The sequence below is a fragment of the Pseudophryne corroboree genome, chromosome 4, assembly GCF_028390025.1.
Source record: "Pseudophryne corroboree isolate aPseCor3 chromosome 4, aPseCor3.hap2, whole genome shotgun sequence".
NCBI classification, from domain to species: Eukaryota; Metazoa; Chordata; class Amphibia; order Anura; family Myobatrachidae; genus Pseudophryne; species Pseudophryne corroboree.
The window spans coordinates 714,389,838-714,633,630 of record NC_086447.1 but is presented as its reverse complement, the minus strand read 5'-3'; the positions used below and the strand labels follow the sequence as shown (position 1 = coordinate 714,633,630).

General features: G+C 47.0%; 1 protein-coding gene and 1 non-coding gene across 5 annotated transcripts; both read left to right on the top strand.

Moving 5' to 3' along the window:
* The first annotated feature begins 361 nt into the window (after positions 1-361).
* LOC134910211 (interferon-induced, double-stranded RNA-activated protein kinase-like) lies at positions 362-237,637 on the top strand. Of its 4 annotated transcripts, XM_063917985.1 has the most exons (23): positions 365-591; positions 33,533-33,657; positions 35,846-35,981; positions 42,244-42,306; positions 61,871-61,929; positions 62,328-62,376; positions 63,769-63,872; positions 90,995-91,127; positions 93,404-93,471; positions 101,868-101,934; positions 104,139-104,194; positions 111,678-111,744; positions 113,951-114,006; positions 115,809-115,875; positions 118,082-118,137; positions 127,236-127,304; positions 150,596-150,727; positions 163,683-163,805; positions 188,305-188,497; positions 204,126-204,266; positions 232,492-232,590; positions 233,816-233,878; positions 236,231-237,637. In XM_063917985.1, the coding sequence occupies exons 2-23, from the start codon at positions 33,554-33,556 to the stop codon at positions 236,339-236,341; spliced, it is 2,016 nt and encodes a 671-aa protein (XP_063774055.1). In that variant the 5' UTR covers positions 365-591; positions 33,533-33,553; the 3' UTR covers positions 236,342-237,637. The 4 variants fall into 4 exon arrangements, with proteins under 4 accessions (XP_063774053.1, XP_063774052.1, XP_063774055.1 ...); XM_063917983.1 differs by lacking the exons at positions 232,492-232,590; positions 233,816-233,878; positions 236,231-237,637 and adding exons at positions 30,916-31,080; positions 215,263-216,676 and having other exon boundaries at positions 362-591; XM_063917982.1 differs by lacking the exons at positions 232,492-232,590; positions 233,816-233,878; positions 236,231-237,637 and adding an exon at positions 215,263-215,559 and having other exon boundaries at positions 362-591.
* Positions 57,409-57,523, top strand: LOC134913516 (U5 spliceosomal RNA). Its single transcript, XR_010177262.1, has one exon. It is a non-coding gene; the product is annotated as a U5 spliceosomal RNA (small nuclear RNA).
* Positions 237,638-243,793: the final 6,156 nt, after the last annotated feature.

The window sequence follows — 243,793 nt, the reverse complement described above, 5'->3', positions numbered from 1 at the left end:
CATAGATGGGCAAAACTATCAATGGTTTCCAACCATCGAAGTTATCCACCGATGGTACCTTCGATGGATAACCCACCAATGGCCATCCATAATCACGCCCCCATTTTGATTGGCCACGCCCTGTGTGGCATGTGGCCGAACCCTTTCTTTGGCTCGTGCATACAGTACCATGAATAATTTTTTTCTACTTGCAGTCTTGCCCCACTGCTGCTTTCAGAAAGAGGGGGACAGCGGCAGATATGGAGGTTACTCCATCATACATTAAGTTTGTAGCAGTGGCCCCTTATAACGCGCATGTGATGTGAGGGGAATACATAGAGCTGGGTGAGTGGGTGGGGGCGGTGTGGGTGTGTTTAAATTTCATTAGAACTTCAGGGAGAAACGAAACTGAAAGTGCAGCTGTCACTTCTGTCGGCCCTCGTCGAAATACAGTAGTTACTCGATTCCCGGCCTCCCTTATCTCCCCCCACCGCCCTGCCCGCCTCTGCTGTCTCCTTCCCAACGGCAGCAGCTGATAGAGCAGGTGTCCGGGCTGCTGGCTGCATTGCTGGGAGGACACTGATACAGCACCTCTGGGATCACACGGGGCCGGTATGTTTGCTGTTCGCTATGGTATTAATGCATTCACACTGTAGTCATGCGCTCAGTACACGTTCCCATGAAAGCATTGTATAGCGGTGTTACCGGGGTGGGCCGTGGTCAGTTCCCCCACATTATCGCCGATAAGCCACATTAGTGCTGCTTCCTGCATCCCAGTGTTTGTGAGCCCCAGATAAGCAGACATCGCTATAGCACATTGTAGAGCCGTGCACATTAATAAGCAGGAGTGCGGTGGGTCATTGTGCAGACTGGTCTAGAGGCTGGGATATGGCAGGTAGGTAGTATCTGTATACTGGCTGTGTTCTCGTTCTTTCACAGTAGCTGGGCAGCTGCTACGAGACTGACATTAAGGGGGAGATTCAAATGTTTGAAAAGTCGGTTGGGTGTCTGTTTTTCCCTGTCAATTAGATAGGAAAAAGACTCCCAACTGATTTCTCTAACGTCCTAGTGGATGCTGGAGACTCCGTCAGGACCATGGGGAATAGCGGCTCCGCAGGAGACAGGGCACAAAAGCAAGCTTTTAGGATCACATGGTGTGTACTGGCTCCTCCCCCTATGACCCTCCTCCAAGCCTCAGTTAGGTTTTTGTGCCCGGCCGAGAAGGGTGCAATCTAGGTGGCTCTCTTAAAGAGTTACTTAGAAAAAGTTTTTAGGTTCTTTATTTTCAGTGAGTCCTGCTGGCAACAGGCTCACTGCATCGAGGGACTTAGGGGAGAGATTTTCAACTCACCTGCGTGCAGGATGGATTGGATTCTTAGGCTACTGGACATAGCTCCAGAGGGAGTCGGAACACAGGGCTCGCCCTGGGGTTCGTCCCGGAGCCGCGCCGCCGACCCCCTTTGCAGACGCTGAAGATGAAGAGGTCCGGAACCAGGCGGCAGAAGACTCTCAGTCTTCATCAGGTAGCGCACAGCACTGCAGCTGTGCGCCATTGTTGTCAGCACACTTCACACAGCGGTCACGGAGGGTGCAGGGCGCTGGGGGGGGCGCCCTGGGCAGCAATGTATAATACCTGTATGGCGAAAAATACATCACATATAGCCCTTGAGGCTATATGGATGTATTTAACCCCTGCCAGATATCTAAAACTCCGGAGAAGAAGCCCGCCGAAAAGGGGGCGGGGCCTATTCTCCTCAGCACACAGCGCCATTTTCCCTCACAGAAAGGCTGGTGGGAAGGCTCCCATGCTCTCCCCTGCACTGCACTACAGAAACAGGGTTAAAACAGAGAGGGGGGGCACTGATTTGGCGATATGTATATATATTAAAATGCTATAAGGGAGGAACACTTATATAAAGGTTGTCCCTGGATAATTATAGCGTTTTGGTGTGTGCTGGCAAACTCTCCCTCTGTCTCCCCAAAGGGCTAGTGGGTCCTGTCCTCTATCAGAGCATTCCCTATGTGTGTGTTGTATGTCGGTACGTGTGTGTCGACATGTATGAGGAAAATATTGGTGAGGAGGCGGAGCAAATTGCCTGTAATGGTGATGTCACTCTCTAGGGAGTCGACACCGGAATGGATGGCTTATTTATGGAAATTACGTGACAATGTCAACACGCTGCAAGCCGGTTGACGACATGAGAGGGCCGGCGAACAAATTAGTATCTGTCCAGGCGTCTCAAACACCGTCAGGGGCTGTAAAATGCCCATTTACCTCAGTCGGTCGACACAGACCCAGACACGGACACTGATTTCAGTGTCGACGGTGAAGAAACAAACGTATTTTCTTTTAGGGCCACACGTTAAGGGCAATGAAGGAGGTGTTACATATTTCTGATACTCCAAGTACCACAAAAAAGGGTATTATGTGTGAGGTGAAAAAACTACCTGTAGTTTTTCCTGAATCAGATAAATTAAATGAAGTGTGTGATGATGCGTGGGTTTCCCCCGATAGAAAATTATTGGCGGTATACCCTTTCCCGCCAGAAGTTAAGGCGCGGTGGGAAACACCCCTCAGGGTGGATAAGGCGCTCACACGCTTATCAGAACAAGTGACGGTACCATCTACGGATAGGGCCGTACTTAAGGAGCCAGCTGATAGGAGGCTGAAAAATATCCTAAAAAGTATACACACACATGCTGGTGTTATACTGCGACCAGCGATCGCCTCAGCCTGGATGTGCAGAGCTGAGGTGGCTTGGTCGGATTCCCTGACTAAAAATATTGATACCTTTGACAGGGACAGTATTTTATTGACTATAGAGCATTTAAAGGATGCATTTCTATATATGCGAGATGCGCAGAGGGATATTTGCACTCTGGCATCAAGAGTAAATGCGATGTCCATATCTGCAAGAAGATGTTTATGGACACGACAGTGGTCAGGTGATGCAGATTCCAAACGGCACAAAGATGTATTGCCGTATAAAGGGGAGGAGTTATTTGGGGTCGGTCCATGGGAACTGGTGGCCAGGGCAACTGCTGGAAAATCCACCGTTTTTTACCCTAAGTCACATCTCTGCAGAAAAAGACACCGTCTTTTCAGCCTCAGTCCTTTCGTCCCTATAAGAGTCATATCTGCCCAGGGATAGAGGAAAGGGAAGAAGACTGCAGCAGGCAGCCCATTCCCAGGAACAGAAGCCCTCCACCGCTTCTACCAAGTTCTCAGCATGACGCTGGGACCGTACAGGACCCCTGGATCCTACATGTAGTATCCAAGGGGTACAGATTGGAATGTCGAGAGGTTTCCCCCCTCGCAGGTTCCTGTAGTCTGCTGTACCAATGTCTCCCTCCGACAGGGAGGCAGTATTGAAAACAATTCACAAGCTGTATTCCCAGCAGGTGATAATAAATTTACCCCTCCGACAACAAGGAAAGGGGTATTACTCCACACTATATGGTGGTACTGAAGGCTAAGTGAGACCTATTCTAAATCTGAAAAATTTGAACACTTACAAGGGTTCAAATCCAGATGGAGTCACTCAGAGCAGTGATAGCAAAGAACAAGGGGACTATATGGTGTCCCGGGACATCAGGGATGCTTACCTCCATGTCCCAAAATTTGCCTTTTCTCACCAAGGGTACCTCAGGTTCGTGGTACAGAACTGTCACTATCAGTTTCAAGACGATGCCGTTGGATTGTCCAAGGCACCCCGGGTCCTTACCAAGGTAATGACCGAAAGGAGGATTCGTCTTCAAAGAAAATGGACGACCTCCTGATAAGAACAAGGTCCAGAGAACAGTTGGAGGTCGGAGTAGCACTATCTCAAGTAGTTCTACGACAGCACGGGTGGATTCTAAATATTCCAAAACCGCAGTTGTTCCGACGACACGTCTGCTGGTCCTAGGGATGATTCTGGACACAGTCCAGGAAAAGGTGTTTCTCCCAGAGGAGAAAGCCAGGGAGTTATCCGAGCTAATCGGGATCCTCCTAAAACCAGGAAAAGTGTCAGTGCATCATTGCACAAGAGTCCTGGTAAAAATAGTGGCTTATTACGAAGCGCTTCCATTCGGCAGATTTCACGCAAGAACTCTTCAGTGGGATCTGCTGGACAAATGGTCCGGATCGCATCTTCAGATGCATCAGCGGATAACCCTATATCCAAGGACAAGGGTGTCTCTCCTGTGGTGATTACAGAGTGCTCATCTTCTAGAGGGCCGCAGATTCGGCATTCAGGATTGGATGCTCGTGACCACGGAGGCCAGCCTGAGAGGCTGGGGAGCAGTCACACAAGGAGTGTGATCAAGTCTGGAGAATTCTCTCCACATAAATATACTGGAGCTAAGAGCAAATTTATAATGCTCTAAGTTTAGCAAGACCTCTGCTTCAAGGTCAGCCGGTATTGATCCAGTGGGATAACATCACGGCAGTCGCCCACGTAAACAGAAAGGGCGGCACAAGAAGCAGGAGGGCAGTGGCAAAACTGCAAGGATTTTTCGCTAGGCGGAAAATCATGTGATAGCACTGTCAGCAGTGTTCATTCCGGGAGTGGACGACTGGGAAGCAGACTTCCTCAGCAGGCACGACCTCCACCCGGGAGAGTGGGAACTTCATCGGGAAGTTTTCCGCATGATTGTGAACCGTTGGGAAAGACCAAAGGTGGACATGATGGCGTCCCGCCCGAACAAAAAAATGGGACAGGTATTGCGCCAAGTCACGAGACCTTCAGGCGATAGCTGTGGACGTCCTGGTAACACCGTGGGTGTAACAGTCGGTGTATGTGTTCCCTTCTCTGCTTCTCATAACCAAGGTATTGAGAATTATAAGACATAGAGGAGTAAGAACTATACTCGTGGCTCCGGATTGGCCAAGAGGGACTTGGTAACCGGAACTTCAAGAGATGCTCACAGAGGACTAATGGCCTCGGGAGCTAAGAAGGGATTTGCTTTCAGCAAGTACCATGTCTGTTCCAAGAGGAACCGTGGCATCGGCCTTTAAGAAAGGACCTGCTCCAGCAGGGACCTTGTCTGTTCCAAGACTTACCGCGACTGCGTTTGACGGCATGGCGGTTTGAACGCCGGATCCTAAGGGAAAAGGCATTCCGGAAGAGGTCATACCTACCCTGGTCAAAGCCAGGAAGGAGGTGACCGCACAACGTTATCACCACATGTGGTAAAAATATGTTGCGTGGGTGAGGCCAGGAGGGCCCCACGAAAAAATTTCAACTAGGTCGATTTCTGCACTTCCTGCAAACAGGAGTGTCTATGAGCCTCAAATTGGGGTCCATTAAGGTTCAAGTTTCGGCCCTATAGATTTTCTTCCAGAAAGAATTGGCTTCAGTTCCTGAAGTCCAGACGTTTGTCAAGGGAGTATTGCATATACAGCCCTTGTGTGCCTCCAGTGGCACCGTGGGATCTCAACGTAGTGTTGGGATTCCTCAAATCATATTGGTTTGAACCACTCAAATCTGTGGATTTGAAATATCTCACATGGAAAGTGACCATGCTGTTGGCCCTGGCCTCGGCCAGGCGATTGTCAAAATTGGCGGCTTTGTCTTACAAAAGCCCATATTTGTTTTTCCATTCGGACATGGCAGAACTGCGGACTCGTCCCCAGTTTCTTCCTGAGGTGGTGTCAGCGTTTCACCTGAAACAACCTATTGTGGTGCCTGCGGCTACTAGGGACTTGGAGGACTCCAAGTTGCTAGACGTTGTCAGGGCCCTGAAAATATATATATATATATATATATATATATATATATATATATATATATATATATATATATATATATATATATATATATATATATATATATAATATAATTCCAGGACGGCTGGAGTCAGAAAGTCTGACTTGCTGTTTATATTGTAGGCACCCAAAAAGCTGGGTGCTCCTGCTTCTAAGCAGACTATTGCTCGTTGGATTTGTAGTACAATTCAGCTTGCACATTCTGTGGCAGGCCTGCCACAGCCAAAATCTGTAAATGCCCATTCCACAAGGAAGGTGGGCTCATCTTGGGCGGCTGCCCGAGGGGTCTCGGCTTTACAACTTTGCCGAGCAGCTACTTGGTCAGGGGCAAACACGTTTGCTAAATTCTACAAATTTGATACCCTGGCTGAGGAGGACCTGGAGTTCTCTCATTCGGTGCTGCAGAGTCATCCGCACTCTCCCGCCCGTTTGGGAGCTTTGGTATAATCCCCATGGTCCTGACGGAGTCTCCAGCATCCACTAGGACGTTAGAGAAAATAAGATTTTACTTACCGATAAATCTATTTCTCATAGTCCGTAGTGGATGCTGGGCGCCCATCCCAAGTGCGGATTGTCTGCATTACTTGTACATAGTTATTGTTACAAAAAAATCGGGTTATTATTGTTGTGAGCCATCTTTTTTAGAGGCTACTCCATTGTTATCATACTGTTAACTGGGTTCAAATCACAAGTTGTACGGTGTGATTGGTGTGGCTGGTATGAGTCTTACCCGGGATTCAAGATCCTTCCTTATTGTGTACGCTCGTCCGGGCACGGTACCTAACTGAGGCTTGGAGGAGGGTCATAGGGGGAGGAGCCAGTACACACCATGTGATCCTAAAAGCTTGCTTTTGTGCCCTGTCTCCATGGTCCTGACGGAGTCTCCAGCATCCACTACGGACTATGAGAAATAGATTTATCGGTAAGTAAAATCTTATTTTTTCAAACATTTGAATCTCCCCCCTAAGACTCCATTATACATAAAATATTCCTGAAAATTTTAGAGGCATATTTATTCATATTTGTTGTCCTAGCCAAAAATTTAAAGATTCCTTATAGCCTCAATTCACAGCAATAAGGAATCTTTATTTTCACGTGAGAGTATAATTTCTGCTATATTTGAACTTGATGCATAAAGTAGCCACCTGCTTTGATGTGGTAATTTCTGGTTCCATTCTGTATTCCTTCCCCCTTCCTCCTCTTAGGATACGGTCGTTAGGTTGACAGTCATTAGGTCGACCAGTATTGGTCGTCTTGCATTAAGTTGACATGTACTAGGTCGACAGTTCAAAAGGTCGACATGAGTTTTTAACTTTTTTTCATTTTTTGGACTTTTTCATACTTTACGATCCACGTGGACCACGATTGATTATAGTAACCTGCGCTCGGCACCTTGCCCGAAGCATGGCGAGCCATGCGAGGGGACATGGTGCACTAATTGGGTTCCCCGTCACTTTACGAAGAAAACGAGACAAAAACCCCTAAAAAAAACCCTCATGTCGACCTTTTGAACTGTCGACCTAATGACCAAGTCGACCTTGTGCCCCTGTCGACCTAATGACTGTCAATCTAAGTTGTGTCGACCCAACGACCCATACCCCTCCTCTTTACATTCTCCTCTGTTTCAGAAATAGCATTAATTTTGTTATACCATCTGGTTGTGTGTTCCCTTCTGTTACCATTTCGCAATACTCGACATTGACGATATTGATCATTGGACATAATATTTATTTGATAATTTTACGTCCTCTGTGATACTACACACATCTTTTAAGTGTCTATATCTGTTGATACAATTTGAAAGCATACTCAATGTATAGTTTTGCTTCTTGTGTTGGCTTTCTACATTGTAGACATCCTGTTTGTGACACGTGATTGTACAATGTATTTCTCTGATGTCCTAGTGGATGCTGGGGACTCCGTAAGGACCATGGGGAATAGCGGCTCCGCAGGAGACTGGGCACAGCTAAGAAAGATTTAGGACTACCTGGTGTGCACTGGCTCCTCCCACTATGACCCTCCTCCAGACTTCAGTTAGAATCCTGTGCCCGGCTGAACTGGATGCACACTAGGGGCTCTCCTGAGCTCCTAGAGAGAAAGTATATTTTAGGTTTTTTATTTTACAGTGAGATCTGCTGGCAACAGACTCACTGCAGCGAGGGACTAAGGGAAGAAGAAGCGAACCTACCTAACTGGTGGTAGCTTGGGCTTCTTAGGCTACTGGACACCATTAGCTCCAGAGGGATCGACCGCATGGAACCGGCCATTGGTGTTCGGTCCCGGAGCCGCGCCGCCGGCCCCCTTACAGAGCCAGAAGCAAGAAGAATCCGGAAAATCGGCGGCAGAAGACATCAGTCTTCACCAAGGTAGCGCACAGCACTGCAGCTGTGCGCCATTGCTCCTCATACACACTTCACACTCCGGTCACTGAGGGTGCAGGGCGCTGGGGGGGGGGGCCCTGAGAAGCAATAAATACACCTTGGCTGGCAAATATATCACAATATATAGCCCCAGAGGCTATATATGTGATAAATACCCCTGCCAGAATCCATAAAAAAGCGGGAGAAAAGTCAGCCGAAAAAGGGGCGGAGCTATCTCCCTCAGCACACTGGCACCATTTCTCCCTCACAGCTCCGCTGGAAGGAAGCTCCCTGGCTCTCCCCTGCAGTCTACACTACAGAAAAGGGTAAAAAAGAGAGGGGGGGCACTAAATTTAGGCGCAATATACATATAGCAGCTATAAGGGGATATAATTTAGTTAATCCCTGATTTATATAGCGCTCTGGTGTGTGCTGGCATACTCTCTCTCTGTCTCCCCATAGGGCTTTGTGGGGTCCTGTCTTCTGTCAGAGCATTCCCTGTGTGTGTGCGGTGTGTCGGTACGGCTGTGTCGACATGTTTGATGAGGAGACTTATGTGGAGGAGGAGCAGGTGCCTATAAATGTGTTGTCACCCCCTGCGGGGCAGACACCGGAGTGGATGGACTTGTGGAAGGAATTACGCGAAAGTGTCGACTCCTTACATAAAAAATTTGACGACATGCCAAATGCGGGGCAGCCGGCTTCTCAGCCCGTGCCTGCCCAGACGTCTCAAAAGTCATCAGGGGCTCTAAAACGCCCGCTACCTCAGATGGCAGACACAGATGTCGACACGGATACTGATACCAGTGTCGACGACGAAGAGACTAATGTAATGTCCAATAGGGCCACTCGTTATATGATTGAGGCAATGAAAAATGTTTTACACATTTCTGAGGTGACCCCAGGTACCACAAAAAAGGGTATTATGTTTGGGGAGAAAAAAAACTACCAGTAGTTTTTCCCCCTTCTGAAGAATTGAATGAAGTGTGTGAACTAGCGTGGGCTTCCCCCGATAAAAAAATTGGTAATTTCAAAAAAATTACTAATGGCGTACCCTTTCCCGCCAGAGGATAGGTCACGTTGGGAAACACCCCCTAGGGTGGATAAAGCACTTACGCGCTTATCAAAAAAGGTGGCACTGCCGTCCCAGGATACGGCCGCCCTAAAGGAACCTGCTGACAGAAAGCAGGAGGCTCTCCAGAAAGCTATATATACACACACTGGTATTATACTGAGACCAGCTATTGCCTCAGCATGGATGTGCAGTGCTGCAGCTGCATGGTCAGACTCCCTGTCAGAAAACATTGACACCCTAGACAGGGACACTATATTGCTAAACGTAGAGCATATTAAAGACGCTGTCTTTTACATAAGAGATGCACAGAGGGATATTTGCCGGCTGGCATCAAAAATAAGTGCACTGTCCATTTGTGCCAGGAGAGGGTTATGGACCCGGCAGTGGACAGGTGATGCAGATTCTAAAAGGCACATGGAAGTTTTGCCTTATAAGGGTGAGGAGTTGTTCGGGGATGGTCTTTCAGACTTAGTGTCCACAGCAACAGCTGGGAAGTCAGCATTTTTGCCACATGTCCCCTCACAACCAAAGAGAGCACCGTATTATCAGGTGCAGTCCTTTCGCCCCCAAAAGAGCAGACGGGGTAGAGGCGCGTCCTTTCTGCCCAGAGGCAGAGGTAGGGGAAAAAAGCTGCAGCATACAGCCACTTCCCAGGAACAAAAGTCCTCCCCCGCTTCTTCTGCTAAGTCCGCCGCATGACGCTGGGGCTCAGCAGGCGGAGCCAGGTACGGTGGGGGGCCGTCTCAAAAACTTCAGCAATCAGTGGGCTCGCTCACAGGTAGATCCCTGGATCCTTCAAGTGGTATCTCAGCGGTACAGGCTGGAATTCGAGACATCCCCCCCCCCCCCCCCCCGCCGTTTCCTCAAATCTGCCTTACCAACGACTCCTTCAGAAAGGGAGGCTGTGTTAGAGGCAATTCACAAGCTGTATTCCCAGCAGGTGATAGTCAAGGTGCCCCTACTTCAACAAGGATGGGGTTACTATTCCACAATGTTTGTGGTACCGAAACCGGACGGTTCGGTGAGACCCATTTTAAATTTGAAATCCTTGAACACATATTTAAGAAAATTCAAGTTCAAGATGGAATCGCTCAGGGCGGTTATTGCAAGCCTGGAAGAGGGAGATTACATGGTATCTCTGGACATCAAGGATGCTTACCTGCATGTCCCCATTTACCATCCTCACCAGGAGTACCTCAGATTTGTGGTACAGGATTGTCATTACCAATTCCAAACGTTGCCGTTCGGCCTGTCCACGGCACCGAGGGTATTTACCAAGGTAATGGCCGAAATGATGATACTCCTTCGAAGTTTCTCCCAGAGGACAAAAGCCAAGGAGCTGTCATCTCTAGTGAGAGGCCTCCTGAAACCAAAACAGGTGTCGGTGCATCATTGCACGCGAGTCCTGGGAAAGATGGTAGCTTCCTACGAAGCGATTCCATTCGGCAGGTTCCATGCCAGAACCTTTCAGTGGGACCTGTTGGACCAATGGTCCGGATCGCATCTTCAAATGCATCGGTTGATAACCCTGTCTCCAAGGACCAGGGTGTCTCTGCTGTGGTGGCTGCAGAGTGCTCATCTCAGAGAGGGCCGCAGATTCGGCATATAGGACTGGGTCCTGGTGACCACGGATGCCAGCCTTCGGGGCTGGGGTGCAGTCACACGGGGAAGAAACTTCCAAGGACTTTAATCAAGTCAGGAGACTTCCCTACACATAAATGTTCTGGAATTGAGGGCCATTTACGATGCCCTAAGTCAAGCAAAGCCCCTGCTTCAAAACCAGCCGGTTCTGATCCAGTCAGACAACATCACGGCAGTCGCCCATGTTAATCGGCAGGGCGGCACAAGAAGCAGGACGGCGATGGCAGAAGCCACAAGGATTCTCCGATGGGCGGAAAATCACGTGTTAGCACTGTCAGCAGTGTTCATTCCGGGAGTGGACAACTGGGACGACCTCCACCCGGGAGAGTGGGGACTTCATCCAGAAGTCTTCCAACTGATTGTAAACCGTTGGGAAAAGCCACAGGTGGACATGATGGCGTCCCGCTTAAACAAAAAGCTAGAAAAATATTGCGCCAGGTCAAGAGACCTTCAGGCGATAGCTGTGGACGCTCTAGTGACACCGTGGGTGTACCGGTCGGTTTATGTGTTCCCTCCTCTTCCTCTCATACCCAAGGTACTGAGGATAATAAAGAAAAGAGGAGTAAGAACTATTCTCATTGTTCCAGATTGGCCAAGAAGGTCTTGGTACCCGGAACTTCAAGAATTAATCTCAGAGGACCCATGGCCTCTGCTGCTCAGACGGGACCTGCTGCTGCAGGGGCCCTGTCTGTTCCAAGACTTACCGCGACTGCGTTGAACGGCATGGCGGTTGAACACCGGATCCTAAAAGAAAAGGGTATTCCGGAGGAAGTCATTCCTACGCTTATTAAAGCTAGAAAAGATGTAACCGTACAACATTATCACCGCATATGGCGAAAATATGTTGCGTGGTGTGAGGCCAGGAAGGCCCCAACGGAGGAATTCCAGCTAGGTCGATTTCTGCACTTCCTACAGTCAGGGGTGACTATGGGCCTAAAACTGGGTTCCATTAAGGTCCAGATTTCGGCTCTGTCGATTTTCTTCCAAAAAGAACTGGCTTCACTGCCTGAAGTTCAGACATTTGTCAAGGGAGTGCTGCATATTCAGCCTCCTTTTGTGCCTCCAGTGGCACCGTGGGACCTCAACGTGGTGTTGGGTTTCCTAAAGTCACATTGGTTTGAGCCACTCAAAACCGTGGATTTAAAATATCTCACGTGGAAAGTGGTCATGCTTTTGGCCTTGGCTTCGGCAAGGCGTGTGTCAGAATTGGCGGCTTTGTCATGTAAAAGCCCCTATTTGATTTTCCATATGGATAGGGCAGCATTGAGGACTCGTCCCCAGTTTCTTCCTAAGGTGGTATCAGCTTTTCACTTGAACCAACCTATCGTGGTGCCTGCGGCTACTAGGGACTTGGAGGACTCCAAGTTACTGGACGTAGTCAGGGCCTTGAAAATTTATGTTTCCAGGACGGCTGGAGTCAGGAAGACTGACTCGCTATTTATCCTGTATGCACCAAACAAGATGGGTGCTCCTGCTTCAAAGCAGACTATTGCTCGCTGGATTTGTAGCACAATTCAGCTTGCGCATTCGGTGGCTGGCCTGCCGCAGCCTAAATCTGTAAAAGCCCATTCCACGAGGAAAGTGGGCTCTTCTTGGGCGGCTGCCCGAGGGGTCTCGGCTTTACAACTTTGCCGAGCTGCTACTTGGTCAGGGGCAAACACGTTTGCAAAATTCTACAAATTTGATACCCTGGCTGAGGAGGACCTTGAGTTCTCTCATTCGGTGCTGCAGAGTCATCCGCACTCTCCCGCCCGTTTGGGAGCTTTGGTATAATCCCCATGGTCCTTACGGAGTTCCCAGCATCCACTAGGACGTCAGAGAAAATAAGATTTTACTCACCGGTAAATCTATTTCTCTGACGTCCTAGTGGATTCTGGGAACTCCGTAAGGACCATGGGGAATAGCGGGCTCCGAAGGAGGCTGGGCACTCTAGAAAGATTTATCACTACCTGGTGTGCACTGGCTCCTCCCACCATGACCCTCCTCCAAGCCTCAGTTAGATTTTGTGCCCGGCCGAGGTTGGATGCACACTAGGGGCTCTCCTGAGCCCTTAGAAAGAAAGTATAGTTTAGGTTTTTTATTTTCAGTGACACCTGCTGGCAACAAGCTCACTGCAGCGAGGGACTAAGGGGAGAAGAAGCGAACTCGCCTGCTTGCAGCCGGATTGGGCTTCTTAGGCTACTGGACACCATTAGCTCCAGAGGGATCGACCGCAGGCCCAGTCCTTGGTGTTCGGTCCCGGAGCCGCGCCGCCGTCCCCCTTACAGAGCCAGAAGCAAGAAGAGGTCCGGAAAAACGGCGGCAGAAGACATCAGTCTTCACCAAGGTAGCGCACAGCACTGCAGCTGTGCGCCATTGCTCCTCATACACACTTCATACTCCGGTCACTGAGGGTGCAGGGCGCTGGGGGGGGGGGCGCCCTGAGAAGCAATAATAACACCTTGGCTGGCAAAAACTCCACAATATATAGTCCCAGAGGCTATATATGTGGAAAATACCCCTGCCAGAATATGGAAAAAAGCGGGAGAATAGTCCGCGGAAAAGGGGCGGAGCTATCTCCTGCAGCACACTGGCGCCATTTCTCCTTCACAGATCCGCTGGAAGGAAGCTCCCTGGCTCTCCCCTGCAGTCTACACTACAGAACAGGGTAAAAACAGAGAGGGGGGGCACTAAATTTAGGCGCAGTATATATATTATATAGAAAAAGCAGCTATAGGGGACATAAGTCAGTTAGTCCCTGCATTATATAGCGCTCTGGTGTGTGCTGGCATACTCTCACTCTGTCCCCCCAAAGGGCTTTTGTGGGTCCTGTCCTCATTCGGAGCATTCCTTGTGTGTGTGCGGTGTGTCGGTACAGCTGTGTCGACATGTTTGATGAGGATAATGATGTGGAGGCGGAGCAGATGCCTTTAGAAGGGATGTCACCCCCTGCGGGGCAGACACCTGAGTGGATGGGCTTATGGAAAGTAATGAGTGCACGTATAGACTCCTTATATAAGAAAATCGACGACATGCCAAATGTGGGACAGCCGACTTCTCAGCTCGTGCCTGCCCAGGCGTCGCATGGGTCGTCAGGGGCTCTAAAACGCCCGCTACCTCAAGCAGACCCAGATGTCGACACTGATACTGACACCAGTGTCGACGACGATGAGTCTAACCTGATGCCCACTAAGGCCATTCACTGCATGATTGAGGCAATGAAAGAGGTGTTACACATTTCTGATATAACTACAGGTACCACTAAAAAGGGTATTATGTTTGGAGAGAAAAAACTACCCGTAGTTTTTCCCCCATCAGATGAATTAAATGAAGTGTGTGAAGAAGCGTGGGCTTTCCCTGATAAAAAATTGGTAATTCCTAAGAAGGTACTAATGGCGTTCCCTTTCCCGCCAGAGGATAGGTCACGTTGGGAAACACCCCCTAGAGTGGATAAAGCGCTCACACGTTTGTCTAAAAAGGTGGCACTACTGTCTCCGGATACGGCCGCCCTCAAGGAACCTGCTGATAGAAAGCAGGAGGCGATCCTGAAGTCTGTATATACACACACAGGCATTATACTTAGGCCAGCTATTGCGTCAGCTTGGATGTGCAGTGCTGCCGCTGCGTGGTCAGATAAACTGTCAGAAAATATTGACACATTAGACAGAGACACGATCCTGTTAACCATAGACCATATAAAAGACTCAGTCTTATATATGAGAGATGCACAAAGGGAAATCTGCCGACTGGCATCTAAAGTAAGTGCATTGTCCATTTCTGCTAGGAGAGGCTTATGGACTCGCCAGTGGACAGGAGATGCGGATTCAAAAAAGCACATGGAAGTGTTACCATATAAGGGTGAGGAATTATTTGGGGATGGTCTCTCGGACCTAGTTTCCACAGCAACGTCTGGGAAGTCAGCATTTTTACCCCATGTCCCCTCACAGCCTAAGAAGGCGCCGTTTTATCAGGTTCAGTCCTTTCGGACCCAGAAAAACAGGCGTGGAAAAGGCGGGTCCTTTCTGTCCAGAGGCAGAGGTAGGGGAAAAAGGCTGCAACAAACAGCAGGTTCCCAGGAGCAAAAGTCCTCCCCCGCTTCTTCTTCCAAGTCCGCCGCATGACGGTGGGGCTTCACAGGCGGAGCCAGGTACGGTGGGGGGTCGCCTCAAAAATTTCAGCGATCAGTGGGTTCGCTCACAGGTGGATCCCTGGATCCTGCAAATAGTATCTCAGGGGTACAAGCTGGAATTCGAGGCGTCCCCACCCCACCGGTTCCTAAAATCTGCCTTGCCGATTGCTCCCTCAGACAGGGAGGCGGTGCTAGCGGCAATTCACAAGCTGTATTCCCAGCAGGTGATAATCAAGGTACCCCTACTTCAACAAGGCCGGGGTTATTATTCCACACTATTTGTGGTACCGAAACCGGACGGTTCGGTGAGACCCATTCTAAATTTGAAATCCTTGAACACGTACATAAAGAAATTCAAGTTCAAGATGGAATCGCTCAGGGCGGTTATTGCAAGCCTGGACGAGGGGGATTACATGGTATCCCTGGACATCAAGGATGCTTACTTGCATGTCCCCATTTACCATCCTCACCAGGAGTACCTCAGATTTGTGGTACAGGATTGCCATTACCAATTCCAGACGCTGCCGTTTGGACTGTCCACGGCACAGAGGGTATTTACCAAGGTTATGGCGGAAATGATGATACTCCTTCGAAGGAAGGGAGTTTTAATTATCCCGTACTTGGACGATCTCCTAATAAAAGCGAGGTCCAAGGAACAGTTGTTGGTGGGAGTAGCACTATCTCAGGAGGTGCTGCACCAGCACGGCTGGATTCTGAATATCCCAAAGTCACAGCTGGTTCCGACGACACGGCTACTGTTCCTGGGTATGATTCTGGATACAGTCCAGAAGAAAGTGTTTCTCCCGGAGGAGAAAGCCAGGGAGTTGTCATCTCTAGTCAGAGACCTCCTGAAACCAAAACAGGTATCAGTGCATCGCTGCACACGGGTTCTGGGAAAGATGGTGGCTTCTTACGAAGCAATTCCCTTCGGCAGGTTCCATGCCAGAATCTTTCAGTGGGACCTGTTGGACCAGTGGTCCGGATCGCATCTTCAGATGCATCGCTTAATAACCCTGTCTCCAAGAACCAGGGTGTCTCTACTGTGGTGGCTGCAGAGTGCCCATCTTCTAGAGGGCCGCAGGTTCGGAATACAGGACTGGGTCCTGGTGACCACGGATGCCAGCCTTCGAGGCTGGGGGGCAGTCATACAGGGAAGAAACTTCCAAGGACTATGGTCGAGTCAGGAGACTTCCCTTCACATAAATATTCTGGAACTAAGGGCCATCTGGTTGCCCTAAGTCGAGCAAAAGCCCTGCTCCTACACCAGCCGGTGCTGATCCAGTCAGACAACATCACGGCAGTCGCCCATGTAAATCGACAGGGCGGCACAAGAAGCAGGATGGCGATGGCAGAGGCCACAAGAATTCTCCGATGGGCGGAGAATCATGTACTAGCACTGTCAGCAGTGTTCATTCCGGGAGTGGACAACTGGGAGGCAGACTTCCTCAGCAGACACGACCTCCACCCGGGAGAGTGGGGACTTCACCCAGAAGTCTTCCAGATGCTGGTAAACCGTTGGGAAAAACCACAGGTGGACATGATGGCGTCCCGTCTCAACAAAAAGTTAAAAAGATATTGCGCCAGGTCAAGGGACCCTCAGGCGATAGCTATGGACGCTCTAGTGACACCGTGGGTGTACCAGTCGGTTTATGTGTTCCCTCCTCTGCCTCTCATTCCAAAGGTATTGAGAATAATAAGAAAGCGAGGAGTAAACACAATTCTCGTGGTTCCGGATTGGCCAAGACGAGCGTGGTACCCGGAACTTCAAGAGATGCTCTCAGAGGACCCGTGGCCTCTACCGCTCAGACAGGACCTGATACAGCAGGGGCCCTGTCTGTTCCAAGACTTACCGCGGCTGCGTTTGACGGCATGGCGGTTGAACACCGGATCCTAAAGGAAAAGGGTATTCCGGAAGAAGTCATTCCTACGCTTATTAAGGCCAGGAAAGATGTTACGGCAACGCATTATCACCGCATATGGCGAAAATATGTTGCATGGTGCGAGGCCAATAAGGCCCCAACAGAGGAATTTCAACTAGGTCGATTTCTGCATTTCCTGCAAGCAGGAGTGGATATGGGCCTAAAACTAGGCTCCATTAAAGTACAGATCTCGGCTCTGTCGATTTTCTTTCAAAAAGAACTAGCTTCAGTACCTGAAGTTCAGACTTTTGTAAAAGGAGTGCTGCATATTCAGCTCCCGTTTGTGCCTCCTGTGGCACCTTGGGATCTCAACGTGATGTTGAGTTTCTTAAAATCACATTGGTTTGAGCCACTAAAAACCGTGGATCTGAAATATCTCACGTGGAAAGTGGTCATGTTATTAGCCTTGGCTTCAGCCAGGCGAGTGTCAGAATTGGTGGCTTTATCATGTAAAAGCCCTTATCTGATTTTCCATATGGATAGGGCAGAGTTGAGGACTCGTCCCCAATTTCTCCCTAAGGTGGTGTCAGCGTTTCACCTGAACCAGCCTATTGTGGTGCCGGCGGCTACTAGTGAATTGGAGGACTCCAAGTTGCTAGACGTTGTCGGGGCCCTGAAAATATATGTTTCCAGGACGGCTGGAGTCAGAAAATCTGACTCGCTGTTTATCCTGTATGCACCCAACAAGCTGGGTGCTCCTGCTTCTAAGCAGTCTATTGCTCGCTGGATTTGTAGTACAATTCAGCTTGCACATTCTGTGGCAGGCATACCACAGACAAAATCTGTAAATGCCCATTCCACAAGGAAGGTGGGCTCATCTTGGGCGGCTGCCCGAGGGGTCTCGGCTTTACAACTTTGCCGAGCAGCTACTTGGTCAAGGGCAAACACGTTTGCAAAATTCTACAAATTTGATACCCTGGCTGAGGAGGACCTGGAGTTCTCTCATTCGGTGCTGCAGAGTCATCCGCACTCTCCCGCCCGTTTGGGAGCTTTGGTATAATCCCCATGGTCCTTACGGAGTTCCCAGCATCCACTAGGACGTCAGAGGAAATAAGAATTTACTCACCGGTAATTCTATTTCTCGTAGTCCGTAGTGGATGCTGGGCGCCCATCCCAAGTGCGGATTGTCTGCAATACTTGTATATAGTTATTGTTAACTACAAGGGTTATTGTTGCGCCATCCTTTGAGAGGCTCTGTTGTGTTCATACTGTTAACTGGGTATATTATCACGAGTTATACGGTGTGATTGGTGTGGCTGGTATGAGTCTTACCCGGGATTCAAAATCCTTCCTTATTGTGTCAGCTCTTCCGGGCACAGTATCCTTACTGAAGTCTGGAGGAGGATCATAGTGGGAGGAGCCAGTGCACACCAGGTAGTCCTAAATCTTTCTTAGCTGTGCCCAGTTTCCTGCGGAGCCGCTATTCCCCATGGTCCTTACGGAGTCCCCAGCATCCACTACGGACTACATGAAATAGAATTACCGGTGAGTAAATTCTTATTTTCTCGTAGTCCGTAGTGGATGCTGGGCGCCCATCCCAAGTGCGGATTGTCTGCAATACTTGTATATAGTTATTGTTAACTACAAGGGTTATTGTTGCGCCATCCTTTGAGAGGCTCTGTTGTGTTCATACTGTTAACTGGGTATATTATCACGAGTTATACGGTGTGATTGGTGTGGCTGGTATGAGTCTTACCCGGGATTCAAAATCCTTCCTTATTGTGTCAGCTCTTCCGGGCACAGTATCCTTACTGAAGTCTGGAGGAGGGTCATAGTGGGAGGAGCCAGTGCACACCAGGTAGTCCTAAATCTTTCTTAGCTGTGCCCAGTTTCCTGCGGAGCCGCTATTCCCCATGGTCCTTACGGAGTCCCCAGCATCCACTACGGACTACGAGAAATAGATTTACCGGTGAGTAAAATCTTATTATTTCTACGCTTGATGTACTATGTATACACATTTTCTTCTCCATTGTACGCTGTTTAAAAATTTCAATAAACATATATTTAAAAAAAAAAGCATAATTTCTGAGTTGCCGAGACGGGGCCCCAATAAGAGCCAGTCCCAGCGACCAATAAAAAGTAAAGTAGCAGACTTTTTGTTTAGTGTAGCATCTAGTTTGCCTTCGTCAAGAGGAACTTTCCCATAATTCACTGGATCCACGTCACAAACTATTTGGAATAGTAACCTGTGGCGAGTGTCCAATGTAGCATAACTATAACAAAATTATGTACAACAAATGGAGATTGGAGAAAACAAGAGGCGGCTTCTGATGCCGGTATTCTGGTGGCCAAGGCTTCTACTACGTCCATTTTGGCTCGCCGAATTCTATGGTTACAGTCCTGGTCTGTGGACATGATCTCTAAGAAAACCCTGGAGGTACTCCCCTTCAAAGGAGACATTCTTTTCAGAGAAAACCTTGACAAGATATTGGCTGACTTAGCGTCTGCTAAAACAGCATGTCTTCCTAGTACTGCTCCTTCGGTGCCGAAGGCTAAGAGTACTTTCTCTCGCTCCTTTCGTTCTTCAGGGAAAGCAAAAGGTCAGGCGTATCCAAAACAGGTTCGCACTTCCAAACCCAATAAGCCCAAACCCAAACGGGCCTGGTTTGCCCGTCAGCCTGCTTCCAAAACTGACAAGCCTGCCGTATGATGTGGGGGGCAGACTTCTAGGGTTTAACCAGGAATGGTTAAAGACCACTTCCGATGCCTGGGTACGGGAAGTCGTCACTCGAGGTTACGCCATATCCTTCTAGAATCGTCCCCCTCATCGATTTTGCCTGAAGGACGTCCCTTCGGATCAGGTGAAGGCAAAGACTCTTCATTCGGTGGTACAGTCCCTCCTGGACACAGGAGTGGTAGTACAGGTGCCTCTGGCTCAGAGAGGCAAGGGGTTCTATTCACCGCTGCTCCTAGTCCCGAAACCAAATGGGTCTTCCCGGCCCATTCTCAATCTCAAGTCCTTGAACAAGTTTGTGAAGGTCTCCAAGTTTCGTATGGAAACTCTGCGCTGTATTGTTCTGGCCTTGGAGCCTGGAGACTATATGGTCTCACTGGACATACAGGATGTATACATACAGGTCTCAAATGATCTCATTGTCTCTGGAGGTCCGTCTATCACTGTGCTGGTGGCTTCAGGACCAACGATTGAGCAGGGGTCGTCCCTTCTGGATCTCCAACTGGGTCCTTCTGACGACGGATGCCAGTCTGAGGGGTTGGGGCGCGGTGTTGGAGCAACACTCCCTTCAGGGTCGATGGACCAAGGAGGAGTCTCTCCTCCCGATAAACATTCTGGAATTGCGGGCGGTGTTCAACTCATTGAACTTGGCCCAGCGGTTGATACAGAACAGACCTGTTCATGTACAGTCGGACAACACCACCACCGTGGCGTACATAAATCATCAAGGCGGCACTCGAAGCCGCATGGCAATGAGGGAGGTATCACGGATTCTTCGGTGGGCAGAACGCCATCTGCCAGCCATATCAGCAGTGTTCATTCCGGGGGTTCTAACTGGGAAACGGATTTTCTCAGTCGTCAAGACGTACACGCCGTCAACTCGTGGACAGGTGGGGCCTTCCAGATGTGGACCTGATGACGTCTTGACACAATCACAAGGTTCCGATCTTCGGAACAAGGACAAGGGATCCTCGAGCAGCGTTCGTGGATGCACTGGCAATTCCATGGAACTTTCGGCTGCCATACATGTTCCCTCCGGTGTCACTTCTGCCCACAGTAATAAGGAAGTTCAAGCAAGAAGGAGGAATCCTACTTCTGATCGCTCCAGCGTGGCCCAGACGGCACTGGTTGTCAGTCCTTCAGGGTCTCTCGATAGAGCGTCCCCTTCTACTTCCGCAGCGCCCAGATCTCCTCGTTCAGGGCCCCTGTGTATATCAGGATTTAGCCCGATTGGCTTTGACGGCTTGGCTCTTGAAGCTTACGTCTTGAGGGCCAAAGGATTTTCTGAGGCGGTCATTCAAACCATGTTGAAGGCCCGGAAACCGTCTTTTGCTCAGATTTACCATACGGTCTGGAATTCTAATTTTGCTTGGGCGCATCTAACAATCATGACGCTTACAAGTTTAGTACGGCCAAGCTTTTGGCATTTCTACAACAGGGCCGAGACTTGGGCCTTCGTCTGGCCTCCATCAAGGTTCTTATTTATGTCTTGTCGATTTGGTTCCAGTGAAAAATTGCGACTTTACCTGATGTGCATACGTTCACTCAGGGTGTGTTGCGGATTCAACCTTCCTATATCCCGCCTGTGGCCCCTTGGGACATGTCGATGGTTTTGGAGGCGTTGCAAGGGTCTCCGTTTGAGCCTCTTGAATCTGCAGACCTTAAGTGGCTCTTTTTTTAAGGTATTGTTTCCGCTGGCTTTTGCCTCTGCTAGACGGGTGTCGGATTTGGGTGCCTTGTCTTGTAGGTCACCATATCTGATTTTTCACCATGATTGGGCGGTTCTTAGACCATGTCCCAGGTATTTACCTAAGGTGGTGTCTTCTTTCCACCTTAATCAGGTGGTACGGGCTTTCCGTATATACGTGAAGAGAACTGCCTCCATCAGGAAGTCGGATTCTCTCTTTGTTCTGTTTGGTTTTCACAAAAGTGGCTGGCCTGCTCATAAGCAGACCCTGGCCAGATGGATTAGAATGGTGATTGCACATGCTTATGTACAGGCTGTCCTTCCAGCTCCTGCTACCATGAAGGCCCATTCTACTCGGTCGGTTGGACCTTCTTGGGCGCCCCGCCGTGGTACGACCCTTGAACAATTGTGCAAGGCAGCTACATGGTCCTCAGTGAACACGTTCATAAGGTTCTATGCCTTAGATCAGACCTGGCCAACCTGTGGCTCTCCAGATGTTGTGAAACTACATGTACCAGCATGCCCTGCCACAGTTTTATCAGTCACTAACGGCAAAACTGTGGCAAAGCATGATGGGACTTGTAGTTTTACAACAGCTGGAGAGCCACAGGTTGGCCAGGCCTGCCTTAGATACTTCCGCCTCCCAGGATGCTTCCTTTGGACGCCGGGTTCTTGTGCCCGCTACAGTGCGTCCCCTCCCTTAAGGAACTGCTTTAGGACATCCCCAATGTCATTCCCTGTGGAGCCCAGTGTACCCCGCAGCAGAAAACGAGGTTTATGGTAAGAACTTACAGTTGTTAAATCTTTCTGCGAGGTACACTGGGCTCCACAGGGCGCCCACCCTGGCGCATTTAGCTTCTTTGGGTTGGTATGGCATTAGCCGCTGACACACTCTCCTGTCGTGTGTGTGTGTGGTGTTTGTGGCTACTGCATTGGACTGGTTAACAAAAACTGAGCTCCTGTGCATGGAGGCGGGGTTATAGAGGAGGCGGCACTAGGCATTCTGGGAACAGTAAAAGCTTTGAGCCTGTTGGTGCCTCGGATCAAGATTCTACTCTACACCCCAATGACATTCCCTGTGGAGCCCTGTGTACCTCGCAGAAAGAGATTTAACGGTAAATTCTTACCATAAATCTCGTTTTTGGGGGTTTGTTTTACTCTCCTTTGCGATTTGTTTTTCGATTTCTATTTCAGCTGCTCTGATTGCTTTTTTGCATTTTTTGTAGCTGCTCTGATTGCTTTTTTGCATTTTTGATACATTCCTTGTAGAACTGGAATGATTCCACCATTCCGTCAGACTTAAATGCTTTGAAAGCACGTCTCTTTTTATCCATTTGCTCCTTGACCTTCTTATTAAGCCACATCGGTTTGAATTTCCTACTTCTGTTTTTGTTGACTTTGGGAATATATAAATTAGTGTACTTATTGAGCACAGTTGTAAAAACGTCCCACATTTCAGCAGTATTCTTAACATGAAATACAATTTTCCAGTTGATCTCCTTCATTGCTTGTTTCAGCAATGTGAAATTAGCTTTCCTAAAGTTAAAAGTCTGAGTTAAACCCTTATATTGTTGTTTTTGGAAGCTGATATCGAATGTGATCATATTGTGACCGCTATTTCCTAGGGTCTCCCCTACTTTAGTATTTGTTGTTATTTCCTCATTATTAGTTAGTACTAGGTCCAGTATAGCCCCTTGCCTAGTTGGATACTGTGGCCCAGAAGGTGTTCCTACCAGAGGACAAGGCGAGAACACTTCAGGAGATGGTCCGCATGGTGCTCCGACCTACTCGAGTGTCCATCCATCTTTGCATAAATTTGTTGGGAAAGCCAATATGGGAGGTTCCATGCCAGGACTTTTCATCTGGATCTCCTGAGCAAATGGTCTAGATGATCATATCTTCTTCAGATGCACCGGATGATAAGGCTGTCGCCTCAGGCCAGGATTTCCCTCCTGTGGTGGCTGCAGTCCTCCATTCTACTGGAGGGCTGGAGTTTCGGAATTCAGGATTGGACCCCCCTCACGACGGATGCGGGTCTAAGGGGATGGGGAGCTGTCACCCAAGGGGCGCAGTTCCAGGGCAGTTGGTCAGCCCACGAAAGCCTTCTTCCGATCAACATTCTAGAACTTCAGGTGATCTACAATGCTCTGCTTCAGGCCTCTCCTCTGCCCAGGGATCACGCGATCCAAGTACAGTCGGACAACGCCACAGCAGTGGCGTACGTCAATCGGCAAGGTGGAACAAAAAGCAGAGCCTGCATGCAAGAGGTGTCAAAGATACTCCTCTGGGTAGAAAGAAATGCAAGAGCCATGTCTGCAATCTTTATTCCGGGAGTAGACAACTTGGGAAGCGGACTTCCTATGTCGTCACAATCTCCACCCGGGGGAGTGGGATCTCCACCAGCAGGTGTTCCAGCAGATCATCCACCGGTGGGGCTGCCCACAGATAGACATGATAGCTTCTCGTCTCAACAAGAAGCTTCACTGGTTTTGCTCACGAACCAGGGACCCTCATGCGATGGCAGTAGATGCACTGACGTCGCCTTGGCCTTTCCAGCTGGTCTACCTGTTTCCTCCGATTCCATTGCTCCCAAGGGTGCTAAAGCGCATCAGAAATCAGTAAGTCCAGGTAATTCTGATTGCCCCGGATTGACCTCGGAGGACGTGGTACGCGGATCTTCTGACATGTCCGTAGAAGACCCTTGGCCTCTACCTCTCAGAAGAGATCTTCAAGATGGACCGTTCGTCTACCTGGACTTACGGCGACTTCGTTTGACGGCATGGAAGTTGAGCGGAACATCCTAGCTCACAAGGGCCTTTCCAAAAAGATTATTGCTACCATGGTTCAGGCCAGGAAACCTGTGACGTCAAAACACTTTCATCATATCTGGAGAAGATTTGTCTCTTGGTGCGAGGAATGCACGTATCTGCCTGTGGAGTTCCACTTGGGACGTTTTACGTTTCCTGCAGGCTGGTGTGGATAAGGGCTTACGTCTGGCTTCCATTAAGGTCCAGATTTCAGCTCTCTCCATTTTCTTCTAGAAGAAATTAGCAGTGTTGCGGTAAGTTCAGACCTTCTTGCAGGGGTTTCTCCACATACAGCCTCCTTTTGTGCCGCCTACGGCACCCTAGGATTTGAATGTAGTGTTGGAATTTTTGCAGCCCTCCTGGTTTGAACCTCTGATGATGGTAGAAGACAAGCACCTCATCTGGAAGACGGTGATGTTACTGGCCCGGGCTTCTGCTCGACGTGTCTCAGAATTGGGGGCCTTATCGTGTAAAAGTCCGTACTTGGTCTTTTACGAGGACAGAGCGGAGCTCCGGACTAGACAGCAGTTCCTGCCGAAGGTTGTTTCTGCGTTTCACCTGAATCAACCTATTGTGGTTCAGTCCAGTTCTGATACTTCTGCTCCTCCGGAGACATTGGATGCTGTGCGTGCCCTATAAAATCTATGTCAAGCGTACAGCCTGGATCAGAAAGACGGATTCCTTGTTCGTGCTTTATGATGCGCAGAAAAAAGGTCCTGCTTCGAAGCAGTCCATTGCTCGTTGGATTAGGCTTACTATCCAACAGGCCTATGTGTCAGCAGCCTTACCTGTTCCTAAGTCTCTGAAGGCACACTCTACAAGATCCGTGGGCCCTTCCTGGGCGGCTGCCCATGGAGTCTCGGTCTTGCAAAAATGCCGAGCTGCTTCCTGGTCGGGGAAGAACACCTTTGTGAAGTTCTACAAATTTGATACCCTGGCCAAAGAGGATACCCTGTTTGGGCAGGTGGTGCTGCAGCAGTCTCCGCACTTTCTCGCCCGTTTTGGAAGCTTTGGGATGTCCCCATCATACTAGATTCCCCAATATCCCTTATGGATGCTAGAGAAAATAGGATTTGAATTACTTACCGGTAAATTCTTTTCTCGTAGTCCATAAGGCATATTGGACTCATGCCTCAGTGCATTGACTTTTCTGCAGGTTCTCTTTTATGTGGTTACCTGTTCAGCTGTTGCTGTTGTTGTTTCCAGCCGTTGAAACAACGTTGTATGTTAGTGGTGTGCTGGTTTATAATAAGAATTTACTTACCGATAATTCTATTTCTCGGAGTCCGTAGTGGATGCTGGGGTTCCTGAAAGGACCATGGGGAATAGCGGCTCCGCAGGAGACAGGGCACAAAAGTAAAGCTTTTACAGGTCAGGTGGTGTACTGGCTCCTCCCCCTATGACCCTCCTCCAGACTCCAGTTAGGTACTGTGCCCGGACGAGCGTACACAATAAGGGAGGATTTTGAATCCCGGGTAAGACTCATACCAGCCACACCAATCACACCGTACAACTTGTGATCTAAACCCAGTTAACAGTATGATAACAGAGGAGCCTCTGAAAGATGGCTTCCTAAACAATAACCCGAATTAGTTAACAATAACTATGTACAAGTATTGCAGATAATCCGCACTTGGGATGGGCGCCCAGCATCCACTACGGACTCCGAGAAATAGAATTATCGGTAAGTAAATTCTTATTTTCTCTATCGTCCTAAGTGGATGCTGGGGTTCCTGAAAGGACCATGGGGATTATACCAAAGCTCCCAAACGGGCGGGAGAGTGCGGATGACTCTGCAGCACCGAATGAGAGAACTCCAGGTCCTCCTTTGCCAGGGTATCAAATTTGTAAAAATTTACAAACGTGTTCTCCCCTGACCACGTAGCTGCTCGGCAGAGTTGTAATGCCGAGACCCCTCGGGCAGCCGCCCAAGATGAGCCCACCTTCCTTGCGGAATGGGCCTTAACAGATTTAGGCTGTGGCAGGCCTGCCACAGAATGTACAAGTTGAATTTTGTTACAAATCCAACGAGCAATCGACTGCTTAGAAGCAGGTGCACCCAACTTGTTGGGTGCATACAGTATAAACAGCGAGTCAGATTTTCTGACTCCAGCCGTCCTTTAAATGTATATTTTTAAGGCTCTGACAACGTCCAACAACTTGGAGTCCTTCAAGTCGTCTGTAGCCGCAGGCACTACAATAGGCTGGTTCAGGTGAAACGCTGATACCACCTTAGGGAGAAAATGCGGACGCGTCCGCAGCTCTGCCCTATGTCGAATGGAAAATTAAATAAGGGCTTTTATAAAACAAAGCCGCCAGTTCAGATACTCTCCCGGCCGAAGCCAGGGCCAGTAACATAGTCACTTTCCATGTGAGATATTTCAAATCCACATTCTTTAGTGGTTCAAACCAATTGGATTTGAGGAAATCTAAAACTACATTTAGATCCCACGGTGCCACCTTAGGCACCACAGGAGGCTGTATATGCAGTACTCCTTTGATAAAAATCTGGACCTCAGGGACTGAGGCCAATTCTTTTTGGAAGAATATTGATAGGGCCGAAATTTGAACCTTAATAGATCCCAATTTGAGACCCATAGACAATCCTGATTGCAGGAAATGTAGGAAAACGACCCAGTTGAAATTCCTCCATCGGAGCACTCCGCTGCTCGCACCACGCAACATATTTTCGCCAAATACGGCGATAATGCTTCGCGGTGACTTCCTTCCTTGCCTTTATCAAGGTAGGAATGACTTCTTCTGGAATGCCTTTTCCTTTTAGGATCTGGCATTCAAACGCCATGCCGTCAAACGCAGCCGCGGTAAGTCTTGAAAAAGACAAGGACCCTGCTGAAGCAGGTCCCTTCTCAGAAGTAGAGGCCACGGATCGTCCGTGACCATCTCTTGAAGTTCCGGGTACCAAGTCCTTCTTGGCCAATCCGGAGCCACTAGTCTTACTCCTCTTTGCCGTATAATCCTCAATACCTTTGGTATGAGAGGCAGAGGAGGAAACACATATACCGACTGGTACACCCAAGGTGTTACCAGCGCGTCCACAGCTATTGCCTGCGGATCTCTTGACCTGGCGCAATACCTGTCCAGTGTTTTGTTGAGGCGAGACGCCATCATGTCCACCATTGGTTTTACCCAACGGTTTAATAGCATGTGGAAAACTTCTGGATGAAGTCCCCACTCTCCCGGGTGAAGGTCGTGTCTGCTGAGGAAGTCTGCTTCCCAGTTGTCCACGCCCGGGATGAATACTGCTGACAGTGCTATCACGTGATTCTCCGCCCAGCGAAGGATCCTGGCAGCTTCTGCCATTGCCCTCCTGCTTCTTGTGCCGCCCTGTCTGTTTACATGGGCGACTGCCGTGATGTTGTCCGACTGGATCAACACCGGTCTTCCTTGAAGCAGAGGTTCCGCCTGGCTTAGAGCATTGTAGATTGCTCTTAGTTCCAGAATGCTTATGTGAAGAGACTTTTTCAGGCTCGACCACACTCCCTGGAAATTTCTTCCCTGTGTGACTGCTCCCCAGCCTCTCAGGCTGGCATCCGTGGTCACCAGGATCCAATCCTGCATGCCGAATCTGCGGCCCTCCAATAGATGAGCCTCCTGCAACCACCACAGAAGGGATACCCTTGTCCTCGGCGACAGGGTTATCCGCAGGTGCATCTGAAGATGCGACCCTGACCATTTGTCCAACAGATCCCTTTGCATGGAATCTGCCGAAAGGGATTGCTTCGTAAGAAGCTACCATTTTTTCCCAGGACTCTTGTGCATTGATGTACAGACACCTTTCCTGGTTTTAGGAGGTTCCTGACCAGGTCAGATAACTCCTTGGCTTTTTCTTCGGGAAGAAAAACCTTTTTCTGAACTGTGTCCAGAATCATCCCCAGGAACAGCAGACGAGTTGTCGGCATTAATTGGGATTTTGGAATATTCAGAATCCATCCGTGCTGCTTTAGCACCTCTTGAGATAGTGCTAAACCCATCTCTAGCTGTTCTCTGGACCTTGCCCTTATTAGGGGATCGTCCAAGTATGGGATAATTAATACGCCTTTTCTTCGAAGAAGAAATATTATCTCGGCCATTACCTTTGTAAAGACCCGAGGTGCCGTGGACAAACCAAACGGCAGCGTCTGAAACTGATAGTGACAGTTTTGTACAACGAACCTGAGGTACCCCTGGTGTGAGGGGTAATTGGAACGTGGAGATACGCATCCTTGATGTCCAAGGATACCATAAAGTCCCCTTCTTCCAGGTTCGCTATCACTGCTCTGAGTGACTCCATCTTGAACTTGAACTTCTTTATGTACAGGTTCAAGGACTTCAGATTTAGAATAGGCCTTACCGAGCCATCCGGCTTCGGTACCACAAAAAGAGTGGAATAATACCCCTTCCCTTGTTGTAGAAGAGGTACCTTGACTATCACCTGCTGAGAATACAGCTTGTGAATGGCTTCCAAAACCGTCTCCCTTTCTGAGGGGGACGTTGGTAAAGCAGACTTCAGGAAACGGCGAGGTGGCTCTGTCTCTAATTTCAACCTGTACCCCTGAGATATTATCTGCAGGATCCAGGGATTTACCTGCGAGTGAGCCCACTGCGCGCTGTAATTCTTGAGACGACCGCCTACCGCCCCCGAGTCCGCTTGCGAAGCCCCAGCGTCATGCTGAGGCTTTTGTAGAAGCCGGGGAGGGCTTCTGTTCCTGGGAAGGAGCTGCCTGTTGCTGTCTCTTCCCTCGTCCTCTGCCTCGTGGCAGATATGAATAGCCTTTTGCGCTCTTATTTTTAAAGGAACGAAAGGGCTGCGGTTGAAAGGTCGGTGCCTTTTTCTGTTGGGGAGTGACTTGAGGTAGAAAGGTGGATTTCCCGGCCGTAGCCGTGGCCACCAAATCCGATAGACCGACCCCAAATAACTCCTCTACGCATCGCCTGTCCACTGTCGTGTCCATAAAGCTCTTCTGGCCGAAATGGACATAGCACTTACCCGTGATGCCAGTGTGCAGATATCTCTCTGTGCATCACGCATATAAAGAAATGCATCCTTTATTTGTTCTAACGACAGTAAAATATTGTCCCTGTCCAGGGTATCAATATTTTCGATCAGGGACTCTGACCAAACTACCCCAGCACTGCACATCCAGGCAGTCGCAATAGCTGGTCGTAGTATAACACCTGCATGTGTGTATATACCTTTTTGGATATTTTCCATCCTCCTATCTGATGGATCTTTAAGTGCGGCCGTCTCAGGAGAGGGTAACGCCACTTGTTTTGATAAGCGTGTTAGCGCTTTGTCCACCCTAGGAGGTGTTTCCCAGCGCTCCCTAACCTCTGGCGGGAAAGGGTATAAAGCCAATAACTTCTTTGAAATTAGCAGTTTTTTATCGGGGCACCCCACGCTTCATCACACACGTCATTTAATTCTTCTGATTCGGTAAAAACTACTGGTAGTTTTTTCACACCCCACATAATACCCTGTTTAGTGGTACCTGTAGTATCAGCTAAATGTAACATCTCCTTTATTGCCAAAATCATATAACGTGTGGCCCTACTGGAAAATACGGTTGATTCGTCACCTTCACCACCGGAATCAGTGCCTGTGTCTGGGTCTGTGTCGACCGACTGAGGCAAGGGGCGTTTTACAGCCCCTGACGGTGTTTGAGGCGCCTGGACAGGCACTAATTGAGTGTCCGGCCGCCTCATGTCGGCAAACGACTGCTTAAGCGAGTTGACGCTATCCCGTAATTCCACAAATAAAGGCATCCATTCTGGTGTCGACCCCCTAGGAGGTGACATCCTCATATTTGGCAATTGCTCCGCCTCCACACCAATAACGTCCTCATACATGTCGACACACACGTACCGACACACAGCAGACACACAGGGAATGCTCTATACGAAGACAGGACCCACTAGCCCTTTGGGGAGACAGAGGGAGAGTCTGCCAGCACACACCAAAAAGCGCTATATATGACAGGGATAGCCTTATGATTAAGTGCTCCCTTATAGCTGCTTTTATATTAATATATTGCCATTTATTTTGCCCCCCCTCTCTGTTATACCCTGTTTCTGTAGTGCAGTGCAGGGGAGAGACCTGGGAGCCTTCCTGACCAGCGGAGCTGTGACAGAAAATGGCGCCGTGTGCTGAGGAGATAGGCCCCGCCCCTTTTTCGGCGGGCTCGTCTCCCGCTATTTAGTACATTTAGGCAGGGGTAAATATCTCCATATAGCCTCTGGGGCTATATGTGAGGTATTTTTAGCCTTTTTAAAGGTTTTCATTTGCCTCCCAGGGCGCCCCCCCCCCAGCGCCCTGCACCCTCAGTGACTGCCGTGTGAAGTGTGCTGAGAGGAAAATGGCGCACAGCTGCAGTGCTGTGCGCTACCTTAAGAAGACTGCAGGAGTCTTCAGCCGCCGATTCTGGACCTCTTCTTGCTTCAGCATCTGTGAGGGGGCCGGCGGCGTGGCTCCGGTGACCATCCAGGCTGTACCTGTGATCGTCCCTCTGGAGCTTCATGTCCAGTAGCCAAGAAGCCAATCCATCCTGCACGCAGGTGAGTTCACTTCTTCTCCCCTCTGTCCCTCGTTGCAGTGATCCTGTTGCCAGCAGGAATCACTGTAAAATAAAAAACCTAAGCTAAACTCTCTAAGCAGCTCTTTATGAGAGCCACCTAGAATTGCACCCTTCTCGGCCGGGCACAAAAATCTAACTGGAGTCTGGAGGAGGGTCATAGGGGGAGGAGCCAGTACACACCACCTGACCTGTAAAAGCTTTACTTTTGTGCCCTGTCTCCTGCGGAGCCGCTATTCCCCATGGTCCTTTCAGGAACCCCAGCATCCACTTAGGACGATAGAGAAAATTCTTACCACTCTTTGTTGTCATGTTTTCTTCACTCATATATGTCCTTTCTCCTTCAGGCACGTTTTTACCTATAACTGCCTGTGGGGAGGGGGCATAGAGGGGAGAAGCCTGCACACCCAGTGAAGAAATTTAAAGTGCACCGGCTCCTTTGGACCCCGTCTATACCCCATCATACTAGATTCCCCAATATCCCTTATGGACTACGAGAAATGGATTTACTGGTAGGTAATTAAAATCCTATTTTCCCTGCTCTATGAATAGACCCTAAAGCTGGGCATTCACGATTATCTGGCAGATCAATAAGACAGGCTGTTTAAGCCATGCCCAATGCCGAGATGCAATGCTGGTGCTCCTCCATCCTCTCTCCTGCGGCCACTCCCAGAATGCCATGCGCGTCAGCAACCAGCTCCATCGTTCTGGGAGAGTGGGAGGGAACAACAGCAGCACAGTTTATAAATATGGCCGATGCATTTGCAAACATGGAGTGGGCTAGAGCCGTAAGGTTAGATAGTAGGGTTACTGCAGCCACATTACCCAGGCAACAACCCTGCTTGCCCGCCCTTAGAAACACTACTGAAACTTATATATTGTATACTTATTACATTTCTATATATACACAGAAATATATGTATCATTGTTAACCCATCAATTAGAAAATTTAAAATTTGTTGAATTAAGTTAAATAGATCTGATAATGGGTATCCATTTTGTGAAGTTCCATTATTTCAAATAAACATTTACATACCAGTGATATTCTATACTGCGGACGCAAGTTGCGTCTTATTACCATATACGATAATAGTGCGCTAAATGTTGCGGCACTATGTCCTTTAAGAGAAAGCAAGTAGTCACACACATGGTATACTGAGGTCCAACACATAGATATATCTATCTATCTATCTATCTATCTATCTATCTATCTATCTATCTATCTATCTATCTATCTATCTATCTATCTATCTATTTGATATGAAAAGGTATGCATACAAAATAACATATGTACAGTGTATCATTCAGTATAACATAAAAGCCTAAGTAAGTGGTACAGAGTTACAGTTACATAAGAGTTACAGCCAGTACACATCACCCTTATCCCATAGGACAGTCCTTGCTAGATATACTCAGCATGTCTTCCTCTCAGCAACTACTGAATTCCTGGGTAAGGTAAAATACTTATATACTGTGTATTGGAGAAGGTACATGTCTGAGGCTGGGTCTTCTGCTGTTGGTCCAGGGGTGGGACATATCCAGGACACTGGGGATCATTGGTCGGCTCAAACGGTGGGCGATGACTAAGTCCTGAGATGTGATTACCGTTGTTTATATCCGAGTTCCCGCCCCATGACCAGTCAAACCCACCACATTATCATACAGTAATATACGTGAATCCGGTATTGCTAATAACTTGTTGCCGCAATATGTGACAATATCCTCGCAACCACCGAATTATTACTTATGTGACCCTGAACAATTTGATCTCACACACGGTATCCTTATGCAGTGTCCTTGATATTTAATGGAACAATACCTTTTATATTTATATATAAATATACACAGTTAACCAGTTGTGTAAAGGCTATGTATAACTCATTGTGTAGGGGACAGGTCAGTGCTGTGTAAATCATAAAACCAGTATACATAATACCTATGACATATCACTCTTAATTACAGTATCAATATCTGGTCTGTATTTTATTGAATATAAATACACAGGATTCTGAAGTGCATGAATCTGTGTTAAGCACACAATCAAGAATCTGCATGTCCTTGCTATTGTATCGTATCTGGCTTCTTGTTTGTTCTGACCTATAGTGTAACAATGACAGTCCAGGATCTATTGACGCGACACACAACAATTGTTTGTGCTTATAGTAAGGCACACATAAGGTATTTAACTTTCCAACAGAACAAAAGTCTATGAGTAAAGAACACTACGTTGTAGGTTCACAATGGCTGTTTAAGCAATCTGATATGTTTAAGACACTATTTGATTTGTATTCCTGGAGATACTACATTTAAGTGTGTGTAAGAATTATTTGCTATTTTTGTCACAGTATGATATTTATTAACAAATGCATCATCTACCGTAGTGCGCACAGTAGCTTGGTGTTATGGTCATTTGCACCCTATCGTATCGACGCATGCATCGTAGATGCATCCATTAACAGATGCCATAGCGTATTCTAAATATCGAAATATGCAATTTGACTTTGACAGTTTGGATGGTCGACTGTGTTAAGGTCAACAGTCATTAGGTCGACCACTATTGGTCGATGCATGAAAATGGTCGACACAGGACAGATCAACACATGAAAAGGTCAACATGGTTTAAAAAAAAAAAAAAAAAAAATAGATTTTGAACTTTTTCATACTTTACTATCCACTTGGACTACGATTGGGAATGGTAACCTGCCCGCAGCGCGAGCTATGCAAGGGTGCGCGGTACACTAATTGTGGTTCCTGGTCATGTTACGGAAAAAATGACACCAAAAACAGTTAAAAATCCATGTCGACCTTTTCACGTGTCGACCTGTCCCATATCGACCATTTTCATGTGTCGCCTATTAGGCCATGTTGACCAATAGTGGTCGACCTTAACATGGTTGACCATTCATACAGGAACCCTGATAATGTGTGTATATAAACAAATGTGGTGTTTTTTTTTTCTTCCAGTGTTCTTAAGTGATCTACAAGATGGGAGAAAATTTTAAAGGCCAACTTATAGCCCTCTGTCTAAAGCTAGGGCTGCATTATAGGTTTGAAGAAGCCTCGACAACAGGACCATCTCATGACCCAAGGTACAGAGAAGCTACTGACATAGAAACACAGGAGTTGGTTGATACCTTCCTATGTTGATGCTACCCTCCCCTTCTTCCAATCTCCTACAGCATAATGACATTACTCTAATTGGGGATCAGTTATAAACAGAATTCTTGTCCCTGTCATATTTCAAGCTTTGCTACCTCAAAATTGGACATAATAGATGGAAATAACTGAGCACGAGCGCCGTATCTATAATGAGACTCTGTAGGTGACTCCCTACCCCTTGTGAATGATCATGAAGCTGTGATGACATTTCAATGTATACATAAAACAAAAACAAAAAAAATCTGCATAGTAAATAAAGTAAATGAGTTCACCCTGATGATTCCAGGTCCCTCTCCCCAAGTTCACATAAGGGTGGACTGATCATTTACTTTATTTCACAATGTGTGCTTTTTATGTTTTTATTTAATGTATACATTAAATTGTCATATCATGTATTTGTGAGAACGCAACCTACAGCGCAGAGAGGAAGTTACTTCAAAAGACCATAATACTTTGCTATCTGCCATGCGGATCAGTATGATTTGCCGATGGATGAGATGCCGGCGGTCAGTATACCGACAGCAGCATCCTGTCCATCAAAATCCTGATAGTTCCCCCAGGAAGCCCCCTAACCCTCACCTTTTCCATACCCTAACCCTCTCTTGTGGGTGCCTAACCCTAGCCCTCCCCACTTGGTGCCTAACCCTAACCCTCCCTTCCCCGCTGCCTAAACCTAGCCCTCCCTGCTTGGTGCCTAACCCTAACCTCCCCCTCTAAGTGCCTAACACTAACCCTCCCTTCCCGGTGCCTAACCCTAACCCCCTTCTGTAGCCTAAACCTAACCTCCTCTCCTGCTGCAGGACGGCAGTGCGTCTCGCTCCGAGGACGATCCGGATGCCGGCTGTCGGTATTTTGATTCCGGCATCTCGTTTGGTGTTGGTATAGTAATGCCGGGTTTCTGTTCTCCATCGGGATACTGGCGTCTGTATGTTGACTGCTGTGATCCCGTTCGTTGGGTAGCTAACTGCTTCCCCTGCCATGATCCCCTGTACAGTGGTAAGCTTGCGCAATTGAATAAATGTGGTGACATGCAAAGGACAAGGGGCAGGGAGATGAGGGGAGTGTTAACATTGATAAATTGATTGATAAGATGGTGCCTGTAGTGGTAATTTTCCTACAGTCTGTTATTCATGACAGATGGTTATTTCTGTCTGTGCGGTGTGTTCAGTTGTGTGAGCACTGTGTCCATCATACTTTCTGTTCTAGTGAGCCCTGTCCTATACAGAGAGATACCTTCCTGTGTAGATGCTTCCCTCCCCCTTCTTCCAATCACATTTAGCACTTAACATAGTATACATCACTTAGGGGTCTATTCATGCAGCAGTGAAAAGCCCTGTTTAGCGTTAAACAGGGCTTTTCTCTGCCTACTGCAATTCATAGAGCCGGTTACCGTGGAGAAGTCTCCAGCGGTACCCCCGCTCTGTGCCTGAATCGATTCACCATACCTTTGTATGGTGAGTGCGATTCATGAAGGTGCGGAAAGCTCTGCTTTCCGCTTCTCCATGTAGTTCAGGTTCGCCATCTCAGGGTGGCGTAACCTGAACTGTAGTGCGGAGACGTCAGGGAAGCTCAATGCTTCCCTGATCGCTGCTCGGCACCTTGCTCTGGCTCCGCCCCCGACCTCCCAGCAACCACTGCTGCCTGCCGGGAGGTCAACAAGCTGCGCATGCGCAAAGGGACCCGCCGCTGGAGTCCACGCATCGCAGGGAGGGGCCGCTGGAGATGACCTCACCGCAGGAGCCCCAGACACCGCAGCGCATCGTCGGAAGGGTGAGCATACATGAATTGCTAGTTAATACAGCTATACATCGCATCGAAGCGATGTGATGTATAGTGAGTGATAAGTAGCAATTCTGTTTTCGTTTTCTGTATGAATAGACCCCCTAGGGATTTATAATTTCCTGTTTTAATACGTCATATGAATAAAAGTTATATTGTAAGTACAGGTCACTCCTGAAAGTGTGTTCCCCAGCTACGAATACTTCTCTTCATTTTCTAGGTCCAGCCTCTTATCAGTTAAGCCAAATGATTGGACTGTCCCATGAGCGATCAATTTTAATGCAGACAAATCTTGTGGAGCATTCTGATGTGGTACAATCTATATGAAGTCTTCTTTAGATTTGTTTTTCAGGTATTTGTCAATGGTGAGCAACTCGGAGAAGGAGTAGACAAACAGAAAAGGACAGCTGCAAACCTTGCATCCAGAATGGCTTTTCTAGCCATACGAAATCGAGATCTGGCACACCATGAAGTGGTGAGTTCCTGGAACAAACCTACATATATATATTCCTGCTGCGGGGTACACTGGGCTCCACAAGGAATAACATTGGGGTGTAGAGTAGGAACTTGATCTGAGGCACCAACAGGCTCAAAGCTTTGACTGTTCGCAAGATGCATAGCGCCGCCTCCTTTATAACCCTGCCTCCGTGCACAGGAGCTCAGTGCACAAGAGCTCAGTTTTGTAGTTGGTGCCTTGCAGTAAGCAGTCAGTCAACAGGGGGGCTGCTCCTGCAGCCCTAAGAAAAGCTTATTTCAGAAGAAAAGAAAGACTTCAAGGGCTGCAGCAGTGACTAGATGTCGGCGACATCCCTTGCTGCAGCTCCATCACCCCCCAGCAGCGCTGTTTACTCCCGCGCCCTGGTTGCCGGGTAACTACAGCGGAGGCTCCGGTGTTCTTCTCAGTCAGACACACACTCACCGCTGTGCTCAGGGATCGGGTGGCCGCATACAAGGGGAGGTAAGGGGTAATCGCGGTCCGTCGCGGCCGGTGGGAGGCGGGCCGCACGCGCGCTGGCGTGGACACCTGTAAGGGGCAGATGCTCCACTAGCCACCAGGACACTGGGCACAGGTCTGTTTTCTTCACAAACCATTTGATTACAGCCAGCAGCGCCCGGTGGGGAAGCCAGCAAGCGGGATAAGGCTTTGACCTGTAGCCCCTCCCCCAGTCCCAGGGCACCATTTGGGTAAATGTTCCCGCCCTGGAGCTGCATATCTCTCTCCCTCACTCCCTGTCAGCCGCTATTTCACGGAGCTGCGCTGTTCCTGGGACTGCTTGGGCAAATCCTCCTCTGTAAAGCCGCCTGCACATTAGCGCTGTGCATTTTACAGGACACTTAAGTATCCTACCTGTCAGTGGACAGTGTTAGTTAAGAAAAAGTGCATACAGTCAGGGTTGGGTAGTACACATACCCTGTGATATACATCCAGTGTTTACTGTGTTTTGCTATATATATATATATATATATATATATATATATATATATAGCTCTGCAGAGTATTACTTTGCATTGCTAGTCCAGTGCAGTCTTATTGTAATATAACTTCCGCATTGTACATTGTGACTTTCTGTGTGTGTGCATGTAGCTGCTGAGTGTCTGCCATTTTGTGTATTTCACTCAGCCTGCTACCCCTATATTCTGTAACCTGAGGGGGCTCAGTGCATCAGGTTTATTAGTAGATATAGGTGTTTCACAAGATATACCTACTGTGTATTTTTCTCTGTGATTTCTAGTCGCCATATATCTCTTGGATTCCTGGTATGTGCTGATACACTATACTGGGAGTTCTTGCTAGATATAGTGCTGCTAATATTGTACTAGGTTGCCTGATACTGAGCTTATTATTATGTCGGCTACAAGGGGCAACGGGACTGGGACTGATCCCACATTGGGTTAAGATGACGCTGCAGACACATTTGAGGAAAAAATGGCAGCAGTGAGTTCAGGTTCTGGGGGTTCTTTACCTTCCAGTGGGTTTGTAGCAACGGGGGTCCAAAATGACCCGCCCTGGGCTACCTTCTCCACGTTATTAAATACGCTAGTAACTAAACTTACGCCCCCTGTGGGACCTCCTATGCCAGTAAAGCAGTTTATGGTCCCTGCAGTCAATATGCCATGGGCAGATCAGATCCCTTCTCAGTTACAGCACTTGAACCAATCACTGACTAAAAAGAAGTCTAAATCTCTCCCACCTAAGACTAAGACGTCTTCTAAACGGGCCGCTATTTCCTCACAATCCACCACTGTTCCAGACACCACCTCTGATGAGGATGGCGCATACACTGACCCCACAGACACTGACTCTGATGCTTCAGATGGGGAAGGATGGTCACAGGTGGATGTCCCTGATTTGATTGAGGCTATCAGGCTGATTCTTCAAGTTTCTGATGAACCAGAGCCTGATGTTGTTTCTAAAAATCCGGACAGATTTAAACGTAAGAAAGTGGTTAAACAAGTTTTACCTCATTCTCAGCACTTGGCTGACATACGTCAGGTATCCTGGGAAAACCAGGAACAAAGTTCACGCCGCACAAGAAAATGTTGGCTCGCTATCCTCTCTCTGCGGAGCTAAGTAAAAATTGGGAAACTCCTCCGCCTGTAGATTCCCAGGTGGCAAGATTGGTAGTTTCCTCAGCTCTGCCAGTGACTACCGTCACCTCTCTGAAGGAACCGACGGATAGACGTGTGGAGGGTTGTTTAAAGGTGGTTTACACCCTAACAGGGGCTGTGCATAGACCAACCATTGCAGCGACATGGGCTGCTGAAGCTGTTGAAGCATGGGCTCAGGAGTTGGAGGCGGAGCTACCTTCCAACGCTTCTGATCATACTAGACAATATCTCGCATATATTACCACGGCTTCTCATTATCTTAAGAAGGCGGCTTTCGATGCCGGGGTGCTGGCGGCCAAGGCTGCTACTATGTCCATCTTGGCTCGACGTATCCTTTGGTTGAGATCCTGGTCTATGGATTCTAAGAAAACCCTGGAGGTGCTCCCTTTGAAGGGAGACATTCTTTTCGAGGAAGACCTCAATAAGATTGTGGCTGACTTGGCATCTGCTAAAACAGCTTGCCTACCGAGTACGGCACCGAAGGCTAAAAGTACTTTCTCTTGCCTCTTTCGTCCTCCAGGAAAGGCAAAAGGTCAGACGTACCCAAAACAAGCTCGTACTTCCAAACCTGCTAAGCCCAGACCCAAGCGGGCCTGGACTGCCCGTCATCTGGCTTCCAAAATAGATGAGCCTGCCGCATGACGGGGCGGGCCTCTTTCTGGCGGATCCCAGGGTGGGGGGCCGACTTCTAGGGTTTGCCCAGGAATGGTTGAAGACCACTTCAGATGCCTGGGTACGGGAAGTCGTCACTCGAGTGCTGTATCCTTCAAGAAACGTCCCCCTCATCGCTTTTGCCTGACAGACGTCCCTCCGGCTCCGTTGAAGGCAAAATCTCTTCATTCGGTGGTACAGTCCCTCCTGTACATAGGAGTGGTAGTACAGGTGCCTCTGGCTCAGAGAGGAAAGGGGTACTATTCACCGCTGTTTCTAGTCCCGAAACTGAACGGGTCCTCGCGGCCCATTCTCAGTCTCAAGTCTTTGAACAAGTTTGTGAGGGTCTCAAAGTTTCGTATGGAAACTCTACGCTCTATTGTTCTGGCCTTGGAGCCTGGGGACTATATGGTCTCACTGGACATACAGGATGCCTACCTGCATATTCCTATTGCAATGTCACATCAGCAGTACCTGAGGTTTGCGGTTGGCAACCTTCATTACCAATTTCGGGCGTTACCCTTTGGTTTGACCACGGCTCCGCGGGTATTCACCAAAGTCATGGCGGTAATGACTGCTGTGCTACACCGTCAGGGGATCAGGATCCTCCCGTATCTAGACGACTTACTGATTCTGGCGAACTCCCTGGATTTCCTCCTACGTCATTTGGATGTGACGATCCAGTTTATGCAAACTCACGGGTGGCTCATCAACTGGAAGAAATCTTCCCTGGTCCCTGCTCAGAGCATGGTGCACCTGGGGGCATTGTTGGGCACTCGCAACCAGCGGTTGTTCTTGTCTCAGGAGAAGGTCAAGATAAGATTCGATGCGTCCTCCTTCGTCCGCAAGCGTCGATACATTCGGCAATGCAAGTACTAGGTCTCATGGTGTCGGCCTTCGACATGGTGGAGTACGCTCGGTTCCATTCCCGCCCTCTTCAGAGGTTGATTCTGGCTAAGTGGGACGGCCTGCCTCACCGGATCAGATCTCGGATGATCTTGTCTCCGGAAGTCCGTCTGTCGCTGAGCTGGTGGCTTCAGGACCAACGATTGAGCAGGGGTCGTCCCTTCTGGATCTCCAACTGGGTCCTACTGACGATGGATGCCAGTCTGAGGGGTTGGGGCGCGGTGTTGGAGCAACACTCCCTTCAGGGTCGGTGGACCAAGGAGGAGTCTCCTCCCGATAAACATTCTGGAACTGCGGGCAGTGTTCAATGCACTGAACTTGGCCCAGCATTTGATACAGAACAAACCTGTTCAGGTACAGTCGGACAACGCCACCACGGTGGCATACATCAATCATCAAGGCCGCACTCGAAGCCGCATGGCAATAAGGGAAGTATCATGGATTCTTCAGTGGGGGCAGAAAGCCATCTGCCAGCCATATCGGCAGTGTTCATTCCGGGGGTCCTAAACTGGGAAGCGGACTTTCTCAGTCATCAGGACGTGCACGCCAGAGAATGGAGCCTCCATCCAGAAGTGTTTCAACTCCTAGTGGACAGGTGGGGCCTACCAGATGTGGACCTGATGGCGTCTCGACACAATCACAAGGTTCCGGTCTTCGGAGCAAGGACAAGGGATCCTCAAGCAGCGTTCGTGGACGCACTGGCAATTCCATGGAACTTTCAGCTGCCATACGTGTTCCCTCCGGTGTCACTCCTGCCCAGAGTACTATGGAAGTTCAAGCAAGAAGGAGGAATACTACTTCGGATAGCTCCAGCGTGGCCCAGATGGCACTGGTTCTCCGATCTACAGGGCCTCTCGTTAGATCTTCCCCTTCTACTTTCACAACGACCAGACCTCCTCGTTCAGGGCCCTTGTGTTTACCAGGATTTGACCCGACTGGCTTTGACGCCGTGGCTCTTGAAGCTTCCGTCTTGAGGCCAAGGTTTTTTTCTGAGGCGGTCATTCAGACTATGTTGAAGGCCCATAAGCCAGCTTCTGTTCGGATTTACCATAGGGTCTGGAATTCTTACTTTACTTGGTGCGTGTCTAATAACCATGACATTTACAAGTTTAGTACAGCCAAACTTTTGATCTTCCTACAACTGGGCCTGGACTTAGCTCTTCGTCTGGCCTCCCTCAAGGTTCACATTTCTGCCTTGTCGGTATGGTTTCAGAGAAAGATTGCTACCCTGCCTGATGTTCATACATTCACTCAGGGGGTGTTACGGATTCAGCCTCCTTATGTGGGATTTGTCGGTGGTTCTGGAGGCCTTGCAAGTGTATACGTTTGAACCTCTTGCATCTGCTGACCTTAAGTGGCTTTCCCTTAAGGTTTTATTTTTGCTGGCTAGAAGGGTCTTGGACTTAGGTGCATTATCCTGTAAGTCCCCCTATCTGATTTTTCACCGTGACCGGGCGGTTCTTAGAACGCAGGGCCATGGTTATTTGCCTAAGGTGGTATCTTCCTTCCAACTTAACCAGGAGATTGTGGTTCCGGCCTTTAGTTCTCCCAAGTTTTTCTCTAAAGTGCGGTCTTTGGATGTGGTATGGGCTCTCCGAATCTATGTGAAGAGAACTGCATCCTTTAGGAAGTCGGATTCTCTTTTTGTACTGTTTGGTTTTCACAAACGTGGCTGGCCTGCTAACAAGCTGACCTTGGCCAGATGGATTTCAATGGTGATTGCACATGCTTATGTACAGGCTGGTCTTCCAGCTCCTGCTACCATCAAAGCCCATTCTACTTGGTCGGTTGGACCTTCATGGGCGGCCCGCCGTGGTGCGACCCTTGAACAATTGTGCAAGGCGGCTACGTGGTCTTCAGTGAACACGTTCATAAGGTTCTATACCTTCGATACTTCCGCCTCCCAGGATGCTTCCTTTGGACGCCGGGTTCTTGAGCCCGCTACAGTGCATCCCCTCCCATAAGGAACTGCTTTAGGACATCCCCGATGTTATTCCTTGTGGAGTCCAGTGTACCCCGCAGCAGAAAAGGAGAGTCATGGTAAGAACTTACCGTTGTTAAATCTCTTTCTGCGAGGTACACTGGGTTCCACAAGGCAGCCACCCTGGCGCACTTAGCTTCTTTGGGTTGGTATGGCATTAGCCGCTGACACCCTCTCCTGTCGTGAGTGTGTGGTGTGTGTGGCTACCAACGATTGTCGTCTTTTTTACCTGCAACTGCATTGGACTGGTTAACGAAAACTGAGCTCCTGTGCACCGAGGCGGGGTTATAGAGGAGGCGGCGCTATGCATCTTGGGAACAGTCAAAACTTTGAGCCTGTTGGTGCCTCGGATCAAGATCCTACTCTACACCCCGATGTTATTCCTTGTGGAGCCCAGTGTACCTTGCAGAAAGAGATTTAACAACGGTAAGTTCTTACCATAAATCTAATTTTTAACCTATGTTAACCCCTTTATGACCCCTTGTCCATTTAAATGGTACATTATAAAAATGCATTGCGTAGAGTGTGTTGTGATGACAGTTGCCATTCACATTCTAATGTGTACGAAAATACTGTGAACATTTTCCAGCAGGTGGCAGCGCCAGTCGCTGCGAGTTTGAAAGATGGCTTCTCCCAGAAAGATCGCCACGAGGTGATTATCCCACTTTACAAGTAAATCGACATAATTTATCAGTCAAATTTCTGCAGAATCGTTATGCGAACAGTAATTGGAGTTGCTAGAGTATCAAAATATTGAATTAGAACGAATCGCAATGTTTTGCTTTACGAGCTACAATGCTAACAAATCATTGTCCATTAAGATGGACATTGGATCCAAATGACCAAACCATATTTCTTTGGGGTTACTTAGGGCCTCATTAGTCTACGTTACCAGTGACTAAAAACATTTGTGCTCCTAGGACCCCACCGTTAGTTATATGGAAGACCTTCATCATGCTGAGGTTTATTCTGTCCAGAGACCATTAGCAGCACAGTCAATGTTCAATCTTCTAACTGTTATCTCTAACAATTACAGGGATTGACTATCTATTTTTCTTATTTAATGATTACAGCTTTTTAACATGCTTTTTTTTAATAATAATTTTCTTTATTGAAGCATCAAATATAGTCAATACAATAACATTCAAATTGAACAAAGCAGTACAATTTTTGTTACAACTTTTATTATTTTGAATCAACTAAAAACTGATAAAACATACTAACATGCTAATTCATAGGCTGGTGTCATAGTCACCGTTGTGACATTAGGGTCCCTGTGTCAGAAATGACCTGGGTTTTGCTAAATTCAGAGAATTAATTTTATGCGGTAAGTACAAGTGATCATGTCACCATATTCTGCCTGTTTTCAGGGTCCAGCTGTGATGCATGGGGTAGAGATCCCTACATACTTTAGCTGCCTCAGTAATTAGCAGCCTGTAAGAAATTTGTAGTCAGCAGAGTCATAGATTTTACCAAATATACGTATGTGCATTAATGCTGCTCACCAGACCTGACTTATGTCTCTAATCAGAGGTATCCATAGAGGCACAGAGCTGTGGGGATGTCTGTGATGCATTCTTTTATGCTTCCCAGGTCCCATATGCAAGGTCAGTTAAAAAAATTATCTAGATCAGTGGTTCTTAACCTCTGGTAAGGGTACCTCCAGGGGTACTCACTGTGATGTTCATGGCTACACACAAATGTTCTGGAAGGGGATGATGGGAGGGAGAATACCCGGGTGATAATTAGGCACATCAAGAAGGCTTTGTTGTAGGTACCTCTACCCACATGCATCACAATAGGACCCTAATAATAGGCAGGAAAGTACAGTGACATGATCAATGGTTTTCTGTATAAAAGAAATGATCAGGATTCCTTGAAGTCCAGGTAATTTCTGAAACAGCATCCCTAAGGTCAGAACCTGTGACTCTTACACCAGCCTATGGTATTATTATTATTATTATTATTATTATTATTATCCTTTATTTATATGGCGCCACAAGGGTTCTGCAGCGCCCAATTACAGAGTACATAAATAATCAAACAGGAAAACAGCAACTTACAGTTGATAACAGTATAGGACAAGTACAGGGTAAATAAACATAGTTACATCAGCAGATGACACTGGAATAAGTATCAGGTGGCAGAAGACTGCTGGAGTTGATGCAGTTGAAGATTATTAAAGTAAGAAAGGATAAGCACATGAGGGAAGAGGGCCCTGCTCGTGTATTGTATGTTAACATATGTTTCTCTAACGTCCTAAGTGGATGCTGGGGACTCCGTCAGGACCATGGGGAATAGCGGCTCCGCAGGAGACAGGGCACAAAAATAAAGCTTTAGGATCAGGTGGTGTGTACTGGCTCCTCCCCCTATGACCCTCCTCCAAGCCTCAGTTAGGTTTTTGTGCCCGTCCGAGCAGGGTGCAATCTAGGTGGCTCTCTTAAAGAGCTGCTTAGAAAAAGTTTTTTAGGTTTTTTATTTTCAGTGAGTCCTGCTGGCAACAGGCTCACTGCATCGAGGGACTTAGGGGAGAGAATTTCAACTCACCTGCGTGCAGGATGGATTGGATTCTTAGGCTACTGGACACCATTAGCTCCAAAGGGAGTCGGAACACAGGTCTCACCCTGGGGTTCGTCCCGGAGCCGCGCCGCCGACCCCCCTTACAGATGCTGAAGATTGAAGGTCCGGAAACAGGCGGCAGAAGGCTCTTCAGTTTTCATGAAGGTAGCGCACAGCACTGCAGCTGTGCGCCATTGTTGTCACACACTTCACACCAAGCGGTCACGGAGGGTGCAGGGCGCTGCTGGGGGCGCCCTGGGCAGCAATATTTTATTACCTTAAGGCAAAAGAATACATCACATATAGCCATTAAGGCTATATGTATGTATTTAACCCATGCCAATTATCTAAATCCACGGGAGGAAAGCCCGCCGAAATAGGGGGCGGGGCTTATTCTCCTCAGCACACAGCGCCATTTTCCTGCTCAGCTCCGCTGTGAGGAAGGCTCCCAGGACTCTCCCCTGCACTGCACTACAGAAACAGGGTAAAACAGAGAGGGGGGGCATTTTTTGGCGATATACTGGATATATTTAAGCTGCTATAAGGAACAACACTTATATAAGGTTGTTCCCATATATATTATGGCGCTTGGGTGTGTGCTGGCAAACTCTCCCTCTGTCTCCCCAAAGGGCTAGTGGGGTCCTGTCTTCGATAAGAGCATTCCCTGTGTGTCTGCTGTGTGTCGGTACGTGTGTGTCGACATGTATGAGGACGATGTTGGCGTGGAGGCAGAGCAATTGCCGATAATGGTGATGTCACCCCCCAGGGAGTCGACACCGGAATGGATGGCTTTGTTTATGGAATTACGTGATAATGTCAGCACATTACAAAAATCAGTTGACGACATGAGACGGCCGGCAAACCAGTTAGTACCTGCCCAGGCGTCTCAGACACCGTCAGGGGCTGTAAAGCGCCCTTTACCTCAGTCGGTCGACACAGACCCAGACACAGACACTGAATCTAGTGTCGACGGTGATGAAACAAACGTATTTTCAAGTAGGGCCACACGTTATATGATCACGGCAATGAAGGAGGCTTTGCATATCTCTGATGCTGCAAGTACCACAAAAAGGGGTATTATGTGGGGGGTGAAAAAACTACCTGTAGTTTTTCCTGAATCAGAGGAATTAAATGATGTATGTGATGAAGCGTGGTTTAACCCAGATAGAAAAATGCTAATTTCAAAAAAGTTATTAGCATTATACCCTTTCCCGCCAGAGGTTAGGGCGCGCTGGGAAACACCCCCTAGGGTGGATAAGGCGCTCACACGCTTATCAAAACAAGTGGCGTTACCGTCTCCGGATACGGCCGCCCTCAAGGATCCAGCAGATAGGAGACTGGAAACTACCCTAAAAAGTATATACACACATACTGGTGTTATACTGCGACCGGCCATCGCCTCAGCCTGGATGTGCAGTGCTGGGGTCGTCTGGTTGGATTCCCTGACTGAAAATATTGATACCCTGGATAGGGACAGTATTTTATTGACTATAGAGCAATTAAAGGATGCTTTCCTTTATATGCGAGATGCGCAGAGAGATATTTGCACTCTGGCATCGAGAGTAAATGCGATGTCCATATCTGCCAGAAGGAGTTTATGGACGCGACAGTGGTCAGGTGATGCGGATTCCAAACGACATATGGAAGTATTGCCGTATAAAGGGGAGGAATTATTTGGCGTCGGTCTATCGGATCTGGTGGCCACGGCAACTGCCGGAAAATCCACCTTTTTACCTCAGACCCCCTCCCAACAGAAAAAGACACCGTCTTTTCAACCGCAGTCCTTTCGGTCCTATAAGAACAAGCGGACAAAAGGACAGTCATATCTGCCTAGGGGCAGAGGAAGGGGTAAGAGAGGGCAGCAAGCAGCCCCTGCCCAGGAACAGAAGCCCTCCCAGGGTTCTGCAAAGCCCTCAGCATGACGCTGGGGCCTTACAAGCGGACTCAGGAACGGTGGGGGGTCGACTCAAGAATTTCAGCGCACAGTGGGCTTGCTCACAGGTGGACCCCTGGATTCTGCAGGTAGTATCTCAGGGTTACAGGTTGGAATTCGAGAAGTCTCCCCCTCGCCGGTTCCTAAAGTCTGCTTTGCCAACGTCTCCCTCAGACAGGGCGACGGTATTGGAAGCCATTCACAAGCTGTTTGCTCAGCAGGTGATAGTCAAGGTACCCCTCCTACAACAGGGAAAGGGGTATTACTCCACGCTATTTGTGGTACCGAAGCCGGACGGCTCGGTAAGACCTATTCTAAATCTGAAATCTTTGAACCTGTACATACAAAAATTCAAGTTCAAGATGGAGTCACTCAGAGCAGTGATAGCGAATCTGGAAGAAGGGGACTTTATGGTGTCCCTGGACATAAAGGATGCTTACCTGCATGTCCCAATTTGCCCTTCACATCAAGGGTACCTCAGGTTCGTGGTGCAAAACTGTCATTATCAGTTTCAGACGCTGCCGTTTGGATTGTCCACGGCACCTCGGGTCTTTACCAAGGTAATGGCCGAAATGATGATTCTTCTGCGAAGAAGAGGCGTATTAATTATCCCTTACTTGGACGATCTCCTGATAAGGGCAAGGTCCAGAGAACAGCTGGAGGACGGAGTAGCACTAACCCAAGTAGTGCTGCAACAACACGGGTGGATTCTGAATTTTCCAAAATCTCAGTTGACCCCGACAACACGTCTGCTGTTCCTGGGAATGATTCTGGACACGGTTCAGAAAAAGGTGTTTCTTCCGGAGGAGAAAGCAAGGGAGTTATCCGAACTTGTCAGGAACCTCCTAAAACCAGAGACAGTGTCTGTACATCAATGCACAAGAGTCCTGGGAAAGATGGTGGCTTCTTACGAAGCGATTCCATTCGGCAGATTCCATGCACGAACTTTTCAGTGGGATCTGCTGGACAAATGGCCTGGATCGCATCTGCAGATGCATCAGCGGATAACCTTATCGCCACGGACAAGGGTGTCTCTTCTGTGGTGGTTGCAGAGTGCTCATCTGTTAGAGGGCCGCAGATTCGGCATACAGGACTGGGTCCTGGTGACCACGGATGCCAGTCTTGAGAGGCTGGGGAGCGGTCACACAAGGAAGAAACTTCCAGGGAGTATGGTCAAGCCTGGAGATGTCTCTTCACATAAATATACTGGAGCTAAGAGCGATTTACAATGCTCTAAGTCTGGCAAAACCCCTGCTTCAGGGTCAGCCGGTGTTGATCCAGTCGGACAACATCACGGCAGTCGCCCACGTAAACAGACAGGGCGGCACAAGAAGCAGGACAGCAATGGCAGAAGCTGCAAGGATTCTTCGCTGGGCGGAAGATCATGTGATAGCACTGTCAGCAGTATTCATTCCGGGAGTGGACAACTAGGAAGCAGACTTCCTCAGCAGACACGATCTACACCCGGGAGAGTGGGGACTTCATCCAGAAGTCTTCCACATGATTGTGAACCGTTGGGAAAAACCAATGGTGGATATGATGGCGTCCCGCCTCAACAAAAAACTGGACAGGTATTGCGCCAGGTCAAGAGATCCTCAGGCAATAGCTGTGGACGCTCTGGTAACACCGTGGGTGTTCCAGTCAGTGTATGTGTTCCCTCCTCTGCCTCTCATACCAAAAGTACTGAGAATTATACGGCAGAAGGGAGTAAGAACGATACTAGTGGCTCCGGATTGGCCAAGAAGAACTTGGTACCCGGAACTTCAAGAGATGCTCACGGAGGATCCGTGGCCTCTACCTCTAAGACGGGACCTGCTTCAGCAGGGACCGTGTCTATTCCAAGACTTACCGCGGCTGCGTTTGACGGCATGGCGGTTGAACGCCGAATTCTAAAGGAAAAAGGCATTCCGGAAGAGGTCATTCCTACACTGGTAAAAGCCAGGAAGGAGGTGACTGCACAACATTATCACCGCATTTGGAGAAAATATGTTGCGTGGTGTGAGGCCAGGAAGGCCCCCACGGAGGAATTTCAACTGGGTCGATTCCTACATTTCCTGCAAACAGGATTGTCTATGGGCCTAAAATTGGGGTCCATTAAGGTTCAAATTTCGGCCCTGTCGATTTTCTTCCAGAAAGAATTGGCTTCAGTTCCTGAAGTCCAGACCTTTGTAAAAGGAGTACTACATATACAGCCCCCGGTTGTGCCCCCAGTGGCACCGTGGGATCTTAATGTAGTCTTGGATTTTCTCAAATCCCATTGGTTTGAGCCGCTCAAATCGGTGGAGCTGAAGTATCTCACATGGAAAGTAACCATGCTACTGGCCCTGGCTTCAGCCAGGAGAGTATCAGAATTGGCGGCTTTATCATATAAGAGCCCATATCTGATTTTCCATACGGACAGGGCAGAACTGCGGACGCGTCCTCATTTTCTGCCTAAGGTGGTGTCAGCGTTTCACCTGAACCAGCCTATTGTGGTGCCTGCGGCTACTAACGAGTTGGAGGATTCCAAGTTGTTGGACGTGGTCCGGGCATTGAAAATATATATTTCAAGAACGGCGGGAGTCAGAAAGTCTGACTCACTGCTTATATTGTATGCACCCAACAAGATGGGTGCTCCTGCTTCTAAGCAGACGATTGCTCGTTGGATTTGTATCACAATTCAACTTGCACATTCTGTGGCAGGCTTGCCACAACCTAAATCTGTCAAGGCCCATTCCACAAGGAAAGTGGGCTCATCCTGGGCGGCTGCCCGGGGAGTCTCGGCATTACAACTCTGCCGAGCTGCTACTTGGTCAGGGGCAAATACGTTTGCTAAATTCTACAAATTTGATACCCTGGCTGAGGAGGACCTTGAGTTCTCTCATTCGGTGCTGCAGAGTCATCCGCACTCTCCCGCCCGTTTGGGAGCTTTGGTATAATCCCCATGGTCCTGACGGAGTCCCCAGCATCCACTTAGGACGTTAGAGAAAATAAGAATTTACTTACCGATAATTCTATTTCTCGTAGTCCGTAGTGGATGCTGGGCGCCCATCCCAAGTGCGGATTGTCTGCAATACTTGTACATAGTTATTGTTACAAAAAAATCGGGTTGTTATTTGTTGTGAGCCGTCTGTTCAGATGCTCCTACGTTTGTCATACTGTTAACTGGGTTCAGATCACAAGTTATACGGTGTGATTGGTGTGGCTGGTATGAGTCTTACCCGGGGTTCAATATCCTTCCTTATTGTGTACGCTCGTCCGGGCACAGTGTCCTAACTGAGGCTTGGAGGAGGGTCATAGGGGGAGGAGCCAGTACACACCACCTGATCCTAAAGCTTTATTTTTGTGCCCTGTCTCCTGCGGAGCCGCTATTCCCCATGGTCCTGACGGAGTCCCCAGCATCCACTACGGACTACGAGAAATAGAATTATCGGTAAGTAAATTCTTATTTTCTCTAACGTCCTTGAGGATGCTGGGACTCCGTAAGGACCATGGGGAATAGACGGGGTCCGCAGGAGATAGGGCACTTTAAGAAAGCTTTGGACTCGGGGTGTGCACTGGCTCCTCCCTCTATGCCCCTCCTCCAGACCTCAGTTTTACACTGTGCCCAGAACAAGATGGGTGCACTGAAGAGAGCTCTCCTGAGTTCTCTGCCTAAAAGCATTTTTTTTGGAATTTTTCTCTACTTTTTCTACTTTTTCACAGGGAAGCACTGCTGGCAACAGGCTCCCTGCATCGAGGGACTGAGGAGAGAGGAGCAGACCTTCTTGTCTAAGATAGGCTCTGCTTCCTCGGCTACTGGACACCATTAGCTCCAGAGGGGGTGAACGCAGGTTCTTACTGGGCGTCCACCCCCGGAGCAGCGCCGCCGTTCTCCTCACAGAGCTAGAAGAACAGAAGACAGAAGTCGTCGGGCGGCAGAAGCCTTCAGCTTCACGGAGGTAACGCACAGCACTGCAGCTGTGCGTCATTGCTCCCATACACCTCACACACTCCGGTCACTGTAAGGGTGCAGGGCGCAGGGGGGGGCGCCCTGGGCAGCAATATAAACACCTCTTATGGCAAAAGACAATATACATGTACAGGTGGGCACTGTACATGTATATAAAAGAGCCCCCGCCATATTTTTGTAAGTTTGAGCGGGACAGAAGCCCGCCGCCGAGGGGGCGGGGCTTCTCCCTCAGCACTCACCAGCGCCATTTTCTCTCCACAGCACCGCTGAGAGGTAGCTCCCCGGACTCTCCCCTGCTTACACACTGTGAAGGGGTGTTTAAAAGAGGGGGGCACATAATTGGCGGATAACATATTATACAGCGCTGCTGGGGAAAAACATTTTGTGTTGGTCTTCAGGATCATTGCGCTGGGGTGTGTGCTGGCATACTCTCTCTCTGTCTCTCCAAAGGGCCTTGACAGGGATACTGTCTTCAGGAAAGGGGTTCCCTGTGTGTGTGAAGTGTGTCGGTACGCGTGTGTCGACATGTTTGACGAGGAAGGCTCGCTTAATGTGGAGGGGGAGTGCTTGAATGTCATGTCGCCGTCGGCAACGCCGACACCGGAATGGGTGGATATGCTGAATGTCTTGAATGCAAATGTTAATCTATTGCATAAAAGGTTAGACAAGGCAGAAGCTAGGGATCAGTCAGGTAGCCAGTCCATGCCTGTCCCTGTGGCGCCAGGCCCTTCGGGGTCTCAGAAGCGCACCATTTCCCAGATCGATGACACAGATACCGACACAGATACTGACTCTAGTGTCGACTATGAAGATGCAAAATTACAGCCGAAGGTGGCAAAAGGTATTCGGTACATGATTATTGCCATTAAAGAGGTTTTGCATATTACTGAAGAACCCCCGGTCCCTGACACGAGGGTACACATGTATAAAGGGAAAAAGCCTGAAGTCACCTTACCATCCTCATTTGAACTAAGTGAATTGTGCGAAAAGGCTTGGGAATCTCCGGATAGGAGACCACAAGTTCCCAAAAGGATTCTTATGGCGTATCCTTTTCCACAAACTGATAGGATACGCTGGGAATCTTCGCCTAAAGTAGACAAGGCGCTGACACGCTTGTCCAAAAAGGTGGCACTGCCTTCTCAGGATACGGCTTCCCTCAAGGAACCTGCTGACCGCAGGCAGGAAATTACCTTGACGCACATTTACACTCATTCAGGTACTATTGCTAGACCGGCTATGGCGTCTGCCTGGGTTTGTAGTGCGGTTGTGGCATGGGCAGATTCCTTATCTACGGAGATTGACACCTTAGATAGGGATGCTATTCAAATGACCATAGAGCATATCAGAGATGCTGCCTTGTATATGAGAGATGCTCAGAGAGACATTTGTTTATTAAGCTCCAGAATAAATGCTATGTCTATTTCTGCTAGGCGGCTCTTGTGGACCCGACAGTGGACGGGAGATGCCGATTCAAAGCGGCATATGGAGTCCTTGCTTTACAAAGGGGAGGCGTTGTTTGGAGACGGCCTCTCGGACCTTGTCTCTACGGCTACGGCTGGTAAGTTGAATTTCTTACCTTATGTCCCCCCGCAGCATACAAAAAAGGCACCTCATTATCAAATGCAGTCCTTTCGTTCCAATAAAAACAAAAAGGTACGGGGATCGTCCTTTGTTGCCAGAGGGAAAGGTAGGGGAAAGAAGCTGCACACAGCTAGTTCCCAAGAGCAAAAGTCCTCCCCTGCCTCTGCAAAGTCCACCGCATGACGCTGGGGCTTCCCGGGGAAAGGCAGATCTAGTGGGGGCTCGTCTTCGGTTTTTCAGCCACGTCTGGGTTCACTCGCAGGTGGATCCCTGGGCATTAGAGATTGTTTCTCAGGGATACAGGCTGGAATTCGAAGACTTGCCTCCTCGCCGGTTTTTCAAATCGGCTCTGCCGGCTTCCCGGTCAGAGAGAGAGCTAGTGTTGGCGGCAATCCAAAAATTGTATATTCAACAGGTGATTGTTACAGTTCCTCACCTCCAGCAAGGAGAGGGATATTACTCGACCCTGTTTGTGGTTCCGAAACCGGACGGTTCGGTCAGACCCATTTTAAACCTAAAATCTCTGAACCTGTACTTGAAGAGGTTCAAGTTCAAGATGAAATCACTCAGGGCGGTCATCGCCAGCCTGGAGGGGGGGATTGGATGGTGTCCCTGGACATAAAGGATGCATACCTTCATGTTCCGATATTCCCCCCTCATCAGGCGTTCCTGAGATTTGCAGTGCAGGACTGTCACTACCAATTTCAGACGTTGCCGTTTGGGCTTTCCACGGCCCGAGGATTTTCACCAAGGTAATGGCGGAAATAATGGTGCTCCTGCGCAGGCAGGGGGTCACAATTATCCCATACTTGGACGATCTCCTCATAAAGGCGAGATCTCGGGAGAAGTTGCTGGACAGTGTGTCTCTGTCCATGAAGACGTTGCAGATACACGGCTGGATTGTCAATATACCGAAGTCCCAGCTAGTCCCTACAACGCGTCTGACCTTTTTGGGCCTGATTCTAGACACAGACCAGAAAAAGGTTTTTCTTCCGATCGAAAAGGTTCAGGAGCTCATAGCCATGGTCAGGAACCTCTTACAACCAAAAAAGGTTTCAGTGCATCATTGCACGCGGGTCCTGGGGAAGATGGTGGCTTCATACGAGGCCATCCTTTTCGGCAGGTTCCATGCGAGGACCTTTCAATGGGACCTCTTGGACAAGTGGTCCGGGTCCCATTTACGAATGCATCAAAGGATCACCCTGTCTCCCAGGACCAGGGTATCTCTCCTGTGGTGGCTGAACAGTGCTCACCTGATAGAGGGTCTCAGGTTCGGCATTCAGGACTGGGTCCTGGTGACCACGGACGCAAGCCTCCGCGGCTGGGGAGCAGTAACACTGGGAAGAAATTTCCAAGGTCTCTGGTCAAACCTAGAGACTTGTCTCCACATCAACGTCCTGGAGTTGAGGGCCATATACAACGCCCTGTGCCAAGCGGAGGAATTGCTTCGGAGAAAACCGGTTCTGATTCAGTCGGACAACGTCACGGTAGTGGCTCATATAAACCGGCAAGGCGGAACAAGGAGCAGAGTGGCCATGGCAGAAGCGACCAGGCTTCTACGCTGGGCGGAAGGCCATGTAAGCGCACTATCAGCAGTGTTCATCCCGGGGGTGGACAACTGGGAGGCGGACTTCCTCAGCAGGCACGACCTGCATCCGGGAGAGTGGGGACTTCATCAAGAAGTCTTCGCACAGATCACGGATCGATGGGGACTGGTTTAAATCGACATGATGGCATCCCGTCTCAACAAAAAGCTAAAGCGGTATTGCGCCAGGTCAAGGGACCCTCAGGCGGTAGCGGTAGACGCTCTGGTGACACCTTGGGTGTTCAGATCGGTCTATGCGTTTCCTCCGCTTCCTCTCATACCCAAAGTGTTGAGAATAATAAGAATGAGCAGGGTCAGAACAATCCTCATTGTTCCAGATTGACCACGGAGGACTTGGTATCCGGAGCTGCAAGAGTTGCTCACAGAAGATCCGTGGCCTCTTCCTCTAAGGCAGAACCTGCTGCGGCAGGGGCCCTGTCTGTTCCAAGACTTACCGCGGCTGCGTTTGACGGCATGGCGGTTGAACGCCGGATCCTAGCGGAAAAAGGAATTCCGGAGGAAGTCATTCCTACCCTGATCAAGGCTAGGAAAGACGTGACGTTAAAACATTATCGCCGTATTTGGCGGAAATATGTTTCTTGGTGTGAGGCCAGAGCTGCTCCTACGGAGGAGTTCCATTTGGGCCGTCTGCTTCACTTCCTTCAAACAGGAGTGCCTTTGGGCCTAAAATTAGGGTCCATAAAGGTCCAAATTTCGGCCTTATCCATTTTCTTTCAAAGAGAATTAGCCTCTCTTCCTGAAGTACAGACTTTTGTGAAGGAGGTGCTGCATATTCAGCCTCCCTTTGTGCCTCCGGTGGCACCTTGGGATCTTAACGTGGTGTTACGTTTCCTCAAGTCACCTTGGTTTGAACCACTCAAAACTGTGGAGTTGAAATACCTCACGTGGAAAGTGGTCATGTTGTTGGCATTAGCTTCGGCTAGACGTGTTTCAGAATTGGCGGCTTTATCACATAAAAGCCCATACTTGGTTTTTCACGTGGATAGGGCAGAGTTGAGGACTCGTCCTCAATTTCTGCCAAAGGTGGTCTCATCTTTTCATATGAACCAACCTATTGTCGTGCCTGTGGCTACACGGGACTTGGAGGATTCCGAGTCCCTGGATGTGGTCAGGGCTTTGAAGATTTATGTGACCAGAACGGCTAGAATCAGGAAGACTGAAGCTCTGTTTGTTCTGTGTGCGGCCAACAAGGTTGGCACTCCTGCTTCATAGCAGACTATTGCTCGCTGGATCTGTAACACGATTCAGCAGGCGCATTCTACGGCAGGATTGCCGTTACCGAAATCGGTTAAGGCCCATTCCACTAGGAAAGTGGGCTCTTCTTGGGCGGCTGCCTGAGGGGTCTCGGCATTACAGTTGTGCCGAGCAGCTACTTGGTCGGGGTCTAACACCTTTGCAAAGTTCTATAAGTTTGATACCCTGGCTGAGGAGGACCTCCTGTTTGCTCAATCGGTGCTGCAGAGTCATCCGCACTCTCCCGCCCATTTGGGAGCTTTGGTATAATCCCCATGGTCCTTACGGAGTCCCAGCATCCTCAAGGACGTTAGAGAAAATAAGATTTTACTTACCAGTAAATCTATTTCTCGTAGTCCGTAGAGGATGCTGGGCGCCCGTCCCAAGTGCGGACTTCTTCTGCAATACTTGTATATAGTTATTGCTTACATAAGGGTTATGTTATAGTTTATCGGTTGAACCGTGGCTATGTTGTTGTTCATACTGTTAACTGGGTAGTTTATCACAAGTTATACGTGTGATTGGTGTGGCTGGTATGGATCTCGCCCTTAGATTTACAAAAATCCTTCCTCGTACTGTCCATCTCCTCTGGGCACAGTTTCCCTAACTGAGGTCTGGAGGAGGGGCATAGAGGGAGGAGCCAGTGCACACCCAGAGTCCAAAGCTTTCTTAAAGTGCCCTATCTCCTGCGGAGCCAGTCTATTCCCCATGGTCCTTACGGAGTCCCAGCATCCTCTACGGACTACGAGAAATAGATTTACCGGTAAGTTAAATCTTATTTTTACCAGTGTCTGGTTGATTCAAAAGAATAAAGTTTGAAAACATTTTTAATTGCTAAAGTTAAACAACATAAACATCTAACCCTGCAATTGTTGGAACAAAATGTGGCTTTAATGCTAAGAAAGTATGTGGATTATAGTTTTAGTCCATTAATTTGGAGGCCAAAATCCATGTAGCTATGTGGTGATCATGACTACTGTACTCTACTACACTTGCACTTGCTTAACTGTTATCCACCACTCCAAGTGTAGGTGACTTGTACAAGTTACACCTACTGTAGTTGTAAACGTGGACAGATTTTTCTGCTCAAACAAAGCCCATTTCTTTATCATCCACTAGGGGTCACTGGAGTACTCTTGGGATATGGACGGGCGTGGCCGAACAAGGGCACTGAATATTTAAATTTAGGACCCTCCCCCCCCTCCATATCCCCGAGTACCTCAGTGTACTCTCTCAGTGTTTTTTCGGTGCTCACAGCACGAACAAGGCTTGTGGTATAGCCACACTTGGATTTTTAATTTTTATTTTTAATTTTTATTTTTACAACTTAGCACATCCCTTCCCAGTTTCTGGAAAAACATGGGTCCGGGATAGTGCCGCTGCACGGGCAGCGCATGGCGTGTCGGTCCTCACAAAGAGCACCCTCACAGCCACAGACAGCATGGCGTGTCGGTCCTCACGAAGAGCACCCTCACAGCCACAGACAGCCCACTGCTTCTACAAAGAGCAGCCAGGACTAGGAAGCTGGACGGGCTTGCACAAAAGAAGCCGTCGCAGCCATAGATTACTGGAAGCTGACTGGAGCTGGACGGAGATAGACGTCACAGCCAAGACTACAGAGCTGACAGGAGCTTACACAAAGAAGCCCCGTTGCAGCCATGAGTCACACCACTGAAGCTGGACGGAGCTTACACAGAAAAAGCCCCGTCACAGCCAGGAGTTACAGAATGGCAGTCGTCACAGCCATGATCAGAAAGGTAGGCTGGGGAAACGGGGCGGTCAGCGCAGGCTGCCGCCCCGCTATGTAGGGGTTAATGCCTCCTGCTCATACGGAGCTCCGTCCGGCTGCACAGCAGGGGGAGCTCATACGCACTATGCCCAGCCGCTATGGAAGTCACAAGGTCTGACACTGGACGGAGCTGACAGAAAGCTCCGTCACAGCCAGGATGAAAGCCCCGTCACATGCTGGACGGAGCTTACAGGAGGTGCGGCAAGGTATGGTGGGGTGTCTGGGCGGTCAGCTCACGCTGCCGCCCTGCTGTGTGGGTGTTTGCCGCCGCTGAAGCCGCCGCTGATATGCCCCGTTTAACTACGCTAGAAGCTCAGAGCGGCCGCACGTCACTCAGAGACGCCGGCCGCTCTCACAGCGCTGATTACCCGGCACCGAGGTAGGACAGGCGCCGCCCGAGCCAGAACTAAGTTCCCGCTTTCTAAGATGCACAGAGCGGCCGCACGTCACTCACAGACGCCGGCCGCTCTTCCAGCGCTGACACCGCACACTGATGTATGAAGGCGCCGCCCGCTCGTCCGGACGGCTCCCCGGCGCTATACACAGCGCTCCCCTGCTCTCCCTGCACCCGCTCCCGTCCGCTGCAGGTAACATGGGGGAGACTACCGGGGGTGAGGGGGAGTAAATACCCATAGCAGCAGCACCAAGGCTGCATGGGTTAATAAGACATAGTATTAACAGATCATGTCCTAAAATATGTTTCTAATTGTATGAATGGCATGCTTCCTGTTTTTCTGTAGGCTGCCATATAATGTAATAAGTGTTCTATTAACTGGAATGTGATTATCACACTTTAATAGGCTATTAAGCCTATATTACCTGTATAATAGGCTATTAAGTCTATATATATTAACACTGCAGCAGGTCCTGTGCTTTTCAGTGTATGCATGGCATGGGGGCCATTTTTAATCATTACAGTTTCTTCCAGTTTATAATTCCAGAACATTCCGGCCATACACCTCTGCTCCACAAGGGGGCGCAGGGGTGTTAGTGGGAATTTTTGTTCAGGTTTCACATAATTCTAGAACATTCCTGCCCTACATCTCTAAGCCACCAGAGGCAAAGGGGTGTTAGTGGGAATTTAGTTCGGATTGCACATGTGAACTGCTTTTCACATAAAGAATACTCTGGTTTCTCTTCAGATCTAATAAATCTTTCGCCTGTTGCTAAAGATGTCCGTAGAGAGAAATAACCATGAGTTTCATATAAATTTTTGATGCCTGGCTACAGCTGGCCTTAATATGCTTTTCAGCAACAAAAATATATATATGACACATAAGAACTTCAATAAGTAGTGCAAGTGTTGTCTGTTGCCTATTGTGGTGTCAGTCTGCATAGCTAGTAAGGCTCTAGCGCAGACTAAAAATAATTTTAACGGTCCTATGTTAAGCATTGGCAATTCAAATTAAAACAGCGGTAACATCGGAGTCTCGGAAGTACTCCGCCTACTATAACTAAAGATAGTCTTTTCAAAGGGCCAAGTTCCTTTGGGTACCAGGGTTAATGCAGATCTCACACAATAACTACAAGTGAGAAGGGTGCATTACACCAGCACTTATATAGTGCGGGGTTTTTGACAACATACATTGCTAAAAACCAGTGAGTCAAGGTCTCCATTTGTTTTTATAGAAAAAAATTAGTGGACTTTGATCACTATTTAATCGGTTTCAAAATAACGCGATCCGCCATTGGCAAATGCGTCTGTGTTAAACACTATAAAGTCCCAAGATACATTTGGGTCATTAGTCTCTAGGTATGGAAGCTATGAGATCACTGTTAAAAGAAGCTGCAGAGTATATCTGTAAAGCTTCTACTAACGCCTGTTTTTCATCGTAGCTAGTTCAGCACGACTAGGACAGAGCTTGTTTGGTCCTAAATTTGATATTCAGCCATTACCGCATCCAGTATCAAAACGGAATACTGGTACCGGCGTTTAATCCCTTTAGACTTCAGTTTTTTCAAAGGCGGTTGTACAAAACAGTCACGCCTTGTAACGTCAGGACGCTACAGTCAGCAAGCCAGGGGTTTGATGGCCTCTTTTCCAATTGTGGAAGCGCGTCTTTACATGTTACTTTTGAGGGGTTTCCAGACTTCAATTCATGGATGTCTCAGCTATTTACAGATTAAAGGACAATACTGGCTCTGTCGACCGGTTTGGCAGGTTGCCATTTAGTCTCTGCTGGGTTTCAGCTGTCTTTATAAGCCAAGCAGTAGTATACCAACAGAGTCAGGGTTACATATTCCCTCTGTTTGAGCAAAACCAGACGGCTCTGTCGCAATCTCAATCAGCAGGTCACTTACTGCAGTGGGAAAATGAATTTTCTGCGGTTAGTATTTGTTTATTGGAGCACAAAGTTGCATAATGGCACTTGATCTTCACAAGGCGTATTTACCCATTCCGGTTTGATCTTCACAGGTTCTAGCGTTTGCAAATCGCCACAACCATTATCCATTTCAGGTCTACCGTTGCTTATCGCCTCGGGTATTTACCAAAGTTATGTTGGGGATGATAGCTCATCTCACATAAGGACTCTGTCTCAACAGAGTTTCTCTACCTTAGATGATCTGCTCATAAGAACTCTGTCTCAACAGAGTTCCTCTAACTTGCGCTACTAAGGTATACTGCGGTAGCAGATCAAGTTCGAAAACAATCGCATCTAATTCCGTCTAAACGATGTCAATGCCTAGGTAAGATTATAAATACGGTAAATCAAAGACTTTTACTTACTACACCAGCAAGAACAAATGTACATCTAGTAATTAGTGCAAAACACGCACACTAGCGGTACATTGGTGTATTCACCTATTAAGAATAAAGATGTGTTTTCAATTTAGTTCGCCCCTTCACTCGCGTTTCCCACAGAGGGACAAGGGTGTATATACTCTGGACGAGAGTCGCAGAGGGTCAGGATTTGTAGTTAAACAAGATCAGCGACAAAGGTTCTAAAACGGATCACGACAGATTGCTGTCGATAAATGTCCTGGAACTCCGTGCATTTTACAATGCAATACATGCTTCGTTTTCAGTCTGACCAGGGGCAGTCAGACAAGGCAACGGCAGTTGCATACACAATAACCAGGGAGAACCAAGAAGCCGCATGGCAATGCGGCAAGTAACTCAAATCCTCAATTGCTCAGAACACCATTATGTGAGAATGTCAACTACGTTCATTCCGTGAGGGGACATCTGTCACACAGATGATCTCACTCGTCAGGATTTAGATCCTGAAATCTGGACATTAAATCCACAGGTGTTTCCTATGTGAGTCCACAGAAGAAGGTTACCCTCAGGTATACATAATGGCATCTCGCCACAATTACAAAAGCTTAGTATGTGTAACGGGGGCAGTGGCGGTGGAGTCTCTCGCATTCATGTGGTGATTCAGCATCGTGTATCTAACTCCACCAGTTTTTTCCGCTGCTCTCTCTCTCTCTCTCTCTCCGTTGCCAAAACGGATCGTAACACGTCACAGTCATACTAGTGATCTCTCATGGGTTCCGAGAGTTTGCTTCTCAAATATCCAAGGAATACTTGCACACGATCTTGGCGCTCATAATACGTCCGACCTGTTACATCAGGGAACGTTCTTTTACCCATAATTCATATGTACCTATTACCTATGTACCGTAGCTGCGGTTGACGCGGTGAGAGGTCATACCGCCCTCGTAAGAAATAGAGCATTACAGTAACGGTTATACCAACCATGTTACGAGCCGCTTAAGGCAGCTCATTATTACAAACTTTCGTATGCGTACATACGTGGTAAAGCTCGGAAGTTTCCAACATCATCCTTCACGTTACCCGTATTATTCTGGTAAACGGGGTGGGATGGAAAACTGCGTTTATCTGCACTGAGTGTGCAGGTATCTGTATGGTAAACTTATTTTCAAAGATGTTTGCCTCTATTGCGTCTCTATTGCGTCTGTACACACCTTTCTACAAGGTGTCATCAAAGTTCAGACTCTATTTATCCAACCTATAGCGCCAGGTGGCTTGAGGTTGGGTTCAGATTTCTTACAGTTTTCATATTTGAACCCTTACAACAAAGGGGAATTAAGTTTATCACTTTGGAAAACATTTGTCTTCTAGCCTTGGCTTCGGCAAGGGTTTTGTTTTCATATTTGGGTGCCTTGTATTCTAAGCCACCGTATTTGAGTTTTCTCATGACAAAGCAGATCTTCGGACTAATTCCGCTTTCGTATTCTTCACACCAATAGTGCTTCCTGTGTGGAAAGCACATTCTAGAATTCTGAGTGTGGTACACGCATTACGCGTTTTATATATGTCCCGAACGTCTACAGTAGGTGATACGGATACGTTGTTTGTTCTCTATGATGCTGCCAACTGGGCTTAGCCAGTTTCTCAGCAGATATTATCCAGTTGGATAATAATGTCTACAAGTCAGGCTTACTTTAAGGCTAAGTTACAATCGCCTACGTCAGTAATAGCTCATCCCACAGGTTCTGTGGGAATGTCAGACCCAGCGGGTCGTGGAGCGTCTACGACGCGGCACGTTTGTGCACGTTTACACGTTATGAATGGTGGCGCCATCAGCATCTAGCTTTGGGCTGCCTACTGTTACAAGTATCAAACAGCTCTCCCGCCCACGAGGGAAGCTTTGGTACGTCCCAAGAGTACTCCAGTGACCCCTAGTGGATGATAAAGAAAATAGGATTTTGGTACTTACCAGGTAAATCCTTTTCTTTGAATCCATAGGGGGCACTGGACGCCCACCCAGAGCTGTTTTACCTGGGTTGTTTTAAGCTCAAGGGAGCTTAGGGTAACAAGTTTTACTTGATTGATATTAAGCTCAGAGGAGCTTATGGTAACACATTTTCACCAATTGGTTCAAATTATAAAGTTCTATCGGTTATGGTGTCAACTGTTTAGTTGACAGTAAGGTTATGGGTCAACATTGTTGTTGTCCGTTATGTTATAGGTATTCTCCATTGTCAACCTCTCTATATCGTTCCTGTTCGCTCAGTAAAAAACACTGAGAGAGTACACTGAGGTACTCGGGGATATGGAGGGGGGGGAGGGTCCTAAATTTAAATATTCAGTGCCCTTGTTCGGCCACGCCCGTCCATATCCCAAGAGTACTCCAGTGCCCCCTATGGATTCAAAGAAAAGGATTTACCTGGTAAGTACCAAAATCCTATTTTTTGCAGACTATGTGGGTGATTCAGAGATGGACGCAGTGCGGTAGCAGCTGCAATGGTTGTCCAGCTGTTCGTGCTGCTGAGGCCAGGAAATTTGTTTCGGAAGATGCAGACCCAGGCCTTGGCACGCCTGCAAAATGGGGGGACAAACATCTGTGACTTAGCGGACACTGCATGCAAGGACGCAGAACCCATTCTGCAGTTGTGCAGAGCGGATCCTGCACAGTCCCACAAACATAGGAGATGCATGAAAACCAATGTACATATGTACATCAAGCATAAAGTGCTCATGGGCCAATAGCCTCATTTAGCTTCTCTGTTCCACAGAAAAGAAAGCTTTTTGGTTTGCAAACCTGAATAACCCCCAGTGTATGTATTCATGTTGGTTAGAACCTCCTAGTCATTTCTTGTCTTCATTTTTCAGGCCCCGCCACCTGTACAAATTGCCTCACCACCCACCACTCCTCTTGTAACAAATACAAGGTACTTTGGATATTGCTTTTGGTTATGTTTTTATATTGCTAGGCTGTGTCGCTGTTTAAGAAATCATGCTTGATCTTTGCTTTGCTTTCACTTTACAAATAAAACTAGTTGGATAAGAATCTGTAATCTGTCTCGCTCACAATGCAGGGTATATTCAGCAGGTAGACCTCTGTTCGGGGCTTCACTGTGCAACCTCTTAGATTGTGGTGCATGGAGTGGTTTATCTGGTGCCACTGACAAGTGCATGAAAGCTTCAGGCTCCCCCGCACCCTGTTATGGCAACACTTACATCACTGTATACAAGGTTAATTTTATTGAGATAGGATTCCAATAAACTTTATTTACGATGAGCATTTGCTATTACTGTACTTCTGTGCTCTTTTTTTTTTTTTCTACAGTTCTACACAAAGTCCGTCACAAGTTAATGGCGCTGCAAATGAAATTGAGGTATTTGTTTTTATTTTAAATCATTTTAGTTTTGCGCTTCTATTTTTTTTTTTACCTTTGTATTTATATTGTCTTCAGAAATACTTGATACAATGGCCTTTGTTCTTCTTTAGAAAAAAATCTAACTTAATATGCCAGAATAAATAAAAAAATAGCAATAAAATTAGAGATAAAACACAAAAAAGGTGCTGCTATAATTATACAGATAAATGGCTAGATGCATCATCGCTTGGAAAGTGATAAAATGGAGAGTGAAAAAGTACCAGCCAATCAGTTCCTAACTACCATGTCACAGGCTGTGTTTGAAAAATGGCAGTTAGGAGCTGATTGGCTGGTACTTTTTCACTCTCCATTTTATCACTTTCCAAGCGATGATGCATCTGGCCCAAAGACGATATATATTAAAGAGTAACTGCTCAGCACATACAAAACCGCTGTGTATTTTAAGTCCTTACAAAAAAAAAAGAAAAGATTTTGCCTTTTAGCCAAAGCCTGGAGTCACCGGTATTAAGAGTATTTTTATTTTGCAGCAATTATGATGTCAAGTAGATAAGACACAGGAAGAGCTGCTTACCTAAATATTGTATGTACAGATACTGGATGTGTCTAGACCAGCAAGTAATGCAAAGAATTGTCCTTTCTTGTGGACACAGCCATAGGTGACCCAAGGGGAACATTTACTACGCAGTGATAAGAGCGGAGAAGTGAGCCAGTGGTGAAGTTGCCCATGGCAACCAATCAGCACTGAAGTAACATCTATAATTTGTATACTATAAAATTATACAGAGCTGCTGATTGGTTGATGGGGCAACTTCTCCACTGGCACACTTCTCCGCTCCTATCACTGCTTAGTAAATGTCCCCCCAAGTTTCACTGCAATCTGGTAGTGTAGTCAGAGGACAATCACATAAATAGACTAGCAGCAGTCTTCATCCACAAAGCTTTACAATATGAATTATAATGATAACAAATTATAAAATATTATGATATGACTGTGGTTTAATTTAGTTTACCATACAAACAGGTAAAATGGTTAATTATGGGGATTGCACCTTGTTTCTCATTGTGTTTTGTCGTTGTGCATTAAGTTTTAAAAGTCAAAACATTTTAGTAAGCACAGCTTGTTGACTAGTTATTGGTACATACACAGAGGATGACTGGTCAGACAAGCTGTACATTTTCTGACCAAACAGGCCTAAAAGGGGAATGACGTCTTAATAGTCTCTCATAGAAAAACAAAATTGTGAGTCTTTTATAGTACAAGTAATTTTCAGTAGTTTTGGACCAGTCTAGCAAATGAGATTTTTATACCTATGTGCAAATTACAATAATTTATTTTAGTAAGTATTGGAACTGCTGGGAGGAGCGTAATGCTATTGTTCTCTGTTGTAGTGTGACCCAAATTATGTTGGAAAATTCAATGAATATTGCCAAAAAAATGAATGCACGGATTACAAATTTGTTGATCATCGCACAGGACCCCAACATATTCCTGAGTAAGTGAGATTTCAGATACATAGATGAATTTTACTAATGGATGTGGTATGTGTAAGGTCCACATTCGCCATGTGGACCCAGAATGTAAACAGGCAGTCCCTGGTGATCTAGCTGTAACTTACCTGCTCTCGGGGGCAGCAATGTCTCCAGTCACGGCTTCTGGCTCCCGGTGGTAACATGTGGAGCAGTTCTGGTGGAGACATACGGCGAAGCGGCAGTTCTGAGAAGTATTGTTCCTTTATTCCTAACCCTCCACCTGTTGCCTAACCTTAAGCACCCCCACAGCAACCAAACCCTATCCCTCTTAGAATGTCAGGATTTCAGATGTCGACATTTTAAGGCTGTCAACATGTTGCCTGTTTTAGCAGTGTTGACATCACAGCAGAAATGTTTCTAATCACCAAATTGGATGGATCTGGGATCTTACCAGATCACACATGCGCAATAATGTTTTTTTTCCCTAGGATGCACTTATATTTGATGAACCCTTACATCAATAAGTGTGTGATACACAGTAGACCTTAATTGAAAATTTTTCAGTACTTGAAACTGTTGTCTCACTGTTTATATGCAGGCTGAATGATCATAATTCAGTGATCTATATTCCTCAAATGCTCAGAATATTTAGTTTATCAGGTTTAGATTATTCTGTTTGTGAACAAAACTTTCTGTTAAAAATATTTTGCATACAATCGGGGTGATACTGAGATACCTTTAGGTGTAGAGTGCGCTATCCTGTAGTAGATACGTTTACAACCAACTACTTTTTTTGCGTCTGTCTCTTCCTTTTACAAGAACCTTCAGATAATGGGGCTGCTTCTGAGTCAGGCGCACTGTGGATGTTGAACACTGCTGAAGTTGCATGCGTCCAGAGCCTGTACACACAGAGCTGCAGTTACACTGCGCATGCGTCCAGAGCCTGTACGCACAGAGCTGCAGTTACACTGCGCATGCCTCCAGAGCCTGTACACACAGAGCTGCAGTTACACTGCACATGCGTCCAGAACCTGTATGCACAGAGCTGCAGTTACACTGCACATACGTCCAGAGCCTGTATGCACAGAGCTGCAGTTACACTGCACATGCGTCCAGAGCCTGTACACACAGAGCTGCAGTTACACTGCACATGCGTCCAGAGCCTGTACGCACAGAGCTGCAGTTACACTGCACATGCGTCCAGAGCCTGTACACACAGAGCTGCAGTTACACTGTGCATGCGTCCAGAGCCTGTACGCACAGAGCTGCAGTTACACTGCACATGCGTCCAGAGCCTGTATGCACAGAGCTGCAGTTATACTACACATGCGTCCAGAGCCTGTATGCACAGAGCTGCAGTTACACTGCGCATGCGTCCAGAGCCTGTACGCATAGAGCTGCAGTTACACTACACATGCGTCCAGAGCCTGTACGCACAGAGCTGCAGTTACACTGCGCATGCGTCCAGAGCCTGTACGCACAGAGCTGCAGTTACACTGCGCATGCGTCCAGAGCCTGTATGCACAGAGCTGCAGTTACACTACACATGCGTCCAGAGCCTGTATGCACAGAGCTGCAGTTACACTGCGCATGCGTCCAGAGCCTGTATGCACAGAGCTGCAGTTACACTGCGCATACGTCCAGAGCCTGTATGCACAGAGCTGCAGTTACACTGCACATGCGTCCAGAGCCTGTACACACAGAGCTGCAGTTACACTGCGCATGCGTCCAGAGCCTGTACGCACAGAGCTGCAGTTACACTGCGCATCCGTCCAGAGCCTGTACGCACAGAGCTGCAGTTACACTGCACATGCGTCCAGAGCCTGTACACACAGAGCTGCAGTTACACTGCGCATGCGTCCAGAGCCTGTACGCACAGAGCTGCAGTTACACTGCACATGCGTCCAGAGCCTGTATGCACAGAGCTGCAGTTACACTGCACATGCGTCCAGAGCCTGTATGCACAGAGCTGCAGTTACACTGCGCATGCGTCCAGAGCCTGTATGCACAGAGCTGCAGTTACACTGCGCATGCGTCCAGAGCCTGTACGCACAGAGCTGCAGTTACACTACACATGCGTCCAGAGCCTGTATGCACAGAGCTGCAGTTACACTACACATGCGTCCAGAGCCTGTACGCACAGAGCTGCAGTTACACTGCGCATACGTCCAGAGCCTGTATGCACAGAGCTGCAGTTACACTACACATGCGTCCAGAGCCTGTATGCACAGAGCTGCAGTTGCACGAGGAGATGCAGTTTCCAAAATATTCTTAAAATGTATAGTGCATTCCTGGGAGGTAGTTAAGCGTACACATGAAGATGGTCCGTGCTATGGGCATGTTATGGAAGTGTTGTGGGTGTGACGCTGTAGTGGTTGTGCATAATCACTGACATTGGAGTCCATACTTTGACAGAAAATCTGCACTTAGCATGGGGCTGGTGCGAGTTTCAGTGGTGCAACCGATGTTTGCATCTATACAAGCATTATTAAGATGCTCAAAGTGGGCATTTCAGTCTTTGCACGCTAAGACACACAGCTGCTCACCAGGGATGGGCTTCTAGTGGCATCTGCCTAAAGAAACAGCCATGCGACCGCAAACTGCTGCATGCGACTTAGAATCAGCCTCAATGAGTTTAGTTGCCATGTAAGTGCTACAGAATAAGTATACTAAAATTTTAAAAACAATTGTTTATGTACAATTATTAAGTTCATGCAAATCAAACATATTTTAGTCAAAGCAATTGAATGCTAACAATGGGGTCCAAGAATAATACAATATATACATTTTCGCTAAATTTCTTAGGTTAATAGAAGTTTAAAGAAAGAGATATCTACAGCAGATAGAAAGGAAATTATTCCAGTTAGAGAAGTCTCTAAATAGAAGAGATCTAAGGCCAAATGTAATGGGATGCGATTTGGTCAAAAGTTTATCACTACTCTCATACGTCTTGACTTGCTCGCAAATGAAATGGGGTGCGGGAACATACAAACTCACATGTTTCCTGCAATCTTAAAACTCGCAATGGCAAAACTTGAATCCAGATGTTCTGCCAACATACAATTCGGGCAATGTAATAGGATGCGAGTTTACAACTCTCACCTAAAACATTACCAAAATCTGCTCTAAAAATAGACCAGCTTGTGGCTGGCGAGTTTGACAGAAGCATGTACAGATCAGTGAGATACGTGCACGCTTCTGTCCATAGAAGTGTTTAAACAGTCAAAAAAAGTAAAAAAAAAGACGTGCATTTATTCCCCAAAACGTGACCAGCCCATGGCTCTTTGAGCCGGTCCTGGTTGCTAAAATACAGGGGGAAAAAATGACATCCCTGTACTATAACAACCAGCACCGGGCTTTTGGAGACCCAGCAGCCAACCCTCTGCCGGGTCGCACCAACTGTTACCTCCGAGTACACCGCTGTTTTGGCAGGCACCAGACTGGATGTACTAGCAAGTCCGTACTGACGATCCCAGGCTGCGGCCGGAGAACGGGGAGTAGGTAAGGCGCCTGTTACCGCTTAGCGGTTTAAGACTCATATACCGCACCCTTACTGTTTACGGGGGGAGACTACCGGACAGGCACTGACGCGGCTGCCACCTTGGGAGCACTAGCGCTAGGCCTCAGGGATCATAGGTTCCGGGGTACAGTTGAGATTGCGATCCCTGAGGTTGATGTCAGCAGTGGGAAGTAAGACGCTCCCCTGGTCGTCCCTCCACCCCAGTTCCGCCGAGTCTCCCACCATTAACTGCTATTTCCGCTTCCTTCTGAGACGCATAACATATTATACAGGTCAGTGTCGCATGAGCGGCTAGGTACACTGGTACGTCTGAGTAGCTCATCCGTTGGTTTTCGGCATGGTCACATACGGAAGCGGGGTTTAAGTCTCCCTGTGTCAGGTGATACAGCACTGAGTTCCTACCTACCCTTGGCGGTACGAGTAGCGAGTAGGTGCCTGATGCAAATGAGCGTTGTGAACATTTACTGCTCTGTTATTCGCTGAGCGTCTGAATATATAAATGTCCGGTTTAAGGTAATGCAGTAATGTTTTTCCTATTTACTTATATGTATTGAGTAGTTGAATAATGTGCTCATATTGCAAATGTATATTAATGCAGTTTTCTGCAGCAGGGTACATAGGTTTCCACAGGAAAACATCGGGGTATAAAGATGGATCTGGATCCAGGCACCAACAGTTAAAGGTTTAGCTGTCCCAGGATGCATTGGGGCCCTCGTCTATAACCCCGCCTCCAGGCACTGTGAACTCAATTTTTAACTTGGTCCCTGCAGAGCAGGTCACTAAACGGGGGGCTGCGCTGGCAGCCCTGAAAGCTTTTTATTTTTTATTGAAATTGACTTTTTTCTCTCAGAGCTTGCAGCGCTGTAAGTCAGGGTGACTTCAGCGCTGCAGCTCCATCGCCCCCCAAGCGGCACTGCATACTCCCGCTGGCTTGCCCAGCTACTTGCGGCGGGTACGTCCATGGCTATAGGCACAACTGTGGAACGCTTCCTTGGATTGCGTGCCTGCAACCGGGGGGCAGGTAAAAGGGTTCCTAGCGGGACCCGCCGTTTAAATTGGGATCTGCCAAGGTCTGGGGAGACTGACCATGGCGCTGGTGTTGACACGGTCACTGAGCAGGGACCCCACTAGGCCACCAGGGCATAAGGGCACAGGTTTAGGTGTATTATCACCCAATTTAATAAGGCCCTGTAGTACCTGGGGTGGAAGACCTACATAGGGGAGAAGGCGCTTGACCTGTAGCCCCTCCCCAGCTCTGGGCACCATCTACTGCAGATTTCCCACCCTTGAGCTGCCTCACTCTCCCTCTTCCCTCACAGAGACCCGGGCAGCCATCTTACAGCATAGCAGCAGCGGTTCTCTGGGAACGCTGGACAATGTTTCCCTGTAAAAATACCTGAACAGAACAGGCTTGTTTTTTACATAAATTTCAGTATCCTACCTGTCTCATAAGACAGCGATAGTTGAGAATAGTGTTCCCTGCATTTAATTTGTACGAGTTTTCTGCTATATCCTCCAGTCTCAGTGCTGTGTTGTGATATAAAGGTCCATTGCAGTATTAATGTTATATAATTTCTGTATTGTGGTGACTGAGTGCCTTTACCTGCTGTCTGGTTTCACTTTCAGTGTATCTCGGATATATCTCCCTATTATTATATACCCTGGGCTGAGGTACGTTTGGGTTAAGAATAACAGAAACACAGGTATTATCTATATGCATATATAAGTATATTATATATGTGTACTGTTTGCATTTATCGTACTGTGTAAGTCCACTTTGTTTCCAATAATATAATGTCTAACAAAAAGGGCCGCAAACAGGCGGAAGCCCCTGTGTTAATGTCATGCAGAGTGTGCTCCACCGTGTCTGAGGAGGACAGGTTACATGACGTTCTCTGTACTGTTTTTATACACCTCCCAGTCTGCCCTTGCTCAGGAGCCCCATTGTCATCATTTTTGGGTACTCTGGTAGAACGCCTTACGCCCCCTTTGGGTCCGCCTGTGGCACTACCTCCTCAAATGGTCCCTATGGTGAATCCGCCGTGGGCGAATAATTTGTCTAATCAGATGCAACAACTAAATCAGTCACTGACTAGACAAAAGGCTCTCTTAGGACACAATAGTGTCACTAGTTGCTCTAAGCGGGCTACTTCTTCCTCACAATCCACAATCTCATCTGAAGAGGAAGGGGAGCATACAGCTCAATCTGACACAGACTCCTGTGCTGCTGATGAGGAGACTCCTACTATATGTTAGTCGATGTCCCTGCCCTTGTTTATGCTATCAAGCATATTCTCCAACTCTCTGAGGAGGAGGAATCTACAGAGGCAAAAAATACTGATAAGTTTAAAAAGCTGACTTACTCCATTCTGATCATTTATTGGACATCGGACGGGAACCCTGGACTACCCCGTGCAAGAAGTTCCCTGCTACTAAAAATAATAATTTACTCACCGGTAATTCTATTTCTCGTAGTCCGTAGTGGATGCTGGGAACTCCGTAAGGACCATGGGGAATAGACTGGCTCCGCAGGAGACTGGGCACTCTAAAGAAAAGATTAGGTACTATCTGGTGTGCACTGGCTCCTCCCTCTATGCCCCTCCTCCAGACCTCAGTTAGGGAAACTGTGCCCGGAAGAGCTGACATTACAAGGAAAGGATTTTTGGAATCCAGGGTAAGACTCATACCAGCCACACCAATCACACCGTACAACTTGTGATAACCTTACCCAGTTAACAGTATGAACAACAACTGAGCCTCACTCAACGGATGGCTCATAACAATAACCCTTATTTAAGTAATAACTATATACACGTATTGCAGAGAGTCCGCATTTGGGACGGGCGCCCAGCATCCACTACGGACTACGAGAAATAGAATTACCGGTGAGTAAATTCTTATTTTCTCTGACGTCCTAGTGGATGCTGGGAACTCCGTAAGGACCATGGGGATTATACCAAAGTTCCCAAACCGGTGGGAGAGTGCGGATGACTCTGCAGCACCGAATGAGCAAACACAAGGTCCTCCTCAGCCAGGGTATCAAACTTGTAGAACTTTGCAAAGGTGTTTGAACCCAACCAAGTAGCCGCTCGGCAAAGCTGTAAAGCCGAGACCCCTCGGGCAGCTGCCCAAGAAGAGCCCACCTTCCTTGTGGAATGGGCTTTTACTGATTTTGGATGCGGCAATCCAGCCGCAGAATGAGCCAGCTGAATCGTGCTACAGATCCAGCGCGCAATAGTTTGCTTTGAAGCAGGAGCACCCAGCTTGTTGGGTGCATGCAGGATAAACAGCGAGTCAGTCTTCCTGACTCCAGCCGTTCTGGAAACATATATTTTCAAAGCCCTGACTACGTTCAGCAACTTGGAGTCCTCCAAGTCCCGAGTAGCCGCAGGCACCACAATAGGTTGGTTCAAATGAAACAATGATACCACCTTTGGGAGAAATTGGGGATGTGTCCTCAATTCTGCCCTGTCCATATGGAAGATCAGATATGGGCTTTTACATGACAAAGCCGCCAATTCCGACACACGCCTAGCCGATGCTAAGGCCAACAGCATGACCACTTTCCACGTGAGATACTTTAGTTCCACGGTCTTAAGTGGCTCAAACCAGTGGGATTTCAGGAAATCCAACACAACGTTAAGATCCCAGGGTGCCACTGGTGGCACAAAAGGGGGCTGAATATGCAGCACTCCCTTAACAAATGTCTGAACCTCAGGCAGTGAAGCCAGTTCTTTTTGAAAGAGAATGGATAGGGCCGAAATCTGGACCTTTATGGACCCCAATTTTAGGCCCATAGTCACCCCTGACTGTAGGAAGTGCAGGAATCGACCCAGCTGGAATTCCTCTGTAGGGGCCGACCTGGCCTCACACCAAGCAACATATTTTTGCCATATACGGTGATAATGCTTTGCTGTCACGTCCTTCCTAGCCTTTATCAGCGTAGGAATAACTTCATCCAGAATGCCTTTTTCTCTATCGTCCTAGTGGATGCTGGGGTTCCTGAAAGGACCATGGGGAATAGCGGCTCCGCAGGAGACAGGGCACAAAAAGTAAAGCTTTTCCAGATCAGGTGGTGTGCACTGGCTCCTCCCCCCACGACCCTCCTCCAGACTCCAGCCAGGTACTGTGCCCGGACGAGCGTACACAATAAGGGAGGATTTTGAATCCCGGGTAAAACTCATACCAGCCACACCAATCACACCGTACAACTTGTGATCTAAACCCAGTTAACAGTATGATAACAGCGGAGCCTCTGAAAGATGGCTTCCTTCAACAATAACCCGAATTAGTTAACAATAACTATGTACAATTATTGCAGATAATCCGCACTTGGGATGGGCGCCCAGCATCCACTACGGACTCCGAGAAATAGATTTATCGGTAAGTAAAATCTTATTTTCTCTATCGTCCTAGTGGATGCTGGGGTTCCTGAAAGGACCATGGGGATTATACCAAAGCTCCCAAACGGGCGGGAGAGTGCGGATGACTCTGCAGCACCGAATGAGAGAACTCCAGGTCCTCCTTAGCCAGAGTATCAAATTTGTAAAATTTTACAAACGTGTTCTCCCCTGACCACGTAGCTGCTCGGCAAAGTTGTAATGCCGAGACCCCTCGGGCAGCCGCCCAAGATGAGCCCACCTTCCTTGTGGAGTGGGCCTTTACAGATTTAGGCTGTGGCAGGCCTGCCACAGAATGTGCAAGTTGGATTGTGCTACAGATCCAACGAGCAATCGTCTGCTTAGACGCAGGAGCACCCATCTTGTTGGGTGCATACAATATAAACAACGAGTCAGATTTTCTGACTCCAGCTGTCCTTGCAATATATATTTTTAATGCTCTGACAACGTCCAGTAACTTGGAGTCCTCCAAGTCACTTGTAGCCGCAGGCACTACAATAGGCTGGTTCAGATGAAATGCTGACACCACCTTAGGGAGAAAATGCGGACGAGTCCGCAGTTCTGCCCTGTCCGAATGGAAAATCAGATATGGGCTTTTGTAAGATAAAGCTGCCAGTTCTGACACTCTCCTGGCCGAAGCCAGGGCTAGAAGCATGGTCACTTTCCATGTGAGATATTTCAAATCCACCTTCTTTAGTGGTTCAAACCAATGAGATTTTAGAAAGTCCAAAACCACATTGAGATCCCACGGTGCCACTGGAGGCACCACAGGAGGCTGTATATGCAGCACTCCCTTAACAAAGGTCTGGACTTCAGGGACTGAAGCCAATTCTTTTTGAAAGAAAATCGACAGGGCCGAAATTTGAACCTTAATAGATCCCAATTTGAGACCCATAGACAATCCTGATTGCAGGAAATGTAGGAATCGACCCAGTTGAAATTCCTCCGTCGGAGCACTCCGATCTTCGCACCACGCAACATATTTTCGCCAAATTCGGTGATAATGTTGCACGGTTACTTCCTTCCTTGCTTTAATCAAAGTAGGAATGACTTCTTCCGGCATGCCTTTTTCCTTTAGGATCCGGCGTTCAACCGCCATGCCGTCAAACGCAGCCGCGGTAAGTCTTGGAACAGACAGGGTCCTTGTTGCAGCAGGTCCTGTCTGAGAGGCAGAGGCCATGGGTCCTCTGAGATCATTTCTTGCAGTTCCGGGTACCAAGTCCTTCTTGGCCAATCCGGAACAATGAGTATTGTTCTTATTCCTCTCTTTCTTACAATTCTCAGTACCTTGGGTATGAGAGGAAGAGGAGGAAACACATATACCGTCTGGTACACCCACGGTGTCACTAGGGCGTCCACAGCTATCGCCTGAGGGTCCCGTGACCTGGCGCAATATCTTTTTAGCTTTTTGTTGAGGCGGGACGCCATCATGTCCACCTGTGGCAGTTCCCATCGCTTTGCAATCTGTGTGAAGACTTCTTGATGAAGTCCCCACTCTCCCGGGTGGAGGTCGTGTCTGCTGAGGAAGTCTGCTTCCCAGTTGTCCACTCCCGGAATGAACACTGCTGACAGTGCTTGCACGTGATTCTTCGCCCACCGAAGAATCTTTGTGGCTTCCGCCATTGCCATCCTGCTTCTTGTGCCGCCCTGGCGGTTTACATGGGCGACCGCCGTGATGTTGTCTGACTGAATCAGCACTGGCCGATTTCGAAGCAGGGGCCCGTTGTAAATGGCCCTTAGTTCCAATATATTTATGTGTAGAGAAGTCTCCAGACTTGACCACAGCCCTTGGAAGTTTCTTCCCTGAGTGACTGCCCCCCATCCTCGGAGGCTTGCATCCGTGGTCACCAGGACCCAGTCCTGTATGCTGAACCTGCGGCCCTCGAGAAGGTGAGCACTCTGCAGCCACCACAGAAGAGACACCCTGGCCCTTGTGGACAGGGTGATCAGCCGATGCATCTGGAGATGCGATCCGGACCACTTGTCCAACAGATCCCACTGAAAGATCCTTGCATGGAACCTGCCGAAGGGAATGGCTTCGTATGAAGCCACCATCTTTCCCAGGACTCGCGTGCAGTGATGCACCGATACCTGTTTTGGTTTCAGGAGGTCCCTGACCAGAGATGCTAATTCCTGGGCCTTCTCCACCGGGAGAAACACCTTCTTCTGTTCTGTGTCCAGAATCATGCCCAGGAAAAGCAGACGCGTCGTAGGAATCAGCTGCGACTTTGGAACATTCAGAATCCAGCCGTGCTGTTGCAACACTTCCTGAGAGAGTGCTACGCTGATCAACAACTGCTCTCTGGACCTCGCCTTTATGAGGAGATCGTCCAAGTACGGGATAACTATAACTCCCTTCTTCCGAAGGAGTATCATCATTTCGGCCATTACCTTGGTAAATATCCTCGGTGCCGTGGACAGGCCAAACGGCAACGTCTGGAACTGGTAATGACAGTCCTGTACCACAAACCTGAGGTACTCCTGGTGAAGTGGGTAAATGGGGACATGCAAGTAAGCATCCTTGATGTCCAGCGACACCATAAAATCCCCCTGTTCCAGGCTTGCAATAACCGCTCTGAGCGATTCCATTTTGAACTTGAATTTCTTTATATAAGTGTTCAAGGATTTTAAATTCAGAATGGGTCTCACCGAACCGTCCGGTTTCGGTACCACAAACATTGTGGAATAGTAACCCCTTCCCTGTTGAAGGAGGGGGACCCTGATAATCACTTGCTGGAGGTACAGCTTGTGAATTGCCGCCAGTACTACCTCCCTTTCCATGGCGGAAGCTGGCATGGCTGATTTGAGGTAACGGCGGGGGGGAGTCGCTTCGAATTCCAGCTTGTATCCCTGAGATACAATTTGTACAGCCCAGAGATCCACCTGTGAGCGAACCCACTGGTTGCTGAAGTTTTGGAGACGCGCCCCCACCGCACCTGGCTCCACCTGTGGAGCCCCAACGTCATGCGGTGGACTTAGTGGAAGCAGGGGAGGACTTTTGTTCCTGGGAACTGGCTGCATGGTGCAGCTTCTTACCTCTACCCCTGCCTCAGGCAAGAAAGGATGCGCCCCTGACCCTCTTGCCTTTCTGAGAACAAAAGGACTGCATTTGATAATATGGTGCTTTCTTAGGCTGTGAGGAAACCTGAGCCAAGAAAGTCGACTTTCCAGCTATCGCTGTGGACACGAGGTCCGATAGACCGTCCCCAAACAATTCCTCACCCTTATAAGGCAAAACCTCCATGTGTTTTTTAGAATCAGCATCTCCTGTCCATTGCCGAGTCCATAAGACCCTCCTGGCAGAAATGGACATAGCATTAATTCTAGAGCCCAGCAGGCAAATGTCCCTCTGAGCATCCCGCATCTATAAGACGACGTCTTTTATATGGCCCAGGGTTAGCAAAACAGTATCCCTGACGAGGGAATCTGTCGTCTGACAGAGTATCTGTCCATGCTGCTACAGCACTACACATCCAGGCTGAAGCAATAGCAGGTCTCAGTAGAGTACCAGAGTGTGTATACACTGACTTCAGGATAGCTTCCTGCTTTCTATCCGCAGGCTCCTTTAGGGTGGCCGTATCCTGAGACGGCAGGGCCACCTTTTTAGATAAGCGTGTCAGCGCCTTGTCCACCCTAGGGGATGTTTCCCAACCTAACCTGTCCGTTGGCGGGAGAGGGTACGCCATCAGTAACCTCTTAGAAATCACTAGTTTCTTATCAGGGGAACTCCACGCTTCTTCACATAATTCATTTAATTCATCAGATGGGGGAAAAGTCACTGGCTGCTTTTTCTCCCCAAACATATAAACCCTCTTGGTATTAACAGGGTTAACTCAGAAATGTGTAATACATCTTTCATTGCAATAATCATGTATCGGATGGCCTTGGTCATTTTAGACTGTAAATGTGCCTCATCATCGTCGACACTGGAGTCGGACTCCGTGTCGACATCTGTGTCAACCATCTGAGATGGAGGGCGTTTATGAGCCCCTGACGGTTTCTGAGTCGCCTGTGCAGGCGCGGGCTGAGACCCCGGCTGTCCCAAGGCCCGCAGCGTCATCAAACCTTTTATGTAAGGAGCTTACATTGTCGTTTAAGACCTTCCACATATCCATCCAATCAGGTGTCGGCCCTGACGGGGGCGACACCACACTTATCTACCCTTGCTACGCCTCCACGTAACCCTCCTCATCAAACATGTCGACACAGCCGTACCGACACACCGCACACACACAGGGAATGCTCAGACTGAGGAGAGGACCCCACAATGTCCTTTGGGGAGAAAGAGAGCGAGTATGCCAGCACACACCACAGCGCTATATAACACAGGGATTTTCACTTATAATAAGTGATTACCCAATAGCTGCCTTATATGTTTTATTTGCGCTTAAATTTATGTGCCCCCCCTCTCTTTTTTACCCTTCTTGTACCTGGATACTGCAGGGGAGAGCCTGGGAAGCTGCTTCCAGCGGAGCTGTGAAGAGAAAATGGCGCTGGTGTGCTGAGGAAGAAGGCCCCGCCCCCTCAGTGGCGGGCTTCTGTCCCGCTTTCTGTGTAAAAAAATGGCGGGGGTTTTTACATATATACAGTGCCAGACTGTATATATGTATTTTTATTGCCAAAAGGTACTTCAATTGCTGCCCAGGGCGCCCCCCCCCCCCCCCACCCCCAGCGCCCTGCACCCTACAGTGACCGGAGTGTGTAAGTGTGCTGGGAGCAATGGCGCACAGCTGCGGTGCTGTGCGCTACCTTAAATGAAGACAGGAGTCTTCTGCCGCCGATTTCGTCGTCTTCCAGCTTCTGTTCTTCTGGCTCTGCGAGGGGGACGGCGGCGCGGCTCCGGGAACGGACGATCGAGGACAGGTGCCTGTGTTCGAACCCTCTGGAGCTAATGGTGTCCAGTAGCCTAAGAAGCACAAGCTAGCTGCAAGCAGGTAGGTTTGCAACTCTCCCCTTAGTCTCACGTAGCAGTGAGTCTGTTGCCAGCAGAAGCTCACTGAAAATCAAAAACCTAATAAATACTTTCTTTACTAGTAAGCTGAGGAGAGCCCACTAGGAGCACCCAGCTCTGGCCGGGCACAGATTCTAACTGAGGTCTGGAGGAGGGGCATAGAGGGAGGAGCCAGTGCACACCAGATAGTACCTAATCTTTTCTTTAGAGTGCCCAGTCTCCTGCGGAGCCCGTCTATTCCCCATGGTCCTTATGGAGTTCCCAGCATCCACTAGGACGTCAGAGAAAGTGCTTTAGCTCGTTATCCTCTACCTGCAGAGCTGTGTAACAAATTGGAAAATTCACCGCCGGTGGATTTTCATGTCACCCGCCTCGTGGTGTCATCCACTCTGCCTGTTATTATGATCACCTCTCTGAGGGAACAGACAGATAAACGTATTGAGGCTTGCCTGAAATCTATTTACTTCCTTACAGTAGCTGTTTATAGACCCATTATAGCTGCTTCTTGGGCTGCAAAAGCTATAGACGCCTGGGTTCAGGCACTAGAGGAGGAGCTACCTGAGGATATCTCTGAGGAAGCCAAACACACTGGGGACATTCTGTTTTGGGAAGAATGAAATAAAATAGTGTCTGACTTGGCGGCTTCCAAGACAGCTTTTCTCCCCACCTTCTCAGAAGGCTAAAAGCACCACTTTTCGCTCCTTTCGGCTTCAAGGAAAAGAAAATGTCAGTCATACCCTAGACAGTCTTGCAATTCCAAAGCTCCAAGGCTAAACAGTCCTGGGCGGCCCGACAGCCTACCTCACACACTGACAAGCCTGCAGCCTGACGGGACGGGCTTCCCCCTGGGAGATCCCAGGGTGGGAGGCCGGCTTCTGCACTTCGCCAAGGTTTGGCACACAACCACTTCGGACGCTTGGGTGCTAGATTGTCTCTCATGGATACACTGTCTCATTCAAAGAACGTCCCCCTCACCAGTACTTCACCACGGGCCTTCCATCGGACCCGCTGAAGGTGCAAACTCTGGTAATTTCTCTCCTTTACGCAGTAGTGATTGTGCCAGTTGCTCAGTCCCAAAGGGGCAGAGGTTATTTCTCTAATGTCCTAGTGGATACTGGGAATGCACTTTAAGAAATCATTAGTGTGTGCTGGCTCCTCCCCTCTATGCCCCTCCTAGCAGACTCAGTTTAGAAAAATGTGCCAAGGAGCCGGGTGCATTCTCCAGAGCGTTTTCTTCAGAATTTATGTTGGTTTATTATTTTCAGGCAGCACTGGTTGGCAACCAGTCTGCCTGTGTCGAGGGACTTAGGGGGGGGGGACCGAACCAACTTAATAGAGAGTTAATGGTTCGTATCCCCACTGAGAGGACACTGAGCTCCTGAGGCGCTGTTTCTCATGCCCCAGGGTGTGAGCCCACGCCGGCAACATGCCGCCACCCCTAACAGATGCCGAATAGAAGCGGTGCGGTGAGTACTACACCGGGGTCCCGGTTAGCGGGTCCCCAGTGCAAATGGCGGCATTAGGGCGCGGCGGTCACGGGCCTTGAGCTGCGGTGTCCGCCGGAGACCCACACTGGCGCACAGTATAAGAGCTAAACAAGTGGATATCTCAGGTGACGGCAGGTAAGTCTACCTACCTGCCGTCTGCTGCTCCTCCTGCTAGATATCCCTACCCTGGGCCCTCTCTGCAGTCCTTTCGTGTGGAGAAATTCAGAGGCAGAGCCAGAGGTGTGTCCAATGCTGCAAGAGGAACTTGCGGTAAGTCCTGTAAACCAGCAGCTGCTGGAATTCTGGACCAGGAATTCCTCATCCACGAAGCCTTCTGCATGACGGTTGGCCCCAGCAGCAAGGCGACTTCCAGGTAGGTGCTCGCCTTCAGCACTTCGCCCATGTGTGGGCAAAGTCCTGCTGGGATCCTTGGGTGAGGAAACTCGTATCCCAAGGATACCAGTTGGCATTTCAGGAACTACCTCGTCTCAGATTCTTCAAGTCGGCCATACCAGCTTCATCTGTAGCAAAAGTTACCTTGCAAAAAGCAAATAAAAAACTGCTCTCCACAGGAGTTATTGTTCCAGTACCTCATCCGCTGCAAACAAAGTGATTTTACTCAAGTGTCTTTGTGGTTCCGAAGCCGGACGGCTCGGCACGGCCGATCTTGAAGCTCAAATACCTGAACCCGTATCTTCGTGTGTTCAAACTCAAGATGGAATCCCTAAGGGCAGTGATCTCTGGTCTGGAGGAAGGGGAGTTCCCGGTATCTTTGGATATCAAGAATGCATACCTTCATATCCCGATATGGCCGCCCCATCAGGTGTACCTTCGGTTTGCCGTACTGGATCAATACTTCCAGTTACAGAACTTAGCCTTCGGCCTCTCCACAGCTCCAAGGGTATTCACAAAAGCCATGGCGGAGATGATGCTACAATTGTGCAAGATGTGAGTCAACATAGTCCCATGCTTGGACGATCTCCTGATAAAGGCGGTGTCCAGGGAACAGCTGCTACTCAGCATCGACATGAAAACTCGCCTGCTTACGCACCACGGGTGGATCGTAAATTTCCAGAAGTCTCACCTGGAACCGTCTCAGAGAATTCAGTTCCTAGGAATGATCCTGGACACGGTATCTCAGAAGGTATTCCTTCCGATGGACAAGGCCTTGACTATCCAGGCTATGATCCGCTCGGTGCTCAGACCCCGCAGAATATCGATTCATCTTTGCATTTGATTGCTGGGCAAGATGGTAGCCTCCTACGAGGCAATACAGTATGGCAGGTTTCATGCGCATCCGTTCCAGCTGGATCTGCTGGACAAGTGGTCAAGTTCTCACCTACACATACTCCAGAGTATAACTCTCTTGCCAAGAGCACGGATCTCCCTGTTATGTTGGCTACAACTCTCTTACCTTGTGGAGGGTCGGTCTTTCGGCACCCAGTCCTTGACCCTACTGACAACGGATGTCAGTCTCAGTTGTTGGGGTGCTGTGACCCAGTGTGCCCAGTTCCAAGGGAAGTGGTCGAGTCAGGAATCTGCTCTCCTCATAAATATCCTGGAACTCAGGGCAATTTACAATGCAGGTGTGGATAAGGGCCTACAGTTAGGCTTCATCAAAGTTCAGATTTCGGCCCTCTATATTTTCTTCCCGAAACAATTAGCAGTACTCCCAGAAGTATAGACTTTCCTTAAGGGTGTTCTTCACTTTCAGCCACACTTTGTCCCTCCCACAGCTCTGTGGGATCTCAACGTGGTCTTGACTTTTCTACAATCGTGCTGGTTTGAACCGTTACACAGGGTAGACTTGAAATATCTAACGTGGAAGACAGTCACGTTGCTGGCTTTAGCCTCTGCAAGACCTGTGTCAGAATGTGGGGCCTTATCCTGTAAGAGCCCATATTTGATATTTCACGAGGATAGGGCGGAGCTCAGGACTCGCCCGCAGTTTTTGTCGAAAGTGGTATCTGCTTTTCACATTGATCAACTGTCTGACACATCGGTTGCTCCAAAGTCCTTGGACATTGTGAGGGCTTTGAGAATTTACGTCAAGAGGACAGCTCGTCACAGGAAGTCTTACTCCCTTTTTGTCCTTTATGACTCTACCAAAATTGGTCGTCCTGCTTCTAAGCAGTCTATTGCTCGTTGGCTCAGGTTGACCATCCAACAAGCCTATGCTTCAGCAGCATTACCATTGCCATGCTCTATCCATGCCCACTCCACTAGATCGGTGGGTTCTTCCTTTGGCGGCTGCCCGGGGTGTCTCGGCCTTACAGTTGTGCCGGGCAGCGACTTGGTCTGGTTCAAACACGTTTGTAAAATTCTACAGGTTCGACACCCTGGCTAGAGATGACCTTCAGTTTGGTCAGGCGGTTTTACAGGGGTCTCAGCACTCTCCCACCTGATCTGGGAGCTTTGGGACGTCCCCATGGTACTAAAGTACATTCCCAGTATCCACTAGGACGTTAGAGAAAATAGGAATTTTCTCGTAGTCCATAGTGGATAATGGGCGCCCACCTCATTGCTTCGTATTCCTGCTTAAATGGTTGTAAGTGTTCTTGGTTGGGTTGCTGTCCCTGTTTCATGTTTGGTTAGTGTTGCTATCCTTCATTATAGTTAGCGTTGCTCTCCTCTGTTCTGGTTAGCTCTGCTATCTTATTGTTGTTGTGTGTTGGTTCATTACTTCACCGCTTTTTTGTGTTTATATCATTCTCTCAATGTATGTCGGTCTCCTCTGGCACAATTTTCCTAGACTGAGTCTGCTAGGAGGGGCATAGAGGGGAGAAGCCAGCACACACTAATGATTTCTTAAAGTGCCAGTCCCAGTATCCACTACGGACTACGAGAAAAGGAATTACCAGTAGGTATTAAATTCCTATTTACTCACCCTGTTCCTGGTTCCGAAACCCAACAGGTCACACCGGCCTGTACTTAACCTCAATTTGAACAAGTTTGTGAGAGTAGCCTACTTTTGCATGGAAACCTTGCGCTATATAGTTTTGACTGTGGAACCCGGCGACTATATAATATCCCTGGATATACAGGCTGCAAATCTGCATTTTCCTATTGCCAATTCGCATCAGCAGTTCAGTTCCTGTGGTTTGTTATTGGCAACCTTCATTATCACTTCCAGGCTCTGCCGTTTGGACTGGCTACGGCTCCTCGCATCTTTACGAAGGTCATGTCCGTTATGACGGCTTACTTCCGTCGCCAGGAGATAAGAATCCTACCGTACCTAGATTATCTTCTGATCTTGGCAAATTCACAGGAAGTTCTCCTCAGTCATCTCCAACTGTTGGTAACTTTCCTTCAGTCCCACGGTTAGCTGATAAATTGGAAAAAGTCCTCCCTGGTTCCATCTCAGAGCATGGTACACCTAGGGGCGCTCCTGGACACTCACAGTCAAAGACCATTTCTATCCCAGACAAAGTCCTAAAAATTCAGGACAGTATCTGTCACTTCCTTTGTCGCCCCAGAGTGTCTATACACTCAGCGATGCAAGTGCTTGGTCTGATGGTGTCGTCTTTCGACACGATAGAGTACGCTCAGTTTCATTCCTGCTCTCTACAAAGTTTGATACTATCAAAGTGTAACGGCCTACCTCATCGGATCAGATCTCAAATGATCTCCTTGACTCCGGAGGTTCACTTGTCGCTGACTTGGTGGCTACAGGACCAGCAACTGAGCATGGGTCATCCCTTCTGGATCCCCAACGGGGTCCTAATGACAATGGACGCCAGTCTTCGGCGCTGAGGAGCGGTGAGAGAGCAACACTCATTTGAGGGACGTTGGATCAGATAAGAATCCCTACTTCCCAGGAATGTTCTGTAGTTGAGAGCAGTGTTCAAGGCACTGTCTCTGGCTCTTCCTCTAGTACAGAACAGGCCTTTTCAGGTACAATCGGACAATGCCACCACGGTGGCCTGCATCGACCATCAGGGCGGCACCAGAAGCCGCATGGCAATGATGGAGGTGTCCACGATCCTTCGGTGGGTAGAACGCCATCTACCGGCCATATCAGCAGTTTTCATTCAAGGCATCATAAACTGGAAATCGCATTTTCTCAGTTGCCAGGACATTCACTCTGGAGAATTGGGTCTTAATCCAGAAGTCTTCCAGCCAATGGTAAACAGATGGGGTCTACTGGACATGGATCTAATGACGTCTTGACACAACCATAAGGTTCAGGTCTTCGGATCATGAACCAGGGACCCTCAGGCAGTGTTTGTGGATGCATTGTCAGTCCCATGGAATTTTCGTCTGCTTTTCATATTCCCTCCGGTGTCACTTCTGCCCAGGGTTCTTCGGAAGTTCAAACAAGAAGGATGAATTCTCATTCTAATTGCTCTAGCATGGCCCAGGCGACAATGGTTCTCAGTTCTCCAGGGCCTCTCGGCACAGTGTCCCCTTCTACTTCCTCAGAGACAAGACCTTCTACAGCAGGGCCCTTGTCTTTATCCAGACCAGGTCAGACTAGTTTTGACGGCGTGGCTCTTGAAGTATCACTCCTAAGGACTAAAAGTTTTTCTGGGGCGGATTCAGACTCTGCTGAAGGCCCACAATCCGACCTGTGCCCGCATTTGATAGAGGGTGACATTCTTACGTCACTTGGTGTGCTGCTAAGAATTATGATGCCGCTAAGTTCAGAACTTCCAGAATCTAGCTTTCTAACAAAGAGGTTTAGATTTGAGCCTTCGTCTTGTCTCTCCCAAGGTAAACATTTCTGTTGGTATGGTTCCAGCGCAGGATTGCCCCCATAGCTGATGTACACATGTTCATTCAGGGCGTTGTACGTATTCAGCCTCCCTAGGTCCCTCCAATGGCTCCATTAGACCTATCTATTGTATTGAAAGCCCTTCAAGAGTCTCCATTCGAGCCCCTTGAATCATTGGACCTCAAATGGCTCATGACCAAGGTCTTTTCCTTGCTGGCTATTGCCTCTGTAAGGAGGGTTTCGGACTTGGGCACATTGTCCTGTCATCCACACTTTTTGATTTTTCACTGTGATAGGGCAGTTCTCCGAACTAGATCTGGTTACGTACCTAAAAGTGGTTTCATCTATTCACCTTAACCAAGAGATTGTAGTTCCGGCCTTGGGGGGTCATTCCGACCTGTTCGCATGCTGCTGGTTGTCAGGGCTGCGCCTGCTCGCCGGGCAACGACCAGAAGAACGAAGAAAGCGATCGCTGGCGCGATTGACAGCAGGTAGGCGTTCTGGGGCGGCAACTCACCGTTTTTTTGCATAGCATGGCTGCACAAGCGTTCGCAACCTTGCTATGCAAAAAAGCCCTCCCCCATAGGCGTCGTCGAGTTGATCGCACGGGCAGCAAAAAGTTGCTACGTGCGATCAACTCGTAATGTGCCCCTTGATCTCTTCAGACTTGTCGGCTAAAGATCGTTCTCTGGATGTGGTTAGGGCTCTACGTGTCTGTGGACCGTATTGCCTCCATTAGACGGTCTGATGCCCTCTTTGTCCTGTTTCGATTTCACAAACGTGGCTGGCCCGCTAATAAGCAGACACTGGCCAGCTGGATTAGACTGGTGATTACATATGCTTATTCTCAAGCTGGTCTTCCAGTTCCAGCTTCAATTAAGACCCATTCTACTCGGTCTGTTGGAACTTCGTGCGCGGCAAGCCGTGGGGTTGTCCGCAGAATAATTGTGCAAGGGGCTACTTGGTCCTCAGTGTACACGTTTCTTAGGTTCTATGCCTTTGATACCTTCGCCTCCCAGGATGATTTCTTTGGACGCCGGATTCTCATATCCGCTCAGGCGCATCCCCTCCCTTGAGATACTGCTGTAGGACATTCCCGATGTTACCCTGTGGAAACCTATGTACCCTGCTGCAGAAAGTAAGAGTTATGGTAGACTTAACATTGTTAACTTCCTTTCTGCGAAGTACAAAGGTTCCACAGGGCGCCCACCCTGACGTACCTGACTTCTTTGGGTTTGTACGGCATTGGCCTCTGGTTACTTTCTCCTGTTGTGAGAATGTGTTCTTGTCTTCCTTCTCTCTTTCCTGCTTACTGCATTGGACTGGTTAACCAAACTGAGCTCACGGCGCCTGGAGGCGGGGTTATAGAGGATGGCCCCAATGCATCCTGGGACAGCTAAAGCTTTAACCTGTTGGTGCCTGGACCAGATCCATCTCTACACCCCCGATGTTTCCCTGTTGAAACTATGTACTTCGCAGAAAGAGAGTTAACAATGGTAAGTCTACCATAACTCTTACTTTTTTAGTATAATAGACTTTTTTGAAGAAGTCACGGTGCCATGCCCCTAGTCACAGGATAATATAAAACCAGGTTGTTTAAAAAAAAAAAAAAAAAAAATGGTTTAAACCAGCCAACCCTGATTGGAAACCTTGTCTGCTATTGGTGATTATATAAGGAATGATTCATTACCACATTTGTGAAAACTTGCTTGTCTGAGCGACCATTACATATTCAGTTTAAGGAGCAATTGGTATTTGAGACCATCCATTAAGAGTATAACTTGAAACTGCCTTCTAGTGACGGCAAACAATCCTAACAATGATGGCTTCCTGACCCAATCACCATGGTTATTAATAACCACACTTTACTATTCATTTGTCATAATATGTTTTTACCATATGTGAGAATAAACTGTTCTCTTTTCTCTAAATAACAATGACCGAGATAATACTGGGTCCACCACAGCGTTATTAATGCAAGGAAGGATTATCCAGTTTAACCTATGTGTTTTAATTTGAATGAAAGGCATGATTCAGAATAAATGCACTGATTTGATTTAATATGTTCATATTGTAATCTTATAAAGTAAATAGCTCCTCTCTTTACCATCTATCTTCAAATTCACAAGTGCAGATGATCAAGCCATTCAGAATAGTTGCACATAGTATACAGAGCAGTCGTAGGAAGGGGCACCAATACATAATTAGGGGGGACATTTATCAATCCTTTTAAAATGGAGGTATTACCTTTAGCAGCCAATCGGATTCTAGCAATCATTTATGTAGTGATTTCTATAAATTGATAGCTAGAATCCGATTGGCTACTATGGAGAAAACTGTGGTAAGTCTGACAGGACTAGACAGACTTTCACACCACTATGTCCCGGTCCACCTTAAATGTCCATCATGTGAGATGAGGGGACAACATTGATTTTCTGCAAAGGGCCAACTAAGCTGTCAGGCAATGGTCCTAATTCAGACCTGATCACAGCAGCAAGTGTGTTCTCTAATGGGCAAAACAATGTGCACTGCGGGGGGGGGGGGGGGCGCAGGCAGATATAACATGCAGAGAGAGTTAGATTTGGGTGGGTTATATTGTTTCTGTGCAGGGTAAATAGTTTACTGGCTGCTTTATTTTTACACTGCAATTTAGATTTCAGTTTGAACACACCCCACCCAAATCTAACTCTCTCTGCACATGTTATATCTGCCTCCCCTGCAATGCACATGGGGGGTAATTCCAAGTTGATCGCAGCAGGACATTTTTTAGCAATTGGGCAAAACCATGTGCACTGCAGGGGGGGCAGATATAACGTGCAGAGAGAGTTAGATTTGGGTGGGTTATTTTGTTTCTGTGCAGGGTAAATACTGGCTGCTTTATTTTTACACTGCAATTTAGATTGCAGATTGAACTCAACACACCCAAATCTAACTCTCTCTGCAAATTTTATATCTGCCTCCCCTGCAGTGCACATGGTTTTGCCCAATTGCTAACAAAGTTCCTGCTGCGATCAACTGAGAATTACCCCCATGGGGCCTAATTCTGAGTTGATCGCAGCAGCAAATTTGTTAGCAGTTGGGCAAAACCATGTGCACTGCTGGGGGGGGGGGATGAGATATAACATGTGCAGAGAGAGTTAGATTTGGGTGGGGTGTGTTCAAACTGAAATCTAAATTGCAGTGTAAAAATAAAGCAGCCAGTATTTACCCTGCACAGAAACAATATAACCCACCCAAATCTAACTCTCCCTGCACGTGTTACATCCACACCCCCCCCTGCAGTGCACATGGTTTTGCCCAATTGCTAACAAACTTGCTGCTGCGATCAACTCAGAATTACCCGCATGGTTTTGCCCATTAGAGAACAAATTTGCTGCTGCGATCAGGTTTAAATTAGGCCCTATATCTGCTTGTTTATTAGAAATGTGTTCCTCCCAGGATTGAAACTTGCAGCAGAACATTAGCCCCCAAAGGCAGCCATGAGATATTGGCAATTTCGCCAATAGATTTAAAGTACAAAATTTTTAAGAGGCAAAACGAGGTTAGGTTACTGCCTGCAACTCACATTACATATACCCCAATCGCTAGTATTAAATAAGATGAGACAATTGGACATAGTATAATTTTGCACCTGAAACAGTAGTATTTGAAGCTTCTGGTGTCACCTGATATTGGAAGGGGATTTATCAGTAGGGGAAAGAGCCGCTACCCGTACACTCGGCCTCAATCATGTGATTCCTGATGCTCCGCTTCCCATAAGGGAGTGACAGCTGCTCAGTCACTAGAGGGACAGCTCCGGATGAAGGACCTCCTTTCCATACTCTCCAATTCCTTTAGTCTTCAAGAGTCAAACCGGCTGTGCATTTTCTATAGCCCCCTGAGTGAAATCTGCTTTAATGATATTGTAAATTTAAGAAAAGGATTTTTGCAGGAGGGTACACTGTGTTCCACAGGAAAAACAAGGGGGGTGTAGAGCCGGATCTTCGTCCAGAGGCACCATCAGGCAAAGCTTTCACTGTCCCAGGATGCATTGGGGCCATCTCTATGACCCCGCTTCCAGGCCCTGTGAGCTCAGTTTCGAGTAGTGCCTGCAGGCAGCAGGTCACCTAACAGGCGGTCTGCACTGGGCTTAGAAGACTTCAATGGCCGCAGCACTGTTATGTCAGGGTGACATTCAGTGCTGCATCTCCATCACTTCCCAAGCGGCGTTGCATACTCCTGCGGCTCAGATCCTGGGTACTTGCGGTGGAGACGGTTTACGCACACGGTCGCAGACGCTCTCCTGCTTCGCGTGGCCGCTACGAAGGGAGGAGGTAAGAGGGCCCCCCCGGTGGGACCTGCCACTAAATCGTGTTCCTAGTCACAGTCTAGGGATACGGACTGCGACGCTGGCGTGGACACTGTTCCCCGAGCAGGGACCCCACTATATCCGCCAGGGCATAGGAGCACAGGTCGGGTGTACTAGCACCTCTATTGGTAAGGCTCCATAGTACCGGCGGTGAGGCCCAGCATAGGGAAGTCGGCGCTTGACCTGTAGGCCCTCCCCTGGCCCAGGACGCCATCTCCTTACAGATTTCCCGTCCTGGAGCTGCCTCACACTTGACAGAGACGCTGGGCACCATCTTCTGAGCATAGCTGCTGCTGCTGGTCTCCCCTGTAAAGCTGCCTGTACACAGCGCTGAGACTTTACAGACACTTGAGTATTCTACATGTCTTATTACAGACAGCGTTAGTTAAGAAAGAGTGTACCTGTTCCAGAATATATTGTACCAGTATTCGGATATATACCTCCGGTCTAGGACCGCGCTGTGTTATATATGTTCTATATATATATATATATATATATATATATATATATGGGTGGTCTTCATGTTGCCGACTGTCGGGATCCCGGTGCACAGTATACCGGCGCCGGCATACCGACAGTATTTCTCCCTCGTGGGGACCCCCCTGGAAGGAGAATAAATAGCGTAGCGCGGCGTGCGTAGCGCCACTGTGCCTGCAGCGTGGCGAGCGCAGCGAGCCCGCAAGGGTCTCATTTGCGCTCGCCACGTGTGTGTGTGTGTGTGTGTGTGTGTGTGTGTGTGTGTATATATATATATATATACCTGTCTCACATGTGCTCTGCCGCCTATTACATTCAGGAGGTGTCCTCTGAGGTGGGGGTACTGGCAGCCAAAGCGTAATCCACGTCTGTCCTGGCTCGCCGCATGCTGTGGTTAAGGTTGTGTAAAGTGGATTTGGACTCCAAGAAGACCTTGGAGGTACTCCCCTTTACTGGGGACATTTTATTTGGAGAGGACCTGATTAAAATGTCTGAATTAGCAACTGCTAAGACTACTTTTCTTCATCCTACTAATTCTTCTATTTAGAAGGCGAAGACTACCACTTTTCGTTCCTTTCGACCTCAAGGGAAAGCTAAGGGTCAGTCTTACCCCAGACAATCTCGTGCTCCCAAGACCACCAAGCCCACGACAAAACAGTCCTGGGCAGCCTGGCAGCCTGCTTCGAAACAAGATAAGCCTGCTACATGATGGGGCGGGCTTACCCCTTGGGGGACCCCAGGGTTGGAGGCTGACTTCTACAGTTCGCCCAGGTCTGTTTTAAAGACCAGTTCAGACGCTTGGGTACTGGAAGTTGTCTCTCACGGGTACGCTGTCTCATTCAAGAGACGTCCCCCTCACCAGTTCTGCACTACGGTACTCCATTTAAATCCGTTGAAGGCGCAGACTCTACAAACGGTGGTAGGTTCCCTCCTGAGTACAGGAGTGGTTGTGCCAGTACCTCAGCCCCAGCATGGCAGAGGTTATTATTCGACCCTGTTTCTGGTGCAGAAACCCAATGGGTCTTTTTGGCCTATACTCAACCTCAAGTCACTGAACAAATTTATGAGGGTAGCCAAGTTTTGCATGGAAACGTTGCGCTCTATTGTGCTGGCGATTGGAATCCGGAGATTACATGGTATCCCTGTATGTACAGGATGCTTATCTGCATATTCCTATTGCCATATCGCATCAGCAGTTCCTGCGGTTTGTTATTGGTGACAGTCACTAGCAATTCCAGGCTCTGCCGTTCGGACTGGCCACGGCTCCTCGGATCTTCACCAAGCTTATGGCCATGATGACGGTGCACCTCCATCGCCAGGGAGGCAGAATCCTGCCGTACTTGGACCACCTGCTGATTCTGGCGAGTTCCCACAATGTCATCCTCAGTCATCTACAATTGACGGTGAGTTGCTTACAAGCCCAGTAAGCAACTTCAGAGAAAAATTGCCTCTATACCTGATGTTCAGACGTTCACTCGGGGCGTTATTCGGATTCAGCCTTCCTGTGGCTCCTTTGTCTGTTGTGCTGAATGCTCTGCAAGAGTCTCCATTTGAACCTCCATGTAGACCTGAAGTGGCTCATAGCCAAGGTCCTGTTCTTGCTGGCCATTGCCTCTGCAAGACAGGTGTTGGACTTAGGTGCTTTGTCCTGTCCACCCTTTCTCATATTCCACTGGGACCGGGCGGTTCTACCCACTAGGGTGCGTCCCCTCCCTTGAGGAACTGCTTTAGGACATCCGATGTTTTCCCTGTGGAACACAGTGTACCCCGCTGCAGAAAAGGAGAGTTATGGTAGACTTAACATGGTTAACTCTCTTTCTTTGAGGTACACTGGGTTCCACATGGTGCCCACCCTGACGCACCTAGCTTCTTTGGGTTGTATGGCATTAGCCGCTGGTACCCTCTCCTGTCGTGAGATTGTGGTTCTATGTGACTAACATCTACCTTCTCTTTTACCTGCTCCTTCATTGGACTGGTTAATGAAACTGAGCTCTCAGTGCCTAAGGTGGTGTCATCTTTTCACCTTAACCAAGAGATTGGCCTTTGTCTCTTTCGGATTTGTCTCCCAAAGAACGTTCTTTGGATGTGGATAGGGCTCTCCGTGTCGATGTGGAGAGGACTGCCTCCATTAGGAGGTCAGACTCCCTTTTTGTACTGTTTGGTTTTCACAAACGGGGCTGGCCTGCGAATAAGCAAACCTTGGCCAGATGGATTAGAATGGTGATTGCACAAGCCTATGTGCAGGCTGGACTCCCAGGTCCTGCTGCAGTTAAAGCCCTTCTTGGACCTTCTTGGGCGGCCTGCCGTGGCGCGTCTCCAGAACAATTGTGCAAGGCGGCTACGTGGTCCTCAGTGAACACATTCATTAGGTTCTATGCCTTTGATACTTCCGCCTCCCAGGATGCTTCCTTTGGACGCCGGGTTCTCTTACCCACTAGGGTGCGTCCCCTCCCTTGAGGAACTGCTTTAGGACATCCGATGTTTTCCCTGTGGAACACAGTGTACCCCGCTGCAGAAAAGGAGAGTTATGGTAGACTTAACATGGTTAACTCTCTTTCTTTGAGGTACACTGGGTTCCACATGGTGCCCACCCTGACGCACCTAGCTTCTTTGGGTTGTATGGCATTAGCCGCTGGTACCCTCTCCTGTCGTGAGATTGTGGTTCTATGTGACTAACATCTACCTTCTCTTTTACCTGCTCCTTCATTGGACTGGTTAATGAAACTGAGCTCTCAGTGCCTGGAGGTGGGGTTATAGAGGAGGCCCTAATGCATCCTGGGACAGTCATCGCTTTGCCTGATGGTGCCTCTGGATCAAGATCCCGCTCTACACCCACGATGTTTTCCCTGTGGAACCCAGTGTACCTCGCAGAAAGAGAGTTAACCATGGTAAGTTTACCATAACTCTCCTTTTTAACTGCTATGGGTGGCATTTAGCAGGCAGACCTCCTAGGGTCCTCTAGGATAGGGGTATTCAGCATGCGTCCCCCCCCCAGCTGCTGTGGTACTACACGTCCCAACATGCCCTGCCACAGTTTTGTTATTGGGGCATATTAAAACTGTGGTAGGACATGCTGGGGTGTTTGGTTCTACAGCAGCTAGAAGGCTGCATGTTGAATACCCTTGCGGTAGGCTGTTGGAGGCCATTTGCACTGCTTACTCGATAATCCAGCTCTATCTTCTCTGCCCAGTTCGTTAGCGACCTGTTCTGATTTCTGTAGACTAAATGGAAATGTTCTTATATTGCAGATTTTTCTGTAGCGCTTGGATTAATGACAGGAAGTTTCCTGAAGCTAAAGGAAAGAACAAGAAAGAAGCAAAAAAGAAAGCTGCACAGTTGGCATTAAAAGTGCTTAAGAATGAAGATCCTAACAATCAGGAGGTATATTTCTTTTACCTTTCACCTGTAACACATTTGCTAATTGTTGTACCGTTGGTGGTATAGTCACAGTTTGTGTAGGTGACATAAATAGAATGGCCTCCAGAGCTAAGTCAAGGTACACTATGCAAATTGGGGGCATAGTTGGCAGCCCCTGTTGTTTCTGTGTGTTCCTCCAGCGCTGGATATGACATCTATTTTCTTCTAAAATAGACCAACAACGTGCAAGGCCTAAAAAAAACATTTTGTGGGCTTTAGTTGTGATCAGACGCAGAGCAACCTGCCATGTACTGGCCACACACCTGACCAATTGCAGCAGAAGGGGGAATTGCCACTGCCCAGAGTCCTAAGGGCACTCCAGGGAGCCAAAGAGACTGCAGGGTGCCTGCCTGGAGCATCTGAAAGACGCTCTGGCCGGCGCTGCAGCACAGATCCTGGCTGCAGGGTGCTGTTCTAGTAACCCTGCTAGCCAAATGCAGGGACTGTGGGGCAGTGATGGTAACTAGACTAGTAATTACAGGACTGTAACTAGAGGTGTGCGAGCGCACAGTGCGGCAGCACCACTCGCACACCTCTAGTTACAGTCCTGATCAGACGTATTCCTGTATAGTTGAGATCTAGGACGAGATTTATCAAAACTTGGAAAGAGATAAAATGGAGAGAGATAAGTGCTAACCAATCAGCTACTAACTGCCATGTCACAGGCTGTGTTCGTAAAATGACAGAAGCTAATTGGTTGGAACTTTATCGCTCTCCATGCTTTTATACATTTAACCCTTATCTCTTACTCATATATGACTTAATAGACTAGGATGCCTGATTCGGAGATGTATGCAAATGTCTCTGTCACCTGGATTTACATTGAGGTGCCCACCACAGCATTTGTTGCAGATCTGTTGATTAGAGAAGATCTGAGTAACCACCTATGGTGTTGCAGTATGGCTGCAGGAAGGAAGATGCCAGAGACATTGCCGCTGCGTACTGGATTGCACTCGTAGTTGCACACACCCACAAAATTGTCCCAACATGCCTTCATATTTGCTACCCATCCCCAGTACCTCTCCCCAAAAAGTCCAAGAAACTGTCAATCACTTTGCGAATAAATCCTTACTGTGACTGTCGTCGTAAGACTTTCACGCCACATGCGCATTGCAACTTAAGTGTTGGTGCATGCTGCGGATAATGGGGGTCATTCCGAGTTGATCGCTCACTAGCTGTTTTTAGCAGCCGTGCAAACGCTAAGCCGCCACCCTCTGGGAGTGTATCTTAGCTTAGCAGAAGTGCGAACGAAAGGATCGCACAGCGACTACAAAAAAAATTGTGCAGTTTCAGAGTAGCTCCAGGCCTACTCCTAGCTTGTGATCACTTCAGACTGTTCAGTTCTTGTTTTGATGTCACGAACACGCCCTGCGTTCGCCCAGCCACGCCTGTGTTTTTCCTTGCACGCCTGCGTTTTTTCGAACACTCCCTGAAAACGGTCAGTTGACACCCAGAAACGCCCTCTTCATGTCAATCACTCTGCGGCCAGCAGTGCGACTGAAAAGCTTCGCTAGACCTTGTGTGAAACTAGTTCGGCCGTTGTGAAAGTACGTCGTGCGTGCGCATTGCGCTGCATACGCATGCGCAGAAGTGCCTTTTTTTTGCATCATCGCTGCGCAGCGAACATTTTCAGCTAGCTATCAATTTGGAATGACCCCCAATATCTCAACTGCAAAACAAATTGGGTTTGCGTCCAACTCTCCATCAGGCCCTAAGTTTTAAGTGAATCATTTGTTCTCCTTGAATTGTTAGTGAATGTTTAAGGTTTCTTAAATCTTACATCTTCTTTAGTGTGAGTGACAATGAATTTGAAAATCTGTACAAATATGTCTTTATATGTTGCAGTTGTTTGAATTTTGTTGTACAATAAAGAGATTCAAAATATAAAGAATTATATACAGCAATTGACCGAGCATAAAAACTTTAAAGTGGAAGCATAAAGACATTGTGGAGGGGTAAAAGTCCTACTCTCCCACAATGTTATTTAGTCGGTACAGAGGCAGTTATTCTCCCAGCTGCTTTGTGGAATGCATATAATAGATAAATACACAATGAAATAATTATTCACAAAATCATAACGATAATCAACATAAAGGTAAGTTAGTCATCTGGAGTGTTCTATAGGACACACTGACTCCGCTTTCTATGCAGTGTCACACACTGCACAGAGCTCTGAGTTTCACAATGATACAAAACAACACAATCGGAGCGCTTCTAACATGTAACATTGCTTTACACAGCTACGGCAGATCCCCGGTCTAGACGATACTGATGTGGAAGAAAAAGGAAATACTTCTGAATCTGGAAGGTGATTTCGTTTTCTCGTTTACAATACATGGTTGAAAGGATTTTTAAAAAAATATGCAACATTTTCAATGGAAATGAAATTTTGTCAGAAAATATTATTTATTTAAAAAACACTGCCCATTGGGGATGGTGCAATTTGAATGCATGACCGCTTTACATGCACAGAACTAAATGCAGATGCATGTGTCCACTGCTGCATGCATTACAGGCATGTACATAATTAACGGGTCTTCAATGGCATTCAGATTTGCACACATCTCTGCAGTCGGACCTATGTGTACACTTGGTTTCATAGCCGCCAGCATTGTCCCTACACAGTAGCAGCACTATTGCATAATCACGGGAATGCCCACCATTCCATTGACACGTCCGTTCTACCTACATGAGAATGTTCCATTACAGCCCAGTTCTGACTGCTCCTTGCAAGTGGCAATGCATCACCCCTAGTTTTGTACACTTTGTTATGAAGCATGCGCAGTGCATTAACACACAATGGGGGTCATTCCGAGTTGATCGCTAGATGAATTTGTTCGCAGCGCAGCGATCAGGCTAAAAATCAGCAGTTCTGCGCATGCGGCGCAATGCGCACGCATGACGTACAATTGCAATGACCGCAGTAGTATCACACAAGGTCTAACAAAGCATTTCAGTCGCACTGCTGGCCGCAGAGTGATTGACATGAAGTTGGCGTTTCTGGGTGTCAACATGTGCAGAGAGAGTTAGATTTGGGTGGGTTATTTTGTTTCTGTGCAGGGTAAATACTGACTGCTTTATTTTTACGCTGCAATTTAGATTGCAGATTGAACACACCACACCCAAATCTAACTCTCTCTGCACACGTTATATCTGCCCCCCCTGCAGTGCACATGGTTTTGCCCAACTGCTAACAAAATTCCTGCTGCGATCAACTCAGAATTACCCCCATAGTACACTGTGGGCCTAATTCAAGGTTAATTGCAAACCAACATTTTCCTCTAATGGGCAAAACCATGTGCACTGCAGGTGGGGCCGATATAACATGTGCAGAGAGAGTTAGATTTGGGTGGGTTATTTTGTTTCTGTGCAGGGTAAATACTGGCTGCTTTATTTTTACACTGCAATTTAGATTTCAGTTTTAACACACACCACCCAAATCTAACTCTCTCTGCACATGTTATATCTGCCCCACCTGCAGTGCACATGGTTTTGCCCATTAGAGGAAAATGTTGTTTTGCAATTAACCTTGAATTAGGCCCACAGTGTACTATAGGCGCTGGGCTGTGACTTTAACCACACAGGAATTAGTTTCAAATATATACATAATCACAGATGAAGCGCAATGGAACTTGGCATGATAAAATGCTATGGACGCTGCATCACAGCACGTTATATATCGATTCAGACTTCTTCGCACACAGATGTACGTATATCAGATGACTTTGTCAACAAAGACGCACGGCACGTGCCGAGTCACACAGGATCTGGTTGCTGAGAAGGGCTGTTTGGCACGGCTGCGGCAATAGTGTATGAGACACATCTGTATGTACAAAATGTAACTTACAGGGACTGTGATGGCGATAACCGCTGTCCCTGCTAGTTACATCCCGAGTTCATTGGAGGAGTTACCACTTTTTCAAAAGAGCCCTCCAGAGAATTTGATACTGCGCATGAGCACGTCCGTTTCCAGAGCCAGATGAAAGCTGTGGGAGCTCCTGCGAGAATGGTCTTTCCGTAGTCCCCTTTGATAATAGTGCAGAGCTAATTAGCCTTTTATGGCCTAATGGATGAGATTTCACAGTCATCTCCTGTAAAAGGCTAATTATCGCCTTCCTGGAAATGTGCATGCAAATTAATGTCTGTTTTATTTTCATCTGGAGAGTGCAATCTACCCCTATGCCTCTCATACATTCAAACTGTGTCGGATCTTAAACACTGACAAAATTCCATTGTCACAATCTGCACTTACCAGCTCAAAGGGTCACTTATTTGACCATAAAGGAGTTATATAAGGCAGATGGTATTATTATTGGCAATGGCGTGTTATTGTCATGTGTCTAAAAGCAATACATAACAGAATGTTCCTAACGACAATAACGCCTATTGGGCGTAATTCCAAGTTGATCGCAGCAGGAATTTTGTTAGCAGTTAGGAAAAACCATGTGCACTGCAGGGGAGGCAGATATAACGTGCAGAAAGAGTTATGGGCCCTACTCACTTGGCGATGTGCCGCCGAGGTGCCCGACGGCCGATACGGCCGACGAGCGACCCGGCGGCGGGGGGGCAGTGACGGGGGGAGTGAAGTTTCTTCACTCCCCCCGTCACCCGGCTGCATTGAAGTGCAGGCAAATATGGACGAGATCGTCCATATTGGCCTGCATGCACAGCCGACGGGAGACCAGCGATGAACGAGCGCGGGGACGCGCATCGTTCATCGCTTAAGTCTCCACACTGAAAGATATGAACGAGTTCTCGTTCATTTATGAACGAGATCGTTCATATCTTTCAGAATATCGCCAAGTGTGTAGGGCCCATTAGATTTGGGTGGGTTATTTTATTTCTGTGCAGGGTAAATGCCTGCTGCTTTATTTTTACACTGCAAATTAGATTGCAGATTGAACACACCACACACCACACACCACACCCACACCCAACTGCTAACAAAATTCCTGCTGCGATCAACTTGGAATTACCCCCATTGACTCATGCAACATACAGACATTTCTTCGTCGTCCACTAGGGGGCACAGGGATAAACACTGGGTATAGGAAGGCTGAGGACTGAGTCCGGGCACCAAAGAGTTACAGAACTCTTCCCAGCAGCCCTCAGTCCTCCTCTCTCCTATACCCCGCCCGATGACCACGACCCGCCAGTTTTTTTTCTTTGGTGAACGGCAGGAGCTAGGAACTTAGCTCCCAGTTTACAGAATGGATTTTTCTGAGCATTAGCTCAGGCACAGTATCTGCGTCCCCTGGGGTCCTGTCGCCATAGAAGGAGGGAGTCCATGCCTGTAGCCCTCCTCCCCCCCCCTCCACCCGGGGCTCGCATTTACAATGTATTCTGCCTGCCTGGGGGCTGTATCCTCCTCCTTCTCAGTTCCCCTCCCTCAAGATTCTGGGCAGCCATTTTAGGCACATTGCTGACCCAGTTTGAGAAGGAGAGGTTCCCTCAGCTCTTCTCTCTCCAGTTCCTCGCTCCTGCAGCCTGGTTCTTCGCCTTCTCCTTCCTGCTACTTCGAAGTATAATTGCTAAGTATAATTTATTGCCTCCACACCCTGGTTTTCTGCTGTGCATTGAGTGTAGAGTGTCTGTAAGACTCTGCCACTCACTAATAGGAACAATCTATTGCAGAGATTTTCAACCTTTTACAACTTGCGGCACACTGAACAAGATTTAAATATTGCCAAGGCACATTCAAATATAATGGTGATGCATGGTGTGGTTGCGTGTTCTAGGATGTAATGTAGCAGCTTCTCCATAGGTAACGCCTGAGCCACATCTGAGAAAGCCAGAAAAGCCCAACACTGCCTGGGCTCAAAATTAGAACTGGCTCTGCAACCACGAAACCCACCAGTATTGATCATTCCAGGGCCTCAGTAGCGGCAAAACACTGACTGGCCTGGCTGTGCTTCTATGGTGGTACACCTGGAGACTGCTCAGGGCACACTAATGTGCCACGGCATAGTGGTTGAAAAACACTGATCTATTGCATTGACATTCTATTGTTATATACCTTACCCCATTAATATAGGGAAAGTTGGTTTCCTCATTTGCAATGTTGGTATTCTACTCTTATTTTATTTTCAGTGTGGTGACTGCCTTGTATTTTGCTAACATGTCTGCTAGAAACAAGGCTAACAGGGAGGTCACTCCTCCAGACCCTCGTACTTGCAGGGTCGGTGTCACTATTATTTCTCCACAGGACCCAGATAATGATGGCTTATGCGTCCGCTGCTTCACGTCATCTAAGAATGTGACACCGGTACAGCTGACACCCTCTCCTGAACTGGTTTGGTCGTCGACGTTGACACAGGTAATGTCTCAGCTACTTGATCGCCTGCCGGCTCCGCCTCCTGCTCCTCTTCCAGATGTGGCCAGCTGGGCCCCTGCAGGGGGGGGGCCACTTCTTTCCAACCTCAGATGCCTCAGATTGAGCCAGTCTTTTACGCAGTCGGTACAGGGCTTAGCACAGATGTCAGCTTCTGTTCAACAACTCTTAGAAAGAGACAGGCCTGCTAGGCGTAGGTTACCGGCCAGTGATAGTTCTACTTCACTGGCCCAGTCAGACCCTGAGTCGGTGTCGGACCTGGAGGACACTGGGTCGGCGAATTCCGACCAGGAGTCTTCTTTGGGTTACGGAAGAGTCTATGTCTCTGACCGATGTTGATGCTTTGGTTCGAGCTGTCAGGTCAGTACTTCAAATTGAAGACTCTGATCCAGTTCCTAAGGATATGGTGCCATTGTTTAAATGGCAGAAAAAAGAGTCAACCCAGTTTCCTTGCTCCGCTCAATTAGAAGATCTCTTAGAGTTTGCTGAGACTTCCAAACGCTTTCATGTGCCTAAGCACATGGCTTCCTTTTACCCACTACCTCCTAAAGCGCGTGCTAAGTGGGAAACTCCTCCTCCGGTGGAAGCCCATGTGGCAGACTGGTGAGATCTTCAATCCTTCCCATTCCGGACACGTCTTCCCTAAATGACTCTATGGATCGGAATTTGGAAGCTTTCCTGAGAACGGCTTACTCGCATGCTGGGGCGGTGGCTTGTCTTGCCCTGGCCTCAGCCTGGGTTGCCAAGGCCATCGATAGCTGGACAGAACTGTTGGAATAAGGACTTTTGTCTGGTACTAGCAGACTGGAATTGCTCACCCACTTGCTCAATATTAAACAGGCTAGCACCTGTTTGGGGGATGCAACTGTGGATACCAGGGTTCTAACCTCCAAGGTATTGGCAGCAACTATAGTCGGGTGCTCTGGCTCCGGTCCTGGCGTGCTGATGCCAACTCAAAAAATGCTCTGGAGGCTCTTCCCTTTTCTGGAGATACTCTCTTTGGGCAGGGTCTGGACAAGATTGTCACAACTTTAGCGGAAGCCAAGACCGCCTTCCTTCCTTCAGCAGCTCTTTCCAAGGCCAGAACTACATTTCGTTCCTTTCGCCCACAGGGAGGAGCTAAGGGTCAGGCTTCCTCACGGTACCAGGCACCATCCAAGGGAGCCAAGCCCCGCACTAAACAGCCATGGGCCACCAGACGCCCAGCTCCCAAGCAGACTGAGAAGCCTGCCGAGTGACGGTGTGGGCCTCCCTGTTGGGGACCCCAGGGTGGGAGGCCGACTTCTGCGGTTTGCCTCGTTATGGCTGGACACCACGTTGGACATATGGGTCAGGCACATTGTTTCTCAGGGGTACGCTATATCCTTTCGGAAGCGTCCTCGTCTCAGGTGCTTTTCCACAGGTCTCCCTACGGATCTGGGCAAAGCAGAAGCTCTTCAGTAATCTGTTCGTTCCAATGTGATTATCCCAGTTCCTCAGTCCCAGAGAGGACAAGGATTTTATTCAACACTGTTTCTGGTGCGCAAGCCGGATGGCTCTTTCCGCCCTATACTCAATTTGAAGTCGTTGAACAAGGCTCTGCGAATTCCCAAGTTCTGCATGGAGTCCCTCCACAAGATTATCCTTGCCTTGGAGCAGGGGGACTTTCTGGCATCACTGGACATTCAGGATGCCTATTTGCATATTCCAATTTGGGCCAGTCATCGGCGATTCCTCAGGTTTGCCATTCAACAGGACCATTACCAATTTCAGGCGTTGCCGTTCGGTTTGTCAACGGTACCTCGTGTTTTTACTAAAGTCGCAGGGGTGTATGGATCCTTCCTTATTTGGACGACCTGCTCCTCATGGCCCAGTCTCGGGAGGTACTACTTCAGCATATTCAGCTTACAGTGAATCTTCTACAATCTCACGGCTGGAATATAAATTGGCGCAAATTATCCTTGGTGCCTTCGCAGGAGATTATACATTTGGGAGCACTGCTCAATTTGCGGCTCCAACGCATCTTCCTCCTAGAGGATAAAATTCAAACTCTTCAATTCAAGATTCATCGTTTTCTTCTTCACCACAGCGTGTCCATACAGGCATGTATGCGCATCCTGGGGTCCATGGTGGCCACTTTCGACATGGCGGAGTACGCACAGTTTTATTCGCGACCTCTTCAGTTGGAAGTGTTAGCCAAATGGAATGGATCCCACCTGCATATCGCAGGACAGTCCATTGTCCTGTCCAGAGATGTGCGGTACTCCCTTTTGTGGTGGCTTCTTCTGTCCACCCTGGATCAGGGTCGCCCCCTTTGGATCCAGGACTGGATCCTACTCACCACGAATGCCAGCCTGCGATGATGGGGTGCACTCTCCGACCAGTATACATTCCAAGTTCTGCCCAGGAAAGCAAGCTTCTCATCAATGTCCTGGAGCTCAGGGCTATATACAGAGCCTTCCGAGCAGCGCTAGCTCTCCTTCAAGGTCGACCAGTCAAAATTCAATCTGACAACGCGACCGCAGTCGCTTACATAAATCGGCAGGGCGGCACCCGCAGTCGCGGGGCAATACGAGATGCAACGCACATCTTTTATTGGGCGGAGCGGCATCTTCCCGAGCTGTCGGCTATATTCATACCGGGGGTCCTCAACTGGGAGGCGAACTTCCTAAGTCACCAGGACATGCATTCCGGAGAATGAGTCCTCCATCCGGAGGTCTTTCAGTTGCTGGTTCGTCGTTGGGGACTTCCAGACATCGACATGATGGCGTCTCTGCACAATCACCAAGGTTCTGCGCTCGCACAAGAGATCTGGCAGCCTTCTTGGTGGACGCCTTAACAGTTCCATGGGAGTTTTCACTGGTATATGTCTTTCCTCCAATCTCAATGCTGCTGTGCGTACTTCGCAAGTTGAAGCTGGAGGGGGCACTATGATTCTCATTGCATCAGATTGGCCATGTCGCGGTTGGTACACAGAGCAGCAGAGTTTCTCCATCGACTTCCCGCTCCGTCTTCCGCGGTGGCCGGATCTTCTGTCCCAGGCCCCGTGTCTACATGCGGATCTCGACTGATTGGCATCGATGGCGTGGCTCTTGAGGTATCCGTCCTGAGAAAGAAAGGCTTTTCTCGGAAGTTTATCTCGACCATGCTTCGAGCTAGGAAACCATCTTCATCCTGAGTTTATCACAGAGTCTGGAAGGCTTTCTTCTCTTGGTGTTCCCAGCGGCAGTTTAGCCTGCGGTCTTTCCGCCTTTCATGGCTGTTAGCACTTCTCCAGTCGGGGCTTGAACTGGGCCTTAGCCTTTCCTCCCTCAAGGTCCAAGTTTCTGCCCTTTCTGTCCTCTTCCAACGTCGGTTGACTCTCACCTGCCGGACGTGTACTCCATCTACACTCTCCATTTGTGCCCCCGTTTGCTCCGTGGGCCTTGTCGTTGGTCCTTCGGATCCTTCAGGCTGCGCTGTTTGAACCTCTGGACAAGGTCGAGCATAAATGTCTCACGTGGAAAATGGTATTTCTTCTGGTCATTTCCTATGCTTGCCGTGTTTCTGACCTCAGCGCCTTATCCTGGCGCTCCCCCTTTCCTGGTGTTCCATTCAGATTGTGTGGTCCTGCGAACCCGGTTAGGTCACCTGCCGAAGGTGGTCTACCGTCCCAGGACGCCTCCTTTGGTCGTTGTGTTCTCGGCGCAGTCCAGGAGCGTTCCCGCCCCTGAGTGGACAGCTTTTGGACGTTCCAGCATTTATCCCTGTGCCCCATTGTGGACGACGAAGAAAATAAGATTTACAATATGTTCTTACCTGGGTAAATCTTTTTCTTTGAGTCCATAGCGGGCACAGGGCGCCCCTCCCTTCATGCACCTGTCTTGCTTGACATTGTTCCTCTGTTAGAGAGTGTGTACAGTTGATGCCTGTGTATGGCTCTGTCTGTGTGATAGTCTTCCTTCCTCCTTTCTTCGCTCCTGCCGGGGTCTTGCTAACTAAAAACTGGCGGGCCGTGGTCAGCGGACAGGGTATAGGAGAGAGGAGGACTGAGGGCTGCTGGGAAGAGTTCTGTAACTCTTTGGTGCCTGGAATCAGCCTTCCTATACCCAGCGTTTATCCCTGTGCCCTCTATGGACTCGAAGAAAAATATTTACCAGGTAAAAACCTAAATCTTATTTTTTTTGAAACTGGTGCAAGGAAATAATCATTGTGCTGTTGCATTTTAAACTGCACTAGAAGAAGGACATATATGATTGCATACTGAGGGCAGCAACACCTTTTTATTTTGCACCAGTTACTTTATAAAGGACCACTGCATAAATTATGTATTAGAAGCCTTGCAGACCAATGACCTCTGCACTTCTTGATGTATAGTCTACACTTGAGTACTAACACATTTTATTGTCTTGTAGCGTCAGTAACAGCTCTTCAAACACGCCAGAAAGTCAACATTCACAGTCGGAATCTAGTGACTCACAGGTATTGTTAACCTTCTATGTGATGTAACTTCTGTCTGCATTGGCATACATATGGGTTGACTGAGAGTTACACACAAGCTGGTCGCAAGTGTATGCCTTGCATGCACAAAAATTATTACAACATTTAGCCTATTGTCATGATCTGGGGAATATATCTGGATGGAGTGTTGCAGAGGTGATTAATAGATTCTTGACACGAAGAATGGTGACGAGCTTGACACGTAGTTGATCTTCTGACGATAACCCCAGACGCCTGGGTGTAAGACTCAGAGTAACACCCAGCAGGTCTTCATGCCTATAAGAGCCACTTTTTCCATAAGACTTTATATGTCTACCGGTACTGGGATGCCCACCAGGACTTAAGCCACTGGTGACAGTACAAGTTTACCCCCGAGACGACCAGAGTTATCAGTCGGCAGAAAAGACAGGGAAAGAAAGATAAGACTGAGACCAAGTTTGGGTCAGAGGACAGGAGACTAAGTACAGGAACTAAGAGGTATGCAAGAGATGCTGTTATGCAAGGAGCTATGGTGATGAAGGGTAAATGTGGTGATAATGTATGAAGTAGCTAAATGTAAATAACAATGATAATGGACTATAGCAGATACACCAAAGAGAAAGACAAGACAAAGAATAAATGCTGTGTGGAAGAATCCAGACTACACCTGAAGCTAAGCAAACAGGATCCAGACAGGATTAGGACTGCCAGACAGGACACCGTGCTTGAAGCATGGCAAGCCATGCGTGAGGACGTGGTACACTTATATGGTGTTCATGTCGACCTATGTTGACATGCACACAAAAAGTAAAATGTGTGTCGACTTTTCGACCTGTCGACATTTTAAATGTCTGTGTTTTGACCGTGTCGGGATTTTGACCGTTGGCCGATTGTTGTTGGTATTTTGATCATTGGGATTTTGATTGAGATCAGGGCTTTGTGGGGGCCAAATCATTACTTCCAGGACTCCTTGTTCTTCTTTATGCTGGAGATAGTTCGTAATGACAGGATAATAATAATAATGATAGTTTTTAATGACTTATCCATCATGCAGTACCATCAGGGAGGCGTCTGATTGCCTCCAAATTTATTCTGCAGAAGGTCAACTACCCAAACATACATTAAGAACTATCTTTAGTATAAAGAAGAACAAGGAGTCCTGGAATTGATGATATGGCCCCCACAGAGCCTTGATGTCAACATCATTGAGTCTGTCTGGGATTACATGAAGAGACAGAAGGATTTGAGCAAGCCTACATCCACAGAAGGGGATCCGGTCAGGATCCCAGCAGTCAAAATACCGACACCGGAATGCTGGCACCGGCATCCTGACTGGAATCACAATCCCAGAGACACCATCCCGACACCTGTAATCCTGAGCGAGATACTGCCTGAGAGGTTAATACCTATTATACTACGCCCCTTTTAACTGCGGGGAGGGGGGTTAGGTTTAGGCTGTGGGAAGTGCGGCTTAGATTTAGGCAGCCCCGGGAGGGTTAGGCTGCAGGAAGGGGGGGAGTTAGGTTTAGGCACCATCGGGGAGGGTTAGGGTTAGCCTGCAGGGGGAATGAACAGAAGAGAAATCTAAATCAAATTAATATTTGGTGTGACCACCCTTTCTGTTCAAAACAGCATCAATTCTTCTAGGTACACTTGCAGTTTTCGACGGAACTTACCTTCTCCTTGTTGGAATTCTCACTGTCCAGACCGCGGCATCTCAACCGCCAGTATTTCAAACCCAACCCCACAGAATATCTGTGGTTAATAAACTATTAACACTTCTATTTTTTAGAGCATTCTTACATTGCAGCATTTTTTCCACACCAGACATTTGCACAGTATTGTATGTAAATCCTACAGCATACGCATTGCAATGGTCCAGTGTTTTCTGTTTGCTAGTGCATCATCTTTCACTTTCACCAACCCCATGCAAAAAGATCTGTCTGACATAGACAGCCATTCTGTGTATGCACGACTATGGTGTAGCACTGGCTACACATCATGACACTTCCCTAAAACTCTTTCGTGTGTATGTCCACTTGATACCCAGAAACTCCCATTTTACATATGGAGAGAAAGGGATGAGATCTGTCCGCCAATTTCGCTACAGCGCAGTTGGATAAAATGTGCTAGATGCAGCCACATACGTGTTTTTGAATAAATAAACCGTCTGAATATTTAAAATAACTTGTTCTGCTTTGACTTAGATAATATTTCGCTCTTCAGATAGTGGGATCCCAGCTGCACCAAAGAGACCACAAAGGTAGGTTTTGTTTCCTTGAGTCTCTCTTTTCTTAAAGTATTTACTTTTACTTAAAAAAAAAAAAAAAAAAATTGCTTTGTTTTTTATAAATTTTTTAACTACATTTAATTACCCCGTTACCCCCAATCCCATAGGTCTACATTGTAACATTACCCTCCACCCCCAGTGGCAATAGATCCTCCAGAGGCATTACCCCCACCACCGCAGTGTTAGTAGATTCCCATGTGGCATTTCCCTACCCAGTGTCTATAACTTCTTCCTTCCCAGTGTTGGTAAACTCCACATCCATTTAATCCCCTTCGCCCTTATCTAGTGCCAGTAACTTCCTTTGTCAAATGAAACTCCAACCCCCAGTATTCATAGATTGCCCCAGTTGGCATAGATCCTCACCTGTCATTAATCCTCCTCCCCCTCATGCAGATCACAGCAGACTTGGTTCAGCAATAGTGTGAACATTATACTAGAGCGCATGTGCCCTATAGTAAAGTTAAATTCAGGTGCAAACTTTACTATAGGGCAAATGCGCTCTAGAATGCCGTTCGCACAGCATCCTGGGATGTAAAATCGTCAATGGTGTTAGGGACAAAAGAAGGAGGAAATTTCTTCTGCACTTACACAGAAGGGTTTTTAGTTTGGAAAATTGGAGCTACTACAGTCATTTGATCTTGAATGTGAAAACTAAAGACATTATAGTAGATTTTTAGGAAATGGAATAAGCAGGACCATTGCCCTTTAGTCCTGAACAGGCAGATTGTGCAGGTGGTGGATTCCTCTACATTTTTAGGCATTAATATTACAAAGGGCCTGTCCTGGAGTGTTCACACTCAAAATGTAGTTAAGAAGGCACAGCAGGGTTTGTTTCTCTAACGTCCTAGTGTATACTGGGAATGTGCTTAGTACCATGGGGTATAGATCGGGTCCATTGGAGCCTGGCACTTTAAGAAATCAATTAGTGTTTCTGACCTCAGCGCCTTATCCTGGCGCTCCCCCTTTCCTGGTGTTCCATTCAGATTGTGTGGTCCTGCGAACCCGGTTAGGCCACATGCCGAAGGTGGTCTACCGTCCCAGGACGCCTCCTTTGGTCGTTGTGTTCTCGGCGCAGTCCAGGAGCGTTCCCGCCCCTGAGTGGACAGCTCTTGGACTTTCCAGCATTTATCCCTGTGCCCCATTGTGGACGACGACGAAAATAAGATTTACAGTATGTTCTTACCTGGGTAAATCTTTTTCTTTGAGTCCATAGCGGGCACAGGGCGCCCTCCCTTCATGTACCTGTCTTGCTTGACATTGTTCCTCTGTTAGAGAGTGTGTACAGTTGATGCCTGTGTATGGCTCTGTCTGTGTGATAGTCTTCCTTCCTCCTTTCTTCGCTCCTGCCGGGGTCTTGCTAACTAAAAACTGGCGGGCCGTGGTCAGCGGACAGGGTATAGGAGAGAGGAGGACTGAGGGCTGCTGGGAAGAGTTCTGTAACTCTTTGGTGCCTGGAATCAGCCTTCCTATACCCAGCGTTTATCCCTGTGCCCTCTATGGACTCGAAGAAAAATATTTAGCAGGTAAAAACCTAAATCTTATTTTCTCTATCGTCCTAAGTGGATGCTGGGGTTCCTGAAAGGACCATGGGGAATAGCGGCTCCGCAGGAGACAGGGCACAAAAAAGTAAAGCTTTACTAGGTCAGGTGGTGTGCACTGGCTCCTCCCCCCATGACCCTCCTCCAGACTCCAGTTAGATTTTGTGCCCGAACGAGAAGGGTGCAATCTAGGTGGCTCTCCTAAAGAGCTGCTTAGAGAAAGTTTAGTTTAGGTTTTTTTCTTTACAGTGAGTCCTGCTGGCAACAGGATCACTGCAACGTGGGACTTAGGGGGAAAGTAGTAAACTCACCTGCATGCAGAGTGGATTTGCTGCTTGGCTACTGGACACCATTAGCTCCAGAGGGATCGAACACAGGCCCAGCCGTGGAGTCCGGTCCCGGAGCCGCGCCGCCGACCCCCTTGCAGATGCTGAAGCGTGAAGAGGTCCGGAAACCGGCGGCTGAAGACTCCTCAGTCTTCATAAGGTAGCGCACAGCACTGCAGCTGTGCGCCATTTTCCTCTCAGCACACTTCACTGGGCAGTCACTGAGGGTGCAGAGCGCTGGGGGGGGGCGCTCTGAGAGGCAAATATAAACCTTATACAAGGCTAAAAATACCTCACATATAGCCCATAGGGGCTATATGGAGATATTTAACCCCTGCCTGACTGGAAAAATAGCGGGAGAAGAACCCGCCGAAAAAGGGGCGGGGCCTATCTCCTCAGCACACGGCGCCATTTTCTGTCACAGCTCCGCTGGTCAGAACGGCTCCCAGGTCTCTCCCCTGCACTGCACTACAGAAACAGGGTAAAACAGAGAGGGGGGGCACATTAATGGCTATATATATATATATATTAAAGCAGCTATAAGGGAGCACTTAATATAAGGATATCCCTTGTATATATAGCGCTTTGTGGTGTGTGCTGGCAGACTCTCCCTCTGTCTCCCCAAAAGGGCTAGTGGGTCCTGTCTTCATTAGAGCATTCCCTGTGAGTTTGCGGTGTGTGTCGGTACGTGGTGTCGACATGTATGAGGACGATATTGGTGTGGAGGCGGAGCAATTGCCAAATATGCAGATGTCACCCCCCAGGGGGTCGACACCAGAATGGATGCCTTTATTTGTGGAATTACGTGATGGTTTATCTTCCCTTAAACAGTCAGTTGAGGACATGAGGCGGCCGGACAATCAATTAATGCCTGTCCAGGCGCCTCAAACACCGTCAGGGGCTGTAAAACGCCCTTTGCCTCAGTCGGTCGACACAGACCCAGACACGGGCACTGATTCCAGTGACGACGGTAGAAATTCAAACGTATTTTCCAGTAGGGCCACACGTTATATGATTTTGGCAATGAAGGAGACGTTACATTTAGCTGATACTACAGATACCGTAAAACAGGGTATTATGTATGGTGTGAAAAAACTACAAACAGTTTTTCCTGAATCAGAAGAATTAAATGACGTGTGTGATGAAGCGTGGGTTGCTCCTGATAAAAAGTTGATAATTTCAAAAAAGTTATTGGCATTATACCCTTTCCCGCCAGAGGTTAGGGCGCGCTGGGAAACACCCCCTAAGGTGGACAAGGCGCTCACACGCTTATCCAAACAAGTGGCGTTACCCTCTCCTGAGACGGCCGCACTTAAGGATCCATCAGATAGAAAGATGGAAGTTATTCAAAAGAATATATACACACATGCAGGTGTTATACTACGACCAGCTATAGCAACTGCCTGGATGTGCAGTGCTGGAGTAGTTTGGTCAGAATCCCTGATTGAAAATATTGATACCCTAGATAGGGACAATGTTTTACTGTCGTTAGAACAAATAAAGGATGCATTTATCTATATGCGTGATGCACAGAGGGATATTTGCACACTGGCATCTCGGGTGAGTGCTATGTCCATTTCAGCCAGAAGAGCCTTATGGACACGACAGTGGACAGGCGATGCGGATTCAAAACGTCACATGGAGGTTTTGCCGTATAAAGGGGAGGAGTTATTTGGAGTTGGTCTATCAGACTTGGTGGCCACGGCTACTGCCGGGAAATCCACTTTTTTACCTCAAGTCACTCCCCAACAGAGAAAGGCACCGACCTTTCAACCGCAGCCTTTTCGCTCCTACAAAAATAAGAGAGCAAAGGGCTTGTCGTACCTGCCACGAGGCAGAGGAAGAGGGAAGAGACACCAACAGGCAGCTCCTTCCCAGGAACAGAAGCCCTCCCCGGCTCCTGCAAAAACCTCAGCATGACGCTGGGGCCTCTCAAGCGGACTCGGGGACAGTGGGGGGCCGTCTCAAAAATTACAGCGCGCAGTGGGCTCACTCGCAGGTAGACCCCTGGATCCTGCAGATAATATCTCAGGGGTACAGGTTGGAATTAGAGACGGATCCTCCTCATCGTTTCCTGAAGTCTGCCTTACCAACCGTCTCTTCCGAAAGGGAGAGGGTGTTGGAAGCCATTCACAAGCTGTACGCTCAGCAGGTGATAGTCAAAGTACCCCTATTACAACAAGGAAAGGGGTATTATTCCACTCTATTTGTGGTACCGAAGCCGGATGGCTCGGTAAGGCCTATTCTAAATCTGAAGTCCTTGAACCTCTACATAAAAAAGTTCAAGTTCAAGATGGAGTCACTCAGAGCAGTGATAGCGAACCTGGAAGAAGGGGACTTTATGGTATCCTTGGACATCAAGGATGCGTATCTACACGTTCCGATTTACCCCGCACACCAGGGGTACCTCAGGTTCATTGTTCAAAACTGTCACTATCAGTTTCAGACGCTGCCGTTCGGATTGTCCACGGCGCCTCGGGTCTTTACCAAGGTAATGGCCGAGATGATGATTCTTCTTCGAAGAAAAGGCGTATTAGTTATCCCATACTTGGACGATCTCCTAATAAGGGCAAGGTCCAGAGAACAGCTGGAGACAGCTTTAGCACTATCTCAAGAGGTGCTAAGACAACACGGGTGGATTCTGAATATTCCAAAATCCCATTTAATCCCGACAACTCGTCTGCTGTTCCTAGGAATGATTCTGGACACGGTTCAGAAAAAGGTTTTCCTTCCAGAGGAAAAAGCCAAGGAGTTATCCGATCTGGTCAGGAACCTCCTAAAACCAGGAAAAGTGTCAGTACATCAATGCACAAGAGTCCTGGGAAAAATGGTGGCTTCTTACGAAGCAATTCCATTCGGCAGATTCCATGCAAGAATATTCCAAAGGGATCTGTTGGACAAATGGTCAGGGTCGCATCTGCAGATGCACCTGCGAATAACCCTGTCACCAAAGACAAGGGTGTCACTTCTGTGGTGGTTGCAGAAGGCTCACCTATTAGAAGGCCGCAGATTCGGCATTCAGGATTGGATCCTGGTGACCACGGACGCCAGCCTGAGAGGCTGGGGAGCAGTCACACAAGGAAGAAACTTCCAGGGAGTATGGACGAGTCTGGAAAAGTCTCTTCACATAAACATTCTGGAACTAAGAGCAATCTACAATGCTCTAAGCCAGGCGGAACTTCTCCTGCAAGGAAAGCCGGTGTTGATTCAGTCGGACAACATCACGGCGGTCGCCCATGTAAACAGGCAGGGCGGCACAAGAAGCAGGAGTGCAATGGCAGAAGCTGCCAAGATTCTTCGCTGGGCGGAGAATCACGTGATAGCACTGTCAGCAGTGTTCATCCCGGGCGTGGACAACTGGGAAGCAGACTTCCTCAGCAGACACGATCTTCATCCGGGAGAGTGGGGTCTACATCCAGAAGTCTTCAACATGTTAATAGACCGTTGGGAAAGACCAATTGTAGACATGATGGCGTCTCGCCTCAACAAGAAACTGGACAAATATTGCGCCAGGTCAAGAGATCCACAGGCAATAGCTGTGGACGCACTGGTAACTCCTTGGGTGTACCAGTCAGTGTATGTGTTTCCTCCTCTGCCGCTCATACCAAAGGTATTGAAGATCATACGGCAAAGAAGAGTAAGAACAATACTAGTGGTTCCGGATTGGCCGAGAAGGACTTGGTATCCGGAACTTCAAGAGATGCTCACGGACGAACCGTGGCCTCTACCTCTGAGAAGGGACCTGCTACAGCAGGGTCCCTGTCTTTTTCAAGACTTACCGCGGCTGCGTTTGACGGCATGGCGGTTGAACGCCAGATCCTAAAAGGGAAAGGCATTCCAGAAGAAGTCATTCCTACCTTGATTAAGGCACGGAAGGAAGTCACCGTGAAACATTATCACCGCATTTGGCGAAAATATGTAGCGTGGTGCGAGGATCGGAAGGTTCCGACGGAGGAATTCCAACTGGGTCGTTTCCTACATTTCCTGCAATCAGGATTATCTATGGGTCTCAAATTGGGATCCATTAAGGTTCAAATTTCGGCCCTGTCAATATTCTTCCAAAAAGAATTGGCCTCTGTCCCTGAGGTCCAGACTTTTGTCAAGGGAGTACTGCATATACAGCCTCCTGTGGTGCCTCCGGTGGCACCGTGGGATCTAAATGTAGTTTTAGATTTCCTCAAATCCCATTGGTTTGAACCATTGAAAAAGGTGGATTTGAAATATCTCACATTGAAAGTGACTATGTTACTAGCCCTGGCCTCTGCCAGGAGAGTATCTGAATTGGCGGCTTTATCTTATAAAAGTCCTTATCTAATCTTCCATTCGGATAGGGCAGAACTGCGGACTCGTCCGCATTTTCTCCCTAAAGTGGTATCAGCATTTCATCTGAACCAACCTATTGTGGTGCCTGCGGCCACTAGCGACTTGGAGGACTCCAAGTTGTTGGACGTTGTCAGAGCCTTAAAAATATACATTGCAAGGACGGCTGGAGTCAGAAAATCTGACTCGCTGTTTATATTGTATGCACCCAACAAGTTGGGCGCACCTGCTTCTAAGCAGTCGATTGCTCGTTGGATTTGTAACACAATTCAACTTGCACATTCTGTGGCAGGCCTGCCACAGCCTAAAACTGTAAAAGCCCACTCCACAAGGAAGGTGGGCTCATCTTGGGCGGCTGCCCGAGGGGTCTCGGCATTACAACTCTGCCGAGCAGCTACGTGGTCGGGGGAGAACACGTTTGTAAAATTTTACAAATTTGATACCCTGGCAAAGGAGGACCTGGAGTTCTCTCATTCGGTGCTGCAGAGTCATCCGCACTCTCCCGCCCGTTTGGGAGCTTTGGTATAATCCCCATGGTCCTTTCAGGAACCCCAGCATCCACTTAGGACGATAGAGAAAATAAGAATTTACTTACCGATAATTCTATTTCTCGGAGTCCGTAGTGGATGCTGGGCGCCCATCCCAAGTGCGGATTATCTGCAATACTTGTACATAGTTATTGTTAACTAATTCGGGTTATTGTTAAGGAGCCATCTTTAAGAGGCCCTTTCTGTTGTCATACTGTTAACTGGGTTTAGATCACAAGTTGTACGGTGTGATTGGTGTGGCTGGTATGAGTCTTACCCGGGATTCAAAATGCCTCCCTTATTGTGTATGCTCGTCCGGGCACAGTACCTAACTGGAGTCTGGAGGAGGGTCATGGGGGGAGGAGCCAGTGCACACCACCTGACCTAGTAAAGCTTTACTTTTTTGTGCCCTGTCTCCTGCGGAGCCGCTATTCCCCATGGTCCTTTCAGGAACCCCAGCATCCACTACGGACTCCGAGAAATAGAATTATCGGTAAGTAAATTCTTATTTTTTTTTAAACTGGTGCAAGGAAATAATCATTGTGCTGTTGTATTTTAAACTGCACTAGAAGAAGGACATATATGATTGCATACTGGGGGCAGCAACACCTTTTTATTTTGCACCAGTTACTTTATAAAGGACCACTGCATAAATTATGTATTAGAAGCCTTGCAGACCAATGACCTCTGCACTTCTTGATGTATAGTCTACACTTGAGTACTAACACATTTTATTGTCTTGTAGCGTCAGTAACAGCTCTTCAAACACGCCAGAAAGTCAACATTCACAGTCGGAATCTAGTGACTCACAGGTATTGTTAACCTTCTATGTGATGTAACTTCTGTCTGCAATGGCATACATATGGGTTGACTGAGAGTTACACACAAGCTGGTCGCAAGTGTATGCCTTGCATGCACAAAAATTATTACAACATTTAGCCCATTGTCATGATCTGGGGAATATATCTGGATGGAGTGTTGCAGAGGTGATTAATAGATTCTTGACACGAAGAATGGTGACGAGCTTGACACGTAGTTGATCTTCTGACGATAACCCCAGACGCCTGGGTGTAAGACTCACAGAGTAACACTCAGCAGGTCTTCATGCCTATAAGAGCCACTTTTTCCATAAGACTTTATATGTCTACCGGTACTGGGATGCCCACCAGGACTTAAGCCACTGGTGACAGTACAAGTTTACCCCCGAGACGACCAGAGTTATCAGTTGGCAGAAAAGACAGGGAAAGAAAGATAAGACTGAGACCAAGTTTGGGTCAGAGGACAGGAGACTAAGTACAGGAACTAAGAGGTATGCAAGAGATGCTGTTATGCAAGGAGCTATGGTGATGAAGGGTAAATGTGGTGATAATGTATGAAGTAGCTAAATGTAAATAACAATGATAATGGACTATAGCAGATACACCAAAGAGAAAGACCAGACAAAGAATAAATGCTGTGTGGAAGAATCCAGACTACACCTGAAGCTAAGCAAACAGGATCCAGACAGGATTAGGACTGCCAGACAGGACACCGTGCTTGAAGCATGGCAAGCCATGCGTGAGGACGCGGTACACTTATATGGTGTTCATGTCGACCTATGTTGACATGCACACAAAAAGTAAAATGTTTGTCGACTTTTCGACCTGTCGACATTTTAAATGTCTGTGTTTTGACCGTGTCGGGATTTTGACCGTTGGCCAATTGTTGTTGGTATTTTGATCATTGGGATTTTGATTGAGATCAGGGCTTTGTGGGGGCCAAATCATTACTTCCAGGACTCCTTGTTCTTCTTTATGCTGGAGATAGTTCGTAATGACAGGATAATAATAATAATGATAGTTTTTAATGACTTATCCATCATGCAGTACCATCAGGGAGGCGTCTGATTGCCTCCAAATTTATTCTGCAGAAGGTCAACTACCCAAACATACATTAAGAACTATCTTTAGTATAAAGAAGAACAAGGAGTCCTGGAATTGATGATATGGCCCCCACAGAGCCTTGATGTCAACATCATTGAGTCTGTCTGGGATTACATGAAGAGACAGAAGGATTTGAGCAAGCCTACATCCACAGAAGGGGATCCGGTCAGGATCCCAGCAGTCAAAATACCGACACCGGAATGCTGGCACCGGCATCCTGACTGGAATCACAATCCCAGAGACACCATCCCGACACCTGTAATCCTGAGCGAGATACTGCCTGAGAGGTTAATACCTATTATACTACGCCCCTTTTAACTGCGGGGAGGGGGGTTAGGTTTAGGCTGTGGGAAGTGCGGCTTAGATTTAGGCAGCCCCGGGAGGGTTAGGCTGCAGGAAGGGGGGGAGTTAGGTTTAGGCACCATCGGGGAGGGTTAGGGTTAGCCTGCAGGGGGAATGAACAGAAGAGAAATCTAAATCAAATTAATATTTGGTGTGACCACCCTTTCTGTTCAAAACAGCATCAATTCTTCTAGGTACACTTGCAGTTTTCGACGGAACTTACCTTCTCCTTGTTGGAATTCTCACTGTCCAGACCGCGGCATCTCAACCGCCAGTATTTCAAACCCAACCCCACAGAATATCTGTGGTTAATAAACTATTAACACTTCTATTTTTTAGAGCATTCTTACATTGCAGCATTTTTTCCACACCAGACATTTGCACAGTATTGTATGTAAATCCTACAGCATACGCATTGCAATGGTCCAGTGTTTTCTGTTTGCTAGTGCATCATCTTTCACTTTCACCAACCCCATGCAAAAAGATCTGTCTGACATAGACAGCCATTCTGTGTATGCACGACTATGGTGTAGCACTGGCTACACATCATGACACTTCCCTAAAACTCTTTCGTGTGTATGTCCACTTGATACCCAGAAACTCCCATTTTACATATGGAGAGAAAGGGATGAGATCTGTCCGCCAATTTCGCTACAGCGCAGTTGGATAAAATGTGCTAGATGCAGCCACATACGTGTTTTTGAATAAATAAACCGTCTGAATATTTAAAATAACTTGTTCTGCTTTGACTTAGATAATATTTCGCTCTTCAGATAGTGGGATCCCAGCTGCACCAAAGAGACCACAAAGGTAGGTTTTGTTTCCTTGAGTCTCTCTTTTCTTAAAGTATTTACTTTTACTTAAAAAAAAAAAAAAAAATTGCTTTGTTTTTTATAATTTTTTTAACTACATTTAATTACCCCGTTACCCCCAATCCCATAGGTCTACATTGTAACATTACCCTCCACCCCCAGTGGCAATAGATCCTCCAGAGGCATTACCCCCACCACCGCAGTGTTAGTAGATTCCCATGTGGCATTTCCCTACCCAGTGTCTATAACTTCTTCCTTCCCAGTGTTGGTAAACAACACATCCATTTAATCCCCTTCGCCCTTATCTAGTGCCAGTAACTTCCTTTGTCAAATGAAACTCCAACCCCCAGTATTCATAGATTGCCCCAGTTGGCATAGATCCTCACCTGTCATTAATCCTCCTCCCCCTCATGCAGATCACAGCAGACTTGGTTCAGCAATAGTGTGAACATTATACTAGAGCGCATGTGCCCTATAGTAAAGTTAAATTCAGGTGCAAACTTTACTATAGGGCAAATGCGCTCTAGAATGCCGTTCGCACAGCATCCTGGGATGTAAAATCGTCAATGGTGTTAGGGACAAAAGAAGGAGGAAATTTCTTCTGCACTTACACAGAAGGGTTTTTAGTTTGGAAAATTGGAGCTACTACAGTCATTTGATCTTGAATGTGAAAACTAAAGACATTATAGTAGATTTTTAGGAAATGGAATAAGCAGGACCATTGCCCTTTAGTCCTGAACAGGCAGATTGTGCAGGTGGTGGATTCCTCTACATTTTTAGGCATTAATATTACAAAGGGCCTGTCCTGGAGTGTTCACACTCAAAATGTAGTTAAGAAGGCACAGCAGGGTTTGTTTCTCTAACGTCCTAGTGTATACTGGGAATGTGCTTAGTACCATGGGGTATAGATCGGGTCCATTGGAGCCTGGCACTTTAAGAAATCAATTAGTGTTTCTGACCTCAGCGCCTTATCCTGGCGCTCCCCCTTTCCTGGTGTTCCATTCAGATTGTGTGGTCCTGCGAACCCGGTTAGGCCACATGCCGAAGGTGGTCTACCGTCCCAGGACGCCTCCTTTGGTCGTTGTGTTCTCGGCGCAGTCCAGGAGCGTTCCCGCCCCTGAGTGGACAGCTCTTGGACTTTCCAGCATTTATCCCTGTGCCCCATTGTGGACGACGACGAAAATAAGATTTACAGTATGTTCTTACCTGGGTAAATCTTTTTCTTTGAGTCCATAGCGGGCACAGGGCGCCCTCCCTTCATGTACCTGTCTTGCTTGACATTGTTCCTCTGTTAGAGAGTGTGTACAGTTGATGCCTGTGTATGGCTCTGTCTGTGTGATAGTCTTCCTTCCTCCTTTCTTCGCTCCTGCCGGGGTCTTGCTAACTAAAAACTGGCGGGCCGTGGTCAGCGGACAGGGTATAGGAGAGAGGAGGACTGAGGGCTGCTGGGAAGAGTTCTGTAACTCTTTGGTGCCTGGAATCAGCCTTCCTATACCCAGCGTTTATCCCTGTGCCCTCTATGGACTCGAAGAAAAATATTTAGCAGGTAAAAACCTAAATCTTATTTTTTTTAAACTGGTGCAAGGAAATAATCATTGTGCTGTTGTATTTTAAACTGCACTAGAAGAAGGACATATATGATTGCATACTGGGGGCAGCAACACCTTTTTATTTTGCACCAGTTACTTTATAAAGGACCACTGCATAAATTATGTATTAGAAGCCTTGCAGACCAATGACCTCTGCACTTCTTGATGTATAGTCTACACTTGAGTACTAACACATTTTATTGTCTTGTAGCGTCAGTAACAGCTCTTCAAACACGCCAGAAAGTCAACATTCACAGTCGGAATCTAGTGACTCACAGGTATTGTTAACCTTCTATGTGATGTAACTTCTGTCTGCAATGGCATACATATGGGTTGACTGAGAGTTACACACAAGCTGGTCGCAAGTGTATGCCTTGCATGCACAAAAATTATTACAACATTTAGCCCATTGTCATGATCTGGGGAATATATCTGGATGGAGTGTTGCAGAGGTGATTAATAGATTCTTGACACGAAGAATGGTGACGAGCTTGACACGTAGTTGATCTTCTGACGATAACCCCAGACGCCTGGGTGTAAGACTCACAGAGTAACACTCAGCAGGTCTTCATGCCTATAAGAGCCACTTTTTCCATAAGACTTTATATGTCTACCGGTACTGGGATGCCCACCAGGACTTAAGCCACTGGTGACAGTACAAGTTTACCCCCGAGACGACCAGAGTTATCAGTTGGCAGAAAAGACAGGGAAAGAAAGATAAGACTGAGACCAAGTTTGGGTCAGAGGACAGGAGACTAAGTACAGGAACTAAGAGGTATGCAAGAGATGCTGTTATGCAAGGAGCTATGGTGATGAAGGGTAAATGTGGTGATAATGTATGAAGTAGCTAAATGTAAATAACAATGATAATGGACTATAGCAGATACACCAAAGAGAAAGACCAGACAAAGAATAAATGCTGTGTGGAAGAATCCAGACTACACCTGAAGCTAAGCAAACAGGATCCAGACAGGATTAGGACTGCCAGACAGGACACCGTGCTTGAAGCATGGCAAGCCATGCGTGAGGACGCGGTACACTTATATGGTGTTCATGTCGACCTATGTTGACATGCACACAAAAAGTAAAATGTGTGTCGACTTTTCGACCTGTCGACATTTTAAATGTCTGTGTTTTGACCGTGTCGGGATTTTGACCGTTGGCCAATTGTTGTTGGTATTTTGATCATTGGGATTTTGATTGAGATCAGGGCTTTGTGGGGGCCAAATCATTACTTCCAGGACTCCTTGTTCTTCTTTATGCTGGAGATAGTTCGTAATGACAGGATAATAATAATAATGATAGTTTTTAATGACTTATCCATCATGCAGTACCATCAGGGAGGCGTCTGATTGCCTCCAAATTTATTCTGCAGAAGGTCAACTACCCAAACATACATTAAGAACTATCTTTAGTATAAAGAAGAACAAGGAGTCCTGGAATTGATGATATGGCCCCCACAGAGCCTTGATGTCAACATCATTGAGTCTGTCTGGGATTACATAAAGAGACAGAAGGATTTGAGCAAGCCTACATCCACAGAAGGGGATCCGGTCAGGATCCCAGCAGTCAAAATACAGACACCGGAATGCTGGCACCGGCATCCTGACTGGAATCACAATCCCAGAGACACCATCCCGACACCTGTAATCCTGAGCGAGATACTGCCTGAGAGGTTAATACCTATTATACTACGCCCCTTTTAACCGCGGGGAGGGGGGTTAGGTTTAGGTTGTGGGAAGTGCGGCTTAGATTTAGGCAGCCCCGGGAGGGTTAGGCTGCAGGAAGGGGGGGAGTTAGGTTTAGGAACCATCGGGGAGGGTTAGGGTTAGCCTGCAGGGGGAATGAACAGAAGAGAAATCTAAATCAAATTAATATTTGGTGTGACCACCCTTTCTGTTCAAAACAGCATCAATTCTTCTAGGTACACTTGCAGTTTTCGAAGGAACTTACCTTCTCCTTGTTGGAATTCTCACTGTCCAGACCGCGGCATCTCAACCGCCAGTATTTCAAACCCAACCCCACAGAATATCTGTGGTTAATAAACTATTAACACTTCTATTTTTTAGAGCATTCTTACATTGCAGCATTTTTTCCACACCAGACATTTGCACAGTATTGTATGTAAATCCTACAGCATACGCATTGCAATGGTCCAGTGTTTTCTGTTTGTTAGTGCATCATCTTTCACTTTTACCAACCCCATGCAAAAAGATCTGTCTGACATAGACAGCCATTCTGTGTATGCACGACTATGGTGTAGCACTGGCTACACATCATGACACTTCCCTAAAACTCTTCCGTGTGTATGTCCACTTGATACCCAGAAACTCCCATTTTACATATGGAGAGAAAGGGATGAGATCTGTCCGCCAATTTCGCTACAGCGCAGTTGGATAAAATGTGCTAGATGCAGCCACATACGTGTTTTTGAATAAATAAACCGTCTGAATATTTAAAATAACTTGTTCTGCTTTGACTTAGATAATATTTCGCTCTTCAGATAGTGGGACCCCAGCTGCACCAAAGAGACCACAAAGGTAGGTTTTGTTTCCTTGAGTCTCTCTTTTCTTAAAGTATTTACTTTTACTTAAAAAAAAAAAAAAAGTTTTGCTTTGTTTTTTATAATTTTTTTAACTACATTTAATTACCCCGTTACCCCCAATCCCATAGGTCTACATTGTAACATTACCCTCCACCCCCAGTGGCAATAGATCCTCCAGAGGCATTACCCCCACCACCGCAGTGTTGGTAGATTCCCATGTGGCATTTCCCTACCCAGTGTCTATAACTTCTTCCTTCCCAGTGTTGGTAAACAACACATCCATTTAATCCCCTTCGCCCTTATCTAGTGCCAGTAACTTCCTTTGTCAAATGAAACTCCAACCCCCAGTATTCATAGATTGCCCCAGTTGGCATAGATCCTCACCTGTCATTAATCCTCCTCCCCCTCATGCAGATCACAGCAGACTTGGTTCAGCAATAGTGTGAACATTATACTAGAGCGCATGTGCCCTATAGTAAAGTTAAATTCAGGTGCAAACTTTACTATAGGGCAAATGCGCTCTAGAATGCCGTTCGCACAGCATCCTGGGATGTAAAATCGTCAATTGTGTTAGGGACAAAAGAAGGAGGAAATTTCTTCTGCACTTACACAGAAGGGTTTTTAGTTTGGAAAATTGGAGCTACTACAGTCATTTGATCTTGAATGTGAAAACTAAAGACATTATAGTAGATTTTTAGGAAATGGAATAAGCAGGACCATTGCCCTTTAGTCCTGAACAGGCAGATTGTGCAGGTGGTGGATTCCTCTACATTTTTAGGCATTAATATTACAAAGGGCCTGTCCTGGAGTGTTCACACTCAAAATGTAGTTAAGAAGGCACAGCAGGGTTTGTTTCTCTAACGTCCTAGTGTATACTGGGAATGTGCTTAGTACCATGGGGTATAGATCGGGTCCATTGGAGCCTGGCACTTTAAGAAATCAATTAGTGTGTGATGGCTCCTCCCCTCTATGCCCCTCCTGCAGACTCAGTTTAGAAAAATGTGCCCAATGGGCTGGGTGCATTCTCTGGAGCTCCAGAGAGTTTTCTTCAGTCTGCCTGCGTCGTGGGACTTAGGGGAGCGGACCGAACCAACTTAATAGAGCTAGTGGTTTGTATCCTCACTGACAGAACACTGAGCTCCTGAGGCACTGTTTCTCATGCCCCAGGGTGTGAGCCCATGCCGGCAGCATGCCACCACCCTGAACAGATGCCAAATAGATGCGGTGCAGTGGGTACTACACCGGGGTCCAGGTTAGGGCGCGGTAGTCACGGGCCTCGAGCTGCGGTGCCCGCCGGGGACCCACACTAGCGCACAGTAAAAAAGGTATTCTATTTTCTCTTTTTACACCATATTTGACATAAAATGCCAGTATAATCCTATAGGGACCGCGCGCCATTGAAGGGGCGGGGCTTCCCAGAGAGCAGGACCAGAAGCTGAAAGGCACCATTTCCTGCTGCTGCTGCTGCTGACTACAGGCTGCATGCTGAGACTGCTCCTCCACAGAGGCCACTAAACAACCAATTATACTGGGGGGAGCGCATATGTAGCGGCTACACCGCTGTGCTAATAACAAACTTATAAATATTCCCAGCGAAGCACTGCTCTGGACTGAGGTATTGTGTGCCGGTCCCAATCGGTCCCAATCCTCTCTGTGTCACTCCATTCAGGGCTGTCTGGGCTTTCTGTGCTGTTCACTAACGTGTGTCACTGCACTGTGTTGTATCTCTGTATTTTCTGCTGTAAGCATGTCTAGGGAAAAAATCTGTGTCCCTCTTACAACACCAAGTTTACACCCTCTTCACAAGGGTCCCTACTATGTACCCAGTGTTCTCTATCTTCACAAGTTAGTGGCTTGCAGGAACCTGCATGGTTAGAATATTTCAAAACAATGATTACTAATATAAACTCAGCGTTAACTGCTGCAAAGCAGAAAAGGCAGATCCTGAAAGTCTGTAGATGATTTCTTGGTTAAGGCTGCTGACCACATACAGGTTCCTAAGCCCCCTCTGGTGGTCTCTCATAAACGCACACTCCCACAGGTGCTCCGTTCAGAATCAGAATCAGCTTTATTGGCCAGGTATACTTGCGTATACTAGGAATTTGTCTTCGGTTTGCTATACAACAGCCAGGTAGGTAACAGGTAAGCAGGTGTGTGTGTGTGTGTGGGGGGGGGGGCAAGTAAAGTTACACAGATAGGTATACCGTAGGAACACAAGTTAGTTACATGTACGTCTAGTCAGTCAATGTTCAGGAGTTCAGCAGGCGGACCGCTTGGGGAAAGAAATTTTTGAGGCTTGTGGTGGATCTGGCGGGGACAGCCCTGTAACGCCTGCCTGAAGGAAGCAAGTTAAACATGCTGTGGCCGGGGTGTAGCTGGTCTTTTACTATCTTCATTGCCCGCTTTTTAGCTCTGGACAAGTACAGGTACTGGACTGAGGGAAGGTCAGCCCCGATGATCTTCTCTGCGGTTCTGACCACCTTTTGGAGCCTGCATCTGTCCCTCGCGCTGGCGGAGCTGTACCATACGAGTATCGAGGAGCACAGTACCGACTCCACAATCGCGGAGCAGAAGCTTCTGTGGGATGTTGAACTTCCTTAGTTGCCTGAGGAAGAACAACCTCTGCTGCGCTTTCCCAACAGTGGCGTCAGCGTTGGTCCCGGGAGATTGTGGTCCCTAGAAACTTGAAGGAGTCCACTAGCGATACCACACTGTCAGCAATCGTTAGCAGAGGTGCACTAGATGACTTCTTCCTGAAGTCCACTATCATCTCGACAGTTTTGAGGGGGTTGAGCTCGAGGTTGTTGTGGATGCACCACTGGGCCAGCCGGTCTACTTCCCGTCTATAGGCCGATTCGTCCCCATCCTTGATGAGGCCGATGACGGTGGTGTCATCGGCGAATTTGATGATCCTTACTGATTGCGCCTCTGAGGTACAGTCATTTGTGTACAGGGAGAAGAGCAGGGGTGAGAGGACACAGCCCTGAGGGGCCCCTGTACTAATGGACAGTCTGACTCTGATGCTGAAATACTAGAGTCAGATGAGGGAGAACTGGAGGTGGAAGACGACAATACACTGTTCCCAGGGGTTGAGGTCCTAATTTATGCAATTAGAGAAGTCTTCAACTTACAGGATAAGGAGACAGAACCAGAAGAGGTATTGTTTTTTAATGTAAAGCAAAATCCTCTGTCACCTTCCCTATCTCAAAAGAATTAAACTCCCTTACAAAAGAGGCGTGGGTGAATCCTTACAAGAAATTTATTATTCCTAAGCGGTTACTAAACTCCTTTCCCTTTCCTGCTGAGGATAGGAAAGTTTGAAAAAACCCACCGTCCGTGGTTGAGATCATTATACTGCTGCAGCATATTCAAGATGCTGCAAACTTTGAGTGAGGCAGTTAAGGAATTATGGTGGTCATTCCGAGTTGATAGCTAGCTGCATTCGTTCACTGTGCAGCGATGAGGCAAAAAAATGGCACTTCTGCGCATGCGTATGCGGCGCAATGCGCACGCATGACCTACTATTAAAACGAACGATGTAGTTTCACACAGGGTCTAGCAAAGCTTTTCAGTCGCACTGCTGGCCGCAGAGTGATTGACATGAAGTGGGCGTTTCTGGGTGTCAACTGACCGTTTTCAGGGAGTGTTTGGAAAAACGCAGGCGTGCCAGCAAAAATGCAGGCGCGGCTGGGCGAACGCAGGGTGTGTTTGTGACTTCAAAACAGGAACTGAAAAGTCTGAAGTGATCGCAAGCACTGAGTAGGTCTGAAGCTACTCTGAAACTACACAAAAACATTTTTGTAGCCACTCTGCGATCACTTCGTTCGCATTTCTACTAAGCTAATATACACTCCCAGTGGGTGGCAGCATAGCGTTTGCACGGCTGCTAAAAACTGCTAGCGAGCGATCAACTCGGAATGACCACCTATGTCTCATTCATGGCTGTACCACGGCTATGGCGGTCTCGGCTCGCAGAGCCCTGTGGCTGCGACAATGGTCAACAGATGCTGATTCCAAAAGGGTGTTTAGCCTTGTTTGGAGATATCTCGGGCGACGGCAGGTAAGTCTACCTTCCTGCCAACCGTCCCTACCCTGGGCCCTCTCTGCAGTCCTTTCGTGGCGTGAAATTCAGAGGCAGAGCCAGAGGTGCGTCCAATGCTGCTAAAGGAACTTGTGGTAAGTCCCTTAAACCAGCAGCTGCTGGAACTCTGGACCAGGCCTCCGGATCCTCATCCACATAGCCACATGTGACGGTTGGCCCCAGCAGCAAGGCGACTTCCAGGTAGGTGCTCACCTTCAGCACTTCGCCCATGTGTGAGCAAAGTCCTGCCGGGATCATTGGGTGAGGAAACTCATACACCAAGGATACTGGCTGGAATTTCAGGAACTACCTCGTTTCAGATTCTTCAAGTCAGCCTTACCAGCTTCACCTGTAGCAAGAGTTACCTTGCAAAAAGCAATTCAGAAACTGCTTTCCATAGGAGTTATTGTTCCAGTACCTTCTCCGCTGCAAACAAAGGGATTTTACTCTAGTCTCTTTGTGGTTCCGAAGCCAGACGGCTCGGCGCGGCCGATCTTGAATCTCAAATCCATGAACCCTTATCTTTGTGTGTTCAAATTCAAGATGGAATCCCTAAAGGCAGTGATCTCCCGCCTGGAGGAAGGTGAGTTCCTGGTTTCTTTAGATATCAAGGATGCATACCTTCATATCCCGATATGGCCGCCCCATCAGGCGTACCTTCGTTTCCCCGTACTGGATCAACACTTCCAGTTCCAGGCTTTACCTTTCGGCCTCTCCACAGCTCCAAAGGTGTTCAAAAAAGTAATGGCGGAGATGATGCTACAATTGCGCAAGATGGGAGTCAACATAGTCCCATACTTGGATGATCTCCGGATAAAGGCAGTGTCCAGGGAACAGCTGCTACTCAGTATCGACTTGACAACTCGCCTGCTTACGCACCACGGATGGATCCTAAATTTCCAGAAGTCTCACCTGAAACCGTCTCAGAGAATTCAGTTCCTGGGAATGATCCTGGACACGGTATCTCAGAAGGTATTCCTTCCGATGGACAATCCCTTGACTATCTAGGCTATGATCCGCTCGGTGCTCAGACCACGCAGAATATCGATTCATCTTTGCATTTGATTGCTGGGCAAGATGGTAGCCTTCTACGAAGCAATACAGTATGGCAGGTTTCATGCGTGTCCGTTCCAGCTGGATCTGCAGGACAAGTGGTCAGGTTCTCACCTACACATGCTCCAGAGTATAACTCTCTCGCCAAGAGCACAGATCTTCCTGTTTTGGTGGCTACAACCCTCTCACCTTGTGGAGCGTCAGTCTTCCGGCACCCAGTCCTGGACTCTTCCGACAACGGATGTCAGTCTCAGGGGTTGGGGTGCTGTGACCCAGTGGGCCCAGTACCAGGGGAAGTGGTTGAGTCAGGAATCTGCCCTTCTCATAAATGTTCTGGAACTCAGGGCAATTTACAATGCTCTTCTGCAAGCCTCCTATCTCCTTCGGAATAAGGCCATCCAGGTGCAGTCGGACAACGCCACTGTGTTGGCGTATATCAACTGACAGTGAGGAACAAGAAACAGGGGCTGCAATGCGAGAAGTGTAAAGGATATTCCTCTGGGCGGAATCCAATGCAAGTGCCATCTCAGCCATATTCATTCCAGGAGTGGACAACTGCGAAGCGGACTTCTCAGCAGGCACGACCTCCATCCGGGAGAATGGGGCCTTCACCCTCAGGTGTTCCAACAACTGGTTCACCGGTGGGGCTGTCCGCAGATAGACCTGACTGCTTCTAGTCTCAACAAGAAGCTCTGTCGTTACTGTTCCAGAACAAGGGACCTGCAGGCTGCAGCAGTGGACGCTCTGACGGCGCCATGGAACTACCAGTTTGTATACCTGTTCCCTCCAATCCCTCTCATCCCAAGAGTTCGAAAAAGACTCAAAAGGGAAAGAGTTCAGGCAATTCCAATTGCTCCAGATTGGCCACGATGGGCCTGGTACGCAGACCTCCTAACCATGGCCCTCGTTCCGAGTTGTTCGTTCGCTAGCTGCTTTTAGCAGCAGTGCAAACGCTAAGCCGCCACCCTCTGGGAGTGTATCTTAGCTTAGCAGCAGTGCGAACGAAAGGATCGCAGAACGGCACCAAAATTTTTTCAAGCAGTTTCAGAGTAGCTGCAGACCTTCTCCTACCTTGCGATCACTTCAGACTATTTAGTTCCTGTTTTGACGTCACCAACGCGCCCTGCGTTCGTCCAGCCACTCCCCCGTTTCCCCAGGCACGCCTGCATTTGTATCTGACACGCCTGCGTTTTTCAGCACACTCCCGGAAAACGGTCAGTTACCTCCCAGAAACGCCCCATTCCTGTCAATCACTCACCGATCAGCAGTGCGACTGAAAAGCGTCGCTAGACCTTGTGTGAAACTGCATCGGCTTTTGTGAAAGTACTTTGCGCGTGCGCAGTGCGCACCATACGCATGCGCAGTGCGCACCATACGCATGCGCAGAAGTGCCGATTTTTTGACTGATCGCTGCGCTGCGAACAACGGCAGCTAGCGATCAACTCGGAATGAACCCCCATGTCTCTGGAGGAACCTTGGCCTCTGCCGCTACTCAAGGACCTTCTTCAACAAGGACTGTTCAGCTATCCAGACTTACTGCAGCTACGTTTCACGGCTTGGAAGTTGAGAGGAGATCTTAATTAGAAAAGGTCTCCCATCTAAAGTTATTTTCACTATGCTTCAGGCCCGTAAGGTGGTCACGTCCAAACAATACCGCCGTATCTGGAAGCAATCTCGTGGTGCAAGGGTAGAAAATATCCTCCTGCGGAATTTCGACTTGGACGTATTCTGCTTTTCCTGCAAGCAGGTGTGGCCTACGGTGAGGCTCCATCAAAGTTCAAATTTCGTCCCTTTCTGTATTCTTCCAGAAACAACTAGCGGTACTCCCAGAAGTACAGACTTTCCTTAAGGGTGTTCTTCACATTCAGCCAGCCTTTGTCCCTACCACAGCTGTGGGATCTCTACGTGTTCTTGACTTTTCTGCAGTCGGACTGGTTTGAACCCATACACAGGGTAGACTTGAAATGTCTAACGTGGAAGACCGTCGCACGTCTTGCAGAGGCTAAAGCCAGCAATGTATCAGAATTGGGGGCCTTATCCTGTAAGAGCACATATTTGATATTTCACGAGGAAAGGGCGGAGCCCGCAGTTTTTGCCGAAAGTGGTATCGGCTTTTCACATTAATCAACCGATTGTGGTTCCGGTGCTGTCTGACACATCAGTTGCTTCAAAGTCCTTGGACGTTGTGAGGGCTTTGAGGATTTACGTCAAGAGGACATCTTGTCACAGGAAGTCTTACTCCCTTTTTGTCCTTTATGATGCTACCAAAATTGGTCATCCTGCTTCTAAGCAGTCTATTGCTCGTTGGGTCAGTTTGACCATCCATCAAGCCTATGCTTCGGCAGTATTACCATTGCCGAGCTCTATCCAGGCCCACTCCACACGGTCGGTGGGTTCTTCCTGGTCGGCTGCCGGGGTGTCTCGACCTTACAGTTGTGCCGGGCAGCGACTTGGTCTGGTTCGAACACGTTCGTAAAATTCTACAGGTTCGACACCTTGGCCAGAGATGACCTTCAGTTTGGTCAGGCGGTTTTGCAGGGGTCTCAGCACTCTCCCACCCGTTCTGGGAGCTTTGGGACTTCCCCATGGTACTAAGTACATTCCCAGTATCCACTAGGACGTTATAGAAAATAGGAATTTAGTACCTACCGGTAATTCCTTTTCACGTAGTCCGTAGTGGATACTGGGCGCCCGCTTCATTGCTTCGTGTTCCTGCTTACCTGATTGTAAGTGTTCTTGGTTGGGTCTGCTGTTGCTGTCCCTGTTCCATGTTTGGTTAGCGTTGCTATCCTTTATTATAGTTAGCATTGCTTTCCTCTGTTCTGGTTAGCTCTGCTATCTTTGTTATTGTTGTGTGTTGGTTTGTTAACCTCATCGCTTTTTGTGTTTATATCCTTCTCTCAAAGTATGTCCGTCTCCTCGGGCACAGTTTTCCTTGACCGAGTCTGCAGGAGCGGCATAGAGGGGAGGAGCCAGCACACACTAATTGAGTTCTTAAAGTGCCAGGCTCCAATGGACCCGATCTATTCCCCATGGTACTAAGGGCATTCCAAGTATCCACTACGGACTACGAGAAAAGGAATTACCGGTAGGTATTAAATTCCTATTTTTTTTAAGGAAAATGTGTGCCTGTATTGTTGAAAGTGTTTTAACTTGTGGAATTGTGTGGTTTGGTAACTGTACAGCAGGGGACCGCAAGTCAGCATGTAAAGTGATTGGCTTACCTAGCATTCAGGAGGTATATGTGCAATAAAGTGCAAAGTATACTAGGAGACTTGTCCCATTCGAATCATGGAGTGTTTGCTATGTTGCCATCACACAAACACTATAGATCTATTTTATGCCGTTCAAATCTTCTGAGATGTAGGTTTTTTAGGTTTTTCCCGACAGCGATAAATATATTAAATTGTACTTATTGTTCTTGAGCAGGTTTTACGGTGATATTATGTATAATATCGTCTTTATATATGTTTTTTCTATGACTCTGACTGCACTTGCAATTTTATTACCTTTGGCTTTTGAATTTTTGATTGCAATAAAGTTTGGATAATGGGTGCAGCATATCATGTCCACACCAGAATGTTGACATGGTCTAAATGTCCACATTCACAATGTCCACATGCTTGTCGGTAATACTGTTTTATCCAAACTGCAGCCTAACCCAGATGCTCTTTATGTTCATAATGTAGACATGCGTAATGTCAACATTTTGTTGAAACATCAGAATGTCGACATCCTGAACATCGTCCTAGTAACTACATACAGAGCAGGATAGAATTACTTTTTGAACACCGGGGTAACAGAGTAAGGCGGCATGGTCACATGGGATGTGTCCAGGCCAGAGAAAGCCCATCTCGCTATGACTACATCTCATACGACCAAGCGAGGTACTTGGTTAAAAGCTTTACCTCTATTACTACTTTTTGGATTAATTTTTACGCATACATTTTTGTTTGTAGGCGAACTGAATTAGCACCTAATTTCCAAAAGTGCAAGCCAGCAAGTAATGCAGTCGCTGAAGAGAAAACGTAAGTTGTATCAATAACTCTATATGATAGACATGCTTATGCTAAATCAGACATTCATTTTTCTGCTACAGTTCTTCATAAGTATACTGTAAGGAAGGGATTGAGAGCTGTTTTCTGAAAGTGTATATCTCCTTGCTGCACCCAGTACTAGAACATAGGGAACAAGAGTGTTCTACAACAAGAAAATTATTTATTCATTTGTCAAAATGTTACTTTTAACAGTTTCTAGATAGACAGTGTTTAGTTAAACAGTCAGTAGGTCGATCCCATATGGTTCACATAGTCAAAAGGTCGACAGGTCTAAGGTCGACACAACAATGGTCGACACCCAAATGGTCGACAGAAGGTTTTTTTTTTATTTTGTGGGAGGTTTTTAAATTTTTGCTTCCTGTACCATCCAACCTGTAGAGGTTACAAACCTTAGTCCTGTAGAGGTTACAAACCGTAACCTGTGCCGAGCGCAGTGAAGCACCTTGGCCGAAGTGTGGTGAGCAAAGCGAGTCCATGAGGGTCTACGTTTGCACTAAATGTGGTCACAGACTGTGAAATGGACAATTTTGGCCTGTGATATTTTTTGCATCGACCATTTCCATGTCAACCGTTTAACCCTGTTGTTCTTTTGTACCTATCAACCTTAGACACAGTTGACCTATTCACTGTCGACCATTTGACCCTGTCGACCATATGGGGTTGACCTAGTCACTGTCTATCTAATTTGTGAAGATCTATTATACCACACCCCTTTTAACTGCATTTTGGCTCCTCAGCCATGTAAGCTCACATTTTTGAGTCTCATAACCCTTTCAGACTGCTCGCTTGTAACACAGGTTATTGCACATGAGCGCACATATCCCGGGTTGCTGTGCGGTCTGAAAGGGCCCAGGGGAAATATCCCGGGTCAAGCGACCCAGTATTTCTCTAGCATCCATAAGGTATATGGGGGAATTAGTGCGATGGGGTATAGATGGGGTCCAAAGGAGCAGGTGCACTTTAAATTTCTTCAACTGGGTGTGCTTGCTCCTCCCCTCTATGCCTCCTCCCACAGACAGTTTAGAAAAAAGTGCCCTCAGGAGAGGATGCACACTCTGGAGCTCCAGAGAGTTTTCTTCAGTTTCTTTTAAAACTTTATTATTTTCGTTATTCTGTTTGGGCCGTGGCAGTTAGGCGGGAAAACTGTTACCGGTCTCTTCAGGCGTTGTGGGAGTTAGGCGAGAAAACGGTTACCGGTCTCTTCAGGCGTTTGAGCCGCTTCCCCGCTGAGAGTTTGTTGTACAGCAAGGCACTGCGCCTTAGCAGTCACAATCGCAGCACGCCGCACACCTCTAACAATAGCTTGAAGGTGAGAAGAGTGGCGAGTACAAACTGGGGGCCCCGCTAGGGGGGTCCCCCGGTTCTTGGTGCAGCATACGGACGCTCCCTGGGGGGGATCCGCTATAGCCCCCCTGTGTACACTGACAGCAGTAGTGGAAACTTACACTTCTGTGATATTTTTACACTTTTATGAAGACTTTGACAGTATAAAAATCTATGAAGGTCCAGCGCCATTACAGGGGGCGGAGCTTCCTCAGAGCGGGACCAGCAGCGTTTTGGCGTCTTCCTCTGCTTACAGCTGCAGCAGCAGGCACACACAGCTTCTCCAGACACTCAGGAAATGCAGGAAAACTGGTACAGGGGTGTAGCAAAGGAGGAGAGCCGCTATTGTACACAATCTGTGTCCTGAAAAGGATTGGAACTACGGTGTTACACTGTGATATAACAGCTTGCAATCTCACTAAGGCTGTTTAGCTTGGGTGTGCTGTTCCCTTCTCTCTGTCTCCCTCTCACATACAGTAAGGGCAGGCTTGCTATTATATTACTTGTCTGTGTGTATAAGTGTTGTTTACTGTAAACATGGTAAAACACCAATTATGAAATGTATGTCACACCAGATTCTCTCCCTCTACATCTGGTTCCATATCATTTAAACAATGCAGCCAGTCCTCACAACTCCGTGAGGGGGCTCGGGGGGGAGGGTCAAGAGCCTTTCTGGCTAGGCGCCATAAGATCCATGATGTCATATATGGCATCTCGGCTCACTGCTAATGTACCTAGCTGCAAGGGCAGATGCTCCACAGCCCCCCCCCCCCTTCCCTCTCTAGAGCAGGACCACAAGAATGTGGGTTACCTGCTTTACTCTCAGATTCTGATGAGGAGGTACAGGAGGAGGGTGAGGACTTGGATCTTGTTACTGGGGTTTCCCCTTCTACACATGGTTTTTAGCTCCTCATTCTTGCTATATGGGATGTGTTAAAACTCCCTCTAGAGGACGCTGCAGCACAGCAGTCATCTTTCTTAACACAAAACAAACTCAGTGTCACTTTCCCTGATTCTGCAGTGCTGGATGACCTGTTTAAGTTAGCCTGGAAAATCCAGATAAGAAATATCAAGTGACAAAGCGTTTTTTGCACACTTTCCCATTTGCTCCTGAAGGCAGGAAAATTTGGGAAGAACCCCCGGCTGTAGACATCAGTCTCCCGCCTCAATTAAAAGGCGGTACTGCCAGCTCCGACCCCTTTACCATAAATGACCCTGGGGATAGAAAAATAGAGACTACACTGAAGACTATCTAGACAGCAGCTGGTATATCACAAAGACCGGTCATAGTGGTTTGCTGGATGACTCATACGTGGGCTACTCGAATTCAAAATACTGCACATGGCCTATTTGACTCTCTCAAAGAGATAGACAATATTAATGCTAGGACCACTGCTATGGCAGTGTCGGTGTGCAGAGCTTTGTGGTTGCGTCAGTGGATAGCAGACACAGAGTCCAAGCGCAGTGTAGAGCCTCTTCCTTTTTCAGGGCATTGGCTCTTCGGGGTGGAATTGAATCCAGGTGGGCGCTACCCTTCGGCCTGTCCACAGCTCCAAGGGTTTTCACGAAGGTGATGGCGGAGATGATGTTCCAACTCCGGGTCCAGGGGTCCAAGATTGTCCCTTATCTGGACGATCTCTTGATAAAGGTGAGATCCAGGGAGCTTTTATTGCTCCGTATAGACCACATTATCCAACTTCTGTCACACCATGGGTGGATCCTCAATTTACAGAAGTCTCACCTGGAGCCAACTTAGAGGCTCCTGTTCCTAGGAATGTTGCTGGTACTGTGGCCCAGAAAGTGTTCCTCCCAGAGGACAAAGCGAGAACACTCCAGGAGATGGTCCGAATGGTTCTACGGCCTACTCGAATGTCCATTCATCTTTGTATAAGATTGTTGTGGAAAATGGTAGCCTCATATGAGGCGATCCAGTATGGAATGTTCCATGCCAGAACATTTCAATTAGATCTCCTGAGCAAGTGGTCCGGATCACATCTTCTGATGCACCGGATAATACACAGTATTTCAATGTATTACCCGTCTGGGTCAAAGTCCATAATTTTTCATACAGGAAAGTCCATATATGAGTCCGTTTCCGGGAGGTGATATGTGAAATAAGCACAATTCAAACACAAATGCTCAATAACACTCCTTGTAGAGACTCAAGAGTAAATTTCAACCCAGACTCCTTTGGCTATGCAATATTCGGGATGTGCAGTTTTATTTGTAAGGTTCACCTCGGTGGTTCATATGAAATGTCGCTCACATGTATGCTTACTTAAAAAAGTTGGAACAATGTTGTATTTTATTTTTATTAAACATTGTATGTACCCTCATACATTCCCTCGTTTTTTGTGCTTAATATCGAGCATAAAGCAATTGAAGGAATGAAGGAGGATTACATCTGGATACATTGAAAGAAACCTTTATATGAGATGACATGATGACTTCTCGACTCAACAAGAAGCTTCACTGGTATTGCTCATGAACCAGGAACCCTCAGACGATGGCAGTAGATGCACTGACCTCGCCTTGGCCCTACTGGCTGGTCTACCGGTTTGCTCTGATTCCATTGCTCCCAAGGGTGCTAAAGCAAATCAGGAATCAAAGAGTCCAGCCAATTCTGATTGCCCCGGATTGGCCTTGGAGGGTGTGGTATGCGTATCTTCTGGACAAGTCCGTAGAAGACCTTTGGCCTCTGCCAGTAAGAAGAGATCTTCTTCAACAAGGACTGCTCATCTACCCGGACTTACGGCAACTTTGTTTGGCGGCATGGAAGTTGAGCGGAACATCCTAGCTCACAAAGGCCTTTCCAAAAAGGTTATTGCTACCATGGTTCAGGCCAGAATAGTGATTCCACTATTGGATACCTATGCAGGCAGACCTATAGGACAACTGCTGGAAAATTAAAGGGATATTTTTATCCTAAGTTTACAAGTGGATCCCTTCTGTTGGACTTCACTGATACTTTGAAAAACTGAGGAAATGCCAACCCAATGAGCCAAGAAAAATGAATGAAATATATATCTACATGCTGGAGAAGAATATAATTCATTAGGTGGCCTATAATAAGGAATCCCAATAAATGCTATCATATTCTGGGAATAATTTTCTTCAAGTTTTTTCAACTTGGTAATAAATATTTTTCAGTACAACTTTGGTTCAATTAGAACTTCATACCTTTTGAATACTACAGTTATTCCAATATAAACAGAGAGCTGTTATTTAGAAAACACCCCTGAAGAAGTCGATATAGACGAAACGCGTTGGGTGAAAGCTCATTATATTGTTGTTTTTTCCCTTATACAAATAATGTTGAAATATACAATTGTATCTCCAATGTAAAAGAAAAGGAAAAGTTTTATGATAAGTTTTAAATCAAAATCTTTTAATAAAGAGATATATGTGATTCTAATATGGGTGTATAAATGTGTAAGGTCATCCTCTCTTTATATAACATCCACCAACAGTCATCTAATTATATCAGATTATAGAATAAGAGCGCTCCATAGAGATATTTCTTCTTTTATCTATTTTTGATCCTTACCGACAAAGGATTCTCTCTGTGTTGAAGCTTGCTTTCCCGTTTGGAAATATAATAGTATTTATGTTAGTAAACTCAGACACTAACTGACATAAAGTAATTAGACATTTCAGTAGTGTATAATAAGAGCGCACTAAGGGAACATACTAATATATATATATATATATATATATATATATATACTTAGCACATCATACAAGCAGCGGCACTCGGAGACTCTCAGTAGTGAAAAAATGCTGTGAAAATTTATTCCATATCACTACATATACAGGCCAACGTTTCGGGGCATGTGCGCCCCTTTGTCAAGGTGAAACAAAAGTGCAAATACAAACATAAACAGTACCTTATAGTGTAGAGAAGACCCGCCGGCGGGAAAGTGTGTGACCGGGATTAGACAGTGCTCTTTTCCCGGGCACCGTGTGTAAGGTGATGTCATCAGTGCGCTGCAGAGTCCTCCGTCTCTGCGCCGCTGGCAGCCTGCGTTGCCCTGGAAACCCGGACGCAGCCGCAGCATACATTTCCGGCATCTGCGTTTCCATGGAGACCCGGCTCCCGCAGGCACCTGGCTCCGAGACTGCCCTCTTACATCGTCGCACTGAAAAACGTGTAAAAAGCACAAAAACATTGTTACACTACTATAACCAACACATTATGCTATATAGACCTAGATTAAAAACATTTGCACATCTCTGAAAAAAGAACACATAATTGCATCAAACATTTGAACAGTCAGATATTGCTGTTAAATCTAATAATACAACTAAAAGTACCCTATGTCTGCATAACGTTATTAACTCATTGTCCTATTTTGTATCTATTGTATATTATTATACTCGCTGTATTTAAAGACTATTGTCCCCTAGAATACATTCCACTGAATTTTGTCGTTTAGACCCTTGGGTCTCATGGTATCCAGCATGTACATCCATTTGGTCTCCATACGTAATAACTGTCCATGACGGTCACCCCCTCTCAGTCTCTTGGGGACATGATCAATGATGGAAAAGCGTAAGTCTTTCAAATCATGTCCACTTTCGACGAAATGCTTGGCCACTGATTGATCTATGGACTTTCCAGAAAGGGCCGCCTTGATCGAAGATTTGTGCATGGCGAAGCGTTCCCTGAAGGTGCGTATTTTAGACAGTCCACATACTGAAGATGACAAGGGCAGGTAATTACGTATATTACATACGTGGTCGTACAAGAGAGGATGTGGTTAATCTTAAATGATTTTCCTGTGGAGCAGGACATAAACGAATTACCCGGACTCATAAACTTACATGTATCACATCCTAAGCACTTGTAACAGCCCAGAGGCTTGGATAGAAACGTGGACGTTGTTACCTTGTCAAACCCTGTAATGTCAGCGTGTACCACCATGTCTTTGATGTTCCTGCTCCTGGTGTAACATGCCATGGGTCTTCTTTGCCGGAATGTGGGTAAACTTTTGTCCGTCGAAATTATAGGCCAAAGAGCCTTGAGGGCTCTTGGCACCACCGGACTTGAAACGTTGTACTTGGTGACGAACGGTAACACCTGAGTGTTCTCTCTGACCCGTTGGTCAAGTAGTTGTTCGCTCGGTATCTTGGAGACTGCTTGTTTGCACTCCAATAATTCCTTACGGTCATAACCTCTGTCTGTGAATCGTGTTACCACCTTGGATAGAGCTCCCTCTACTTCAAACGGTTCACTTGTGATCCCGGCTGCTCTAATAAGCTGTGACTTGGGCAGACCTTTCTTCAGAGCCCTGGGATGGTGACTGTTGTGCCTCAACAACGTATTTTTATCTGTGGGCTTGTAATATACTTTAGTGTGGATCTTCTTCTCTTTGATAGATACCAAGACGTCTAAGTAGTTTAGGGCCTCATGGCTTCTCTGCGCTGTGACCCTAATCGATGAGGATCTGTTGTTAATGAATGTTATCAGCTCGCTAAAGCGTTCCTGCCCTCCAGCCCATAGGATAAACACATCGTCTATATACCTACAGTAGTGCAAAATGTACTTGGCAGTCTCCTGATTTTCAAAAAACATAAGTTGTTCCTCCTGCAACATGAACACGTTAGCGAATGATGGCGACACGTTGCTTCACATAGCGCACCCACTGGTTTGTCGAAAGAACCTTCCATCGAAAAGAAAATAATTTCGCGTGAGTGTCAGCTCCAATAGCTTGAGGAACAGGTCCACATCGAACGTATTCATCCATCTTAATTAAAAATTCTTTCATAGTCGACAAACCCTGGGCTTGAGGTATACACGTGTACAAACTACAGATGTCAACTGTGCAAATCATAACACCTTCAGGAACCTCTGTGATTGAATTTAATATATTTAAAAACATGGTGGTATCCTTGATAAACCCTCGCTGCTGGACAATTAAAGGCTAGATGATGCTGTCTAAAAACATAGATATGGGTTGGTAAAGTGCTCCTTGTGTGGAAATTATAGGCCTTCCCGGTGGATTCGACTTGTTTTTATGTATTTTTGGTACTGTGAACAGTACCGGCACTACCGGAAACTCCTGTTTTAAAGCTGCACATAACTTGTTGGTGATGATGTTGGACTGGCACGCCTGATCCAAGATACCATCAACCTCCTCCTTAAATCTTCCCGTAGGATCCGCAGGTAATTCCTGATAAACTGAAGTATCTGAAAGTTGTCTGTATATTTCAGATTTGTAGTCCGTCAAATTCATGATCACGATCCCGCCCCCCTTATCGGCGGGGCAGATTACTATGTCCTTATAGGCGCCCAGCTGTTTCAGGGCCCTAAATTCTGCTTTTGACAAGTTGTAATGAATTCCTGTAGTCGCTGCTGTGTATTTGGAAACTGACTCGTCCATTAACCGGGTAAATGTTTTGATGGATGAATTATTTGATACAGGGTCGAACTTGGATTTGTGCATGGTATTAATGAAGGCTTGATGTGGATCTTGGATCGTAGGAGCTTCGTGGCCCTGGAAAAATTCTTGTAGTCGAAGCTTGCGGGAAAACTTAGGCAGCTCCACATGCCAACCAAGGTCGTCGAACTTGTTGGTTTTTATAAATGAGAGGCCATTATTCAATGCTTTTACTTCAATGTCGCTTAAACGACGATCTGATAAATTGTATATCAAATCTTCTTTCTGGGCGGAACACTTCTGGATCCTGGTGTTCTGCCTCCCTCTGCGGGTGGGCGCCCTCTTGTTTTTGCTTTTGTTCCTGATGGCTCCGCAGTAGAGGTCCCTAAAGGGACACTGGTGCAATCTAATGGACCTTCTGAGTCATTGACCGCAAATTCGCTGTCGCTGTTGGATGTAACCATCTCCTTACTGTGCTCTTCTCTGCGTTTCCGCCAACTGTGTTTGGCCCTATAGTTTTAGGGCTTGTGGTTGCCAGGTTCACCGCCAGAGACCCATCAATAAACTTTATTGGTCTCATAATCCTCTTTTACTATCAGAAATTTGTTCCGCTTAAATCTGATGAGTTCTTTTTTATAGGCTTCACACTGTTGTTGGATTTTTTGTACCAAGGGCTGGTTATTATCCATCCGTAGCACTGCTTTGTGCGTTGTCTCCAGATGCTGGATTTTGTCCCTGGTGATCTTGAGCTCGCGTGCTGCTTCCTCCACCACCAGCAGCATTAGATCGAGACTGCACTTGTTGAGAATGCCTATCCATCAATTGCAGAATTCTACGTTGAATCGGCCTATTGTTGGAACGTTCCGGACACGGAACCCGCGTGGAATCTTTTTTTCTTTATGATAGTTGCCGTTGCTGGTCGTTTAATGTTATTGGTGTGCTGGTGTATGAATCTCACCACTCGTTGTTATCTTCCTTCTCTGAAGTATGTCCATTCTCCTATTTTACCTATAACTTCCTGTGGGAGGGGGCATAGAGGGGAGGAGCCAGCACACCCAGATGAAGATATTTAAAGTGCACCGGCTCCTTTGGACCCCGTCTATACCTCATTGTACTAATTCCCTAATATCCCTTATGGACTATGAGAAAAGGATTTACTGCTAGGTAAATAAAATCTTATTTCCAACCCTGGTCACCGCTGACGTCACCAACCCAGCAACATTGGCGGTCTGAAAGGGGTATCAGTTGCCTGTCCCCTACTGGTCATTAGACCAAAGATTGCAGGGGAAGGGGGTTTGATGAGTATGTCAGTGATATCATAGCAGCTACAAGGTTAGTAAAGAGAAGCCCTGAAAGTCTGATCTTTTTTTTTTGGTGTAGATCCCCTTTAATCTACAGACTAGAAGAAAGGCCTTCAGTGGAGACTGTTAGCATGCTTATTTGCATGACTGGTTAAGCAAAGATGAGGAAGTACCAACTGTTGGCTTCTGACTGTAGCAATGCATGCCCTTGTATGTAAATTACTTTGGTAGAATGGGTAACTTGTCATTTAAAACCTATTCACAATGTACAGTTTTAATGCACACATACTATCTATAGGAAATTAGATGGAAATCCTTGGCCGGACACTTGTCTGGTGCTTCCAGCACTTTACCTGAGATATAATCAAAATTAATTTTGGTGGACCTTTTCCTGTGGGGTGGGCTGGAAACATTATTATACATTGAAACCTCTGTATTCTCAGTGCGCTCTTGAAAGGCATGCAGGAGCACAGGTTTTTCTGTAAAATGCATTGATTTGTTTTGATGAACGTTTGGTACCTAAAATATTACATTAGATTTCTGCAGCGGGGTACACTGGATTCCACAGGGATAACATCGGGGTGTAGAATAGGCTCTTGATCCGAGGCACCAACAGGCTAAAAGCCTTGACTGTTCCCAAGATGCTCAGCACCGCCTCCTCTATAACCCCGCCTCCGTACACAGGAGCTCAGTTTGTAAGTTGGTGCCTGCAGTGCAGGACATTAACAGGCAGCAGCCCTGAAAAGAGATTTTTTTAAAGAAGATAGAAGACTTCAAGGGCTGCAGCAGAGGCACTCTTAGTGCTAGATGTCATTCTGACATCTCATGCTGCAGCTCCATCACCACCCCAGGCGGCGCTGTATACTCCCGCGCCCTGGTTGCCGGGTACTTACAGCGAAGGGCTCCGGTTCTTCTGGCACACACACTTGCCGCAGCTCTCCGGGATCGCGTGGCCGCATCTAGGGAGGAGGTAAGAGAGTCCCCCAGGCGGGACCCGCTGTAAATTGCGATCCAGCGCGGCCATAAGAGGCGTGGACCCAGTGTTGGTACAGGGAACCCACTAGACCACCAGGGCAGGGGCACAGGTCGGTTTTCTGTACAAACCGTTTTATTATGGCTCACAATACCCTGTGGTGAAGTCCAGCAAGGGGAGAAGGCTCTGACCTGTAGCCCCTCCCCCAGCCCCAGGGCGCCATTTAGAGTAAATGTTCCTGCCCTGGAGCTGCATCTCTCTCTCTCCCTCACCTCCTGTCTGCGTTTGGGTGCCATCACTACAAGCTGAGCTGATTCTGGGACTGTATAGGCAAAGGGGGTCATTCCGAGTTGTTCGCTCTGTATTTTTTTCTCGCAACGGAGCGATTAGTCGCTAATGCGCATGCGCAATGCCCGCAGTGCGACTGCGCCAAGTAAATTTGCTATGCAGTTAGGTATTTTACTCACGGCATTAAGAGGTTTCTCTAACGTCCTAGTGGATGCTGGGAACTCCGTAAGGACCATGGGGAATAGCGGGCTCCGAAGGAGGCTGGGCACTCTAGAAAGATCTTAGACTACCTGGTGTGCACTGGCTCCTCCCACTATGACCCTCCTCCAAGCCTCAGTTAGATTTCGTGCCCGGCCGAGGTTGGATGCACACTAGGGGCTCTCCTGAGCTCTTAGAAAGTTATAGTCTTAGAATTTTTTTTTTTTTCAGTGAGACCTGCTGGCAACAGGCTCACTGCAGCGAGGGACTAAGGGGAGAAGAAGCGAACTCGCCTGCTTGCAGCCGGATTGGGCTTCTTAGGCTACTGGACACCATTAGCTCCAGAGGGATCGACCGCAGGCCCAGCCTTGATGTTCGGTCCCGGAGCCGCGCCGCCGTCCCCCTTACAGAGCCAGAAGCAGGAAGATGGTCCGGAAAATCGGCGGCATGAAGACATCCTGTCTTCACCAAGGTAGCGCACAGCACTGCAGCTGTGCGCCATTGCTCCTCATACACACTTCACACTCCGGTCACTGAGGGTGCAGAGCGCTGGGGGGGGGCGCTCTGAGGCAGCAATAAAAACACCTTGGCTGGCTAAAATACCTCAATATATAGCCCCTGGGGCTATATATGAGGTAAATACCCCTGCCAGAATCCCAAAATAAGCGGGAGAATAGGCCGCGAAAAAGGGGCGGAGCCTATCTCCTCAGCACACTGGCGCCATTTTTCCCTCACAGCTCGGCTGGAAGGAAGCTCCCTGGCTCTTCCCTGCATTTCTACAATACAGTAAGAGGGAAAAAGAGAGGGGGGGCACTAAATTGGCACTGTATACAGTATAAGCAGCTATTAGGGACATAACTCAGTTAGTCCCTGTATATATATAGCGCTCTGGTGTGTGCTGGCATACTCTTACTCTGTCCCCCCAAAGGGCTTTTGTGGGTCCTGTCCTCTATTTGAGCATTCCCTGTGTGTGTGGAGTGTGTCGGTACGGCTGTGTCGACATGTTTGAGGAGGATAATGATGTGGAGGGGGAGCAGATGCCTTTAGCAGAGATGTCACCCCCTGCGGGGCAGACACCGGAGTGGATGGTATTATGGCAAGAAATGAGTGCACGTATAGACTCCTTACATAAAAAATTTGACGACATGCCGACTGTGGGACAGCCGAGTCTTCAGCTCGTGCCGGTCCAAGGGTCTCAAAAGTCATCAGGGGCTCTAAAACGCCCGTTATCTCAGGTGGCACAAGTAGATGTCGACACGGATACTGACGCCAGTGTCGACGACGATGAGTCAAATTTAATGCCCGTTAAGGCCATTCGCTGCATGATTGAGGCAATGAAAGAGGTGTTAAATATTTCTGATTTACATCCAGGTACCACAAAAAAGGGTATTATGTTTGGGGAGAAAAAACTACCTGTAGTTTTTCCCCCGTCAGATGAATTAAATGAAGTGTGTGAAGAAGCGTGGGCTTCCCCTGATAAGAAATTGGTGATTCCTAAGAAATTACTAATGGCGTTCCCTTTCCCGCCAGAGGATAGGTTACGTTGGGAAACACCCCCGAGGGTGGATAAAGCGCTCACACGTTTGTCAAAAAAGGTGGCACTACCGTCCCAGGATACGGCCGCCCTTAAGGAACCTGCTGATAGAAGGCAGGAGGCGATCCTGAAGTCTGTATATACACACTCAGGCATTATACTCAGACCAGCAATTGCGTCAGCTTGGATGTGCAGTGCTGCCGCTGCATGGTCAGATAACCTGTCAGAAAATATTGACACACTAGACAGAGACACGATCCTGTTAACAATTGACCATATCAAAGACTCAGTCTTATACATGAGAGATGCACAGAGGGAAATCTGCCGGCTGGCATCTAAAGTAAGTGCACTATCTATCTCTGCTAGGAGATGCTTATGGACTCGCCAGTGGACTGGAGATGCAGATTCCAAAAGGCACATGGAAGTTTTGCCTTATAAAGGGGAGGAATTATTTGGGGATGGTCTCTCCGACCTAGTTTCCACAGCAACGTCTGGGAAGTCAGCATTTTTACCCCATGTCCCCTCACAGCCTAAGAAGGCGCCATTTTATCAGGTTCAGTCCTTTCGATCCCAGAAAAATAAGCGGGGAAAAGGAGGGTCTTTTCTGTCTAGAGGCAGAGGCAGGGGAAAAAGGCTGCAGCAAACAGCAGGTTCCCAGGAACAAAAGTCCTCCCCCGCTTCCTCTTCCAAGTCCGCCGCATGACGGTGGGGCTTCACAAGCGGAGCCAGGTACGGTGGGGGCCCGCCTCAGGAATTTCAGCGATCAGTGGGTTCGCTCACAGGTAGATCCCTGGATCCTTCAAATAGTATCTCAGGGATACAGGCTGGAATTCGAGGCGATTCCACCCCGCCGTTTCCTAAAATCCGCCTTGCCGATTGCTCCCTCAGACAGGGAGGCAGTGCTAGCGGCAATTCACAAGCTGTATTCCCAGCAGGTGATAATCAAGGTACCCCTACTTCAACAAGGCCGGGGTTACTATTCCACACTATTTGTGGTACCGAAACCGGACGGTTCGGTGAGACCCATTCTAAATTTGAAGTCCTTGAACACATACATAAAAAAATTCAAGTTCAAGATGGAATCGCTCAGGGCGGTTATTGCAAGCCTGGACGAGGGGGATTACATGGTATCCCTGGACATCAAGGATGCTTACCTGCATGTCCCCATTTACAATTCTCACCAGTAGTACCTCAGATTTGTGGTACAGGATTGCCATTACCAATTCCAGACGCTGCCGTTTGGACTCTCCACGGCACCGAGGGTATTTACCAAGGTTATGGCGGAAATGATGATACTCCTTCGAAAAAAGGGAGTTTTAATTATCCCATACTTGGACGATCTCCTAATAAAGGCACGATCCAAGGAACAGTTGTTAGTGGGAGTAGCACTATCTCAGGAAGTGCTGAGCCAGCACGGTTGGATTCTGAATATCCCAAAGTCACAGCTGGTCCCCACGACACGTCTAATGTTCCTGGGAATGATTCTGGACACGGCCCAGAAAAAAGTGTTTCTCCCGGAGGAGAAAGCCAGGGAGTTGTCTTCTCTAGTCAGAGACCTCCTAAAACCAAAACAGGTATCGGTGCATCACTGCACGCGGGTCCTGGGAAAGATGGTAGCTTCTTACGAAGCAATTCCATTCGGCAGGTTCCATGCCAGAATCTTTCAGTGGAACCTGTTGGACAAGTGGTCCGGATCGCATCTTCAGATGCATCGTTTAATAACCCTGTCTCCACGAACCAGGGTGTCTCTTCTGTGGTGGCTGAACAGTGCTCATCTTCTGGAGGGCCGCAGATTCGGCATACAGGACTGGGTCCTGGTGACCACGGATGCCAGCCTACGGGGCTGGGGGGCAGTCACAAAGGGAAGAAATTTCCAGGGACTATGGTCAAGTCAGGAGACTGCCCTTCACATAAATATTCTGGAACTAAGGGCCATTTACAATGCCCTAAGTCAAGCAAAATCCCTGCTTCTACACCAGCCGGTGCTGATCCAGTCAGACAACATCACGGCAGTCGCCCATGTGAATCGACAAGGCGGCACAAGAAGCAGGACAGCGATGGCAGAAGCCACAAAAATTCTCCGATGGGCGGAGAATCATGTACTAGCACTGTCAGCAGTGTTCATCCCGGGAGTGGACAACTGGGAAGCAGACTTTCTCAGCAGGCACGACCTCCACCCGGGAGAGTGGGGACTTCATCCAGAAGTCTTCAAAATGATTGTAAATCAATGGGGTCGTCCACAGGTGGACATGATGGCGTCCCGCATAAACAAAAAACTAGAGAAGTATTGCGCCAGGTCAAGAGACCCTCAGGCGATAGCGGTGGACGCCCTAGTGACACCGTGGGTGTACCGGTCAGTATATGTGTTCCCTCCTCTACCTCTCATACCAAAGGTACTGAGAATAATAAGAAAGCGAGGAGTAAACACAATTCTCGTGGTTCCGGATTGGCCAAGAAGAGCGTGGTACCCGGAACTTCAAGAGATGATCTCAGAGGACCCTTGGTCCCTGCCGCTCAGACAGGACCTGCTACAGCAGGGCCCCTGCCTGTTCCAAGACTTACCGCGGCTGCGTTTGACGGCATGGCGGTTGAACGCCGGATCCTGAAGGAAAAGGGCATTCCGGAGGAAGTCATTCCTACGCTTATTAAAGCCAGGAAAGATGTTACGGCAAAACATTATCACCGCATATGGCGGAAATATGTTGCATGGTGCGAGGCCAAAAAGGCCCCAACAGAGGAATTTCAACTGGGTCGATTTCTACATTTCCTGCAAGCAGGAGTGAATATGGGCCTAAAACTAGGCTCCATTAAAGTACAGATCTCGGCTCTGTCGATTTTCTTTCAAAAGGAACTAGCTTCAGTACCTGAAGTTCAGACATTTGTGAAAGGAGTGCTGCATATTCAGCCCCCATTTGTGCCTCCTGTGGCACCGTGGGATCTCAACGTGATGTTGAATTTCTTGAAATCACATTGGTTTGAGCCACTAAAAACCGTGGATCTGAAATATCTCACGTGGAAAGTGGTCATGTTATTGGCCTTGGCATCAGCCAGGCGAGTGTCAGAATTGGCGGCTTTATCATGTAAAAGCCCTTATCTGATTTTTCATATGGATAGGGCAGAATTGAGGACTCGTCCCCAGTTTCTCCCTAAGGTGGTGTCAGCGTTTCACCTGAACCAGCCTATTGTGGTGCCTGCGGCTACTAAGGATTTGGAGGACTCCAAGTTGCTAGACGTTGTCAGGGCCCTGCAAATATATGTTTCCAGGACGGCTGGAGTCAGAAAATCTGACTCGCTGTTTATCCTATATGCACCCAACAAGCTGGGTGCTCCTGCTTCTAAGCAGACTATTGCTCGTTGGATTTGTAGTACAATTCAGCTTGCACATACTGTGGCAGGCCTGCCACAGCCTAAATCTGTCAATGCCCATTCCACAAGGAAGGTGGGCTCATCTTGGGCGGCTGCCCGAGGGGTCTCGGCTTTACAACTTTGCCGAGCAGCTACTTGGTCAGGGGCAAACACGTTTGCAAAATTCTATAAATTTGATACCCTGGCTGAGGAGGACCTGGAGTTCTCTCATTCGGTGCTGCAGAGTCATCCGCACTCTCCCGCCCGTTTGGGAGCTTTGGTATAATCCCCATGGTCCTTACGGAGTTCCCAGCATCCACTAGGACGTTAGAGAAAATAAGAATTTACTCACCGGTAATTCTGTTTCTCGTAGTCCGTAGTGGATGCTGGGCGCCCATCCCAAGTGCGGTCTATCTGCAATACTTGTACATAGTTATTGTTAACTAAATCGGGTTATTGTTGAGCCGTCTGTTGAGAGGCTCTATCGTTTCATACTGTTAACTGGGTTTCATATCACGAGTTGTTCGGTGTGATTGGTGTGGCTGGTATGAGTCTTACCCGGGATTCAAAATCCTTCCTTATTGTGTACGCTCGTCCGGGCACAGTACCTAACTGAGGCTTGGAGGAGGGTCATAGTGGGAGGAGCCAGTGCACACCAGGTAGTCTAAGATCTTTCTAGAGTGCCCAGCCTCCTTCGGAGCCCGCTATTCCCCATGGTCCTTACGGAGTTCCCAGCATCCACTACGGACTACGAGAAACAGAATTACCGGTGAGTAAATTCTTATTTTTTTCTTCGTTCTGGGGATCGTAATGTGATTGACAGGAAGTGGGTGTTTCTGGGCGGAAACAGGCCGTTTTATGGGTGTGTGCGAAAAAACGCTACCGTTTCTGGGAAAAACGCGGGAGTGGCTGGAGAAACGGAGGAGTGTCTGGGCGAACGCTGGGTGTGTTTGTGACGTCAAACCAGGAACGACAAGCACTGAACTGATCGCAGATGCCGAGTAAGTGTGGAGCTACTCAGAAACTGCTAAGAAGTGTCTATTCGCTATTTTGCTAATCTTTCGTTCGCAATTTTGATAAGCTAAGATTCACTCCCAGTAGGCGGCGGCTTAGCGTGTGTAAAGCTACTAAAAGCAGCTTGCGAGCGAACAACTCGGAATGAGGGCCAAAGTCTCCTCTGTAAAGCCGCCTGCATTATCAGCACTGTGCATTCTACAGGACACTTAAGTATTCTACATGTCTTTTGACAGTGTTAGTTAAGAAACAGTGCATTACTTCAGGGTTATGTAGGTGATATGCATCCAGTCTTTACTGTGCATTGATATATCTATAAGTCTATTTAGCTTTACTTAGTATTACTTAGTATTGCTAGTCCAGTGCAGTTTTGTTTGTCATAATTTCTGCATTGTACATGTGACTGTGTGTGCATATAGCTGCTGTGTGGTTTCTGCTTTGTGTATCTCACTCAGACTGCTATCCCTATATTCTGTACCCTGAGGGAGGCTAAGTGCGTCAGGGCTATTGTTGATATAGGTGTTTTACAGGATATACTAATTGTGTATTTTTCTCTGTGATTTTCAGTCACTGTAAACCTCCTGAATCCTCTGTTTGTGCTCTCACGCTGCACAGGTGGTTCTTGGTTAGGTATTATTCTGCTGATATTGTACTGTGTTGCCCGTGGTTCACGCTTTCATATTATTTCAGCTTCAAGGGGCGACTGTTCTGTGGCTGATCCCACAATATGCGGTGGTGATGTCACAGACACATTAGAGGAAAAGATAGCAGCGGAGGTTTCAGGTTCTGGGGGTTCTCTACCCCCCAGTAGGTCAGCAGCAACGGGGGTACATAACGACCCGCCTTGGGCTACTTTCTTTATTTTACTAAAAACGCTAATAACTAGACTTACGCCCCCTATGGGACCTCACGTGCCTTTACAGCCTCATATTGTCCCTGCGGTTAATCCACCATGGGCAGATCTCCTGTTTACTCAGTTACAGCAATTGAATCACTCATTGAACAAACAGAAACCTAACCCTCGCCCGCCTTAGACCAAGGGGTCCTGTAAGCGGGCCATTACTTCCTCACAGTCAACCCATGTTTCAGACACTTCGTCTGATGAGGATGGCATTTATACTGACCCCTCAGCCACTGATCCAGATGCTTCTGATGGGAATCTGTTTCACAGGTGGATTTTCCTGACCTATTAGAGGCTATCAGGCTGATTCTTCAAATTGATGATGACCCAGAACCTGTTGTTACCTCTAAGAAACCTGATAGATTCAAACGTCAGAAGGTTACTAAATTATTTTTACCTCATTTTGACCACTTAGTTGACATTCGTCAGGAATCCTGGGAAAATCCAGGAAAGAAATTCACACCTCACAAGAAGATGCTGGCTCGCTATCCCTTCTCTGTGGAGTTAAGTAAAAATTGGGAAACGCCACCGCCGGTGGATTCGCTAGTAGCTCGGCTGGTGGTGTCCTCTGCTCTGCCTGTAACTACCGTCACCTCTCTGAAGGAACCGACGGATAAGCGTGTGAAGGGTTGCTTAAAGGCTATTTATACCCTTGCGGGAGCTGTGCCTCGGCCCACTATTGCAGCTATTTGGGCTGCACAAGCTGTTGAAGCGTGGGCTCAGGAGGTGGAAGCAGAGCTGCTGTCCAATTTTTCTGATAATGCTAGACAGTGTCTTTCGTATCTTGTCACAGCCTTTCAATACATTAAGGAGACCGCTTCTGATGCCGGTGTTCTGGTGGCCAAGGCCTCTACTACGTCCATTCTGGCTCGCCGGATTCTCTGGTTACGGTCCTGGTCTGTGGATCTGGACTCTAGGAAAACCCTGGAGGTGCTCTCGTTTAAGGGGAACATCCTTTTTGGTGAGGATCTCAACAAGATTGTTGCTGACTTAGTTTCAGCTAAGACGGCATTTCTACCTAGTACTGCTCCTTCAGTCCCGAAGGTTAAGAGTACTTCCTTTCGTTCCTTTCGACCTCCAAGTAAAGCAAAGGGTCAGGCGTACCCGAAACAGGCTCGCACTTCCAAAACCACTAATCCCAAACCTAAACGTGCCTGGGCTGCCCGTCAGCCTGCTTCCAAATCAGACAAGCCTACTGCATGATGGGGTGGGCCTCCCCCTGGGTAATCCCAGGGTGGGAGGCCGACTTCTAAGGTTTACCCAGGTATGGCTGTAGACCACTTCTGACACCTGGGTAAGGAAAGTCGTCACTCACGGATACGCCATATCCTTCAAGAATCGTCCCCCTCATTTTTGCCTGACAAACATTCCTTCGGATCAGGTGAAGGCAAAAACTCTTCATTTGGTGGTACAGTCCCTCCTGGACACAGGAGTGGTAGTGCCGGTGCCTCTGGCTCAGAGAGACAAGGGGTACTTTTTACTGCTGTTCCTAGTCCCGAAACAGAATGGTTCCTCCCGACCCATTCTCAACCTCAAGTCCTTGAACAAATTTGTGAGGGTCTCCCAAGTTCCGTATGGAAATTCTTTGCTCTATTGTTCTGGCTTTGGAGCCCGAAGACTATATGGTCTCCCTGGACATACAGGATGCTTACCTCCATATACCTATTGCCATGTCGCATCAGCAATACCTGCAGTTTGCTATTGGCAACCTCCCTTAACAATTTCTGGCCTTACCTTTTGGATTGACCACGGCTCCGCAAGTTTTCACAAAAGTCTGGCGGTAATGACGGCCCTACTCCGCCGTCAGGGTGTCAGAATCCTACCGTATCTGGACGGCTTGCTAATCCTGGTGAATTCCCCAGAAATTCTCCTCCATCATCTGGATCTGACGGTCCAGTTTCTGCAAGCCCAGGGGTGGCTCATCAACTGGAAGAAATCTTCCCTGGTCCCTGCTCAGAGCATGGTGCACCTGGGGGCATTGTTGGACACACACAACCACCGGTTGTTCTTGTCTCAGGAGAAGGTCCTGAACCTTCAAGACAGAATTCGATGCTTCCTCTCTCGCCCGTGAGTGTCGATACACTCGGCGATGCAAGTACTAGGCCTCATGGTGTCGGCTTTCGACATGGTAGAGTATGCTCAATTTCATTCCCGTCCTCTGCAGAAGCTGTATCTTGCCAAGTGGGACGGCCTACCTAACCGGATCAGGTCTCACATGATCTCCTTGTCTGCGGAGGTTCGTCTGTCACTGAGCGGGTGGCTACAGGACCATCGATTGAGCAGGGGTCGTCACTTCTGGATCTCCAACTGGGTCCTTCTGACCACGGATGCCAGTCTGCGGGGTTGGGGTGCGTTGTTGAAGCAACACTCTCTTCAGGGTTGGTGGACCATGGAGGAGTCTCTCCTCCCGATAAACATTCTGGAATTGCGGGCAGTGTTCAATGCTCTACACCTGGCCCAGCATCTCGTACAGAACAGGCCTGTTCAAGTACAGTCGGATAATGCCACCATGGTGGTGTACATAAATCATCAAGGAGGCACTCGAAGCCGCATGGCAATGATGGAAGTGTCCAGAATTCTTCAGTGGGCGGAACACCATCTGCCGGCCATATCGGCAGTGATCATTCCGGGGGTCCTCAACTGGGAAGCGGACTTCCTCAGTCGTCAGGACGTACACGCCAGAGAGTGGAGCCTCCATCCAGAAGTATTTCAACTCCTTGTGGACAAGTAGGGCCTTCCAGATGTAGACCTGATGGCGTCTCGACACAATCACAAGGTTCCGGTATTCGGAGCAAGGACAAGGGATCCTCAAGCAGCATTTGTGGACGCACTGGCAATTCCATGGAACTTTTGGCTGCCGTACGTGTTCCCTCCGGTGTCCCTTCTGCCCAGGGTAATAAGGAAGTTCAAGCAAGAAGGAGGAATCCTACTTCTGATCGCTCCAGCGTGGCCCAGACGGCATTGGTTCTCAGGGTCTCTCGATAGAGCGTCCTTTTCTACTTCCGCAACGCCCAGACTTCCTCGTTCAGGGCTCTTGTGTATACAAGGATTTGTCCCGGCTGGCTTTGACGGCGTGGCTCTTGAAGCTTCAGTTCTGAGGACCAAAGGATTTTCTGAGGCGGTCATTCAAACCATGTTGAAGGCCCGTAAGCCGGCTTTGGCACAGATTTATCATAGTGTATGGAATTCTTACTTTGCTTGGTGCGCATCTAACAATCATGACGCTTACAAGTTTAGCACGGCCAAACTTTTGGCCTTCTTGCAACGGGGCCTGGACTTAGGCCTTCGTCTGGCCTCCATCAAGGTTCATATTTCTGCCTTGTCGGTATGGTTTCAGAGAAAAATTGCGACTCTGCTTGATGTTCATACATTCACTCAGGGTGTGTTTCGGATTCAACCTCCCTATGTCCCGCCTGTGGCTCCTTGGGATTTGTCGGTGGTTCTGGAGGCCTTGCAAGTGTCACCGTTTGAACCACTTGAGTCTGCGGACCTTAAGTGGCTTACTCTTAAGGTTTTGATTCTGCTGGCTATTGCCTCTGCTAGACGGGTTTCAGATTTGGGTGCCTTATCCTGTCGGTTACCTATTCTGATTTGTCACCGTGACCGGGCGGTTCTTCGAACACGCCCTGGTTATCTACCTAAGGTGGTGTTTTCTTTCCACCTTAACCAAGACATTGTGGTTCCGGCCTTTATCTCTCTTGATTTGTCCCCCAAAGAACGGTCTTTGGATGTGGTATGGGCTCTCCGTATCTATGTGAAGAGGACAGCCTCCGTTAGGAAGTCTGATTCTCTCTTTGTACTTTTTGGTTTTCACGTCTGAGGAAGCCGCCGAATACACGGAAGTGGAGAGGCGGGGAAACGCGGCACGTGGTAAGGCTGCAACCGCTGCTGGATACCGCACACTCGCACTTTAACCTATCTGTGGACACTGTCTTGCTGGATCAACAGCTGCTGAAAGCAAGTATACTCAGGGAGCGCTCCCTTTTAGCTCTTACAAAATCTTCATTTGGATCCTTCATTGCGTCAGTTACTTATGGACTCCAACTTGTAAAAGCCCCCATAATTTTGCCATATAAGGGAGGTAGGAGTGAAACCAATAGCAACATCTGAGGCAATGTATTGACTGCATTGGATCCAAGTTCAAGTGGACAGTTGTATTAATATACTAACATACTAATAATTATGAGTGACTAATGCCGGCAGTAAGAGAGATTGCATGCCTTTATTGATGCACTAACATCGGATGCTATACACTGGTGATCATTGGATCACAATTTTATTATATTGTTTATTTTATTTTTTATTCTAAATGGCCAGATATGTGTTTGTAAAATAAATATATTTTAACTATTTATCACGACTGGTCAGCGCCTCCTGTTAAAACTTTTTGTTTAAAAAAAATCTTGTTTTTTTTTTTCACAAACGTGGCTGGCCTGCAAATAAGCAGACCCTGGCCAGATGGATTAGAATGGTGATTGCACAAGCTTATGTACAGTCTGGTCTTCCAGCTCCTGCTACCATCAAAGCCCATTCTACTCGGTCGGTTGGACCTTCTTGGGCGGCCCGACGTGGTGCGACCCTTGAACAATTGTGCAAGGCGGCTACGTGGTCCTCAGTGAACACGTTCATAAGGTTCTATGCCTTCGATACTTCCGCCTCCCAGGATGCTTCCTTTGGACGCCGGGTTCTTGTGCCCTCTACAGTGCATACCCACCCATGAGGAACTGCTTTAGGACATCCCCAATGTTATCCCTGTGGAGCCCAGTGTACCCCACTGCAGAAAAGGAGATTTATGGTAAGAATTTACCGTTGTTAAATCTCTTTCTGCGCGGTACACTGGGTTCCACAGGGCGACCACCCTGACGCACTTAGCTTCTTTGGGTTGGTATGGCATTAGCGGCTGATACCTTCTCCTGTCGAGAGAATGTGGTGTAAGTGGCTACTAACGGTTGTCGTCTCTTTTACTTGCTACTGCATTGGACTAGTTAACAAAACTGAGCTCCTGTGCACGGAGGCGGGGTTATAGAGGAGACGGCACTGAGCATCTTGGGAACAGTCAAAGCTTTTAGCCTGTTGGTGCCTCGGATCAAGATCCTACTCTACACCCCGATGTTATGGAACCCAGTGTACCTCGCAGAAAGAGATTTAACAACGGTAAGTTCTTACCATAAATCTCCTTTTATACCCAAGCATCAGAAACATATATTGCACTTAGTAAAACCAACCATATTTCATAACTGGGTATGGCTATGTAAAACTTCCTACTAGTTGAACATAGAATATTGCACTTAAGATATAACCACCTGTCTCAGAATTGAAATCACCTTCTAATATACAATCCGCCTCTCCTGAATAATAAGTAACCTGTTACGCTTAAGGAAAGTGACCACAGCTGACTTTGGGCCTTATTCAGAGCTGGAAGCAGATCTTGGTCACTTCAGCAAGATCTGAGTCCATCTACTCACATGCTAGGGGCCGCCCAGCACAGGGCTGTGATCAGATCTGAATTACCCCCATGATTTTGCTAACAAATTTGCTGCTGCGATCAGGACTGAGGGCATAATTCAGATCTGATCGCAGCAACAAATTTTTTTGCTAATGGGCAAAACCATGTGCACTGCAGGGGGGGCAGATATAATATGTGCAGAGAGAGTTAGATTTGTGTGGGGTGTGTTCAAACTGAAATCTAAATTATTGCAGTGTAAAAATAAAGCAGCCAGTATTTACCCTTCACAGAATCAAAATAACCCACTCAAATCTAACTCTCACTGCACATGTTATATCTTCCCCCTGCAGTGCACATGGTTTTGTCCATTAGCTAACAAATTTGCTGCGGCTATCAGATCTGAATTAGGCCCTATATCTCAAATGTTATTGTTGCAGTGCCATGTGGTTGTGTATTGATTAACGTGTACAGCATTGATGATGTTGGCACTTTTAAACTTTTTAATTACTAAAATATATTTAGTCATAATTACAAACTAATAAGTAACTGTTGTTTAAGTTTTCATAGCTTTCTTAGTGAGTTTACCGACATCACTATAATTGGCAAAGGAGCATATGGAGAAGTGGTGAAAGCTAAGAAAAAACTAGATGACAAGTTCTACGCTGTGAAAAAAGTACGTGTGACAAAAAAGTAAGTATTGTACCACAGTATTTGAATAGTTGTGAATTTTATTGAATTAGTTTTAATCCAATCCATTTATCATAGTTGTTTATTTGAAAGTCACCACTAATCTGTGCAGTGCAGGACAGTCAGAATGTCAGATAATACACATACACAATAAACACAGGACAATGAAATAAAAGGTGTGTAAGAGGTTGCTGAAAAATTGTAGATATGAGACAGGTACAAGCATATACTTTACCAAGTTCTTATTATTCACTCAAAACCTATAAAAGCCATTAGCATGATTTGGTCTGTAAAGGGGGGTACTCACGGAGCAATATTCTAAGCAATCTGACTAGATTGTTTAGAATTTCAGCACGATCGCTCTGTGTGTAGCCCCCTCAGCGATAGCATTGCGCGGCCCCGCACATCGCTATCGCTGCTGCTAGATTGGCCTGCATGCAGGCCAATCTAGCGGGTCGCTCACTTCACCCGCTGGGTGAAGTGAGCTGTCTCCCCCCGTACGCTCAGCACACATCGCGCTGTGCTGAGCGGCGGGAGAGATGGAGAGATGTGTGCTGAGCGGTTCGCTCAGCACATATCACTCCTGCATCGGCCCGTCTATATGGGCCTTATGTGTTAACAAGATCTAATACCCAAATGTTCTAATATCTGATGTGTGGCAAAGTAAGAGACTTATCACACGTTCAGAGAAGTTTTTACTCTTACTGCTGCTGGTTGGTCAGGGAATCAGAAATGTCAACAGAACCCCTGGGCTAGTCAGTTATGCATAGTTGTCAGATTCAGGATTTATCAAATCTTGGAGAGTAATAAAGTGGAGAAAGAAAGTAACAACCATTCAGCTTCTGCCATTGTAGCACAGTCTATAAAATGACAGAAGCTGATTAGCTGGTGCTTTCTTTGTCCACTTTTTCTCTCTCTGAGATTTGATAAATCTCCCCCTCAGGGAGAAGAAAACATGGGTTTATAAACGGCTATTTTGGATTAATCTGATATGGAGCCTAAGCGTATAAAGGTGCTCTTTTCCTGATCTTGGAAAAGCTGGCCCAGCAAGGTGAACTTTGTTAGACTACTGATAAAAACGAGTTTTATGGTAAGAACTTACCTTTGTTAAAACTCTTTCTGCGAGGTACACTGGGCTCCACAAGGACTGGACAATGGGGTGTAGAGTAGGATCTTGATCCGAGACACCAACAGGCTCAAAGCTTTGACTGTTCCCAGAATGCACAGCGCCGCCTCCTATATCACCCCGCCTCCCAGCACAGGAGCTCAGTTTTTAGTTAACCAGCCTAATGCAGTAGCAGGAAAAGAGACGACAACAGTTAGTAGCCACATACACCACAGTCTCACGACAAGAGAAGTGTCAGCGGCTAATGCCATACCAACCCAAAGAAGCTAAGTGCGTCAGGGTGGGCGCCTTGTGGAGCCCAGTGTACCTCGCAGAAAGAGTTTTAACAAAGGTAAGTTCTTACCATAAAACTCGTTTTCTGCTGCGGGGTACACTGGGCTCCACAAGGAATGGACAATGGGGATGTCCTAAAGCAGTTCCTTATGGGAGGGGACGCACTGTAGCGGGCACAAGAACCCGGCGTCCAAAGGAAGCATCCTGGGAAGCGGCAGTATCGAAGGCATAGAACCTTATGAACGTGCTCCCGGAGGACCACGTAGCCGCCTTGCACAATTGATCAAGGGTCGCACCACGTTGGGCCGCCCAAGAAGGTCCAACAGACCGAGTAGAATGGGTCTTAATGTGATCAGGAGCTGACAGACCAGCCCTCACATAAGCATGTGCAATCACCATTCTAATCCATCTGGCATGGGTCTGCTTGTGAGCAGGCCAGCCACGTTTGTGAAATCCAAACAAAACAAATAGAGGCTCCTTGGGACTTGTCGGTGGTTTTGGAGGCGTTGCAAGAACCTCCATTTGAACCCCTTGGTTCAGCTGACCTTGAGTGGCTTTCCTTTAAGGTGGTGTTCTTGCTGGCTATTGCCTCTGCTAGAAGAGTGTCGGATCTGGGTGCCTTGTCTTGTAGTTCCCCATATCTGATTTTTCACCGTGACCGGGCGGTTCTTAGGACTCGTCCCGGATATTTACCTAAGGTGGTTTCTTCGTTCCACCTTAATCAGGAGATTGTGGTTCCAGCCTTTGTCTCTCCTGATTTGTCTCCCAAAGAGCGGTCTTTGGATGTGGTACGGGCTCTCCGTATCTATGTGAAGAGAACTGCGCACCAAACAAAGTAGGAATGCCAGACCCTATGGTAAATCCGAGCAGAAACTGGTTTCCGGGCCCGCAACATAGTTTTAATGACCTCTTCAGAAAAACCCTTAGCCCTCAAGACGGAAGCTTCAAGAACCACGCCGTCAAAGACAGCCAGGCTAGGTCCTCGTAGACACAGGGGCCCTGAACGAGGAGGTCTGGGCGTTGTGGAAGTAGAATTGGACGCTCTGACGATAGGCCCTGCAGGTCAGAGAACCAGTGCCGTCTGGGCCACGCCGGAGCTATGAGAAGCAGATTTTCTTTTTCTTGCTTAAACTTCCGAATTACCCTGGGCAGGATTGACACCGGAGGGAACACATACGGCAGCCGAAACCTCCACGGCACCGCTAGCGCATCCACGAATGCTGCTTGAGGATCCCTTGTCCTTGCTCCGAAGAAAAACCTTGTGATTGTGTCGAGACGCCATCAGATCCACATCTGGAAGACCCCACTTTTCCACGAGGAGTTGAAACACTTCTGGATGGAGGCCCCACTCGCCGGCATGCACGTCCTGACGACTGAGAAAGTCCGCTTCCCAATTCAGGACTCCCGGAATGAATATTGCCGGTAGATGGCGTTCCGCCCAATGTAGAATCCGTGAGACTTCCTTCATTGCCAAACGGCTTCGAGTGCCGCCTTGATAATTTATGTAAGCCACTGTGGTGGCGTTGTCCGACTGTACTTGAACAGGACGGTTCTGAATTAAATGCTGGGCCAGGTTCAACGCATTGAAGACCGCCTGCAATTCCAGAATGTTGATCGAGAGGAGAGATTCCTCCTTGGTCCACCGACCCTGAAGGGAGTGCTGCTCCAGCACCGCGCCCCAACCTCTTAGACTGGCATCTGTCGTCAACAGGACCCAGTTGGATATCCAGAAGGGACGGCCCCTGCACAATTGTTGGTCCTGGAGCCACCAGAGCAGTGACAGACGAACCTCCGGAGTCAATGAGATCATGTGAAAGCTGATCCGGTGAGGCAGGCCGTCCCACTTGGCTAGAATTAGCCTCTGGAGGGGGCGAGAATGGAATTGAGCATACTCCACCATGTCGAATGCTGATACCATGAGGTCCAGCACCTGCATTGCCGAATGTATCGACACTTGCGGACGAGAAAGGAAGCAACGAATCCTGTCCTGAACCTTCAGGACTTTCTGCTGAGACAAGAACAACCTCTGGTTGTGAGTGTCCAACAGAGCTCCCAGGTGCACCATGCTCTGAGCAGGGACCAGGAAGGATTTCTTCCAGTTGATGAGCCACCCGTGGGCTTGTAGAAACCGGACCGTCATATCCAGATGACGTAGGAGAAGATCTGGGGAATTTGCCAGGATTAACAAGTCGTCCAGATACGGGAGTACCACCGTCATCACCGCCATAACTTTGGTGAAGACTCGCGGAGCTGTTGTTAAACCAAAAGGTAATGCCTGAAACTGGTAATGGATGTTGCCAATAGCAAACTTCAGGTATTGTTGATGTTACACTGCTATAGGAATATGCAGGTAAGCATCCTGTATGTCCAGGGAGACCATGTAGTCCACAGGTTCCAAGGCCAGAACTATAGAGCGAAGGGTTTCCATATGGAACTTGGAAATCTTCCCAAACCTTTTCAATGCCTTGAGGTTGAGAATGGGCCAGGAGGACCCATTCGGTTTCGGGACTAGAAACAGCGGAGAATAGTACAGGTGCCTCTGAGCAAGAGGCACCTGTACTACGACTCCTGTATCCAGGAGGGTCTGTACCACCGAGTGTAGAGTTTTTGCCTTTGTCTGGTCCAAAGGGATGTCTGTCTGGCAAAATCGATGAGGAGGTCGGTTTTTGAAGGCTATGGCGTAACCTCGAGTGACGACTTCCCGTACCCAGGCATCTGAAGTGGTCTTCAACCATTCCAGGGTATACTCTAGAAGCCGGCCCCCCACCCTGGGATCCCCCAGGGGGAAGCCCGCCCCGTCATGCGGCAGGCTTATCGGTCTTGGCAGCTGGCTGTCGGGCAGCCCAGGCTCTTTTGGGCTTCGGCTTACCAGGTTTGGAAGTGCGGGCCTGCTTATGGTACGCCTGACCTTTTGCTTTACCTGAAGGACGAAAGGGGCGAAAGGACGTACCTTTAGCCTTCGACACAGAAGGAGCGGTATTAGGCAGACAGGCAGTAGCCAAGTCAGCCACTATCTTATTTAAGTCCTCCAGGGTTTTTCTAGAGTCCAGATCCACAGACCAGGATCTCAGCCACAATATCCGGCGAGCCAGGACTGAAGTAGTAGAGGCCTTGGCTGCTAGGATACCGGCATCAGAAGCCGCCTCTTTACTATATCGAGAAGCTGGGACAATATATGACAAGCATTGTCTAGCATGGTCAGAGGAGATTTCAGCTTCTAACTCCAAGGCCCATGCTTCAATAGCCTCTGCAGCCCATGTAGCTGCAATAGTGGGCCTTTGTGCAGCACCCGTGAGGGTGTAAATCGCTTTCAGACAACCCTCCACACGTTTATCCGTAATCTGCAGAATTAACTTAATAGCCTCCAAAAGATCAGGAACATCCACATGTGAACTACCCTCCCCATCAGCCGTATCTGAGTCAGAACCTGTGGGGTCAGTGTAAGTGCCGTCTTCATCAGACGAGGTGTCAGTGACAGCAGTGGATTGTGAGGAGACAAGCGCTCGCTTAGAGGACCTCTTGGACTTAGGCGAGCGTTGGTCAGACTTTTTAGTAGTCAAGGACTGGTTCAACTTCTTTAATTGAGCAGATAAATCGTCTGCCCACGGCGGGTTAGCTGCAGGGACCACATACGGTTGTACCGGCATTGGGGGTCCCATAGGGGGTGTTAGTTTATGAACTAGCATATGCAGAAGCGTGGAAAAAGCGGCCCACGGTGGGTCAGTATGTGCCTCCGTTGCCACAGTCCCACTGGGGGATAAGGAACCCCCAGAACCAGAACCCACAGCGGCTATATTCTCCTCATATGTGCCTGTGGCTTCAGCAACACCAGCAGTGTGTTCCGCCCCAGAACCGTTACCCTCAGAAGCAGACATGATATAACTTGCAATATGAGGTAACACAGTACAATTATCAGCAGCACTATATCCCTAAACCCAAACCCCTGCGCAGTGTAGTCAGCACTAGCAGAGATAAAGGAGAGATATGGTGACTAAATCACAGAGAAAAATACGTAATACAGTATATCTTTGTGAAAATCCTATATTAGATAACACCTGACGCACCAAACCCCCTCAGGTTATGGAATATAGGGATAGCAAGTTGAGTGGAAGACTCGAAATGGACACCACTCAGCTATCAAATGCACACACAGAAAGTCACAGTTTGTACAATGCAGAGGTTATTACTGACATTAATACTGCACTGGACTAGCTTATATTGCTAAATAGTCAATAGATATAACACTACACAGTAAGAACTGGATGTATATCACAGGGTAATTGTACTATAAAACCCTGACTAAATGCATTCTTTCTTAACTATCACTGTCTAAAAAGGCAGGTAGAATACTTAAGTGTCATGTAAAGGCACAGCGCTGACAACCAGGCGGCGTTACATAGGAGGATTTGCCCAAGCAGTCCCAGGAACAGTGAACTGAGGAATAATGGCACCGCAGACACTGACAGGGAGTGAGGAAAAGACAGAAATGCAGCTCCAGGGCGGAAACACTTGCTGGAAATGGCGCCCTGGGGCTGAGGGAGAGGCTTCAGGTTTAAGCCTTATCCCCTCTGCTGGCAAAACCACCGGGTACTGTGGGCGAAATAAAAGCCGGTTTAGAGTGAAAACCTGGCCTGCGCCCATGCCCTGGTGATTTAGTGGGATCGCCTGTACTGCCACAGTGTCCACCGCCAGCGCGCGCGGCTCGCCTCCTACTGACCGCGCCGGATCGCGATAAAGACCGGGTCCCGCAAGCGGGACCCACTTACCACCTCCCGAAGCGCGGCCACGCGAACCTGGAGAGCCCCAGCCTTGTGTGTCTAACTTGAAGAAAACCGGAGCCTCCGCTGTAGGTACCCGGCAACCAGGGCTCGGGAGTGTACAGCGCCCCTGGGGAGAGCTGGAGCTTCAGCAGTGAATGTCACAAGACATTTACCACCGCTGCTGCCCTTGAAGTCTTCACTTTTTACTTCATAAAAAGCTTTTCTTAGGGCTGCCTGGAGCAGCCCCTCTGTTAAGTGCCTGCTTACTACAGCACCAACTTACAAAACTGAGCTCCTGTGCTGGGAGGCGGGGTGATATAGGAGGCGGGAACAGTCAAAGCTTTGAGCCTGTTGGTGCCTCGGATCATGATCCTACTCTACACCCCATTGTCCAATCCTTGTGGAGCCCAGTGTACCCCGCAGCAGAAATTTATAATTTTATCCTTTCAGCCATGGGGGGACATTTTGATCACAGTGGGTTCAGAGTGGAGTAGCGAAACCTGGGCAACAAATAGTTCATTTTTCTTACCCAGTAGCGCAGCCTCCCTCTACCCGATATCCTGCGCATTGAGGACCTATAGGCCAGGTTAGTTTGGTGCCCTGAAGCAGACACAGTACAGGTAGGTTGCTGCTAAGCAGCCTCTTGTCTTTAATTTCCTTTATTGTATTTATTTATGATATGTATTTATCATAGATGCCCTCACCACTGCTCCATTGACTCCCCTGTCATGATGCCAGCGTGCTTGTGAGTGTGGCAATAGCTACCTCCTGCGCACACCATTCCGGGCACAGCCTCATCTGCACAATGGGGAGCAGGTAAGGCAGCAAATTTTTCCCGATCTTTCTGCCATATTTTTTTTTCAGGCTATGCAGTTTGGTCGCCCGTAAAAAAATAAGTTCTCTCCCGAAAACACACAGGTTCAGTGAAACCTGTGTGTTTTCGGTAGAAACAGCGGGCTGTTCCAGTGATTTGGTTTTGCCTGCCTGAGGCAGGTGAAACAAAATCCTCAATTAGCTGGAGTGAGTCGCAGCTTTACGGGGCTAATTGAATAGTCCCTGGTGGCACAATTAGGCATGATAATTAACCGCGGCTAATTGGATACCCCCCTAAATGTCAAGTACAACATTGTGTTTCTCTAACGTTTGAAGTGCAGCTTTTTAACAGTACATGGGTTCAAACATACAGTTACAGGGCCTAATTCAGCATGGATCGCTATTCAGAGAAATAGCAAATCGAGCATAGTGTTCGCATTGCGCACGTACGAGGAGTAATAGTGAGAAAAATGCGTACAGATTGTAATCGCAATGTAGTCGCTGTTTGACTGACAAGAAGCTGGAGTTTCTGGGCGGAAACCTGCCGTTTTCTGGGTGTGTCAGAAAAAAAACGCAGGTGTGCCCATGCGTTTTTGGAGAGGGTCTTGGACGTCAGCGTAGACCACTTCCCACCCGTCGCAGTCGCAGATTAGTGGCAGCCTCAGACCTACTCACATTTGCACAGATGGCAAAAAATCTTCGATTTTCCCGGAATTGAGTATGCATCTGCGAGTGGATAGCGATCTGCAATGCATTTGCAAATTTGCATGGGGCGTTTTGTTCTTGTCGGTGCGGCACCTTTCTACTCGCAGACAACTGTAATTTCTCTGAATAGCAATCCATGCTAAATTAGGCCCACAATCCAGTAATTCATAGACACTGGCATATGTTCATTAATATGATTGACTTGTTAGTTAATATAAGATAAATACATTAAAGTCTAAGTTAAATATCACTTCTTACATGTTGTGTATATCATTAATACAATTTCACCTGCAACATCATGACAGTAATGTATGTTTACAGTAGAGAAGAAACATTAAGGGTCTGATTCTAAGTTGCACGCAAAGTGGCTGTATGTGTGTACAGCTGCAAAAGCCTCATTTACTACCTTATTCTAATGTCAGAATCTGTTGAACTAATGATAGGGTTTGTGCATGTGCAAGTGGAAATCCTGTATTGCCAATTAAGTTTACTCTGACATATGCACTTGCAACAACCCCAAGCTAGGTGCAAAAGATATGTCTGAAACAGTCTTCCATTTCCTGTATGCATGACTCCGAATAGCATGGAGCTTTTGATACACGTCCATGACTAGGGCTGTCTTAACAGCATTGCAGGCCCTGGGCAAATCAATGCACTGGGGCTCCTACACACCCATTCATGGGAATCAGTAAAGAAAAACCCAAATCATAACATGCCTCTCCTGCAGTACTGTGCTGTCTCTCCACATGTTACCATACAGTGAATGGCTGTCAACACTCTGAATAGTGAATAACCCCAAGAATCCACCAATCAGCATGCTATTCACTCTCCTGCTGCAGGCTGTAGAATGCTACAGTGATAGCTCCAGCCATCCACCAATCCACATGCTGACAGCCACTCACTGTCTGGCTGCAGGCTGGGAGGCAGATAGAGGACGTTGCCTCGCTTCTCTGATTGTTTATCCACCGCCGAGCCCTGCTCCAAGGCCCCAAGGATTGTGGGACACTGAGCAACTGCCCAGTGTGCCTTTATGCTCAGATAGCCCTTACCACGACACTCTCATGGCACTCCCAATAATCATGGTGGTTACATGTGATTGCATTGTGACCTCTCAGCTCATACCCCAAAATGCTCTATTTCATGAAAAGACAGAGTTCGGCAAGTTATGCACAACTCAGAACAGGACAGACATTCACAAAGATGCATGAATTCCCATTTGTGCATGCACTGTGTGCAAAAACAATCAGCCCTGAAATGTTTGTATTTGTTTGTACACACACACACACATATTTTGGCACGCACTTTTCCATGCTCACTAAAGGATGGTAAAATACAATGAATGCTGATCATTTAATCATATAAAACGTGGTAAAGTATCCTTGATTTGTTCAACTCTGACAACAAAGTCATAATGGGAAACCTACATTTGATACAAACTGGTTTAGTACAATAACATCAACACAGTTATGGAAGTGTTGGTTACGGGGGAAATACAGTTAACAAGTGTGGGAACTTGAACTTTCATTGCCCGTTTCCTACATTTTAAGGACCGTGACGCTATACTCCGTCTGGCCCGGACGCAGGGCCCTCTCCGACTGGACGGACATAATATATCCGTTTTCCCTGATTTTGCCCTGGAGGTGCAAAAGAGTAGATCACAGTTTCTGCAAATCAAACGTCAACTCCGTGACCGTAACATACAGTACTCTATGCTGTTTCCGGCCAGGCTGCGTGTGGTGTTTGATAACACCACTCATTTTTTTTCAACTCCTCAAGATGCTGCTGCATGGCTGGAACGACAGCCTCACCCTCCTCGATGATGTGTTACTGTACAATTGTTGATTTATTGCTCTCCTAATGCTAAGCCTAATTGTCTCATATTCTTATTTTGCTAGCCACACTGTGAGTGCATAAGCAATGCTTTGATGGGGTAATATCGGGCAACCTAATATCAATGAGGGTTCTTGTGTTTTCCCCCCTTTTGTTCGATTATTACGGTTGAAGTACGCTGCTAGATATTTTTTTTCAGGGTTAGGGCACTTCTTCTATCGGTATTCTATGGAGAGCCTATGCCGAAGATAGTGTAGGGGCTCTTCTTCGGGCTCTTGGTTAGGCCCCTATCCCTTAGTTTAGTTAATTTGGTGGGAGTTATGGGATCCAGGTATACCTTAAGTTTCCAAGGTGATACAGGGTGGGAGTGGGGGGGGTTAGTTTTTTTTTTTTCATGCCATCAATTTTTGTTTATGTGTGTGCTCTGTTGTGTTGCGATGTTTACGAAAGATATTGCTTTGATTTCCTCTATTTCCAGGGACATGGGGGGACTGGGTGTCCCTAATCACAGCCTACAATGCTCTGCGATCCGGAACGGCCAGGCTCTGATATTTGTCTCTCTTTTATATCCTGCTACCCTTTTCTTGCCTACTTTATATGTCTGCTGTATCTAGGGAGCTTCGTCTGCTCAGCTGGAACGTCAGGGGTTTGAACGAAAAAATTAAGAGATCGTTGATCTTGACTCAGGTTAAAAAATACCAGGCAGACATAATTTGTCTCTCCGAAACCCATTTGGTTGGAAGTAGGGTATTGGCACTCAAGAAACCCTGGATTAGTCATGTTTACCACTCCACTCTCTCAGGTAGCGCTAGGGGTGTCTCTGTATTAATTAGAAAATCTATACAATTTCACCTAGACTCCTGTGAAACAGATCAATATGGCAGATACGTCTTTCTGCGCGCACATATTAATCGTAGATTATTCCACATATTAGCTGTCTATGTCCCCCCGCCATATAACAATGAGGTTCTGCGGCATGCTGCCCGATTTCTAGCCCAATCCCCTGCTGCCCCAGTGATATGCATGGGGGACTTTAACAATGTGATGGATCACGCCCTGGACAGATGGAGAGAGTCAGTTGCTTCTCCCTCCCCTTCTGAATCCCCTACTCCATTTGCACGACTGGTGGGGGAATTGGGGTTGGTGGATATATGGAGGAGTCGCAATCCCACGGCTAACCAGTTCTCCTGCCACTCCGCTACCTATCATGCCTTCTCTCGCATTGATTTGATCTTGATCTCTCCTGACCTGTCCCCTGATGTGTTGGCGGTGGACTATCTTCCTAGGGGTATATCGGATCACTCTCCTGTATCACTTACAGTTAGTGTCGGTTGGGAGCGCGGTGCAAAAATGTGGAAACTTAATCCCTTCTGGTTAACCTTATTAGGGGAGGGTGCGGATTTGGTTGATGTATGGGAAGGGTTCCAGGTTTGTAATCTGTCTTGTACCAAGCTGGCGGTCAAACATGACGCTTTCAAAGCGTTCCAGCGGGGCTCCTTTATAAAACGAATATCTGAGGTTAAATTATCTAGTAAAAGGGAGGAAATAAGACTGGAGGCCTTGTGTCAGCAGTTGGAATCCCAATATATAGCTACACATTTACGTTCTGATGAACTGTTGTGGCGAGACGCGCAGGGAGAGTGGTCCGATTGCTTATATGAGAAGTCCAGGCGTAGACTCCTTTTTGCGGGACATGCACACTATTTTCAGGCGGAGATGAATGGCAGTTATTTAGCTTTTTTGGCTCGGTCTGAATCTACTAGAACAATGATTCAATGTGTGAGGAACTCTGACGGGCAAATGTGTTACTCGGGCTCGGCGGTGTCTGAGACATTTCGTAGCTACTATTCCTCGCTATATACATCCCGAGCCACTTACTCCACTGATCAATTGAGGGAATATTTGGCTCGGTTGGATTTGCCCTGTCTGTCCCAGGAAGACTCTGGGGCTCTAGATGCACCAATTACTCTGGAGGAGGTGAACGCTGCGATCCTGTCCCTTCCAGCGTCTAAGGCACCGGGTTGTGATGGACTTCCGGGTGAAGTCTATAAGAAATTTAGCAGCTTTTTCGCCCCCTATCTTCTACAACTATTTGACCTATTATTGGAGGGTGGGACTCTCCCTCGCTCTATGGCCGAGGCAAATATAATTGTCTTGCTGCAACCGGGAAAAGACCCCCTACGCCCCGAGTCTTACAGACCTATTTCCCTCCTCAATACGGATGTCAAGATACTGGCAAAAATCTTGGCATCTAGATTGAACTTAGTTATCACAACAATCATTCACCCAGATCAGACGGGATTTATGCCAGGTAAATCAACTGCCCAAAATTTACGTAGACTGTTTTGTCACCTACAGAGGTGCGATCTGGGGGAGTTGGACTCGGTGGTGGTGTCCCTGGATGCAGCCAAAGCATTCGACTCAGTGGAGTGGACATATTTGTGGGGGGTACTGGAGAAGTTTGCTTTTGGCCCTCGCTTTATTAAATTTCTCCAGTTATTGTATTTTTTACCTATGGCCCGTGTGACGGCCAATGGTTTCACGTCGGAGATGTTTGCGTTGGGGAGGGGCACTCGACAGGGTTGCCCCCTATCCCCTGCGCTGTTCGCAATTGCCGTGGAGCCGTTGGCCGCCTTGCTACGATCTAATGACGAGATTAGGGGTATTAAGGTTGGGGGTCATGTGGATGTTGTGGCCCTGTATGCAGACGATATGCTCCTTTTTTTACAGGACTCAGAGGGCTCCCTGCAGGCTATGCTGCGGGTAGTGGAGGAATTTGGAGTTTTTTCTGGTTTATTAATCAACTGGGATAAATCGCATATTTTTCCCTTGTCTGGCTTTCTCCCTGAAAATACTCGGGGAGTATACCCCTTGCAGTGGACGCTGCGGTTTAAATACTTGGGTATCTGGATCACCCCTCTGGCACGCAGTTATGTGGCCCAAAATATTGACCCCATTACGATGTCATTTAAAGAGAGGGCGCATAGCTGGAAAAAACTACCACTGTCTATCCTGGGTCGGGTTAATTTATTCAAAACAAGTGTGGGAACTTCTTGTCCTCAGTTCTCTGATTATGTTTGTCTTTATTCTTCCTCGCTTTTAACAAACACTTTTATCTAGTATTACAGTATTTTTGATGGGCTGGGACGTCCAATGATGGGCATACCCCCTGTGCGATATCACTAATGATATCGAACAGTGATGTCATGCCGTGGCCGGCCGGAGCATACAGTTTTGGACGATGAGTCCAAAGTGAGCTGCATGCACGGCCGACACCCAGGGTTGTTAACGGCCCGCGGGGCCGCGCATTGCTCCTCGTCATCTGCGTACACACTGGGCGATATAGTAAACAACATCGCTCAGGAAGGGTCAAAATAAACGATGGTGTTAACTTTATCAGTAAGTGTACTCACCTTTACACTCAGATTTATATTTATTCTTCTCTGTACAGAAAATATTTACAAGAAGTAAAAGCCTTGGCTCGCCTTGAACATAAAAACATTGTGCGTTACTACAGCGCTTGGCTGGAGCAGAGTGATTTCTCAGACAGCAGCGAGAGCAGTAGTTGTGCAAGGTAAACCTTCATTTTATACCTTTTTAATTCCTTGATTGATATTGAGCCTTTTGTAATAGTCTGCAAGATGAAGGCACAGGCGCAATTCCAGTGAGTCTGTCTGCCTGTATTTTTAAAGTGGCAATAATTTAAAAAGCAAAACTATGAAATTATTGACACTTTAAAAATAAAGGCAGACTCACCAGGACCGTGCAGCCATCCTGCAGACTGTGACGTAAGCCCATTGTGCATTATTGTACCCCATGTGACCAAATGTAGGAATTGTGTATCTAGATATACTGTCTTATCTGAAATCTATGCAATAGATGAATTAAGAATCTTTATGACTTTTTAAGTGAATTCCATCGCCACTATACCCTCTCCCGCAAGGTAACAGTCTGGTCCATGCAGTGTGGTGGACGAAACAGTTCCACTTAACAACCAGCAGGGATCCTATAACTAGAAAATGAAACCTTCTGCAGTCCAGGATTTGGTAATGTTCACGCCTTGTAGATATTATTTATATATCAGTCAGAACAGATCAGTGTTTTCACTTTGCCAGTGGATGCAGGAGGCAGAGGCTGGTTCAGTAATGGCACAAAAAGAGCATATTTCTTGGTGCTGGTTGGCAGCCTTCAGCCTGGGAAGCTAAAACAAGCTATTGGCCCCAGCTGTCTACCAGTGCATTGCAATGGAATAATGGGGGGTCATTCCTACCCGTTCGTACGCTGTTGTTTTTCTTAGCGGTGCGAACGGGACGGTTCTGCGCATGCGCGTCATTGCCCAGCAACGGCCTTTCCTGGGCAACGACAAGAAGACCGAAGAAAGCGATCGCTGCCGTGATCGCAAGAAGATTGGCAGGAGGAAGGTGTTCCTAGGCGTCCTCTTACCGTTTTCTGGGAGTGGTGCGGCGAACGCAGGCATGTCCAGGCGTTTGGAGGGCGGATGTCTGACGTCTAATCCGGGACCTGCAACGCTGGATTAATCGCACAGGATTAGTAACTCTTACCCTGGTCTTGTTCTACACAAAACTTTTTTTGCATAGCAGGGCTGCACAAGCGGTCGCAGCTTTGCTATGCAAAAAAACCTCCCCCATAGGCAGATACTAGTTGATCGCACAGGCAGCAAAAAGTTGCTGCGTGCGATCAACTCGGAATGACCCACAACGAGCGTGACAAAAACCCTATCCTTTCTGCAGCGGGTTACACTGGTATTCTACAGGGAATAACATTGGGGTGTAGAGTTGGATCTTGATCCGAGGCACCAACAGGCTAAAGCTTTGACTGTTCCCAGGATGCACTGCATCGCCTCCTCTATAGCCCCGCCTCCAGGCACTGGAGCTCAGTTTGTAAGTTGGTGCCTGCAGGCAGCTAACAGGTGGGGCTGCGCTAGGCAGCCTTAATAAGAGCTTTTTAAGAAGAAAGAAGACTTCAAGGGCCGCAGCACAGGCATGTCATGCTGACATTCTGTGCTGCGGCTCCATCACCTCCCCCAGCGGCGCTGCATACTCCCGTGCCCTGGTTGCCGGGTTCTTGCAGCGGAGGCGCTCCGGTCATCAGGCACACATCACCGCTGCTTCTCACCTGGATCGCGTGGCCGCACTTCAGGGAGGAGGTAAGGGGGTCCCCCAGGTGGGACCCGCCGAAATTGCGATCCGGTCCCGGGAGACGGACTGCGCCGCTGGCATGGACACTGGCCATGCAGGGATCCCACTATATCCACCAGGGTAGGGAGCACAGGTCGGATTTACTAAAATCCATTTTTCTGCAGCGGGGTACACTGGGCTCCACAAGGATTAACATCGGGGTGTAGAGTAGGATCTTGATCCGAGGCACCAACAGGCTCAAAGCTTTGACCTTCTTCCCAAGATGCATAGCGCCGCCTCCTATATCACCCCGCCTCCGTGCACAGGAGCTCAGTTTGTAAGGTGGTGCCATGCAGTAAGCAGGCAATCAACAGGGGGGCTACCCCGGCAGCCCTAAGAAAAAGCTATTTTTCAGAAGAAAGAATAATTGAAGACTTCAAGGGCTGCAGCAGTGTTAGATGTCAGTCAGACATCCCCTGCTGCAGCTCCTTCACTCCCCCAGCGGCGCTGTATACTCCCGTGCCCTGGTTGCCGGGTCACTACAGCGGAGGCACCGGTGTTCTTCTCTACGTTAGGCACACACTCGCCGCTGTCTCCTGGATCGCGTGGCTGCATTGAAAGGGGAGGTAAGGGGTCTCTTTGGCCCGCTGTAATCGCGATCCAGCGCGGCCGTGGGAGGTGAACCGCGTGCGCTGGCGTGGACACTGTAAGGGGCAGCCGCTCCACTAGCCTCCGGGACACAGGGCACAAGTGGGGTTTTGTCTCTGTAAAACCCGTTTCATTACAGCCCGCAGCGCCCGGTGGGGAAGCCAGCAGGGGGATAAGGCCTGACCTGTAACCCCTCCTCCAGCCCCAGGGCACCATTTGGGTAAATGTTCCCGCCCTGGAGCTGCATGTATATCTCCCTCACTCCCTGTCAGCCGCCATTACACGGAGCTGCGCTGTTCCTGGGACTGCTGGGGCAAATTCTCCTCTGTAAAGCCGCCTGCTCGTCAGCGCTGTGCATTTTACAGGACACTTAAGTATTCTACCTGTCAGTGGACAGTGTTAGTTAAGAAAGAGTGCATACAGTTAGGGTTGTGTGGTACAAACACCCTGTGATATACATCCAGTACTTACTGTGTTTTATTATAGTGTAGCCATGTATTAATAAAATAAATAAATATATGTGGTAATAAACAAGGTTGGAATAATTCTGGTTATGTATATAGAATCCATAAAGTATAGATTGTCCAGAAATATAAAATAAAATAATAGGTAATATCCACAGGGAATGTGTATATATATATATATATATATATGTATATATATATATAAATATATATATGTATAGGTATATGTATATAAATATATATATTTGTATGTAAATAATGTATATGTGCAGTTATGTAGGGGTTGTTTAGGAGAATATTGCAAGAGCTGTGTATTATACTGTTAACAAAGGTATATAGCTGTCATTGGAGATCACTTATACTGCTTGAGGAGTGTGTTTCCCTCATGCAGTTTAGATGGTGAGTTTATGGCGGCAAGACAGCTGCCTCGCGCTGACCGCGAGACAGAAGTAATACCCTGCATGGCAGCAAAGCGGGTGCTCTGTGTGCATCGCGAGCCGCTATAGTGATAGCCTGCAGGGCGGGAAGGACGGGGTCCCTCGAGCCGCTACCCGGACCGCGAGCCGCTGGAGGAGGCTACGCGCTGATTGGCAGCAGGGAGAAAAGAGGACCAATAGGAGCCTGCCGGTCAGCGCGAGCTTCATGGTGAGGGGGATAAAAGTGGGTCCCCTCTGCTAAAGAGCAGCCTGCAGTTCCCTCGGTCAGCGCACAGTACTTGGATGCTTCCCCTCCGCCATAGAGCTGTAATATTGGCGGAGGACAGCTCCATGACTGAGGCCAGCACCGAATAAAGCCAGTGTAGGGCACATTGATGGGTGGTGCTGTTGAAGTCTCTCCGCTGCTATCACTCATCTAAGCTGTAAACACGAGTGAGCAGAGGGAGAAGACTGAAATGGCCACTTATTGATGTTTGCCTAGGGGGTTATAGAGCGTTCCATATGCTATGACTGCTGCCGCTGTTGTTTGAGCTGTAAACAGTGGGTAGTAGGTAGGCTGATGGCGCTGCCCCTTTTATACACATAAGAGCTTGGCACATTGAGAGTGTTTCTGCCTCCTGCTAACACCAGCTGCAAACATTGGACAGGTGTGCGGAGCACTCTTTGATGTAATGCCCAGGAGAGTGAGTTTGCTACAGACTGTGAGTGTAGCTGAGCCGGGCAGCTGAGGTACCAAGCTGTATGAAAGAAGTTGAGGGAGAGAAAGCAGTAATTCCAGTACAGCCTTACGTATGACAGGACCCAAGGACAGAGAGGTCAAGGAGCACAGCACAACTAATCGAGGAGTGGTGAGAAACAACAAACTCTTGCACTCACCTGTTGCACTTATAGACACTTATCCACAAGGGACATTGACTCTTACCAGTGGTAGTATAATAACTAACTAATTATAGTGCAAGGAAAGATATGAACTGCCTGTATGGTATATTTCATCACAAGTGCTGAAATATCTGACTTCAAGACAGTCTGGTTAAACAAAGTAACTTTAAGTACTGGGATCACTGCCAGACTGTTTATATAAACTGGATACAAAGGAAAAGGATACAATAGTGAAACACGAACTGTCAGGCAAAGTAAAAGAAATTACCCAGTGGAGGGAGATATATTAACTTGCTTCATACAGTCTGGTTAAACAAAGTAACTTTCTCTGAAGTCCTAGTGGATGCTGGGGACTCCGTAAGGACCATGGGGAATAGACGGCTCCGCAGGAGACTGGGCACATCTAAAGAAAGATTTAGGTCTATCTGGTGTGCACTGGCTCCTCCCCCTATGACCCTCCTCCAAGCCTCAGTTAGATTTCTGTGCCCGGCTGAGCTGGATGCACACTAGGGTCTCTCCTGAGCTCCTAGGAAGAAAGTGTTTGTTAGGTTTTTTATTTTCAGTGAGACCTGCTGGCAACAGGCTCACTGCATCGAGGGACTAAGGGGAGAAGAAGCGAACCTACCTAAGTGGTGGTAGCTTGGGCTTCTTAGGCTACTGGACACCATTAGCTCCAGAGGGATCGAACACAGGACCCGACCTCGTCGTCCGTTCCCGGAGCCGCGCCGCCGTCCCCCTTACAGAGCCAGAAGCAAGAAGGTGGTCCGGAAAATCGTCGGCTGAAGACTTATGTCTTCTCCAAGGTAGCGCACAGCACTGCAGCTGTGCGCCATTGCTCCTCATGCACACCACACACTTCGGTCACTGATGGGTGCAGGGCGCTGGGGGGGGGCGCCCTGAGCAGCAATACTGACACCTTGGCTGGCAAACTGGCACCATATATAGCCCCAGAGGCTATATAGGTGCTTTTTAACCCCTGCCAGAATCCATAAAAATGCGGGAGAAAGTCCGCGAAAAAGGGGCGGAGCTATCTCCTTTCAGCACACTGGCGCCATTTTTCCCTCACAGCTCCGTTGGAGGGAAGCTCCCTGGCTCTCCCCTGCAGTCAATACTACAGAAAGGGTTAAAAAGAGAGGGGGGGGCACAATTTAGGCGCAGTATACAATATATATAGGCAGCTATAAGGGAAAACACTCTTATATGTGATATCCCTGTGATATATAGCGCCCTGGTGTGTGCTGGCATACTCTCCCTCTGTCTCCCCAAAGGGCTTTGTGGGGTCCTGTCCTCTGTCAGAGCATTCCCTGTGTGTGTGCTGTGTGTCGGTATGGCTGTGTCGACATGTATGAGGAGGATAATGATGTGGAAGCGGAGCGAATGCCTGTAAATGTGATGTCACCCCCTACGGGATCGACACCGGTGTGGTTGGACTTATGGAAGGATTACGTGAAAGTGTCAACTCCTTACACAAAAGGTCGACGACACAGAACAGCCGGCTACTCAGCTTGTGCCTGTTCCAGCGTCTCAAATGTCATGGGGGGCTCTAAAAACGCCCGCTACCTCAGATGGCAGAAACAGATGTCGACACGGATACCGACTCCAGTGTCGACGACGATGAGACTAGTGTACCCTCCAAATAGGTCCACCCGTTACATGATTGAGGCAATGAAAAATGTATTACACATTTATGATAATACCCCAGGTACCACATAAAAGGGTATTATGTTTGGTGAGAGAAAACTACCAGTAGTTTTTCCTGCATCTGAGAAAATAAAATGAGGTGTGTGAGGAAGCGTGGTCTTCCCCCGGTAAGAAATTGATAATTTCTAAACGGTAATTGGCAGCGTACCCTTCCCCGCCAGAGGATAGGTCACGTTGGGAAACACCCCATAGGGTAGATACAGCGCTTACACGCTTATCAGAAAAGGTGGCACTACCGTCTCCGGATACGGCCGCCCTGAAGGAACCTGCTGATAAAAAGCAGGGGCTTACCCTGAAAGATATAGTCACACACTCGGGCATTATATTGCGACCAGCCATTGCTTCGGCATGGATGTGCAGTGCTCCCGCTGCGTGGTCAGATTCCCTGTCAGAAAATTACTATGGATAGGGACAATATTTTGCTGACAATAGAGCATATAAAAGACGTGGTCTTATACATGCGTGATGCACAGAGGGATATTTGCCGGCTGGCATCAAAAATAAGCGCTAGGTCCATTGCCGCCAGACGGGGGTTATGGACTCGGCAATGGTCAGGCGATGCCGACTCGAATCGGCACATGGAAGTTTTGCCCTATAAGGGGGTAAAACTGTTTGGGTATGGTCTTTCAGACCTCGTTTCCACAGCTACTGCTGGGAAATCGACTTTTTTGCCACAGGCTACTCCACAACAAAAGAAAGCACCGTATCATCAAGTACAGTCCTTTCGGCCCCAGAAAAGCAAGAGGGCTAGAGGCTCATCCTTTCTGCCGAGAGGCAAAGGTAGAGGAAAAAGCTGCAGCACACAGCTAGTTCCCAAGAGCAGAAGTCCTCCCTGCGTCCGGTAAGTCCACAGCATGACGCTGGGGCTGCTCAGGCGGACCCGGGTACGGTGGGGGCCCGTCTCAGAAATTTCAGAGCCCAGTGGGCTCTCTCACATGGATCCCTGGGTCCTTCAAGTAGTATCTCAGGGGTACAGGCTGGAGTTCGAGACGTTCTTCCCCCCGCCGTTTCCTAAAATCTGCCTTACCGGCACCTCCCTCTGCCAGGGAGGCGGTGTTGGTGGCTATTAAACACTATACTCACAACAAGTGATTGTCAAGGTGCCCCTCCTTCAGCAAGGAAGGGGTTACTATTCCACAATGGTTGTGGTACCGAAACAGAACGGTTCGGTGAGACCCATCTTAAAATTAAAATACTTGAACTTTTATATCAGAAGATTCAAGTTCAAGATGGAATCGCTCAGGGCGGTTATTACGAGCCTGGACGAGGGGGATTACAGGGTCTCCCTGGACATCAAGGATGCGTACCTGCATGTCCCCATTTACCCTCCTCACCAGGAGTACCTCAGATGTGTGGTACAGGACTGTCACTATCCGTTCCAGACGCTGCCGTTGGAGTTGTCCACGGCACCGAAGGTCTTTACCAAGGTAATGGCCGAAATGATGATACTCCTTCGCAAGAAGGAAGTTTTTATTATCCCGTACTTGGACGATCTCCTGATAAAGGCGAGGTCCAAAGAACAGTTGGTAGTGGGGGTAGCACTCTCTCGGGAAGTGATACAACAGCACGACTGGATTCTCAATATTCCAAAGTCACAGCTGGTCCCGACGACACGTCTTCTGTTCCTGGGAATGATTCTGGACACAGACCAGAAAAGAGTGTTTCTTCCAGTGGAAGCACACGAGTCCTAAAAAAAAAAAAAATGGTAGCTTCGTACGAAGCATAATTCCATTCGGAAGGTTCCACGCAAGGACGTTCCAGTGGGACCTGTGGGACAAATGGTCCGGGTCCTATCTACAGATACAACAGCGGATAACCCTGTCGGCAAGAAACAGGGTGTCGCTGCTGTGGTGGCTGCAGAGGGCTCATCTACTAGAGGGCCGCAGATTCGGAATACAGGACTGGGTCCTGGTGACCACGGAGGCCAGCCTTCGGGGCTGGGGTGCAGTCACACAGGGAAGAAATTTCCAAGGAGATTTCGCTTCACATAAATATTCTGGAGCTAAGGGCCATTTACAATGACCTATGCCAAGCAAGGCCCCTGCTTCAGAACCAGCCGGTACTGATCCAATCAGACAATATCACGGCGGTCGCCCATGTAAACAGACAGGGCGGCACAAGAAGCAGGATGGCGATGGCAGAAGCCACAAGGATTCTCCGATGGGCGACCTACACCCGGGAGAATGGGGACTTCTTCCAGAAGTTTTCCAAATGCGGGTAAACCGTTGGGAATGACCACGGGTGGACATGATGGCGGCCCGCCTCAACAAAAAGTTGAAAAGATGTTGCGCCAGGTCAAGGGACCCTCAGGAGATCGCTGTGGACGCTCTAGTGACACCGTGGGTGTACCAGTCGGTTTATGTGTTTCCTCCTCTACCTCTCATACCCAAGGTACTGAGAATAATAAGAATGCGAGGAGTGAAAACCATACTCGTGGTTCCGGATTGGCCAAGAAGAGCTTGGTACCCGGAACTTCAAGAGATGCTGGCAGAGGACCCTTGGCCTCTGCCGCTCAGACAAGACCTGCTGCAGCAGGGACCCTGTCTGTTCCAAGACTTACCGCGGCTGCGTTTGACGGCATGGCGGTTGAACACCGGATCCTAAAGGAAAAGGGTATTCCGGAGGAAGTCATCCCTACCCTGATCAAAGCCAGGAAGGATGTCACCGCAAGACATTATTACCGCATTTGGCGGAAATATGTTGCTTGGTGTGAGGCCATGAAGGCCCCGAAGGAGGAATTTCAACTGGGTCGATTCTTACACTTCCTGCAAGCAGGGGTGACGTTGGGCCTCAAATTGGGGTCCATCAAGGTCCAGATTTCGGCTCTGTCGATTTTCTTCCAGAAAGAACTGGCTTCACTGCCTGAAGTTCAGACTTTTGTCAAAGGAGTTCTGCATATTCAGCCTCCTTTTGTGCCCCCAGTGGCACCTTGGGATCTCAATGTGGTTTTAGCATTCCTGAAATCACATTGGTTCGAACCACTTAAGACTGTGGAATTGAAATATCTCACATGGAAAGTGGTCGTACTGTTGGCCCTGGCTTCGGCCAGGCGGGTTTCAGAATTGGCGGCTTTGTCTTGAAAAAGCCCTTATCTGATTTTCCAGATGGATAGGGCAGAATTGAGGACTCGTCCTCAGTTTCTCCCGAAGGTGGTCTCAGCTTTTCACTTGAACCAACCTATTGTGGTGCCTGCGGCTACTAGGGACTTGGAGGATTCCAAGTTGCTGGACGTAGTCAGGGCCCTGAAAATTTATGTTTCCAGGACGGCTGGAGTCAGAAAAACTGACTCGCTGTTTATCCTGTATGCACCCAACAAGCTGGGTGCTCCTGCTTCTAAGCAGTCTATTGCGCGCTGGATTTGTAGCACTATTCGGCTGGCGCATTCTGCGGTAGGATTACCGCAGCCTAAATCAATAAAAGCCCATTCCACAAGGAAGGTGGGCTCATCTTGGGCGGCTGCCCGAGGGGTCTCGGCTTTACAACTTTGCCGAGCAGCTACTTGGTCAGGGGCAAACACGTTTGCTAAATTCTACAAATTGGATTCCCTGGCTGAGGAGGACCTGGAGGTCTCTCATTCGGTGCTGCAGAGTCACCCGCACTCTCCCGCCCGTTTGGGAGCTTTGGTATAATCCCCATGGTCCTTACGGAGTCCCCAGCATCCACTAGGACGTCAGAGAAAATAAGATTTTACTCACCGGTAAATCTATTTCTCGTAGTCCGTAGTGGATGCTGGGCGCCCATCCCAAGTGCGGATTGTCTGCAATACTTGTACATAGTTATTGTTACAAAAATCGGGTTTTGTTGTGAGCCATCTCTTCAGAGGCTCCAATTGTTATCATACTGTTAACCGGGGTTCCTATCACGTGTTATATGGTGTGATTGGTGTGGCTGGTATGAGTCTTACCCGGGATTCAAAAATCCTTCCTTATTGTGTCAGCTCTTCCGGGCACAGTTCCTAACTGAGGCTTGGAGGAGGGTCATAGGGGGAGGAGCCAGTGCACACCAGATAGACCTAAATCTTTCTTTAGATGTGCCCAGTCTCCTGCGGAGCCGTCTATTCCCCATGGTCCTTACGGAGTCCCCAGCATCCACTACGGACTACGAGAAATAGATTTACCGGTGAGTAAAATCTTATTTTAAGTTCTGGGATCACTGCCAGACTGTTTATATAGACTGGATACAAAGGAAAAGGATACAATAGCGAAACACGAACTGTCGGGCAAAGTGAAAGTAATTTACCCAGTGGAAACCTCCCTGACAGCAGAAAGCAAGATATTCATCTAACATATATGTATATATAATAGGAATTCAGTCAACATTTTATTCTTCATCAAAACTTGGAAAAAGACTCAGTACAGATACTGATTCAGCTTAAAGTAACACAAGGCATTCAGGATACATCATTATAGTCACTTTTGCATAAGAGATATTACAAACTGCCAGAAAGTGAATGTATACATAATTTCTAGAGTACTCATTTGATTAATACTATATTTAATTTTAAAGTAATATATAAAGTATACATTTTTCCCTATGTCACTATTATGACAAATTCATGTATAATATATGTAAAGTGTGTCATGCATGACAGTTAGTATTGCAATCCAGGTGTACACCTAGGAATATTTTTATATTTGCCTAGGCATATCCGGTAGCTACCAAAAGGTAATTTTTTGTATTGCATGCAGGTGAAACTGTATAGGTCTTGAGGGTAGGATTAGAGGGGAACGTGTAACTTACCAATTTGTATTTTCTTGTTATATTACAATCTTTGTAATATTATACAACTATAACTATTAAATTTATCACTTTTGTTTAGACACAAGAAATCAGTGAGTAGAGTGTTAATATTATCTATTAAATAGAAATATTACCAGCTGCCCCAAGCCAGCCCAATAAATAATAATATATAACATCTGAGTTAAGCTTGGGTGGAGGCATTGAGTTTTAATAGTTTAGCGGTGTTTTAACATAATATTAGTACGTAACCAAGGGTTACAATATCTACTGTTTACATATATATCTATATAGCTATAATGAATATCACTTTGTATTGCTAGTCCAGTGCAATTTTATTGTTTGGTATAACTTCTGCATTGTATATTTGTGACTATATGTGTGTGTGCATGTAGCTGCTGCGTGGCTTCCATCTCGTGTATTTCACTCAGCTTGCTACTCCTATATTCTGTAACCTGAGGGGTCTAAGGCCCTCATTCCGAGTTGTTCGCCCGCTACCTGCTTTTAGCAGCATTGCACACGCTAAGCCGCCGCCCTCTGGGAGTGTATCTTAGCTTAGCAGAATTGCGAACGAAAGATTTGCAGAATTGCGAATAGAAATTTCTTAGCAGTTTCTGAGTAGCTCCAAACTTACTCAGCCATTGCGATCAGTTCAGTCAGTTTCGTTCCTGGTTTGACGTCACAAACACACCCAGCGTTCGCCCAGACACTCCCCCGTTTCTTCAGACACTCCCGCGTTTTTCCCATAAACGCCAGCGTTTCTTCACACACGCCCAGAAAACGGGCAGTTTCCGCCCAGAAACACCCACTTCCTGTCAATCACACTACGATCACCAGAACGATGAAAAATCCTCGTTATGCCATGAGTAAAATACCTAACTTTTGTGTAAAATAACTAACCGCATGCGCTCTGCGAACCTTGCGCAGTAAGCAAGTAATCGCAATATAGCGAAAATCGGCAACGAGCGAACAACTCGGAATGACCACCTAAGTGCGTCATGTTTGCTAACTGATATAGGTATTTCACAAGATATACTTATTGTGTATTTTTCTTTTTGATTTATAGTCACCATATATCTCTTGGATTCCCGGTTTGTGCTGACACACTGCACTGGGAGTTCTTGCTAGGTATATCGCTGCTAATATTGTACTAGGTTGACTGATATTGAGCTTATCATTATGTACGCTACACGGGGCAACGGAACTGGGGCTTCTCCCACATTTAGTGGAGGTGATGCTGCAGACACTTTTAAGGAAAACATGGCAGCAGAGAGTTCAGGTTCTGGGGGTTCCTTACCTCCCAGTGGGTCTGTAGCACCGGGGGCCAATAATGACCTACCTTGGGCTACCTTCTCCACAGTAGTAAATACGCTGATAACAAAACTTCGCCCCCTGTGGGACCTCCTATGCCAGTGCAGCAGTTTATGGTCCCTGCAGTCAATCCGCTGTGAGCAGATCAAATCTCATCTCCGTTACAGCACTTGAACCGATCGCTGACTAAAAATAAGTCTCACTCTCGCCCACCTAAGAGTAAGATGTCTTCTAAACAGGTCTCTACTTCCTCACAATCCACCGCTGTTCCGGAAACATCCTCTGAGGAGAATGGTGCATATACTGACCCCACAGACACTGACTCTGATGCTTTTGATGGGGAAGGGAAGTCACTGGTGGATGTCCCTGATTTGATTGAGGCTATCAGGCTCATTCTTCAAGTCTCTGATGAACCTGAGCCTGAGGCTGTCTCTAAAAATCTGGACAGATTTTAACGTAAGAAGGTGGTTAAACAACTTTTACCTCATTCTCAACACCTGGCTGACATACATCAGGAATCCTGGGAAAATCCGGGAACAAGATTCACACCGCATAAGAGACTGTTGGCTTGCTATCCTCTCTCTGCAGAGCTTAGTAAAAATTGTGGAAACTCCTCCGCCTGTAGATTCTCAGGTGGCAAGACTGGTAGTTTCTTCAGCTCTGCCAGTGACTACCGTCACCTCTCTGAAGGAACCAACAGATAAACGTGTGAAGGGTTGTTTAAAAGCGATTTACACCCTAACGGGGGCTGTGCATAAATTTCTCACACCAAATAGAAAGGACATATGGCGCTACCATAGATTTGCGAACATGTTATAATTTTATATATTTTTTATTTTTTATGTATTGTACATTGATTCTGGGATGGCCAAAGCACTTTATAATATGTCCCCTGAATGGAATGATCTTAACACCACCAAGTGGATGGAATATTGAATGGGCACAGAGGAACGAATTACGAGCACAACAGCGCTATAGAACGCAAACAGGAAGTTGAATGCTCGATTTGGAACGCAAACGTCACATCCGGGTGACGCTCTTCCTGTCTGGTGCCGAGAATACAACGGTGGAACGCACACGTCACCGTGGAGTGACGCACTTCCGGGGTTATGCCGGAGCTCCACCTGAGAATCCAGGTGTATTGGATAAGAGTGATGTATAGGGGTATATAAAGGGGCTACTTTTAGGTGAGAGTTATGCTTCTGATGAAGGTCGTATGACCGAAAACGCGTTTGAGCAACTTCATTTTCACTATTGGACCGCTGTGACCCTGCACCAGGACTCTGAAAGATTTATCCTGACTATTTCCATCTGGGACTGACAGGCTTCTGGGACCGGTGAACAGTGGAGATTCCATCTTGGGTGAACACCAGATTGTGTGGTGATACATGCATTGTTTTTAATTGTTAAATGTGAGTGTAATTGTCCATTAAAGTCTGTTTATTTTATCCAGACTCTATTGCACTATGTACATCTGTTTAAAGTTCTAGTACTACGGAGTGAGACCTCAGGACTAGGAAGAAACAGCTATATGTGGATAATATGCAAAATATATTCCTTTTCCATGTGAGTGGAACCAATAAAGGGGATTGATAAGACTGAATATCATCTGGTGTTGCACTATTCTTCTTTTTTATTTTATAGATTTACGGATCTCCATTTTAAAAGGATGTATTTGTACTAAGTATCAAACTTTTAGAATCATTGGGACTTTTTAATTACTTAAGAGGTGTAAAAATCTATGGTAGCGCCATATGTCCTTTCTATTTGGTGTGAGAAATTTGTGTTTTTAAAATCTTGGTGAAGGATTTCTTTGAAAGTACATAGGCGGCCACTATAATTGGTGTAGCGCGGTTTGGAATATATCTTTTGTCTTTGTTGCGGGGGCTGTGCATAGACCAACCATTGCAGCGACATGGGCTGCTGAAGCTGTTGAAGCATGGGCTCAGGAGCTGGAGGCGGAGCTACCTTCTAACGCTTCTGATCATGCTAGACAACGTCTCTCATATATTGCCACGGCTTCTCTTTACCTTAAGGGGCGGCTTCTGATGCCGGGGAGCTGGCGGCCAAGGCTGCCACTACGTCCATTTTGGCTCGACGTATCCTTTGGTTGAGATCCTGGTCAGTAGATATTGATTCTAAGAAAACTCTGGAGGTGCTTCCTTTGAAGGGAGACATTCTTTTTGGAGAAGACCTCAATAAGATTGTGTCTGACCTGGCCTCTGCTAAAACAGCTTGCCTACCAAGTACGGCTCCTTCTGCACCGAAGGCTAAAAGTACTTTCTCTCTGCCCTTTCGTCCTCCAGGAAAGGCAAAATGTCAGGCGTACCCGAAATAAGCTCGTACTTCCACACCTGTCAAGCCCAGACCAAAGCGGGCCTGGGCTTCCCGTCAGCCTGCTTCTAAAACTGAAACGCCTGCCACATGACGGGGCGGGCCTCCCCCTGGGGGATCCCAGGGTGGGGGGCCGGCTTCTAGGTTTTGCCCAGGAATGGTTGAAGACCACTTCAGATCCCTGCTTAAGGGAAGTCGTCACTCGAGGTTACGCCGTATACTTCAAGAATCGTACCCCTCATCGATTTTGCCTGACAGACGTCCCTTTGGACCAGGTGAAGGCAAACGCTCTTCATTCTGTAGTACAATCCCTCCTGACCATAAGAGTGGTAGTACAGCTGCCTCTAGCTCAGAGAGGCAAGGGGTACTACTGTATTCACCGCTGTTTCTACTCCCGAAACCGAACGGGCCCTCGCTGCCCATTCTCAGTCTCAAGTCCTACGCTCTATTGTTCTGGCCTTGGTGCCTGGGGACTATATGGTCTCCCTGGACATACAGGATGCCTACCTGCATATTTCTATTGCAATGTCATCACATCAGCAGTACCTGAGGTTTGCGGTGGGCAACCTTCATTTCCAATTTCGGGCGTTAACTTTTGGTTTGACAACGGCTCTGCAAGTTTTCACCAAAGTAATGGCGGTAATGAAGGCTGTACTCCGCCGTCAAGGGGTCAGGATCCTGCCGTATCTGGACGATTTGTTGATCCTGGCAAATTCCCCAGAAATTCTCCTGCGTCATCTAGATCTGACTGTCCAGTTCATGAAAGCCCATGCTCGGAGCATGGTGCACCTGGAATTGTTCTTGTCTCAGGATAAAGTCCTGAAGCTTCAGGACAGGATTCGATGCTTTCTATCTCGTCCGCAAATGTCGTTACATTCGGCAATGCAAGTGCTAGGTCTCATGGTGTCGGCTTTCGACATGGTGGAGTATGCTCAATTCCATTCTCGCCCTTTGCAGAAGTTAATTCTTGCCAAGTGGGACGGCCTGCCTCACTGGATCAGATCTCAAATGATATCCTTGTCTCCGGAGTTCCGCCTGTCACTGAGCTGGTGGCTTCAGGACCATCGATTGAGCAAGGGTCGTCACTTCTGGATATCCAACTGGGTCCTGTTGACGATGGATGCCACGGTGTTGGAACAACCCTCCCTTCAGGGTCGGTGGACCGAGGAGGCGTCTCTACTCCCGTTATACATTCTGGAACTGCGGGCGGTGTTTAATGCACTGAACCTGGCCCAGCACTTGTTACAGAACATATCTGTTCAAGTACAATCAGACTACGCCACCACGGTGGCTTACATCAATCATCAAAGCGGCACTCGAAGCCGCATGGCAATGAGGGAAGTATCACGGATTCTTCAGTGGGCAGAACGCCATCTGCCGGCCATATCCGCAGTGTTCATTCCGGGGGTCCTAAACTGGGAAGTGGACTTTCTCAGTCGTCAGGACGTACACGCCGGAGAGTGGAGCCTCCATCCGGAGGTCTTTCAACTTCTCGTGGACAAGTGGGGCCTTCCAGATGTGGACCTGATGGCGTCTCGACACAATCACAAGGTTCCGGTCTTCGGAGCAAGGACAAGGGATCCTCAAGCAGCGTTCGTGGACGCTCTGGCAATTCCATGGAACTTTCATCTGTCATATGTGTTCCCTCCGGTGTCACTCCTGCCCAGAGTAATATGGAAGTTCAAGCAAGAAGGAGGAAACCTACTTCTGATCGCTCCAGCGTGGCCCAGGCGGCACTGGTTCTCCGATCTACAGGGCCTCTCGCTAGATCGTCCCCTTCTACTTCCACAACGACCAGACCTCCTTGTTCAGGGCCCTTGTGTTTACCAGGACTTGGCTTTGACACCGTGGCTTTTGAAGCTTCCGTCTTGAGGGCCAAGGGTTTTTCTGAGAAGGTCATTCAAACTATGTTAAAGGCCCGTAAGCTGGCTTCTGCTCGGATTTACCATAGGGTCTGCTATTCTTACTTTGCTTGGTGCGCGTCTCATAATCATGACGTTTCAAGTTTAGTATGGCCAAACTGTTGGCCTTTCTACTACCGGGCCTGGACTTAGACCTTCGTCTTGCCTTCCTCTTGGTTTACATTTCTGCCTTGTCGGTTTGGTTTCAGAGAATGATTGCTACCCTACAGGATGTTCATACTTTCACTCAGGGTGTGTTGCATATTCAGCCTCCTTATGTACCACCCGTGCCCCTTGGGAGCTGTCGGTGGTTCTGGAGGCCTTGCAAGAGTCTCAGTTTGAGCCTCTTGCATTTGCAGACCTTAAGTGGCTTTCCCTTAAGGTTTTGTTTTTGTTGGCTATCACTTCAGCTAGAAGGGTCTCAGACTTGGGTGCCAAATCCTGTATGTCCCCCTATCTGATTTTTCACCGTGACTGGGCGGTTCTTAGAATGCATCCGGGTTATTTACCCAAGGTGGTGTCTTCCTTCCACCTTCATCAGGAGATTGTAGTTCCGGCCTTTAGTTCTCCTGAGTTGTCTTCCAAAGAGCGGTCTTTGGATGTGGTACGACCTCTCTGTATCTGTGTGAAGAGAACTGCCTCCATTAGGAAGTCTGATTCTCTCTTTGTACTGTTTGGATTTCACAAACGTGGCTGGTCTGCTAACAAGCAGACCTTGGCCAGATGGATTAGAATTAGAGATGAGCGGATTCGGTTTTACTCTGATTTACTCGGTTCTCAAAACGGCATCTTATTGGCTCACGGATGTCACGTGTTTTGGATAGCCAATCAGATGCTGTTTTGAGAACCGAGTAAATCCAAGTAAAACCGAATTCGCTCATCTCTAATTAGAATGGTAATTGCACATGCTTATGTACAGGCTGGCCTTGCAGCTCCTGCTACCATTAAAGCCCATTTTACTCGGTCTGTTGGACCTTCTTGGGCGGCCCGCCGTGGTGCGACCCTTAAACAGTTGTGCAAGGCGGCTACGTGGTCCTTAGTGAATATGCTCATAAGGTTCCATGCCTTCCATACTTTCGCCTCCCAGGATGCTTCCTTTGGACGCCGGGATCTTGTGCCCGCTACAGTGCGTCCCCTCCCATAAGGAACTGCTTTAGGACATCCCCGATGTTAATCCTTGTGGAGCCCAGTGTACCCAGCAGTAGAAAACGATATTTATGGTAAGAACTTACCGTTGTTAAATTTCTTTCTGCGAGGTACACTGGGCTCCGCAAGGCGCCCACCCTGACGCACTTGGCTTCTTTGGGTTGGTATAGCATTAGCCGCTGACACCCACTCCTGTGGTGAGTGTGTGGTACATGTGGCTACTAACGATTGTCGTCTCTTTTACCTGCTACTGCATTGGGCTGGTTAACAAAACTGTGCGCCTGTGCACGGAGCCGGGGTGATATAGGAGGCGGCACTATGCATCTTGGGAAGAAGGTCAAAGCTTTGAGCCTGTTGGTGCCTCGGATCAAGATCCTACTCTACACCCCGATGTTAATCCTTGTGGAGCCCAGTGTACCTCTCAGAAAGAGATTTAACAACGGTAAGTTCTTACCATAAATCTCGTTATTATAGGCTCCATAGTACCCGGTGGTGAAGTCCAGCAGAGGGGATAAGGCGCTGACCCGTGGCCCCTCCCCCAGCTCCAGGCACCATCTACAGCAGGTGTTCCCGCCCTGGAGCTGCATCTCTCCCTCACTCCCTGTAAGTGTTTGGGAGCCATTTCACAGAGCTGCGCTGATCCTGGGACTGCTAGGCACGGTCTCCTCTGTAAAGCCGGCTGCCTTATCAGCGCTGTGCATTTACAGGACATTTAAGTATTCTACATGTCATTTAGACAGCGTTCGTTAAGAACAAGTGCACTACTATATGAATATTTATGTACAAGTATTCTGTGATATACATCCAGTGTTTACTGTGCATTGTTATATCTGTATACATACATATCTGTGTAGTATTACTAGTCCTGTGCAGTCTTATTGTTTGTGTAATAATTTCTGCGTTGTACCTGTGACTGTGTGAGCCTATAGCTGCTGTGTAGATTCTGTTCTTTGTATCACACACATTGCTATCACTATATTCTGTACCCTGGGGAACTAAGTGCGTCATGGTCTCATATACCATATAGTAGACTTGTCCAAACTGCGGCCCTCCAGCTGTTGTGAAACCACATATCCCAGCATGCCCTGACACAATTTTGCTGTCAGAGAATGCTAAAGCTGTGTCAGGGCATGCTGGGCTGTGTAGTTTCTCAACAGCTGGAGGGCCGCACTTTGATAATGCCTGCCATATAGTGTTCCACAGGATATACTATTTTGTGTTTTTCACTGTGTGTTTCAGTCACCTCATGCCACTTAAATCCTCTGTTTGTACTCTGCATTGCAGTCACATATCTTAGGGTTTTTTTGTCAGGTATTGTGTTTGTCTGGCTATATTGTACTGATACGCCCTAAGGCTACATTCCCAATAATGTCTGCTGCACAGGGCGGGAAATCCGCAGACGCTCCAGCAGTGCTGGCGCCACAGATTTACCTGGGGAAATTATTTCTGCTGAGGGTCCAGGTACTGGGTGTACTGCATTCCCTAGTTAGCCCGCAGCACCTGTGGCAGATCTACCTTGGGCTGCATTTTCAAATATGCTGACTACGCTTGTAACAAGACTTACGCCTCCTGTGGGACCTCCTGTGCCATTACAGCCACATATTTTCCCTGTAGTTAATCCACCATGGGTGGATACACTGTCAACCCAGTTACAGCAATTAAATCAGTCCTTGGTTAAACAAAAACCTAACCCTCACCCTACTGGGACCAAAGGGTCATCGAAGCCGGCCATTTCTTCCTCACAATCCACTAATATTTCAGATGATTCTTCCGATTTGGATGGGGAATATACTGATCCATCAGATGCTGATGCTGCTTCTGATGAAGATTCTACAACACAGGTTGATGTTCCTGACCTGGTGGAGGCGATCAAGCTGATTCTTCAGATTGATGATGAGATTGAGTCTCCTGATACGTCTAAGAAACCTGATAAGTTCAAACGTCAGAAGGTTACTAAATTAGTCTTACCACATTCTGACCATTTAATTGACATACGTCAGGAATTCTGGTCTTTTTCAGGAAAGGAATCTTTCCTGTCTAAAAAGATGCTAGCTCGTTATCCTATCTCTGCGGAGTTGAGTAACAAGTGGGAAAACCCGCTACCAGTGGAGTCACATGTAGCCCATATTGTGGTGTCATCTGCCTGTCACCACTGTCACCTCTTTGAAGGAACCGACGGATAAGCGTGTGGAGGGTTGCTTGAAGTCTATTTACACTCTTACAGGTCCTGTACATAGACCCACTATGGTAGCATCTTGGGCTGCAAAAGGCATTGAAGCATGGGTTCAAGCAATTGAGGAAGAGCTACATCTGAATTTTTCTGACACTGCCAGACAATAACTGTCCTATATTACCACAGCTTCCCAGTATATTCAGGAGGCAGCCTCTGATGCAGGCGTTATGGCGGCCAAGGCATCTGCTACGTCTATCCTGGCTCGCCGGATTCTGTGGTTACGGTCCTGGTCGGTGGACCTGGACTCTAAGAAGACCTTGGAGGTACTCCTTTTTAATGGAGATATACTATTTGGAGATGATCTGAACAAAATTGTGACCGACTTGGCATCGGCCAAGACTGCGTTTCTCCCAAGTACTAATCCTTCGGTTCCGAAGACTAAGAGTACTACTTTTCATTCCTTTTGACCTCCAGGTAAAGCAAAGGGTCAGGCGTACCCGAGACAGGCTCGCACTTCCAAGTCTTCTAAGTACAAACCTAAACATTCTTGGGTCGCCCGTCAGCCTGCTTCCAAATCGGACAAGCCTGCTTCATGACGGGGCGGGCCTCCCCCTGGGGGACCCCAGGGTGAGAGGCCGACTTCTGCAGTTCGCCCAGGTATGGTTAAGGACCACTTCGGACTCCTTGGTGCAGCAAGTGGTCTCTCACGGGTACTCAATCTCTTTCAAGAGACGCCCCCCTCGCCAGTTTTGCTCAACGGTTATCCCTTCGGGTCCATTAAAACCGCAAACTCTACATTTGTTTGTCCAATCCCTCTTGGATACAGGAGTGATAGTGCCGGGGCCTCTGTCTCAGAGAGGCAGGGGATACTATTCAACGCTGTTTCTAGTTCCTAAGCCAAATGGATCCTCCCGACCTATACTCAACCTCAAATATTTGAACAAATTTGTGAGGGTGTCCAAATTCTGTATGGAAACTCTGCGCTCTATTGTACTGGCTATGGAACCTAAGGACTAAATGGTATCCCTGGATATACAGGATGCTTACCTACACATACCTATTGCCATGTCGCATCAGCAATATCTACGGTTTGCTATTGGCAACCTTCATTATCAGTTCCAAGCCTTGCCTTTCGGACTGACCATGGGTCCTCGGATCTTCACCAAGGTCATAGCGGTCATGACGGCCCTTCTCCGCCGTTAGGGTATCAGGATCCTGCCGTTTCTGGAACTCCCCAGAAGTTTTCCTTCGTCATCTGGAACTGACGGTCCAACTCCTGCAAGCCCAGGGGTGGCTCATCAACTGGAAGAAATCCTCACTGGTCCCTGCTCAGAGCATGGTGCACCTGGGGGCATTACTGGACACACCCAACCAACGTTTGTTCTTGTCTCCAGAGAAGGTCCTGAAACTTCAGAACAGACTCAAATACTTCCTCTCTCGCCAAAGAGTGTCGATACACTCGGCGATGCAAGTACTCGGCCTCATGGTGTCGGCTTTTGACATGGTAGAGTACGCTCAATTTCATTCCTGCCCTCTGCAGAGGTTAATCCTTTCCAAGTGGGATGACCATCCTCACCGGATCAGGTCTCAAATGTTCTCCTTGACTCCGCAGGTTCGTCTGTCAATGAGTTTGTGGCTACAGGACCAACAATTGAGCAGGGGTGGTCCCTTCTGGATTTCCAACTAGGTCCTCCTAACGACGGATGACAGTCTGCAGGGTTGGGGCGCGGTGTTGGAGCAACACTCTCTCCAGGGTCGGTGGACCAGGGAGGAATCTCTACTCCCGATAAACATTCTGGAATTGCGGGCAGCGTTGACACTGGCAATGATGGAAGTGTAAAAAATTCTTCGGTGGGCGGAACGACATCTACCACCATTATCGGCAGTGTTCATACCGGGGGGGTCCTCAACTGGGAAGCAAACTTCCTCAGTCGTCAGTACATAAACGCCGGGAGTGGAGTCTTCATCCGGAGGTCTTCCAACTCCTTGTGGACAAGTGGGGTCTACCAGATGTAGACCTGATGGCGTCTTGACACAATCACAAGGTTCCGGTCTTCAGAGTAAGGACAAGCAGCGTTCGTGGATGCACTGGCAATTCCATGGAACTTTTGGCTGCCATACGTGTTCCCTCTTGTGTCACTCCTGCCCAGGGTACTACGGAAGTTCAAGCAAGAAGGAGGAATACGGCTTCTGGTTGCTCCAGCATAGCCCAGACGGCATTGGTTCTCAGACCAGCAGGGTCTCTCGATCGAGCGTCCTCTTCTACCTCCTCAACGCCCAGACCTCCTCGTTCAGGGCCCTTGTGTTTACCAGGACCTTGCAAGACTGGCTTTGACGGTGTGGCTCTTGAAGCTTCACTCCTGAGGGCCAAAGGATTTTCTGAGGCGGTTATTCAAACTATGTTGAAGTCCCGCAAACCGGCTTTTGCACTGATTTATTATAGTGTCTGGAATTCTTACTTCACCTGGTGTGCTGCTAAGAATTATGATACATACAAGTTTAGTACTTCCAGACTTCTGGCTTTTTTGCAACAAGGCCTGGATTTAGGACTTCGCCTGGCCTCCCTCAAGGTTCACATTTCTGCCCTGTTGGTGTGGTTTCAGTGAAAACTTGTATCTAATCCTGACGTTCATACTTTCACTCAGGGCGTACTACGGATTCTGCCTCCCTATGTCCCTCCTGTGGCTCCATGGGATCTATCTGTTGTTCTTATTCCATTTGAACCTCTTGAGTCTGTGGACCTTAAATGCCTTACGCTTAAGGTCATTTTTCTGTTGGCTATTGCCTCTAGGAGGGTGTTAGACTTAGGCGCTTTGTCCTGTTGTCCACCCTTTCTGATTTTTCACCGTGACCACAGTTCTTAGAACTCGCCCTGGTTATTTACCTAAAGTGGTGTCAACTTTCCACGTTAACCAAGAGATTGTGATTCCGGCCTTTATCTCTCTTGGTTTGTCCTCCAAAGAGTAGTCTTTGGATGTAGTACGGGCTCTCCGTATATATGTAGAAAGGACTGCCTCTATCAGGAGGTCAGATTCTCTTTTTGTACTTTTTGGTTTTCACAAACGTGGCTGGCCTACGAATAAGCAGGCCTTGGCCAAATGTATTAGAATAGTGATTGCACAAGCTTATGCGCAGGCTGGACTCCCAGCTCCTGCGGCTATCAAGGCCCATTCTACTCGGTCTGTTGGACCTTCTTGGGTGGCCCGCTGTGGCGCGTCCATGGAACAATTGTGCAAGGCGGGTACGTGGTCCTCAGTGAACACGTTCATAAGGTTCTATGCCTTTGATACTTCCTCCTCCCAGGATGCTTCCTTTGGACGCCGGGTTCTTGTCCCCATGAGGGACTGCTTTAAGACATCCCGATGTTATTCTCTGTGAATACCGGTGTACCCCGCTGCAGAAAAGGAGATTTATGGTAGGACTTACCATTGTTAAATTTCTTTCTGCGAGGTACACTTGTTTCCACATGGCGCCCACTGTGACACACTTAGCTTTTACGGGTTTGTATGGCATTAGCTATTAGTCCCTTTTTCTGTCTTGAGAATGTGGGTCTATGTCACTAACATCTACCGTCTCTTTTACCTGCTACTGCATTGGACTGGTTAACTAAACTGAGCTCCATTGCCTGGAGGCGGGGCTAAAAAGGAGGCGGTACAGTGCATCATGGGAACAGTCAAAGCTTTAGCCTGTTGATGACTCGGATCAAGATCCAACTCTACACCCCGATGTTATTCCCTGTGGAAACCAGTGTACCTCGCAGAAATAGATTTAACAATGATAAGTCCTACCATAAATCTCCTTTTTATCTAATGTGGATATGGTTTAATAGACAATGACAATAAACAATAGCAAAGGCATCACAGGAGGATCATGGTTATGCCTTCCCTGTAATCTGTACCCGCTACCACACTCTCGGTGCCCCCTGTGTAAACCCCAGAAAAACATGTATACATGTCCCCCCTCATAATTTATATTTTGCAGCTTACACCCTACTCACACTTGCTGCAGCAGGTGCACATATGAGCAGTCTGGGCAGTTCCTACTTATTGACTGTCACAACGAGTACTCTGTTTGAAGGGCTTCCAGGTGGTGCTCATACAATTCCGCTTGCCCAGCAGTCCTTTAGCCTCCTGCTAGGCTTCACCTTTAGTAGTCACCGTTCCAGGGTGAATTAGGTCCACCCCGTACTCAGATGCCCCCAGGACTTATGAATGGACAATGTGTCTATTGGAGGCTGGGCAAGAGAATGGTATAGTGCTGAGAGATGCTCACAAGATGCAACCTGGATGAACTGCCATAAGTAAACAGGGAACGCTGCCTGCCTCCAGCATCCCCGTTGCTAGGAGTCTGGTGGCTCCCAACGCCCGGTGTCCGCCTGTTGCTAGGTGCTGGACGGGGGCCAGGAGGCATTGCGCCCGGTGACAGCCTGTTGCTAGGCACAGGCAGGGATCAGCAGGGGATGTGGCGTCTCAGCTCACAGGCAACGGGCGGGACGCACGTGTCCTGCTGCTGCTAATATTGACTATGTCTGGAAACCTATACAGTGCCAAATGTGTGCCCATCAATACACATGGAGAGCCACCTGGAAACATATTAACACACACAGACGTCTTATGAATGGCACTGCAGCATCAGACATTTTTTCTCCAGCCCCAGGGTACTGCTCTAAGGGGTCTATTTATCAATTATTATTTGCGGGATATCACCCAGAATGGGTGTTTTGGGGGTTCCTACAAATAAGTATGCCCAGATGTATATTCAGGGGACTACAACAGCAGATGTCGGAGAGATCTGCTGCAATCCCCTGTTGAAGTAAGGGGTTGTGTAAAGATTGAAATGCATTGAGACCCGCCTTATGGCATAGTATGTGTCACATATTTCGAGTCGTCCTCGGCAGTGGATTGTCTGGAATATTCTCGGATATCTCCTGATTGCTTGTCAGTGACTTAGAAGCAGGTGCAGTAGCAAAAATCATTAAACTCCAAGAACATCAGCATTGTGTGTGACCGCTTGTGTTGTAACAAAGAATCATACATTTTAATTAGTAAGGAGATATTCTAATACACACATTCACAATAGTACTTTGATTCCAAAATCCAGGCTTGTGGATGCCATTGAAAATGCCATTCTAATTGTGAAATTGTACTCTGCAGGCTGTATTACTCTAAAATATAATGTATATACTGTTCCTTGGTAATTGGCAGTGACATTGGTGAAAAGCCGGAGACTCTTTTTATTCAAATGGAACTATGTGAGAATGGGACCTTGGAAAAATGGATCAAGAAGAGGAACAATAAAAGGATTCTTAACAAACCCAAAAGTCTTGAAAAATTTCGTCAGATAGTTGAAGGAGTAGAATATATTCATGAGCAACAACTTATTCACAGAGACCTAAAAGTGAGTATATATGTACAAAATTATCTATAACAAACGTATGAAAGATTATATACTAAAACAATATATGTGGTTACTTTAAGTAAAGACCCAGAATGCCGCCTCTGCTTCACTGAATAAGCAGTTCAAATTAGTTTTATATACACAGTACAGTGCAAAAGTTTTAGGCAGGGCTGGAAAAAATGCTGCAAAGTAAGAGTGCTTCCAAAAATAGAAGCTTTAATAGTTTGCATTTTGTTAACTGATAAAAATGAAGTGAATGACCAGAAGAGAAATCTAAATCAAATCAATATTTCAATATCTAAATCAAGGGGTACATTCAATTAGGGTCGGATCCATTCTGATATGCATTTGTCGGAATGGATCTGACAACCCCTATTCAATCTCATCTCAATTCGACTTTTAAAAAGTCGAATCGAGCTGAGGGACTCAGAGGAGGAGAGAGGAGGGGGGGGGGGGGGGGGGGGTGAGCCGCCGGGAGACCAGCAGGGACAGCCGTGGCCAGACGGAGGAGAGCAGCGCTACAGTAGCACTGCAGGAGGTTGTCTCACAGCCGCCAGACCTCACGGCAGTGTCCACCCGGCTCCAGCAAGCATGACCTCACTTGCTGGAGCCGGGTGGACGCTGCTGTGAGCGGCGCGGCTGTGAGACATTCTGCTGCAGTGCTGTGCTGTAGCGCTGCTCTCCCCTGTATGCCCGCGGCTGTCCCCCGTCTCCCTGCGGCTCTTCCTCCTCTGGGTCCCACATCTCAGTCCGACATTTTTTTATGTCGGACTGAGATGGTCGGAGACGGGGCCAAATTCGACAGGATTTGGCCCCGTTTCACTCAAAAGTACGTGAATCGGCAGCTATACCGCCGATTCATGTACTATTCGACAAGTCGAATTCCACGACTTGTCGAATAAAAACTGATGGGATTGAATAGGTTAAATCACTATTCGACCTTAAAAAGTCAAAAACTGCTGTCTTTTCGACAGACGGCAGTTTTCGACCCTAATTGAATATACCCCCAAATCTCCCTTTGCCTTCAAAACAGCATCAGTTCTTCTTGGTACACTTGCACACCGTTTTTGATGGAATTCGGCAGGGAGGTTGTTCCAAACATCTTGGAGAAGTAACCACAGCTCTTCTGTGGTTGTAGGCTTGCTTAAATCCTTCTATCTATCATGTAATCCCAGACAGACTCGATGATGTTGATATCAGGGCTTTGTGGGGGTCATATCATTTCCAGGAGTCCTTGTTCTTTTTTACACTGAAGATGGTTCTTAATGACATTGGCTGCATGTATGGGGTCGTTGTCCTGCTGCAGAATAAATTTGGAGCCAAACATCTCCCTGGTGGTATTGCATAATGGATAAGCAACTGCCTGTATTTCTCAGTACTGAAGCACAAAGAAACGGACAACATTGAGGACCGTAATCTGCCAAAGAAACAATGCACATCAGATGAAAGACATAACATGCTTACTTCCCTTCGAAATCGGAAGATGTCCAGCAGTGACATCAGCTGAGAACTGGCAGAAACCAGTAGGACCCAGGTACACCCATCTACTGTTCGGAGAAGTCTGGCCAGAAGTAGTCTTCATGGAAGAATTGCCACCAAAAGCCATACCTTTGTGGTGGAAACAAGGCCTAGCAGCTCAAATATGCACAAAAACATAGGAACTGAGATGAAGAAAAATTGGCAGCAGGTGCTCTGGACTGATAAGTCAAAATGTGAAATATTTGGCTGTAACAGAAGGCAGTTTGTCAAAGGGCTGGAGAGCGGTATAATAAAGAGTGTCTTTAGGCAAAAGTTAAGCATGGTGAAGGTTCCTTGAAAGTTTGGAGATGCATTTCCGCAAATGGAGTTGGGGTTTGGTCAGGATTAATGGTGTCCTAAATGCTGAGAAATATAGGCAGGTACTTATCCATCATGCAATACCATCAGGGATGCGTCTGATGGGCTCCAAATTTATTCTGCAGCAGGACAACTACCCCAAACATACAGATTAAGAACTATCTTCAGCATAAAAACAAGGAGTCCTGGAAGTGATGATATGGCCCCCACAGAGCCCAGATCTCAACATCATCGAGTTTGTCTGGGATTACACGAAGAGACAGAAGGATTTTAGCAAGCCTACATCCACAGAAGATTTGTGGCTCGTTCTCGAACAACCTCCCTGCTGAGTTCCTTCAAAAACTGTAGGCAAGTGTACCTAGAAGTACCTGGAAGAATTGATGCTGTTTTGAAGGCAAAGGGTGGTAACACCAAATATTAATTTGATTTAGCTTTCTCTTCTGTTCATTCACTTAGCATTTTAATTGATAAAAATAAACTATTAACACTTCTATTTTTAAAAGTATTCTTGTGTTGCAGCATTTTTTCCACACCTGCCTTAAACTTTTGCACAGTGCTGTGTGTACGTATGTATGTATGTATGTATGTACATATATATGTGGCCGGACAGCCCTGGTAGCCACATGGACAATGGCGGCTGTGGCACTGAAGGGGTTAATCCCTAATGCCCGGCGCCATTAGATGGACAATAGGCGCTTGGCGCCACTTTTCAAATGTGCTGGCGCTGGGCGCCATCTTTAACATGTAATGGGTGCTAGGCGCCGTGTATTTAAAAATGTTTTAAAATTGTATTTAATGTCTTCACCGCGGTCCCGGACCTCTCCGGCGACCGCGGCAGTGAAGGAGCCCCCCCCCCCCCCCGGCACGCTGAGCTGTGTGTGCGCGCCGGGGGAAGAAGGGAGAGCCGCTGCAGCGGGAGCTTGCCGCCGCCTCAGCCCATCGAAGGTGGCCAGCTGCGGCAGCCGGGATGAATGTCCCGAGCTGCTGGACGGCAGGGGGGGTGCGCCACAGAGGTCAGTGCCGCACACAGGGGACCGGACTAGCCGGCTCCCTGCGCGGCGAGGGCACCAGAGTGCGCCGCTCATGGGGGACCGGGCTAGCTGGCTCCCTAGCAGCGGGGGTGAGCAGGATGGTGAGTGCTACGCTCCCGGCACCTCAGCGCTGCAAGGAGCGCAGAGCCTCGGCGGCCGGGACAAGCGTCCTGAGCCGCCGGTCTTCAGATCAGGGGGATGCGCCGCACCGTGCGGCGAGGCCACCAAGTGAGTGCCACACTGGGGGGACAGGAAGAGACAGCTCCCTGGACCCCAGTGGCAGGCATTGCACAGGCAGGCTGGAGGATGGGGGAAGCCAGCCCCATAACTCCAGCACTGAGAGAGAGCCCTAGCAGCCAGGCTGCAGGGCTAGGGGAGCCCAGCGCTGAGCAATGGGCACAGTATTTAAAACAAAACATTGTTTTTAAAAGTGTATATATAAAAATATATTGTGTTGTGAGGCACTGCAGTGCCTGGGTATGTGGAGCCTGTGCAGGGCACAGGCTCAGTCAGGGGCGGATTGGGAGCATAAAGCGGCCCTGGAATAATTTGTACTAGTGGCCCCACATGGGCAGCACCAGAGGTGTAAGGTCTAGCCATGGGCCATGGCAGCAGCACCCTCACCCCAAGACTTTCCAGATAGTAGGCATGTCCAGCATCAAGGGGGAAGATAAAAATAAATATTATGAGCACATTATATGATACACCTTCAGAATTTAGGAAACTATATAATTCTTTAGTAAGATATATTTTCTTATTACACCAACCGAATCCCAATCACTATTCACTCAATCTTATATGTCAGCCAAGCAGGCAGACAGAGCATACACTAGATCATCTGCAATCACAGGCTAAGTGGCAAAGTAATTTTCATATTTGCTAATTATTTTGCATCTTATTCATTATGTCTATAAAAAGGACCACATGTTCTCAAACAAAACAGGCCCCACGGGTGCGTCGGCCCACCGGGAATCTTCCCTGTGAACCCTGTGGCCAATCCTTTTCTGGGCTCAGTATATATTTAACAGAAGTGTACAGTGTATTTTAAATGTATTTTAAGGTAAAAATGCACTTACTTGGTTGTGTGTCCCAGGAGGGGGGAATCCATGGCTGTGCAGGCTGATGGATTCTCCCAGACCTTTACCCCAAAAACGGAATGCTTTCTCCTCCTGCCTCAGACTTGAAAGTGGCATTGGAAGAGAGAGAGGAGAAGCTCAGCTTTGAAACAAGCTGAGTGGTTTTCTGGAGCTCCATAGGGATCACCCGTAATGGCCAGGAAACCCTGACCAGGGGATCTAGGCTGCCCAGCTCTGGAGCCTGAATCCAGGCCGCAGACAGTGGGCTAGGTCCCAGGCAGGTTTCTGGAAGTCAGTTTAGGCGGAAAAACTTCCCCCAACCTAGACTGAATGGCACCGGGGCGTATCCTGATCCTCCAGGATGGGACGGTCAAAGGAGAGTGACTACTCCCCACTGTCCATAGAGGACAATGGTAGCTGTGCATGTGACCAAGGCATGCACAGCCCATGGGTAAACATTGATTGGTTGTAAACCACAGGGCGGACTTACTCCCTGTGGTATTGTGTATTGGAGTAGGATAAAAGGAGGGCAGTTGCCTCATGAAAAGTGTATTATACCAGTTTCATTCTGCTGTAACATCTGCTGTATTGCTGAGTTCTTTTCAGAACTATTTGTTGGCATTAAACATCATCTGCCTCAAGAAGACCGCTTCATCTTGTGACCTACAGGGCTATGCCAAACATAGCCCTGTTCTCCGACTGTCCAGGGAGCACCTAGCGTCTCCAAGTTCCGCCTTCCGCCAGCTACCGGTAGAGGCCTAGTCAAGCGACTAGTGGGGATTCATCAACACCACACAGGTGTGGTAAGGCAGCGTGTTGGCACATACAGAGCAGAACCATGGTTCCAAACACCACGGCAGGTTAGGAGTTTGGTGGTGGCAGCGTAAACCCGCCCACTGCGCAGTCAGTAACAGGCGGTTACTGACGGTAAGCGGGAATCCCCTATGTGGTCAGGTCCCGTGTGACCTAAACATCCATTCTGTGTACTGGGGACGGGACGCGAAAGTGGTGAGGGCTTTCGTACGGGACCGTCCGGTCACAATAATATATATATATATATATATATATATATATATGTGTACTCTTTGGAACAGCTCCCACTATATAGGAGCAAAATGTGTTAGAGAAGGAGCCTGTTGCCCATATATCGGCTATGGAGGACCCCATAGCCAGATTAAGTGGGGGGGGCGCAGGAGATACTGTACCTCGGCCCCCCTCTGTCAGGGGGCCTCCCTGCTGGAACACACTTACATTAGCTCTCCCTCTTATACAGCAGAACCATGTAGCCAGAATGCGAGCAGGACAATGGCCCTCATTCCGAGTTGATCGCTCGCTAGCTACTTTTAGCAGCCGTTCAAACGCATAGTCGCAGCCCACGGGGAAGTGTATTTTTGCTTTGCAGAAGTGCGAACGCTTGTGCAGCAGAGCGCCATTTTGTGCAAAACAAGACGAGTCCTGTAGTAACTGATAAAGCTGAATATTTATCGTATATAATACCCTTTATGAGGTCTAAGAACACTGTACGCTATCTACGTATGAAGTACCGTAAGGGTACGCTCGTTGCGTAACAATCGCTTAGCCGTAGTCGAGACGCTCAAGCGTCACGTTCGCTCACGGCCAAGAGATCACAGGCAGGCACGCTATTGGCTGCTGACTAACGTAATGATTCGCTATAGCGTAGCGGACGCTCGGGACCACGAGGAGATCGCCAGCGGCGCTGACGCTAACAATGTTAAACTTTTAAACCTAAACCATAAACAATGTATTGTGCAGTAAAATCTTAGTGTAATGATAGAGTGTAAATGCAACACAGTATAACCTTATTACCTTTAAAGCTGTTCTAGCGTCACCGACGCTCTGAGAATACTTAACACTACAAGAAATACACAGATACCGTGCTCAGGGTCCAACGCCTAATATATATATTATGAATGATATACTTGCAAAAGAATTAATACAAATACAAATCATACACTACAATATAACATAGACTACCTAACCAGATAACTACACAGGAAATATAATACAATTACTATTTAAGAGAAAATAAGAGAGAAAGAGGAGGAGAGAGAGAGAGAAATTGGCCCACAATAACAAGAAGATCAATATAGTTGCGGAGAAAAACTTACGCACAAGGGGAAACGATCGCATGCGCCTCGATATCCAGCTCCCGATTATCAGCAATGAGAACCGTTGAAGAGAGTGAACTGGATATGGTCGGCCTGCCTATTTATGCCCCACACACAATACAATTCAATGGTCCCTACAATCTCATTGTTCATTGGACACAGGAATTCGGCTTCGCATTATAACAAAAGGTCATAGGTTGATTCATACAGGTGGGCTGTGACTGCTTCCAACTGTTCAGGTGGGTGGGATACTGGGTTTCCCGCCGCATGACTAAATAAGAACAAATAATAGTAAATGGACATAAACTTCTTATGTCCATAACTATTCGCACGAGCGATTAATCCGCTCCAAACCAACACCGGAATATTGCTATTTAAATACTCTTCCGATGGGTACCAAACACCACTGTATGACCCCTGTTAGACCCTTCGTACAATACAAAGAGGGATCTCTCTGTTCAGGAACATGCTATGTTAACTAAACTTTCAGAATCTATCAAAGGGACCATGATCTACAAAATACATTATATAGTGAAAATATGTAATGATTGAGTCGCACGCTACGATCACATAAACTCTACCGTAAATACGCATACCGTGCGCCTGCGGGTGCCCGCGACTGTGAGTATGCGCACGTACGGGAGAGCGTACGCATGCGCAGCACGGACCTGTGTGAGGTGCAAATATGGTAGTGTGCATAGAGATATTTTTCTGACTTTGACAGTCCACCCTTTGGCAGTCAACAATAACTGCCACCTTCTAAAACATTTCAAAAAGAGAAAAATATATGTCAGGGGTTAACACATTTACATGGTTGGGTAGGGGAGGAGAGGAGAAGGTAGGAAAAGGGTATGACCTAGTGAGATAGCAGAAGCATGTGTGTATGAGTCCATGTTTGGGGGGTCATGTATCATCGTGCCGTACGTGTTTTAAATCAAGCTTCGAGGTATTGCGAAGTATACATTTGAATTCCTTCTTATCCCGTGGTACGGGTCTGTGGATGGGCTGTCAAACTTTACCGAGCTCTTTTCGGCTTTGGTTGTAACAAAATGGGGGAGCACATTTTAGTTGATGATACATGAATGGGGGAGATATGTGATTGCTGATATCTGTGCCTGTATTCCCTATCGACTATGTGTGCCATTACCTGAGGGTTGTAGAAATGTAGAAAAGACATAATTACGGTAAATGCGGTGGTATTCTATGTCGGGTAAATGTACATTCGTCGATTGAGGTCTTGTTTGGTGTCTGTTGAATGCAGTCTTCTTTGTGCTTTTGCCCATAAGGTGCGAGCAAAAGCTGTCAATGTCCATAGATTTACAAAAGTGTTGGGCTAGCGTAATTTTAAAATTTCTAGGGAAACTGGGGATCCATGGCATAGTTCATCAAAAATCTGTGTATCAGGTTGTCAAAACTTCTTCTTTAATCCATCTGTTGTCTGTATATCGGCACATCAAATTCCTCGTCCAAGTGGGTCTTTTTACCTTGGAGGAAACGGAAAAACAGGTGAAAGAAACGGACCGTAGAAATCGCATTTTCATCACATCATTGTTTCTACCGTTGGGTCATAAATCAAGTCCATTGGAATTACAGTTTCCTCACTCCTTAAACTCATTACCCTAGTACGACGATTGCACCTCATCAAAGCCTGACCGCATCTAAATATCAAACCAATCGTTATGATAACACCTAAGATACATAGGAGAAACCTCCCAACATCCATTATGACTCCTTGAGCCCAGTCTCCTAAACCAGAGAACCAATTTCGCGGGTTCAACCATGACACCCAACCAGTCAGCTCATTACCTACAGCAGCAAGAGTGAGATTGTGTCTCCTGCGAAATTCCCACTTCAGTTGGAGAATATCGTCCATCTTTTGGTCTATGACCTCGACCGGATCCTCGGTGCTATTCGTAATATATGTGCAACATTTCACGCCGTATTGTGTTGCCAGTGTGACACAATATCCGCCTGTCACTGCTGTGAGGTAATTAAGAACCATTCTATGCTGTACCAGTTCTGTTTTATAAGCCTGAAGTTCTCTTCCAGTATACCTAAACGTGTCATCATACATTTCAGTGATATTATCTAACAAATTGGCGAGCGCAGATATGTATTTATAATTCAACACTCCTCTGGCGGTGCGAGTGATGTCTAACGCGATTAGAAACTGAATCCCGGTGGATTCATGGATCATGTCAGAGGCCGGATGCTCTGTTCTTTCTATCAGGTGCTGTTTAACTACGTGCTCGTAATGGGTGTGAGTATAAGGAGTTTGGGCAACACGGTGTATGTCTTTCATTTTGTCATGTGATACAGTCATTACTTCAGGCAGTACTTTTCCAATATAACACAATCCTTCAGAGTTTGGGGCAAGCCACTTGTACGCCTTTCTCCCGCATATGAAATATACATCATCGGGGAGAACATATGGGACGGAGTAGGACATAACCATATTACACACCTTCCATGTGAAATCTCCTAACCCTAATTCTTCCATCTGCTTAGTACACGTATCAGGTTGTACGATATGTGCACAGTATCCTGGTGATACCTCTCCAACTCTCGTAATCCTATTTCCTAAGGTATACCTATACCGGAAAGATTTTCCTCTACTGGCTATGTGGCGTATAAGCTCTGTATCTGTAGGCATTCTATCTGCTCTATGCGAAAAGGTCATGGTTTGATTACTCCATGACACTTCCCAATTTCCCGGCTTTCGGGGATTGGAGATGTTAAAACATAATAGGGACCTATCCACATGGTATTGGTGGAGCTTCAAACTAGGAGGGCTGGAGATATTAAACCTCCTGTCCACCGGTCTCCCACCACTTAACTCAAGTACCTCCCCTAACGTTAAAGGAAATGGTACTAGCCCTGATTTGCTATGACCTTGAGGTACTTGAGAGCATACCCAACAATCTGTTTTATTTAACACACTACCCACTAAGGAGTGATAGTCACTCAATGGATGCCGGTCCATATGGATATTAAAACTGGATTGGCATTTCTTTATGCACCCATCCTCAATGACATTGTTACAGAGCCGACAGATACAGTTTTCTTCAGCTAACAATCCTTCACAATTCCTTCTATGGTCAATGCTATCGGATCGTTTTCTGATACTCGCCTTTACTTGTTGGTTAAGTTGTTCTTGGAAAACTACGCCTCCATCTCTGTCATCAGAACCCATTCCAGAACCTCTCTCGACCTCCATGGTACTCTCGCCGGAACAGACTGCTCTGGTCAACATCATGGTCAACAGGAAAATCCGGATCACAGTCTCTTGGGGCAAGTCCATCTTGTAGGAGGAAACGGAGAAGAATGAGAAGGGGGAAAAAATAATTTGAGGGAGAGGGGATGGGAAGTTGGAGAAAAACAATAAAAGGGAACAGGGGATCGACAACTGCTTTTGGTCTTGTGATTTTCAATGCTCAGGTGCCGCCTCAATCCTCCTGGAACAGACACTCCAGTGATACAACCTCTACCGTCTGTTCCTTATCACGGGGCCTCTCTGGATCAGCAACCTTTTTACAGTGGGACGAATGAACCCAAGTCTCTCTCTCAGCAACCTTCAATGCTGTAGTGCTAGTCAATAAGACCTGGTATGGTCCTTCCCATCTGTCAATAAGGCAACCTGAGCGTAGAAAATTCCGTATCATTACATAATCCCCAGGTTCAATGTCATGACAATTACTATCTGGTAAATCAGGAATCACTAACTTCAGATTATCATTTTGGTTCCTTAACTGTTTACTCATGTTAATCAAGTATTTTACAGTCACTTCATTGTTACACTTCAAATCATCCTGAGGGTTAATCATAACATGCGGTTGTCGACCAAACAAGATTTCAAAGGGAGATAGATTAAGAGGGGACCTGGGAGTGGTTCTGATGCTGTACAGTACAATGGGTAAAGCTTCTGGCCATGTCAATCCTGTCTCTGCCATCACTTTACTCAGTTTATTTTTAATAGTGCTGTTCACTCTTTCCACTTTCGCACTCGCCTGTGGACGGTATGGAGTGTGCAGCTTGCTATCAATTCCCATCAATTTACACATTCCTTGAAAGACATCACCTGTAAAATGGGTACCCCTATCACTTTCGATAATTCTAGGGATACCATATCTACATACAAATTCCTGCACAATTTTCTTAGCAGTAAACATAGCGGTATTTGTGGCCGCCGGAAATGCTTCGACCCAATTTGAGAAAACATCTATACAAACAAGTACATATTTCAAATTTCGACAAGGGGGTAATTGAATAAAGTCAATCTGTATTACCTGGAAAGGGCCGCCGGCAGGTGGGATATGAGATGGTTCTGTTGGTATTGCCTTTCCGATGTTCTTTCTCAGACAGGTAAGGCATGACATTGCCCTTTTACTCGCATGAGATGAAAATCCTGGGGCACACCAATATGCTCTTACCAACTTGCACATCCCTTCCTTGCCCAGATGAGTCAGCCCGTGAGCTGCCTCAGCTAAACATGGAAGGTATGCTCTGGGGGCCACTGGTTTACCGTGTCCATCCGTCCAGAGTCCTGAGGACTCCTGACCATATCCTTTTGCCTTCCAGACTGCCTTTTCCTGTGTGGAACACAAATTTTGCATCTCACACAACTTCTGTGTGTTGATGGTATTAAATACCATCAGTTGTGTGGTGTCTGTCTGTCTGGGGGTAGCAGCTGCTAATTTAGCAGCTTCGTCTGCTCGGCTGTTACCAAGTGATACTGGGTCTTGGCTATATGTGTGTGCTTTACATTTGATAACAGCCACTCTGTCGGGTTCCTGTATTGCTGTTAGAAGCCTTTTTATGTGAGCTGCATGCGCTACCGGTGTACCAGCTGCCGTCATGAAATTTCTGAGGCGCCATAGGGCTCCGAAATCATGGACTACCCCGAATGCGTATCTAGAATCGGTGTAGATATTGGCTGATTTGCCCTTAGCCAATTCACATGCTCTGGTTAGGGCGACCAGTTCAGCAACCTGGGCTGAGTGAGGTGGGCCTAGCGGTTCCGCTTCTATGGTGCCTTGGTCATCTACGACTGCGTATCCAGTACACAAGTCTCCCGAGTCTGACTGTCTATGACAACTACCGTCCGTGTAGAACGTAAGTTCTACATCTTCCAGTGGGTTGTCACTGATGTCAGGCCTTGCGGTAAAATTTTGGGTCAAATATTCCATACAATCATGTGTGTCTTCCTTTGTATTAAATTCTCCTTCCCCACCACTCTCATCCTCCACCCTTTGTGCCTGTCCAGGCACACCTGGGAGATATGTTGCAGGATTTAATGCACTGCATCTCCTTATGGTGATGTTTACGGGGGCCATTAGTGCCAATTCCCATCTTGTAAACCGCGCTGATGAGACGTGTCTGGTTTGGGCAGAATTTAACAAGGCTGACACTGCATGTGGTGTATGAATTGTGAGGTTGTGACCTAGCACGACGTCTTCGCTTTTCGTTACTAGCAATGCTATCGCAGCAACGCTTCGCAAGCATGTGGGGAGGGATCGCGCTACCGTATCTAGCTGAGCGCTGTAATATGCTACCGGCCTGCTGGCATCACCGTGCTTTTGGGTTAGTACGCCTGCCGCGCAACCAGCACTTTCTGTTCCGTATAGTTCAAAGGGTTTCCCATAGTCTGGCATACCCAATGCTGGTGCCTGCGTTAGGCACTGTTTAAGTCTCTCGAATGCTGTCTCAGACTCGTCTGTATGCGAAATCCGATCAGGTTTGTTTGAGGAGACCATCTCCTGCAAGGGTAACGCTAGAATGGAAAACCCTGGGATCCAGTTATGGCAATACCCACACATTCCTAAAAATGTTCTGATCTGTTGCTGGGTTTGTGGCAGAGTCATGTCTCTAATTGCTTGAATTCTATCAGCGGTCAGGTGTCTCAGTCCTTGTGTTAGACAGTGTCCCAAATATTTTACCTTAGTTTGGCATAATTGTAACTTGTCTTTGGAAACCTTGTGTCCTGTGTCTGAAAGATGAAACAGGAGCTGTTTCGTATCCTTCAGGGATGCTTCCAATGAATCAGAACACAGTAGTAGATCATCCACGTACTGTATTAATACTGATCCACTCACTGGTTGGAAAGACTATAAACAATCATGCAAAGCCTGGGAAAATATACTTGGGCTATCTATGAATCCTTGTGGTAATCGAGTCCATGTGTATTGGACTCCTCTGTATGTAAATGCAAACAAATATTGACTGTCAGGGTGCAGAGGTACCGAAAAGAAAGCGGAGCAGAGGTCAATAACAGTGAAAAATTTCGCAGTGGGAGGGATTTGCATTAGGATGACAGCTGGATTTGGCACTACGGGGAACTGACTCTCAACTATTTTGTTAATCCCCCTTAGATCCTGCACTAGCCGGTAACCCCTCCCCCCACTCTTTTTAACAGGGAAGATGGGACTATTGGCAGTGCTGGACGTTCTTACCAGAATGCCCTGTTGTAGCAAGCGCTCTATTGCCTCTGCCCTGCAGATTGGCATCTATGGTCACTATGATCTGCTGCCAAGTTGACAAAGGTGGAACCCATTCCAGGTTGATGCTCACAGCAGAGAGTGATGAGTTGTCTGCAACAACTGAAACACTTGAGATACCAAGTTGGGATTCGTACGAGATTAACAGGCAAGAAGTTGCAACTGAAACATCTGCAAGTGGAAGCTCGTGTATGGAATCATCTTAAAGCAAGATACAATCCTGCCAAACAACATACCATCCTGCCCTTCAACTTCATGCAGAGCAGAACGGAGACCCGCTTGGCAGAGAGCAGGGCAAGAACCTGCTTCAAGGCGGCCATGATCTTTTCTTCTTCTGACAGGAGTAACTTGGTATCGAAGAGGAAACCCAGGAAGATCATGCTCTGTGAAGGGATGAAGTTGGACTTCAGGAAGTTATTCATTCGTTTATTCTGTTCCAACGTTTCCGGGGTCAGCTGCAGATGAGACTAAAGCAGAGTTTCTGAGCTGGTCTTGATGAGGAGATTGTCCACATGTGGAGAATCATCACTCCCAGGTACCTCAAGTGTGCCACCATGATAGCCATGACCTTTGTCAATACCTGCTGAGCTATGGCCAGACTGGAGGGCAGTGCCCTGAACAGGTAATGATCACTGCGCACAGCAAATCTGAGAAGGCAGTGATGCCCTTTCCAGATTGGGATATGTAAGTATATTTTTCATGGCAACAAAAAACTTCATAGAATTGAAGACCATACAAATGGAATCCATCTTGAACTTGGAAATTCTCAGATATAAAGTGAGCAGGCTTGGACTGGCCCACAGTGGTACAGGGGAAACCACCGGTGGGCCCCACTGCCTGGGGGTCCACCTCCTGCTCTAAGGATCAGGTTCCAGACTGTGCACTTGAATTATACATTATACATATGTTACCTTATACTGGTCTATGGTGTATTTTCTACAGTGCATTGCTGTTATTAATCTGTTATTAATCTGGTACAATATCATGCATGTAGCATCTGAATTTACTGTGTATATTTATGAAGGGGCCCAGACATTGCACTCTCTAATGGTTAGTCAAACCAATGAGGTGGCAGACCCCACCCCCTCTGCAGACTGACCACACCCCTACACATGGGCCCCTACCACTGCATTCCCCTGGAGGGCCCTACATGCCCCAGTCTGACACTGAAAGTGAGAGTCTTGAGGTTCAAGATGGTCTAAAAGTACAGATTCGCTTTTGGGATCAAGAACAGGTGGGAGTAAAACCCGGATCCTGCCTCATCTATACAGGAACAATTACCTCCGCAGGCGGTAGGAAAGAGATTGACCATTGAAGGGTGAGACATCTGGTCTTGTCCCATGGAAGCTGCGTTGTGAAAAGATACTTGGGCCGAGGGCCAAAAAAATCTTGGATATAAACTCGTTAATTGATTTTTTCCCACCCACCAAAACGAGAAGTAGTCGCCCCACTGGTCATGAAAACAGAGAAGATAGGCCCCCACCACAGACCAGTCCAGGTGGATAAATGCCCTGTCTTTTCATCAGGCTTCAACCAGGGACACTTGCACCATTCTGACTGCCCATCTCTTTGGTAGTCCCCATAAGAATCTGTGAAGTAGCTTTGTGGCTGAACTCCTCGTGTCCTACCAGAAACATGAAAGGACCAATAACTTTGGGGGTAATTCAGAGTTGATTGCTGCAGCAAATTTGTTGTTAGTTGGGCAAAACCATGTGCAGTACAGGTGTGGCAGATATAACATTTGCAGAGAGAGATAGATTTGGGTGTGTTATATTGTTTCTGTGCAGGGTAAATACTGGCTGCTTTATTTTTACGCTTCAATTTAGATTTCAGTTTGAACACAAGGCACCCAAATCTAACTCTCTCTGCACATGTTATATCTGCCCCACTGCAGTGAACATGGTTTTGCCCAACTGCTAACAAATTTGCTTCTGCGATCAACTCTGAATTACCCCCATTGTCCTCTGGGTTTCATGGCAGGTTTCACGGGAAGGAAATCACAGTTATCTCCTGTGCCGTCATCGATGGTTGTACCAAGGAAAACAGACCCGACAAAAGGTAAAGCTTTTACAACCCACGTCTGACTCCTGCCATGGCTGGACCTGGAAAAAGATTTCTTTTCAGTTATAACAGTAGAAAGAAAACACTGATTCCAATAAACTGTAGAACACAATACACATAAGGTGAGAGTGGACCAACAGAAGACAGGGTCAGTCAATTTTGAAGACCCTTTTTTTGTACAACTTTTATGTATAAATAAAAGAACCAGGCAACAATTGTTTTTTTTGTTGTTGTTTTTTTTTTGGTTTTCCAAGCCTGTCCTGCAAGCATAACAATAAGTAACCTAATCTTTTTCTGTAAGTGTGGAGATGGACGCAATACAAACAGGGAGGCAGGCACAGCTTATTTGTGTAACTATCTGGCTGAGAGAAGCAGCAAGCACTAATGCTGCTAAATCCTTAAAGTTTGTGCCTGGATGGCACCATCATGGCCGCTGATTCTTGTCACAGTAGGGACAGGACTGGGAGAGAGTAACCCCTCCTTGCCGCTGGACGCTCTAAAAAACAGGATGAGCACTCGTGGCGCCTGTTGGTCACTCTGAGCCACTCACATGTCTGTGACCTAGGCCCTCCTCTCTGGGGAGCACCAGAAACGAATGGCAGGAGCAGCGAGGGAAGTGCCGAAAAGTGCTCCAACCTGCCCTCCAACAGATTTCATAGATGAAAGCTCCATAACCAATACGGGAACATTACAGTTAAATAGATGAATAAAACAGATTATGCTATTTGAGATTAAAAAAACAACAACTCACAGCTCCTTGTAGAAGGTGGGGAGGCAGCCCACAAGCACGTTTAAGTTTGCTTGCTCCTTGTACAGTGCCCTCTTAACCCCATGGTATCCAGCGTCCCCCAGATAGAATGCCAAGAGGTATTCTACTTTGGAGAAAATTCAGTCACTTCATTTGATGTACCAAAATGCTGATAGCGCTTTCATTTGTTGTCGCGATGATTTTTGCTGCTGATTAAAATTAATTTTTATGTTTTGTCATGCTTGTATTACAGCCTTTAAACATATTTTTTACTAAAGAAATGATCGTGAAAATAGGAGATTTTGGCTTGGTGACCCGAATGACAGGGGAAGATGGGAAAGCACTTCAACGAACTAAAGCTATTGGCACAACATCTTATATGGCCCCAGAGCAGGTGAATATTTATTTCATTTGCACAACATTTTTTTTCTTATTATTCAATAATGTTTATTAAGATTTAGTCATACAGAAGACTTAATATTTCCTACACTGCAAATAAAAGAAGGGTACCAGAGAACCTTCATAGAATAGAAGAACACAATAAAGCATCTTTCATCCAAAAGGGTCTAATTAAAGATGAATATGGAAATACATATAAAAGGAGAGAGTAGTGGGATAAATATTCAGCAATACGGCAAAGAAGAAAAAAAGTACAAACATAATTCTGATTTGTACGGTATTCCACAGTCACAGGGAAGCAGCTGTGTAATACTGTACAACTAATATGCTAATGCAGCAGGAGACGTCTGTAGAAAGAAGATGCCTCCTGCCAGCATCTGCAATCTGAGTGCTGTGTCTGAAGATGCAGCATCGGATCACCATCGCGACCATTGGTTGTGATGGTTGCAGCCCTCGGCCAGTTTGTGTAAGCTGAGGCTTACTTAGACTGCTTATCAGAATTGTTCAGCAGAGTCCTGGAAGTCTGCGTCCCACAACGCACACCCATGGCTCTGCACGTCTACAAAACTGGGGCAACAAGTCCGTTTCGTAGAACGTTCCTGCTGCCGCCCCCCATACGCTGCAGTATGTCAGTTGTGCTGCTGCTAAGGGGGGACTGCAAGCAATCATGCAGGACCAGTTCTGCACATGAGCAGTTCCTCAACCATCGAATTTGCGTACAAATTTGAACAGACCCATAGTCCAGACACATGTTGGCATCTGCAATTAAAGAGCAGGCATTTCAGTCGGTGTCCATACTGCCAGTACTATGTAAAGGGATCTGTATGTAGTCAAAACTTCAACATTCGGACTGTCAACATGTGTATTATGTCAACATGGTCATAATGTCGTAATGTCAACAGTCTGTGTGAATGTAGGGCTTGCTCTTAAATACATTTAAAGATTACATTTATTGAAATTTTAAGCAATATAAAGTATGGAAGGGGGGGTGGGGTACAGAAAGAAGAATAAAAAGGAAGGGGAGACGGACATGTATACATAAAGTTCCACAAATTCAGCATAGGTAAAGAGCAACATCTGGATAGTAAGGTCCTCTCAACAAGGTCCCATTGCGAAACCAACTCACAGTGTACACAATATAATAAAACGGCAACGACAGCATTTAACAGTAAAAATATTAAAATATGCCAAAGGAAAAGCCAAAGAGTAGACATAATTAGAAAAATAAATAGAAATACAGATATATAGCCCACATAGTATGCCTGGGAACGGTACAACTGGAGCACCCTATAGATTCTCTAGAGTCATTATCCAGAGTAAATAATACTAATAATAAATAAATAAAATAAAAAAGTTTCAATCCTTAAACTAGAGTAGACGCTCTATAGGCAGCCCAAAGAGACCATTTGGTTGTCTGTGAAGTCGTTGGTGTCGAGTATGACAGCCCTGCAGTCTCAAAATCAGTGTGCTTGAACATGTTCAATTGTGAGGACCGTGGGAATTAGTGAGGTTCGCCAATATTTGGCTAGGAAAAGTTTTGTGGATGCCAGCATGTGACCTAAGACATAGCGGTCATTAGGACGAATAGAATCCGGAAACAGATGAAGTAATTCTATTTTAGGATGGGGAGAAATCGGAGTTCCCAGAAGTTTGGAAATGAGGTCATATACTCGAGACCAAAGGCTAGCAACCAGGGGGCACAACCAGAAAATATGAAAAAGAGTTCCCACACTTCCACACTGTCGCCAACAGGTATTAGAAGCAGTAGGCCACATAGTGTGTAGAAGGGTGGGAGTAAAGTATTGTCGGTGATGGCACCTTTAAAGACCGCTTTACAAATTTTATTTTGCAAAAATTTAGGAATGGGCAGCACAGTACTTAATGGTTTACACACACTTTGTAGCCAATTGCGCAGTTGGGGATATTTATAGAGATCTTTACTAAAAATACCGTATTTAGATTGAAGGGATACAAAGGTGACTAGGGAACCAGCCTCCATGACATCACTAAAAGTAGAAATACCCCGGGAGATCCTTGAATCAAATGACAAGTCAGGGATTAAATGTGCTAAAGCCAACAGTGAAAGTTCCAGGGATGGGAGGGAAACTTCCAGCAACTTAGATAATAGATGTAGCCATGATTTACGTGTAGAATTAACTACTGAGGAACACTCATTTATACCCAGTCCCGCTGTTGCGGGTAACCACAGTTTATCAGGTAAGGGGACAGGTGACAGCATGCCCCTCTCAAGGAGAACCCAAGATTTATCGGTACAATCCTCGAACCAAGCACCTAACGGGGCCAGGATACTTGTTACTTGGTAGGAATATAAATCGGGATAAGCTAAACCACTTTTAGATTTAGGTAGAGACATTCTACTACGGGCAAGTTAGGGCTTCTTGCCTTTCCAGACATACTTAATAAGAGCCAAGTTAAATTTGGTCAGCAAGGATTTAGGCAAGAGAATAATAATAATAGAATAATAGAGAATAATAATCATAATAGTCCGAAATAAATACAATAATTTGGGGAACAGATCCATTTTCAAAGCATTAATACGGCCTAACCACAATATATTGAGTAACGCCCAGTCACTTGTCATAGACGAGAATTTGTGAAGCAGCAGGGAATAGTTGCAAGATATGAGATCCGAAACATTAGGAGGGATCTGAATTCCCAGATATTTCAAGCTGCCATCCTGCCAAGCGTAATCCTATTCGGCTTTTAGCAGGGCGAGTAAGTCGGCAGGAAAGTTAATTGGGAGAGCCTCTGTTTTGGAGCGATTGAGCTTATAATATGAGACAGAGGAGTAGTCAGATAGTATGTCCTGCAAACTATGAAGAGAAATAGCTGGGTTGGTTAAAGACAGAAGGACATCATTGGTGAATAGACATAACTTATACGGCCGACCAAACAGAACTGGGCTATGGACATTAGGGTGAGCCTGAACTGATGCAGCTAAAGGTTCTATCGCTAAGACAAACACTAGAGGGGATAAAGGGCAGCCCTGGCGAGTACCATTTGTAATCCCAAAAGTAGTGGACAGGAGACCATTAACAAAAACCGTAGCAGATGGAGTGGAGTAGAGGGCCGTGATAGAGGATAAAGCTAATCCCTTGATGCCAAATTTACGGAAAACAGCTTGTAAATAACTCCAGTGAAGCATACCAAAGACCTTCTCTGCATCTAACGAAAGCAATAAGAGGGGTTCGGACGATGGAGAGAAGGCATCTAGAATATTGTTATCCTCCTGGTGTTATCAGGGGCTTGTCTACCCTGTACAAAACCTACTTGATCTTGGTAGATAAGAATTGAAAGTAACGGGTTAAGCCTATTTGCTATGAGTTTAGCATAAATTTTCACATCGGAGTTCAATAAGGCAATTGGCCGATAATTTCACAAAACAGTAGTGTTTTTTTCCGGTTTGGGGAAGACCACTATCTGTGCTTCCAGCATTTCCGAGGGAAAGGAGCCACTAGTTGAGGCCTCATTAAAAACAGGGGCCAGAACTGGGGCTAAAATATCCTTAAAGTGTTTATAAAATAAATTAATGTATCCGTCCGGACTCGGCGCTTTATCAGCTGGTAAACTGGTAACTACTTTGCCTATTGCGTCTGCGGTCCAGGGACATTCCAGGAGTCGAATAGCCGAAGGGTCTAAAGATGGAAGCTTAAGCTGTTTCAAAAAAGACTCTCTCTCTTCAGCAGTAGGCTGGGGAGTCATAGGGTCATACAGAGATTATACAGGGAGGAATAGTAGTCAGCAAACACGTTAGCTATCTCTAATGGGTCAGATACTTTAATCCCTTTCAAAGTCATAATTTCCCTGATGCGATCTTTTCCTAGTTTGCCTCTCAGCTTTCGGGCTAACAGTCTGCCTGCTCTATCACCCTGAGTGTAAAATGTTTGTTTTAATTTGAAAAGGTTTCTATGGACCTCTTTCAGTGTCAAAACGTTCCATTCCTCTCTAGTCTTTAAAAGGTCTTTGTAAAGTGACCGAATAGTGGGTGACAGTTTAAGTTTACCTTCCAGGTCAGTTAGTCGCTTTTCAATGTCTTTCAGACGTTAGTTCAATGGCACAGGTTTTCAAACTCGGTCCTCAGGACCCCACACAGTGCATGTTTTGCAGGTCTCCTCACAGAATCGCAAGTGAAATAATTAGCTCCCCCTGTAGACCTTTTAAAATGTGTTGGTGAGTAATTAATACACCTGTGCACTTGCTGGGTTACCTGCAAAACATGCACTGTGTGGGGTCCTGAGGACCGAGTTTGAGAACCACTGCCCTACGGTGACGAGCCGTGGACTGGATTATAGAGCCCTTTAAAACTGCCTTTAAAGCACACCAATGGGTGAAGAGGGAAGTTTCAGATGGGAGATTAGTTTCTAGGTACAGGGTTAACGATTGCAAAATATATGGTTTAGTTTCAGCATCATTCAAAAGGTACTCACCAAGGCGCCAGGGACGGGGGGGAAGGGGGGGGGGGGGATTTTTGCGGAGGACAGGTCCCACTTAATGAATAAAGCCAAATGGTCAGACCAGGGGGCTGGCAGGATGGAAGCTTTTTTAATCTGTTGGAGATTCCACTTATCGGACAAAGAAATATAAATGCTGGAGTAAGTTCTATGTACGGTGGAATCCCTACAAGACGGATTCCTGTGGCAAACACTGGATTTAGTGAGGGGGGTTTCCACCATGGTGTGAGTGTATGCATGTATACAGAGTACATATATATATGTGTGTATATATATATATATATATATATATATATATACAGGTTGAGTATCCCTTATCCAAAATGATTGGGACCAGAGGTATTTTGGATATGGGATTTTTCCGTATTTTGGAATAATTGCATACCATAATGAGATATCATGGTGATGGGACCTAAATCTAAGCACAGAATGCATTTATGTTTCATATACACCTTATACACACAGCCTGAAGGTCATTTTAGCCAATATTTTTTATAACTTTGTGCATTAAACAAAGTGTGTGTACATTCACACAATTCATTTATGTTTCATATACACCTTATACACACAGCCTGAAGGTCATTTAATACAATATTTTTAATAACTGTGTATCAAACAAAGTTTGTGTACATTGAGCCATCAAAAAACAAAGGTTTCACTATCTCACTCTCAGTCAAAAAAGTCCGTATTTCGGAATATTCCGTATTTCGGAATATTTGGATATGGGATACTCAACCTGTATATGTATATGTGTGTGTATATGTATATATATATATATATATATATATATAGAGAGAGAGAGAGAGAGAAACTGTGAGGACCGGCACTCCCCCTCCAAGACTTAGTGCTTAGGTGCCATCTCAGATAAGGATGGGTAGAGAGAACAAGTAAAGCGGCACTCTAAGTCTGTCAAAAAGTCAAATGTATTAAACACACAAAGTGATCCGACGTTTCGGGGTCCAAGCGCCCCTTTGTCAAGGTGAACAATTGGTTCACCTTGACAAAGGGGCGCTTGGACCCCGAAACGTCGGATCACTTTGTGTGTGAAATACATTTGACTTTTTGACAGACTTAGAGTGCCGCTTTACTTGTTCTCTCTCTCTCTCTCTCTCTCTCTCTATATATATATATATATATATATATATATATATATATATATATATATATATATATATATATATATATATATATATATATATATATATATATACACACACACACACTGCGGTGTGACCAGGCACTCCTCACGCTCCCCAGCGTATCGATAACCTGCTCCCGTGCCCTCTCCTTGTGGACCTGAATCCAATACACAGCAATACCAATAAGAGCGGCACTGAGAGACTTGCAAGGTATGGTGAACAAAACGTGCCTTTTATTCTTTCAACGTTTTGGGGACGTAGCCCCTTCGTCAGGATAACCAAACAGTGCAAAATACAGTGTATAAATACCTTCAGTGAGATGAGGTCCGCACCGCCGCCTCCAGCCATGCTGCCCGTGTCACGGTCCTGACGTCACTCCGCCCACAGGAAATGGCGCGGCTCCGGTTCGTCCGGCTGGCGCACTGGGGCTGGGGAAACAGTAACCATGGGAACAGATACACAATGTGAATACAACTTACTCAAATAAAGTGCTTAGCGGCAAACATATACCACCAATATATACTATTGCAACAAGTGTATATGGTATAGACTTATCCCATAATGTCTAAAATAAGCGAATAAAGAAAGTGACAATCAATAATAAAATCTGCTACATTTCTTCACTCTACTGGGGCCAACAGGGGGATATTATGATACTTTCTAACAACAATTAAACCCACTTATCATGTTTTATAATACTTAAAATTCCATGTGCACCTAAACAGTTTTTTACTTATAGTGATCAGAGTAAGCTATTCATAAAACCAACCACACTCCTCTCTATTGAGGTCTACATAATTCAAAACGTGGAACCAGGAACTATTATAAGAAGCATTTTAGACTAAGGGCTTCATTAAGACCCCTAGGCCATTGGGTGTTAAGTGTATGTATCCATTTAGATTCCGCCTGCAACAACTTTTTGGAACGATCCCCACCACGCAGCGAGAATGGGACATGATCTATTATTTTATACCGTAACGTAGCCATTCCGTGTTTTGCTGACATGAAATGGCGTGCCACGGGTTGATCACTGCTTCCTGATTTAATGGCCTCACGTATGGCATACCTATGTTGTGCCATTCTTGTTTTAAAGGCACAGTCGGTTTTGCCAACGTAGGCAAGTCCACAAGGACAAGATAATAGGTATATCACAAATTTCGAAATCGCATGATAAGGGATACCTGATACTGTATTTTTTCCCGGTATGGGGGTGCTGAAATGTATCCCCTTATACCATGTAACCACAGGTGGTGCAGCCACTACACCTATAGCACCCATTCTTACATCTAAGTAAGTTCTTTTGTGAATGACCTTTTCCAAAAGAGGAGACATCAGTCCTTACAACAAAATCCCTTATACTCCGCCCCCTGGAATAGCTAGGCAGTAGTCTAGACTGATATGCCTCCCCCAAATCTCTATCAGATGCAATAATAGGCCACAATTGTCTGGTGCATTTAGTTAATCGTGTACTGCTGGTATTGTACCGTGTCACCCAGGGGAACCTTTCATCAAGTGGTTTATGTACACTAGGTTTCAGTAGCTGCTGACGTGTAACTCTCAGCGCTTTCTGTTTAGCTTGTTCCAACAATCCTAGTGGATACCCCCTCTCAACAAATTTGGTAAACATCTCACTCAATTGCTTATCTCTCTGTGTCTCCTGGCTGTTAATCCTACACACCCGCAGGAACTGTGAAAAGGGAAGGCCCGAAATGGTAGGCTTAGGATGGAAACTATCAAACCTTAATAAATTATTCCTATCCGTGGTTTTAGTGAACAATCCAGTGTTAATAACACCATCGGTAATGGTAATGCACACATCAAGGAAATTAATCTTCTTATCATTGATCTCCATGGTAAATTTGATTGGGCTAGGAGTGGAATTATGTTGTTCTATAATATTAACCAACTGAATTTTAGTACCTTCCCAAAAAATCAGTACGTCATCTATGTAGCGTTGATAGAGACATAGCTGTGATGAAATAGCCCTATCTTGCAGAAACAGTTCCCTTTCCACCTCCCACATGAACGTGTTGGCAAATGCCGGGGCCACAGCAGACCCCATGGCACAGCCCGTTCGTTGTATGTAAAAGTGGTTGTCATACAGGAAATAATTATGTGACAGCGTAAATTCCAGAAGTGACAGAAAAAAACTTAATTTCTGGGCCTGTGTATCTAGGGTTAGTCGTTAAAAGATGTTCTACCGCCGACAAACCCGCCCCATGGGGAATACAAGTATACAGACTTGTCACATCGATCGTTGCCAGAAACATGTCACTGGGTAACACCCCCACACTTTCTAATAATGACGTATCTTTCAAGTGTGTGGGCGTGTCCTGTATGCATGGTTGGAAATAGCTATCACAATACCTGGACACGGCTTCACACAGTGATCCCCTGGCAGAGATAATTGGTCTGCCAGGGGGATTCACAGCATCCTTGTGAATCTTGGGAATCACATAAAATATAGGCACCACAGGATAATCAACACATAGTGCCTTACTTACAGTTGCTGTAATAACAGAGTTATCTACTGCCAGTTTCAACAACTCCTCCAATTCTCTCTTAAACTGACTAGTAGGATCTTTGGACAACTTTGCATATGTAGAGCTATCAGACAGTAAACGTATACACTCAGCCTTGTACTTCACTGTATCAAGAACCACAATCCCCCCCTCCCTTATCAGCCTGGCGTATGATAATATCCTCCCTTTTACTTAGACCTTTTAATGCATTGAACTCGTCTTTGGACAGATTGGGGTAACAACTGTCCTTGCTGTCCTGTTCAGACATCTCAAGCATGCGACTAAAAGTTCTAATAGAGGCGTTCGAGGAATGTGGTTCAAATGTGGATTTAGTGAGTTTTCTCACCTGCGGTGGAAGAGAGACAGTCACTGTGGATGGCTTCACCCCTTTATCCTTTGCGAAGTATTCCTTTAGTTTCAATGCCCTTATTAATTTGTAGTTCTCAATTTTCTGTTGAAATGGATCCGTAGAAGATGTGGGAATAAAGGAAAGTCCTCTGCTTAACACTTTGGATTCTAATTCCGAAATCCGTACAGTTGAAAGATCAAAGATCAATTGCGTCTCCCCTTTGGCGGCTTGTTTCCTGAGTTCTCCCCTCGTCTGCCTCTTTGTTTGCCCCCCTCGCCTCGTTGGGGCACCTCTCTTCCGGCCAATATTGCCCGGGTCCGAACCCCTAAAGGGATCTCCCTCCTGTTATGTGGGGTTCCCTGGGCAACCTCCTCCGTCTCGCTGGCCGATGTACTTGAATATTGAGGGCGTTGAAATCTTCGCCTGTTGTAAGTTGATTGTGTGCCTCGGACTTGGGTGGCTTGATTGACCAGCCAGGAGTAGACTTTATGCTGGTCGTAGTCCTGTTGGACTCGTACTCTCTTTTGCTTCTTGAACTTTATCAGATTGGTTTTATATAGTTCAACTTCTTCAGAGAGTTTGTCCAACCACTCTGGCTTTGGGACTTTTTTCAAATCATGTTCAACTTCAAACAGCTCTATTTTGTTTCTGGTGATGGTTAACTCACGTGTGGACTCCTCTATCACCAGTAGTAACAAGTCCATAGAGCACTTGTTGAGCACTGCAATCCACTTTTTACAGAAGTTGACATCATACCGACCTATCGTCGGCATGTTATGGATTCTAAATCCACGTGGGATCTGTTTCGCCCTGTGGTAGTCAGAAAGGGTCATGGCATGATATAAAAAGTAAATTTCTCTTTTACGTAGCTTCAGGAACTCCCTGTAGGTATCCTCACTGGATGCCCCTACATCGGTGTCAAACAATGGTTCCTTGTAGAGAATATTCTCCGCTTTGGAGAAACTTAGTGTGTCATAGGTGTCACATTGTAAGAACAGAGTGGCTCCCTCCGCTGTTGTATCCTCAGTATTAGACATAGTGTTGCCGTTTTTAAAGTGCAAAACGAGTGCAGTGTCCAAATTTGGTTAAGTGCTGGTGCGTGTAGACCTCCTGCGAATAAGTGAACAGGTAAAGCGAGGGTGCCCTGGACTGTGCTTAAAGACCCTGCGGCAACAGGGACCAGAGCTTACATGCAATGCGGTGTGACCCGGCACTCCTCACGCTCCCCAGCGTATCGATAACCTGCTCCCGTGCCCTCTCCTCGTGGACCTGAATCCAATACGCAGCAATACCAATAAGAGCAGCACTGAGAGACTTGCAAGGTATGGTGAACAAAACGTGCCTTTTATTCTTTCAACGTTTCGGGGACGTAGCCCCTTCGTCAACCCGTGGCACGCCATTTCGTGTCGGCAAAACACGGAATGGCTACGTTACGGCATAAAATAATAGATCATGTCCCATTCTCGCTGCGTGGTGGGGATCGTTCCAAAAAGTTGTTGCAGGCGGAATCTAAATGGATACATACACTTAACACCCAATGGCCTAGGGGTCTTAATGAAGCCTTTAGTCTACAATGCTTCTTATAATAGTTCCTGGTTCCACGTTTTGAATTATGTAGACCTCAATAGAGAGGAGTGTGGTTGGATTTATGAATAGCTTACTCTGATCACTATAAGTAAAAAACTGTTTAGGTGCACATGGAATTTTAAGTATTATAAAACATGATAAGTGGGTTTAATTGTTGTTAGAAAGTATCATAATATCCCCCTGTTGGCCCCAGTAGAGTGACGAAATGTAGCAGATTTTTTTATTGATTGTCACTTTCTTTATTCACTTATTTTAGACATTATGGGATAAGTCTATACCATATACACTTGTTGCAATAGTATATATTGGTGGTATATGTTTGCCGCTAAGCACTTTATTTGAGTAAGTTGTATTCACATTGTGTATCTGTTCCCATGGTTACTGTTTCCCCAGCCCCAGTGCGCCAGCCGGACGGACCGGAGCCGCGTCATTTCCTGTGGGCGGAGTGACGTCAGGACCGGGACCCGGGCAGCGTGGCTGGAGGCGGCGGTGCGGACCTCATCTCACTGAAGGTATTTATACACTGTATTTTGCACTGTTTGGTTATCCTGACGAAGGGGCTACGTCCCCGAAACGTTGAAAGAATAAAAGGCACGTTTTGTTCACCATACCTTGCAAGTCTCTGAGTGCCGCTCTTATTGGTATTGCTATATATATATATATATTATATATGTATGTATTCTGTATATAGATATATATATTCTGTATTTATACTGTGTGTGTATGTATGTGTGTATATATATATATATATATGTATGTACATATATACAGTGTGTGTGTATGTGTATATATATATATATATATATATATATATATATACACACACACATATACAGTGGGGCAAAAAAGTATTTGGACAGCCACCAATTGTGCAAGTTGACCCACTTAAAAAGATGAGAGAGGTCTGTCATTTCCATCATAGGTACACTTCAACTGTGAGAGACAGAATCTGAAAAAAAGCACGGCACACTCTCGACCAGACCTGGGAGATCCTGGAGACACCAGGACTATCGGCAACCACATCTTCCAGGTTCCAAGACACAAGAAGTTGAGTACCAGCTACAGGACAGGTGATAACATTTGTAGATCCGTTATGCCTAATAAGCAATTTGGTAGGAAACCCCCACCGGTACGGAATGTCTGCCTTCCTGAGGGCTTTGGTGACCAGGTGAAAAGACCTACGAGCTGCAAGAGTGGAGGCTGAGAGATCTCCGAAGATTTGTAAGTTTCCCAGGATATCGTCGGTAGCAGGCGAAGGTTGGGCAGCACGAAGCACCTGTTCCTTCACATGGTAGTGGAATCTCATCAGGGTATCCCGAGGCGCTGCCGTAGGCGCATTTCTTGCCTTAGGAACACGGTGGATACAGTCGAGCAGGAATTCCACCATGGTAACTGTGGGAAGAAGCCTCATAAAGAGATCGGTAACACAGCCCTTTAACTCGGAGTTAGGCACCGATTCCGGGATACCCCGAACCTTGATATTGTTCCTGCGTGATTGATCTTCAAGATCACAGACTTTACTTCAGAGCGCCATGACTTCCGTCTGAAGCTTCTCATGGAGCGTGATGAGATTGTGAGACTTAATAACCTCCTCCAGTTTATTCTCCAAATGATCCGTACGTTGACCCACAACATCAATGGATTGTTGGCAAACCTGTAAGGCCGACTTGAACTCCTGGGAGATGTCCGCTTTAAACGTCGCCAAGAGCTGCTTCATAGAGCCAATCGTCAATGGGGCATCATCACCTATGGTCGCTGATACAGGGGAAGTGGAGGTTAAGGGTTCGAAAGGAGCACTGAGCGCGGATAGGGATTTATGATTCTTGTCAGAAGAAGCAGTAATCCTACCTCCTTGCGCAGGGGAAGATACTTGAAAAGCTCACTGTGGGAACCCCAGGCCGTTCTTTCTGACGTTTAGGTGGCATCGATTGTAGAACCGGTATATTATAACGGAGCACTCAGGCCAGATAGTGGTAAGGACGATGCTATAAGTATATCCCTGTAATAAAAAATCCACAATAATTCACCAACAGTAGGGCATGGCGTGAAAGAGGTAGCAGAACATACACACGGCTAGTACATATTAGCCAGGATCCTCGCTCCGCAGAACCGTACTGGAAGGCAAATGTAAGAGCCGTCAGCAACACCAGCAAGGGGTACATAATATAGGCTAAAGGGAAATTGATGTGCCCCTGCTGTACCACAGAATCGGTTTGGGTACCAATTCGGACTCCCCGCTGTCGGGAAGTCACAGTATTGATAGAGTCAAATTAATTTCTAACAAATATTTAAAATGCCAGCTCTAATATATACTGCGGACGCCAGGCGCATCTTATTACCATATACGATAAAAGTGCGCTGTATGTCGCAAAACACTACATCCCTTAAGAGAAAACAATATACGCACACATTGTCTGAGTTCCAAAGCTCATTGATGTATATATTTGACATTAAAAGGATATATATACAATATATCACAATGTACGGTATATATATATATATATATATATATCGAGTTACATAGTTATTATTTACACAGGAAGCAGTTATTACAAACTAATTCAAATATAGCCACAGCCAGCATACATTTACCATCTCCCTCAATGCTCACTACGCTCCCTCTCCTTCATCTTTAGCTCTCCCTCCATGCTCACAGCAGCAGAGTAACCGCAAAACACCATCTCCATCAGCACCCAGCAAAACAACAGGAAACTTTACTGGGGGAGTATAGGTTTTTCTGTTATTGGTCCAGGGGAGGGAACTTTCTCATTCATGATGAATCATTGGTCAGTTCATATGTAAGCAATGAAGATGACATCATGGGGGCTGGCCTCTGGTTTCCTGTCCACATGCTTTAAATGGAATGTCCTTTGTTCTCTTCAGAATTGTGGCTTTATATTCCTACATTTGATCATAACTACTCATTGCAATGTGCTACAACCTAATCACAGGCATCAAATGAATCCACACATTAATCTGGTTACTTTGACACCAAGCACAACATGTCCATCTTGCTCCGCTCCAATAATACACATACATGACATTATACTCCATTATATAATTTGAAACCTTATGTCTAGTGCTTGATATGTTCAATTTATGTGCTGTATGAAATATGTGTTGAATATATCTTTGTGGCATGTCTGTGTAAATGCGTATGTTACCATATATTGCTGTGCACGCTGTGCGTTTTTGCAAGCATAGCGACTCATAATGTGTGGGGTTTGTATGTTCTCTCTATGTAATATTTTTGACTTCGACAGTCCACTCTTTTGCAGTAAACAATAACTGCCATAAATTATTAACAGAAGAAAAATATTTCAAACAATAATCGGTGACCTAGACACACGTATGTATTCATTTCGCAAATCAGACACTTGACTATATTTGGGGAAGACAGGGAGGAGGACGAGACATCCCCTATATGCACTCGGCGGTCACGGGACCACTGGTTGGGTGTGGGACAACATTCAACCTATAGAGTATGCTGGGACAGTGCTATGGCCTATGATGTCTGATTTGAACGAACATTTCACACATACATGTACCTACGTCTTTGTACACAGATGTTCAGATTCGATAGAGTTTCTGCTGGGTAGAGGGAGAAAGCACAAACAAATCGTGAAAGAGACATAAAATTTTCATGGTATATGTTCCTATCACTCTCTGAACATTGTTTCCATTTCTGGAACGTATGCTAGGTCTATTTCATGATTGAACAAGGGTTATAAGTAGTGTCCTTCCTAGATAACATAAACCTTCAGAGTTCGGGAGAGCCACTCATAAACCTTTCTTCCACATATATTAATGAGCTCTTTATCTGCTATGTGTGAATAGCCATTGTCTGATTGCTCCTGATTACCTCCCAATTTCCTGATTTCCTGAAATTGGTGAGATTTAAACATACCAGGCATTTATCTATGGTACTGGTGGATCTTAAGACTAGGGGGTCTAGTTATATTATACTCCTTGTCCACCGGTCCCCTCCCCCTTTGTGTAATTCAAGTACCTCAGCAAACTCTAAAGAAATATGGCACTAATCCTGCATCATTTCGTCTTAGAGGTACCTGTGAGCACATCCAACATTCCATTTGGTTTAAGACCTTACCCACTAGTGAGTGGTAATCACTTAAGGGATGTCTGTCAAATGCTGCCTAATTGCTAGACTGACATCTCTGGATGCATTCATCTTCAATTATAGGGTCACAGTAACTACAAAATACAGTATTCCTCAGACAATAGCCTATCACGTTACCTATGAACTCCATAACTACTAGACCTATGATTTTCTCTGGCTTTAACAAAGTGATAGGCTGATCCTGGGATCCTATAAAGACATCACTCCTTTCTCCAGAACCAGTTGCAGTCCGACGCTCAACTCCTCAGGAAACCTCAGAAAAATAGAATGTCCTGAAAAACAAAATGTTTGTCAATGGGAAAAAGAAAGAAAAAACAAAACAAATCTTGCCCATAGCAAATCCATTACAATGACTGGGCTTTCTGTAATCCTTTAGTACGCTCAGGTAGTGTTCAACAGTGCCGCCTCTCAGTCTTCACGGAACAGACTCTCGGGTGATACTTCTGCGATCTCACTCCCTTTACGAGTTCCTTCCGGACTACCAACTTTCCTACGATGGGAATCGTGGACCCAAGTCTCTCTCTCGTCTACTTTCACTGGGATCGTGCGGTCAATAAAACTTGGTACGGTTCTTCCCACCTGTCTATTAGGCAACCTGAGCGTAAGAACAATTACACAGTCTCTTGGTTCACAATCATGACAGTATTTGGCATACCAGGAATCAACAGTTTCAAGTTCTTTTGTCAAGTTCTCAAATGCTGGCTCATCTCGATAAGGTACTGTACTGTCACCTCATTGGTGTATTTCTGATCATTGCGCGAATCAATCATGACATGAGGTTGTCTTCCAAAACAAAATAAAATATTTTTTTTCGAAGAGGGTGATTCGTTAAGTGGGGACCTGGGAGTGGTTCTGATGCTACATAACACTAGTGGCAGTGTCTATGACCACAATAGTCCAGTTTCAAGCTATCACTTTGCTCCTACTCCAAAGGATACCATATCTACACACAAATTTCTGCACAATTTTCTTTGTGGTAAACACAGCAGCATCCGTGGTGGCAGGAAATGCCTCTACCCAGTTTGAGAAAACATCAGTGCACACCAATACATAACAATAATTCCTAAAGGGTGTTAACTGTACGAAGTCGATTTGTATTACCTGAAAAGATCCGTCTGCAGGAGGGATATGGGATGGCTCTATTAGTACTACCTTACCAAATGTTCTTCCTCATGCAAGTAAGACAGGCCATTGCTTTCCTGCTTGCCTGAGAAGAGAACCCTGGTACACGCCAGTAAACTCTTACCAATTTGCACATACCTTCCTTACTCCAGGTGAGTCAGACCATATGCTGCCTCAACTAGGCTTGGGAGATACGTCCTGGGGGCCACTGGCTTACCTTGTCCATCTCTCCAGAGTTCTGAGGACTCCTGACCATACCCCTTCGCCTTCCAGACCTCCTTTTCCTGTAGGGAACACAAATTTGTATCTTAATTTAACTGTTGTGTGTTTGCAATGTAGAGTACCATGAGCATAACTCAAAAAAAAAAGAAAAAAAAAACATCTCTAGAGGAGAGAAAGAAGAAGAAAATAGCAGGTCTGCGTTCACCAACGGGCTGTCACTTATGTCTGGTCTCGTAGCAAAGGTCTGATTCAGATATTCCATACCATCATGCATATCAGTGTCTATACAAAATTTCCCTTCACCACTATTCTCATCCTTCCGCCACCCTTTGTGCATGACAAGGCACGCTGCAGTAATATACTGGTGCCATCGTGCTGATGAGACATACCGGGTTCAGGCAGAACTTTGAAGGACCAATACGGCATGTGGTGTATGAACTATCATATCATGTACCAGTACTATGTCCCAGGTATTTGACCCTTGTCCTACACAACTGTAGTTTATCCCTTGATACCTGGTGTCCTGTTTGGAAGAGACGAAACAGAAACTGCTTCATATCTGCCAGGGACGACTCAAATGAATCAGTGCACAACAACAAGTCATCAACATTTTGTATCAGCACCGACCCACTCTCAGGCTGAAAGGACTGTAAGCAGTCATGCAGGGCTTGGTAGACAATACTCAGACTGTCATTCAAAATCTTGGGAGAATCGGGTCCATGTATTGTACCACCCTGTGTGAACGCAAAAGATGAAGAGGAAACTGTTACGAAAAAAGAATAGAGGTTGGTGACAGATAAGTTTGTAGAGGTGGAGGGGATTTTATTAAAATGACAACTGGATTGGGCACTACGGGGAATTGATTAACTACTTGGTCTACCCACCCTTTAAGCTTGTGCATGCTGTGTCACTACTGGGACTACCTCAGCCATCAATCCAGTGTCCTGTCCATCCTAAGTTCAAAGGGAACCCGGTATCTTTGAGATAATTTCCTCTATCGGTGATGGACATGAATCTAGAACAGTGGAATGCAACATTAGTCTTTGAGGGTATCTAACATACCTTGTACTTCCTGAGCGGGAGTACAATATATATATTTCACATTTTACAAAATCTCTGTCGATTAAGTTAGTCAGGGGCCACTGCTGCTAGGGAAAAAAAAAGGAAAAGGGTTTAGCATCATAGAGGCCCAGTCGTAACTTCTGCAGGTTTTGTCAAAGGGTAATGTTGCACTTCTCTCGTTCCTCCCATTTGCCAAATTAGTGTTTACCAGTGATCTTATCCGGACGGAGAATTTTCTAGTACTGCAAAAGAAAAGAAAATCAACAAGCTTCTAGGTCATGCGAAGTATTCATTCAATCCTTCTTATCCCGTATTAAGGGTCTGTACATGGTCCAACAAACATTTCCGAACTCATCTTGACTAGGGGGATTACTAGAAATGAATACTTCTTATGTGGTAACTAAAAGAAATACCCGGGGGTTACCCTATCTCTGTCCGCTTTCCTACTGGGAAATACTAATGTGCGGACAGGATATTCACCATTCATGACGTTACTTGATTTTTATTTTATTTTTGGGTTTTACTATATATATGTACTCGATACTTACCAGTTCCACTGGTCTCAGCCACTTCCCCTGCAGGCTACTGCTCCTCTTTTACCAGTTGGATACTCCTCTGAGTACATGAGAAATGGCTGAAACCAGTCAGGTCGCCTTCTCCTCCTAAATAAAAACTTTGACATTCATTAGTACATATATAGGTTACATTCATATGCTTCATATTTTTATTTTTATTATTTTCTATAGTTTGTATGCTGGCCGTAATTGCTTCCACATCTACATATGGCAGTGTACTTGCTTTCTCTTTTTTTCTACTTGTTTATTGTTGCTACATGTTCAAACAGTTCTTCTATTTCCGTTCTTGTCTTATATGACTTTGGTTAGACATACTACCTGCAATACCTCAGGATCAAACTCACCAACCCTAGGAAATGATGCCCTATCATCAGCAGTCATACATCTCCATTCTTCACAAAAAGCCTCTACGTGCGGACCATACTCCACTTAGGACACCTAGTTCACTTACCACACATTACTAACCTTGCGGACCCTCTTGGCCCTTCTTCTTCAGTCTGAACCCTGGCTGCCGAACGCCTCTCACTTGTGCACTTGGCTCCCTTTGTGGGCCTTTTATACACAATCCCCAAATGCACAAAGAAAAACGGTGAAAGTTCTTACCGAGTGCTTTCACTCACTCCAGTCCCTGCTGGCCTATACTACGAGCCACTGTCAATAGTGGGACGCGATGTACCCAACCTTCGGACTGCTATCAGACCCTTCAGCACCGTAATTTCTTTCGGTGGAGGTTCTGTTGGAATATTTTTCCTGAGAGAGACAGCGAAAAAAATCCTTTTCGGTATCTTTCCACTGGAATTTTTATAGGATGAGAAACATCCTATAAAAATTACCCTTTCCAGTGACTGTCCATCAGGGAGATTTCCTGAAGAGCGAAAAACCCGAATGTTTACACAATCACGTCTGCATATGCTTCTACAAAGCGCATATGACACACCTGCATAAAAATAACGCAAATGGTATCACGTTGCACCGCAAATAACACACGGACGTGCGGTCCAATCGCACAGCCTATAGATACTTGTTATCTATAAGCCCTATGATCACTATCACGCTACACCTAGTCCACTTGAGACCACCTAGTTCACCTAGACCACTTTAGTCTATACGTAAGGTTGCGAACCTTTCATGCCGCGAGCCTCTGCTAACTCAGCATCTCTCACGGGATCCCGATTTTTCCCGGGGTTCAATACATCCACTCCTACTTTCACTCACTCAAATACACAGTGTTTTTCTCTACAGAAAAATATCACTCCCTCTGACTGATCGCTTGTTCCAGAGGTAGTACACCTTAAACAAAATATTATAATAATCTGCTTTTAAAATCGGATAGTTTAAATTGAACTGCTATTGTGCGGTTATAATTTGCACTCGCAACTCTATGCAACCTTGCGTAAACACGCAACCGTGCGTGTCCCTATGCCACGTGCGCGCTCCTGTACGCTGTCCTCGCAAACGTACGTGCGTTCACAACTCACTAATCCACACTATATCACGATAAATGTGAGCAACAAAATACTATTGCTCACTAACACAACACACAATTGTTCCTTACACTCGCCGGAAGTCACCCACAAAGATGATCCCCTGTATACCTAAACATTTAGGCTGTTACTGCGTTTTGTGTTTTTATAATTACTCCCTTAACACACTAATTCAAATATATATAGCAAATAAATGTATCCGATTTCACACAGATCTATAATGACTATTGACTATAATTTAAATGCTATGATTCAGATTGGATAGCTATCTTACAAATCATACACTGATATTAATACCCATAATATATAATAATATATACTATATACACCATTTACTGCACTCCTGAGACCCTTCATATGTATTCGTAAACACACTGAATGAATGTAGTTTCTCTCAGGGCCTCTATAATTTGCATATCAAAGATATTTGCCTTGCTCTACTAAAGTGGTTAAACAAGTTAATTAACATTTCAATGCCTATCCTACCCTAGTAGAGGGTTAACATCCTGGGAAAGAAGAATTTTTTTTTTTTTTTTATCTGTAATTTTTACATCAAGTATTCATTTATCTTACCATTTACTCTCACTAGGCCCAATTGAAACTATTTGTAATTGACTATGGCAGATGTTCCCAAACTGCCGTGGCTCCCTGGGGTGCCTCGGGACACTTGCCAGGGGTGCCCTGGGTTGGTGGTCCAGGACCAATTCAAATTATTCATGGTCAATATAATAGGCAAAACCAGTGCTGGTGGCTGCCAGTTATAAAATATGTGGCCAAACAGAAGCAAATCTTGTCCCTTACCACACAACTGACCCTAAGGATGACATATAATCGCGATCTACTTAATGTAATAATTCTTTCTAAATTTCCCAAATAAGAAATTTTTGGCCTACGGGTGCCGTGAAAAGAATTCTGATATTCTAGGGCGCCGTGATTCAAAAAAGATTGGAAACCACTGGACTATGGCATGGGTTAAATAAATTCATTGGTAGCTTATAAATGGTGTTGGATTTGTACATATATGTTGTTTCTTTGTGACAAAGGAAACTGATTGTTTTAAACACACTGAAAGTCAGCTGTTACCTAAGTTGGATAAAGTGACCTTCCTAAAATGGCCACTGCTCCTCCCACTCATTCCCATGCCATGTGGCCAAGATGGGGGACAGGCCATGTGGCTAGCCCAAAATGGAGGACAGACCATGCGGCTCTTTTGTCACAAAGAAATCACACTCTATACAAGCACCAAAAGTTACTTTAGGCCTGGGTTTAAAAGTATGCAAATTTGTCTCAGCATGCTAACACAGCTGTATTATACCTATGTACCAATTTTTAAATGTTCTTTAAATTTACTTAACAGATAAACAATCCAATCTGAATCAAACACAATATGACTTATTTGAACTTTGTTTTGCAACAATAAAAATACGTTTTAGCATTTTAAATATTGTGAGAAACACATTGTCCCTTGAATTTCATATCAGCGCCTTACTGATAACACAAAAAAAAAACAGCACGTGATTCAGCAGCATCAAGATGCGTCCATCTTTAGCTGGTAGACCACAGCCACGTTTGTACAGTGCAATCATTAATAACGTGATATCCTGGTTCCGAGCCCCCATCTGATAAGTCAAATTAATTTCTAACAAATATTTAAAATGCCAGCTATAATATCTACTGCGGACGCCAGGCGCATCTTATTACCATATACAATAAAAGTGCGCTGTACATCGCAAAACACTACATCCCTTAAGAGAAAACAATACACGCACACATTGTCTGAGTTCCAAAGCTCATTGATGTATATATTTGATATTAAAAGGATATGTATACAATATATCACAATGTACAGTATATATATATAGTTACATGGTTATAATTTACACAGGAAGCAGTTATTACAAACTAATTCAAATATAGCCACAGCCAGCATACATTTACCATCTCCCTCAATGCTCACTACGCTCCCTCTCCTCCATCTTTAGCTCTCCCTCCATGCTCACAGCAGCAGAGTAACCGCAAAACACCATCTCCATCAGCAACCAGCAAAACAACAGGAAACTCTTCTGTGTGGCATCAGCTATACACTGTATGTTGGGGTAGTATAGGTTTTTCTGTTATTGGTCCAGGGGAGGGAACTTTCTCATTCATGATGAGTCATTGGTCAGTTCATATGCAAGCAATGAAGATGACATCATGGAGGCTGGCCTCTGGTTTACTGTCCACATCTTTAAATGGAATGTTCTTTGTTCTCTTCAGAATTGTGGCTTTATATTCCTACATTTGATCATAACTACTCATTGCAATGTGCTACAACCTAATCACAGGCATCAAATGAATCCACACATTAACACTTTGACACCAAGCACGACATGTCCATCTTGCTCCGCTCCAATAATACACATACATGACATTATACTCCATTATATAATTTGAAACCTTATGTCTAGTGCTTGATATGTTCAATTTATGTGCTGTATGAAATATGTGTTGAATATATCTTTGTGGCATGTCTGTTTAAATGCGTATGTTACCATATTTCTTTTTCATCCACTAGGGGTCACTGGAGTACTCTTGGGATATGGACGGTGTTAGCAAGGACTGGGCACTGAATATTCAAATTTCAGTAACTCTCCTCCCCTCCATACTCCCAGAATACCAGTGTTTTTTCGGTGCTCACATGGACAGGAAGCACAAGTGTGGACCTCCAGAGGAGGACATACATTTTTTACTTTTAAACATTTTTGTTTTTCTTTTTTATACATTACAATCCCTTCCAAGCTTACACAAAAGCTCTGGGTACGGGATTATAGAATCTGCTGCGTGCAGCTCTTGGCGTGTCGGGCCTCACAAAGGAGCCCCCTCACAGCCACAAGCAGCTCAGCTAACAACAGCTGAGACTGCAGAAAGGACTGGACGGCGCTTGCTGGAAGAAGCCCCGTCAGAGTCCAAGTACATCAGCTACCTTCAGCTGAGGCTGCAGAACGGAGCTTGCTGTAGAAGCCCCGTCAGAGCACAGGAACCCAGGTATTTATGACAGGGGCGGTCAGCTCACGCTGCCGCCCCGCCGTGTGGGGGTACTGCTATGTGCGTCGCCCGAGCCGCTGCTCCGTCCCCGCCACCGCTGTTATCAGCTCCCCTAGTCCTGGCGCCGCTCAGAGGGACGCGCTGGACGGCCGCTGCAAGCGCCGTTCTCAGCGCTCCCTGCCTGTAATGCAATCAGACCGCGGACAGCGTTCAGTGCTGCCGCGGTCTGTCCCTGTAACGGCCGGAGGCTCCGTCGCTTAGGGGAAGGTAACTGCTCCCTCAGACCGCGGACAGCGTTCACTGCTGCCGCGGTCTGTCTCAATAACGGCCGGCAGCTCAGCACTGCCAGCGCTCCCTGCACACACTAAGGGTAGCAGGGGGGGGGGGAGGATGCCGGCGCCTCTGATCACTCAGACTGCGGACAGTGCACACTGCTGCCGCGGTCTGTCCCTGTAAAACAGCCCTCTAGTAACTAGTGGGCTCATGCTGGGCAGTCAGGAGTTTCCCTGTCCCTATTACTTGTAGCGCAGCTGCAGGGGGGAGAGATTATGCCACAGCAGCAGCAGCAATAGACAGCCTATGCTAAAGAAGGGCTGCATTGTGTTATATATGCATTCGTGTAGCACTTGTTATACCATAGACAATGTTATACCATAGGAAATGTATATAAAATACTGTATGTATGTATATATGGTCATGTAACAAAATATGCTATATGTTCTTTGACTATAAGCACATGGCTGGAGGCCATTTTAATCATACTTTCTGTTTCTTTTCCAGAACGTTCCTGTCCTACAACACTGCTCCACCGGATGGCGCAGGGGTGTTGGTAGGAATTTTTGGATCAGGTTTCTTATGGTCTGGCCACGTGCAGTGCACTTTGACCATATACACACAATTTTACTGAGGTGGAATTGGTTTGTCTTTGTCTATTTATTTGTCTGGTTACATAATAAGTCAGTCACCAGCAAAGATGGAAAAGTTGTTTCACTGCAATGTCTGTACCAGTGGGTTCCCGGTGAGTTCTACCACATGCACAGTATATTTTATACTCCCATTTCATCTCCTATTTTCAAAGATAGTTTTCATTTGCCTTATAAATTCCCAGTTTCTGCTATGTTGCAATCCTGACGATTCTATGCCAGGCCTAACTGCGCAAGATGAATGTGAGAAGGGGGAATAGACCAGCAGTCAGATAGTGTGGGTGCGTCAGACTCTGAAGTTTACAGGGACTGAAGAGGCTCTGACAATTTATAAGGTGGTCTTTACTAAGGCCACAGATCTCCAGCGTGGAATCTCTAAATAAGATGTTAATAGGATCCTAATACACAGGTTTCGAAACCTCGCCGATTTCGGTCTAGTTACCCGTTTCTAAAGTCAGTGACATCTCCATGGGAGTTATGCTAGAGTCGCTGTATACAACAGCAGGGGTGTTGCTTCGACCGTGTTTGGTTGGCATTTGGGTAACTACGGCGTTGCTTGTCTGGATAACAGGACTCGGGTCCGCCCTACAAAACGTCCACCTTATGCTTCTCGCTGATCAGATCTGCGAAGCTGCTGATTATCTATGTACAGCTTCTACGGACGTCTGCCTAGTCAGTTCTCGCCTTTCAGCGTCACTCGTTGTGGCATGACAAGCGCTCTGGCTGCGTCCTTAGCAGGCGGAGGCAAAGGTCGAGAGAAGAATAGAAGCATTACATTATGCGAAGGTTGTTTGGTCCTGATTTGGACAAAGGTATTTTTCACGGGATACTCTGGACCAGCGTTCGAATCCTTTAGACCTCAGCCCTTTCGAGGCCGTGGTAGACAAACAGCCACGCCTGGTAGGCGAGGTCGAGGACGTGGTTTTCAACAAACCAACGCCAGTCGTCCGGACGCTATGGTCACCGGCAAGTCAGTGGCATGACGGGCTCCCAGCCCATCTCGGTGCTCCAGTTGTGGGAGCACGCCTTCAGACGTTTCATTTGGCATGGTTGCAGATATCCACAGATGGGTGGATCCGCAATTTAGTGTTAAAAGCAGTCTACCGCCTCTGTTTTTCCTGTGTAGGAAGAGGACGGTTCGGTAAATTGCTATTCACTCTCTGCTGCAGTCAGCAGTTTTGATTCCGGTCCCTGTACACCAACAAGGTCACGGTTATTATTCCAGTCTGTTGTGGTACCAAAGCCGAATGGCTTGGTCAGGCCAATATTGCATACTTACTACAGATTCAAGATGGAATTTCTGCGGACAGTACTTGCAGGTTTAGAGCCACAGGAATTCATGATTGCGCTGGATCTCGAGGATGCGTACTTACACATTCCGATTTGGCCACCTCTTCAGAGGTTCTTGCGTTTGCAATACGGCAGATCCATTATCAGTTTCAGACTCTACCGTTTGCCCTCTCGTCAGAGCTTAGGGTATTCACCAAAGTGATGTATGTTTTGATGGCTCATCTCATATTCCTGTAAGTGATAATAGTTCCGTATTTAGACGATTTGCTCATCAAAGCTCCGTCTCAACCAAATGCGCCTTCAACATGCGTTGCTAAGGTACAATGTGCTGGTTCAGCACGGTTGGTTTGTCATGTTCAAGAATTCACATCGGATTCCGTCTCAACGACTTCATTTCTAGGAATGATTCTCGATACGGTAGATCGAGGAATTTGTCTACCAGAACAGAAAGTACAGACTATTCGTCATCTGGTACGATTAGTGCTCAAGCCTCGGTATGTTTGTGCATTCGCCTGTTAGGCACAATAGTGGCGGCTTTCAAATCGCTTCTGTTCGGAAGATTTCACTCACTTCCTTTTCAACTGCATGTGCTCGCACAGTGGTCGGCCTCGCATCTGCAGTTTCACTAGAGGGTGAGGTTGTCTCCACGGGCCAGAGTTTCTGTACTCTGGTGGCTCCAAGTACACAATCTATCCGCAGGAACTCTGTTAGGCGTCTGGAATTGGATAGTGCTAATCACAGACGCGAGTCTCAGAGGTTGGGGAGCTGTAGTTCAAAATTGTCAGCTCCAGGGTCTCTGGGAGGATCACGACAGATTGCTGTCTATAAATGTCCTAGAACTCCGACCAATTTACAATGTGCTACGACAAGTAGTGCACTTGCTTCGGTCTCAGACGGTCCAAGTGCAGTCAGACAACGCAACGGCGGTCGCGTACGTCAATAAACAAGGAGGAACGAGAAGCCGCATGGCAATGCGGGAAGTAGCTCGAATCCTCAATTGGGCCGAACATCACCAAGTGATATTGGCGGTAGTGTTCATTACGAGAATGGACAACTGGGAGGCGGATGATCTCAGCCATCGGGATTTTCATCCAGGAGAATGGGCATTAAATCCACAAGTGTTTCACATGTTGGTCCAGAGGTGGGGTTACCCTCCAGTGGACCTGATGACATCTCGCCACAATCACCAAAAGCCAGTGTGTGTCCAGAACGCGAGATCCAAAGGCAGTGGCGGTGGATGCTCTCACGATTGCGTGGCCGTACAGCCTCGGGTATCTGTTTCCACCGTTTCCGCTGCTCTCTCTGTTGCTTACTCGCAGACGATCCTTGGCCGCTTCCGTTACGTCCGGACCTGTTACGACAGGGTCCATTCCTTTACCCCGATTTAGCGCGGCTGCGTCTGACGGGGTGGCTGTTGAGACCGCCCTCTTAAGAAGAGAGGGCATTCCACTATCGGTTATAACAACCATGTTACGAGCTAGAAATCCAGTTATGACAGCTCATTATTACAGGATTTGGCGTGCCTATATAGGTTGGTGTGAAGTTCGGAAGTTCCGACATCATCTTTCAAGTTATCCTGTCTTTTGTTATTTCTACAAACGGGGTTAGATGGAGGACTGCGTTTATCTACTCTAAAGGTGCAGGTATCTGCGTTGTCAATTTACTTTCAAAGAATATTGGCTCTATTGCCGTCTCACACACCTTTTCTGCAAGGTGTCCTCAGAGTACAGCCTCCATTCATTCCACCTACAGCGCCATGGGACTTGAATCTGGTTTTAGATTTTGTACAGCTTCATACTTTGAACCCTTACATCAAGTGGATGTTAAGTTTCTCACTTGGAAAACGATTTTTTCTCCTAGCCTTAGCTTCAGCAAGGCGTGTTTCAGATTTGGGTGCATTGGCATGCAAGCCACTGTTTGTAGTTTTCATGATGACAGAGCGGAGCTTCGTACGAATCCCGCTTTCTGGCAAAAGGTAGTGTCATATGTTCACATCAATCAACCAATAGTAGTTCCTGTGTTAACGGGAGATTCTGGAACTTTGGATGTGGTACGCGCATTACGCGTTTATGTATCCCGAACGTCTACAGTTTGTAAGACGGATACGTTGTTTGTTCTCTATGATGCTGCCAAAATGGGTTGACCAGCGTCTAAGCAGACCTTATCCAGATGGATAAAACTGACCATACGTCAGGCTTATCTTCAGGCTAGGTTACAGCCGCCTACATCAGTAACAGCTCATTCCACACGTTCTGTGGAAACTTCATGGGCAGCTGGTCGTGGGGTGTCTACGACGCAGAATTGCCGTGCGGCTACATAGTCATCAGTGCACACGTTTGTGCGCTTTTACAAGTTAATACGTTTGCGGCATCAGCATCTAGCTTTGGCCGCCTAGTGTTACAGGTGCCAAACAGCTCTCCCGCCCACGAGGGAAGCTTTGGTACGTCCCAAGAGTACTCCAATGACCCCTAGTGGATGAAAAAGAAAATAGGATTTTGGTACTTACCAGGTAAATCCTTTTCTTTGAATCCATAGGGGGCACTGGACGCCCACCCAGAGCAGTTTTACCTGGTTGTGGTAAGTTCAGGGGATCTTATGGTAACACATTCTCACCGATTTATCGGTTATGGTTTCAACTGTTTAGTTGTCAGTTACGTTATGTGTCAACTTTATTGTTGTCCGTTATGTTATAATATTATAGGTAATTCTCCATTGTTCATCCTCTCTATCCTGTTCGCCTCAGGAAAAAACACTGGTATTCTGGGAGTATGGAGGGGAGGAGAGTTACTGAAATTTGAATATTCAGTGCCCAGTCCTTGCTAACACCGTCCATATCCCAAGAGTACTCCAGTGCCCCCTATGGATTCAAAGAAAAGGATTTACCTGGTAAGTACCAAAATCCTATTATTGCTGTGCACGCTGTGCATATTTGCAAGCATAGCGACTCATAATGTGTGAGGTTTGTATGTTCTCTCTATGTAATATTTTTGACTTCGACAGTATCAACACAGGGCTTCCCACAACACCACGCACAGCGTGCGTAAGGTGTAGTAAGGGGATGGGGACAGAATACTGATCCCTGGAGGGGGCACACTGGGTATGTTAGTGCAGATTAGCGCTGGAGGATGTGTCTCAGATCCCAAACCCTCTGTAGATGGAGGTGAGTGTGGCAGCAGGAGTCCAATTGCCAGGGGGAGGTTTGGGTGAAGTAATGCAGCTTCAGACCCCCTGCTCCTTACCGCTGTAGTTTGTAGAATCCACAGTGGAGCCTCAATTAAACAGAGTCCCGGGATCCAGAGGGGTGGGAGGCGGCAGGAGGGGCCCCCGCTGGAGGTCGCGGGTGAGTTTCGGCCGCTGGGGGTCCCGCAAACATCACTCCAGGCAATTGCTGCATGGGGGGCCGCCTCACCAGGCGACCCGGTCCCGGGGTCAGGAGAGAAGGGTGGCGACAGGCAGGGCTCCCGCTAATGATCGCTGGCGACTTCTGGCAGCCAGGAACCACCGCGGGTCACGGGAGGCCGTGGCTCCAGGCAGCAGGGAAGGCCACAACCTGCAGGGACCAGTGTATACAGATCCCCCGGCTCCGTGACCAAGCCTGACGGATTTGAGTGAGAGGGAGGTGTGGGGGTTCAGAGGGAGTTGCAGGCAGGTTTTGAGGATGGAAGGATCCGCAGGAGTAGGAGCTCTGATAGAACACGTCTGTTCTCAGAGCTGTCCAGGCCACGCCCCCCCTCTTAAATACATTTAAACAGTATGTTGATTTGCAGATTGTCAATATTCAGAATGTCGTCATTCAGGCAGTGTCGACATTGTGAACTACACCCATGTCTTTGTGCCAACACTTGTTCATACTTAAACCATCCCTTCCCCCTGTATAAAACAAACCGCTCACATCCAACCCTGTCATTTAGTAATGCTATCTACTCCCTAATAGTCATAGGAACAGAGGTCATCCATTTCCTAGCCATCTCCATCCTCGACAACATGAGTTGTACTGTGTGACATTCCCATATTTATGCAAGGAGTGCAGAGTAGGAGGCTGTTGAAATACAGAAACTATTTTGTAATAAAAAAAATCTTAATCTTCACTATAGAAGACAATATCCATGGTTCAAAATAATAATAATGCTATCTGGTATTCTAACTAGTAGGCATGATTCAATTTGATCAATTCTAAATCAGGTGCAGTGGATAATGCAACCGTAGCTTACATCTTACAGCATGTAGATCTACATTGGATGGGCATTAAGCAGATAGAACTGTATATTATGAATGTATATAAATGGTGTTTTTTTGTTTTTTTTTCAACAGGAGGGAGAAAAATATGGAAATGAAGTTGACATCTATGCTTTAGGATTAATATTATTTGAGCTTCTTTGGATATTTGGAAGCGTACATGAGAAAGCAGAAGTAGGTTACTAATAAATTAACTATTTTTATGTTCTGTGATCTGCGGTTCTTCATACAAACATACTTCGTAATATGTGGTTATTACTGTTTTCGGTTATTGGTAAACTCGCTTATATAAGGCTTCAGGAAGCATATATTTACCCCTTTCAAAGGAGTGTTACAGACAGAAAACCACAATACGTTTTGGGGTAAATTGGCTAAAATTCGTGTTTCAGCCGATTTCAGTCGAGATTGGATTCGACTGACATTGGCAGTGTGAAATTGAAACTTTTTGAGAGAGAAAAAATGGTAATTTACTAAATTACTGTGTTTGTGAGATTAGAGTTTTCCGATGTTAATGTCATTCGTATTGCAAGGCATTGTTTTACGAGAGAGTTTGGTAAAACACTGTCGAACTTTCTACAACAAAGCCCGGTCAGATCAGTGAGATCCGTGCAGGGCTTCAGTGTGTATTTAAATGGTTAAAAAATAAAAGAAAAAAATTGCGTGGGGTCCCCCATCCTGGCTATAACCAGCCCCAGGCTCTTTGAGCTGGTTCTGGTGCTTAAAATACAGGGGGAGGGAATGCATAGGGGTTCCCAGTATTTTAAAAATCAGCAACGGGCTCTTGGACCAGTCCTGGTTCCAAAAACACAAGGGAAAAAGAATGTAGGGGTCCCCCTTATTTTTAAAACCAGCACCAGGCTCCACTAGTCAATAAGATAATGCCACAGCTGGGGGACACATTTATACAGGATTTTTATAGATACCAACCTATCAGATTATAAGTGTCAACTTTTAAATGAATGTACTGTAAATAGGTGATTGCTTTGGGTTTTAACACATTTTTACAACAGTTTTTAGAAGTGTAAAAACTTTGGGCCAATCCAAGTAGAACCCCATTTGTAGCGCTCGAAAAATTACCTGTTTTGAGTTCATAATTTATAAGTTCACTGACCTATGTGTTTTTGCGGCCGTGATCGTGAAAAAGATCAGCGGGTCCCAAAGAAAATCCCTGTTAAGTGCCAGCATTGGGCTTCCTTTTCAGGCTAATTGACTAGCCCCAGGGGATCAATTAGTCCACATTAAATTACATTGGGCAGTTGATTTCCCCCCATAATAGTCTTGTGCTAAGGTACCAATTTAATAACTGCAATTGGCCAGTACATGCTGCACACATTTTGTGCTGTTCCTCTAAAGTAATCCTTGAGATGTGATTCATGTGTGTTTCCTTGCTTATTTTTAGAAATGGAAAGAAATTCGGGAGGGTAAATTGCCTGAGCGGTTTGCAGAGAATCATCCCATTGAGGTATATCAGTATTAAAGTTTCACGCTTTTCTCCGCTTCATCTTGTATTTCTTTCTATAATTCCTTTTCTCTTACATCCTAGAGGATGCTGGGGTCCATATTAGTACCATGGGGTATAGACGGGTCCACCAGGAGCCATGGGCACTTTAAGACTTTAATAGTGTGGGCTGGCTTCTCCCTCTATGCCCCTCCTACCAGACTCCGTTTAGAAAATGTGCCCGGAGGAGCCGGTCACAGCTAGGGGAGCTCCTAGAGCTTCTTTGTTTTTTTTGTTTGTTTTTTAAGAATAATAGGCACGGGGAGGCTACTGGCAACATCCTCCCTGCTTTGTGGGACTTAGGGGGGGGAGTGGTGTCCAACCCTCAGAGGTTAATGGCCACTATCTCCGCTGACAGGACACTGAGCTCCTGAGGGTGTTGATCGTTAGCCCCCGAGGCGACTGCTCACCCCCGCAGCATGCCGCCACCCCCTAACAGAGCCAGAAGATTGCGGTGGTGAGTGTCACCGGTGAACCGACAAGCGGGGAGCCAGTGTGTATGGCGGCAACAGGGTGGTAGCCCAGTACTGACACCGCTCCGGAGGCTCAGCGGTACACAGGTGCGGCGCTGTGAGGGGCGCCCTGGGCCAGCGCTATACCCTTCAAAACTGGTCACTCAGGCTATCAGGGACATATGTACTACTGCTAGCGCCATTACCTCAGGCCAGTATAAATATCCAAAGTGCGGGAAGATGCGCCATGTTTGGGGGCGGAGCTTCTCCTCAGAGCGGACCCAGCAGCTCACCAGCGTCATTTTCTCCCTGCAGATCCACACTCGGAGACGCTGACAGGGAGTGCTGACCCTCCACGACTCCTGCAGGATCTTGCGCTGCACTCAGCGGTATGTGATGCTGTCTCTCACCCGTCTACGTCCTCTCAACAGAGCACGGGAAGCTGGAGCCACTTGTATATGGACGGCTGTGCAGATCTGACTCTCCCCGTCAGCTGGTTGGCCGCGTCCTTGTTGCAGAAGACCCAGCCGGCGGTTTCTGATTTAAGGAGTCACGTTTGGGCGTCCTTGGTTCCCAGCTTATGGACCAGATCACCATCAGTTGTAGAAATTTGTAGAATGATCAGAAATTCTCCCTCTAACTAGTTTCGCACCTGGGTGCTTCCTCAAAGACAGCACCACACACCGCTGAGTGCAGCGCAAGATCCCGCAAAATGGCCAGTTGGGCTGCAGTGGTAAGTTGCCATACACGGCACATAAGCAGCAATCACATTACGGGACAAGTGCTCTCAGGATCGTTTGCACATAACGTGGGACACCATACATAGTGCCACTGCTTGTATATACAAGAGACTGCACCTTAAAACTGAAAAGCATACGAGTGTGCAAAAGTTTTCATACCATTTTAAGAAACACATATCATGGAACAATAAGCTGTGTGCATACAGCATATGAGTGGTAACCACAATTTGGGACAGCATCTTTAAACACAGTTGTTTCTACAATATCTATATGGATAACATTTTAAAGTTAAATTGCACTTTTTTATGAAAGATGTATACTTAAGATTGGATACTATCTAGAGTGTTCATAAGTATTCCTACTACATGTGGTAATATATATCAGGTGTTTTCCATTGTTATAGCAATTAGGAAAAGTATTTGATGACTTGTACACATGAATTCTATATAGTAAAAGCAGAACGTTACCCAATCTTTTTATATATATATTTTTTATTGAATAAATGAATCAGATGGTTATATATTATACAGGAGTTTTCATTCATACATGCACCATTTAGTATTTTAGCGCAAAACAGTCATTTTTTGGTTCTTTGGTTTGCTTTAATTTCTGAGGTGGAGATCTGTGGCTCTTCATCATCACTAATTAAAATAGCTGTGTGCACACAGACACAACTGGACTGGTTTTTTGCAGCTCATAGTACAAAAACAAATTGAATTTATACAATTTAAAAACATACAGCGCCTGAATTGTGATTTTTGGAGTTTTGTTGTTCTTGGTTTAGTTGATACTTGGTTAAGTAATCTTGTTCAGCTGTTGCTGAGTTTTCAAGCTGGTTAGCTTGGTTTGCCTTGTGTGTGAGAGCTGGTGTGAATCTCGCCACTATCTGTGTTAAGTCCTTCTCTCGAAGTTGTCCGTCTCCTCGGGCACAGTTTCTAGACTGGGTCTGGTAGGAGGGGCATAGAGGGAGGAGCCAGTCCACACTATTAAAGTCTTAAAGTGCCCATGGCTCTTGGTGGACCCGTCTGTACCCCATGGTAGTAATAGGAACCCCAGCATCCTCTACGGACTACAAGAAAAGGATTTACCGGTAGGCAATTAAAATCCTATTTTTGTTTCCACAGGACGAGGATATCAAGAGAATACTGTCAAAAGATTATGAGAAAAGACCATCAGCAGCTGCTTTAAAAAATATTTTCAAACCATCAAAAAACTCGAGTGCCCGATCAGTATAAATGTGCATTAGCTGAAGACTGTCAATTTCTGAAATTTGACTTAAAAGTATTTAGTGCGTTAAAACCATCACTTATTTTTGATAATACATTATTTCCTCTAGGAAATATTCTGTACTATACATTAACCACTTATCGGGCTAATACTGTTTCCAAAAACCGCTCAGAAATTGTTGGGGTTGTTTATGATTGAATTAGGTCAAGAATACCTATGTAAAGCATATCCAACACTATTTTTTATCTAAAAAAAAATGTTTTGAAACACATATCAATTTAAAAAAAACATTGACTGGTGATATATCCGAATATCGATGGTTGGAACTTCACGACACATCGCGGGTCTACAGCAGTATGCACTGGGGAGATAACAAGGATGCAGAGGGGCCAGGAGGTTCCTCTGAGATTGGCTGCTGCCGGAAGATTATCTTCTGGCAGTCGCCCAGTAGGCGTTTCTGACTCGTTGCACTAGTTGTGACCATGTCAGGGAAGGCACAGCCTGCCGCGTTTGCATTATTTGCCAGGCAAGTGGATAAAGATATTTTTATGACTATGATTAGAGAGGAAGTACAAGCTGAAACTCTCTCACTGCACACTAAACTGGAATGAATTCCTGTACATTCACTACAATATTTGTATGACTAAATGTTCTTCATACACCAGGCCTGCACAACCTGTGGCTCTCCACCTGTTGTGAAACTACAAGTCCCAGCATGCCCTGCCATGGATTTGCTATTATAGAATGGTAATATGTGGCCATGCAGGGATGTGTAGTTTCACAGTAGCTGGCTAGCCATAGGTTGGCCAGACCTGGCATACACTATACCAAATTGTCTGTCATTGGCTGCTTTGTGGGCCTGATTCAGATGTGGACGAAGTAGCTATCATTGCTGCTTACATGGAAGCACTTGTTAATGCAGCAGGAAGTGTCACGCCTCCGTTTTGAGAAATCACTGATAATCTGATGCCGTACATCCATTGCCATCCCATACTGCACATGTGCAGTACGGGTCTGACGTATGCTCAAAGTACCAAACATCGGTACTTTGCGCTATGCACCACACCTCAGTCCACATCTGAATAAGGCCCTGTATGCAAGATCCTGGTTATGCACAATGAGCAAATATAAAATCATGAATACAAGTATGGGTACTTTGATTTAAGATTGGTACCTTCATCATGAACCTCAATATCCTGAATAGAAACCAATAGAGCACTACTCTTAATGATATAAGCTCTCTCACTGATTTAAGTGTCTTGTTATAGAATGAAGCAACTTCAAATAAACTCGTACCCAACGTTCTTCCAGTGTAGTATTTGTCTAATAATCTTATATTCTGCAGCAAGGCCGGATTGGCCATCTGGCATTGCTGGCATATGGAAAAAGGGCCAATGTCCTGTTGGACCGGTCTGGTAACACAGAGTGCTGGGGTCGCCTCCACCGGCCGTCTGTGTCCGGCACACAGATGGGGGCGTGCCATGAGGCCAGGCCCCCCTGACTCGTAGCACTACCACCCCCACTCAGCCGTGGCCACACTCCCCATATTGTGCATAACATTCCAAGGCTGCTTAACGGCCCCAGTCTGTCCATGTTCAGTAGACTTATGGTGTGTACACACTGTGAGATATTTTCTTTCGATTTTGACTATATAGTCAAAATCGCAAGAAAACTTAGTGCAAATCGCAAGGTGTTATGCCACTTGCGATCCCGATGCGCGGTCCCGCCTGGTCGGTATCGCAAGAAAAGAGAGACTGTGCAGGCAAGTCAATCCTTGGTAGATCGGCGTACTATCTAGTTAATCTCACATGTCAATTAAATCTCACATAAACCAAAATCTCACATAAGACATAATCGTAAGCACACATAGTCCATATCTCAAGAAAAGTTAGTCAAAATCGGTGGTGCTGGGCTCCGGGGAGTTCAAGGGAAATCGCAAAGTGAAAATCGGGCATAGCAAGTATCTCACCGTGTGTACACACCATTACAGTGCTTTTTACGTGTTTATTCAAGAGTACTAAACAATAACAAATAGTTTTGGTTATTCAGTGGATTAACCATAACAATGAAATTGAGAGAAAAGCATCTCAAGTTCCGTGATACTGTATGTACAAAGAAGTGAGGTAGAATTAATTTTCCTAGTTATGCTGGTGAAAGAGAGGATGGAAACAATTTTAAAAGAACAAGAGAAAATCTGAAAGAAGAGCTAAGTAAAGTTATGGGGAATGCTAATATTCCAAAATATACTACATTTCTCATTACTAAAACATTGACAATCAGTCATATTAGCACATAAAAAAACATTCAATAAAATCAAAAGATCTGATTAAACAAACTGCACAACACTGTAGTTGTAATAATGTATCAGAAATCCTCAATGGAAAACACTCAAAAGCAGTTTCCAAAAATGGGATTTTGGTACTTACCAATAAATCCCTTTATCGAAATCCATAGGGGACGTTGGAGGCTAAAGTCACCGGGGATAGACGGGCTGGCTATCAGGAGCTGGCACATTACATTTATTGAAAGAGTATGCTGACTCCTCCCCCACTATCCCCCATCAGCACCAGTTTTAATAACTGAGCCACAAGGAGACGTAACAGAGGAGAACACAACAACAAAACCACTACAATCTGTGAACCTGAACCACAACACAGGCAGGAAAACAGTGCTGGGTGGGCGTCCAGTATCCCCTGTGGATTTCGAGAAAGAGATTTATCGGTAAGTACCAAAATCCCATTTTCTCTAGCATCCACTAGGGCAGTGATTTTCAACCTTTTTTTACTCGCGGCACACCGAACAATATTTTAAAATTGCCAAGGCACACCATCAGTTCCCCACAGAAAAAAACAAAACACACACATTGGCCCTCACAGTAAAAAAAAACAAAAATCCACACATACATTGGCCTATACAGAAAAACAATTACATTGCTCCACACATAAATCAATCACATATCTCCCCACATAAAATCCTATTGCTCCCCACATGAATTATTCACATTGTTCTCCCCATAAATTCTTATTCTCCCCACATAAATCCTATTGAAATCCTATTGTTCCCCACAGGAGAAATAACATAACAAATTGTATTATGAGCTGTCCTCCTCCGTGTCCCTCAGTGGCGGGGGTTGTTCATAGTGGAGTGCTGCGAATACTGAGCAGTGGGCGGTCGGGCGGATGTGGGTGGGCAAGGAAAGCTGTGGATGCAGGCGGGAAGTGGAAGATGTGTATGCAGGCGGGTGGGCTGGCTGGGTGGTGAGAAGCGGTGGCTGTGACCTATGATATCACACCGTTTTCAAGGCATAGGTCTCGATCGGTGCACGACTGATCCTCTAAGAAGAGCCCGGGCCAACAGTTCACCCTGAAGGTGCAGGAAGCTGCTCTGACTCCGCGGCACACCTTGCAACTGGTCGCGGCACACTAGTGTGCCACAGCACACTAGTTGAAAAAGCCTGCACTAGGGGATACTGGAGGCTAAAGACACTGGGGGCGTCCCAAAGCTTTCCCTGTGGGCAGGAGAGCACTGAGGAACATGCAAAACAAGCCACCCAAACCGTGAAGTGGAGGCGGCAAACGTATCAAACTTATAAAACCGAACAAAAGTATGAGCCGTAGATCAGGTAGCGGCAAAGCTGAGACAGAGAAGCACCACGGCTTGCCGCCAATGACGGACCCACAGACCAAGTGGAGTGTGCCAAAATAGCCGCCGGAGGCCAGCGGGCAGAATACAAGTAGGCATGTCGAATGGCCAACTTAATCCATCTTGCTAAAGTCTGCTTGGAGGCAGGCCAACCTCGCTTGACAGCATCATATAGCACAAACAAGGCATTTGATTTTCACAAGGGTGCCATCCGAGCAACATATATCTTAAGCGCCCGGACTACATCCAGAGAAGATAGTTCCCCTGAGTCTTCTTTCATGGCAGGAACCACGATTGGCTGGTTAATGCTGAAACCACCTTTGGCAGGAATCCTGAGTGCGTCCGAAGTTCCGCCCAATCCTCATGAAAGATAAGATAAGGCGGCTTACACGATAAGGCACTCGGATCAGAAACTCTTCGAGCTGACGCTAAGGCCAAAAGGACAACAGTTTTCCAAGTAAGGAATTTTAAATCTACGTCCTCTAATGGTTCAAAAACTGAGGACTGTAAGAAGTGGATAACCAAATTGAGGTCCCACAAAGCAGTAGGTGGAACAAATGGCGGTTGCACCCACAACCCACCCTGCAGAAAAGTCTGCACTTCCGGCAAGACGGCCAATTTGCACTGGAAAAAGATCGACAATGCGGACACCTGTACCTTGAGCGATCCGAGGCGAAGGTCACCCTCCAAGCTAGTTTGTAAAAACAGCAAGAGACGGGCCAATTTGAAATCCCAGGTGTTAAAACCCCTATCCGAGCACCACGACATATAGGCTCGCCATATGCGGTGATAATGGGCCGCCATGACAGGCTTACGAGCCCGGGGCATGGTAGAAGGACTGAAGAAGGAATACCGTTATTTCTTAAAATAGAGGCTTCAAGAGCCGCCGCGTCAAATCTGGGTGACGTAGCGGCCCCTGCTGTAACACGTCTGGACGAAGAGGCAACAGCCATGGTTTGTCTGCGAGGAGCTGAATGAGGTCTGAGTACCAAGCTCTCAGGCCAATTCAGGGCCACTAGAATGACCCACGTTGATCAGTTTGATTACTCGAGGTAGAAGTGTGAGCGGAGGAAAGAGGTAAACCAGACTGTATGGCCAAGGCGCCATGAGAGCGTTGATGGCTTCTGCTCCAGGATCCCGAGTCCTGAACAGATAGCGCGGCAGTTGATGATTCAACCGGAAGCCATGGGAAACTCCATCGCCGAACCAGCTGCTGAAATACTTGAGGGTGGAGAGCCCACTCTCCCAGGTGAAGGTCCTGACGACTGAGATAATCCGCTTCCCAGTTGTCCACTTATGGACAGTTGTCCACACTGCCGATAATATTACCTAGTGAAGTTCGTCCCACCTCAGAATTCGAGCCACTTCCCGCAAGGCCATGCGACTTCGTGTGCCGCCCTGGCGATTGATATAAGCGACTGCAGTCGCGTTGTCCGATTGGACTCTCACCGCTCTTGCCCGAAGCAGGGGAACGGCTTTGCGAAGCGTATTTAAGATCGCTCTCAGTTCCAAGACATTTATAGGCAGTAACTGTTCTTGTCCTGACCATTTTGTTTGCAAGTGATACTCCAGTATCACAGCTCCCCAGCCTCTGAGACTTGCGTCGGTAGTTACCAAGATCCAATCTCATATGCCAAACCTCTTCCCCCACCCTGAGGTTGTTCAGATGAAGCCACCAGAGAAGAGACACTTGGGTACGTGGGGCTAGCTGCACCATTCCCTGCAGATGTAGATGTGACCCAGACCACTGAGTTAAGAGGTCCAATTGAAAGGTCAGAGTATGAAATTGCCTGAATTGTAATGTTTCGTATGCTGCAACCATCTTTCCTAAGAGATGAATGCAAAGGTGTGATGACACCTTCTTTGGCTTGAGGACCTTTTGAACCATGAGCCGGATACCTTGAGCCTTGTCCTCCGGCAGGAACACTCTCTGTAGTTTGGTATCCATGATCAGACCCAGAAACTGGAAGCGCTGGGATGGCAAGAGATTGGATTTTTTGAAATTGAGGATCCAACCGTGTCGCAAGAAGACTTTTTGTGAGTGACCAGAGCATGCTCCCGAAGTCTCTCTGCTGATGACACTTTGAGCAAAAGGTCGTCCAGGTACGGTACAATCGTAACCCCCAGAGAGCGAAGGTGTGCTACCATGACCTTGGTAAACACTCTGGGAGCCGAAGACAGACCGAAAGGAAGTGCTCTGAACTGATAATGGTCTTGTAGAATTGCGAATCTCAAGAATTCCTGATGTGGCTCCCAAATGGGGATGTGCAGGTACGCATCCTTTATGTCCAGGGATAACATGAACTCTTCTGGCTCCAGACTTGCTATCACGGACCCAATTGACTCCATCTTGAATCGGTAATATGTGAGATATTGATTCAAAGATTTCAAATTCAGGATGGGTCTTACCAAGCTATCTGGCTTCGGAACTGCAAACAGGTTTGAGTAGTAACCCTTCGTTCGTTCAGGGCCTGGGACCGGCATTAGCACTGCTGAGTCCAATAGAGACTGAATCGCTCCCTGAAGAGCCATCTGTTTGTCCTCTGAAGCTGGAAGACCGGTGATAAAGAACCGTGGTGGAGGTGAAACTGCGAAATTGATTTTGTAACCTCTGGACACAAGGGCATGCACCCACGCATCTGTGGAAGTGTGCACCCATGCCTCCTAAAAATTTCGGAGACTTGCACCCACCATGGGAAATCCCAGGTGGGAAGGGATCTTGTCATGCCACTGTTTTATCAGTAGGCTTGGGCTCTTGGCGACAAGAGGTAGTTTGTTGGCGACCTCGGCCTCTCCCGCCTCTGGGTTGACCTGCCGAAGTTCTGGATCTAGGCCGAAAGGAAGAGGAGGCCTGAAAGGAGCGGAAAAAAGGACCCAAATAAGTCCGTTTAGGTGGAGGAGTTACGGAAGGCAGGAAGGTGGATTTTCCACCCGTAGCTTAAAAGATGAGCTTGTCTTACTCATCTCCAAAAATATACTTTATGGTAAGAACTTACCGTTGATAACAGTATTTCTCCTAAGTCCACAGGATACATTGGGATATGGTTGAGTGACAGCGGATCTTGCACCAATCGGTCAAAGCTTTCTGGCCTCCCAGCATGCAGTGGGCCCGTCCATATATCTCCGCCTCCTGGCTCAGGCAAATTAGTTGTTTTCCAAAGCTTAAGGCAGGAGCATCATGTAGAGCCCTTATTAGGCGAGAAGAACACACATGCACACCCTTCCATACAAGAGGGAAGCGGTTAGTGAGTAAAAGGATCCTCAAATCAGGTGCGTCAGGGTGGGATCCCTGTGGAACCTGTGAACTTAGGAGAAATACTGTTATCAACGGTAAGTTCTTACCATAACGTATATTTCTCCGGCAGGGTCCACAGGGTATCCACAGGATACATTGGGATGTTCCAATGCAATTTAGTGGTGGGGACACTCCTGATTAGACAGGAGAATCCTTCGCCTGAATTCAACTTCCTGAGAGGCAAAGGTATCTACGTCATAATGTCTAATGAATGTGTTAATGGAAGACCATGTGTCTGCCTTACATATCTGTTCTGCTGAAGCACCACGCTGTGCTGCCCATGATGGACCTACCTTATGAGTAGAGTGAGCAGAGACATTATCCGGAACCGGGAGATCAGCCTGAGAATATGCTTCTGAAATCGTCATCCGAATCCACCTCACCAGTGTCTGCATATCAGCAGGCCATCCTCTCCTGTGAAATCCGTAGAGAACAAAGAGAGAATCTGTCTTTCTGATAGCACTGGTATGATCTTTGTAGATCCTTAAGGCACAGACTACGTTCAACGATGCATCTCCCACAG

Excerpts from the sequence above, each read along its gene's own strand:
- LOC134910211 (XM_063917983.1), top strand. The coding sequence starts at position 33,554 with ATGGGAGAAAATTTTAAAGGCCAACTTATAGCCCTCTGTCTAAAGCTA. Across the intron at positions 114,007-115,808 it reads GCACCAAAGAGACCACAAAG|CGTCAGTAACAGCTCTTCAA; the intron begins GTAGGTTTTGTT and ends ATTGTCTTGTAG. Across the intron at positions 188,498-204,125 it reads TTATTCACAGAGACCTAAAA|CCTTTAAACATATTTTTTAC; the intron begins GTGAGTATATAT and ends CTTGTATTACAG.